This window comes from Saimiri boliviensis, chromosome 14, assembly GCF_048565385.1.
Source record: "Saimiri boliviensis isolate mSaiBol1 chromosome 14, mSaiBol1.pri, whole genome shotgun sequence".
Taxonomy (NCBI): domain Eukaryota; kingdom Metazoa; phylum Chordata; class Mammalia; order Primates; family Cebidae; genus Saimiri; species Saimiri boliviensis.
In genome coordinates this window covers 74,125,139-74,413,496 of record NC_133462.1, presented here as the reverse complement: position 1 = coordinate 74,413,496, position 288,358 = coordinate 74,125,139, and the positions used below count along the sequence as shown (strand labels likewise).

The following is a 288,358-nucleotide window of genomic DNA, read 5'->3' as shown; positions in this document are numbered from 1 at the left end:
GGGGCCTGCCTTGTGTTCCCCAGCCTCCCAGAGACTTGTCCCTGCCCCCCAGGTCCCCTGGTACTGCAGCAGGTGAGGATCCCAGGTGCCCAGGTGAGCCAGCCCCTGCATGGTCTCTCTTACCTGCCAGGAAACCTGCCAAGAGTCCCGGGCTGGTTGCAGCCTCTTCCCACAGGCCGCCCAGGGCCTCCCAGCTTCTGACCACCTCTGGCTTGTGTGGCTGTCTTTAGAGAAGTTTCCCCTCTCTGCTCCAGCCTGGTTTATTGTCTCTGGGGTCTGACATCCTGGTCTTCTGGGATGTCTTCCTGAAGCCAGGTTCTTCCCTGCAAGGGCACAGGGGTGGGCCTCTCACCTCTCTTGAGGTTTGCTAAGAGCTGGAGGTGCCTCCCTGACCATCAGGGAGAGATGGGAGTGTAAGGCTGGAGACTTCACTGCCCTTCCTTCCTTGGAGCTGACTGGTGAAATCATCATGCAGGGCCCTCAGTCATTCACACACACGGGAGTCCAGCCAACGCTGCAAAGTCCACCTTGCACTTTCCCTGAAGCATGGTGGGGAAGCTGTGTTCCCTATAAAGAAGGGGTCATGGAGCACTCTCATACTGGATACATATCTGCTCACTGGCCCTCAGTCCGTGAGAAGTAGGAAGAGGCAGGCAAGATTAATCCTATTTTATAGATAGAGAAGGGCAAACATTTTCTGAGTAAGATTGTGTTGGGTAGTTTTATATATGCTATCTCACTGAGTTCTTTCAACATTGGTTTCTCTCTCTTTTTTTAAAATAAGAAAACCTCTGTTCAGAGGTTAAGAAATGTAGCCAAAGTCATTTGGTTACTAAGTGAAAAGCCAAGATTTGAGCCTAGAGTGTCTTCTTCCAAACTTGGGCCCTCCCTGGTGCCTTCTTCAGATGGGGTGTCCTGAGACCTTAAAAAGGGCAAACAGGTCTCTCATAGTATTGGGTCAATGAATCAGGGAGGGTGGGCATGGTGGCTTATATCTATAATCCCAGAGCTACGGGAGGCTGAGGTGGGAGGACCACTGGAGGCCAGGAGTTTGAGGCCAACCTGGGCAAAATAGCAAGACCCTGTCTCTACAGAAATTACAAACAAAGAAAAAATAGCCTGGCATGATAGTGTATACCTGTAGTACTAGCTACTTGGGAGGCTGAGGCAGGGTGGTGAGGGCAGGAGGTCCCTTGAGCCCAGGAGTTCGAGGCTGCAGTGAGCTGTGATTGTGCCACTGCACTCCAGCTTGGGCTTAAGAGTGAGACCCTGTCTCTATTTTTTTTAAAAAAGGATGGAGGACAAGAAGCCCAGTGCCTTGATGGCCAACTCAGCCTTCTGTTCTCTACCTGCTCCTGGGGGTGAGGTAGGAACCCATATGAAGATGATTGATGGTCGTCTTGTAATCCAGCTAACGGTGGGTGGGGTGGTTCAGGAGCAACTTCAAGGGAGGTTCTTTTAATTCCTGTCTGGGTGGTGGTTCTGGCCCCTCGGGGAATGAGAGGTCCCTGGCCTTCCACCTGCGCAGGTGCAGAAGGACAGAACTTTCTGGGTCCTGCTCAGCCTTTATCACAAGCCATCAACTTCCTGCAGTGGGAGTAATTAGGCTCCTGCTCTGTTTGCTGTGAACTAATTAACTCTCCTCCCCTGGAGCCATTCCCAGAGCCCTTCATCATCTAAAGAGCTGCAGCTCCGCACTGGAGGTTGTGCCAGTGGTGGGAGGACACGATGCAGGAGCAATCGCAGTGATTTCCTCCAGATGAGTTGGAGAAGGGCTGGGGCCCAAGACCGCTCATGGCTACAGACCTCTGCTTCAGGGATCGCCCTGTGCAAGATGGGGATTGAAAGGATTTCCTATTTCTGACCATCACACCTGCTTTCTTAGTGCCCATTCATTCTCTTCTTCATTCATTTACTTGCTATGTGAACTTGGTGCATTGCTTGATTGGGTCTCAGTTTCCTCATCTTAAAAATGGGAATTCTGTTAGCACGACCTCATAGGGTTGTTGTGGTGATTAAATGGATGATGTGTTACACTGTTTAGACAGTGTCTGGCACATAATCAGTGCTCAGTGAGAGAAATCATTGATATTATTATTGTCAATATTATTAACAACCTCTCAGAATGTCCATTTCCTCAGCTGTAAAATATGGATGCACCTACCATGTTTTACACGGCTGTCGAGGTAGTGAGAGAGAATGTCTGTAAGGCACCTAGAAGAACATTTGGCTAGAGCTGAGTAGATGTAATGGCTTTCATTATTTTCGTTCATTCAGATGCATTCATTAAGTGCAAACTCTTGGGGACACAGAAGTAAGACAAGGTCTTTGGAGACAGGGCAGTAACTGTAACTGTGTCTTTCACTTGAAGCATGGTCCGTGAAGCAAAGGATGGTTTATGCTACATCCATAGATACTTTTTAATGCTGCAAATGAATAGGGCCTTGTACCAGGCATAGACCAAGATGAAAATCTCTCTAATGTGGGGTGTGCCCTTCAATTTATAAGTCATTTTCTTATCTATTATGACATTTGACTTTTAGATTAACCCAAGTAGTATGTAAACATCATTACTTCCACTTTATCAATAAGGAAGCCACAGCCCAGAAGAGAATCATTTCCATTTAGTCGTGACTTGAGGGTAGCTATTACCAGCATCACTTTGTGGGGGATCTCTTGGTTTGTTTTTGTTTTTTTGAGACAAGGTCTTGCTTTTACTCAGGTTGAAGTGCAGTGGCACAGTCTCAGCTCACTGCAACCTCTGCCTCCAGGACTCAAGTGATCCTTCCACCTTAGCCTCCTGAGTAGCTGCGACTACAGGTGTGCACCATTACACCAGGCTAATGTTTGAATTTTTGTAGGGATGGGGTTTTATCATGTTGCTCCGGCTGGTCTTAAACTCCTGAGCTCAAAGAATCCATCTGCTTTGGTTTCCCAAAGTGTTGCGATTACAGTAGTGAACCAAGACACCCAGCCCACTTTGTTATCTATAAAAATATTATGCAACCTACCCCACCCTCCAGCTGGGAGGCAGAACCACTGAGAGTTGCCTATGATGGGCAGGGGAGGGGAGAGAAAAGTCTCTGATCAGTTGAGTGATTGGCTCTGATTGATTGGTTGATTCATTCATTCATTTGCTCATTCATTCTCTCAACCACTAATTGTTGAGGACCAACATGTTGCAAGCTCTCTGAGGTCCCCTGGGCCAGCTGGTGTCTTTCAAGTGGTTCCAGGCATCAGAAATAAGGCTGGGGCTTAAATTTGCCAGTAGAAGGAACTAGACAGGCAGAAGTTTGGGTCTGAGGGCTTACAAAATTTCTCTCTTCCTCCTGAGGGACCTGGACCCCCTCTATGCCCAATGAGTCACATTCCTTCATAGAGAAAGGAACCACGGTAGACTTTTCATATAAAAATGAGTGGTATAATGATTTTCAGGCCAGGCACAGTGGATTACACTTGTAATCCCAGCACTTTCAGAAGTGGAGGCAGGAGGATCACTTGAGGCCAGGAGTTCAAGACCAGCCTGAGTGGCCAGGTGAGCCCTCATTTCTATTTAAGAAAAAAAAAGAAAAAAGAAACAAGGAACAAAACTAGCTGGGAATGGTGGCAAATGTCTGTAGTCTTAGTTACTTAGGAGGTTGAATCCGGAGGATTGCTTGAGCCTGGGTGGTCAAGACTGCAGTGAGCCACGACTGTACCACTACACTATATCCTGGGTGACAGAGCAAGACTCTGTCTCTAAAATATATATATATTATGCACACACATACACACATAATGGCTATCATTATTTTCTACCAAGGTATCAACAGAGGGAGGTGTGTGGGTTAAGATGGGATGATAGAGAGCAGGCTGATGGGAAAAGGGGGCCATCTGTGGACACGTGATGCTGAGAGCAGAGATCTCACTCAATCCCACCTCTGGGCTTTCAGTCCAGCCCCTTCCCCATTCCCCTGAAAGCCCTTTCTCTTTTTGTGTATCTAAATGCTTTCCTTTCAACTTGACATTCTTCAATAAAAGAAAGAAATGCTTTCCTTCCCCACTTGGTTAACACTCACCTCTCTCCCTCATGTGACTTCTTAGACTTACCTTACCCATAATACTTGATCTTTCCTTTCTCTGAAATTTTATTTCAGTTGGACTCAGGACTACATCCTCTAAGTCGATTGCCTTTGAATGGGTCACTGTCTGCAGTTCATATTTCTCCAGGTTATGAGCTCCTTGTGAGCAGGGCTTTGTCCTAAACGCTTTGGTATGTTCACAGCCTCGAGCTGTGAAGAATCTCATCTTCATTCCCAGGATCCTGCCCTAATGCAGGCCCTCATTGCCTCTTCCCTGGGCCAGGGCAGCAGTGGCTCCAGGCACATCACTTAGCAGGAAGCACCTGCTCCCTGCTTTTCAAATCCTCCCTCAGCTCCTGTCTCCTGCAGACTGACATTCAAGCACGTCTTCTGATCACCAGGCCTCTCCCTGGCCACTGCCCCCATAGAGCACCTGATGATCCAGCCCCAGGGGCCCAAATAAGCAGGCACATTGGCGCTTCCCTGTTCAGCTCATTTCTGTTCTTCCATGAGTCTGTCTAGAAAAATACTACTAATCTTTCAAGGCTGAACAAAAATGTCACATTGTCATTTCAGAGCGCATGCCCCAGGCAGAGTTAATTCCCTCTTTCACACGGATTCCATAGCATGTTTTCTGTTTTTTTTTTTTTTTTTTTTTTTTTTTTTTTTTTTTTTTTGTGAGATGGCATCTCACTCTGTTGCCCAGGGTCTAGTGCAATGGTGTGATCTCAAGTCACTGCACCCTCCACCTCCCAGGTTCAAGTGATCCTCCTGTCTCAGCCCCCTTAGTAGCTGGGATTATAGGCTTGCACTACGATGTCCGGCTAATTTTTGTATTTTCAGTAGAGATGGGGTTTCACCATGTTGGCAAAGCTGGTCTCGAACTCCTGACCTCAGGTGATCCATTCACTTTGGCTTTCCAAATGTTGGGATTATAGGCATGAGCCACCGAGCCAGGCCACGGTTTCTGTTTTTAAAGCAGCCCATTTCTAGGCTCATTGGAAGGGGTCATGGGGCCCCGAGTCCTGGCTCAGTGGGTCCTCTGGGAGCATGAGTTCCATGACCCCCTCGTCCTTCCCTGGTTTGGCACTGAACCCCACATAAGTCTCTTTACAGCTCTCGCCCCGCAGCCTGCCCTCACCATTTTACTATTTGTGTCAAGTCGTCACCTTACAGAGATGCTGCCAAGACAAATGAGATAATATGCAAAAGTGCCTTAAGCTGCAGAAGATGGACTGTGTTATTGTGGCTGTAAAGCTCTCTACTGGGGAAGCCAAACCTGATGACATTGACTCTGGAAGGGGGAGAAGAAGGAGGAGGGGGAGGGGAAAGAGGAGAAAGAGAAGGAGGGGGAGAAGGGGAAGGAGGAGGAGGGGAAGGAGCAGGCAGGGGAGAAGGAAGAGAAGGAGGAGGGAGAGTCAGCAGGAGCACAAGGGCTGAGCTGATCAGACTCACCGACCAGAGAAGTCTTATTCTGAGGGTAAGAGGGTGGTGGGCAGAGTGAGGCCAGGGACCTAGCACAGGGCAGGATGCTCTTGACCTCCAGAAGGGTTCACTGCCACCTGTTGGGTGATTTGGCCAGCTAACACTTGAAATCCCCCCGTGGAGGTACGAATGACAAATTTAAGCAGCTAGGCCTCTTTAGTGGGGCTCTCGGAGGATGGATCCTGTTCGGAGCAGCATGGGTGGGCGTATTTACCTGAAGGCAGCATTCCCTGGTCTCTCTGGAAACCACACTTCTCAGAAACAAAGGCTCTCGCACATGGTGTGATTCACCGCCACCCTTTGTCCCTCCACTCATGGAGGGTGCTCTTGATAGCATGAGTAACTTGTTTTCCCCTCCAAGAGAGCTTTCATTTTCTCCCAGTCCGACTTAGTCATTACTTATTCGGTGCATCCTTAAGTGGGTGACTGAGCAGACCCTCAAGGCCTTGGAGGAGGGAGCGCTTTCTTCCTTGCAGCTTGCACAGCTGGCAGCAGGACCTTGTAAAAATGAGGGGAGGGTGCAGAGCGCATGTGAGAGGCCTTCGTGGGTTTTTCTCCTGACCTGAGCACCCACTTTCTAATGCTGTCACTGAGAAGCTCCCAGCTCTTTCTTCAATTTACCCAGGGACTGCCTCCTCTGGGAACATAACCCTGATGTCCGCTGCCCATCATTCCCCCCATCCCTAATTCCCATGGCACAGGATTGGTGTATCTGTCAGCTTTCCCTGCAGGATCCAGGGAGGGCAGGAACTCTCACTCCCCTTTGTAGGCCCGGGGCCTAATGCAGACCTGGAAATGCCTGTTTGTTGACTGACTGTCGGAGCCCAAGCAGGCACAGGCTTAGCCCCACAGGCAATTTGCTCTGCGGTCTTTGGAGGGAATCAGGAAACTGTCCCCCAAGGTCTTTTCTTTTTCATCTCCTAGCAGGCTGCCTTGTTTGGGATGCTTTATTTTGTTTGGAGACCTGGGAGAGTGTCAGGGTCTCTAGCACCCTCTGGGTGCCCAGGGCTGGTCCTCACTATCCACCGCTTCCCCCTTCCTTGCCACCCTTTACAGACCCTTTGCCCTGCATCTCATGCCCCTCAGAAAGGGTGGCAAGCCTGGCCCCGCCGCTTCGGGTGTTACTCATGAGGGCTCCGGGAGCCTTGAGCCAGGCCCTTTCGGCCACCGTAGCACAGTGGCACATCACAGCTGCCTTGTCTTTCGCAGATTGTGTTCTTTCTTTAATCGTGGTGAAATACACATAACATAAAATTGATCATCTTAACCATTTTTATGTGCACAGTTCACTTGCACTGATTATATTCACATTGTTGTCCAGCCATGACCTCCCTTAATTTCCAGAACTTTTTCATTTTCACTAAAGTGAAACCCATTAAACCCCAATTCCCTGTTTCCTCCTCCCCCCAGCCCCTGGCAACCACTATGGTACTTTCTGCCACTATGAATTTGTGGCTGCTTCTTTTAATGGTACGAAAGTACTTAAGGGCAGTGTGAGCCTGGGTCAGGGTACTGACCACCTGTACCACCTGGAGATTCCTGGCACCAAGCCCTGTTCTGCTTAAGATGTGAGCTTGATTTTGACACTTTTGGATGGCAGAGCCCAGAGCAGAACCCAGGTTCATTTCATTCTAAACCCATGTTCAAAACTCCGAAGAGTCAAATCTTGAATAAAGGTTGTATTAGTCTGTTTGTGTTGCTATAAAGGAATACCTAAGGCTGGATAATTTTTAAAGAAAAGAGTTTTATTTGACTCATGGTTCTGCAGGCTGTATAGGCATGGCTTCAGCATCTGCTTGGCTTCTAGTGACGCCTCAGAAAGCTTTTACTCATGGTGAAGGCAAGCAGGGAGCATGTGCGACATACGGTGAGAGAGGGAGCAAGAGATGGGAGGAGGTACCAGGCTCTTTAAACAACGAGCTCTTGCCTGAACTAATAGAGCGAGAACTCATTACTGAGAAGAGGGCACCAAGACATTGAACAAAGGGTCTAAACACTTCCCATGAGGCCCCACCTCTATCATTTCAACATGAGGCCCAGAGAGGGCAAGTGCCTTGCCCTAGGACACACTTTCTGTAAATGGTAGAGGCGGGATCCTGACCCTGCCTGTCTCACCCCAGTTACCGGCTTATCCCAGTCTTACCAACACCAAAGGCATTTCAGGAACCTTGTTAGAAGAGAGCAGCGGGCTTGGGGCAAGCCGTGGCTTTAGAAAATTGCGACCTTTGGAGTCCCTCAAATCATTCATCCTTAATGGTTTATTCATGAGACCAGTTGTGTCCATGGACACCCAGGCTTCATGTTTTTCTTTCCTCCTTGCTGAGGGTTTATTTACTACAAATGAATGTTGAGAGTGAGTTCTTCCAGGGGTGGTGCAGTTAATACCGCTATAGCCCAAGGCCGCTAGGCTCTCCAACCTAGCCCTGGCTCTTGGAGGAACAATAACTATATTAGCTCACTTTCATTAAGCACCTTCCATCTGCCAGCCACTGGTTTACCCATGTAATCTCATCTAATCTTCACAATTGTCTTAGGTTGGGCTTTTTGGAGGCAGATTTAAGATGTAGATTCTCATGCAAGTGGCCTGCTGAGTGAGTGCTAACAGGAGAAATTGACACGGAAGTGAGGGAAGCTGGAAAGAACTGGCGAGGAGGCCAGGCACAGAGGAGCCCCATCTGGAGTCTTGCCTCAGCTCCACCCACCCCGGCACCCTGTAGCCTGGGTGATACCTCGAAGTTGCCCTGCCTTGAAGAAAGGGCCTTGGTTCCTCTTATTAGTTAGTGGGTGGGCGGGGTGTGGGGCTAGGGGTTTAACTTCTCAGGTATCCCCAGGTGAATTGGCTTAAGGAGGCAAAGACGGTTTTCCACAGAAGGGTGCAGCTGAGGGTTGTTAGCAGCCCAGCCTGAGAAACAGTGTGGTGGTGGGCCCTCACTGGCATCTCCCGAATGATCTTCTCAGGTATGTTCTAATACTATTTCCATATTATAGAGGAAGACTGAGGCCCAGGGAGGGCAAGTGCCTGCTCCTAGGACATACTTTCTGTAAATGGTAGAGGCGGGATCCTGGCCCTGCCTGTCTCACTCGTCACTGGCTTACCCCAGTCTTACTTCAGGCTCACCCCAGTCACCAACCAGCTCCTATGCTGCTAGAGACAGGAAGCTTCATTCCAGGAGCTGAGGCTGATTCTGGAAGTACTTCCGTCTACCTGGCTCTGGCTTTTGCACTGCATTAATAGCCAATAAACCCGCAAATCCCCAGGGCTTAACACGGTAGGAGTTTCTTTTTTGTTCACATGAAATCCAATTGGTGGGGGTGAGGAATTGGTGTCCCAGAGTCATTCAGGGCCCGAGGCTGGTGGGGTCTGTCCTCCTCCAAGCACGGCCCCCATGGAAGCCCTGGGTATTGATATCCAGCCAGCAGGTGAGGCAAATGAGAGCATGGAGGACTATGCAGGAGGCTTTGAGGGCCAAGCCAGGAAGCGGGGAACACCAATTCCACCTTCATTCCATAGGTCAGAACCCGGTCACTGTCTCCTCTGAGATGCAAAGGGGACTTGGTAATGTGGTCCCCAACTGGGCAGCCTCAACTCTGCAGAGTGGAGGGAGATCCTCAAACAGGTGGCCCACAGCTCCCAACTTGGCTTTGTGTTGTCCCCAACTTGTCCCCATGTCTGATGCAGCATCATTGTCTGGGGTAATACCTGGAGTTCATCTTCTCATGCCAAGAAACGTTGTCTCTTGTAAGAGAGAGGGGTGCTTGAATGGGACTTCTGGCCTGTGGCAGAGTGCACCAGATTTTATAGACAGGCTTGAGGAAGCAGTGTCTGATTTATGTGGGGCCCACAGATTGGCTGGACCAGGTGTGACTTTACATAGCGTGTGAGGAAGCTGGCCACCCCACTCTAATCTTATGATGCAAATCAGCTTTCCACTTGGCTGGCGCCATGTTGTCTGCTTCTTACTGTACATATGGCTGGCAAAGAGAAGGGGAGAGGAAGCCGCCATCTTGGCCATGCCTAGCCCCAGGTAGCCCCTTTTCTACTGGCAAAACTGCTGGCATTTGCTGGTGCAAGCTTCTAACTTGCTTGTCTATGTCTGCAGCTCGATTTTATAGGCTGCTCTTTGTTAGAAAATAAAATGATTACCAGGTGCAGTGGCTCATGCCTGTAATCCCAGCACTTTGGGAGGCTGAGGCAGGTGGATCATGAGGTCAGGAGTTGGAGACCAGCCTGGCCAACATAGCAAAACCCCATCTCTACTAAAAATAAGAAAATTAGCCAGGTGTGGTGGCATGCTCCTATAGCCCCAGCTACTCAAGAGGCTGAGGCCAGAGAATCTATTGAACCTGGGACGCGGAGGTTGCAGTGAGCTGAGACCACGCCATTACACTCCATCCTGGGTGACAGAGCAAGACCCCATCTCAAAAAAAAAAAAAAGGAAAGAAAATTATTTTGGGGCTGCTTTTCATTAAAGGAAAAACCTTACAGAGGACTTCCTTACCCTCACTATCTGCCTCAATAATTTCTTTTTAACTCCTTTATCACTTCCTTGGTCCTAGGGTGTCAGATTGGGCTGACCTTGTCTGTCATTCCTTGTCTCTAGCCTCTATCCCCAATCGGCTGAGTGTTCTTGTACTAGCAGCTGCCCTGGGGTGTATCTTCAGGGCTGTTCTCAGGGTGGTACCTGGTCCCTGGAGCATTGTTTTTGTCCATTTCTGGGAGGTGGGTAGGGGTGTGAGTGAGGCTGAGGCTGCCGGGGGCTGGGAAGCCTGGCTGACTTCAGCATCAGCACTTTTTCAGAGAAGCCAAGTCAGACCCAGACAGAGTGACGATTTGGGGAAGGATTCTAAAATCCTAATACTAAACAGAGTCTGCATCTCAGTAATCCAATGGATGTCCTTGGACCTACTTAGTGCCTCTAAAAGCGTGTCCTAAGCCAGGCCCAGGTGATACAGAGGTTAGAGCCCCCACGGTGGAACTCACGGCCCAGTAGCAGGGACAGAAACAACGACCCACAATGATATCACAGCACACACAGCCTCATGATGGGAGGAGGCCCCTGGGGCAGGGGGACCTCTACCTGAGACTGGAGGAGTCTGGGATGGCTTCCCAGAGGAGGTGAGGCCAGGGTCTTCGCAGACCCCACCTTGAGGGCTGACTAGGAGCTGTCCAATGGAGATTTTGAGAGCAGGATGGGTAGTGGGTGGGGGCCTGTTGAGCACAGGGAATGGATAGGATCAACAGTTGCATGGCTGGGTGATATAGGAGAAAGAAGCAGTCCACTCGTGGGAGGCCTTGAAGGCTGGGCTCGGGTGTGGGCTTCCTCCTGAGGGCTATGGGGAGTCACTGAAGGATTGCTCAGGAAGAAGCCTACCCAGGTCTGTGCTCTGTCAGGTGGAGGATGGTGAGGAAGATGCTACATTACTCTACATGAGGAATACGGACCTGAATTTAGGCAGTGGCTGTCGGGACAGAGTGGAGTGGGTGGACTGCAGAGATATTTAGGGTAGAATGGGTGAGGGTGAGAGGGTGGGATTAGGGAGGAGTGGGGATGACCCCCAGTTTTCTGGCTTGGGGGCTGGTAAATGGAGCCATTCACTGAAAAGGACCAAGGCCATACATCCCAGGGTGGCAGGGAGGCACTTAGTGCAGCAGGGAAGGCACTGGCATGCAGCGCCAAGGCCTGGCTTCTAGTCCCCTGTTTTCACTTTAGAAGCCAAATGGCCTTAGGAGAGCCATTAAGCTTTCAGTGCCTCAGTTTGCTGATCTGCAAAATGGCACCTATATCTGCCTTCTCCCAGGGAAATGTGAGGATCAAATAAAATATGTGAGTGAAAGTGTCTTGAAAACCACAAGCAGTTCATGAATATAGGGAGTTAACGCAAAAAGAAGTGGCCACAGGAGAAGCCACAGCTCTGACAGCTAAGTCACTGGAGATCCCATCTGAAATACGTCTGAGCCAGCCCTGGTCTCAGAGCTCCCCAAAGAACCTTCCAGCATGCTGAGGCCTGAGTGCAGAGGCCTCACTGGGAGAGATCACTGGAACCATCCTACTGTTGCTGCTGCTTGCAGGCATGTCCCATGTGGTGCTTCTGGGTGGGAGGTGGAATGACCTTTTCTCTAATAGCCTCCATGGGCTTTGTAGACCCCAGTGGCTTGTCAATTAGTGGGTTCTGAAGACAGCAATGTTGCAGCCTCTGCCATGAGCTGCAGCCCTCTGGTTGCCTGGGGAAACTTGCTGGGCTCAGCCAAGGGCTCTGGGACCACAACCCTCTGGATTTAGATTCCCGTGAGCAGATTCCTCCCTTGCCTTTGAGAAGCATCTGTTTGCAGAGGCCCGTAGCTCCCCCTCCTTTGCTCTACTAAAAATGTTAAGCAAACATTTAGGGAATAAGGGCTTTATAATGATGAGAGTAAACATTGAAGAATACCAGCTATTAAAAGACGTTTAAGTGTTTTTAAAAAAGGAGAAAAAGAAAAATAAATGGAAAAATGCTGCTTTCCCTGAAAAGGCCACTGTGTGGAAGGATAGAGGCTCAGCCTTTCTCACACCTTCTCATTTTGGGCCACAGCTCCAAGGCCTAGGCCTGCAGAAGGCTCTTAAAGAGCTCCAGTGCCCAGGTGTTTTCAGTTCAAATGAGGACTTTTCTGCCTGGAATCTTAGAAAAGCAGGATGAGTAGAACACCAAGACCAGAGAAGACCAGTTCTGTTGAGGTCCAGATGGTGTGGAGCTTCAGGCTGCATGCACCCTGAGGAAGAGATGAGAGAAGGCCTGGGAGAAGGAGATGGGGCCACCCTTGGGCAGCCTCCTGAGACTGCACCATGAAATCCAAAGTCTGGTAAGATGTGAAGGATTGGCTGGGCACTCAGCACTTTGGGAGGCCGAGGCAGAGAGATCACTTGTGCCCAGGAGTTCGAGACTAACGTGAGCAACATAGCAAGACCCCATCTCTACAAAAAATACAAGAATTAGGCAGGCATGATGGGTACATGCCTGTAGTCCCAGCTACTTGGGAGGCTGAGTCAGGATTGCTTGAGTCCAAGAGTTGGAGGCTGCAGGGAGCTATGATAACAGCACTGCACTCCAGCCTGGGTGGCAGCAAGAGATCCTGTCTGGAAATCCAACAATGTGAAGCATTGCCCTCCAGGAAGAGATCTTTACTCCTCTCCTCCCCAACACACACATATGCCACTAACTCCCTGCACACTGAGCTAAAGGAAGGGCCTGCTGAGAGCTCCCTGTCCGGTAGGCCATTCAGTCACCCCTTAGCTTTATGGAGGTACAATTGATATACAAAAAACTATATGTAATTAATGTATACAATTTAGGGAGTGTATATGTACATACTTATGTTATCCATACCACAATCAAGATAATAAACATAGCTATTACCTCCATAAATTCCCCGGGGTTCCTTTATTTCAGTGCATGCTAAGAACCCTTATCATGAGATCCCCTCTTCTAACACATTTTAAGTGCAAAATACAGCAGTCCCTCCTTATCTGCCGTATTGCTTTTTGTGGTTTCAATTACCCATGGTTAACCGTAGTCTGAAAATATTAAATGGAAAATTCCAGAGATAAACAGTTCATAAGATTTAAATAGTGCACCCTTTCATCTTGCTTCTGAGTAGCATGATGAAATCTGATCATCTGCTCCATCCCACCTGCGACACGAATCGTTGCTTTGTCCAGTGTCCTCACACCGTCTACACCATTTGCCCGTTAGGCACTTAGTAACTGTCTTGGTTATGAGATCATCTGTCTTAGTATCACAGTGCTTTCATTCAAGCAATCCTTATTTTACTTCATAAAGTCCCCAAAGGGCAAGGGTAGCAATGCTGGCATATCGTTATACTTGTTTCATTTTATTATTATCTTTGTTAATCTCTTACTGTTCCTAACTTACAAACTAAACTTTATAATACATACAGATATGTAGAAAAAACCATTATATATATATATGTAGGATTCTGTACTATTTTGCAATTTCAGGAATCCACTGAGTGTCTCAGAACATATTCTCCACAAATAAGAGGGGATACTATACCTTATTGTTAACCGTAGGTGCTATGCTGTATAGCAGATCCCTGGAACTTACTCATCTTGTATAATTATGACTTCACACCCATTGAACAATGACTCCCAACAACCCCTCCTTCCATTGAGTTTTTCTCCTAGAATCCTTGCCCCACCTCTGTCTGGATGTAGAAGGCAGGAGTTTGACAGCCAGCAGTGCGTACCTGTCCTGACTCTTTCTGGCTGTCAGCTCCAGTCACTTACTGTCTCAGACCTTAGCTTCCTTACCTGAAGTGGGTTCACAAAGGAGCTACTGTGTAGGCTGTTGTGAGGGTAGATGAGTGGATCACGGGCCGGCTTGGCTGGGGCATAATACATGCTCAGTAATAATACATGCTCAGCATAATGCATAATACATGCTCAGTAAGTGCCAGCCTCTCTCATGCCCCTTAACTTCTCCCTACCCCAGGCCAAGAGCCCCAGCCCGAGAGTCAGCGGTGGCCTTATCCCTGAGGTATACTTTCTTGGAATATGGGCTTGCCAGGCTCATCCCAAAGTGAGCCTCCCTGGGCTCCAAATTTGGTTTGGTGTCCTTCCAAACTGCTTTCCTAGCACCCCATAAGATTCAGAAAGGTTAATGACTTCCAGGAAGCCTCTTTACCTCCCGTGGGAAGCCACTGTCAGTTTGTAGAACAGCTTTAGAAAATATGCGTTTCATTAAATTTCAGAGCTTGGAAGGGACCTTTAGAAACCATTTGCGGCACCACAGGCCTCTCCAGCAGGCACTGACTCCAGATGGGCCGATCAGCCTTGGAAAGAGAACAAGTGTGCTGTGGAATAGACACCACATCCAGAAAAGAGAGAGAGAAAGATGTCATGCCTGCGCTGGGCATACACTTTGAATTAGCTAAAGGTGTTGGAAATTTGGGGGGCTTTTGGTTCTTGTTGAGTTCCTTGGGGAGTTGAGCTTGGGAAAGTTGGGCATGGAGGTGGAGGTTTCATGATGGAACTGTTCAGGGAACTTTTTAAAAATCCACATCCTCTCCATCCCCCATCAGTGTATCTCAGAACCTTCACTGTGGGGAGTGTGTGCTGTGGAAAACCTTCCAGGTGATTCTGATGCATTTCCTTGCCTCTGGCCAAGAAGCATAGGCCTAGGCCAAGGACAGAGAGTAGGCAGCCTGCACTAACGACATCACAGCACAGCCCTGCCTGATAAACCAGGACATGGGAAAAGGAGACCCCATATTTATGTCCTTTATAGTTGACCCATTCTTTTCACAGATGTCCCTTCATTTGCTGTCCAAGTTTACACAAAGATAGTCAGGGCTGGCCTATCTCCATTTCGCAAATGGGGAAGTTGAGGCCCCGCTAGGATGAGTGCATGCTGCAAAAAGGGAAGAGCCAGAGGAGGAATCCAGCTCTTCTGAGCCAAATGGCGGTGGTCTCAGTCCTGGGTATACTGAGGGTGTGACCAGTGGCACTGTGGCCATTGTCCAAGTGGAGGTGGGGAGACTTTAACATGTGCTTTAAAAAAGCATTTCTTCATCTCCTTTGTCAAACTCACATGAAAAGCCCCCAGTTTCTTTGATGTCGTTGGAGCTGAGCTGTCATAGTTCTCTTACAATCGTTTCTGAGCAGGCAGCCTCCAACCGTCATGGAGCGAGGGGAGCTTCTCAACTCTCCTGGCAAGGGCTGAGCAGTGAGATGGATGTCCACACACATTATTCTTTGGTTTGATTGTAGCCCAGAAGTCTAGTAGGGAATAATTAAAGCTAGCTCCCAACTGGGGATCAGGCACAGATGGTGGACTGGGTTCCCCAAGCTGAATGACTTGGAAGAGGAGGTGGCAGTGAGTGGGGCAAAGATCCGATGAGTGGAGCAGTCTAGGCACAAGGCCTGGTGCTCAAGGGAACTGCATTCCAGGTACAGAGGGAGGCTGGCCTGACCATCCCTACTCTGCCCTCCCATGGTGCCTGGAGCCAGGAAGGTGAGAGCTGTTCCTCATTACCCAATACTCCTTCTGAAGGAGCTGGTCATGAGAAGGAGACAGAACTTTTCTGCAGGCCAGAGGCAGGGCAAGAAGTGGTGAGGTTGGCAGACTGGAGGCAGTCTGAAATCACCTGGTCACTGGGCATACATGGGCCTGTTTAGACTCCCATGGGCATCTGAGTATGGGAGTTTTGGACAGGAGATAAAGGCAGTAGCTTTCTTATCTGTGAGCCCTTCTACTCCCCTGCCCACCTTGCCTGGGGCTTCTAGATGGAGTGACTTGATTGTACACCACCTGAGAAAACACTGGAATCTCCGCTAATCAAACAGTGATGTTGGTCAGTGTTGTAGATACGACTTTGGTAGACACCAGTGTGAAGCCTGCACGCATGTACATTACATTCCTTTGGGGAAAGATTTGTTGCAGGTTTTCAGGCCATTTCTGTTGGTGGGACCTTATTCGTCATAGGCTGATGATGCCTGGGGAGAATGGGGGCTGCAGACAAGGAAGCTGGTACCCTGCTTGGGAAGTGATTTGCCGAAGCCCACGGTAGTGAATGTTAGGGTGCACCCTTCAGATGCCCCACCCAGGACTGAGGCTCTCATCTCCCAGTCACTGGGAATGTTGCCTCCTGCTGGCTCACATCTGAGTCCTTTCTGGGAATTTCCGTCAGTCAAAGAGAGCCCAGCCAAGACCATGTTCCCTTCCTGGAATAGCTAGACTCATTCACCCAACAAAGATGTTGGTCCAAGAACACTGCCCAATAACCGCGCTACCTGCTAAGCTCTAAGAGCCTACTTCCTAGGAGCCTGAGCTAGGCAGCTCCCAGCCTGTGGGCTTTGCATCACTGCATTCTTCCTGCATAGGAGGAGAGACAGTGAACACAGTCGAGCCCTACTGCTAACCTCAAAACCCTTAGATTTGAGCTGTGCCCTGAGCACTCCTTCAGAGCCTTGAAGATACGTGTAAAAAAATGGAAGAAGTCCCTGGAGAGAGCATGCTGCAGTTACCAGGAGCCTGTTTGCTGCGTGTCCTCAGCCCCATGTGGTGCTGGTGAAAAAATGGAGACAGCAGAGTCTAGTCTAACCTGCAGGCACTTTGGCTCTTTATTTACCCAGATGTCCAGCAGTATCGCAGGAACAAGCCATAGTAGGCCTCACTTCTAGCCAGAGAGCAGGTTTTGCAAAGATTTTTATATCGTTCAGCCCTTTGCAGTAGTCAGGGTTCTCTGGAGAAACAGAGTCAATGGGATGCTGTTAGGAGAGGGAGATTTACTTTAAGGAGTGGCTCCCATGATGGTGGAGGCAGCTGGCAAGTCCAGAATTTGCAGCATGGGCCTGCAGGCTGGAGACCCAGGGGAGAGCTGATGTTGCAGCCGAAGACAATTGGCTGGCAGTACTCCCTCTTCCCTGGGAGAGGTCAGTCTTTGTTCTCTTAAGGCCTTCAACGGATTGGATGAAACTCACCCAGAGGGCAATCTGCTTTGCTCAAAGCCTGCTAATTTAGATTTTGATCTCATTTAAAAATACCTTTATGGCAACATCCAGATGTGTTTAGTCAACTATCTGAGTGCCGCTAAGTTGATGCATAACATTAATCATTACATCCTCCACAATGTAAAATATCCATTCATTTCAGTCCTGGGAGACTTCTGCTCTCATTGTCTTAACAGACCACATGCTCCAGAGCCAGCATCATTCTTAACTGGGTATGAATGTCAGCCCTCAGGGATTCTTCTGGGGCTTTACCTTTTTTTGTGCATGGTGTACATTTTTTGATCAATCACATTTCTATTTACCATGGGCTTGAGAGTTTATTCTGTGAAGGGCAAGTCAGTAATGATTTTAGGATATGCAGGCTACATATATCTCTGTTGTATATTCTTCTTTGTTTTGGAACTCTTTGAAAATATAAAAACCATCTGAGCTTGCTGCCCATATTAAAACAGGCCAAGGGCTAGATTGGCCTGCAAGCTGCAATTTGCTAGCTCTTGATTTAAACTCCTAATAGTCCAGGTACATCTGGATGCTTGACATTCCTGGGCCACTTCACATCTACTAAGTGCCCTCCTCCAGACTCTTCTGAAGCCCGTTGTTCCATAGAAACCTAAATAACACAGATGCTGTGAGGACAACTGGAAGAGAAGAGCCTCTCTTTCCAAAGCTCAGATCTCCAAAGTTCCCCCAAAAGGTCTTTTGGAAACTTGTTTTGAGAGAAGGAAAGCTGCAGAGCATGGGGAAGGCGTCTCCATCACAAAAGCTTTATGCTGGGAGAACAAAGGGTGAAGAACATAGACCATCGGCCTCCTTCCTGCTGTGATTTTCCAGCACAGTCTCTTCCAATTCTGTTTCATGCTTAGGGTCCCCAACAGAGAGTGCTACCCTGAGTGGCCCCCCAGGCTGGGAGGAAGGGAGCGGCCTGGCTATGGCAGCTGCCTCTGGCTGACTAAACACTGTCCTGGAGCCTGGGGCCTGGAAAGGTGCCTGCTAGGTGGGCTGGAGCTACAGGCAACCAGCAAGACCCCCTCAGCCCCACAGAGAGCCTTCTAGGACCAGAGACATGGATTATGAAACCTAGCTTTTTGGTGTGTATGTGGAGGATAAGGGGTGGCAAGGATGAGGGTTTTTACAAACCGCCAGTGAATCAACTTAACTGCGTGATCCTTTATGAAAACGTGAACTCTTACCCTGGCAGATGATATTTTAGTGTGTGTGGGCTCCTCCCTGAATGAGAGTTCAATGAGAATGGAAATAGCTCCATTCATTATTCCTCTAGGTTTGTATTTGATCTCTGGTTTTAAAGAACCCCCTTGTCATCACTTGAACTTTCATTCTTGGGATTTCTTTCCTTCTCCTCTGTCCCTCCCTCCCTCTCTCCTTTCTTCCCTCTTTCTTTTCCTTCTTTTTTCCATCAATGATATGATGAGGCATTGTGTCCCCACCCAAATCTCCTCTTGAATTGTAATCCCTATAATCCCCACATATCAAGGGAGAGACCAGGTGGTGGCAAGTGAATCATGGGGGCAGTTGTTTCCCCCATGCTGTTCTCATGCTAGTGAGTGAGTTCTCATGAGACCTGATGGTTTTATAAGGGGCTCTTTTCCCTCTGCTCAGCACTTTTCCTGCTACCTTGCGAAGAAGGTGCCTTGCTTCCCCTTTGCCTTCTGCCATGATTGTAAGTTTCCTGAGGCCTCCCCAGCCATGCGACACAGAGTCAATTAAACCTCTTTCCTTTATAAATTACCCAGGCTTCAGCAGTTCTTTATAACAGTGTGAAAATGGACTAATACAATCCCTTTCATTGTCTGTCATGTACCTGTGATTGCAGGTATTGTGAGAGGTAAGGTATTACACCTATCCTCAGGTAGCTCAGCAGAGGGCTTCTGTAAAGCAAATATGGAAGAATCTCTGTTCACTGTGGTCTTCTCTTTCTCACCCAAAGTATTGTGCCTGTGATATTAGTGGGAGAATGCAAATGTACCGAGCACTGGATTAGCTTGGGGACCCCTTCCGGATGACAGCTGTTGCTACAAGTGGTGTCTGTCCCCACATCTGCTCCCCTTTGTCCTGAGAGGATCCATCTTTGGAGCACCAGGCTGTGCAGGCTAATTGCCCTTCTCCTCACAGGGCCGGGCAGAGCTCAGCAGACAAAGGCTCACCTGTCAAAGAGTCCCCACCCCACGGCTGAACATTATGACTATGTGCAAACTCCAACCCTAAAGGGACCTGCCAGAATGAGGTGCCCCAGAAAACAGACACCGGGAGTGCCAAATACGAAGGGCAATATCTCTCAGAGGTTACAACAAGAATAATTCTCCGAGACCTTTCCAGAAAGTGTAATCATATATTTCAGAAAAATGCATCGTGTGTTTTATTAGAAGAACACATATTTTGTCCTAAGTTTGCCTTTAGATTTGATTAGAAATAGGTTGTTACAGCTGCTGCTGTTTGGATCAATTAGAATCAAGCCTGTAAACAAGTTTCTCCCACAGAGACTGTTCCAAGTCTGTTTAGGGTCCCAGAACTGTCCTCTGGGAAACTTGGGCAGTGCATGAGGACTTCTTTTTTTTTTTTTTCTTTTTGGTAAATGCCAGCATTGGACTGATCATTCTAGAGTTTGTACTTCATTCCTAATTAATGTAAAAATAAGTTTTCCAGAATCATTCCACTTTATTACTTTTTCTTTGTGAAGTAGAACATTTAAACAGGATTCTCTTATGGTAAATCATTCAGATCCAGCTAAAGTTCAGGAGAATAATAATAGGTGCTCTGAAAATCATAGAGTGTGTCTTCAGAATTTGCTGCACACGGCGCTATTTTAATTTCTGAGTTAATACAGGTTCTAACTCATGATAACAATGACTTTATGAAGACTGTCTCTGGATAACAAAGCTATTTTCATCCTTTACTGAATGGTTCAGAAATCATACTGCTTTAATGTGTTTTTAATATACTTTTTTTTTTTTGCTCTCTGACTTCTTGAAAAATGTTTTATGATTCAGGAAAGTAAGCCATGTTTGCATGAAAGAAAGAGAGAAATGGCATTGTCATTTATTCACTTACTCATCTCATTTATGTCTTCATTTTTTTTAAAATCAGTAAAATCAGAATAACAATACCTTCCTTATAAGGCTGTTGGAGGCTTAGGGCGCCTGCCATGCTGAAGATGACATCTCAGTTTCCATCTTCCAACTTCCTTATTTCTTCTCTTTCCTCCTCGGTAACTAATAAACAAATGCTATATGCTAGAGATTGAACTATATAAAGGATATACAATGTTAAGGAAAATTCCAAGTAAAATAGCAGAAATTATATATAGAACAAAAAATGTTACACTATAAACATGGTGGGAGATCCTCAACATCCCCCCCCCCTTCTCTTTTTCTTCTTTCTCTGCTCTCAAAAAGAGATCTTGGAGTTTCCTTGTTTTTTCTTAGTTGAGTAAGTCCTTTTTGAGGCACTAAAGGAAGCCTCTTTCACACCTGAATGGGGTGAAAGTGTTGGCTACCCAGCAGAATATCTGGGTCTCTGTGTTGAAGAGGGAGAGTGACTTCATCTTTGGAGGAAAAGGTGTTTGTAGACTTTTTGCATTTGGAGGCTGTTGGACCCCTGGCAATACTCAGGGTGACCACATTTCCAGGAAAGCCATCATCCTCTGTGTCTCAAGCCTGGAAGAGGAAAGTTGCCCCACCTCCTGTGTGATGGGTCTTCAGGGAAGGCAGAATGTGAAGATGCAGGGATGGAAGCCTGAGAGGCTCCACAGGGGCTCCTAGGACAGCTGGCCTTAGGGGGATGTCTGGGTGTGGACCTGAAGGAGGTGAGCACCAGAGGCCGAGAACTGAGGGAGCCATGGAGCACCAGGTGGGTGCACTCCTCCCTCAGGTATCAAGGAAGCCTGAGCCTGAGCAGCAGCCAGCACTGTCTTAGACTCAAGGGACCAGTGTCAATGGCAGCTGACAGCAAAAAACAGGGAGGGATATGGGGAGTACCAGGAGAGAGGTTCTGGACTTCTCATTCCTTTGGCATGTGGGTTGGAGCTGGCTTTGTTTTTTTTATTTGTAAGAAATAGAATAGGTATGACTTTACTTGCAGCTTGAATTAGAGCAGTTCACACTGTTATCTAAGCATATGCAGCAGGACTGTGGGGCTTGTTGTAGGGAACTCTCCCCTCCTGCCACTGTCTTCAAAATTAAGTGCCTTACATATGGCTATTGTGTCTTTCTCTGATACTTGTTAGTTCATTCATTCATTCATTCATTCAACAAACTATGTCACAGTTGCTATCTCAGCTCACTCCTCATTCTGGAAGCTTCATGGTTCCCCATGACCCACTGCAGTAAGGACGGCCCTCCATGGTCTGGCTCACACCTACCCTCATCTTTCCAGACTAACCTCTCCGTCCTCCACATGTGAACTTCCCAGTCAGAATATGGACGAACTCTTCCCACATGTGCCTGGGCTGTCCTGCCTATGCCCCTGCTGGCGCCTTTCTTCTGCTTGGAATGGTCCTGGGCCCCAGCTCCATCATTCATGCCTCCTCCTACCCCCTCCAAAGCCCAGTTGTTCAACAGAAATCTAAATGGCAGAGACCCCGTGAGGACATCAGAAGAGCAGGACCTCCCTCTCCCAAACTCTAATGACCAAAGCTCCCACAAAAGATGTTTCAGAAGCTTGTTTTGAGAGAAGAAAAACTGCAGATGCTGGGGAAGGCATCTCCATCATGAAAGCTTTATGCCACAGGGTGAGGCAGAGAACACAGGGTGAGGAGAGACCACTGAAGAACACAGAACGTTAGCCTTCCTCCCTCAGTGATTTTCTCAGCATAACCTCCTCCAATTCTGTTTCATGCTTAGGGTCCCCAACAGAGAGCACTGCTGTGAGTGGCCTCCCAGGTTGGGAGGAGGGGATTGGCCTGGCTGACAGCTGCCTCTGGCAGACACCATACTATCCTGGAGCCCCACTGCCTGGGGCAGTGCCTGCTAGTTGGGCAGAAGTCACAGGCAGCCAGCAAGACCCTCAGCCCTGCAGAGAGCCTTGCAGGTTCTGAGACATAGATGATTAAACCTAGCTTTTTGGTGTGTATTTGGGGGGTGGGGCTAAATCACTCATGACCCTTGGGTGGTTTTGAATCTCTCTCAGTCTTGGGTATCTCTTTAGAAAAAGAAAAGGATGTCAGCAGACAGAGCTGCAGGGAAGTCAGCTTTATACTTCATAGTCCACCAGGGTCAGCTCAAACCCATCCACCATCAGGCTTTTCCTGATTCCCGGCTTCATGGCTGTTACGTCTCTGACTTTGAACTCCTACAGCACTGGGTTTGTAGCTCTCTCATGGCACTTGTAGCTGTAAAGTAGGATAGCTGTAAACTCCTGTAGGCCAGAACCGGCTCTGACAAACCTTTGTATTCCCCGGTAATAGCCGATGGAATGCAGTAGAAATTATTTACACTTGGTTGATTTGAAAGCTCACAATGTTAACCAACATTTATGGAAGCTTTTTTTCCTACATGGCAAGCAGGCATTTTGCACAGGCTTTTTTCATGTCGTTCTCACCAGGAGACCTCATGGGGTGGGTACTCTGATTATCCCCGGTGACATTTTGGAGAGGTGAAGTAGCTTGGCGGAAGACATTCAAGCAAGCATGGGGTGCCCTTGGGACTCGGCCCAGGCAGTCTGACGGCAGCTCACCCTCTCAACCTCCCGTGCCGTAGGTCTGCTAGTTCACACCTGTGTGATGGTGTGAGCTATCAGGTGGGGTTTCACACCATCTGAAACCCCACCCTGAAACAGATTTCAGAAGGTTGTTTTGAGAGGAGGAAAACTGCAGACAACAGGGAAGACTTCTCCATTACAAAAGCTTTAAGTTAGGAGAAAAAGGGAGAGGAAAGGCCAGATCCCCCTGGCTGGCTGAGCTGATGGTATGAGCTGTCTTTTGCAACTTACCGAAAAACAAAGTTCTCCCCAAAGAAAAAATGAAGATAATTACCCAAAAGACCAGTCAGTGGCTTTACAGCTTGGCTGACATTGGAATCCCCTGGAGAACTCTTTTTTTGACACTTGGTGAGGTCTGTGGTGAGAAGCCTGCAGGGGAGTGTGAATCTTCCCTTATTTTTTGTTTTTGCCTCTGGCAACCACCTTTCATCTTTCTGTCTATGAATTCCATTGTTCTATGTACATCAAAGTGGAATCATATAGTTTTTGTCCTTTTGAAACTGGCTTATTTCATTTAGCGTGATGTCCTCAAGGTTCATTCGTGTTGTAGCATGTGTCAGAATTGTCTTCCTTTTCAAGGCTGAGTAATATTGCATTGTGTGGATAGATCACATTTTGCTTATCCATTCAGCTGTTGATGGATACTTGGGTTGTTTGCACCTCTTGGCTATTGGGAATCATGCTGCTGTAAATATGAGTGTACTGATATCTGTTTGAGTCTCTGCTTACAATTCTTTTGGGTATATACTCAGCAGTGGAAGTGCTGGCTGGATCATTTGATAATTCTATTTTTAATGTTTGAGAAATTGTGATACCATTTTCCACAGTGGCTGCACTGGGAGGATTGATTGAGCTCAGGAGTTTGAGGCTGCAGTGAGCCGTGATCGCACCACTGCACTCCAGCATGGGTGATAGAGTGAGATTCCGTTAAAAAAAAAAAAGTAGAATGATATAGATAAAACACACTTACCATTGAGGGTGGCATTTAGTAAACAGTCAGCAGATGCTACTGTTCTCACTGTTCCCCTTTCTTGCCTTAATCTCAGAATCCTACCATGATAGGAAACAGTATCACATGTGTGCACCTAGGGGAGAAGAAGAAGAGAAACAGCTGGAAACACGGATCTCACTGGATTACAGAAGGCCTTGAATGCCACTCAAATACTTTGGACTTTCTTCTGCAGATAGCTGCAGTAATAGGTTGAACTGTGTCCCCTCATAATTAATATGTCAGAATGTTATTTCCCCAGTATTCCAGAATGCGAACTTATTTGGAAATTGGGTCACTGTAGATGTATTAAGTTAGGATGAGGTCATGCTGGAGTCGGGTGGGCGCTAACCCAACATGACTGGTATTCTTATAAAAAGAGGACCTCTGGAGGCAGACATGTACATAGGGAGAACACCATGTGAAGATGAAGGCAGAGATCAGGCCATGCTTCTACGAGCCAAGGAACACCAGATTGCCAGCAAACTATCAGAAGCTAGGGGAGAGCTTGGAATGATCCTCCCTGCTCCAGGCCCTCAGAAGGAATAATCTCTGCTGCCACCTTGATCTTGGACTTCCAGCCTCAGGAACTATGAGACAATACTTTTCTGTTATTCTTTGTCACCCAGTTTGTGGTGCTTTGTTATGGCAGCCCTAGCAAACTTACACAAAGACTCCATCTTTGTAGAGATGGTGTCTCATTATGTTGCCCAGGCTAGTCTTGAACTCCTGGGCTCAAGCAGTCCTTCTGCCTCAACCTCTCAAAATGCTGGGATCACAGGTGTGAGCCACCATGCCAGGTAGTATACGCCCTCTTGGCATGTATTGGTTCATTTTTTGTGGTATGTATTTTGTTGAGGCTGTCCTGTGGGTCAGGCATATTGAAGCCTGGGGTTTAAAGGTAAACATGAAAGAGAAAGCACCTGTCCTTACGGAGCCTATACTCTAGCGCTAAGTATACAGTGACAGGGAACCTCTGCAAGGTGGGGAAGCAGGGACAATAGGAGTGGGTGCCAGGTTCAGAGGAATGTACAGTGTGAGCTACGTTGGGGAAGCAAGAGATGCAGGCGGATGCAGCCAAGTGGTGACAGGAGGAGATGGGGGAGATGAGAGAAGACAGGGCCATTGCACAGGTGGTGCTGACAGATATGGCAATGAATGGAGCAAGAGAAGGGGCTGAAGTGACAACCCCTGAGGTTTGGGCCTGGCAGGTGCACAGCTCTGTTTGCAGGGTTCAGCCGTTGGTGCAAAGGCATGTGGGGAATCTCGAGCCACTGCCCAGGCAGCTGTAGGCTTGGCCTCCTCCTGATCAGAGGAGCCCCTCCAAGACCTCTCCTGGGCTCTGCCTTAGATGTGTGCACGCTGAGCCTTGACACCTTGTGGGGTTGAGAGATGCTTCTGTGCAGTTCACTGCCACAGAAGACCCAGGGCTGGCCTGTGCAGAGGATATAAACCAGGGGTGACTGGGAAAAGCATTGGGGAGGGATTGGGGACAGCTCTCACAATGAATAACTCTGTGCTTCTCCAGCTTCTGGAGACTGACAGCCCTTTCCGAAAGACAGGGAAGGAGAACAACATCCCAACATCTGTGAAATGAATCCTCACCATCTTTATCATCTTTGAAATGCAGAGATGATGCCAGTCCTCCAAGGCATGAATGTGTCAGACCAGTGGGTACAACACCTGGGACAGAGGAAGGGGAGGGGTCTCCTCACAACCTGAGACTTGCTTAGGTCTTGGGATTACGTGGGCAATACCCCACTCTCATAGTTCCAATAGGGCCTAGGGGCCAATTTCTTCCTTTCAAAAAAGGAAACGCTTACCCTTAGAATAGTTACTTTGTATGGTGCTGAAATGTATGCTCTTTTTGTTTTGGGACAGGGGTCTCGCTGTGTTGCCCACTGGAGTATGGTGGTGTTATCATAGCTCAAACCCCTCGGCTCAGGTGATCACTCCGCCTTCATCTCCCATGTAGCTAGGACTACAGGCACATACCACCATAACTGGTTAATTTCTGTATTTTTTGTAGAGATGAAGTCTCATTATATTTCCCAGGCTGGTCTTGAACTCCTGGGCTCAAGCAATCCTCCTGCCTCAGCCTCCCAAAGTGCTGGGATTACAGGTGTGAACCACCGTGCCTGGTTTACTGTACATCCTCGTGGCACGTTTGGGTTCATTTTTTATGGTACGTATTTCGTTGCACTTGTCCTGTGGGTCAGGCATGTTGAAGCCGGGGGTTTAAAGGTAAACATGAAAGAGAAAGCACCTGTCCTTATAGAGCCTACACTCTAGTACCAAGTAAACAGTGACTATAGTGTCGTTTCTGGGGACGGGGAGTGGCATGAGGACCAATTGGCAAGGTAAAAAGCAGAGTGCACATGCTGATGGGGGTGCTGCTTTAGGTACAGCAGCGAGGGAAGGCCTCTGAGGAAAGGCTGGGGTGTGAGAAAGCCAGTGCTAGCCTGGGGGAGCGCTGGAGGCAGCAGTGAGAGCTGCGTGTTTGGAAGTCAGGAGGTGAGTGCGGCCCCTGGTGAGTGTGTGAGTGCACGATTGGTTCTCGGCGTGCTGGGCAGCTAGGGAACCATGGGATCCAACGTGAATCCTTTTTTTTTTTTCTTTGAGATGGAGTCTTACCCTGTTGCCCAGACTAGACTACAGTGGCGTGGTCTCAGCTCACTACAACAGCCACCTCCTGGGTTCAAGTGATTCTCATGCCTCAGCCTCTCAAGTAGCTGGGATTATAGGCACTGGCTACCATGTATTTTTATATTAAAAATACAAAAATACTGGCTGATTTTTGTATTTTTAATAGCGATGGGGTTTCACCATGTTGGCCAGGCTGGTCTCGAACTCCTGACCTCAGGTGATTGCCCACCTCAGCCTCCTAAAGTGCTGGGATTACAGGCATGAGCCACCACGCCTAGACCCAACACATTTTATAAGAGCAAACACATGGAGGAGTGTTCTGTTTGAGTGCATTTGTAGCTGTTGGGCTGTGTGCAAAGCGTAAGAGCCCCGAGATCCACAGGAGAGGGAGGAGTTCCTGGAAGCAGTGGAGGTGAGGGCACCACCATGAGCTGCCTGCTTCCGGCATCCCCAAGCAGCGTCCTGACCCCTTCAATTCAAAGGCAGACATGTTCAGGAGGCACTGCTATGAGCTGCTAGCTGGAGAGGTGTATGGGGTGGTCTCAAAAGGTGAAAAGACACAGGGGAGCCCTGCCCATAGGGCCGTCTCCTGCAGGCAGCGGAGCCTGGATCACAGCAGCTGAGGCAAAGAGCAGTAAGTCTGAAGAGCCAAGGGCGCTCTGTGCAGCGGGAGCTGGAGGGGCGTAGCGTCATTAACATCCCTGCCATTTGTCATCATCAGAAGATATTTATTAAGCACCTAATTGAGCCTGATACTGTGCTTGTGTTTTATTTTCAGAGCTCATAAGGACTAAACAATGTGCAAACAAGCAAAACAAATATCCATATAAGGCAGGTTACTTGTTTCATTAATTTTCCTTTTCTTGCTTCTCTTCTTCCTCTTCTCCCAGTTTCGGATTCCCCACCCCTGGCTAATTACAAATGACTTGTATGCATAAAAGGTTATCATGGAGCTGTGGTTCACCCTCCAGTGAGCACCTCACAGCCCAGCCCACACCCTCCACCAACACACACTTGTATACACATAGTGCACACACAGCCCACCCCACAAAACTACCCTTACACACACACACCACAAACACACAGCCCACACCACACATTCCAATACACCACATGCATGCAACGCACACACCACACTACACACACCACACATATACACACAACACCTGCACACACCTCATACCCCACAACACAACACACACACACAGTCTGCAGGCTGTCTAGAGACTGCTGCTGCTGTCCAGGGAGAGGTGGTGAAAAGACCGAGCTTTTAGGGACCATGGGGGCCCAGAAACGGACAAAAGGAAGGAGCTGCGACAAGCAGGTTAGCTGAGGGCCACTTGCCAGAACAGAGTCCCAGCACGGCTGCCTCACGCCGCGGAGACCCTCCCCGGTCCCAGCCCCAGGCCCAGCGAGCAAGGCACCTCAGGGCTCCCACCTTCTCTGCCACGTTACTTTACTCTCAAAGAGGAGAAGGGCTGCCGGCGTGTCCTGATTCTTATGTCAAAGCTGGGGGGCAGTAGGGTCCACAGCAAGGGTAAAGGGTGAGCGTGCAGAGTGTGGCTGCCACACTCCGGCGCCTCTGGGAGGCTGGAGTATGGAGGGCTCAGCCCCGGGCCCACTCTCTGCCTGTCATTACCCTCTCACCCCCAAAACAGGACAAGCATCGCTGCTCCCTTCTTCCCATGGCTGTGGGGTAAACCCTTCCTCACATAGTCTTGCTTTGGGGAAGCAGACAAATTACTCTTTGATCTGCTTGACCTGAGTTTCTCTAGCCCTCCCCTGTTCAGGAGAAAGGAGTCCTCCCTGCCTCCTGCCTGGCTCCAGAAGGTCTGCGTTGTGATTTGGGGCCAAGTCTGACTATTCATTCAAGTGTTCCATTGCCTTATTTTCTCCTCCTTATCTGGCGACTCTTCGAGAGAGGGTGCCCTGCGCAGGACCTAGGCAGTTGATTTTCTAAGCTGTGTTCTCCCTAACTCCCTCACCTCCTCACCCCTTTATCCCCCCACCTCCTTACCCACTACCTGGTCACTTCCTCGCCTCCACTGGAGAGTATCGGGGCTGAGCAAGGGCAGGTGAGGGGGTGCTCAGGGAACACACAAGCACCTGGGGAGATGCAAGACTGGGGCCACTGCGGGGAATATGGTGATGTCGGGTCCCTCAGGGGCCTGGGCAGAGTTCTTCTAGTCAGTGGCAGGGAGGGGCAGAAGGGGAGGCTCCCGCCACGGCCTCCTGCCCAGGAAGGAGAAGGACTTCCTCTTCCCCTTCATTCTCCGCCTCCCCACACTTTCTCCTACTCCTCGAAATTCATCTGTCTTTTCTCTTCCCTTTCCTTCCCCTTGTCCTCCACTCCTTCTTCCTCCTGTCAATGAAAAAATGATACACCAGGGCCCAGTTTTAGGGGAGCCCTCCAGGGGTTTCTATGCGCTGTGAAGGGAGGCAGGCAACAGGTGAGTAAGTCCATAGGTACCATGGGCGCTGGTGGACGATGCAGGGAGAGCAGACAGGTCAATGAGGCGGGGGTGGGGAGCTGCTTTAAGTCAGGGAGCGCCACTCGCATAGGAGCCTTTAGGTGGAGGCCTGAGTGAGGAGGAACAAGCCACCAAGTAAAAATCCAGGGGGAGGAACAGCAGGGAGCAGGCTGGAGGGTGGGAGGAAGCTGAGGGTCAGAGGGAGGGAGCGAGGAGGGGTTGGGGGAGCAGGAGGCAGGATGAGGACAGAGAGTGAGGAGGCCTGGCAGGGCATGTTCAATCCTAATGAAAACCGGGAGGGGAGGTGTGATTATGCTGCATGAAATATGGATTATCAGCAGGCACGGTCGAGGCTGAGAGACCAGAAGAGAGGATGGTGCCTTGTATGCGCATGTGGCAGTGCTGATGATTTGAGAAGTGGTCAAGCTTGGGATAGGCTTTCGAGGTCATTAGCACAGAGTTTCAAGCCACGACCCTGCCTGAGCTCACTTGGGAGGAGACTGTGGATAAAGAAGGAAGCAGGCCGAGGACAGAGCTCCGGAGCTTCTCAAGATGTGGAGGGCTGGGGGTGGCAGGTAAGGGGTCAAAAAGAGCACTCAGAATGGGTGGCAATGAGGTAGGAGTTGAGAGTGGTTCTGTGGAAGGAGTAATTGTCAACTCAGCGTGTGACAAACAGCCCCCAAACCTCTGTGGTGTGTGATAATGAGTGTTTACTTCACTAACCAGTCTAGCTCCGCTGGGCCCAGGCTCATCCATGCTGGCTCGTTCTGCTGTGCGCATCTCTCATTCCTCTCCCAGGACCAGTGGATTCTTCTCCTGGGGATGGCAGAGGTGCGAGACTGCAGAGACTTTTCAGGTCTTTAGTCCCATCATACTGGCTAGCCTTCCACTGACCAGAGCAAGTCACACTGCAGAAACTAAAGTCAAGGGAAGTAGGAAATAGACACCCCTCTCTGGTGAGAGGAGCTGCAGGGTCACACGGTGAAAGGTGTGCCTGCAGAGAGACTTTTGAGATGGCTGAAGAACAGCTGCCTTCACAGCATCTACCAAGGGTGGAGGGAGGAAACTGTTTGCAGAAGGAAGGAGTGGCCAGTCATGTCAAATGCCCCTGAGAGGTCAGGTAAGATGAGGACGGGAACGTGGGCCAGATGGCCACCGCTGGAGACCTTGACAGGGCAGTCAGTTCCAGTAGAGTACTGGGGATGAAAGGCTCACTGAAGTCAGTTGAGAAGAGACAGAATTGAGACAGTAGAAACAGTGTCTACAGACAATACTTCCAAGGTTTGCTGTGAGGGCCTGAGGGGCACAAGGTATAGCTGGAGGCGGGGATGCAGGTTCCAGGAAGGGTCCCCCCACTCCTCTTTCTCCCCTCCTCCTCCTCCTCCTCTTCCTTCTCTTCTTTTTCCTCCTTTCCCTTCTCCCCATCTTCCTCCTCCTACTCCTCTTCTGCTCCCTCCTCCTCCTTCTTCTCTTCTCTCTCTTCCTCCTCCTCCTCCCCCTTCTCTTTTTCCTCCACTGCCTTCTCTTCCTTTTTCTGCTTTTCTCTTGCTGTCTCCTTGATCCCAGGAGTCAGCACTAGATCAATACTAATAATACTAAGTCAATATTTAACTATAGTTCAGCATTATTGATTAAACGAATTTCTGAGGGCCTGGCTACTAATTACGGCATTGTTCTTAGGGGAAGTTGTATCCTGAGTAACCAACAGCCAGCTTAAAAAAAAAAACACTTTTGAGATTGTAGTGTGTGTGTAAACATCCATTAATAACACCCGCCCCCCCCAGAAGTCCTTGTTTATGTGACTCTGTGGCTCTGTGATGCAGATTCATTTGTGGGTAAGGGGCCTGAAGGAGGGGGATGAGGGTAATGAAGAGAAGAACCGTGGGAGGGAGAGAGGTGTGGTAACTGCTGTGGATATTGTGCTTTGGATCCAGGGCCCAAGAACTTCTGCCAGCTGTGGGGAATGGGCTGTGGGGAGAGGGAGAGCCGCTGAGGCCCAGGCATAGAGCAGGCTCCCGCGTCCCCCAGGGTGACAAAGTGCTGGGACAGAGTTGGAAGCCAGGATGCTGACAACAGGGCTAGTGTTGGAGAGGACAGACGGGCCCGAGTGTAGCTGTGCTGGTGCACAACCATGGGGGCTCCTAGGCATAACGGGACAGAGAGGACCTGGTTGAGTAAGTCGGTATACGCAGCAGTGAAAGCTGAGTTGGAACTGATGCTGCACCGGCGTTTGTTGGTTGGCTTATATACATGGACAATGATGCGCACCCTGTAGCTTGTCCTCTGCGCTCATTACAGTCGTCGTTGCTAGTCTCTGTGTGCTAGGGTGTACAGGACAACGGGCTTAAAGAAGTTTGGGGCTGCTTGTTCTTCTTGTGCAAGTAACTTAAGCTTTCTTGGCCTTAACTTCCCCGTCTGTGGCATGGATGTAATTAAATTTATTCTCTAGAGTTGTTTGGGAGCTCTTTGTAAAGCATAACACACACACAGATGTAATACATATCTATGTACCTATACACGTCTATAAGCACAGCTGTACTTGTGTGGATTCATATATATCTCAATTAGGAGAGATTGTCTCAACTTCAAACATTCTGTCCCATCATATATAGGATGTCCCAGAGCACGTTCCGCCTCCAGGCTACCTTCCTTTCATTTCTCCAACAAGTCTACTGAAATACCCTAGACTCAAGGGAATGCCATTCCTAATCTAGAATGTCCTCCAGACTCACAGCCATTGAATGAAATGCCATCCATCCTTTAAGGCCCCCACTCAATGCCACCTTCTCCATGTAGGTTTCATGGATCCCCTGTATGATCTTTCCTTCATCCTCTGAACCTGCACAGCTCTTTGTACCTTCCTGTGGGATGGTCACATTCAGCTTTGGGTTATAAGTACTTTGTGAGTGACTCAAATTTGCATTTATCTAGGAAATGAATGAAATGCGAATTATTCGAATTACTTGTTTATTTAATAAACACAGAGGAGCACAGATTTTGGTCCCATTGTGGGAGAAACGGTGTCTGCCCCCCAAGGGGTTTACGGTCTACTGTGGAGTCTACTGAGCCATCACGGTGCCTTTCATGGTGGAGGCCAAATACCAAATGCTCATCAGACCTTGCAGTTATATGACCCCAGGTTTCTGCTGTGAGGCAGGGGTCATTTAGAATCCGTGTGGTCCAGACTCACAGATGCCAGTCAGGAATGGATCATTTAAGTCAGCAAAAGACCTGTGGAGAGGCCGTTTGGGTGCAGAGACTACCTCAAGAGTCAGTCTTCCCTCCCCAGTTTCTCCCAAATTCCAGCCAATTTTCCCACTTTCCTTATATAGTTACAATTTTATTTCCATAAATTCTCCGAGCTAGAACCTCATAGTGCATTAGGGCTTTGGCATCAACGCATTACCACCCTAATTCATCATGCTGCTCTAAATGATGGCTGCTCAGAGCCCAATAAATCACCCTGCACTTCCGAGCTCATGGTATAATGAATACAGAGATTCAGAAAGAGACGGAGCTGATTCTTTGTCTCCCTTCCCTGGCAGTCTCTTCATTAGGAAAACCCATTTTAACTACACTTGGGGTAAAGACAGGGCAATGGTGGGGTGAAGTACGGGGGCACAAGACTAGGAAGAGGTAGAATTAGAGTCCAGTTTCCCTCCCTCCCTGCCTCCCTTCCTTCTTTCCCTCTTTTTTTCTTCCTTCCTTTTTAATTTTAACAAGTACTTATTGAGCATATACTTCAGTACAATAAAATCATGCCTGAAATTCCAGAAACCAAATACCTGAGTTTGCTTAACCTTGCCTTAAATACATGCACCCTCCAAGAATCTTTAGTCAATGCTGTCTCTGCTGGAGGTGTAGCCCCCATGAACTGTGAACACCTCAGCGCGGTGTAAACTGGTGGATCAGATAAACCCTGGCACACACTGAGCTCCTAAAGGACTGCAGCACGCCGTGGGAGGGTCATGGACTGATTCTGAAGACAGTGGGCTCAGGATGGTCAGCATGGTAGGGGGCTCTGATCAGTAAGAGGTGAAGGTTTTGGCTCCTGATGGACCACCAAAGGGGATCTGAAAATACACATTGCATTTATGACATACATTGCATAATGATGTAATTCAGGCAAGTCACTTTACACCAATACACTTTTCCATATTTGTGAAATGAGGATGTTCTCAATTATTTTTGCTTAGGAATTTATCCTAAGCAAATAGCTAAAGGCTGTACACAACGACTCAGCTATAGGGATGCACAATGGCATTGCTTGTAATAGTGAAACGTTGAAAATAATCGGTGTCCAACAACACTGTGAAACTAGCAGATTATGTGATGGTACTTCACATAATGGTACATCCATACAAGAGATTAAAATGCAGTCTTTTAGCTCAGGTAGCACTGTCTGTATCTGTTCAGGTCATTTACCTGTCTGAGAGGAAGAGGGAAACGTGGAGATGTCATGAATGATAAAATAAGTTTAAAAACTAGTTTTCAAAAACTGATATATATATATATACACACATCTATATATATATATATACATACATCTATATATACATATATATATCAGTTTTTGAAAACTACTTTTTAAACATATATAGATATATATATTTGATATATAACTTTAATATATATGTTATATATATAACTCTATATATAGATATATAGAGTATATATATATGTATGTATATATATATAGAGAGAGAGTATACTTCTATCTAGTTTACAACTATAGCTGTATCTATATGAATATCTGGAAGGAGAAAGAACCCCAAGGAGTACGAGAGAACCTTTGGAAGTACAAACACTGAATGTTCACAGTGTTAGCTCTCCATGACGAGGTTAAGGATGACTTTGCTTTTCTTTTTAATTTATCTGCATTTTCTAACTTTTCTACAAAAAGCATAGGCTACCTGTGAAATAAAACATTAAAATGAATAAACCTGTAGACCAAGGTTCATAGCAGCATTATTTATAACAGCAAAAGATGAGAACAGGATTAGAGCAAAATAAACGTCCATCCACAGATGACTAGATAAACCAGTTGGGGCATATACATATGGCCTTGAAAAGGAAGGATATTCTGACACATGATACCACATGGATGAACTTGAAGACATTTTTCTAAGTGACATAAACCACTCACAAGAGGACAAAGATTATATGATTCCACTTATCTGAGATGCCTAGAATAGGCAAATTCTTAGAGTCAGAAAGTAGAATAGTGGTTATTGGGGCTGGGATTACAGGATGGGTAACAGGGAATTTGTATTTAATTCTACATTTTTTAGATAGCAGTTAGTATTTAATGGGTACAGAGTTTCTGTTTGGAATGAAAAAAAATATCTGGAGGTTGATTGTGGTGACGGTTGTTCAACAATGTGAATGTACTTAATACCACTGAATCGTATACTTACAAATGCTTAAAAAGGATAACTTTGGCTGGGTATGGTGGCTCACGCCTGCAATCCCAGCACTTTGGCAGGTGGAGGCAGGAGGATCGTTTTTTTTTTTTTTTTTTTTTTTTTTTTGAGACGGAGTTTCGCTCTTGTTACCCAGGCTGGAGTGCAATGGCGCGATCTCGGCTCACCGCAACCTCCGCCTCCTGGGTTCAGGCAATTCTCCTGCCTCAGCCTCCTGAGTAGCTGGGATTACAGGCACATGCCACCATGCCCAGCTGATTTTTTGTATTTTTAGTAGAGACGGGGTTTCACCATGTTGACCAGGATGGTCTCGATCTCTTGACCTCGTGATCCACCCACCTCGGCCTCCCAAAGTGCTGGGATTACAGGCTTGAGCCACCGCGCCCGGCCAGGAGGATCGTTTAAGCCCAGGAGTTCAAGATCAGCCTGGGCAACACAGGGAGATCCTATCTCTACAAAAAAAAAAAAAAAAAAAAAATTAGCTGGGCATGGTAGTGGGTGCCTGTAATCCCAGCTACTGCGGAGGCTGAGGCGGGAGAATCTCTTGAGCCTAGGAGGTCAAGGCTGCAGCAGGCCATGATCACACCACTGCATTCTGGCCTGGATGACAGAATGAGATCCTGTTCCCAAATAAGAAGATAAATTTTATGTTGTACCACAAGAAAAATAGATAGATAATGGATAGAGGGAACAATCTATGGATAAATAAAATCAAATGAAGAGATGCTTCCCAACGGCCCTTCTGGGTCTGATGCTGTGCCTCTCGCCACCTCTGCGGTCTCAGCCAGGAGGAGAGATCGAGAGAATGAAAGGAAACAGCTCAATGCTCTGGAGCCCATGGGTGGACAGAGGGCTCCCAGGACCCCATTGCATTGTCAGAGAGACAGGGCCTTGGCTCCCCCCAGGACGCCGTGGTTCTGGCTGCCTCATGAAGAGACCAGGAAGGTGGGGCAGAAGTGGGGAGCGCTGTTTTCACAAGGCTAATTAACCAAATGTGTTTTCCTCGAGTGTGTCTATGTTTTCACATTAGGTTTTGCTGCAAAGAGGATATTAGAGCTAATTAGACTTACAGCTTTGGATGGATCTCTGAATAATCAATAAGTTATCTCTTATGGAAACATACTAGCCAGCACAGCTATCCTCTGCCTTAATCACACGTCTCTGTGGCCCACAAGGTACGGAGGCTCCCACGTTAGAAGATTTGCAGTCGGCTGGAGACAGAATTCTAAGAAACCTCTCTGTCTGCTGCAGGAAAGCTTTCCATGGCTCAATGGAGGCGGGACTCTTACTGCTCTTCATCACGAGCTCTTGCCTGAGGCAGACCAGATTCTCTACCACCCTCATCTGTGCCGGGGCCCCCTGCTTGATCTCACTGCAGGAGACCCTTCTGGGGAGACTTTCCCAGCCCACCTGGAATGGTGTCTTCCTTCCTCAGCACTGCCTGCCCCTAGTACCTGCCAAGGATAGGCTGCTATAGCCAAGTTTCAAAGGGTCTCTGCACCCCACCCTCACGCAGCCACAGAGATTGGCCTTGGGGTGGACACCATCCCATGAGAAACCAGTCCAGAGGTGAGGTTGAACCAATCCCAGTCTCTCTTGGGGGAATCTGAATAGAGACATGGAGAAAATGGTTCTGTTAGCTGCATAGTGCTTTTGTTTTAGGTTGACAGATTCTAAATCTTAAGCAAAGGTTTAATAAAGTTTAAAAATTCCAGCTGACCCAGGAAAGAAAGGAACTGAGACAGCTTGAGACACAGAGCAGAAGGATCTCCTGGGCTGCCACTGTATTCTAAACTAGTCATTGTGTCTCCCCTTTGTGAGTTCAAGTTTGCAGGAGAAACTGGCTGGCTCAGCCTGGGTCAGGTGTTGACCTTGGAACGATCAGTTCCAGCCAGGGGCAAGATTGCAAGGGCAGAAATAGTGCCTGGGGGCTCACCCTGAGTTTAAGGGATCTTCCCAGAGAAGGGGCATTTTCAGGGTCAGGTAGCCACCTTGAGAGGTATCTGGCGGGGGGCGGGTAGCCAAGATGAAGAGAGCAGACGAAGGTGGAGTACAAAGGGAGAGGGGAGAGAACCAGAGGCAGGAGGTGGGGCAGAGGCTGGGAGTTTAAGGAAGGGAGCACCCTCACATTCAAAGTTCAAGGGTAGGCTTCAACTCACATCTTGGAGTCCCATCCTCTACTGCCACCATCTGAGAGGCTCTTCCCTTGACAAAATCATTCTGCACATGTTCTATTTATCACTCCCCTCGTGAGAAGACGTAACTGCCTGTGAACCTGACAGTACTTATGAAGATGGGGTGGAAGGAAGGATTTGTTTTTATCTGATCACGGCCATTTTTGCCTAGCTATGCAGACAAGTTACTATGCTAAAACTTAATTCTGAAGATGACTGCGTCTGTTTCCACCTTCCACCGCTGCTCGGCTTCGGCAGGCTCATACAAACTGAACAGAAAGAACTAAGAGACTAGTGGGCATTTACACCCCTGTGGGAAGGGCCCACTCCTCCCATTTGAGTTGGGATATCAAGTTTCTAAGCGCTCAGAATATGATGAAGTGCACAGCTGCCACCTCTGTGGGATTAAAGAACTGAGCTGTTCATGTATTTCCTGGCACTTCTTACCATCTCACTAGTTTCTGGCTTGGAAGACGTTTTGCTCAAATTCTCTGCAAACAACCTGCAGCTGTGGCCCCTTGGAAAACATGGTGCCCTGAAAGAATCAGGATGAAAGGGGAGCACCACAGGGCAGTGGGTGCCAGGCGTGTGGAGGCTAAATGTGGGCTACCCCTTGGGAGGGACAGTCAAGCAGACGGGCGGAGAAGATGAGTGTTCAACTCGGGAGCTGATGAGTGACATGTGTGTGTCAGAAAAGGTGTTATTGATATGGAGGGTGGATATGGGGAAACTTCTAGGAGAGGATAGTTGCTTTTGGGTTGTATTTTTGAAGGCAAGGACAGCGGTGGGTTGGTGGACAGCATAAAGGTAACATGCAGGTAAAAGACATGCCAAACATCCAGGCATGAAAGACAACTGGCTGAGGGGACCTGTGCAGAGTGGGTCGGGAGAGGTCAGGGTTGATCTTTAGGACTCTGCCAGAAGGAAATGGCTTAGATCAGAGATTCAGAGCTGAGGCTGAAGAGAGAAGGTGAAATCCACATGGTACAACTATTAGCAGAGAGGAAAGATAGGAATTTGGCCAAGCTCAGCCATCGGCCAGGCACTGCTTGTGTCAGAGCCAACAGCCCTCCAGGCCCCTGTTGATTGTGAATTGACTTGAGGGTGTCAGCGAGAAGCCGAGGCCTGACTGGGTGGAGGAAACGAAGCCAGGACCCAAGCGATGTTTTGGAGGGGTCTGTGAAAAGACCAATGGCAGGAGGAACTGGATTGTAAGGCTGCGTCATGTCCCTCCTTTAGGACTTGCTTTTCTCTGTCCTCTTGGTAGCAGTGACAGATTGCTAGCAGCCATTTTTGCACAAAATGACTCTACCTACTGGCCCTATTGATTGTCTCAGGAGTGGACATCATCTTTGACCTGGGCTGGGGGAATTCCTTCCACGAGCATTTGCGATCAAGGCTAAAGGATTCCTGCTTCTGTTTGGTTTGGTTCCTTGAACAGAATGAATGCAAAACTGGGGAGAAATGAGCAAGGCTTCCTCCATTTGGCTGCATTACAAAGAAAGTTACTTTGCAGAAGCAGAGAGAGGAATTGGGTAGCTAAACAGATAAGGTAGGATGGGAGGAGAGAAGCGAAGTGCATTTCCTTCTTGGTATGGCCTCTTCCTTGGGCCTGGGACCCCTGTAGCCTTGAGTCCCAGGAGACCCCTCTACAATATCTTATATTCTTAACAGTGGGGATATTGTTCCTTAGGAGGCAAGATTAGTTCTTGGGGGTCAAAAAAAGCCAATGTTTTGTGGCCCTCCAAAGGGTTATGGTCCCTAAACAGATATGTAGTTCATCTGTGGTATTGAAACTTTATGGGAGGCAGGGACCTTGACAGCAGACAAAAATGTCTGAAATAGTTCCTAGGGGAGTGATGATAAAAAAAAAAAAAAAGGTTGGGAAACACAGCTCCAAATCTTTGGAATGACTTCCCTCCCCCACTGCTTTTTCTCTATAACTTCCAGTCTACCCAAATGGAGACAGACATCCTTGGCTGGTGGCCATGTTGAAGGGCTGGGGAGGAAGAGGGGCTGCCGGGAATGGCTTGGGTGAGGGACTCTGAGACAGCAGAGACCCCTCAGGGTGACCAGCACTGGACAAACAAAATGGGAGCCAATGGGAGGCCAGGGAGGGGCTCTGAGTGGACCCTCTCAAAGTAGCTGGGGATGGGGAGGGAGTGAAGCCACTGGGCTTAGCCAAGGCCTTCATTGGAAGCAGTTGCAAGAGCATTTCCAACAAGAGAGGAGCATCAGCTCTGATAGTCCTCAGTGTTCCCAAGGTCATGGAGTCCATTCTCAGCTCTATATGCCTTTGTTTTATGATTGTATTTTCACTCCTGAGCACCGAGGTTAGAGTTGGGCAGTGTCGAGTGCAAAGGCCCCCAGGCATAAAGTAGGAGCTGCAGCGCAGTCCAGGGCAGACAGGGGCCCACCAATACTCCAGCCTTGGCTTATGCAGATGTTAGCACCAGGGCCTGTTTATTTCTTTTTTAAAACAACTTTCTTGGGATATAATCATGTACAACGTAATTCACCCATTTGAAGTGAGTAAGTGAATGGCTTTTTGTATATTCACAGATGTGTGCAGCCATTAGCAGTCTATTTTAGATCATTTTCATCACCAGAAGGAGAAATCTGGTATTCTTTGGGTACCAACAACCCTTCCGCCCCCCACTCCTTCATTGCCTCTCCAGCCGTGGGCAGTTTCTAATCTACATTCTGTCTCTATAGATTTCCCATTTCTGGACTTTCATATACATGAAATCATACAATGTGTGGTCTTCTGTGACTGGTTTGTGTCACTTACCATAATGTTTTCGAGGTTCATCTAAGCTGTAGCATATGTTGTGTTTTATTCCTATGGATATAGCACATTCTTCTTCATCTATTCATCCACTGATAGGCACTTGGTTTGTTTTTATCTTTTAGATCTCAACAATGCTGCTACAAACCTTTGTGTATAAGTCTTTGTGTAGACATATGTTTTCATTTCTCTTGGGTACATGCCTAGAAGGGAATAGCCAGGTCATATGACAACTCCATGTATAGTCATTGGAGAAACTGCCAGAAACTTTCCCAAAGCAGCTGTACCATTGTGCATTTCACCAGAAGAGCATGAAAGTTCTAATTTCTCCACATCCCGGACAATGTATGTTATTATCTTTTTGATTCTCACCCTCCAAATGGTGTTAAGTGGTATCTAGATATGGCTTTGAGTCAGTGCCAAGTTTTGCAGTGGGACATGGTGGCAGGGGGGAGGGAACATGTCAGAATACTTGAGGGTGGGCCCATAGTGTCTGCAACATGGTTCTAAGATCAGTCCCCCGAGGGCAGGGGCCTAGCCAGGGGTGGGAGGGACAGGCACTTAGGTCACTTCCTCAGGAGAGATGGAAGAGACTGGGGCTCCAGTGAGGGGCTAGGGAGCAGGCTGGACTTTAGAATCAGAAGAGAAGAAGAGATACTTAGGGAAACTGAGGTAGAAGCTATGTCAAAGGGATGGCAAACACTCAACATACAGACCCAGTCCACTGCTGCCGCCATGATAGACATCACTAACTGATCATTTCATTCTTTCCTGCTCATCCCAGGAAGAGTCTGAACATTACAGTCCAGGCAGCCACTACTGTGGATAAGGGTTGGCATAAGGTAAGGCACTTACCTGTCATCCCTAGACGAGGCCCACACAGTGAGCAGGGGAGGGGCCTGACTCAGGAAGCACTGGCAGCTCAGAACTGGAGCCTGGAGAGCAGGAGGGATGCTGGAGCTCACTGAGTATGGGGGCAAGGGTGCTAACAGACTCCCTGACCCGCTCGGCGGGGCTCCTGATGGGGCAGTCCAGCTGAGCACCAGCTGGGGACAAAGCAAGGCTGGCACAGACCGTTCTCTTATACACTTAGGGATGAGCTGGGGGAGGCTGGTGGTGGATGGTCAGAGGGACAAAATGATCCTTCCGTGAGGCACTGCTGGACTTGGAAGGCCATCCTACTAGGGAGAGAGCTCGCTGTATAGGAGGCTATTGGTGGGCCTGGGTGTCCCTGGGCAGCAAGGGGCACTAGGCAGGACAAGAGCACAATAGGCCCCAGGGCCAGGCGTCTCGGGTAATGCATAGCCAGAGAAGATAGTCAGGACTGGCTGAGGCATTAGGAGTTGGTGACCAGGTCAGCGGTGGGGGCAGGCAGGCCAGCCGGGCACAGAGCTCAGATGTCGGCTGGGCTGGTTTGTAAAGGTTGCTGTCAGAAGTCAGCCTGGAAGGGGCCAACAGACCAGAAGGAATCAGAGAAAGGCAACCTGGAGAGGTGGTGTCCCCACCAGAGCCTGCCAACAACCAGAAGGACAGGTGCTCAGAGCAGCACCAGGAGGGGAGGCTGGGGCTCTTTCCGGCCTTGGCTTTGAGGTATCAGGAGCCTGGTATGGGGGACAGTGGGCAATGAGGAGCACCAGGCTGGGTGAGGATTTGTGGAAGGAATAATGCAGTATCTGAGAGAGAAACAGAGCTAGTTCCAGCAGAGAAAGAAGTTTTATAAACATGAAATGTCAATAATGATCAAATCACAAGCACAGGCTGACCATTTCACTGGTCTCTTTATTCACAAAGCAGATTTTTAGCCAGAAATGCCAGATCTAAAGCATATTGTATGCTCAGAGCTGGCATCCTTGGAGCAACACATGGGAGCTGGCATCTCTAGGTCTCTGAGTTGAAACGGCAATTGGGAAAGGGACTTAGGAACCAGCTACTGTATTTTCAATATTATTATTTTCCCCTTTGGGCGATCCTCAGTTGTGCACAGGAGCATGTTTGATAGATGTTCTACTGATCCTTTAATAGGACTCATTGGACCTAAACACAATAAAAGTTTTGCTTATTATATTGCAGTTCTTCTTATTTGAAAGATAATGTTTCAAGAAGCAAAACTGGAATCTAGAATGTATGCCTTTATTTATTCATTTATCCAGCAAGCAGTAACTGAAATTCCAGCCAGGAATCTTAGAGAGACCCTGCACCAGCATAAACAACATTTTGTTCTGCATTCCGGTTCTGAACTAATTGAAAAATAAAACAAACAATGTGTAGGGTTAAGCAAATTGTAGAGAAGAAGACAATGATAGGAGTCTTACATTTCCTTGTGAGAGAAACCTTTGGGCATTGGTAAAAATGGTTTCCCTCCAGGCATTTCAGGGGATAGAAATAATATGATAAAAGATAGTTAAAATAATACAATTAAAGATAGTTGGTATTTATTGAGGAAAGTACCTAAAAAAGTAAACTCTTACTGTCCCCATTTTATAAATGAGAAACAGAAAGGGTGAGGAAATTGTCCAAGGTCACACAGCTTGAAAGAGGTGGAGTTGAGTCTTCATTGTAGGCAGTCTGACCCCAGAGGCCCCTCTTATCTTCCAATTAATAAAACAGGCCTTGCCTCAGCATGGTGAGGAGATGATATTGATTCATAAATCACTATGATACAAGTTCAAAGATGAGAGGTACAGATGAAGATGAAAGGTTACTCACAGAAGAAATGTCATCAGAGGTCCTTGTTATGCAAGGATAATTGATGAAAGGAAAGCTCATGGAAATGGGAGATTTATTAGCAAGTGGTGGGCAACACTTTGGCTGGGACTTTGTCTTGATAAAGTAAAATTTATGAATAAGATTATTCTACTTTTGATTTAACACAAATTAACATATAATTAACACATTTTCACCCATTTTTAGAATGAATGTAAACTGAATCCAGGGTTGATTAGAGGATTTTTTTGAATTGTCAGTCAAAACTGTTTAAGTTTTGCATAAGACAACCTTCTTCATCTCACTTTTGACTTTCATAGACTGATTAAAAAGGCTCTCTTTTTCCCAAAAATGCTTGAAGGCTTCATTCATTTTTCAAGATCCTCTCCTAATTGTTTGGTATTCTATTCACTGTTTCCTAAAACTCCTTCAGAGTTATCATCCTCTTTGGTAATTTCTTCTTCAACTGTTATGTGTCAGTGACTTAGCATGAGATCAACATCACTTTTATTGACTTCATGAAATTCCTTACCTTTGCCAAGATCCGTCATTTAACTTTGCGATCAATTTGCATTGTATTGTGCATTATACTGTGGCTGTCTATGGCAGCCTTCCATCAGGGAAGAACGGATCAGCAGAGGTTAGGGCAAGTGCTGGTGTTAACCAGGGTCAGGTGGGACTAATTTTATTAGGGGTCAGTTCCTGAGTCAATATTTACATGATAAGACAACTTTTATTTCCCTTGCACCCAGTAGCTGTGAGACACAGACATACATATACAAATAACAACGGTAAGATCTCAAAGAGGAGACCTCGGCATTTGTGCTGGCCCTTAAGGAAGAGATGATTTGGACATGCAGAGACCAGGGAACAAGGCCTTCTCATAGAAGGAGCTCACCAAGAGCAGCAGAGGTGGTTAAGTACGGTGTGTGTATCAGAAGCGGCAAGCAGACCTAAGAGCAAATGCTAGAGAGCCATGAGGATAATGCTGACAGCTAGGTTTGGAGCCAGATCATGGAGGACTTAGAATAATGGACTTTATTTTGTAAGACAATGGGGAGCCATGGATAGCTATAAATCCTGAGCTTAGTGTGGAGTTTGGCCATATTTGAAATTCAAAAATTTGTTGAGAAAAGCTGATACTAGCAATGATGGGTACTGAATTACAGCATACACCAGTATAACAAAATCTGGATGTCAAAAATGCCTGTTTTTGACTAATAACTGAATGTGCAAACTAGCTAATTGCTTGCTAACTTAAACGTTTGTTGCAAACAGAAGACTATCCCCTTTGGAGTTTCTTGTAATGAAATTTGAGTTTCATATTGGAAATTATCCTTTTTTGGAAGGGACACCAGTGCATGCATTGCAGATAGAGGAGCTTTTCTTAAACGAAGACTTAAATTGAATTCAGCCATTGTACATCCCAGTGTGCTTTTTGAAGCTGTTACTGTAAAGCATGAACAGTTGACCTAGCTATGGGGAAGATGAACACAGGGCATGAAATTTGCTTTGAGATCTAATTGAAACCATTTGTATTCCAAATTTTAGTTCCTACTAATCTTTCAGTAACAGCAACCAAGGAGAAGCTCTGTGTTTGGTTGATCCTGTGTGAGCACACGCACGTACGTGATCTTGTACCCACAGGTATGTTAAAGAATCAAGCACAGCCAGCATTCCTTAGGCGATAGGAAGGTTTTGCTGAGGCAAAACAAGAGCTCCTACAACTTTCTGAAGCCTATAGTCATGTCTGCTGAGCTACACTGGAGAGCGTGCCCGGCCCTTTGCACTAAGGGAGTAGCAGATGATGTTCGATTTCTCACTCTGTAATTGCAATGATTAAAGACCTACAAACTCCCTCATTCTCTGTTGGCAGTAAACCCAAAGGTATGTCAGAAATAAGATAAGATTTGAAATACGCAATAGGCAGTGCTAATAGCCTCTATGGTGACTTTTTAGGTAAGGAAGAGGGAATAAAAAACAATGAATGCTAATTAGTTTACATTAATCACAATTGTATTTTTTTTCCCTTTCCAGAGCTCTTAAGTGTGAGGAAGCAGGTTATTCAAATTTCATCCCTGTTTTTCAAAAATTAATAAGGGCCATACATTAGTGTAACATTCTGCCTGCTTCATAGAATATATTAGTAAAGATTTTAATTACTGAAATTATACAGTCATAAAAAGATGATTTAATGAAAACAATCATATCATTTGCATTCTGGGCCTGCCTTCATGCCCGTGCTGCATGGAGCAGTAAATTACACAGAAGTGCAGTCGAATAATTACCACCATTGTAATTCTGCCAGAGGACCCTGGGCTCAAATGACTTGAAGTTCCAAGTAAATACCTGTTTGTTGGACGAGAAAACAAGCTTCGTTTGAGAAGGAGGATTAGACATGACAATGGAGTCCTAAGATCCCTTTTCTTTACCAGTGCCCAGAGCCTGTCTTTCCTGGAGGAATCCATAATGACCTCACCTCAGATAAGGGAAAATTAATTGGTATGCTCTTTTGTTGAAGAGGGTTTTGTGGTGGTTAAAATAGAGCTGAGTCGGGAAGTGACGGCTGAGGTATGAAAAAAGACATGGTTTTATTAACATGCGACAAGACAACAGGTGGGCGTGTGGCATTGGACCCAGGGAGAGGTTGTGCCTATCAGTTTTGCAAAGCCAGAGACTACGTGCGGGTGGGTGGAGCCGGCCCTGCCTCCCCGGGCCTCCTTGGGCTCTTTCCACAAAGGAGAGGCAGACATGAGTAACGTGGATGAGGGCCTCTGAAAACCCTCTAAGGAACCATCTGGAATTCTGTACCGTGTAGTGGTGGTGGCCAGTTGGAAGAGTCAAGGGCCTGAATCATTCTATGCTACTTAGATCTGCTAAGATGTGAATTCTGGTTGCCCAAATTAAATTCTGCCAAGTCTTCCACCTACTGTACCCTGCCTTCCCCTACTGGAGTCCCCTCTGGACTCCAGGGCATGTCCTAAAATCTGTGCGTGTTGTCAGGACTGCAGAGATGAGGGATGCGCTTAAGCCATTGTTTCTGTTCTGCCAAGCAAGTCATCTAATGTTCATTGTGAAGCTGCTATGCATAAGGCCCTGTGTTGGGTTGGCATGGGTTATGGGGGGGAAGTCCCCACCCTATGATAATGATTTTAATGCAAGGTAGACTGGCATTAGAAAGACAGATATTTAGTGTTACAGTGGCTTAATGGGGGAATAACAGAACCATATTTAGGCCAGGCATGGCTCATGCCTGTAATCTCAGCACTTTGCGAGGCCGAGGCAGATGAATCTCGTGGTCAGGGGTTCAAGACCAGCCTGGCCAAGATGGTGAAGCCTCATCTCTATTAAAAATACAAAAAATTAGCTGGGCGTGGTGGTGGGTGCCTGTAATTCCAGCTACTCAGGAGGCTGAGGCAGGGAATTGCTTGAACCCAGGAGGTGGAGATTGTAGTGAGCTGAGATCGAACCAGTACACTCCAGCCTGGGCAACAGAGTGAGACTCTGTCAAAGAAAGAAAGAGAGAAAGAGAGAGAGGGAGGGAGGGAGAGAGAGAGAGAGAGAGAGAGAGAGAAAAGAAATTTGGCCAAGGAGCCTGTACTTTATTCAGGCAGTAGCAGAGAAGGATTAGAGGATTTCATGGGGGATGCGTGTTGAGGCTGATATCTGAGGCTTTTGTGTGCAGGAGAGGGAGGAAGCAGGGGTCTTCTATGTCTTTGGTATTACAGTTGCACTGATGAGCCACAAAAAAGCTGAAACAAGGGAGAGGAGACACTGGTAGAAAACCTCTAAGGCCCAGACAGCTGATGAGACAGGAGGGAACTGGGAAGAATCAAAGGTAACCAAGAGTCAACGTGTGCACTGGGCAGAGTGGAGCCTTATGGAGAGGACGCTGATAAGTAAGAGGGATGGTCCCATGAGGGAACATAGGGAGTGTTAGCACTGGCTTTCACAAGTCACACAGAAAGTGCGATCGGATTACTTTATAGGCGTGTCCTGTTTAGCCCGGCCACGTGTGGGTCATCAACCAAGACGGAGGCTCACTCTCACTTTACTTCCACGCATTTGATTATTGGTGATAGAATGAGTTGGGAAAAGGCCTCAGAGGCCAACATTTGCTTAGAGGGTCAAGTGCCAAACTGTGCCATGATGTCACAAGTCAGACACCTTCCACATGGCCAAACATTTGATTGAAACTAGCAACTAAAACTACTGTTGTGGTTCTAGTCATGACAGAGTAGATTGTATCACACTAACTCCTCCCTGCTCAAACACTATAAAAGCTGGACAAAATACATAACTGATTAAAGGCATTTGAGAGAACCAAGGCAGGCAAGACTTGAGTTGCCATGATCCTTGAGAGAAGGGAAGCTCCACAGTCTCCCTGGCTCTTTTCTTTTCTTGTTTACTTTCTTTGCTTTTCTCTTCTTTCATTTTGAGACAGATTCTCACTCTGTCACCTAGGCTAGAGTGCAGTGGCACAAGCATAGCTCACTGCACCCTCAAACTTCTGGGAGTTTGCAGTGAACGGTGATTGAGTCTAGAACTCCTGGGCTCAAGTGATCCTCCTGTCCCAGACTCCAGCGTAGCCGAGACTACAGGCATGAACCACTACACATAGCTAATTTAAAAAAAGTTGTTGTGTTTTTGTTTGGGTTTTGATAGAGATGGGTGTCTTACTTTATTTCTTGGGCTGGTCTCGAACTCCTGGCCTCTAGTAATCTTCCCGCCTTGGCTTCCCAAAATGTTGGAATTCAGACATGAAACACTGCCCCTGGCCTACCCTAGCTCTTTCTAATGGGATTAGAGCCCCAGCAGAGAGTGGTATCTTACTGAGCTGAGAAGATGGAGGTTAGAGTTCCCAAGGTGGCTAGGATTTGAGAGTGAAAAACCTGCAAGGGGGGAGCCCCCGAGATCTGCACACCAATTCTCAAGTTGTTGCTGACTTCTAAGCTGCATGCAGAGGTTCAGGGAACTCCAACAAAAATAACCACCAGGAAGATAACAAGCCAAAGTGGAGAGTTTGGTTGGGGGGTGCCAGGGATATAAAGGTCAGAGTTCAAGTTCTGCCAAGGTGGAGGGCCTTTGTAAACACCCCAGGTTTTCAATAGAGACCCTGGAAAGGTCACTCAGAAGTAAGGACCATACCCTAAGAATAAAGGCAAAAATTTTTTTAGCAGATTTATTTTGGGGAAATTTACATATCGATCCTAGAAGTTATATGGAAATTAAAAGGATCTTGACTAGCTAAGGAAAATCTTAGAGAAAAAGAGCAGGGCGTTTCTTATGTGGGATTGGCAAGGATAGGCTAAAAGACCAGTGGAACAGAGTAGAGAATTAGGAGACAGGCCTACACATACGTAGTCACCTGATTTGAGTCAAAGGTGCCACTGCAATTCTGTGGGTGCAAGGGCTGTCTTTTTCATAAGTGGTGCTGGGTCAATTGGATATCCACATCCAAAAAAAAAAAAAAAAAGAAGCTTGGCCCATAACCTCCAAAAGTAATTCGAGGCTGATTGTAGATATAAATACAAATGGTAAAAACAATACAGTCTCTAGAAGAACAACATAGAATCTTTTTATGATCTTGGGGTAGACAAACAGGACTAAAAAAAAAAAATGCAGCAGCCATAAAAAGAAGATTGGTAGTAGAAAGTTGTATTCTCCAAAACATACCATTAACAGAGTGAAAACGCAAGGTGTAGACTGCGAGATGGTATTCACAGAGTAGATACCTGACTAGGTATTCACAGAGTAGATACCTGATTAAGAACTTACAGAATCGTTAAAGAAACTTTGTAAATCAAAATGCAAAGTAGATACTTCAGCTTAGCTTCATAAAAGTGTAGGCAAAATATTTGAACAGGTACTTCACAAAACAGGCTATCCAATGGTCAGTAGCATATGGAAATGGAGTCAACACAAGTACTCATCATGGAAAGGCAAATTAAAACCACAATAGATACCACTATACCCACCAGAATGGCTGAAATGAAGATGTCTGAAAGTACAATTAGTAAGGATGTGGAGCAACTAAAACTCTCATACAGGAGAATGTAAATTATTACAACCCCTTTGGAAGACTATTGACATTCATCATTAAAACTAAATATAGAGGTAATGTGCCATCCAGCAATTTCATTTCTGTGTGTACACTCAATAAAAACGAGTGCTCATATTCATGAAGAATGCAAATCAAAACCACAGTGAGATACCATCTCATACTAGTCAGAATGGATATTACTAAAAAGTCAAAAAATAATAGATGCCAGTAAGGTTGTGGAGAAAAGGGAACACTTACACATTATTGATGGCAGTGTGAATTGGTTCAACCATTGTGGAAAGCAGTATGGCAATTCCTCAAAGAGCTAAAGGCAGAACTGCTAGGTTGGTGCAAAAACCTCACTTACTTTTGCACCAAACTAATACCATTTGACCCAGCAATTCCAATAACGAATATATGCCCAAAGGAATATAAATCTTTCTACTCTAAAGATACATGCTTGTGAATGTTCATTGCAGCACTAGCCACAACAGCAAAGACGTGGAATCAACCTACATGCCCTACATGTAATAAGAATTACAGTTTAAGTTCAGGATCGTTTTTGGTGAATGCAAAGAGAGACAAATAGTGAGTTATGACGTGCAAAATACTTGCATGAATGTTGATGCCTTTGTCAGACCTCAAGGGGCTACAGTGTATAGTGTGATTCAGGACACAGGCAGATGGTCCTGGTCTAGATTCCTGACGCACTTTGACTTGACACACTTTCTAGCTCTGCAACTTTGGACAAGTTGCTTGACTTTGATGGCTCCGACTACCATTGGTACAGTGGGGATAGTAATACCTGTACCATAGGATCATTAGAGGATGAGTTGGATATGGATATTGTATGTAAAGCACTCAGCACATGTCTCAATCCGGACTGGCATTATTGTTAGGCTGACACCTTTGTTTGTTTTTCAAAGATGAGGAAACGAAGGCTTAAAGAGATTGCTAAAAACCACATGGAGAGGGAATGGCAAAGTCAGGACTAGAACTCATGATTCTGATGCCTAGACCTCCACTCTCTGCTCTCCTTCAGTGACAGACTCCTGACTGTTAGAGCTGGAGGGAGACAATGAGATTATCTTACTCGCCTCCCATGTTTCCGGGATAAGTAACCCAGCCAGGTCCAGAGAAGTAAAGTGGCTTGGCCAAAGTCAGCCAGGAACAGAATCCGGGCTGAAATTTGGCCAGAGGACAGGCAGTTGAGAACAGCCCACAGAGACCTGTTTGTGGGTGAGGGGGATTGCAGGTCTCAGTAGGTTCTCAAAGCAGGTTCTCTTGACCATGGGCTCCAGTGGAGAAGGTACCAGGGCAGGGGGAAACCTCCCTGCTCTGTCTTCAGGAACATGCACTGCACGGCACAAGCCGTGATGAGGGAAAGGGAAGGGGCTTAAGAAGAGAGATGCGGTGTTGCTGTCCTCTGGCCTTGGGAAAAAGAAACATACAAGTCATCTGGGGTTCTGGGTACCTCCTCATTTGTCTAGGAGGTCATGCAGCTGGGGTGGAGCTCCCATGGCATGAGATCAGAGGTGCTACTGAGGTCCGCTGAGCTCTCCTAAGGGGTTAAACTGGGCAAAATTAAAGCTACAGAGACTTGTGTGGTGGGGTTGGATGGGTGGCCAGAGATCCAGCTCTAGAGGGTCCCACCACCTAAACAGAGTTAATGAAGTCCATTCACAAGTGCCATGAGGTGCGGGGTTGTCCCTGTTGGGACTGCACTGTGCTAATCTCTGGGGCCAGTACAGCAAGATAGTCAGGTTGGCCAGTTGGAAAGCTGCTGACAGAACTCAGGAGTTCTGGAGGAGCCAGTTCGACAAGGGTGGCCCGGTGCTCAGAGGGGAGGGCAGTTCTGAAAGAAAATGCTATTATTGAGTGCTACTGTGACGCGCACTGTTCTAAGCTCTTTACATATATTAACTTCAAAAATTCTCCCACCAACCAGCTGAGATAGAAACTATCCATTTAACAGATAAGAATGCTGAGACTCAGAGAGTAGCAATACTTTGTCTAAGAACACCCAGTGAGTAGCAGTCCTGGGCTTCAAACCCAAAGACTGCACTGCTCTGAAGCTCAGTATAGCAACTGTCACTTGGACCTGTCTTCCAGCCAAATCTTAAGGACTGCAATCTGAGTTCGGTGGTGGAGCTGGGAGAATAGGGAGCATGCAGGGAGAGCCCAAAGTAAAGACTGAAAGTTGTTTCATGAAATACCACATAGACTCTGAGGCACAGGTCAGCACAGCTTTAGTACTTAGGTGATGAAAGAGGGAGAGTGCAGCAAGCTTTGTGAAGTAGGATCCAGGGCTTCTAGCCAGCTGCTTTGATACCTCAAGGGCCATAGTTCTCTGGAGGTGGCTACAGCTGTGCCTGGTGAATGCAGCAGTTCCCAGAGGAAAGGGCTGGAGCAGATTCCCAAGCCAAATGGAATACCCCTGGATCTCCTGGAATACATGGGGGCACATTGCAAGGGACAGGGGAACTGGTCCGGTAAGTGGCACCAGCCAGCTAAACATGGGTTATACCATGCAAAGCATCCAGGTTTCTCAGGTCTCCTGAATTTTGACTACACTGAACCTCAGCTAGTTCCGAAGGCTGGCACTTTCCTTCACTTAGGGAGAAAGGTAGGCCTTAGGTTTCTCAAGCATTTTCTAGTAATCACTTGATTAGGAGATGGGTTGTTGGACTAAGGTGAAGAGAAATTCTCCTGTGATGGCGGATGCTGTGTGGCACTGCAAATCCACATGCCCCCACCAAGAATAAAGGATGATTCCCCCAGCAGCTGCCAGTTTATAGGTGAGGGCTAGGAATCACCCTCAACAGAAGAAAGCTGCATCACCCAAGTTCATGCCCTTTCCTGGGACTAGCCAGCGGCATCCAGTGACTGGATGATGCAAAAGTACAATAGCTTGGGGCCCTGTACAAAGGGCGTCCCATCTTTGGAGCACCCTATAGGGTAGGTTGAAGCCTTGGTTGCATCTCCGTCTCAGCCCAGATCCTCCCCCCATCCCAGCCCTGCTGCCTTCACCTTCCCTTGAGGGAGCACAGCTCAATAGAATTCCTGTTGCCACTCCATCTGACACGTGACAAGGGCCAAGAGATGGAATATGTGTTTCTCTTTAATATCTTATGGAAAGTATAAGAAGAAAAGAGTTAAAGATCAGGACTGAAGATTTGAAGCTTGAAAATTCTGATGCCTGATCCCCATCCCATACCTAGGGCTTGTGGAATCTTAGGGCTGAGGAACTCTGTAATGGCTGTTCAAATTTCCAGTTTCTGGCTGAGGTTGAGAGAAAATTCTATGAATAATGCTATCTCTGGTGAGCCAAATTAGCCAAATGACTGAACAAACAAGGAAGTATACAATCTAAACCAGTCATGGGACTTAATAGTAAACTTAATAATAAAAAAGAAGAACAGGCTTCCAAAACAAATGACAGAAAACCACAGGATAAATGCAACTCTAGTTGCTACAGAGCTAAAGTTAAAATGATGACAGTTCATTATTAAGAAAAAAAAAAAAAATAGGAATTTGGTGCATTTCTCCAAATCCTATTTAGATTGCCTCTTTGGGGAAGTCATGTAAGAGAGCAAATGGTTTGAAAGCAGAGAACTGTGTTGCCCCATGACCTTAGGCAATTTACCTTCCCTGTCTGGACAGCTGTGTAATTGCAGGTTAGATTACATCAGTTTCCAAGCTGTACTCCATGAAACACCAGTGCCACACAAGACATTTACCACTGTTACGTACAAGAAAAGTTCTATGACTGAGCAAGTTTGGGAAAAGCTACATACTGTAGTACCCTTTTGCATACACATGGTGCACATAATATATTAAGTTACTGTTTCCCAGCATTTTTTCCATCCTGCACACATGGAAAATGATGATACTCTATTTCTATGACTCACTGGAGTAAACAGGAGGGGATTTATATTTACCTATATTGCTTTTGAGAAAGTATTATATACTTATGATTAGAAAATAAAATGTAAAATCTTTTCAAAAACAATTTTTAATAAACTTGAGCTTGCTTTCACAGACTTTACTTTTTAATATCAGTTTTTATGTTTGAAATGAATACATATAAATCTTGATCAAGATCTTAGTAGTCAGCACTGGAAATAAAGTTTATTTGCACACATGCATGGTAGCAAATAGGACAATAGTATCTTTTATTCTTCAACTGGCAGAAACTTCTCCCTCATCATTAGCAGGAATTTAGATAATTTGATCTCTTTAAATTATATTTTAAGGGCAAGATAATTCTTTAAAACCAGAAGCTCTGCCTTTGGTTTTATTGACAAATATAATATCTTATGATAATATTAATGTATTTAGAATACAATCAAACTTGATCATATTGAGTATTTCTAAATAATGATGAAGCTTTTCCCTAAACTTGAACAGATGTTTCTCTATTGGCCTCTAGTCGTTTTTAGAGTTGATATGTTGCTCCTGATTAATATTACTGGTAAATCATATTAACCTCACTTTTCCTAAGTTAAATTTTTTTTCTGAATGCACACACTTTGTCATACACATTTATATGTTTTCATGCAGTTCGGGTAATTTTTAATGAATTTCAGCCAGATGCTCAAAATTGTTAGCTAAACCATTTAGAAAAGTCATTACTATTTTTTAGTTTATCTGCATGGTGTGAATGATTTATAAAATAATTTTTAATTCTTCCTTCTATTCGTAGATTACCGAAACAATATTTTCTTTGACTAGCCAATGCACTTCAGTGTGAAATATTAGAAATGGATGTTATGATACTGTTTATTTAGATAAAACTGAAAACTGATGGGACTATGCAGCTTGAATTTCATTAGACTCACCATTTTTATAGTATCATTCACATGAAATTCAGATCTATGGGCAAACTTGTTCATATGAGGGTTTCCCTGTGAATAAAACAATGTATTATTTGCATCTCATGGTTTTCAGAATGAACTCTTGATGTACAACCTTGACACCTCCCTGTCACTGTAGCTCTATCATCTGTGCACAAATTTATGCAGGGTTCTGATAATATTTGTTTCAGTGCTTCCATCTATGATTTTGAATATTTCATCACCTGTGGTTTGCTTCGGTACTCCTTTGCAAAACAAATAAGGTTCTTCCAAGCCTTTTTCTTCAGGGATTCTTAGCCAATGCAATTATTGAGCACAATTAACTAATATTTGTAGATATATCAACCTGCAACAGAAAACTTTTGATTCATTAATTTGCCATCCAAAATTCCATGGTGCACTTATTTAAAAGTAGCCCCTTTTCCATTTCCTTTGCTTCACTGGTCCCAAATGCAGAGCTGACAGTTCGGGCAGGTGAGTAAAATGAGCCATTATGGAATAATATGAGACATTTTGGCTTTTAGTTATTAATTGCATGACTTTTAGATAGCTTCTTGAATTTGATTTGATAATGTAACTGTTCTTTTAAAGTTACTTGTGTCTTATTTTATACTTAGAACATTAATTTTTTTCCTGGTTAAGATGGATGTTTTGACATAACATGCTGACATACTTTGCTTGGCATCATGAGTTTTAAAAATTGTTTTCTTCTTAATTGTGATTAAATATACACAACACAAAATTTACTGTTTTTACCATTTTTAATTTTACAATTCTGTGATGTTAAGTACATTCACATTATGGTATAACTGATCTCCTAGAGATCACTATGAGACCTTTACCATTGCTGACCCAGCATCCGTTTCCTTGTTTCTTCTCCCTAATAGAATCCTGATTTTCTTTTCATTTAGGTATCCCATTCACTCTTCCTTCCCACGTGTTAGAGGTTGAAATGTTCCCCTCCACCCTCAACACATTCATATGATGAAGACCTAACCTCAGTACCTCCATACCTTATTTGGAAATGAGGTCATTGCACATGTAATTAAATTACAATGAGGCCGTACTGGAGTCAGGTGGGCCCTCAATTCAGTATGACTAATGTCCTTATAGAAGGAAAAATTTGGACACAGTGACAGTTATGCATAAAAAAAGACACTATGAAGAGGCATAGGGAGAAGATAGCCATCTACAAGCCAGAAAGAGAGAGAGAGGTCTGGAGCAGATCCTTCACTCACAGCCCTCAGAAGGAACTAATCCTGTGGAAACCTTGATTTTGAACTTTTAGCCTCCAGAAAGATAAGGTGATAAATTTCTGTTGTTTAAGTCACCCAGGTTGTGGTACTTTATTAAGACAGCACTAGAAAACGAATATACCATGCAAAGATGAATTTCGTCTGGCTTCCCACTCCCCTGGCTGCCTTTTCATTCATCAGTGCATGCATTCTGGACAGTGTGGTGTATAAATGAGACTCCTCTGGCTGCCCTTTCATTCATCAGTACATGCGTTCTAGACAGTGTGGTGTATAAGTGAGACTCCCCTGGCCGCCTTTTCATTCAGCAGTGCGTGTGTTCTAGACACTGTGGTATGTAAATGAGACTCCCCTGGCTGCCTTTTCATTCAGCAGTGCATGCATTCTGGACAGTGTGCTATGTAAATGAGACTCCCCAGGCCGCCTTTTTATTCATCAGTGCATGCGTTCTAGACAGTGTGGCATGTAAATAAGAGGCTTGGAATTGCTTTCAGCCATTTGGCAGCCATGAGGAAGTTGGTCTTGGAGAAAGGAAAATAAGGAAGATAACTGGGTTTATGTTCACAATCTTGAGCTGCTAAGTCCAAAGCTTGTCCTGGCTCAAAAGTTTCCAGTTGGTGAACTAATACATCACCTTTATTATTCAAGACAGGTCAATCTGAGTTTTCTGTTTCTTGCTCCTCAAATCGCTTTACCTTAGTGTGATGTGTGTGGAGCTTTTAGATAGGTTCGCAATGAAAAACATGTAAAGAGGACTTCGTTCTCTCTCCATCCATCTCTACCCCACCTTCCCTGCTTTACTGAGTTCTCTCCATTGCTACTACTTTGATCTGAGGTGGGGAATTGACTCAGTTCAACCAACACTCGAATGTTTGTCATTTCAAGACATATACTAAGCATGGAAGGAGACACAGAACCAAGCTAGACTCCACCAAAAAGAGCTTAGAGTTCAATAAGGTAGGTGATATTTACAGAAATGACTGATGCAAGGTAGAATACAATAAATACAATAAATACTGTAAAATAAGCACAAGAGAAGCTGCATAGGATCATAAAGCAGGATAGAAAGCTGATGATATAAAGAGGCCAGACACAGTGGCTCAGACCTGTAATCCCAACACTTTGGGAGGCTGAGGCAGGAGAATCACTTGAGCCCAGGAGTTGGAGGCTGCAGTCAGCTATGATTGCGGCATTGCACTCCAGCCTGGATGATGACAGAGCAAGAAAGAGAGCAAGAAACAGAGAGAGAGAGAAAGAGAGAGAGAGAGAGAGAGAGAGAGAGAGAGAGAGAGAGAACGAGAGAGAGAGAGAACGAGAGAGAGAGAGAGAAAGAAAAGAAAGAAAGAAAGAAAATAATATAAGCAAAACAAAATCCCTGTTGACCATTGGGGATCGAGTTTGAGTTGAACACAGGCCAGTCTCTGTTGAGTGTCTTTAATGCACAGGAGGTGCTGACTTCAGAGTGAGAGGCAATAAGGTGGTGGTTACCTACACAATATTCATTTTCCCTTCCCCTTCCCTATCATTCCTGATTCTGTTTGGAGATCCATGTGGTTTCAGGTCAATTAATTTTGCCCTACCCCTAAAGGTAGCTCGCTTGTCCTAGGCAAAGCTAATCAACCCAATTTACCCCAACCCCACCCCAACACACCTAGTGTGGCCATTCAGGTGTGGCCATGGGACCTTTTCCTTGGAGTGCCAGGACAAAGATATTCTTTCTTCCTCTGAGCCACTTCGGGTGCCCCTTGCAAGGCCTGTAACGACCGCAATCATTTTTGCTCCAGTGTGTAAAGATAATCTAGGATAAGGCCAAAAGACAGGAGGGTAGAGGCAAGAATAATGGAGACAGAGGACGTAGGGCTTTAATAACTTAGCGAACCTCTTGACCTAACCATGCCTGAAAGCCACACAACTTATAGACTTTTTAATTGTCTGAGTCAATACATTCTTTTTTTATAATTTAAGCCAATTTGAGTGGGACTATCAGTTACTTGTTCTGCGACTATATTGATTGATGCAGAATTCAGGACAACCTTTTATGCAAAACCCCTAGAGCCAGGCATATTTCTAAGTCAGAATTTTTCAGATTTAGAAAGGTGTCTTAGTTTGTTCCTGGTGCCATAACAAACACCATAGCCTGGGTAATTTATAAAGATTAGGGATTTATTTCTCATAGTTCTGGAGGCTGGGACGCCCAGGAGAAACACGAAGGCAGTTGGGAGCCTAGTGAGGGGTCTCTGCTTCCATGACGGTGCCTTATTGCTGCATCTCACTCAGGGGAAGCCTGAAGGGCAAAGGGGCTCGTAGGTTCCCTCAAGTTTTTTTTAAAATCAGGGCTCTGCCCTCATCACTTAATTACCTCCTAAAGGCCCTACCTCTTCATACTGTCACACTGGCAATTAAGTTTCAACACGTGAATGCTGGGGCACGTTCAGACCATAGCCAAAGGTCATTCAGCTCCCCACTATACATTACGTAATGCTGCAAGTGGGGTCTGGGCCAGCACTCTGCAAGCACCACATTCATATTTGCGGTGGAATGGACGCATGTTCATTCTAGGTGGATAAACGCAGACTGTAGGCTTCTATCAGTTCAAGTCAAGTTTTACCCACCAAGGGAGTTTGCTCAACCTTTGAACAAAACCACATTCATTCTCAGAGCTTTTTGGTTTCTAGAGTTGCAGAAAAAAAGATGGTGGAGTAGTCTGCACTTCTTTCTGCCCTTAAGTTTCTTCTGGTCCAGTTGGAAGACAATATATTCATAACTGAAACGTTCTAGATAAAGGCAATCTGTAAGCAGCATTGGTTCTGCGATGCAGTCACTGTGCTGCAAGGGCTCTTGATGCTGTTTGATTAGTATTTACTCACAGAATTAACAAACTGGTCAGTAAGCATGCACTGAGCATCTACTATGTTCACAGCATGAGCCTACACCCAGAAGAAAAAACAAAGAGAATGTAAGAATTAACCAGTTTGTGTTTCAAAGGATCTAGGCAGATACAAAAGGCTAAATAGCAATTAATTGGTCAAATTAATATTTAGTAAACCTGCAAATATTAAGTTGTCCTGTCCCTACCAGAGGCTCCTTCAGAAAGAAAGCCAGCGCAGGTCTGGGGCAGCAGGGGAAGGTGGGGAGAGAGTGGAGGGAGGCTGCCTGACTGAAATCTTGGAGGAAGGTATCCCCAGGGTGTGTGGGCAGAAGGGTGGGCAGGTCACAGAGGTCCTTGAGTCTCTCGGTTGTCAGTTGCTCCTTTTGCACACTGCGTCAGCTTCTCCCATGTGCCTCTCTGGCCAGTGAGCCTTCCTCCCCCTCATGACCACCTGCTCTGTCCTTCTCTTATTAGAGGGTGCCTTGTAAAACAGGCTATTATCCTCACTTGGAAGGGTTTGGAAATTATACATGAGAGTAAGAAAATTCTGCTGTGGCTTTCTATGGTAAGTATCACTCTTAGCAAGCTTGAGAACTCAGTTCTGTCCTTTGTAGAGGTTGTAGGGATTGTTATTACTATTATTACTACAATAAACTCAGAGACACACTGATAGTATGCGTGTGATAAGATAAAAAATATGACTTTGTTCTTTGTCTCTGGTTCCTGGCACAGAGATCTTAAATCCCTGGGGACTTTTCTGCATGATAACAGTGTCTTTTTTGTTCTAATGAGACCACTGTTGTTGGGTCCCTTGATAGCTTCAGGCTGGGAGCTCATCACCAGAAAGACAAAGGCATGGTTAGAGGGTAGCAACTCTCAGCCACAACCCCAGCCTCCTTGGAAGGGGATGGGGTTGGGAGATTGAGCTCATCATCAATGGCCAGTGATTTCATCAATCATGCCTATGTGATGAAACCTCCATTAAAAACCCCTAAATGATGGGGTCAGGGAGCTTCCAGGTTGGCAAACACAGAGGTGCTGGGAGGGTGGAGCATCAGAGTGGGCACAGAAGCTCCAGTCACCCCATACCCATCTCCTGCCCCACATGTCTCCTCCAGTTGGCTGTTCCTGAGTTATATCCTTTATAATGTAAGTAAAATGTTTCCTTGAATTTTGTGAGCCATTTTAGCAAATTATTGGACCTGAGGGGGAGTCATGGGGATCCCTAACTTTATAGCCAGTTTGTCAAAAGTGTGGGAGGCCCAGGACTTGTGACTGTGTTAAGTTGAAGGGAAGTCTTATGGGACTGAGCCCTAGAACCTGTGTTGTCTGTGCTAACTCCAGAGGGTTACTGTCAGAACTGAATTAAGTATAGGACATCCAGTTAGAGTCTAGAGAGTTAGAGAATTAGTCGGAAAAATCCCAACCATTTGTTGTCAGGAGTGGTGTTGTAAAAACAGTTTATAGTGCAGGACACAGCTCAAAACCTGGAGCCAGATTTAGTCCCTGCCTCCCTACATACAGGATTCCACATTTTTGTCCCTTGACTTTCAGAATCATTTAAATGAGCATTGGTCAGTTTGAGTAGAATTCGTTGCTATTGGTGTCTGAATCATGAACATTCTCACAAGGATCTTTATCAGACTTTTTTTTTTTTTTTTTTTTTTCTTTTTCTTTTCTTTTTTTTTTGAGACGGAGTTTTGCTCTTGTTACCCAGGCTGGAGTGCAATGGCGCGATCTCGGCTCACCGCAACCTCCGCCTCCTGGGCTCAGGCAATTCTCCTGCCTCAGCCTCCTAAGTAGCTGGGATTACAGGCACGCGCCACCACGCCCAGCTAGTTTTTTGTATTTTCAATAGAGACGGGGTTTCACCATGTTGACCAGGATGGTCTCGATCTCTCGACCTCGTGATCCACCCGCCTCGGCCTCCCAAAGTGCTGGGATTACAGGCTTGAGCCACCGCGCCCAGCCTATCAGACTTTTTAGACATGACTTCTTGCAAATCATCCTTGGCGCAGCCATGGGAATGTGCCAGTTGGATCTTCCACTGCATGGAGCAAGGCTGACTGGTGCTGCAGCTGGGTCCATCGCTGTCCTGGCACCAAGCGCTGGCTTCCCCCAGGCTGGTTCCAGCAATGACTGAGCAAGGTGGAGGTGCTAAAGCAGACCCATTGCTGCAGGATGGGGGCTTCCTTTGAGAAGCCACTTTGATTTGGAGACTCATACTGGGCCTAGTTGAATGTCTGTTAGAACAGCACTAAAGTCTGCGACTCTTCCAGCCCAAACAATCATCCTTTCTTCTCTCTCTCCTCCACAGGGGCCAGGCTTGCATCACGGTCTGAAGGCTCTCCTTCCTTCTCCTGCTTCTTCCTCTTTACCCTTCTGACATTTCCCCCCATAAATTTCTTGCCGTCTGCTTCCCAGAGGACCTGGACTAACACAGTCCCAAAGAACTCTTCGATGGTACGACCCATTCTTATGACAGAAGCAAGGCCTGTGTGACCTCCAGAGCATTTCCACCTTCCTCCTTGACCTCAAGGCTCTTCTCAGTTTGGGCGAAGGGACGAACACATTTTTATGCCATACAGGTTAGATAAGATTTTCCCTCTTGGCAAAAGTTCTCGCTTGGCGTGTGCTTATCTTTCTGACTGCTCCTGGCTGTTTTTGCTCTGAAACAGACACCAGCCTAGATCAAAGATGAAAATATCTAGAGCTGGCAGCCTAAAGCAGCTACCATACAATCAGGATCTCAACTCCCTTCATTGTTTTAAATAGGAAAATGAATCTTCTGGTTCTGCAAATTATACCTGGTCATGTAGAGATAACGGTGAATTATATGCTTTCAGAGAAGCAATCCTTTAAGGAGGTCATGCATGTTTCATGGTATTTAAGTCCAGATTTGAATGTCAAAAGGATTGTATATGTGGCATTTACTATAAATAATATGACAGATTCTTATTCATCACCCCTAAAATACCAAAGAGAGGAAAAGAAATAATATGGCACTTTGGCCAGGTTGCTTCACCGTGTCTTTTAAATCCCTATGTGATGAGAAAATTGTGAAGTGAATGAGTTGGAGATACCAACATAGGCAGAAAGCCCCAATCAATTCTCAAAGTACTTCCCTGTAGCACATTTACACAAAGAGGGCACCGAAACACCCACAAGAGCACCTGCCTCTCTGAGATTAGCAGGCCAGCCCTCAAAATTATTCTGCTCATAGAATCAAGAAGGTTAGAGGTACAGAGAGGGCTCATTTGTGAGCTGGGGCCTCTGCTCAGCACATTTAACCTGCTCCTGGGCCTTGCTGCCCTAGAGATTAGGCCGCTGTGGCGGGAAGCCCAGGGTCCCACCTGGGTTGGTTTACTGCGCCCACAGACCTGAGCACATGCCCGGCCTCATCTTTCTGAGGCTCCCTCCAGCCTAGCCCCTGTGTTTCGGTGGCCGTTTAGAGTCCAGTCCTGCCCTTGCCTTCACTTTGTACCCATGCATGTCTTCCTTTATCCCCCGTGGTCTTGGCTGCTGCTGTCGCTAATATGCCAGTGAAGCTCCTCTTAGAAGGTACTCATGACTTGCTCGTTGAATCCAGAGGTTCTTTTCTTCTGTCCCTATCATCTTTCATCTGGCTACAGCATTTGACGTAAAGGCCCTTAACTCCTGGACCCTTCTTTTTCCCTAGGCCTCCACAGCTCTGTGCTTTCCCAGGCTCTTCTCCTGCCTCTCAGATGTTCTTTCTTCCTCCCTTCCACTTGGTCAGCTCCCCAGAAGACACTCATCCCTCCTCTCTCTCAAACATCCCTCTGTAGGTGAGCACTATCCGTCCGCTGCCTGCCGGCTGATGATTTCTGAATAACGAAAGCAAAGCAGCTAACATTTACAAAACACTTCTGCGTGCTGGTTCCCATTCTGTGTGTCTACATCATTAACACGTGCTGTGTGTTGTTTAATAGGTTCTCTTAGGCCAGGTGTGGTGGCCCACACCTATAGTCCCAGCTTCTGGGGAGGCTGAGGTAGGAGGATCCCTTGAGCCCAGGAGTTTGAGGCTGCAGTGAGCCGTGATAGCACCACTGAACTCCAGCCTGGGCGACAGGGCAAGACCTTGTCTCTAAAAAATTTTTTTAATAAATTAAATTTTTAAAGTGCTGTTATGACCCCCACTTTATAGATGAGAAAACCGAGGCACACAGAGATGATGTTCATTCTTCAGCCTGACTTTATAATCTGACATTTTTTTCTGTTTTCAAGAGCCTAGAGTACATTTTTACCTTAATGCCCACCCTTACCTCTGATGTATCATGTCCAAACCTCACAAAATCATTTCCTCCTAAAATACATTCTCTTCCTGTCCCTGTCCCACTTCCCCACCATCTCTACATCTCTATCTACCTATCTAAAATATATATATGTATATATATTTTATATACATACACACACATATATATATAGAGAGAGACAGAGAGAGAGAGAGAGAGAGAGAGAGAGAGAGGTGCAGTCTTGCTCTGTTGATCAAGCTGGTCTTGAACTCCTAGCCTCAAGTGATCTTCCCATCTCAGCCTCCCCAAGTGCTGAGATTACAAGTGTGAGCCACCACACCTGGCCCTTGTCATCTATTTTTATTTATGTTCTTCCTTCCTTCCTAATTACCTTATTTCTAATAGTGCTGCTCCAATTTTCCCAGTTCCTGAAGACAGAAACCTAAATTTTCTGTCTTCATCATCACCAAGTCCTGTCATTCAAATGTTCTTCCTTCAAATGATCATTCTTCTGTGGGTTGAAAGAAAAATCATTGCTTTACGGGACTGGCATAGAGCCCTTCTCAGAGGGAGAACAGTGTTGTTTAGAAGTTCATTTAAGGTATGCCTGGGCTACTCTGGGCATGCTGCGTATAGGGTAGCCCTGCTCCACAGGAGCAGTAAAAAAAATAAAATAAAATAAATTAATTAATTAAAATTATTATTATGTTTTCTTTTAAAAAGGGTGTGTCTGGTTGGAAAACAAGGCCCTCTGGGTGTGGCTGGAGTAGGCTGGGGCGTGAAAGTCCTGAGAGGTGAGACAGCTTAAAGGAGGGAGCCTTGTCCCCCATACCCATTTCCCCCATTTCTCTGTTAAAATAAACATTCCCAAATTTGACTGGGCACAGAACTTCCCAGAAGAAAGATGGCAAATCCCAGTCCCCTTTGCAACTAAAGATGAACTTTTGCCCCAGTTGTAGCCAGTGATAGACATGTGGAAGTGGTCAAGCCAACTTCTGGGATTGTTCTACTTGAGTCAGAGAGAAGGAACCAGCTCCAAGAAGTGAGGCAGAAGCCAGGCATGGTGGCTCATGTCTGTAATCCCAGCACTTTGGGAAGCAAAGGTGGGCAGATCACTCAAGGTCAGGAATTCGAGAACAGCCTGGCCAACATGGTGAAATCCTGTCTCTAACAAAAAATACAAAAAAAAAAAAAAAATTAGCTGAGTATGGTGGTGTACACCTGTGATCCCAGCTACTTGGGAGGCTAAGGTGGGAGAATTGCTTGAACCCAGAAGGTGGAGGTTGCACCAAACCAAGGTTGCGCCACTGTGTTCCAGCCTGGGTGACATAGTGAGACTCCATCTGAAACAAACAAATAAGAAGTGAGACAGTGAGAGCATGAGTTCAAACAAACAGCATGAGAAAAGGCTGTGCATGCATAAGCCTTTGCAATCAGAGAGATGCCAGGGAGGCCATAGGACTTCCTGGGGGATATAGGAGGGTTGAATATATTTTTACTAAATCCCAAATGTGACTCCATTGCACATTTGCATTATGGTTAGATTTTTCCAGTTTCCATTCCCATAGCTACCACTTGATGTCTAGATGAAGACAGAGTTTCCAAGCCTGTCTTTTTATTGTCTTTCTCTGTCTGCTGCAGTCCCTCTTGTATAAAGGCCAGATTTGTCTTTCTACAACACTAATGTAATCATGAAAACAAATTTATCTGTTCAGGAGTCTAAATCCTTTCTGTTGCCTACAGGGCAAAATCCAGAATTTTTATACTTGAAACATCACCTTCCTTGCCAAGTCCTCCCCCCAACCCACCATCTAATCACCTCCCTTAATGCAACCTCCTTTCTTTCAGCTATTCAGGCCAGAAATGCTAGAGTCTTCCTTGAGTGCTTTCTTTCTCTTATATCCCAGGCTGTATCCTAGGCAACTGTCAACCTGTTGCGCCCACCTTAAAAACACGCTCAGCCTCCCCTACTTCTCACCTTCATAGCCACCCTGCTGGTGCTGCCATCATGTTCATTTACCTGGTTCTTACATTCTTTCCTGGCCTGGTTTCCTGCGGCCTCACTAGTGCCAGCCCAGTAGCCAGAGAGAGCCTGCTAAAGCTCTCCTCATGTCACTCAGAGTAAAAGGCAAAAAAAGTCCTTTCTTTTTATTTTATTATTATTTTTTGAGATGGAGTCTTGCTCTGTCACCCAGGCTGGAGTGCAGTGGTGCATTCTTGGCTTACTGCAACCTCTGCCTCCCGGGTTCAAGTGATTTTCCTGCCTCAGCCTCCTGAGTAGCTGGGATTGCAGGCATGAACCACCACACCTGGCTGATTTTTGAATTTTTAGTAGAGACAGGGTTTCACCAATGGGCCAGGCTGGTCTCGAACTCCTGACATTATATGATCTGCCCCCTCGGTCTCCCAAAGTGCTGGAATTACGGGTATGAGCTACTACACCCACCCAGAAAGTCCTTTGAATGCCTATCTGGCCACATACAATGTCTCCCCATTACTTCTTCAACTTAATCAACCAGTCTTCCCTTGCTTGTTTCACTCCAGTGCTTCTGAAGATACGCAGATTTCACTCCTTCCTCAGGGCCTTTGCCCTTGCTAATTCATCCACCTGGATCATTCTTCCTTTGGGTCTTAAGATAGCACACTCCAACTCCTTCAAATCTTTGCTCAATGCCACTTTCTCAGTTGGCCTGAGAAATAGAACCATTATATTTCTCATGTAACCATAAATATTTATATAAACATAACTATTATATTTACATTTTGGTACTTCTTATCCTCTCCAGGTCACCTTTTCATCTTCCCTGTTTTTTTCTCCTTCACAGCACTCATCAGGTTCTGAATAATGTACAATGTACTTACTGTTTTATTTGTTGCATGTCTCTGCCCACCAGGATGTATGCTGCATTACATTTTGGTATCATGAACAGAGAGATTTGTCCATCTTGTCTCCCACTGTGTTCTCAGGCCCCAGCTCAGTGCCTGCACTTAGTAGGTATTCACTCATATTAGCCAGGGCTCTCCAGAGAAACAGAACCAACGATATCTATAGCTATCTATAAGGGTAGACATATTATGGGAATTGGCTCACATGATTATGGAAGTCAAATGCCATTTGCAGACTGAATGCCCAGGAAAACCAGTGGTGTAATTCAGTCTGAGGCCAAAGGCCTGAGAACCAGGGAGGGGAAGGTGTGCAGATGGGGTTGCTGGCATAAATCCTGGAGTCCAAGGGTCCCAGAACCAGGAGCTCTGCTGTCTGGGTGCAGGAGAAGCTGGATATCCCAGCTCCAGGACAGGGAGATGCAATTTTCCCTTCCTTCTCTATTTGCTCTATTCAGGCCCTCAATGGATAGGATGGTGCCCATTCACATTGGTAAGGGCAATCTCCTTTACAGGGCCCACTGGTTCAGATGCTAAGCTCTCCCAGAAACACCTAGAAATGTCTGTCATCTGTCTGGGCATCCCTTAGGCCAATCAAGTTGACACATGAAATTAACCATTCTATCACTCTTAGCTGCTAAAGGGACTTTACTCACCTCCCTTGGTCACCCCATTCCCCTCTGGCCCAATGTGTCACCCTCAGCTGGCCCCACCTGGCCTGCTCAGATCTGCCCCAGTTCCTCACCTTGTTGGGGTCCTCCTTCCCTCCTTTAGCATTCATGCCTCCTCCATGCAGCCATCTCAGCCCATTTTATCCCACACAGACTGCTCCCTCCTCTGGGTTCCTTTGTCCTTGTAATATTTTGGACAAACATGGTGACTTGGCTTGATCCCATCACATGGGGCAGGAACTAGCCAAGTGTAGAATTTCTCAGAGAGGAATTGCTTCTATGTTTTTTCCCCCTAAAACTTGTGATTCAAGCAAAAAGGGAAGAAGAGGAAAATGGCATATGGTCATTGCAAAGAGGTGTCAGCTCAGTTGGACAAACCCAAAGGACATTCTCTGTAACACAGAAACAAAGGTGTGAGGTTTGCAAGATCCAGCCCCAGGAACACAAGTGGCAATCATGCCTGCTGAAGCCACAACACACAGTTGTTCAGAGAGACCCAGAGCCAGCACACCAGGAAGCCTTGAAGGAAAGAGGAAAAGTGGCCCAAGCTGGCAGCTGGTGGGGGCACTGGCATCTTGGCTTTCCAGGCCCAAATTACAAGCTGTCATTGAGATGTTCTCCCAGCCTTCAGGGTTTATACACGGTGTCCCTTCTTGGTGTTTGTACTAAGGATTATGGAGTATCACTTGTGGATCAAAATTATTCATATAACAATATGCTAGAGTATTTGGAAGGAATGCCACATTTGGAAGAACAGTGCATAGTTAACCTGCAAAAATATTACAGGGGAACCCTATCCCGTAGAAAGGAAGCCCCTCTCAGGGGTGGATGGCAGCCCATAAGTTATGCACAAAGAGTCAGGGCCACATACCATAGCATTGATTTTTTTTTTTCCTCATTGTTTCATATACTAGTCATTTCAAGGAAGTTGATAAATCTGTGAAGGGCCAGGATCATGTCATGCTATACTTTCTCCCCCAGAATGCCTAGTTCTGAGCACGTGGTAGGTTCTGGATAATTTTTGGATTGATGAGCTATAAATTAAAGGCAAGTATCTTCCTATTTATGTGAGGGTTTAATAAGTACAGATCTCATACCTGGCTGATTTCTGAGAATCCAGCATTGGCACTATTTTATATTACCCTGTCCCCATTTAAAGGGTGCCCCATGTAAAGTAAGAAAATAGACTGTGAAAAAGATTGAGGGGCCTGGTAATTATTCCAAGAGAGACTGTTGATCAGCTCATGGCACAGAGTCAGAGAAGGATGTTTTGGGCTGCAGAGGGCAGACTCATGCAAAGCACAGTGGCAGCCCTGGCAATTTCAGACCCACTTGGATGAGTCAAGAGTGGGCTATGCCAGGTCATTTCCAGGATGTTCTGTCCACCCACCTACCACCAGCATGCACCAGAGGCCTCGGCACCAATAGCTACCCTCTCTCAGCCCATTTCTGCTTACAGAGTGGTAAAGATCAAGTCTGCTTCACTTTCTGGGATCCATCATCTCTGGGACAGTGGTGTTTACAGCTGTGTTCTCCTCCCTCCCTCCCTCCCAGCAAAGGCCCAGAGTAAACCATGTCTATCAGGGACTGTTTGTAGCACTTGCTGGTATGAGTGGTGGGGCTCTACAAGGACTCCTTTGTCCCATCAGCCTGCCATCCAATCCTGGAGTAATATAAAGGGGTTCAGCTATTGGGGGCCCTTGAGAGGATATAAAGGGGCATTGAAAACTCACTTTAAGCACCTCCCAGGACTGCTGAGAACCTTCTCTGCTTCCAACCAATCATGTCCATTTCAGAGGCTTGCATAAAACATTTCACCCCAGGACCACGCAAATGCATTGTATTAGGTGATCTTCAATATCCCTTAATGTCCCCTCCAGCTCCCGGAAGCTATGGTTCTAAGTTCAGGGCTTAACTAGCAGATGATGAAGGCCCTTTGCTTATTTTCCTTTGCTGCTTGCGTTTGGTATTTCACCTTGTTCTTTATCTCTTCTGCCTTACGGGACTAAGGGTAAAGAGAAACACCAATCTGTCATTTTTGCAGTTTGTTGGCAGCTCTAATTCACCAGTTTTGTAGTTTGTTTGCACCTGTTAGAAACAGGTTTGTTAGGAAAGGGTGATGGAACTTGCTATGGTTTGATTGTATCTCCCAAAGCTCATATGTTGCGAACTCAATCCTTAATGCAACCGTGTTCATAGGTGAGACTTAATAAGAGGTGATTAGGTCATGATTACTGTGCCCTCATGAATGGATGAACATTGTCACTGACGGAGTGGGTCAGTTATCAAGAGACTGGGCTTGTTATAAGAGCACGTTCAGCCTCCTCTTGCTCCCTTGCTCTTACCCTGTCTTGCCCTTTTGCCTTCTGCCATGGGATGATGCAGCACAAAGGTCCTCACAGGAGGCTGTGCCATGCTCTTGGACTTCCCAGACTCCAGAATCATAAGCCAAATCAACTTCTATTGCTTATAAATTACTCAGTCTCTAGTATTCTGTTACAGCAACACAAAACAGCTAAGACACAACCGCAGCCTGGTAGGGGAGACAACAGTGCGATGTGATAAATACAGGTAATATTTCTTGGAAGCATAGGCAGAAAGTGACAAATTTCTCAGGAAGGTGAGAGAAGACTTTGAAACGTAATGTGCTGGCATTAGCACTGGGTCTTAAGAAAGCTTAGGAGTTGGCCAGGCCTTTATCTTTCCATCTGCCAAGAAACCACTGTTCCATCTGCCAAGAAACCCCTTCCTCAACAGTTCCTGTGGTTGGGTCTTCTCATCTTTTACCCGCATTTCACATATCACTTCCTCAAACCCAAATGTCCATTGACAGACACCTGGATTTTTAAAAATGTAGTATAAACATACAATGGAATATTATTCTGCCTTAGAAAGGAAGGTAATTCTGACACATGCTACAACATGGATGAACACATTGAGGGCGTTATGTTAAATGAAAGAAGCAAGTCACAAAAAGACAAATACTGTGTAATTCCAATTATATGAGATATCTAAAGCAGTCAAATTGATAGAGAAAAAAAGTAGAATTGTGGTTTCCGGATCTAGAAAGAGGGGAAAATGGGAAGTTATTGTTTGTTGATTTTCAGTTGGGATGATGAAATAGTTCTGGAAATGCATGGTGGTGATGGTTGCTCAGTAATGTGAATGTACTTAATGTCACTGAACTGTATGCTTAAAAATGGTTACAGTGATACATTTATGTTATGTATACTTTGCGACAATAAAACATTTTTAATTATACCAGAAAAATACACATTACCTTCTCAGAGAGGCTTTCCCTGGGCACCTAATTTAAAGAATTCACCTCACCCCAGTTGCTTATTTACTCTTTCTTTGTTCTATTTATTTCCTTCCTGTCATTCACCACAATCTTGTACTTGTTTCCTTATAAGCCTCATTAAGAGAGTGACCTTGTCTGTTTTGTCCGTTACTGCATCATTCTCACCTGTGCTTGGCTGACAGTAGGTGCTTAAGAAGTGTTTATTGAAGGAAAGATTGAAAATTCTATAAAATGCAAAGTGCAATATATGTGTCAAAATTGTTATTCATTGCACCTGGCCTTTCTCTATCTGGAAGGATTCCATTTAGTGAGAACAGTTCAAGACCAAGGAAATCCAAATGCAGATCACCTTGTTGCTAAAGGCAGCAACAATTTGACTTGGAGCACCTTTTGAGAGTGACTAATACAAGGCTGAAGCTAAGCCAAGAAGTGGATTGATGAAGCTTCAACAGGGCATGTCTTCTTACAGCTGTTTTTGGTTGCAAGAATAGAAACTCCAGCTTAGAATGGTTTGGACAAGAAACACAGTATGTTGTCTCACATTAAAAAAAAAAAAAAAAAAAAAAAAAAGCCTTGAGGTAGGGGCTTCAGGGATTGGCTAAGTCAGTGTCTTAATACGCCATCAAGGATCCAGTTCTTTTCTTTCTTCTGCTCTGCCCTCTTCAGCAGGTGAGCTTTGTTCTGAGGTCAAGATGACTGCTTTAGTTCCATGTGTCACACCCAGACACAGTGACACACTATTTCTGTGGAAGAAGAGAAACTGTCCTTCCTTGGGTCTTTTTTGGGCAAGTGAAGGAATGTTTCACAGGAGCCCCTCAGATTTCCCATTATATGTCTTGGCCAGCAATGCAAGCCATGGGTATGGCTAAGCGAGTCACAGGCAAGGGAAATGGGACCACTATGATCGGCTTAGACTAGTATGGACCTTTGGGATTGGGGATGTGCCTCCCCCAAAGGACATGGTAAGCTGAGGAAAGGAGATCAATTTTAACCTTGGATAAAATTTGGCATCTTAGGACGAAGGGAATACCTTTGGAGAAGGCGGACAGTAAAATCTACAGCAGAGTGAAATCAGGGATTTGTATCCATGTCACAATATCCACCCTGCCATGAAGCATGGATCATTCAAGGTGGGACTGACTGTGAAGCACTATGGCAGACCTCAGACCCCTGGTTTTTTGCCACCACCCACTTTAGCTTATCTTACCTGGAATCAAACTGGCTGCAAAGGGTGGAATAAAGGAACTTGCTATTAAGCCATGAAAGGACAGGGAAGGACCCTTAAATGCATATTACTAAGTGAAAGAGGCCAATCTGCAAAGGCTACATACTGCATGATTCCAACTGTGTGACATTCTGGAAAAGGCAAATTGATCTGACTGAGCAGCTTCCAAAAAGAGCAGCGGTTGCCAGGGGTTGGAAGGCAGAGGAGGGAGGGATACAGATGAGGCAGGAAATTCGGCAGGACTCTGAGGCGGTGGTGATGGGAAGTCATGGAGGGCTTTAAGCAGGAGAGCGACATGACCTAAACTCTGCTGTCAAAGGATTACTCACACTGCGGAGGAGAGGAGGTGCTGTGGAGTGGGAAGGTGGGTGGCAGGAGTGGAGGCAGGCAGGGTTGGAAGACCACTGGAGTCAAATAGCCCAGAGACAGTAGGGGTTTGGTCTAGGGTTTTGGCTGTGGAGATGGAGAGAGGTATTTGGACAAAAGTCCCGTTTTGGAAATAGAGCCCCAAAGCCTTGCCAAACAGACTAAGTGTGCGTGGAGGAGGAAAGAAGCAAACCAAGGATGACTTCCAGGTTTTTGGCCCAAGTAATGATGATATCACTAACTGGGTGGGAAATATGGAGAAAAGGAAGGACCTATTTCAGTGAGGAAGGAAAAATCAAGGCTTACGTTTTGGACATGTAAAGTCATCTGGGTGGATCAGCCCTCTAAGTGGAGACATGAGGAGGTGCTTATATAGAGTCTGGAACACAGAGCGGTAGAACTAATCTGGGAAGTTTATGGATGTGTTTTAAATCTGGAGGAAATCACTTAGGGACAGATTGCAAAAGGAGAAGTGAATTTACCAGCTGTGTGATTTGAGCATGTTATTTAAGTTCTCAAAATGAGCTTGGTTTTGAACTTGTCTATAGCGAGTTTTTTACTACCTGTCTTACGAAGTTTTTATAAGAGTTAAATAGATAATGTGTGTGAAAGCAACTAGCACAAGACTCAGCTCATGGTAGATTCTAAAGAAATGCTATTTTAAAAAACTCTGAGTATCCTCCATCTCATTTCTTTTGGAAATAAAAGTATTCGTGTGAGCCATTAAAATCAGATCTACGCAAAGTGAGTGTCTGGGATTTGACCTTCTCTGTCTCTGATTGATCTACTTTCAAAATATTATTCTGGGTCAGTTTTGTAGCATGTACCCTGAGGGATGGATAAGGAAGGATTTATATCATCTTCCTCTGCTATGAGAACCCAAATTTCCTTAGATAGATATGCGGGCAGGTGGAGTAGGGGTGGGTGGTGGTAGAATGGGGCAGGCACAGGAAATGAAGAAAAAGGAGAATTAAAAAAGTATATTAGGCAGCATATAATGGAACAGGGATGAGAAATCTTAAGATTTCAAACCCTAGTCCTTAGGAGAATAGTGTCACTGGGCCAGAAATAGAAACATCAAATGTGGGGTTAGTTTGGGAAGAAGAGAGAAATGACATGAGCTCAGTTTTGGCCAGGCTGAGTGTGAGCTCCAGACAGAGCTGCCTAGAGGAAAGCTCAGGCCCACAGATAATAATAAGGAGTCTATGTAGCTCAAAAGAGACGCTGGACCAAGAGCTAGAATTCTTAGGATCCCCTCATGGAGGAGATGTTTAGAGACTTGAGATTGGATGAGGTCATTGATGAAAAGTTCATGAAGAAAGTCTTTTCTAAGATGCCTCTTTCATTGCTATTTCATATTTTATGTGGTTATTTATACTTGCTTCCCTGTTTAATGGTAAACTTAGCTGTTCCTCTGCTCTCTCAAAGGACACTTGGTAAATTGCTTTGCTTCTCTTAGCTTCAGTACCTTCCACTCTAAAATGGGACTAATAACACCTTCTACATAGGATTAAGTGAGATTGTCTATTAGAATGGTTAGCACAGTGCCGGGCACAAAATAGGTACTCAATGAATATTAAATATTGTCTTGATTTTATTTATTCGATTCACCAGTCACTGAGCAGGCTCAGAGAAATGCATGGACATGGAGCACTTCACGCCTGACATGAAGTGGAATGAGGAGCCTGTCCTTCCTGGGACCCAGCCTCAGGGAGCCAGCATTGCAGGGTCTTCCCACTGCCCATGCTCCCTCACTGGGATTGGGGGCTGTTCCCCGCCACCCCTACCCCCTCCCCCGACCTTCAGGAGACATCCAAGCTGAACCAGACCGTTGTCACTTGCTCTCCACTAGTCTGTGTTCTCAGAAATGGGGTTGAATAGAAGTTTAATTAGATTTCTCAGTTTCCTGATGCCAGCAAGAGAGCCCTCAGGGTGTCTGATGAGTCAGTAGCTTCCGGCTACTTGTGATTTATTTTTAGGGCCATGACAAGTCCGCTCCTAAGGCTTGAGTCTCCGGCTCAGCCATCACTGATCAGGGTTAGAGACAGGAGCACATGGTCCTTGACTTTCTGATTTCTCCCTCTCAGAAGCCAAGAACATCCTCTGGGGGAACTGGGCAGGGGTGTATAGGGCATGTGTTCTTTTAGAAGTGCAGCCACTCCTCCCCACCATTCCCAATCATCACCAATTTTTCCTGAGCTATTTTGAAACAACCACAAAAGGTTTAGAACTGGCTCAAATTCCGGTCACATGGTGATGCTTGGTTCACAAAGGTCTCAGAAGCCAGCTGTGCTCTCATATCCAAGAAGAAGACCAGACTTGGCCATTGCTTCAAAAGCAGCAAACATTCCCACCCCTCAAACCTGGTTTGGCAACAGACACGCATGTCTTTAGATAACTCAAAGAAGAGCCCAGATTATTTTATTTAAAAAATTCGTTTTGACATAATTTTCAAATTGCAGAGAAGTTACAAAAATAGTAAAAAATGTTTTACTCAAATGCCTGAAATGTTAACATTTTACTACATTCGTCTTATCCCTTTTCCTCTCACCATATCTATTGATTATTGATGTAACAACCGATAAGATTGCTGCAATACTATTTTCCAATCTATAGACCTTCTTCAAATTTCCTCTTTTTTTTTTTTTTTTCTGAGAATTTCCTTTATAGGCAAAGAAAACCCAAGACTATGTATTCAACTGTTAGATCTCTTTAGTGTCCTTTAATATGGAATTGTTCTTGAGTCTCTCTTCACATTCCTGACGCTGAGTTTTCTTCATAGTACCAGCCAGTTATTTCGTAGAATGTCCCTTAATTGGAGTTTGTTCGGCGTTTCCTTGTGATTGCACTGGGTTGTGTGCTTTGGGTGGTAATGCTGCAGAAGTAGTGTTGAGTTCCTCTCGGTGCAGCTCATCAGGAGGCACCTGCTGAACCCTTGTGTCATTACTAGTGATGTTAACTTTGATCCTTTGGTTAAGATATGAGGACTAAGCTCTGATTTTTTATCTTACCCAAATTCCTATCTAAAGGGTCTGGGGAGTCATGTCCTGCAAACCACAGATTCTCATCATATGGGTTTTATTTGACCCTGTATATTGTGACTTGTTTTTCAATCTGACTCTGGCATAACATTATGAGACAAGGAAGAAAATATTTAACCCCCAAATATGTTTTCTTGCCGTGCCTTGAAATTGCCTGGCAAAGTCTCCACATTCTATAGAGCATCCCCTTCCCTCTTTGCTTTCCTTCCTTTTTTTCCAGATCCAGGAGGTAATCAACTAAGAACCAGGAACTCTTATAGGTCTGAAAAGAAGTATTTTACAACTGCTCTCTCTCTCTCTCTCTGAAGTCTGCTGAGAGATTCCTCTGTGCAATAAAACTTGGTCCCCACAATCCTTTGTCTTAACCTGAACATTCCTTTCCATTAATCCCAGGTCTTCAGATAAACTCAACCAATTGTCAACCAGAAAATGTTTAAATTTACCTATAGCCTGGAAGCCCCCCTGTCCCCGCTTTGAGTTGTCCCGCTTTTCAAAACCAAACCAATGTATTTCTTAAATGTGTTTGATTGATGTCTCATGCCTCCCTAAAATATACAAAACCAACTTATGCCCTGACCACCTTGGGCACCTGTTCTCAGGACCTCCTAAGGGCTGTGTCACGGGCCATGGTCACAGAATAAATCTTGGCTCAGAATAAATCTCTTCAACTATTTTACAGAGTTTGACTCTTTTTTGTCGACAGGTAGTATCTGCCAAGTTTCTCCATAGTAATATTACTTTGTAAAATAATAATGTTATTTTACTTTGTAAAGTTACTTTGTAATTAATAACCATCTTGTGGGAAGATACTTTGAGATTACAAATCTGTTCCTCCAAACTGTACCCACTAGTTCTAGTGTCTGTTGATGGTTCTGGCTCGAATCTATGATGATGATGATGGTTGTCAAATGCTGTGGGTTTTTTTTCAATATTATTTCTTTTACATGTATTTATTGACTTTGTACTGGAAAAGCTCTCTTGTTTATTCATTTATTTATTTACTAATTTATTCCCTCATATGAAAAAAACAAAACTGTCAGTATACAATTAATTCTGGTGTGAGCATTTTTCCATGATCCCTCAGTGAGAGTAAACTTGTCCAGGCCTGTCTGGTGAGCTGGTGGGCTGGTGAGAGGAGTCAGTTTGCAAGATGTGAATTTTACTGGAGCCCTGAGTGTGGCTGAGGGGAATTTGTGCTGGGTTTCTGGACCAGGGGAGGGTTGAGATGGCAGCAGGTGAAGGCTGAGGACACTGTCTGGCATGAAAGACTAGGAGTCTAAGCATATCAGCAGCAGGTGTGTGTGTCTCTATGACGAAGTAGGACTCACTGTGGGGGACAGGGATGTTCATTATACGTATTCTGGAAACACAGCACCTTGTAGTGTAGAACATCAGAGACCAGTGGCAGTGGCAGTGCAGGGGAACAGGGACATTCGGATCTCACTCCGGCCATGCCAGCCACTCTTACTTTCAGGAGAATGGGAGTAGGAAAGAGGCAGAACATGTCAGTCATGGTGGCGGCACCCACTATCCAGTTTGTGAACATGGGGGCCCCACCTGCGTAATTCCAAGGGCAACTTTGCAGGATCCTATGGTCTATGTGAGCAGGCTGAGACCAAAGCCAATTAAAACTGAGGGGCATTTCATGCCAGAGGCTGGAGACACCATGGGGCATGAATTCTGATCCATACTGTGCTTTTGCCTGGCAAACAGTCCTTGAAATTTTTAACTAATCAAAATAGAGGCAGGACTTGGGTTTGATTCAGAGCATGGTGCCAAATTGGTAAGTGGCTCCGTCTGCCAGCCTCCCATGCTTGTCAACACAATTTGGTTGTGTCCTGCTCATTCATGGGTCTTTCCTTGGGTTTTGCATGGCACTGTAACAATCCTTCTCCTCCAGTACTACATATACCCCCAAAGGAACGAACTCTGAGCTAAACACTTGCGTAGAGTGACAAATGCATAAAAAGACTTGTGTCAAAGAAAATAGGAAGAGAGAGCATGAGAAAGAGAGGAAGAGAGAGCATGAGGCTATGTGGTTGCACAAGGAAAGCAGCTTCACCGAATCTACCAATTAGCTCCCTAGGGAATTATTTAATCCCATCTTTCATTTAATTGAAGACCAGAACATTATTATCTCTGGCATGTGAATAAGGCATCCTAAAGAAAATTTACAACAGTATTAATTTATCATTGATTCAAAGATAACTTGAGCTTCATAAATTACAGTTCCGTTGTATTTGAGTATCACATCAAATCAAGCCCAGTGCACCTGTCTCTATGAATGAAGAGCTATGACGTTAGGAAGTCTTAATCTGAAATGCTGGGTACATTTTTCATTGTTTATGCTTTAGTCATTTTTACTTGGAAGTTGCTGGTGGTGCGGTGTTTTCTACAATACAGTCTTTACATCAAGCTTTCAAAAACATGCCAAGATTTACAAAGCAGGATAGCCATGCTCTCAAATGCTACTTCTGTAGTTATTCTGCTGACACTTTGAGATAAGCTAAAGCTGCACTCCTCTAGCAGGACTGGATGGTGTCCCAGTGTCTCAGACACCTGTCTGGTCACCTGGAGTGTACCAGAGGTGGTTCCCTCTTTACAGATCAGGTCAGCTTCCCTCTTTACAATTAGCTGATCTGTTGCCCTTGGAAGCTGCATGTGTGAGGGCCTCCAAGGCCCCTTTGTGCAGAAGTCGTCCCACTTGGATCGGGGAGTCACATGGAGCTCAAAAAACAGCTGTCAGAGAGCCCTGACCTGGCCAGCAGGACCCTTCTCACAGAGCTGTAACATTTCAATTTCAGTAAATTTTGTTGGCAGCCAGCACTGGAGCAGATGCTCTTGGATGAGAGTTCAGGAAGAACAAACATTACCTGCCATCAAAAATGGACAGTCGACTCAGGATTCAACAAATATTTTTTGAGAAAAACATGGTAGTGAGTGAACAGAGCCGGAGACTGGAATCACTGGGTTTGTGTTGGGCTCTGAAATCCTGTCACCTAGAGCAGCTGTGTCTTCACTGTAACTGAAAAACAGCAATTCTTATCTTGTTTCTTGTGAAGATTAGTGAGAGAATGAACATGCAATGCCGGCATCGTGTTTAGAGCCAAGTAAACAGAGCTCAGTAAATAGTAGCTGCTTTAAGTGCTTCCTGAGTATTGGACACTTTCATCTATGTGATGTTCCATCAACCCATGATTAGGGCCCATTTACAGAGGTGGAACCTCAAGGCCAGAGAAGCAGGGGACTTGCTGGTCGTTGGTGGTTCATCAGCGGTAGAGCCGCGCTGGACTCTGGCCCTTCTAGCTGCGGGCTCAGTGCTCTCCTCATCCTGACGGAACTGGTACTTGTGGTGTCAAGATCATTGATTGAAAAGAAATATTCCAGCATCTTCGAAGCAAACACAACACTAATAACAATGATCTCTTACCTTTATATAAACCATTTAACTTTCCCAAGCACCTTCACATTTATTATCTTCGATCTCATCTGTTTCAAAGCGTATTCTTTTTTGTTCAATGTGCAAAAATTACTTCTACCAGGACTTTTTCTGCTGGAAAGCTCTGGATGCACTAAAGGGTCGCAGGATGAATGTTCTGGACAGTGTTTTCTTCAGCCTGGGCAAGGAGTAGGATTGCTTTCCTTCTGGGCTGACAAGGTGCTGTTTCTATTTTGGGGTTTGTGTGGCCATTCTACCAAGTGCACCTCGCTGGATGCTCCTTTCTTGCTTTATTTCATGAACTACAGGAGTATTTCCTAGTTTCCGCACTACTTAAACTCACTTTGGGGTGAAGCAGAAGTCACGTTGGTAGGATGCTTGGAACAATTGCTCATTCCTGTGTCCCTTGCATGTGTGTGCATGCACCTGGGTGTAAATTAGTTGTGCTCTCCAGCTGCCCTGCCTAATGAAGGGGGCTCAGTGAGCACTGCTTGCTAAAGTCTGGCTGATCATGTTTCTTAGGGCTCCCTTCCTGGAGCTCAAATGTGGATCCTCCTCATTTTCCCTCTTCATCTACTTTGCTTGGGACTGCTCCCGTTAATGTACGTTATATCAAATAGGTACATTATATTTCTACTTTTGAGCAAGGCTATTTTTCAAACACTGAGCGCAAATAATTATTCAAGAAACACTTTGGAGAAACATTGGAGGAGAACACTACAATCCAAAATCTGTTTTAGAAGCTTTTAGAAAAAAAACCCAGGAAATCTGACAGGGTGGGATGGGGTGTGTGGAAACAGGTACTACATTCTTTTCATGATAAATGCCTGTGCGCAGGTGGGCAGGGGTGAGAGTAGGCGCAGGAGGCTGCCTGACTAGTCCCTAATGGACTGAGAAGGCATTCCACAGCCTCTTTCAGCTCCAAACCAAAATGCCCTAGACTCAAGCAGCTCTTACCATAAAGATAAGAATGAAAGGTCTCTTGTGCTCGTTCTGAGATTTGCAGGAAGCAAAGTCAGCAGTTGACTTAATGTCTCTAGAGGCCTCTGCCCTTCCCCATGCTGAACTTATCACTTGGCATTGGTGCGTGTGACCTTGGCAGGAGTTTCAATGACAAACAAGACAGTATTAGTGCATGCTCAAAAAGCCATATCTGGGGTGTGGAGTGTTCTCAAAGCGTCTTTGGAGGAAGCACATTGAAATGTAAAGCCATCTGCTGAGTTGCTCTCTACTTGTTACCTTTGTTTTCTACTCACAAGTCACTAGATTTATTTTTTCCTCTTTTTTTTTTTTTTTTAAAGACAGGGTTTTATTCTGTTGCCCAGGTTGGAAAGTATTGCCACGATCACATCTCACTGCAGTCTTGACCTCCCTGGCTCTGATGATCCTCCCAACTCAGCCTTCAGAGTAGCCAAGACTACAGGCACACATCACCACACTCAGCTAATTTTTGTATTTTTTTTGTAGAGATGGGGTTTCACTGTGTTGCCCAAGCTGGTCTCAAATTCTTGAGCTCCAGCAATCCATTCACCTTGGCTTCCCAAAGTGCTGGGATTATAGGTGTGAGCCACCATTCATGGCTGCAAGTCACTAGATTCTTAATGGAGAGGACCATGAGGAATAATAAAATTGATAACAACCATAGCTGCCATTTTTTAAAGAAATTTCTGAGCCAGATGTCCCACATACATTATCTCATTCGCCTCACACCAATCCGGTGAGCTAAGCAGCATTATTATGTTCATTTTCCATTTGAGAAAGCTGAGTCTCACAGTGGTGATGTCCCTTGTTAAAGGTCAGTCCCTTGGTAAACAGTAGAGTTGATATTTAAACCAAACATTGCTTGACTCCAAATTCCATACTTACGCCACTACTGCACCCCACATTCCTGTACCACTTCTGTCCATTAGTCCCACATTCAAGGGGAACCATTAACCAGGTTTCCATGCAGAGATTAGTTATGCCTGTGTTTGTACTTTATATAAATGGATTCATACAGTGTGTGCTCTTTTGTGACTGACATCTTTCACTCAACATGAAATTTGTGAGATTCACCCATGTGATTGAATATGGTTGTAGACCGTGTTCTTTGCTCTATAGAATTTCATTGTGTGACTGTGTCTCAATTTATTTATCCATTCTACCATTGATGAACATTGAGCGATGTCCAGTTCTTGGCTGTCACAAAAAGTGCTTTTATGATATAACATAAATGTTTAAGATTGTGGATAAAATCACATCATCTATGTAGAAATCATATCATCTGTGAATGAGAGTTTTAAGGGTTTTTACCCCCTTTCCAAACCTTGCCATTTTTATTTCCTTTCTCTCTCTTTCTTTTCCTTCCTTCCTTCCTTTCCTTCCTTCCTTTCTTTCTTTCTTTTTCTTTCTCTTTCTTTCTTTTTCTTTCTTTCTTTCTCTTTCTTTCTTTCTTTCTTTCTTTCTTTCTTTCTCTCTCTCTCTCTCTTTCTTTCTTTCTTTCTTTCTTTCTTTCTTTCTTTCTTTCTTCTTTCTCTTTCCCCCTCTCTTTCTCTCTTTCTTGATCTTTCTTTCCTTCCCCTCTCTCTTTTCTTTTCTTTCTTCTTTCTTGACAGAGTCTCACTCTCTTGCCCAGGCTGGAGTGCAGTGGCGGAATCTTGACTCACTGTAACCTCTGCATCCTGGGTTCAAGCGATTTTCCTGCCTCAGCCTCCCAAGTAGCTGGGACTATAGGTGCGTGCCAGCAATCATGGCTGACTTTTTTTTTTTTGTATTTTTAGTAAGGAAAGGGTATCACCTTTTTGGCCAGGCTGGTCTCGAAGTCCTAGCCTCAAGTGATCCGCCCACCTTGGCCTCCCAAAGTACCACCGCACCCAGCCTTCTTTCTTTTCTCTTCCTGATTTTAAAAGCCTTCTCTGTTTTATCATTAAAAATAATATTGACTGTAGGTTTTTGGTAGACTCCCTTTATCAGATTAGGGAAATGTCTTTTTAATCTAAGCCAGTTAATTTTAAAAATCATAAATAGGTATTTTGAATTTCATCATATGTGTTTTCTCCATCTATTGAAAAACAATCTTGTTTTGGTTCTTTTAATATGCTAATGTGGTGAATGACAATTATAGATTTTCTAAAGTTAAGCCTTGTATTCTTGGAATAAACCCAGCTTAGTCATGTTGTACAGTATTATCTTTTTTCATAAACTACAGGATTCATTTTGCTGATATTTGTGCAGGATTATTGCTGTATATTCATGAATGAGGTTTTCCTATCACTTTCCTTTTTTGGATTTTTTTGAGATTTGGTATCAAAGCACAGTGCACTCATATAAAAAGTTGGGGATTATTCTTTTTCTTTTTTTTTTAACTTTTTTTGAGGGGTGGTGGGGGTAGGTTCTGGCTCTGTGGCTCAGGCTGGAGTGCAGTACATGGAATCTTGGCTCACTTTACCTCTGCCACCTGGGCTCAAGTGATTCTCCCACTTTGGCTTTCTGAGTAGCTAAGATTACAGGTGCCCACCATCATGCTTGGCTAATATTTGTATTTTTTGTAGAGATGGGGTCTCACTATGTTGCCCAGGCTGGTCTCAAATTTCTGAGCTCAAGTAATCCAGTTGTCCCGGCCTCCCAAAGTGCTGGTATCACAGGCATGAGCCACTGCGCCTGGCCCTTCTTTTTTCCTATTCTCAAAGAGTTTGCATAAGATTAGATGATACGCTCTGTGAATAGTTGGTAGAACTTACCCGTAAAATCATCTGTGCCCAGTGATTCTCTTTGTGGGAAAATTAGGCAATCGATTCACTTGTTTTAATGGTTATGAGCTATTTAGACTTTGTAATTTCTTTTTTGAGTTGGTTATTTTTTTAAAAAATATGTGTGTTTCTTCTAAACTTATGCTTCTTTATGCATTCTTTGGCATATAGTCTTTTTTTTTTTTTTTTTTTTTTTTTTGAGATGGAGTTTCGCTCTTGTTACCCAGGCTGGAGTGCAATGGCGCGATCTCGGGTCACCGCAACCTCCGCCTCCTGGGTTCAGGCAATTCTCCTGCCTCAGCCTCCTGAGTAGCTGGGATTATAGGCACGCGCCACCATGCCCAGCTAATTTTTTGTATTTTTAGTAGAGACGGGGTTTCATCATGTTGACCAGGTTGGTCTCGATCTCTCGACCTTGTGATCCACCCGCCTCGGCCTCCCAAAGTGCTGGGATTACAGGCTTGAGCCACCACGCCCGGCCCATATAGTCTTTTTAATAGTACACTATTATCTTTATGGTTGCTTCTGGATCTCTTATGATATCCCTCTTTATTTTTAATATTGTGAATCTTTTTTTTTTTTTTTTTGAGACAAGGTCTCACTCTGTCACCCAAGCTGGAGTGCACTGGTGCAAACGTGGCTCAATGCAGTCCTGCCTCAGCCTTCCGAGTAGCTGAGATTACAGCCATAAGCCATCACACCCAGCTAATTTTTCAAAAACATTTTTCAACTTTTATTTTAAGTTCACAGGTACATGTGCAGGATGTGCAGGTTTGTTATATAGATAAACATGTGCCCAGACTGGTTTTGAATTCCTGGGCTCAAGCGATCTGCCCACCTCAGCCTCCCAAAGTGCTGAGATTATAGGCATAAGCCACCATGCCCAGCTACAAGTCACTAGATTCCTAGTAGAGAGGCCCATGAAGAATAATACTGGTAACACTGATAAAAACCATTAGCTCTCTAACAATCCCGTTAGAAGTTTAGTTATTTTATTCGTGTTTCTTTTTGGTTTTGTTACTCAGCTCTGTCACATCTTTACTATTTTATTCATGTCTATATTTATAATTATCTTTTACTTTCTTGTATGTATTCTGTTGTTCTTTTTCTAATTTCTTAAGTTGGCTGGTTAGCTCATTAATTTTCAGTTTTCTTCTCTTATGTTAATAAGCATTTAAATCTCTACATTTCTCTTATATTACCTTTTTCACTGCATGCCATAAGCCATGGTATTTTTATTATCGTCCAGTCCTAAATACTTTAAAATTTCTATTAATGATGTTTTATTCCACAGAGTATTTTAAAATGATATTTTAAAATTCTAAGCTAATGTTTTTGAGTTCCAATTTAATTGTATTGTGATTAGAAAACTTAGTCCATAGGATATTGAATATTTGAAAATCTTGATACTTCTCTTATTATCCCATAATCAACTTTGTAAATATTTCAATGTTATGTAGACTTTATACATGTCCAATAAACCAACTTGCCAATATTTTATATTTTGACTTTTTTGTTTGCCAATAAATAGAAGAGGTATCTTGACCATTTCCCACTCTGATGATGAGTTTAATTCCTCTGTGTTCTATTAATTTTGTTTTATATATATATGTGTCATGTTTTTTAGAATTACTTCAGTTTCTAGATCAATCATTTTGTTATTATACAGTGGTCCTCTCTGTCTATATAATGCTTTCTATGTTAAAGTCTGTTTTCCCTGACCACAGAAAGCTTTTTTTTGTTTAATATTTGTTTCATGTATCTTTTACTATCAACATTTCCTTTTCCTTATGCTTATTAAATGTGTCCCTTGTGAATGGCATAGCTGAATTTTAAAAATATCTCGTGTGACAAGATTGGTCTATTATGTGGTAAATTTAGTCTTTTTCATTCACTGTGGTGACCAATGCATCCATATTCCTTTGCACTGTTTGTTACTTTTTGTGTTTTATTTATTCCGTTTTTACTATGCCTATTTTTCTCTTTTTGACTATTAAAACTTTGAATTTTGGTTGCTTTCTTATTCCATTTTTTCTTCTACTTGTCTGGAAGTTACTCCATATTTATTTCTGTTATTTTTCAGTTTCCCTTGAAATTTTACCATGCAAATCTACTAAATTCTAACATTAGACTCTCAACCCTCCAATCAAACCAAGTCATCATTTCTTTTTCTTTTTTTATTTCAACAGCTTTAGGAGTACAAGAGGTTTTTGGTTGCATGGATGAATTGTATAGTAGTAAAGTTTGGGCTTTTAGTATGTCTGTCACTCAAATCGTGTACATTGTACTCAATGAGTAATTTTTTATCTCTCACGCCTCACCCACCTTCTCACTTTTGAGTCTCCAGTGTCCATAATACCATTCTGTATGCCTCTGGATAACCGTAGCTTAGTCCCCACTTACAAGTGAGTAGAGGCCACTCAACTTTATTTCTTCTCCCAACTTTCATTCTATTGTCTTTTGCTATTTTGATTTTGTCCTTTTAAGCAGTTTTATTTCCATAAATTAGATGTGGAAATTAGAAGTCATTTTTATGGACAATGTTTGTTAATATTTACCTATTTATTTACTTTGCAGGATCATTTTTCTTCTTTCCAGAGTGCATTTTGTAAATGTTTCTTTGGCTCGGGTCTGCTAGTAGTAAATTCTGTTTCTGTTTCTCTGAAAATGTTTTTATTTTACTCTCATGAGTTAAGATAGTTTTGCTGGGTGGACACTTCTAGGATGACTGTTATTTTCTCTTGGCACTTAGAAGGTATTATTTCACTGTCTCTTTGCTTTAGTTTTTGCTGTTGGGAAAGTTGCAGCCAATCTGTCATTTCTATGTAGGTGATACACTTTCTTTTTAAAATGCCTTTAAGAGATTTGTTTGTTTTTGGTGTTCAGCATGTTACTTTCAACATGCCTGCAGTTGGATCTACTGTCTTTGTATTGTCTAGAGACTGTCAAGATGCTTACTGTGTCAGTGTATTCATTTTTCATCAGTTCTAGAAAGAAATCTTATAATTTTTTCTCTCTCCCATTTTCTTTATTCCTTCCTCCTAAACCCTGATTTGCTATTGGAACTTCTTATTTTATCTTCTACATCTCTTTCATATTTTGTATATTGTTTCTCTGTGCTGTATTCTGGGAAATTTCTATAGACCTATCTTCAAGTTCTCCAATTCTCTCTTCAGCTGTGTTTAGTATGCTATTTACTGCCACCCTTTGAAGTTTTTGAAATAGCAAACACTATATTTTTTATTTAGAAAAGTTACATTTCTTTTTCAAATACGCCTAGTCATAAATGCTTTTCTCTTCTGCTTTCCCAATTTTTGATAATATTTTTTCTTTAAACATTATATATATTCTTCTCTGTTCTGATTCTGATAATTCTAATATTCAAAGCCTGTATGTGTTTTAGTTTTTTTATTTCTACGGATTGTCGCTCATTATGATTTGTTTATTTGTGTGAATGATCTTTGCAAACATATATTTGACTGATCTTGATCTGTGGAAAACTTGAGAGCTTAAACTGAGGATGCTTGCCTCAAGAGTGGATTGGTGTTTACTTCTGCCAGGAGCCAGGGACACAATTACCCTGGACCAATGTCATGTCCTTTCAGGGTCCCTGGTCTAAACTCAGAATCTCAGAGTCAGCTTATCCTTATTACTATTTGTTATTTGGAACTGTCATCAGAAGAATTCTGCCTTTTTATATACAGACTGTGTGTGTGTGTGTGTGTGTGTGTGTGTGTGTGTGTGTGTGTGTAAAGTCTCTGTGGAGGTTTCCCTTACTTCCACAATCCCAGCAATGCAAATAAATTGTATTTTAGGAAGCAGATGGCTGTTTGAAAGCAGGAGGACCCTCAAGACAGCTAATCCCCACACTGTGAGAAGTAGAGGTTTGGGCCTGTTTTTGCATTAAATGGAGAGGGAGTATGAAAATCCAGGGAAATGTGGAAACATTTCATTGCCATTAAAGCCACCCCAAATAAATGTTAGTTATTATTTGTGGCACATGCTTTCCTACATCTCATCTTATGATTGTTCTCAGGCTCTCTGTATGTATGAAGCTGTACAGTACTCTTCTATTTAGCATCCTAAGAACACCCTTGCCAATTCTACCCAATTCTGGTAACAGTCCCCATGGCCCAATTTGCAGACTAGACCATGTATGCTATGATACTATAATGGACACAAGTCCAAGGGAAGGGCTTGTGACCAAAGCTGGCCCCATCCAAGTTTTCTTCTGGAATTCTCCATATCAGAAGCAAAGAAGTCTCTCTTCTTGCATTGCAAATGGGATGCACATAAGCCTGAGACTTTCAGTGGCCATCTTCCATGCCACATGGAGAGTGTCCATCTTTAGCCTTGATTAACACATGGGTCTATTTCTGAGCTTAGGCTGTAAGGAAGATATTTTAAAAGTGATTATAAAGAAGGAGGGTTAGTCACTGACAGCACATACATTCAGACTGCTACAGGAGGACTCCCTCACTGTGCTACAATTGGGACCTAAACCTTCTGCCCCTTTGCCACCTTCAGGTCAATAAAGGAGACATGACTTTTAGCAAGTGCCATCACCCACACAATACAATTAGGCCAATGCAGAGAATAAGACTTGGAACCTTTTGAAGTGGCTCACCTTTTTTTTTTTTTTTTTTTTTTTTTTTTTTTGAGAATTAGCTCCCTTCTACTTAAACCACAAAAGTATAAACTTGCCAGTAAATCTGACTTCCTCATTCCTTTGAGTTAGAACATCTGCAACGCCAAAGTGAAACAATAACTCCTTCTGAAGCACAGGGAAATTAGCTGGAAATAGAACTATTCTGGTTTCAAGTGCTATTAGAAGGGAAATGGGTCTGGTTAGAACTAGACATAGAATTGGAAAATACCCAGAACTTTCTGACTTCTGAAAAAGACAAAATCAATTGGCAAGTGTTTGATGTCTCAAAAATAATTCTTGAAAGCCTATGATTTAAAGACTCTTGATTATGTAAGACATACAAAAAGGAGAAGAATGCAGCTCCAGATAATTTTAATGATATTCCAAACCTAGGAAGGGGGATTCATGCCTGAGTGCACTCAATTGGGTCAGCATTCCCCCCGACGCAGAATTGCTGCTATAGAATTAGGATTGAGGGAGAACATTAACAAAGGCTTTTCCAGTGTTGAATTACTTGTTTTATAGTCAGAAAAGAAACACACTTACATCCCCTAAAGTTACAAATAACTTCTTTAAAACTTCTGAGGTCTATCAATTTAAATGCAACCGAGATAGCTATCAGTCTTTAACTTTCTACCATAAAAGACATATATATTTTAATATTTGACAAGAGTTAGGTTAATTTGCCATTCATTCCTCTGACATTCTGAGTACACTTGCAATTCAGATTTTTAAAAATGAAAATTTGTGTCCAGCATTAGACTCAAGAAAAAATTATATAATAAAAACCAATATGGAGTTCTTATCATGTGTTAGGCACTGTTCTAAATTCCTTACATGTATTAATTGGTTTAATCATCACAACCCTGTGAGTTATATGTAGGACTTTGTTTCCTTTAGTTGGATAAAGAAACTGATGCATGGACGGGTTAAGAACCTTGCTCCAAGTGACTGATTAGTTAAGGAATGAATCTTGGATTTTAACATGAGCAGTGTGGTTTCAGAACTTGTGTCCTAAGCATTGTGTCCAACTTCCCTTGAATTGTTAAAAGGCCATGTAATGTATGAAGACTGCATTGGGAGTCAGAAAAACCTGGGTCTAAAATTCCACCTCTATCATTTAGTAGCAGCACCATATCAGAAATCTTCCTTAAACTCACCGCTAAGCCTTAGTTCCTTATCTGTGAAATACTGTAATATGTATGCCACAGAGAGGTTATGAAATTAAAGGAGGTAAATGAATGTAAAAAAGCCTAGTATGTGTCAAGTGCTTGGCATATAGTAGGCCTTTGATAAGGTTTGGCTATTAGAGGGTACGATGTTTTGATCTCGTAGCTTTGATCTGATATGTACTTAAATATAGATGTTTAAGTCAGAAAACCAAGGCTAATACATTTTCATTGAGCATTGAGAGAGTATTTTTCAACACAAATCCCTTTAAGCCAATTCAATTCTGTGATCAGTTTTCTAAATGGTGTAGTCTCTGCTTCCAATTTTTTAATTTTTGTTTTCAATTTACAAAAACTTCTTTGTGTTACTATGAATTGCATTCCTTTATTAGTGTTTTTGGCAATATCAAATGTGACCAATTACAGCCTCTGCCATTGTGGCTTTTCTTTGTGGCAATTATTTCTTACAAGTTCAACTTTCCCACGTTGAATTCTGCATATCAAAGTGTTATAAAAACTTTGGTTCCATCATTCATTTTAGGGTGTCACAAATGTTACAATTTGCAGTTTTAGCCATAATTGAGCTTACTTTGTGTTAATAAATTTCTACCAAACCAAGTTTTTCTGGTGTCAATTTTTGAGGGTTATTGTTGACAACAAAATGTTATTTCTTTCTGCCCTTTTCCCCCAGGATTATACAATGTGCAGTTTTAGTAATGTCAGTTTTATTTTGTTTTCAAAACTTTTTATTTTGAGATAATTATAGTTTCAAATGCAGTTTTAAGAAATAATACAGAGAGATCCTGCATGCCTGTTACCTGGTTTCTCCCAATGATAGACTCTTGTAAAATACAATACAATATCACATCTAGGATATTGACATTGATAAAGTCAAGATACAAAACATTTCCATAACCAGAAGGATCCCTCATGTTTTGATTTTATAACCACACCTGCTATCCTCCACTTTCACTCATTTACAATCCCTGAAAGCCACTAATCTGTTCTCCATTTCTGCAGTTTTGTTTTTCAATAATGCTATATAAATAGAATCACACATTATGTAGCTTTTGGGGATTTTTTTTTTTTCTTAGCGTAATTCTCTCAAGATTCATCTAAGCTATAGGATGAATCAGTAGTTGAGGCCAGGCGCAGTGGCTCTTGCCTGTAATCCCAGCACTTGGGGAGGCTGAGGTGGGCAGATCACCTGAGGTCAGGAGTTTGAGACCGGCCTGGCCAACATGGTGAAACCCAATCTCTACTAAAAATACAAAAAAATTTAGCAGGGCATGGTGATAAGCAGCTGTAATCTCAGTAACTTGGGAGGCTGAGGCAGGAGAATTACTTGAACCTGGGGAGGAAGAGGTTGCAGTGAGCCGAGGTTGTGCCAATGCACTCCAGCCTGGGCAACAAGAGTTAAACTCTGTCTTAAAAAAAAAAAGTTGGTTTATTTTTATTGCTGAGTGGTATTTCATGGTCTGGATGTACTACAGTTTGTTTAACCTTCAGCAATTGAAGGACATCTAGGTTAACCCTGTTTTTGGCTATTACAAATAAAGCTGTTATATATATTCACATACAGGTTTTCGTGTGAATATAAGTCTTAATCTCTCTGGAATAAATGTTCACGAGTTTTATCACTGGGTTGTATGGTAGTTAGATATTTAGTTTTTGAAGGAACTGCCAGACTGATTCCCAGAGTGGCTGTACCACTTTACATTCCTGCTAGCAATATATGAGTGATCCAGTTTCTCTGCATTCTTGTCAGCAATTGGTGTTGTCACAATTTCTTATTTTAGCCATTCTGACAGGTGAATAGTGATATCTCACTGTGGTTTTAATTTGCATTTTCCCACTCTGAAGCTTGTCATTTTATCCTCTTAACAGAGTCTTTCATGGAGTAACCATTTTTAATTCTGATAATGTCCAATTTATCAGGTTTTTGAAAAATCAGTTGAAATATCCATGTCAAGTTTAAGAACTTTTTGCCTAACCCTGGATCCTGAAGACGTTCTCATATTTTTTTCTAAGTTTTGTAGTACTACAATTTACATTTAAGTCCATCATCCATTTTGAGTTAATTTTTGGATAAGATGTAAGACCCTCCCCGTGCTTCCCCCAACCTTGGGAATATCTGCTTGTTCTAGCATCATTTGCTAAACAAGTTATCTTTCTCCATCAAATTGCGTTTGCATCTTTGTTGAAAATTAATCAGATATATTTATCTGGGTCTATTTCTGGTTTCTCTTTTATGTTCCTCTCATGTGTGTGTCCCTGTACCAATATCACACAGTCTTGATTACTGTAGCTATAGTAAAAGTCATAAAATTGAGTAGACTAATTCCTTCCACTTTCCTTTTTCAAAATTGTTTTAACTATTCTAGTTCCTTTACTTTTCCAGATATATTTTAGAATAATTTTTCTATATTTACAAAACTCTGGCTGGGATTTTGATAGAATTGCAATATATCTGTACGTTAATTTGGGGAGAACTGACATGTTTATTATGTTAAAGACTCAATCTAATCTATGAACAGTATGCTTCTCCATTTACTGAGGTCTTCTTTTATTTTTCATCAGCATTTTATAGTTTTCAGCAGACAAGTCATACGTATTTTTTTAGGTTTGCATCTAGGTATTTCTTTTTAGTGATTATAAACAGTATTGTATTTTAAAATTTTGGAAATACATGTTCATTGATAACATATGGAAATACTATTGATTTTTAAATGTTGATCTTTTATCTTTCTACCTTGCTGAACTCATTCATTCTAGAAGATTTATGTAGATGCCTTGAAATTTTCTACATAAGCCATCCTATCATTTACAAATAGGGGCAGTTTTATTTCTTTCTTTTCAATGTGTATGGCTTTATTTCCTGTTCTTGCCTTCCAGCCCTATGTTGAACGAGAGTGGTCAATATCTACATCCTTGCCTTGTTTATAATTTTTTGGGGAAAGCATTCAGGCTTTCACTGTTAGGTATGGTGTTTGCTGTAGGGTTTTGTTTTGTTTTGAAGATATTCTTTATCAAGCTGAGAAAATTTCCTTCTATTCTTACTTTTCTGAAAGTATTATCCATGAATGGGTACTGAATTTTGTCATATGCTTTTTCTGCATCAACTGATATGTTCATATGATTTTTCTTTTTTAGCCTGTTAATATTGTGGTTTATTAATAAAATGGTTGATTTTAGAATATGAAATTTGGAATCTAAATTGAATTCTTGGAATAAACCCCATTTGATTGTGGCATATAATTCTTTTTATATACTGTTTAATGCAATTTGCTAATGTTTTGCTAGGAAGTTTACATTTATATTCATGAAGGACAGTAATTTGTAGTTTTTGTTTATTTCATGCTTTCTTTACCTGGCTTAGTATTAGGGTAATACTAGCTTCATGAAATAAATTAGGAATTGCTCTTGGGCTAGAGATTTTTGGGGAGAGTTTTTAAATTGTGAATTTAATTTTTTTAGTAGTTAGGGAGATATTCAATGATCTATTTCATATTGGGTGAGTTGTGGTAATTTGTATTTGGTCCACTCACATAAGTTGTCAAATTTATGTGTATAAAATTGTTCATGGTATTTTCTTATTATCCTTTTGATATCTGCAGGGTCCTTAGTGATGTACCAATTTCATTCATTGTATTGATAATTTGTGTCATCCTTTTTTTCTTTGGCAGTTTTTCTAGAGGGCTGTCAATTTTACTGAACTTTTCAAAAAACTAGATCTTTGTTTCACTGATTTTCTCCACTGGTTTTTATTTTTGCCTTGTTTTCTGCTCTTTATTATTTTCTTTCTTCTGCTTGCCTTGGGTTTATTTTGCTCTTTTTCAAGGTTCTTGAGTGGAAGCCTAGATAATTGCTTTGAGATCTTTCTTCTTTTCTAATGTATGGACTTAATGCTATATGTTTTTCTTTCAGCACTGCTTTAGCTGTGTCTCACGAATTTGACATGTTTTATTTTTCACTCAGTTCAATGTGAGTTTTTGATTTCCCTTGAGAATTCCGCTTTGATTTACGGATTATTTAGAAGTTTTTAATTTCCAACTAGTAGAGGTTTTCTTGTTATCATTCTGTTATTTATTTATAATTTTGATTCTATTGTGATTGGAAAACCCATTTTGTATTATTTCAGTTTTTTAAAAAAAATTTGTTGGACTTGTTTCATGGTCCAGGATATACTCTATCTTTGCATATGCTCCATGGCCTGTAAATAAAAAATGAGTATTCTACTGCTGTTGGGGTCTTCTATAAATGTTGATTAGATCTTGTTAGTTGATAGTGTTTTTGTATTCTTCTGCATCATTGCTGATTTGCTGTTTATTGAAGTCTTCAACTATAATTGTGGATTTATCTGTTTGTCTTTCCAGTTCTATTAGTTTTATTTATTTATTTATTTATTTATTTATTTATTGACACGAGGTCTCACTCTGCCACCCAGGCTGGATTGCAGTGGCATGATCTTGCCTAACATCAACCTCTGCCTCTTGCCTCAAGTGATCCTCCCACCTCAGCCTCCTGAGTAGCTGGGACCACAGGCACATGCCACCATGCCCAACTATAGTTCTCTTAGTTTTTGCTTCACACATTTTGTATTTCTGTTATTTGATACATATTTAGAATTGCTATGTCTTCTTGGTGAATTGACCCTATTGTAAGTTTATAGTGTTCCTCTCTGTTTCTGGTAGTTTTCTTTGCTCTGAAGTATACTATATTTGATTTTAATATAATCCCTCTTTTGCAAATATTCTCTGAGTTTGTGGCTTATTTTTTCACCTTTTTGATCAATAATTTATTTGTCTTTAGTTTTAGAAGTTTATGTTGTATCTTATGGATTTCTATGGGTTTACCCTTTTAGAGTTTAATACTTTACCACATTTGAAAAATTTTCAGCCATTGTTTCCTTGAGTACTTTTCAAGCCCTCTCCTTATTGTACCTTTCTTCTGGATTCCCATACCATGAATGTTAGATCTTTTGTTATAGTCTCATAGGCCCCTAAGACTCTACTCATTGTTTTTCCCAGTAAATTTTGTTTCTCTGATTGGGTATTTATTGTTCTGTCTTCCAGTTCATGGATTCTCACCTTTTTCCCTTTATTCAGTTGTTGAGTCCCTCCATCCGCTGAGCTTTTGATTTTTGTTATTGTATTTTCCAGTTCTAAAATTTTCATTTGGTTCTTCATTATACTTCTTATTTATTTGCTGAATCTTTCTATTTATGTGAAGACATTTCGTTTGTTTCAATGTGTTCATAACTGCTTATTGAGGCATTTTTATCATGGTGACTTTAAATTCTTTTTAAGGTAAGTCTAACATTTGTCATCATGTTGGCATCTATTGATTATCTTTTCATTCAGATTGAGATATTCTTGGTTCTTGGTATAAGGTGTGATTCTCAGTTGAAACCTAGACATCTTGAGTCTTATGAGACTAGAACTTATTTAAACCTCCTGTTTTGTATGACTTCCTCTGATACCACTTCAGAAAAGAAAGGGGGCACTGCCTTATTACTACCAGCTGGGAACAGAAATCCAGATTCCCACTCCACCTCCATTGTCACCTGAGGGGTGTGTGTGTGCACTTTATCACTGTTAATCAGGGTGGGAGTCCTGGCTGCCCTTCAGGCCTCTACTGATACCTCCCTGGCTGGGAGGTATAGGAATGCCTCATTACTGCTCCCTGTGTGGCCTCTACAGGGGGGTGGGGTGGGGGCCACAAAAAGGGTATTCAGCCTTGTTCCTGCTGGATACTGATAAAAGTCCTAACTCTCCATTCATCTTCCTTTGACACCATCCAGTGAGTAGGTGGGGAGAGATGCCTGGGGAGGCAGTGGTTGAAAGTCTAGGCTCCCCTGTGGTCTCTGCTGGCATTGCTAGGGCAGGAGGAGGGAGCTCCTGGTTTCAGCTTGCGAGGGTAAAAGTCTAGGGTCCCTACTCAGTCTTTGCTGGCATGTGTAAGGGTGGAGTTTTCCACGGTGTTTGTTGGAGTAGAGTGGTTATTGTCTAATGTTTCTTTCTTGGTAGGCTCCCCTTTCTTGGTCCTTTGGCTGGAAAGAGCAGACTTGTGCTGGGGCTTTTTTTTTTTTTTTTCCTGCACTTGTTGGTGTCTTGGGGTTATTCTTTTCTTCAGCTCTAGGTCAGGGATATATGAGGCCAAAAAAAAAAAAAAAAAAAAGCCCGGGAAATTTACCACTATGTGGCCACTTGGGTCCTGAGGTCACCAGCTGGTCTGTCATCTCTCCACCTTTCAGAGTGTTCCAATGTTTGTTTTATATATGATGTTCAGGGCTTTTAGTTGTACTTAAGGAGAAAATAAGAAAAAGTAAGTCTACTCCATTTCTGTTAAAATCATTTTGTATAGATTATTTCTACCAGTAACATTCACAAAGAATTGGAAAAAATACAAGTCTATATTTATTTATTGGAACAGTAAAGAACATTGGGGGAAATGCATGGGATATGGATGTGAAGTCAAAACACCCTGTTTTATGGCCTTTATTTTCACTATGTACTGACCATCATGCTAAGTATAGTATAAAGAAGTCTGAGACAGTGATCCTGGCTTAAAGTAGCTTGTAGGCTAGTTAGGAAGCCAAGATGTGGATTGCAAAATAGATATGCCATACAAGCAGTGACTACTAAGTACTCCATGAGCCATGCAGTTTGTCAGTGAAGAATGATGTCAAGATGAGGCAGCCAGAGAGAGGCAGAATGTGAACCAAGCTCAGAAAACCCAGGCATGGATATGATGGAAGTGGGCAGCTTGGGAAAAGGCACCAAAGTAGGGAGAATGGAACTGACAAAAGTGCAAGGTCAGTGTTGTTAACAATGAAACCCACAATGTTTAACTATAGCGTATGTATCAGGTTCTGGGCACTGTGCCAGATATCTTACATGGATAAGTTTTTATCATCCTTTGCAACGTGCCCTTGAAGTACGAATTATTTTCCATTTTACAAACAAGGAAACAGGTGAAAAAAGGTAACTTCTCCAGCTCACACAACTGTATTAAGAGGAAGAGTTAAGATTCATGCCAAAGTCTGTCTGAAATGTCTTAAGCATTACTCTTGAATATTTGGATTGCACATGGCATTTGGCTTGAACAGAGGATTAAATTGGGCAAGGAGAAGAGAATAAGGTTGGAAATTCAGACAAGATATATGAGCCCTTCCATTTTGAGCAAGGCGTGTGTTCCTGAGCAGAAAAGTTAAGTATAGGTCCCACAGTAGGCCTCTTTGGGGATACCATGTAGAAAGGATTTGGGGTAGGGGAAGAAAACAGAATGGGGAAGAGGGCCTGGTTTCCATGATAAGAGCCAAGAAAGTGGACCTCAAACTGACCTCTGTACAAAATCCCTTGTCAGGTTACTTTTAATGTTGCTTTAGAATTACTAATAAGATATAAACCTCCCAATGGGGATTATTCTATTTCTCTCTCTCTCTCTAATACAAATGTGACATTAGGGGCTTTTTGAAGAAAATATTCAGAGATTTCAATAAAGACCCTGAGATATGATGGGTTAATTTCTATTTAACTTTTGGCTCCTTATTTTTAAAATGTCATATTACTGAGTCATGCTTAGTCATTAATTCAGGGCCTGGTTAGGTTAATTAGATACAATGTGGGTAGACAGAATGACATCACATACCTCCTTCAAAAGAGACAGAGGAGAAATAGAGGGGAAGAGAGAGATTCCACTAGAATTTTATTCATAAGAATGGATAGGACTGACCAAAAAAAGAAGCAGACCAAGGAGATTTCAGTGAGCTCTTAGATGGTGTATTAGTCTGTTTTCATGCTGCTGGTAAACACATACCCAAGACTGGGTAATATATATAGAAAAAAGAGGTTTAATTGATTCATTCCATGTGTCTGGAGAGGCCTTACAATCATGGTGGAAGCTGAAAGACAGGACAGAATGAGAATCAAGTGAAAGGAGTTTCCCCTTATAAAACAATCAAATCCTTTTAGACGAATTCACTACCAGTATGAGAACAGTATAGGAGAAACCCCCACCCCCATGATTAAGTTATCTCCCAGGGCCCCTCCCACAACACATGCAAATTATGAGACCTACAACTCAAGATGAGATTTGGGTGGGGACACAGCCAAACCATATCAGATGGTGTAGCTATGGTGGAATAGTCAAGACATGATGGAGTTATAAACACTTCCTCTTAACACAGGGAGAGAAGTCCAAAGAAGTTGACAATCAGGTAAAAACTATAGAGGGTCGTTTCCAAAAATGTTTCACAGAACATCAATTCCATAAAATCATCTGAGAAAATAAAGGCGGGGGGGGGGCTCCATAATTTGTGAAAAACACTACATTGAACAAATAAGTTTCTTTACTGCATGCTTTTTCAGAGCCTTTAACATTTTAAATTGCATTATGAACTCCCAAGAGAGGATATAGTATGCAGGGTTCCCAAATCTACTTGTTCATGGGAATCCTCCCACTTCACCCTTTTTAAAATTTCTTTTTATCTTGGAGATTTCTTGGTACTTTACACTTTACCCTTCCATAAGTTCTGGGACAGGAAGAGACTTAAGACGTATCACAGAACTGTATCCCTGACTATATATTTTTCTCTGGTATCTCCAAAATGTGCCCGTTGTGTGTTTCTAAGATTACTCGAGAGCTAAATGAGTATTTTCTATTCAAATCAAAATTCACAAAGCCAAGTTATTTTCATAAAAATTCCCCAAATTTTCTCCCCAACCCTCTAAACTATCCAAGTGAATCAATAAACCAGTTCATGAGAGGAAATTGCAGCAATTTTATATGCTTTTTAAAAATCAATGTTCAATTATAATCAGATTATAAAAGGAATCACATTGCCACATCTCCTTCTGGCTGTGCCCTCTAAGCCTGGCGTCCTTGGTTCTCAGTAACCCCCATTCTGCTGACAGGCAGGGAGCCGGGCCTCTAGTTCTATCTGATCAAGGGAGCTGTTGCGAGGCCCCCTGTTCTCTCTCCTGGAGGCCTGCAGGAGCTTCCGGAACTCCTGGAAATTTGGGTCTTTCCCTGGGGTAATGTGCCGCACCCTCTGCTCCTTTTTCTTAATGGCCTCTTTGATGCCCTCAATGTGGCACTTTTCCTCCTTCTCGGCTTTCAGTTTCAGGATGTGGTGGTTCTTCTCACGCAGGTGGTTGAGCTCCCGGAGGTGCTGCACCTTGTCCCTGGTGGTCTTGTGCACGTGACTCCTGGCCTGCCGGATCTTCTCATCTGCCAGCTCCACCAGAATCCTTTTGTGCATCTTCCTCTGCTCCTCGGACTCCCCCGCGCGCCACTTGGCCTGCTGCAACTGCTCCTCCTCCTTCTGGGCTTTCTCCCTCAGCTCACGGTGCCGCTCCTTCAGCAGGCCCTGGTGGATCTCTTGGGACCGCTGGAAACCTTGCTCCAGGGACAGCTGCCTAAGGAGCTCCTCGGCCTTTGCCTGGCAGTCCATGAGGACCTTCCGGGCCTGATAATTGATGAGGGAGCTCAGGTTGGTGTCCTGGACCTTCTTCTGGCCCTCTGCGGCATGCAGGTGCCTCTTGCGACAGGCCTCCACCAGCCTCCTCTGCAGCTGCAGGCTGTGCTGCTCCCGCAGGTTCCGCAGCATCCTCTCCTGCTCCCGCAGGCGCCGCACCTGGCACTGCTTTCGGTGCTCCGCCTGGGCGCGTGCCTTCTCCAGCTTCTCCTGGCACGGGTTCTCCCGGTCCTCCGGTTGCTCCTTCCACTGGCTTTCCCCAGGGGGCACGTTCTTCCCCTGGCTGTCCCGCCGCCGGCCGCGCTGCTCACGGCTCGGGAGGGTCTTGCGCTGCTCCTTTTCCTGCTGCCACTGTTTCTGGCTCTGCTGCAGCAGCAGCCGGCGCTCCTGCTCCAGGGTCATCTGGACTTTCCGATCTGAACGCTTCAGCTCCTCCCAGGCCTCAGCCGCCTGCTGCTGCAGCTCCCGCATCCGTCGGGCCTTCTTGAGCCGGGTCAGCACCAGGGCCACAATCTGCTGGTCCTGGAAGGACATCACCGCCTCTTCCAGCTTGTTCTTCAACACCTGGGTGTGTGGGCTCCGCATCTCTTTGCTGGAGGCCGAGGGCTGGGAGTCCTGGCTGGCTAATGACTCAACCTGATCACTGCTGCCTCTCTTCTGGGCGCACACGCAGGCTGAGTGCGGCCTGAACCTTTGGGAGGGCACAGAAGACCGCTCTGAGAGAACTGAGGAAGGGGACCAGCGACCTAGACGTCTGCTGTGCGGCACTGCCCACTGGTCTCCACCCTGTGCCTTTTCTATCCTGAATGTGCCACTCAGGGGAGTACCAGCTTCTCTGGGGTAAGGCGGGGGCGAGTCTCCCTGGGCCAGAGGGTAATGTGGGCAGGGCTGCTGCCGTTGGCCTGGCAGCTGGGTTTGCGGCTGCCAGGCCTGGCGGGGCTTGGTTCCTGCCTCTCCCCAGGTATCTTCCAGGCGCCTGCTGCGAGGCCCGTGCTTCCTGGCTCGGTCCAGTGGCCTGTAGGCCACGTCGCTCAGGCTTCGGCTGCCCCGTGGTGAGTCTGGGCACTCGCGCCTGCGAGAGTGTGGGGTGAACGAACAGTGCGGGTGCAGCCAGGGCACAGCATCCTCACTCTCCGCACCTGGAGTCCTGGCCCGGGAGCACGCGGCAGGGTCGGCTCCGGACCTTTGCCGGCACAGCAGCTGCTTGGACTCTTGCTCTTCGCCGGGCCGTGGGGGTTCCCAGAGGTCCAGGTAGGGCCGCGGGGAGGAGTGACCCAAGCCTGCCATCCTCCCTTTGGGCACGTGGAGCGTCTGCGCAAGGGGCCTGAGACCTCCAGAGGATGCTGCAGACACCCGCCCCGCCCCCCGGTCCCGAGGTCTAGGTCGACTGTGACGCTCCAGCCACTTCACAATGCGCTTGGCAGCTGGGTCCCCGCAGTCCTCAGCCCTTGCCTGGCGCCGCCCACCCCAGCATTGCTAGCAACCTAGAATGGGAAGGACAGGAGGCTGAGGATGGGGGGGGAGGGGAGAGGGGTTGCAGATTGGAAGAGGGGATCTGTAGGAAATCTGGGTGACATTTAAAGCTGAAGGTGCATAGTGTCCCCCCACCAGTCTTTCAGGCAGAAGTTTGAACTCGCATTTGCACAAAAATAGCAGGATTTTAAGAAAGCCCAGGTGAAGGCATCACCCTCAGAATGGAAGGGGTGGGTAGAAGGGCCGAGGCACAGTTTCAGGGAGGAGGTACCCTTAGCTGCAGAATCACCGTCCACCATGCATGTACCTCTGCAATGTGCTCAAATAGAAAGGCTTGGACACACATTAATACGCGACACCAGGCCGGCCACGGTGGCTCACGCCTGTAATCCCAGCACTTTGGGAGGCCAAGGCAGGTGGATCACAAGGTCAGGAGTTAGAAACCAGCTTGGCCAATATGGCGAAACTGTCTCTACTAAAAATACAAAAATTAGCCGGGCGTGGTGGTGGGTGCCTGTAGTCCCAGCTACTTCAAAGCCTGAGGCAGGGGAATCGCTTGAACCCGGGAGACGGAGGTTGCAGTGAGCCGAGGGCCACTGCACTCCAGTCTGGGTGAAAAGCGATACCACCCTTTTACCGTTTTAAGTTAGCAAGCCCAAAGTATGCTTTAATGTTTATATTTTAAGATCTTTAGAATAGGAAGGAGATGACTCTATTCCCTAATGTGGTAATTACTGCCATAGTCAAAATATGAATGCCACATGCACATTTTTGCAATAGCATCAATGAACACCATGCTGAAATCACATTATTTTTTGCCCTTTTCCTCCAGTTTTGTGGGATTCTTGTTTCTTGTTGAGGCACCCTTGGCTAATGGGAAAAAGCACTGGATTTGGTAGAGAAAATGAATTTGAATCTCCTCCACCACTTCACTCATGGGTTATTGGGCAAATTCCCTAACCTTCCCCACCTCCAGTTCCAGCAAGGTGGAATGGGAAGGGGGGCGTGATGATACCAGCATTGCAGGACTGTTGTGAAGGTCAGGTGAAATTATGCATCCAGAGGTTGGCATCAGAATACATTCAATAAATACGATTTTGGTGCCATGCTAAGCATCAGTTAATAGTTTTAAGACTTGGGCTGGGTGGTGGCTTATGCCCATAATCCCAGCATGTTGGGAAGGCAAGGCAGGAGGATCCCTTGAGTCCAGGACTTAGACCAGCCTGGGCAACATAGAGAGATCCTGCCTCTATAAGAAATTTTTACAAATTATTTGGGCATGGTGGGTGCATTTGTAGTCCCAGCTACTCAGGAGGCTGAGAGAGGAAGATTGCTTGAGTGCAGGAATTTGAGGCTGCAGTGAGCCATGATTATGTCACTGCATTCCAGCCTGGGTAACAGAGTGAGACTGTCTCAAAAACAAAGTGTTAAGACTTAAAGTAATATATGAATTTCCAAATATTTCTGCAGATTCCTAGCTAAAGAATGAAATCAATGTAATCCTAAATAGTTTAAGGACAGAGTTCTAGAAAGGGGTGACCCCAAGCTCTGTTATGTCCACACCGTACTGTGGATCCTGGCTAAGTCACTTCCCTTCCCTGGGGTTGCTGTGGTCTGAAGGTTTGTGTTTCCCCCAAATTCATATGTTAAAATTCTAACCCTCAAGGTGATGGTATGAGGAGGACCTTTGGGAGGTGATTAGGCCATAATGGTGGAGCCCTCATCAATGGTATAAGTGCCCTTCTAAAAGGAGCCCCAGAGAACTTCCTCATCACTTCTGCCATGTGAGGACACAGTGAAAAGATGGCCATCTCTGAACAAGGAAGAGGATCCTCACCAGACACCAAAACTGGTGTCTTGATCTCAGACTTCTTAGGCTTCAAAATGGTGAGAAATAAATTTCTTTCATTTATGTGCCACCCAATCCAAGGTATTTTGTTAATAGCATCCAGAAGAGACTAAGGCAGGGTTGCAATGAGGAAACAGTTCTGGATAGCATTCTACAAGTGTGACCATTCCTTAAAGAAGAAAAATGAGTATTTACCAACACCAATCCTCTTCATTCACACCTCCTTGAAGTATCACAGCAACCCTAGCTAGGAAGGACCAATAGACTTGATAATATTTTCCACTGGACAAATCTGAGACTTGGCCATTTTAACTGATTTCCCCAGGGTCACTTGGTCAATGGCAGGAGTTTTGACTTCAGATTCACTTCTCTTTCCGTGATACCGTGCTGCCTGCCTCTCGAGAAATGCACTTTAAATTGAACCATGCTTTTAAGAAAATTATGATCTGATGTACAGCAGAGGGTCATGGACACCATGTCCTTGAAGCCACGTGGTAGCAGCCTTAACTACAGTGAAAGGAGCCACTCTGCCTTGATAGGATCTTACCAGCCTGTCTATAGCTGGGGATAAGGTTTTTCTACTCGAGGTTTTATTGGCACCATTTGTATCCTTGTTAAATAAATTATTTCATGTGAATATAGTCCTTACTATATGGTAATTTAAAAAGTAAACCAAATTTGAATGAAATCATTTAACTTTTGAAGTTAGGAAATATTTCTACATGTATTGAGTTGTGCCGATAGCTGAGTGTCATATCTCTCTGTTGAAGCTTTGTAAAACATTTTGCAGGGACAAGTGTGGCTCTGGTCAATACCCAGGCTACTCCCACAGAGCCATGTTATGTGGATGAAAGCATATTCACCTGAAAGCCAGGATACCTGCCATCAACCAGTTCTACCACCAGCTGAGTCACCTGAGCAGTCATTTTCCACCTATGTCTCGGTTTCCTCATTCCTGTAAAGTCTCTTTCAGTCCCAAATGCAGCTGGAGAAAGGGTTCAATCTAGTAAATGCTTTATTCGACCTTTGTTCTGTAAAGCAAAAATGAGTTAATCCATGAAAAACGCTTACAGCAGTGTCTGTCTGCATGTGGTAGCTGCTTTATAAATATTAGCCATTAGAATCATCATTATCGTTATGCCAAGAGCACTAAAACCGTGGCAGTGCAGAGCTGAATTTAGACTTGGTTTGGGACAGAGCCAGAATAAGAACCCAATAGCTCAGATTTCCAGTTTGGAACTCTGGCCTCTTGCTTTCTCTGAAGGCTCTCAGGATTCCTCAGGGAATTGTGTATGGCTCACTCACCTCTGTTGACAAAGGAATAAAGGACACAGTCTTCACTTTGTAATGTTACACACATTTATTGATAATCTGGGCCAGGATTAGAAAGATGATATTGCTAAGAGAAACAGGTCTAGGTAACAGATGTCATAAGTGGTTAAATAGTTCACCCTAACAGAGTTCCCATGGGAGGATGGGGTGTGCTCTGTCTGAGTTGTTTATAAGAGAGGGCTCCATACAGGATGACATTGGAGCGAAACCTGGAAGGACAATTAGGATTGTCCAGAAAGGGATAAGCAGGAAGACACCAGGCCAAGGAAGCTGCATGGGCTGCAGTATGGAGCCTCAAATGCCTGGCACATTGGGGTCATGTGTGATATGTGTAGCAGGGGGATGGGGAGTGTGTGCATTGAAGTGGTAGGTGATGAGGACAGAAAGGTGGGCTGGGGCATATTCTGTAGGGCCTGCTATGCCAAGTCAAGAAGCATAGACATCCTCCCATTGGGCAGCAGCATCCCAACTGTGTCCAGAAGAGCTCCAGGGTTCCTCAGAGCTGCCTTGAACCCAGAGGGGCAGGACTGGAGGACTTCAGGGCAGGCTCTGAGGCCTCTGTCCTTGCTTTACCCAGAGCACCTTAGACTTTATCTGTTTTATATCTTGAGGCTCCTTATAACACCTCACTGAAAGAAATTGGGGTTCTTCTGTTTCAGTCCTGGAGAAAGGGCTCATACATCGACTATATAGGATCACAGCGGGGAGTCAATAAAAGTCTTGAAACCAGGAAAGTAACCCAATGGCATCTATATTTTACAAATCTCACTCTGGCAGCAGTGTAGATGATAAGTTAGTAGGCTGGTTCAGCAGTCTGGGCAGGCAGCAAGGAAATATAAACCAGGACAATGGCCAGGGAACAGGATGGGATGGATTCAAGGAACAGGCCAGAGTTTGAGGGTTCATGTCATGGGGATGCTTTGATATGGAGAAGGAGAGTTTCTAATCCAAGTGGCAGTGATAGCACATCTCCAGTCTAGGTGACCTTGAAGACAGAAATCTTGTAAATCAGGTAAAAGAAGTTGTAATAACAAGTGAACCCCACACAGAACAGCAAATAGAATGTCTGGAGCAAACCTACAAAACTTGAAAGACAAATATTTTCCTTTCAGGGGCCTAGTGGGGAAGCACCAAGCCTTAGCACATTGTCACAGAGCCAAGAAAATCCTCCTCACCTGCATCTGTAACATCTTATAGATCCCCCTCGGAGAATCCCAGGCTGGAAGGTATAGTCAGCTCTTTCCTGAGGCAGATGAAAGAGATGTTTTGCAAGTGCTACATGGCCAAGCCTTCCCTTGATACTAAGACCTATCATTTTTATTTGGCAGAAAAAAATCTTCAGTGTTTTTTGCTGGATGCCTTAGAATGTGGGCCTTCTGCCAAATAAAGACCTGGGCTTCCTAATTTGTTGGAGACTTGGAAAATATGGCAAAATGTGTGCTCTGACCCCAGAATTCAAATTCATCTGTGGAACGGAGATGTGTTTCATGCCCTTCCTCAGAACACATTGTTAGCTGTTGTGTTGACTTCAAATTTGATCTCTTGGCAGAGCACCTAATTCTTGGATGGGTCAAATGGGAGGAAAAAGCTACAGCTACTGTATAATACGGCATGGCATGTGCCCTTGAGCATGAATAATTTGAATTGATGTGTGCTGCAAATATAAAATACACACCGGATCTAAAGAGCAGTATAAAAAATGTAAAATAACTCAATATTGTTTTATATTGGTTATATGTTGAGATGATAGTATTTTGAACCCATTAGACTAGATTAAATGTATTATTGAAATTTTATGTTTCCTGTTACTTAAAGTGGCTACTAATAAAAACTGCACATGTGCATATACAATAGATAACATAGTATATTTCCTTTGGAGCTGCTGTAGACTAATTGAGGTTCTCCAATATTCATGTTGTAAGTGAAAGCTTTTTAACATTCAGGTAATTTTTATTCTATATAAATGTATTGCTTTGAAACCACCTTTTCTAAGAAAATAATATTTGTGTGGGACTTTTTTTTTTCTTCTTAATGGCTGGATGATAAGAGTAAATTATCAATTTTCTTTCTTTATTTTTTCTTTCTGAGATGGAGTCTCACTCTGTCACCCAGATGGGAGTGCAGTGGCACAATCTCAGCTTACTGCAGCTTCCGCCTCCCAGGTTCAAGTGATTCTCCTGCTTCAGCCTTCCAAGTAGTTGGGACTACAGGCGTGCACCACCATGCCTGAGTAATTTTTTGTATTTTTAGTAGAGACGGGGTTTCACCATGTTGGCCAGGCTGGTCTCAAACTCCTGACATAATGTGATCTGCCTGCCTCAACCTCCCAAAGTGCTGAGAATTACAGGCATGAGCCACCACACTTGGCCAAGTTTTCTTCCTCTCTCTCTCTTTTTGAGATGCTCTGTCACCAGGCAGGTGTGCAGTGGTGCGATCTCAGCTCACTGCAGCTTTGACTTCCCAGTCTCAAGCTATTCTTCCACCTCAGCCTCTTGAGTGCTGGGACTACAGGCATGCATCACCATGCCTGGCTGACTGTTGCATTTTTTGTATAGATAGGGTTTCGCCATGTTGTCCAGATTGCTCTCAAACTCTCAGACTCAAGTGATCCACCTGCCTCAGCCTCCCAAAGTGCTTAGATTACAAGCATCAGCCACAGCACCCAGCAATTACTAATTTTCAAAAATCAGTTTTGCAGTACAATTTCAAAGGATTTCTGTTACTTTATGCCCCACCTCCACTTTTTCCTCACTACACAGGAAAACAGATGCCCCTAAGTAACAGTATCTGAGAATACAGTACAGGGCCACTCTCTACATGAACCTAGGAGATATGGCTAGTTAAAAACATCAGACCCACAGAACAGTTAAAAAACAAAAGTATGCAAACACCCAGGGCAATAAATGAAAAACTTATGTTAATGTGGTGCTAAGAATGAAAATTGTAGCCTATCAACTTCTTTTTTAAAAAAAGAAAATAGTGGGATAAGGGCCTAGAAATAGGAAAGTTGTTACCATGGAAACAATCACTTACCCACAATGCAAATATTGCATGTGTATGAGAGGTTATATGTATAACTGATAGCAGATACATATTGAGCGGGTGTTAGAGCACTGCTCTAAGTGCTTTATGTGCAAACCCTACCACAACTATGCGAAGTAGGAACTGTTCTTTCCTGAGTCACAGAGAGAGAATTGCTCAAGATCATGAAACTAGTCGGCAGTGGAGTCAGGATCAGACCCTGGGCCCTCACCCAACCTCACATCGGATGGCCTTCTGTGGTAGGACTGCATAATTATAGCCAGAGAAAAATCACGTGTAGACTGGAGAGCAGAGAGGATTTTAAACACTTCTAGTTTTGCTGCATCTTAGGATTTTAATGTTTTTCACATTTGTAACCTTCATGCAATTAAAAGCAGGAGATGATAATTAACCAATTCTTATGAAGAGAAGAACTCAAAATAAGTATGCTTAGCATTGACAGTGAGTTCAGTTCCACAGGGAGATAACAGGACTGAGCTGCAGTTACTGGATCACTCAACAGTGACACAGAAATACAAAACAGCGCTGATTTTTGAAATGTTATTACAAATAGTTTGCAATGTTAAAACACAGGAAGACTTTGACCCACTGGAAACTTGCAGAAATAGCCTCACTTAATAACATATCCAGTTTGGAGTTCCTTCATCCTTAGCACCACATAGGCATGACATTGTTGTTTGTGATTACATGTGCTTTGTTGAAACTTTAAAAAAATGTGTGAGACTTTCAAAGTTTCATTTTTAAAAATTTTTCTGTTTTTGCTAAAATTGAGCATGACATTTTCAACCTTTAAGGAAATTTGTTTTTCAGAAAGATAGAAGTGAGGAAAGATAGTGCTGTAATAGAAGTCCGGTGATGGATGGTTTGCCGTGACTGCTGACTGTGCATATATTGTAATATGTTGTGCATTGTGAATCCTTTGCTGATGCTATCAGCAGGGGAGGGTACCCTCAGCCCACTTAAATTCTAGCCTCTGCATCCAGTAGATTTATTATACTATGAAAGAATTTTCAGTGGGCAATTCATAGTGTTCTTTTCACTCAAAGCCACCCACACATGGGGCTGGAGTAGAATTCAACAACCGTGGGTGGCCCTGTCTGTGCATTCAGCAACCAGTTCTGTCCATAAGAACCTTTTAAAAGCACCTTTGTCCACCTACCTGGGTCTCTGCACGGCCATACCCCTGGGGAGAGTCATTAACTCTTCTCCCCTTTGCATGGAATGGGGTTCCTTCTTGAAGTCTTGGTTCGGGGAAAGCCATTCCTAATCAGATGAAATCCTCTACACTCTCATAGCTCCTTTAGAGTAGCACCTTCTCTACTTGGTGGGTGTGTTCACTGCGGGCCTACACTTGAGAGTTCTGTGAAGATTTGATTCACCAAGTCATCCTCCAGTAAGTTCCATGAGAGAAAGGATCTCACCTGCATTTTTCACCCCCACTCAGTAACTTGATAAATATTTGTTGAATGAATGAAATAAATGATGGACTGCACTAAAAATTCACAGTCTAAAGGCTGGGTGCGGTGGCTTATGCCTGTAATCCCAGCACTTTGGGAGGCCGAGGTGGGAGGGATGATCACTTGAGGTCAGGAGGTCGAGAACAGCCTGGCCAACATGGTGAAACCCTATCTCTACTAAAGACACAAAAATTACCCGGGCATTGTGGCGGGCACCTGTAATCCCAGGTATTCAGGAGGCTGAGGCAGGAGAGTTGCTTGAACCCGGGAGATGGAAGGTGAGCTGAGATTACACCACTGCACTCTAGCCTAAGTGACAGAGTGAGACTCTGTCTTAAAAAAATCAGTACATGAAAAATAAAAATTCACAGTGTCTAAGCACTGCTGAGCTGGTCAGTGGTAGGCGTCAGTGCCTCTATCTGTATATGTGCACCTAGTGCAGTGATGATTTCTAATCTTTTCTATCTGACTCAAGCCCCTGACCACACCTTCGCCCACTCACTCTTTGCTCCTGTTCCCAGCCCTTAAATTTTAAACAAGATCAAGGTCATCAAAGCAAACTTCAACCTCCCCTTCCTCCGGGTCTTCATCTGTTTTCTCCTCCTTTATGACACAGGGTGGAAACTGATCCTGTCTCTTGCCAAAGCCCACTCCGCCTACTCTGATTCTGTCCCTCCATCCTCCCCAGGCTCTTGCTGTCTCCTGCATTTCTTATTTTGACTCCTCTTTCTTTTCTTCTCTCTCTCTCTGTACAACTATGCTCAAGTGACTTCTATCTCCCATGACCCTTACAGTGTAGCTCTAGGGCAATGCTATCCCACGGAACTTTCTGAGATAAGGGAAATGCTCTATATCTTTGCTATCCAATATGGAGCCCACAGGTAGTTACTGAGCACATGAAGTATGGCTGGCATGACTGAGGACAAATCACTTCTGGGTTGGAGATGTAAGGAAGTGGAGATAAATTATTGCCTATCTCTCTCCACTTGTATATAAGCTCTAGGAGGACAGGAATCTTTGCTTTGTTTAGTTGTATATTTCTAGCACGCAGAATAGTGCCTGGCACATAGTGGAACTCAATACATATTTGTTGAATGAATAGGTGGCTGAATTTTAAAAATGTATATAAAAGAAACATAGGCCTGGGTTTATGACTGTGAGCGTCTCTAAGGCCGAGATGATGTCTATTTGCATTTTTATGGATTTGCATTATGTTCAGCATATTTTAGGCACTCAATAAATTCTGGATGAAAGTTGAGTAAGAGTAATTTCAGAGCTCAGGTTTGTTTTCTTCTCACCCCTTTCCTTGGTGTCATTAAGTATTAACCTTCCTGAAGAAAATGTCCGTGCCAAGCTGATAATGTTTTTAAGGGTAAGAGTCTAAGAAGCAAAAAAAAAAAAAAAAAAAAAAAAAAAAAAGAAAGGCAGTGTGATAGAAAATGTAGGCACAGTGACATAAAATGAGATGAAAGAGAAAGATCAGGAAAATAACATTTTAAAATGTAATTAGCTACTGAAAGTATTTTTTTAAAGCACTGGTTTACCTTTACCTGGCAGTCAGCTGAAATGAAAAATATGACAATTGCTGATGACGACGTTGCACCATCTCATTAGCAATATTTGCCTGATTTAATCCAAAAGCCAAATATTGCTACACAGTGGCCAAAGCTTAAAGTTATCGAAAATATTTTATCCAATTCAGAATTAAATAAAAAAGTGAAAGGCCCAGAGAATATTTCTGTTGCTGTTTTTTACCCCAGTGATATAAATTTAACCAGCTGAAATCATATTCTAAGTATCAGATATTTACGCCGACTCTGAAGTGGCAGCTACCTTTGCATATTGAAATTACTTGGGGCTTGTTTAATGAGAAGCTTATCCATTAAGAACCCCACTGGATACAGAATTAATTGCTGGGGAAAGCATCAATAGCAAGAGAGCATCTCATAGTCCTTGCCCTAAAGGAGCTTTCCATGTAAACAGGTGAAACAAATATGAACAAAGCAAGAAAAAAAAAGCAAATAAATATATGAGTGTAGATTAATTTACAGTCTTGGTAGAGTTGGCTAGTTGCCCAGTGAAATTCGAGCTTCCCTTCAACCTTAGGAGCAGCTGTCTCTGGGATGACATTTCCCAGGTCTTTTTGTACTTACATGAGACCATATGACTAATTGGCCATGTGACCTCATTATAGTCAATGGAATGAGGGCAGAATAGATGTGGGCCACTTTGGGGCCTGGCCTGTATATGCCTTATCTTTTCTTCCCTGTGGGTTGATGTAAGAAAAATAATTATATGTATATAATAATACATTACATATCTAATTATATGTATTATATCTAATTATATAAATATTTATGTATAATAGATATTTATATGATATATAATATACATCACATAATATATTATGTATATGTAAAATTATATAAATATATAATTTTTTGTTTAAAATTATATAATATATAATATACAAAATTATATAAAAATGTTATATATTATATATTTTATAATTACATAGAATTATAAAATTATATTTATATAATTATATGCAGTTATACAGTAACATGATTATGTTACATATTATATATAATTATACTGTGATATAAAATATTTACTTATATATACTGTAATATATATAACATATATATACACATATATTTATACATATTGTATAAATATAATACTGTCTTGACCCAAGTTTTAAGGCCCTGGCTTAAGCCTGGTCAGTTCTGCTTTTTGATAAGCTGATTTCGTCCACAACCCTAGTCACTCATCCCATTCCCTTTTTGGGCACTCTTATGGGGACACTGCCCTAGTTGCCCCAGGACCAGGTACCAGACACTGGGGATAACCACTATGTTCCACAGCCCCCTGAAATTACTCAAATTACTGAAATCAGACAGTCCACAGGGAGTCCACAAAACCTAGCTAATGACATTCCCCTTGCCATACATAAGCTGGCTCAAATAGCCTTGACACAATCCGTGTGTAGCCTGTGTGGCAGACTTTTTCTTGTTTGGAGCTGTAAGTAACACAGAATTCTGCCTTTCATCTATTCAAATGCTATTGTGGTGTGTCCAGCCATCTTAAAATCTTGTAAAACAGCCGAAATGGCAAAGACCAGAAACTCTTGGAAACCATGTGTTGAATACAACAAAGTTGCTTTCTCCCTGGGTTCCTGAATGACCACTATACCCCAACTCCACTCATCCCCAACTCCCTCATTCGTGACCCTCCACCATCACCCTAGACTCTCCTATTGTGTTGGAGTCACTCCATGTTTTGCCTTACCTGTTGTGGCGGTTTAACCCACCCTAATTATCATGGGAAACAACCAACTGGCTGCTAAGGATACAGCGTGGGATGAGGACGCTCCCAGGGAGGGGCTGGGGCTCCTATCCCACCTCCTGTGAGGAGGGGAAACTGGAGGGAAGCTCAAGGTTAATCTCTAACAAAATGACAAACTAGTTTAGCAGTTAACGTTATTGCACATCCCTCCCTTCCTCTTCCAAGGGAACTCCTTCAGTTAGTCCCCTCCTCATAGGAGGTGGGATAGGAGCCCCCGTCCCTCCCTGGAAGCTTCCTCATCCCACGCGGTATCCTTAGCAGTGACTTGTTGGCTTCCTGTGATATCAGGGTGGGTTAAACTGCCATACCAGGTAAGGCAAAACATGCAGTGACTCAACATAACAGAAGTGTCTTTCTCATAGCACAGTCCAGGGTGATGACGGAGGGCACGAATTGGGGGTTTGGGAGTTGGGGTACAGCGGCCATTCAGGAACCCAGGTAGAAAGCCACGGTGTTGTAACTCTGTCTCCTTATGAGACAGATCATATGATTTCTCTTTTCATGGCATTCTCAAAGCTAACTCCATCTCATTAGGCACCAAGTTCATTCCCACTTTCTACCCTCCTTGTTTACCTTTTTTCTTGACTCTTGTGCATTTCAAATTAGTCCCTAATTACCACAGTATTCTACAATCTCCTCATCACCCTCCAGATAATAAAATAGAAGTCATAGCAATAAAACTAAACTACTTTTGACTACCCCTCCCAAACAATTCAATCTGCTCACACTAACCTGGATGTAACCCCACTGCTGTGAATCATTTCAGAACTTCTTTTGTGTTCATATAAATCCATAGAAAATCTATGGTATAGCCTTTCCATAAATTGTATCTTGCTGTACATTTTGTTCCATAATTTGCTTCTTTTGCTCAGCAACAATGTTACACGGAGCTCTCCTGTTCTTAGGTGGAAATCTAATTTATTCCTAACGGCAACACAGTGTTCCTTAGTATGACTAGACCACAATTAATTTAGCCATTCCATCATTCAGGTTGTTTCCAATTTTCCACTGTTAGAAAAGTATCTGCAGTGACTATCTTTGGACCTACTTTTCTGAGCACTTAACTATGTGCTAGGTGGTCTTCAGGTGCTCTTAAGGAATGATGTCATGTAATCCCCTCAATCTTTGTGTGAAGTAAGCACTGGCACCTCCTCTGTTTAGTAGATGAAGTATCCAGGTGAATGCATCAGGGTTTCTTTAGGGGTAGATGCTGAACAGTGCAATTGCAGGGTCACTTTCCCCTCCTTGCTAGTGATGGCCTGTTCTAAAAGTGCCTGGGATTTGTTTTAATCAGGTATGTTAAGACATACAGACATAGAAATGAGTGTCATGAAGGAAAAAGTTTTTAGAGTCAGAGATACCTAGAGGGAGTGGCATGGCATACAGTGCAGGGCCACATGAGGAAGCACCAGGTAGGTGTAGGGACAGAGGGAGTGCAAGTGCGGGGTGGGGTGGGGGAACATGGACAACAGCCTTTATTGCACTCTCCTGGGAAGAACAGTAAGGCAGTGTAAACAGACTTAAGATGGGCTAGTTTGAATGGTTTCAGTGGCCTCTGGGGCATAGGGGCTGTGCCTAGTTGTCTGGTACCTGGACCTGGGGTGACGAGGGCAGAATAGTGGCCTGAGTATGACAGCTCATAGAGGAGGGTGAAGGGTGTGTGATCTCTGGTTTACTATCTATCTCTAGGAATTGTCTAATTCGGGGAAAGGCAGCCCCTTCAGGATCACCAAGGTCCTAAATGTCAAAGCATCAACATACAGAAAATAAAAGACACTGTCAATATTCAGTGATTTTCACTCCTATCAGCAGAATATTGCAACTTCCTTTTCCCTGCATTATCACCAAACATCTGATATTATCAAGCTTATAGTATTTGTAATCCAACTGATGGGTAACAACAGTGTCTCTTGTTTTAATTGGCATACTACAATTAATTAATGATGTTGAGCACCTTTCATGTCCCTTTCTGGTTCTCCTCTCCAGTTTCTTCCCACTCCTCCATGGTCTTCTCCATTTGCTGACAAAAGTTACACTTTTCTGCATGACTTTGTAAGCCCTTCTTGATATAGTCTGAGTGCTTCTCAGAAGTTTTATCTCTTGGCATTTCCTAACTTGCATTCTAAATTCTAACCTTGGTCTCTGTCCCCACCCTTCCCTCCTGACCTTTGCATAAGCTGTTCCTTCTGCTTAGAAAACTCACTTTATGTCCTTTCCCCTTCATTTCTGCTATACACATACACAACTCCGCTACTCATATGACATGTGAGGTCACTTTTCCTGGACCCCTTTCCTGCCACCATCTCTATGTACTTTTCAGTCACAGCAATTACCCCATGACACTATAATTGCAGGTTTGTCTTCCAACTCTCACCATAGATTATAAACTCGTTAAAGGTAAGGACTGTGTTTTTGTTTTTGTATCCTCCATATCTGGCACAATGACTGCAATATGCTGGGTACACAGTAAGCGCACTTTGAATGGAAGGAAGAATGGATGGGAGTGTGATTGAATGAGCTTATTTATCCTGTTCCTTCTCCAGCCCCTGAAGTTTGTCTCCTTGCTGAGTGTGCAGTCTCTCCAAGGTAGAGGCAATGGATAAATCAGATACTTTGAAAATTCTAGATTTGCACTCAAACGCAGCATTTGGTACAATTCTAGACTCATGTTCTGGTATGTTCTGGGCTCATTAAAGGGTTTGTGACTGGTTTTGTGCATTTCTGGATGTGCAGGATTGAGGAAACCCAGAAGAGAAGAACAACTGGCTCCAGTTTGGTTTTCAGTGTCAGGAAGAGATTGGTGGGAATGATTTCTTTCCCTTTGAATATCAATTAAGAAAACTAAGTCACCATCTCTATCTTCACACAGAAAGTGCCATAGACTGCCAATTTCCCATGTCCCCTCCAATCCATTCTCTTATTTCTGGTCACCAGGCTGCCCCACAAAGAGCACATTTCTCAGCTTCCCTTGCTGCTAGGTATGACCATGTGACTAGGTTCTCAGTAATGCTATGAGAGAGAACTACTTTGTATAACTTCTTCCTCATTTGCCTGAAAGAAAACTGTTGCCTTAGACTTTTCTTCTCTTTCTCCCTGCACCGCACCCCCCTCAACAGCTTTCCTTTGGGCTAGACCCCAGACATGCCAGTAATCCAGCTTCAGTGATGCAAATGAAGATCTTACCTCAGGGGATAACAGAGTAATAAGAGAAGGAACCTAGGTCCCTGAATGACTCTGGAGCAGAGATGCCCCAGACATCTTACCATGCCCCTTACCTCAAAGGGCAAGAAATTTACATATATGAGAAATAAACTTCTATTTAAGTTCTACATTTGTGGAACACTTTGTTACAACTTAGCCCATACTGTAACCTACATTTTTCCTTTACCTCTTCCCACATTTATTATTCTGCTTAGCACTTAACACCATCTAACATATAAAATGTTTTCCTTCTTTTCTTCTCATCTGTCTTCCTTAACTAGAATAGTTACTGGAAGGCAGGATTTTTCAATTAGCAATAATCACCTCAGATAAACTTCACTGGCTGTGATACTGCTACTGCACAAAGCTGAAGGCAGGGGCTTTTGTCCTTGTTCACTGTTGCGTTCCCAGCACCCAGAAGAGTGTCCAGTTCATAGTAAGTACTCAACAAATATACAGCGAGTGAACCATTATTGGACACCAAAAATGAAATCATAATCCATGCCATGAGGAGAGAAGAGTGAACACAGGGAACTTCATGCATGGAGGGTAGAGAGAAGGCATGTCATCAGAGGAGGAGTGCCGTCTCTAAGAAAAAAGCCCCTGGTGCTCTCTTGTGTTTGGGAGGACTCTGAGCCTTTGCTTTAGTTCCTGTCCCCACTGGCATTGGTTCTGGAGTTGAGAGAGGAAGAGAGATAAAGTCATGTTTCCGTACCTGCCCCCAACTTAAGAGGAAGTAAACCATATTCTCTTCTACCTTCCATCTACTCTCATTTCCTCCCCCTTCTTGAGAAAAACATGTAACAAAATAAATTCAGGGTAATTTATTTTGTAAACTCCCTTAGGTAGAAGGTATTCAAAGAAATAGCTGTGGAATGGCAGAAAAACTTAGGAAGAAGTTGAACTGCCTTAACTTCAAGTCTGAGGCTTTCACTATTAGCTGGGTCATCTCCAAAAAATGGACTGACCTCTTTTGTCTTCACCATCCTCACCCATGATGAGTGTTTTTGTTTTATATTTTACACTTTATAAAATATATTGTATTTTTTGTTGTGAGATGTTACAGGCTCAACTGTGTCCCCCCCAAAATTCATAAAGTCCTAACCCCCATTACTTCAGAATATGAACATATTTGGAGACAGGGTCTTTAACGAGGCAATGAAGTTAGAAGGGGGTTGTCGGGGTGTTCCCTAATGGAGTATGACTGATGTCTTTATAGAAAGAGGAGACGAGGACACAGATACAGCATAGGAAAGACCACGTGATCACACAGGGAGAAGATGGTTGTCTACCAGCAATGTACAGGGACATCAGAAGGAACCAACCTGCTGGCACCTTGATCTTGAACCTCTAGCCTCCAGGACCATGAGAAAATAAATATCTGTTGTTTATGCCTCCCAGTCTGTGGTATTTTGTTATGGCTGCCCTACAAAAATAATACATGGGATAATGTATAAAACGATTAATAATAACATATGTAATCATAATAGCAATATGTTATGTGTGGTTGCCCTCCAAATGCTTGTCTTCTTCAGTTTAATTAATAGAAGCAAGTTGTTTAAAATACAGAAAGTGACAGTCCTGGCCTGTACTGGTGAGAACCACAGAGTAGGGCCCCTTTCTGAAAATAAACTGATTGTTGGGGGTGGATAGCCACTGAAAAACTGGGTCAGAGAAAGGCCACAGGCTGGCAAAAGTCTGGGAATTGTCGCACCGAAGGAAATGGCTAAGTGTGACCCAGAGAAGGGAAGACTCAAGGGAACATGAAGCCATCTTTAAAGCCATGAAATGCTCTCTTAAGAAAGAGGAATTCGATTTAGCTGCGTGGGCTCACAGGGGAGAGCCAGAATCAGTGGGTAAAGGTTTCAGGGGAGTAGATTTCAATGTAAGAAAGGTTTTTCTAAGAGACCTGTTGGCAAATATAAACAGGCTACCTTGATGAGTATTCAATGGGGGCTGAAAGACCACTTATTAGAACTGTCAGAGAGGAGACTCAAGCATAGATCCCACATTTGGATCAGATAAACTTGAATGTTCCTTTCAGTCCCAACATTCTCTGTAAAAATAGATTGTACTCCAGCCAAAGAACAGATTTCAACAGCACTTGGATATATCACTTGTGATTGTAAGAACATGTGCATGATCAACAAATATTTCTGATCATTGTGGATTTCGTGGATATTTAAAAAGACTTAGAAAATTTACTAAGAAATAAAATGGAATAAATATTCAAACTGTAGAGGACAGTCCCAGGATCTCAGGAAGGTGGAAGTTTCCCTACTAAGATTTTTGGGGTCCCGAAGTATAACCTGCAGCAGAACTGAACTTGTGCTGGTCAAAATCTTGTTTATTTTATGCAAAGGTGCCATCTCAATTTCACACACACATACACACCCCAAAATAATGGAACTTGACTTATCTACTAAAAGCTAATCTATCCTGAAAGAATTTGTTAAAATTACTCCGAGTAAGAGTTGACACAGTAAAAGCTGTAATTTCCCAACTACCATCGGTATGTGAGATGCTGGGAAAGTCGATAGAAGCAAGGGATGATTTGGTAGCTGTATCAGAAACATGGTTTTCATATCCACAAATTGCTACAGAATCATGGAGTGTCACTGGCTCTATAGTGCGGCCGGTGGACACCACCTCATTAGCTGACACCTCTTAATCACTGTGGCTGGAATGTGGGCTTCCCAATCTTGAAACCGACCGCGGGCGGTCAGAGCAGGCGGCGAGTGAGAGCTGCACCCGCTGCGGGCTGAGCTCGGATACCAGAATCGGCGCAGAGAGAGGGCACGACCAGGCGAACTCCGCTTGGGGCTGGGAGGGCAATCACCCCGACCCCCTTGGCTTCCTATCTACGACCCCGGAAGCCTCCCCTCCTCCAGATACCCAACCTTCTGCGTGTCACGGAGCACCCGCCACCCCCGCCTCCCGGCCCAGGGGAGCGTCTCCCAGGCCGAGGCTCCAAGGGGCCCGCGCGTCTCCAAGACCGGATAGGGGTCCTCACTCACAACGCCTGCGGCTGGCACAGGGAAAATACCAAGGGTGCTGAGGAGCGGGAGAGTGCCTCTCAGCTGCTTCAGGTCGTCCTTCCGGCTCCCGAGGACAGGCAGAGCCTCGGCGGAGGTGGGGGCGAGGAGGGATTAACGTGGGAAATTAAGAGACTTTAGCAATTGGCGATGTTCAAGTTAACCGGGTCTGCGGCGAGCGTTCTGGGGTGCGGAGCAGCCGGCCGCGCACTCGCCCCTGGTCTGGAGCCACCACCGCGGCGGCAGTTCTAGGGCGGAGCGCTCTCCCGCACCGGGCCGCGCCGCGGGCTGGGGGCACGGGAGGCCGCGCGGAGGCCGGGGCGGGCACTGGGGCAGGCGCGCAGCCCGGGCTTGGGCCGCAGTCCAGCGCCGGGGAAGGGGCGACTGAGCTGCGTGCGTGTGCGAGAGCGGCCGCCGGCGCCTCGCGCCCAGACAGGTGCAGGCGCGCGGGCTTCCCATTGGTCGCGGCGGCGGCGGCGGGACCCGTCCCCGTCCCCGCCCTCGCCAGTCCCCGGCCCAGCCGCGGCGCCGGCTGGGTTGGCAGAGGCGCGGGCTCGCGCGCCCGCGCGCCCGCGCGCCCCTCGCCCCGTCCCCGCCCCCCCACCTCGCCCCGTCCCCGCCCCCTCCCTCTCTCCGCGTCGCCGCCGCCGCGCGCTCGCAAGTTCAGGTATCGGGCGCGCGGGCGCCTCCGCGGGGGCGCGCGGCCGGGCTCCCGTCCTCCCCCCGCACCCGCCCGCTCGGGGGCGCCTGGGGAGGGAGCGCGCGGGCGGGGGAGCTGGAGCCGGGCGCCGCCACCGAAGCTTCCGTCTCGCTCGCTCGCGCAGCGGCGGCAGCAGAGGTCGCGCACAGATGCGGGTTAGACTGGCGGGGGGAGGAGGCGGAGGAGGGAAGGAAGCTGCATGCATGAGACCCACAGGTAAGACCGACAGCCCCGGAAGGGGCTTCCTACCCGGGGAGGCGTGCGCAGCCCGGGGAGGGGGAGTTGGTGCCTGGTGCTGCTCCCCAAGGGAAAATTTTTTTTTTTTTTTTTTTTTTTTTGACAGCGCAGAGAAATCTCACTGGGGACTGGGGCAGTAGGATCTATCCCAATCCTGAGGAAACCCAGAGAAGTAGCTTGGGGAGACGGTGCCACATTGTGAGATTCCCAGACAGAAATGTATAGGCCCAGGGAAAAGTGTCTTCTCGGCCCCGAGACGTGGGGAGGCTTTAGACTTTCCCGTGGTGGGCACAGCCGCTGAATCCCGGGGACCGGCGTGGAGCCACTGTGCGCTACCCTCTGCCCTCCCTCCTGTCCTCCATTCCCCAGCACGCGCAGCATCCCACGGCGGCTGTTACTCAGTGCACCCCGCTCGGGGGAAGGCGGGGGACCTCGCCGTGGGAAAGGGGGCGGGGGCCGCGCGGGGGAGGAACCGGGATGGAGCCTGGGAAGCCGAGGCGCCGGGTCCCAGAGCGGAGGAGGGGAAGCGTGGCCCCCAAGCCCGGGCAGTCTGGCTTATTGTGGTGTTCCGCTTCTGGTTGCAGACTCTTGCAAGCTGGATGCCCTCTGTGGATGAAAGATGTATCATGGAATGAACCCGAGCAATGGAGATGGATTTCTAGAGCAGCAGCAGCAGCAGCAACCTCAGTCCCCTCAGAGACTCTTGGCTGTGATCCTGTGGTTTCAGCTGGCGCTGTGCTTCGGCCCTGCACAGCTCACGGGTGGTGAGTGACCCCGTTGTGGCGGGAGGGCCCGGGGATGGCCCAGAGGGGAGAGACAGCCTAGCTGCCGGGACAGCCCTGCACCCCTCCCCCATACACCCAGACTTCAGGAGGACCTGACGACGCGAGGGTGCCTGTGTCCCAGCCTATGGCCGCCCTTCTCTAAAACCCCTGGAGTTCCCTGAAAATTCCCCTGTGGAGCCCGCACAGATTTACACACCCACATTCTGTCTGGAGCTTCCCACCAGCCTCGGGGCCTGGCTTCTCACAAGGAAAGACAATAAAGCCTGGCCCATTATTCCTACTTTGGCCAAGAAAAAGAGGGGCGGGCGAGAAGTGATGTATTTGTGGACTTCTGACCCTTGCCAATGTCTTCAGCAGACAGGACAGATTTCAGCCTCTGGATTTAAGCAAGAGTTGTAAGAACCACCTTTGAGAACGTGAAGGGTCTGGAAACGTGGTCAGACTGGCTGAGGGGCAGGTTTATTTGAAAGTTAACTTTCCCTTTCCCTGTGTGTGCAGCCTGTCTGTGTATGCTGGGCCTGGGCAGGGGGTGCAGAGATATTCTTTCAGCTGTGTTTCTGACGGATTGCTTTGCTCATTGAGGTCTGATATAGGGGAATAAAGTCAGTTGCTCTTCTATGAAGTTAGCTGAAATAAAATGGATAGCCTCAGCCTCCGTGGGCGGCTAATCTATAACATATTTGGTTCTGGGGGAGGGGGATCTTTTGGTTGTGATAGAAGAAGACAGATGGAGTTCCTGTCTGAATTTCAGAGCCTAGTCTCCCAGCCTCCACTATTCATTGCCGTCCATCATTCCTGTCCATTGCAAACGTTCTCGAGCTTGCTGATGTGGACATTGAGGAGCTGAAATACTGTTAATATATAAATAAATTATAATTGGTTGAAAAGCAAGTATTGATTGATATAAATAAACCATTTTAGCGTTTTAAAATATTGCTGTTTCAGAGAATTCGAAGGTGAAAATGGAAAAAAAAAAGAGTGAAAATTAGCAGAAGTGGAGGAGAGATGTACCAAGTTGGGCTTTAACACAGAGCAATCAATAACCCGGCATTCCACTTAGACATCTGAAAGATGACCAGAGCATAAAGTGTTTATTGCAATGTGCATATCTATCAAAATTAGTGCGAAAACACTTGCTTTGGGCGGACAGTAGTTTTTATTTTTAGGAAGGAATAACTTTTTGGGTGCTTGTATTTTTTATAGAGATTTCTCTGAGGCACGCTTCCTCTTCATGGAGGAAAAGGTGAAGCGTGAGGCCAGGCCAGCACCTGTGTGGCCTTGCCAGGGCTCAGGACACAGCCTGTGATCTGCCGCTGACACCGGCTTTGCTTCACAGGCAAGTGGGAATAGACGGGCAGAACAGTATTGGGCGCATCTGGATCATTTCCTGCCCTCCTCTCTTCTCTGGCCCCCCATTCTCTCAAACCAGGTCGACGTGATTTTCCATCTTGGTCCATTTCTCCCATGTAGATGACAGACTAGTTAATCAAGGTTCATTTACATTTGTCTTGACTGTTGTTATTGGATGGCTGACATCTGAGCACAGCCGAGATTTGTTTTGTGCTCTTGGTTCTGCTTGTTCATGTTTACAGAGCGTCCTCCTCAGTGTTTCAGAGCTCGATGTACATCATGGCCACCTCAGTCTTGTGGCAGTCACCTGTAAGGTTCCTATGGCATGTCTTCTTCCCCTGCCTTCCCAGGGGGGGATCATGCCAAGCAGAAATATTCAGAGCCTTGGTGAAGAGGATGAAAGTAAGCGTTGCCTGTCACCTGTCAGTCTCAGAGCTCTTTCTTTTTAGGTGCTTATATGCTGCAGAAAGCTAGCCATCAGCTTTTCACCTTGAACTCCTTCAGGCTGAGAGTGTGATTTCTGAAAGAATATTTATCACTTCACAGTTCCTCTATGAATAAACAGTTTGTGCAGGCAAGGGTGGTGGGGGGTGTCCTGTGGAGTTCACTATACAGAGATTTTCTTTCTTAGGAAAGAAACTCACATGGAGGCTCTGGTAAGGCAATAAAAGCAAATTCACCTTAGCTCTAGACCCGTGCTTCTAAAACTAATGTGCATACACATCACCTGGGATCTTGTTAAAAAGGCAGATTCTGATTCATTTGGTCTGGAATGGGGCCTGAGATGCTGCATTTCTAATAAGCTCCCAGGTGAAGCAGTTACCACTGATCCAGGAACCAAACTTTGATTAGCAATGCTTGAGACCAAGGCACTCCTTAAAATAAGTTGCTTCTACTCCAGACTTTCTGCCATCATTCTCAATTACTAAATGCAAATGGCCTGTGAGGGGCAGAAGTCTCACCTGATGTCTAATCTTCAGGTGATACACAGAGCTTAAAATCAGCCCTCAGAGTGCTTTTTTTTTTTTTTTTTTTTTTTTTTTTTTTTTGCGGTTATCCACAAAAAGGTGTCTATTTAATAGACATTTTTCTGAAATGTGGATTTTTATTTTTGATTGCTTTCAATGGAAAAGGAACACCACAATGGCAAGGTATCATCATCTCAGCTGGGAGAAAAAAAGGCGTGTCCTCGATATGAGTATTAAAGTAAAAGCCTGGCCGGGCGCGGTGGCTCAAGCCTGTAATCCCAGCACTTTGGGAAGCCGAGGCGGGTGGATCACGAGGTCAAGAGATCGAGACCATCCTGGTCAACATGGTGAAACCCTGTCTCTACTAAAAATACTAAAAATTAGCTGGGCATGGTGGCGCGTGCCTGTAATCCCAGCTACTCAGGACGCTGAGGCAGGAGAATTGCCTGAACCCAGGAGGCGGAGGTTGCGGTGAGCCGAGATCGCGCCATTGCACTCCTGCCTGGGCAACAAGAGCGAAACTCAGTCTCAAAAAAATAAATAAAATAAAATAAATAAATAAATAAATAAATAAAGTAAAAGCCTGAACTAGAAAGGCAGAAATTGAGAAAATGATTAGACAAACAAAAGTAGGAACAAGAACTCCATCAAAAAAATGAAATGCTTTGTCTTAGAAAGCCAGAGCTCCAATTCAGTCCTTTGAACCCTAGGAAAGCTTTTATGAGCCAGACTTGTCCTGAGGTGATGTTTGGGTGGCTCTCTCCAGTTTGTCTTTTGTCATGAAGGAAGAGGGCCCTCATTTGGGGCTACTGAGACCAAATGCTGTGTGACAACTAGCATCAGGTTGGTGGGGAGATACAGGACCATGCATGTGTGGAATCTGTATGGAGCATGGCTTCAGCTGTTTCTTTCCTTTCTGCTCCAGCACACTTGACCAGAGACCTGCTGGGCTTTGAGGGATGCCCAGAGTGTCCCCCACCCCCAGGCTTCAAGGAAGAGAGCCAAGAGTTTGCTCAACAAGCAACTCCTTTAAGGTGAATTCTTTAGCACATTTCTGTATTAGAAATAACTCATACCAGGCTCTGCCACTTGATAGCTTTGGGGTCTTGGGCCTTGGGAGCCTCAGCTTCCTCATCTATAAAATGAGGATGATGGTGTCTTAATTTACGGGCTTCGTGTGAAGGATGGAAATCATGTAGGCACTTAGTAAATGTAAGTAGTAGTAGGGAGGAGGGGGCTAAGACAGTGTCATAATTTTGGAGACCTTTCATTCAATAAACATTGAGTGCCTATCCCCTGCCCTGAGCCATGCACTGTTGCATACATGTGATTTTTACCTACAACTCTCTCTTACTTTCATTTTTTTCCCCAGTGAGCACATTTTCTCCAATTTCTCTTTATCCCCAGCTTTTAAATCGCCATAGCCTCTTTCATATGTCCCTAGTCAGTAAGTTCTTCCCTTACCTGGGCTCCCATTACACTAGCTATAACCTTCTGTCATAATATTGTCTCATTTACTAGACCACAAGCCCACTGAGGCAAGAACCCTGACTTTATTCATTTTTGTGTCTCAGGTACCCAGCACAACATCTGACACACAGTAGATGTTCAGCTAATTTTGATTGAGAGCAAGAAAAAAAAAATTCCCATATTACTGCCACACCATTTAGAAAATAATTACTATTGAGTGTGTTACTTTATATAAAACTGCAAAAGTTTCATAATAGCTGGGGCTACATCCAATTAATGGTAGTCTGTGAGGTTGGGAAAAAATCCGGAAAGGCTCTAGAGAAGAGGTAGCACTTAGGGCAGGATGGTGGGGAGGGAGGGTGCATCTCAGGTAGAGGGATAGCTTGTGCAAAGGTGTGGAAGTGGTTACATGACTGGACTCTTCAGGGAGCAGAAAATGGTCTGTATAATCTAGAATATAGTATACTTACAAGGCATCAGTAGGGTAGAAGGAAAAATAGGTTAGAACCTTATCGTAAAAGTCCTAGAAGCCCCAGTGAGGGTTCTGAAAGTCGCACAGCAGGCAGTGGGGAACCCACAGAAGGGTTGAGAGCAGGAGCAAAGAATCATCTGAGCTTGGCTCTTCCTTACTCTGTTTCAAGGTCTCTGACTCAGGTAAACCCCCAGTCTAACTGCCCTCTCTGTACCCAAGATATGGTCTTAGTGTAGCTGAATTAAGCTCCTGGAAGTCTCATTTGGTTCATGTTGCTGTAGTGTTGTGCTGTGTGCCAGCAGGTAGAAACAGATGCTTTCTGACTGACTTACTGATTTGTAGATGTCAATGCCCTTGGTTTTATTGAGAAACCTTTTCTTACGTGATAGAGTGAAAGCTTTTGATTCAGTGCTACATCTAAAATTCATAATTTCAAACTGCACTTAATCTGTACACAAAGTCCCATCTCCTCAAACTCTAACGTATGTTTCTTCAGCAAAAGGCTACCATAATTTAAGCATCATGGAAACTCTTTTCATTTATCCAGTGGGTGAAATGTGAAAGTTTTTGGAGGCAGAAGGATTTCATATACAAAGTAGCAAATCTCTCATCTCAGGCCCGAAGAGGCAAGTCAGAGAATCAGTGGTTCTCTAATTTTTGGATGTAATGAAGAATGCAGGTGAAGATCTCTCTCCAATAAATTCTTGTTAGATACATGAAGAAAAGCACCTAAATTATTCTGTTCCTGGTGTCAGAGACATATTTCCAAAGCTTGCAAAAGACCTAATGGCTTGCCTTTAGATAGGAAGCTCTGGTATAAACAAGAGCTCTGCGTTCTTTATAGGATGGACAGACCTTGAAGTTCAACCTCTGTCCTTAAATTGCCACCTGGCTTTGGTCAAGTGGTGTGACTTCCCCTTGACTCAGTTCCTTTCATAGCACTAATATTTGATTCTGTGATTACAGGAATTTGATGGATTCTAAAATCTGGGTAAAGACGGCTCTCTTTTTCCCACCCATCCATCCATCTTCTTCCAGTGTCTCTTGTACACCCTGGGGGTACACAGATAAGGGGACACAGTCCTTGCTTCTGAGAAAACATACAAGTAAGGGTTGGTGTCTTCTCAAAAGTTTAAAAGCAAAAAGCATGCACAAAATTAGTTTTTTCCACACATATCTTAAATCTGATTTAAAATTTAGTGTTAGTTATTTTAGTGTTATTTATCGATTCTGATGAGAAAGATGATTTTGCAGACTGCTCCTCTTTATCCTTGCCCTGGTTTGAAAGCTCATCTGCTGTTTGACAATTGAAATAACCACACATAGTAACAGTATGTCTAAGTAGATCATTGGGATCATTGCCTCTGACTTGAGTGAAAGAAAGGGGCAAAAGGATAGGCTTTCAAATTTGTATACAAATATGGTCCCACTTCACAGAAACCAATCATAGTATCTAGGACTGATTCATAGATGTATATTCTTATGTATTTTATTGATTCATTGGTCCATTCTTAGAAGAATGAGCTGTTCAGCTATTGTTAACCATGGAAGATTGGGAAAAAGGACAAAATTTTAAATTGGCCAGCATCTGGGTGATTGATACAAGTTTCCAAATTGCTAATAATCCTTCAATAATAGTTAAAAAGTACTTATCATGTACCAAATCAGTTTTTCACACTTTGTATATAGTAACTCATTTAATCCCTCACAGCTGTATGAAATAGATACTATTATTTATCCTTATTTTATAGAAGAAGAAAAGAAGGCGTGGAAAGATTAAGCAACTTGTCCAAGGTCACCTGGCTTGCAAGTGGGGCATGGTGACCCAGATTATCCTTTTAATGGTAATCTTTCTTTCAGCAAGCCAGGGCTTGAAATCCCAGTCCCTAAATACATTTTTTCTTTGTATTGTATTTGACTCAAGATTTTTCTATAAGCTGCAGTTACCAAATATTTTGAAACACCCCTTGCCCTAATAGAAGGGAACTCTCTTGTGGTGTGAGCAAAAAGCAGAAAACATACAAACAAATCAACAACAACAACAAAATCCCACAACCCAAGGCAAAGTGAGGTCCACAGTACCTGAACCTTTGGCTCTGAATGGTGAATGGTAAGAGGACAGAAACCCATGTGCCTGTCCTTTTGTGGCTGTTGGAGGAAGGTAGTCAGAATGGGTCTGTCTGACTCTTACCTGCTCTGCCAAGGGTGAGTAAACAAATGGCTGGTTTCTGGGGCCTTCTGCTAGTGACTGTCACTGCCATCACCATTCCCTTCTGAGGGTTCTCTGAGCTCTGTTGCCCTCTTAGTGAGAACCTTCCTGAGAATGGTTCTTTTTCATGTAATTTGGACAAGCACTTAACAAGTATACAGTTTGCAAGATGTTTCTACCTGTATTACCACCTTTAATTTTCTTAACAACCTAGTAAGATGAGGAAGAGATTTTGAGTATTTCTCTCTCTCTTTTTTTTGCTTTCTGCCTTTTGTTGTTGTTTTTAAATTTCAAGAGACGTCCTCAGTGAGGTTGTTGTTCCAGGGATCCAGAAATATCAGACAAAGCCAGATTAGGAGTAATAGCTTCTATTGGTCAAGACGTTCCTCTTTGTCATTTTGGTCCAGACTTTAAACTTATCTTCTCAGCTGTAAGATGTAGATGATAATCTAGTTAGTATATGTCAAAAGGTAAACGAAAAACAAAATCTGGCCAGGCGCAGTGTCTCATGCCTGTAATACCAGCGCTTTGGGAGGCTGAAGTTGGAGAGTCACTTGAGCCCAAGAATTTGAGGCTACGGTAAGCTATGATTGTGCCTCTGTACTCCAGCCTGAGCAACAGAGCAAGACCCTGTCACTGCAAAAAAAAGAAAAAGAAAAATCTAAGGATTGTGAGTGTGTGTAAAAATTCCCCCCAAAAGGTTAAATTTGGGCTGGATGTAGTGGCTCATGCTGTAAGTGCAACACTTTGGGAGGCTGAGTTGGGTGGATCACAAGGTCAGGAGTTCAAGACCAGTCTGGCCAAGATGGTAAAACTCCATCTTTACTAAAAATACAAAAATTACCCAATTATGGTAGTAATCCCAGCTACTCGAGAGGCTGAGGCAGGGAATTGCTTGAACCTGGGAGGTAGAGGTTGCAGTGAGCTGAGATCATGCCACTACCCTTCAGCTTGGGTGACAGAGCAAGACTCCATCTCAAAAAAAAAAAAAAAAAGTTAAATTTGAGGTAAAAATAACATGATAGTTCATGAGATCTGAGGGTCATGCATTCAGAAAGCCATGTTTGATGGTATGAGCTTAAGATAGTGTGTTTTAAGAAAGAATTTGCCCCAATATTTCCTCTTCTCTCAGAAGAAGAATGCTGTACTACCCTAAGAGAAAAGAAACTGTTCACTCTAGAAGAAAAACAAATAGACATAATTAAGTGAGTTGCTCAAATAGCTTCTTAGTTGTGAGTATTATAATTGCTTTCTTAATATTAAACAAAGTAAACTGGGAACATCGGAGAAGTCAAACAAAATAATTCTTGACATGATTTGGAAAGGACAGTAAACTTGGGAGTGCCGTTACAGGTGAACCTCCCCTGTGGAACAGAGCCATGTGCAGGCCCCAGCAGGTCAGGCCAACAGGCAGACAGATGCATCACCCTTTCTGTGTGTGCACCCAGTCTCCAGGAGTGGATTTGGGTTCTTAGGAATGAGAGGAATTGCAGAACTGGATAAACCTGATCAGTGATCATTTCGTCATCATCCCAATCCATTGAGCATTTCAAGAGAGGATGAGTAAGGGTGACGTTCTTTGAAAATGAAGGTGTAACTTGGTTATCTCATATTTTGTTTGAAATTTGTGACTTTTATCTTCCAGAATTACCAGCTTAGAAGTGGAGATGAGCAAGGAGGGTCACTCATGCTTTATATTCCTTTTTTCTCAGAGTGGCAAAATATAAAAAGACCTTATTTTTTGGGTCTGATTGTATTTATGGAAGACATAGTGGTTGAGTTGGGTAAGTCAGTAAGAGGGAGATTCTTTTTAAGAAAGAAAGAAAATGGACCCAGTGTGGTGGCTCATGCCTGTAATCCCAGCACTTTGGGAGGCCTAGGCAGGTGGGTTACTTGAGAGCAGCCTGGCCAACATGGCAAAACTCTTGTCTTTACTAAAAGTACAAAAATTAGCCAGGCATGGTGCCACACTCCTGTAATCCCAGCTACCCGGGAAGCTGAAACAGGAGAATCGCTTGAACCCAGGAGGTGGAGGTTACAGCGAGCCAAGATTGTGCCACTGTACTTCAGCCTGGGTGACAGAGTGGTACATCGTCTGAAAAAAAAAAAATTGGCCAGTTGTGGTGGTGGCGGCTTCTGTAGACCCAGTTACTCAGGAGGCAGAAATGCAGTGAGCTGAAATCGAGCCACTGCCTTCCAGCCTAGGAGACAAAGCAAGACCTTGTCTCAAAAAAAAAAAAAAAAAAAAAAAAAAAGAAAGAAAGATAGAAAATGTATTCTTATGCATTATCTGCATAAGAATATTGTGGATTCTTTGACGTCTTCATGTACACAGCACTGTTCCTATTCTAAATAGTTGCAAATTCAGATTCTCAGTATATAGAAGAATCCTTCAGACTTTCCTAAACACTTAAACCCAAAAGATCCTGATTTTCTCCAGGTGAGAAACAATAGGATCTGCTTGTTTTGTAAAAAATTTAATAGGTTTAGAGTTAATCTCGTGAGAGGCTCTCAACCGTCCTTTTAAGCTACCACTGTTAACCAACTCTGAGTCTCAATGTTAGAATCTAACCCAAAGATGCATTTTCAGTTAATGTTTTGTGTGTGTCGGGGGGTCTCATCTGTACATTTTGGTTATAGCATGACAGCATGTACTAAGTGTCTGACGAAGGCTACCTCAGTGTTTAAATTATACAAAATGGGGGGTGTAATCTCTTAGAAATTTACAGTTCCTCTGATTTAGACCAATATGGTTCTGGATTGCTCTGTGACCTTTAAAAGACTTGCCCAGGTTTTTCCCTTTGGATTGTAAATAGTGGACTGGGCTTTTTCTATCATCCTTCTGTTCACACCATTGCTTTGTAGGTGGGAGGTGCTCATTCTGTGTTTTTTTTTTTTTTTTTTTGGAGGCAGAGTCTCATTCTGTTGCCCAGGCTGGAGTGCAATGGTGCAATCTCGGTTCACTGCAACCTCCACCTCCTGGGTTCAAGCGATTCTCCTTCCTCATCCTCCCTAGTAGATGGGATTACAGGTGTGTGCCACCACACCTGGCTAATTTTTTAAATTTTGGGTAGAGACAGGGTTACATCATGTTGGTTAGGCTGAACTCTTGACCTCAAGTGATCTGCCCGCCTTGGCCTCTCAAAGTGCTGGGATTACAGGTGTGATAATTTGCTTTTAATAATGACTTGATTTAAGTTTTTTGGGGGGCAAAGACTTGGAGAAGTATAGGGTCTTGTAGAAAACACATAGGGCCAGTTTTCCATGCAACTGTCACCAACTGGCTGAGTGACCGTAAACTAATTACTGCCTCAGTCTTATTATCTGTGAAAAGGCAACAATACTTGGACCATCTGCTGTCCATGGTTGTGAGAATCAGGGGCATCACTGAGGGAAGTATCATAACTATTTGAGGTACCAATATCGCCACCAACAAACTGGTAATGCATTTGAACTACATTCACTGTGCTGGAGTTAGCCATACTGAGAGCTTCCTTCGTCCCGAAGGGGTATAGCATAACAAATGCATCACAATACCCAGTGGCACAGGCCAAGATAGACATGTGGAATAAATGAAGTGATCGTTGGCCTCAATAGTCCCATGGAACTAACTGTCATGATTTGGCATGATAGGTCCTATAGTGGAGGTTTATTTCAGAGACTTGGGAGAGGGAGGAGTAGGGAAAGGCTTACCAAAGAATGTGGCATTTGAGCTAAGCTTTGAACAATAAAATAGTTTTCCAGGCAGAGAAGGTGTCAGAGGTGATATTTTTCAGGAGAGAGGACTGGGAAAGCAGAGACTTGAATGATAAAGAATATGTAGTGAAGATAAGGAATAGCTTTAGGCAGCCTTAGTAAAGGGCCAATAGCTTGAGAAGAGAAGAGGCCAGAAAGGCAGGTTGGCCTCACATGCCCAGCTAACTGGAATGCTTAGGAATTTGAACTTTATACAGTAGCAGCTGGAAGCCTACAAGGTACGTATTCAGGGGCATGGAGTGATCTGATCTTTGTTTCAGAAAATAATGCTTTAACAATATGGGAGCAGAAGAGAAGTAGAGAGACCTTTGGTCATTGAGTGCTTATTGTGCACGTGTTAGTGAACAGGTGGAGGATACACTTGGGGAACAAAGCAAAGCGCTGCCCTCAGGAAATTTATATTCTAGTGTGGGCTACTTAGGAGACTCTTGCACTGACTCAGAAGGGACGTGATGAGAGCTTTCATGGACGAACAATAAATGTAAGTAAAAGATGCAGAGAGGGAAAATTCATGGAGGCCAGACTGCTGGCTGGACATGGGGATGGAGGAGGAGGAGGAATTAGCAGAGCTCCAGCAGTGGTCATTCGGAGGGAAAGCTAATGAGTTCATTCTGGATGAGGAAGCTTGGGTCACCTGCAGGACATCCACTTGGGCACCCTCTGCCTATCAGGCAGTTGAAAACTCAGTTTGACACTCAGGAGAGAGATGCAGGCTGGCCATGAAAATTTGTTATCTACATTGAGAGGGTCGCTAGAACTGCAGGAGGAGCTGAATTTCCCAGGAAGCAAGGGCAGAATGAGCAAATAGAGTTTCAGCATGAAGCCCAGGGGACATTCACATTTTAAATGTCAAGAGAAGCCAGTAGGGAGGCTGAGGAGTTATGCTGACTGTCAGCATTGGTCATAATAAGAATTTTAGAGAAACAAACAACAGTTTATTCTGGCAACTGATTGCCCCTCTTATTTGGAGGCAGGAGACTTGTTTGTATACTACTAGGTTAATGTTTAAGTACTTAATCTGAATTCTAGATGCCCATATCAACTGGACAGAGCTGGCAGAGCCAGAAGGAAGGAAGCCTATGATTACGAGATGGAGAATCCACATAAGAGATATCCGAGGCTCAGCTGCAGAAGAGTCAGAACGTTTTCTTTTCTTTTTTTTTTTTAAATATTTTATTGCATTTTAGGTTTAGGGGTACATGTGAAGAACATGTAGGATTGTTGCATAGGTACACACATGGCAGTGTGCTTTGCTGCCTTCCTCCCCATCACCTATATCTGGCATTTCTCCCCATGTTATCCCTGTCCAACTCCCCACCCCCCGCTGTCCCTCCCCTAGTTCCCCCCGACAGACCCCAGTGTGTGATGCTCCCCTCCCTGTGTCCATGTGTTCTCATTGTTCAACACCCGCCTATGAGTGAGAACATGCGGTGTTTGATTTTCTGTTCTTGTGTCAGTTTGCTGAGATGGTTTCCAGGTTCATCCATGTCCCTACAAAGGACATGAACTCATCGTTTTTTATGGCCGCATAGTATTCCATAGTGTATATGTGCCACATTTTCCCTGTCCAGTCTATCATTGATGGGCATTTGGGTTGGTTCCAAGTCTTTGCTATTGTAAGCTCTTGTTGCCCAGGCTGGAGTGCAGTGGCATGATTTTGGCTCACTGCAGCCTCTGCCTTCCCGGCTCAAGCAATTCTCCTGCTTCAGCCTCCCGAGTAGCTTTCTGGCCTTCACCGGGAGGACAAAGCTAAGAGGAGGAGATGGGTACAGCAGGGTCAGTGTGGCCATGAGTGGCTTTGGGTGTTTCCCTTCCTGGGGACGTTGAGCAGATGGGTCTGTCACCTGAACACTGCAGTGATGGTGGCCAGGGGGCTTCATCCCGCTGCTGCCCCTTCCTTTTCCGTGGGGCACCAGAATTTTTAAAAGTATGTTCAGTGCTCCAGATACAAATTCTCCCTGCACAAATTTTTTGGCAGCCCTGTCCTTGAGTTTTTCAAAGATTCAGTCTTCTCCGGCTGTCAGTTCATCCTCAAAGTATTCGATTGTTAGAGAGTGATCTCTCCGTCACTCTACCCCCTGTGACCAGCTCTGTCACCTCTGAAGCAAGTCCCTTAACCTTGCCACGCTTTGCTTTCTTCATCTGTAAATCAGGGGCCATAAGGCTTGTTCCTCTGGATTTCACAGGGACACAGGATGTGCTGGTATACAGGAGGCAATGTCAGAGGCATTTGATAAACACGAAACAGAGTTATTATTGCGTGTCTGGAGGGCGACATCTCTTCATTGTGCCTAGGGCTATTTTTGCCTTTTGCCTCCTTAAGTACGAAGGGAGGGTAAGGGATGCTCTGTGCAGCATGTAAACGCCTCCCCACATGCGGGTCCTGACCCCGTGAAAGCTCATTGTGTGTGGACATGATGTCAGGCAGCTGAAGGAGCTGTTTTGCTCCAAAATGGGATGTGCCAGTCTGTTCTCAGTGCCTGCTGCTGGCATGTTCAGTGAATGGTGGCGTCTGGAGATGGAGAAAGTCCTTGTGGCATTGAGAGGAACTTCTCAATAGCCGTTGGCCCAAGCCCAGTCGGCTCCTTTTGTGTGCTCACAGAAGCCTCAGGAAAAAGAAATTAAACGTGAGGGGGCATGTGATTTGTTATAGTTGCTCCCGAGGTCTGTGAGAGAGGGAGGTGCTCCATGCGTCCCTTGCTCTGCCTCCCCCTTATCCAGCATGCTCTTTCTGTTGCTGGAAGTGTGCAGGCACAGTGAGTTCACCCCCACGGGCTCAGGTAGGACAGTGGGTGACCTGGGAGTCGCATTTGAATCCAGTGACTCACTAAGTGCTTATCCTTTTTGTTGACTGCCTCCTCTCACCTCCAGCTGCCTGCTGTCTCCAACTCTTAGGAATCCTCTTTATAGCTTTGCAGGTAGGATACTGCTTTTTGGTGTCTGTGGGCTGAAGATCTTGGGATTCCTGGTCCTTTGTGGGAATGCCTGGAAATCCTCTGCATTCCAGCCTCACAGCCTTTCCAGAAAGCAGCCCGGTAGCCTGCTGAGAGTACCTTGCTGCAACCTCTTCCCGGCCCCAGACCTTCCGGGATCTTTGCCACGTATGGGCCCCTGGAATGGCAGGGCCTGATTTGAGGAAGATTCCTTAAAGTGCAGTCTGTTCAGTGAGCTTTCAATTAATCAAGGAGGGTCTTGTGTGGTTTAAGGAGGTAGCAGGGCATTTATCTATCCCCTCGAGAGTGGCTTTGCTGAAAATCTGCCGCTGCAGTTTTCATTTACATGGAAATGAGCACACACAGCTCTTGCCCCTTGTCATCTCCAGATGAAGGAAGACCCAGTTCTTTGGGAGCTCTTCAAACACACAGAGTCTCTAAAGCTGGGAGTCAACCTGCCCTATCTCCGTGGCAGTTGCCTTTGCATCTTGGGTGAAATACTACAGCCGCACTCAAGGCTAGACTCCTGCTACTCTGTCATTGCTGCTGTTAAAATTGCTCTGTCTCAGTTTCCTCCATGCAGTGTGGTTTACCGGGGCTTCAGTCAAAAGCAGCGCTGGCTGCTGGCCTCTGCCTTCACTTTGCTTCATGGTTTGTGTGCATCTTGCTGCGTACGTGCCTGGGTCATCTAATACTTGGCATTTTCTTTAGTGCCTGCTGTGTTGATGTTGCTGCTAAACTGGGTCATGTTCTCAGTGATGTGGCCTAAGCTAACTTCCATGGAAATGCAAAAGGCTGCACAAGCCCATTTCTTCCTAGACATTCAGTTGACATTGAAACTATTCGTTCAGTACCATTACTGGATTAAGATACACACACTTTGATAAGGTTGAAGATTGCGATGGTCGCACATTCACGTGAGTGAACGCACCCAGGATGATGCGTGGACTTGGAAAAGCCAGGGTGGGGCAGAATTCCCGTTAGCCCTGCTGACCCCACTCACTGACTCTGCCCTAAGCTCTGTGCTGTCTCCTCCAGCTGGCCTTTCCACAGCTGTTCCTGCGTCTGCGCGCCGCTGTCAGCTTCCATCTCACTGCCACAACCTGTGACGCTCAGATGGTCCTTGGCTTCCTCCCCAGCTCCAGGAAATCTCTCTGTTCTCAGAACTCATAGAGCGCTAGCATCATGGCATGGTGAGCTGGAGAGAGCCCGGGAGAGGGTGTGGGCCAGGGTTTGCATGGACCTCCTTGCTCCCCTGCAGGCTTCTCCTGGACAGAGTGGGGACTTGAGGGCACCTGGCCAAGCAAGCTGCCCCTGGACACACCTGCTCCCACCTGACTGTGCCCCTGCTTTAGATGTTGGGCCCCCTCATGTCCTTTCACCAGCATATGGAAATTCTGCACATGGTGCAGCCACATTTTTCTAGAGATGAGAAGAAAGAAGGGCTCTGTCACCATGTGACAATCCTGGGGGGGTGGGTGTTGGGAATCCCTTGTCTACTGCTTTGGTGGCTTTATATGTGGAACAAACAGCTTAATTTCCTCTCCCTCAGTTTATTCTTCTGTAAGGTGGGGGATAATCGTACCCATGTTACAGAACTGTTGTGAGAATCAAATAAGCTAAATCTATAGAAACACAGAAGAGTGCAAAACACACACCTATTGGTGTCTTCATTGTTATTGTTATATTTTTACTTATAAAAGTTCCTTAAAGCTAGGATCCACAACCGATTCATCTTTTTTCACCTGACTGGCCTGTGTGTTCTAGGTACTCAGTAAACCTTTGTCTACTAACTTACAAATATGGGAAGGACTGAGAGCAAACCCTAATGTCAGACCTCTGCAGCCACCTTACAAATTCCTCGAGGGCAGGCACTATATCTTCCTCTTGTTTCTCTCTCAAACCGCAGCATACATATGTAGTCTCGATTGAGCACTCATGGCTTGATTAGAGGGTTGAAGCACTCCACAGCCAAGCTTAACAACTAAGGCCCGCTCCTCTATGAATAAAGGACACTGTGGAGCCAAGGGTTGTATTATTCCTGAATGCTCCATCTTTTCCTCTTAGCTTCTGACATCTGGGTCAGGCAGCAACAGCAGCTGCAGTGATGGGCAGGGAGGACAGTGAGAGGGTTGATGTCTGGCCTTGACTTGCGCCTTGCCTCTCTCTTGGGAGTGACAGCACCTGGAGTATTGAGTTTTTCACTGACAGTGACGAAGGTCCAAACATGGCTTTGCAGTCAGTCCTAAGGGTGGAAAAGGGAGGAAGTCTCTGGCTTCTTATCTTCATCTACTCTTACATTTGTTCAACAAGAATTTATTGAGCACTTAACTATGTTCAAGAGCTGCCCTAGGTGCTAAGACTAGAAATAAGAACATGGTACAGTCCTGGCCCTCAGGAGCTTGAGCCTGTGTGGGATACTGTCTCAGTCAGCTTGGGCTGCCTTAACAAAATGCCGTGCTGGGTGACTTAAACAATGGGAATTAATTTTGTCACAGTTCTGGGAGCTGGAAGTTCATGATCAAGGTGTCAGCAGGGCCGTGTTCTGGTGAGGGCTCTCTTGGCTTGTAGACACAGCCTTCTTGCTATGTTCTCACATGGCCTTTCCTTGGTGTGGGTGCAGGGGTGGGCATGGAAGAGTGCTCTCTGGCCGTGTTGGATTAGGGCCCCACTCTTATAACTTCATTTAACCTTAATCATTACCTCTTAAAGGCTCTATCTCCAAATATAGTCATATTGGGGGTTAAGGCTTTAGTGTATGAATTTAGAGGGACACAATTCAGTTTTTAGCAGATACCAAAAGAAGACAAATGTTAATTCTGAGGAAAAGGGGCTGTAAGGAACCCAGAGCTCTTATCCCAGCTAGGGGAAATCTAGGAAGGCTTCTAGGAAGAGATGATGCCAGAGCTCAGTTCTGAAGGAAGCGGAAATTAGGTGAAGAAGGGGGAAGGAAACAATAGGAACAAAGGTGAAACCACATGAAGCTGCCAGTGTTTGTACAAGGTGAGGGTGGCAGGGGCTACGGACCATTAGCTTACCTATTCATGCATTTCATTAAGTCATTCATCAGTGTTTCCTAAGTGTCTGCTATTCATGCAGGCACTGATGGTAGAGTCCAGAGATGATCCGGAAGCTCAAATGTGCAGAATTTCCCAAATTACAGGGCCATAACATTTGCTCTAATCTAATCAAACTACTGCTAGACGCTCACATTATTCGATTACAGCTGCTGGCCACTAAAAATCAATTGGAAGTACCACCCCAGGCCATCCGGTGAGCCCACCCTGGTTTAGGTCAGGTAAATATTGAATCATTATGGGGAGTTAGCCTGCAGGGAAGTGACGGGTTAATATGCACAGTAATCGGAGGACATCACAGAATTTTTTTTTTTTTTAAGTCATTTTGAATTTGTGTTTTAAGGGACATTTTCTTCTCTCCTAGTCAGGACATTTTCTTTGTTCTTTGTTCTTTTTCTGATGTTTAGAGTTAAAACATATGGAGTATCTGAATGATTCATGATTCCAGGTTTGGCCATCAGGCCGTTCTAATAGGGCCATGTTATGAGACCTGCAGCCCTTTTGGTTGGAGAAGGGGCCCCATGCCACCTGGCAGAGAGCGTGGTGGCCGAGTCCACTGTGGTCTCAGTCTCCTTGCTTACCTCTCTCTGCTGAGTACCTCCCAGAGCTTCTTAGCTTCATGCCCATGGACCAGCTCCTGGAGGTCCCTGAACCATCCCCCCCACTCCACCCCAAACATGAGGAAGACTTGTGTGTGCGTTTCTCTGAAGTGGGTTTGTGGCTTTCAGCAGAATCTCAGATGGGTTCATTAACCGAAAAAGCTTTATTAAAAAATCATAAGCTTAGAACAGACTGCTTAGAGTAAATTTGTACCTAAACTGTTGATACAGATCACAAAGAGAAGGAAACAGTTTTCAAGAGACTGAGGTTTGGGGCTTATGCCCCAACCCTACCTTTGGGCTAGGGCTGGTGCAGTACTGGGAAAGCCTAAAGAGGAAAAGTGGGCAGTGCTGGCCAGCAATTCTATTCGGACTGGTAGGCATCAGAGCTGTCCCTTTAATTGAACTCTTCACCCACCAGGGCAGTTGAAAACACCGTGCAATTTAGAAAAGTTTCCTGCCACAGCTGGCTTGGAAATGTGTCAGAAAGTGGCTTCTGTCTACATGGCATACGAATAAATAGATACAGAACAGGTAGACTGATCAGCAAATGTATGTGGAGTCTGTAATATGCAAGGTACTGTGCTAGGCAGGACAGGAGAGTCAGAGATGAATGATGGGTAAGATTTAAAAGCCTGAGTAGTTATAGAAAATTGTGAGTGAAAAAAATCATCTTTGTTTTTCTCCCACCGAAAATATGAACATAATGAGAAATATTCCAATAAACAGGCAAAAACAATGCTTTTGTCTCAGTTATCTCTGTAATTCAGCATGTTGTTATGACATATTGAAGCATTATCGACTTTATAACTGTGATTACGCTACTGCTTCTAGGGTTCTAAACGGATGGTTTAGCTGCATATGAACAAAGGTGTTTCCCCCCCCGCCATTTGAATATTAGAAGCGTGATGAATGTTCCTGTTGTTTAGACCTGTGGTCCACTCAGTCTGGGCTTGGGGTTTGTCATGTTAGAGCTGAAGGGGCCGGAGAGGTTGCTTAATTAGTGATAAGGAAATGAAGGCCCAGAAAGCAGAGTGAGGTGCTGGTGTCACAACTGGTTAGTGGCAGAGCTGGGACAGGGACCCCGGTATATTCTCTCAGGTGGGGTTTCTCTATAACATCATTTGCTTTCCTCCAGACAACTGGGAATCTTCACAACAGGATCCACCTCCTAAGGGTTATGTGGATTAAATGAGATAATACAAGGAAAGGTACTTACAGAAGGTCTGACTCAGAACACAAGCTCAATGAATGCTAGCCAATACTGCCTGTGTTATTCTTGCCTGTGAATCTCGTGCTTCCTAAATTCATGCAAACTCTTATTTATTTATATAAATTTATGGGGTACAGGTATGATTTTGTTGCATGCAGAGTGGTCAAATCAGGGCCTTTAGGGTTTCCATCGCCCATATAATGTATGTTGAACCCATTAAGTAATTTCTCCTCATCCACCCCCTTCCCACACCTCACCTTTCTGAGTAGCCATAGTCTATTATTTCACTCTCCAGGTCCACATGTACAACTTTTTTGGCACCCACTTTGGAGTAAGAACATGCAATATTTGTCTTTCTGTGCCTGGCTTATTTCACTTAAGATAATAACCTTCAGTTTCATCCAAGTTGCTGCAAAAGACATGATTTTCTTCTTTTTTACGGCTGAGTAGTATTCTGCTGTGCATATATACCACGTTTTAAAAAATCTAGTTATTTGTTTATGGACACTCAGGTAGATTCCACGTCTTTGCTGTCGTGAATAGTACTGCTATAAACATGTAAGTGCAGGTGTCTTTTTGATGTGATGATGTCTTTTCCTTTGGGTAGTTACCCAATAATGAGATTGCTGGATCAAATGATGGTTCTATTTTTAGTTCTTTGAGAAATCTCCATACTGTTTTCCATAGAGGTTGTGCTGATTTACAGTTCCACCAGTGATGTATGAGTTGTTATGATTTTTTAAAAATCTTTGGCCGGGCGCAGTGGCTCAAGCCTGTAATCCCAGCACTTTGGGAGGCCGAGGCGGGTGGATCACGAGGTCAAGAGATCGAGACCATCCTGGTCAACATGGTGAAACCCCGTCTCTACTAAAAATACAAAAAAAATTAGCTGGGCATGGTGGCGCGTGCCTGTAATCCCAGCTACTTAGGAGGCTGAGGCAGGAGAATTGCCTGAACCCAGGAGGCGGAGGTTGCAGTGAGCCGAGATTGCGCCATTGCACTCCAGCCTGGGTAACAAGAGTGAAATTCTGTCTCAAAAAAAAAAAAAAAAAAAAAAAAATCTTTTTCATAATGGCCATTCTGACTGGGGTAAGATGAGATCTCATTGTGTAAGCCCGTTTTGAATAGGCTCTTCCCCGCCCCCATGTCACTGCTTGGTGAATGTATTTCATATATGTATGATCCACTAACTACTTCCTTCAATTCCCCTCAAATGCATCTGCCCTTCATCTGGCTTCAGACGGCATCCCCTGGTTATAGGGAACACCTAGGTGCGCCTTGTACTTTTTTATGGAGTTTCAGTAAGCTATTGTCCTTCAGACTTCACCTCCTTAGGCAGGTCACTCCCTGTCAGCCCCTCTGTCTCCTCACTTTTTCTGTCTGTCTCAGTCTCCCTTGGCTGGGGCTCTGCAGTTCCCCTGAGGCCTGGCTGAGGAGTGCTGGCAGACAGCTGCCCAGGCATGTGGGCAGGCCCAAGGCCAGCGTGACAGGTTCCTTTCTGATGTTATTCAGAACATTGTTGACAGCTGTTTCTGCTATCTCCAGAGGACAGAGGCCCAAACTCTCAGGCCCTTTTTTGGGGTTCCCTGATGGCCAGGAGCCCATTGTTTCATGAACACTGTGTAGTGTAAACTGTTTTTCCTGAGCCAGACTCTGTTGCAGGAACAGATGTAATGAGGGACTTTCATGTTCAAAACCTCACATTCGTGAGCACAAACTGTGAGGTTTTACCATGCATTACTATGGTGAAATCATCAAAGCCAACCCCGAAGCAAAATCAGGATGCAGCAGTTAATGGTTTATGTGAGAATATTAATGCAATACTTAACGTACTTTTAAAAAGTGGAGAAATGATATTTGTCATGTTTTAGACCTTTAAGAAGTGTGAAAGTTTGAGAACTTTTCTGTTACATATGTAGGTTAGCAAGAATATGCAGCTTAGTCCAGCAGAAATTGAGTATTCATAGGCCTTAAAATGCTTGTCTCAGGCAAGAAATCACAGTATTGTAAAATAGCAGCTTAATTATTTCATGCCTGCATCTCAGTGAGAATTACTAAGTACTTCCGAAGTACTATATGCCAGGTTCTGTAGGAGATTGACTGATCCCCAAATAGGGTTTCTACCATAGGGCTGTTATGTTTTTACTTGGGAAATGATTTTAGCACCTACAATCGTGATGTAAGATGTTGGGCACATAATCAAAGGGTTGTGGGGTTCAGGAACGGAAAAGATTGTTCTCACTTGTTTGAAGATGGGAGGGGGAATTTGTGACAGAGATGACATTTAAGTTAGGCCTTGAAAGACGGGTGCACTGGGAAGGGGAGTGGGGTGGGAGGGAAGTGGGGATAGTTAAGGGGTACAAGCAAGATGTATTGTTGGAAACAATGAATGAGACCTTATATTTTATAGCACAGCAGGGTGACTATTGTCAAAAATAATTTAATTGTGTATTTTAAAATAACTAAAAGAGTATAATTGGATTGTTTATAACACAAAGGATAAATGCTTGAAGGGATGGATACCCAATTTTTCATGATGTGATTATTGCTTATTGCATGCATGTATCAAAATAGCTCATGTACTTCATTTATATATACATATATACATATACATATATACCTGTTATGTACCCACAAAGATTAAAAGGCATTTTTTAAAAAAAGAAAATTAACATTCACACAGAAAACAAACAAACAAAAAGTAGGCGGTTAATAAGCATTTGTTGAATGAGAAAAAATCTGTGTGCAATTTCAAAAGGAGGAAGTGAACCACAGAGAGTTTTAGCGGAAAGAACATGACCGTAAGCCTTGCTGGGGTCAGCATCAAGTAGGTTCATGGCCAGGGAAGGACTGACTTTGGCCTGGACCAAGAGTATGTTTTGGAGACAGACCGGCAATTTAGCAGGAAATGTAGTAACAATATTAATAATATTAATGGGTAGCGTTTATCCATTACTTGCTTCGTGCCAGGCACTTTTCAAGTGCTTTATGTAAATTAAGTCACTGAGCCTCACAACAACTCTATGAATTAGGTACTGTTTTCATTCCTATTTTCATATGAGAAACGGGCAGAGAGAGGCTAAAGGATAGACCTAGGGCCCTAGAATTAGAAGTGGTGGAGCTGGGCCCCAAATTCAAGCCATCAGGCCCTGGAGCCTGCCCAGGTATTCACCTCTCCTTGCGTCACTGTCTCCAGGCTGGGGGCACTCAGCCATGGGAGCCTGGGATGTCAGACCATGGGTGGATTTGCCAGCTAGCACCATCTGCTTTTCCTCTTAGACCTTCTTTCTCTAGTACACCTTGAACCCTAGCCCAAATGTGGTTAAGCCCAGAACCTCAAGAGAAAGGGAAGCATAATTAGGAAAATGAATTTCCTAGTCTTTGAAAACATTTTCTTATTGACTCCTTAGGAGGCCATCGATGAGCCAGTGAGAGTTTCTGAAAGGAGGAGCATGTTTAAGTCATGCCTTAGGCTTTTGATTTTCAAATGGGGTGATTTTGTTCCCTGGGGGACACTTGGCAATGTCTGGAGACAATTTTGGTTGTTGTAACTGGGGTAAAGGGATGGAGTAGAGGGTGTGTGCTACTGGTATCTAGAGGGTAGAGACCAGGGGTGCTATGAAATACCATGATGCACAGGACAGCCCCTATAACAAAGAATGATCAGCTCCCAGTGTCCAGAGGGGGCTGGAGTCATTAACCGCAATTACCTGCAATGGAGATGTCAGGAAGGAAAGCTCCTTTTAGAAAGATGATGAGTTTGGTCTTAAGATATTTAAATTTTGACATGCAGGTGGAATTGCCCAGCAGGCATTTGAGAATAAAGGATAGAAAGCCAGATGTCAGCATTATAAATGCAATGTAGGAGCCATCTCATGGGCAGCAGTAATTATGATCAGTGTTCCTTAGTGGTCCTGGGAGAGGACTGAGGGAGACAGGGCCTGTGAGGGATCACCCTCAGGGGTGCGGGAGAGGGAGCATCCGGGCCTGGATCTGAACCCTGGCTCCATCTCTTAATAAGCACATGATCCTGGACACGTCCTTGAACCTCTCTTTGCCTCAGTTTCCTCACAAGATACCAAGAGAGTATTCACAAAGATTGGTGGGGAGCCAGGATACAGCATTACCACAGCCAGGGACGTGAGGGTTTCAGAGGGGGTGAGCAGGGCAGATCTCTGACTCAGTTGGGGGATGCTTAAGAAGGAAAGACCGCCTTGTGTTCTCAGCCCCCGAGTGACTTTGGGCACAGCATTTTCATTGTAGTTTGTGAGCACCACTTCAATGTGAGTTACCCTCACTGGTGTTACCACAGTGCCCAGTCATCTATTTTCTTTACCGTGTGTGGCAGGAATATGTAGACTTAATAACAAATTACTCATATGAACTTTAGTCTTCCCTTAAGTAAGAGCAATGAGCTATGGAAAAGGAGCGGGAAAGAGAAGAGTAGGTAAGTTATAAATGAAAGTGGGGAGAGGCCAGAGAGGAAGTTCTGATTATTTCTGCAGAATCTGCTTTTCTTTCAGCTTCCAAACTCCTAGCCTTGAACATAAGAAGGAGTGCCAAATGTTCTGAACTCAGGAAAATTGTCCAGATGGGCCCAAGGAAGCAATCTGCCTGCCCTCCACGCACGCACGTTGTTTTAGGCAGGCGTGCTTGGATTTAAGAAGAGCACACTCGGTCCTCAGTGGGAAATGTCCATCTCGATTAAATGAGGGCCGCGGAGTGTGGAAAACATGGGAAGTGTTGGAGAGTTTTTCGGGGGTTGAAGTTTGAGTCTCACTCTGAGCAGGCGGAACCTACTGAGCCTACACTAATAAGGAAAAAGAACATTGTCCTTGGCAGCCCTTCAAGGCTAAGCCTTTGTCAGGGATGAGCAGTCCCTGAACAATTCCTTCCGTGCATTAAGTGCAAACTGACTCTTCCCTTAGCTACAAATAAGCAGGCCAGTGTTATTCTCAAGAAAGGAGGCCCCAGGAAAGTGCGACGTCAGCACAGCCTCACTGTGTTCACCATGCCAGGCAGGTAGGGGTAATTGAACACTCATGAAATGTATTTTTGTGTGAGACGCTCACCTGAGAGGGCGGGTCCCATTTCCACTCTACCCCCTAGCAGCCAAAGATGTTGCCTCCCTAGATCTTGCTTATCTTGCACACCATGTGTGCCAGACTCATCATATCCCCCATCTCTTTGAAATATTGTCGGAATGATTTTTGCTGGGCAGTATTAAAACCTGCAAATGCCCTTGCTCCGTTGTTTTAGGTGGTCAGGCTGTCTACATGTATTTATTGAGAAGACAGATCTGGAGGCTAAGCATAGACAGGTTTCTAAAGAATTGTGACTCACATTCCATTTTAACTGTTTTTGGGAGTCTAGCTATTTAGTGGAAATCTCAGGTTTTCCCAAAGTGCAGTATGCTCCTACATTAGTTTTTATTTTCTGAAAATGGCTAACTTGGGACTTGGAGGTGGCTCAACGGAGACTGACACGTTGGTTTGGATCCAGGCCATGTTCTCTTACTCTGTTGGTGGTGGAAGTAAAGCTGGAAGGGTGGAGAAGAAAGGAAGGGTCAGGGAGAAGACACGCAAAAGGGAGCCCACTGTGCTTCCTATAGCATTTGCACAGGGACTCCATAGGTTTACAGAGGGAAACCATAGCTAGTTTTAATCTTTTCCCCTTGTTAAATATAGATGCATGTGTATGTGTATTCGTTGTTGAATTTCTTAGAAAATATAGATGAGCAACATTAACAAAATAGATGTCACACTCACCCTCTGTTAGAAAAGTGATGGATGTCTCTTTTCTATATACCTTTATTCTCCCCCAGATAGCATATATACATACACACATTGCTTTGTAACCTACTTTTATTACTTAACAATATATCATAATATTTTTCTTAATCTTTTAAAAATCTTTTATATCGTCATTGTAACTTACTGTATTGTATTCTATTTTGTGCATACCCTATGATTTATTTCACCATCATGTGGCACATTCACTGGTCAGCAAAAACAGAAGCCGTTTGTCCAGCAGGGGAGGTAAACAATCTGATAATCACAAAAATAAGTCCAGGCTGTAAAAAGTGCCATGAAGGAAAGCAACTTGGTGTTGAAAGAGCTTATAAGGGAGAAGAGGGAGAATCTCACTTGGTCCAGGTGGGTGGGGTGCTCAAGGGAGGCTTCCTGTGAAAGTTAGCTTTGTGTGGAGAGGTGATAGATTTGAACTAGATGAAGATCAAGGGTGAGCATGTTCTCAGTGGAGGGAACAGCCAGCACAGAGGTCCTCTGTTGGGAGGCAGCAGAGAATGTTCAAGAATCTGAAAGAAGGCCGGTGTGCCTAGAGTGCAGAGAGTCTTCTCTTTATTAGCTATTTTTGTTTATTGTTTTAAATTGTGGGCTCATGTTCTTTGTCAGTTTTTCCGCTAATGTTTTTATCCTTTTCTTATTCATTCGTAAAAATTCTTTTCAGATATTTGACCTTTCACATATATTACAATGATCATTCTTACAGTTTTTGCTGACCTTTAATTGCATTTATGATAATGTGGTCAACTTTTTTCTCCATGGTTTCTGCCATTTGGTATTATGCTTAGAAAGTTTTTGCCACCCCAAGGTTATTTAAATAGCCACCCATATTTTTCATATTTTATTTGTTATACTTAAGCATTAGTCAATTTGTGTCCTGAAAGATGTAAGGATATTGTTAATTTTCATCCAAATGGTTAGCCAGTTCTACCAACAGTATTTATTGAATAGTCTATCCTTTTCCCAATGTTTTGAAATAACACCCTCATAATATACTAACATTGTATAGATATTTGGGACTGTTTCTTGGCTTTCTATTATATTCCATTGATTTGATGTCTCTTCCTGTGCCAGAACCACACTATTTTACTACTTGTACCTTTTAAAATCAGACAGAGCAAATCCCCACTCATTACTCTTCATTTTCAAAATGTTCTCAGCTAGTCCTATGAAATCATTCTTCCAGATAAATGGTGGAATCCTTTTGTTAATTTTGTAGATGAATTTGGGGGAGAAGGGACATCTATTCAATACTAGTATTCTCAGAAAAATGGCAACCATCTCCGTTATTTTAAATCTCCTTTTGGGTTCCTGGGTAGAAAGAACATTTTTAAAGACAACATCAGCCCTGAGGACATTGCAGCTTCATCTAGAAAATATCACTGACTCAGAGAACATGACTGCAGTGAACACTAGACAAACAGCAGGACCCTGAGGGCCCTGTCCAGTTCTCTGTCCTGGGTACCCAGGCCTCCGTCTGTCCTCCTGGCCCTGGTTTCACTGTGGCTGTGGTCCACCAAGGCAGACCTCAGCCGTGACTAGGAAGGAACTATGAAAGGCAAGGGATGTTTATTTTTGGAGGCTCGTCTAGACTTGGCACCCTCCTCAGTGCTTTGCGTGTTGCCTCATTTACACTCGACATGACCAGCAAATGAGCAGTTATTAGCTCTGTTTCATACCAGACTCTGAGGCCCTGAGAAGTTACTTAACTTGATGAAGACAGGGGTGGTGATAGGCGAGCAGGAGGCGTGGTGGTTTCTGTTAGCAGATGGGTGAAATGGGTTTGTACCTGTGCCTTTCTGAGCACGAAGTCCACCTCTTTCCATTCCCTTCTTCAGGCTGAGAGCCACGCCCACCCTCACTACTGGTCACGAACTGGGAAGGGGGAGTTGGGAGCACCCCCCATGGGTGTAGCTGCAGGTGCAGTTGTTATGGTGCCTGTGGCACAGGGGAGCCATGCTGATTGTCCCTTCATTTGTGTATTTAAAACAAGTCCTGAACCTGAGGACACGCGGATGCCCTGTCGGTGGATCTGGAAACTGCTGGCATTTCTGCATCGGGTTCTGCGTGGGAGAGCTTGATGGGAGCAGGCTCCTTCTGCCTCCCACTCAGCCTTCACAGCTGGAGGGCGGATCTGGGGAGGACAGAGAGGGTGTGGGTGGGAGGTGGGACCCTTTCCAGGCTCTGCTGGCGGCAGCTGCCCTGCCTCGCATGGAGCCTGGGCTAGAGAGATGCAGCCGCGGCTTTGCTATTTTTAAGCTGTCCGCTACGCTCTGGTGGAGGCTGCCCGCGTCGGATGCTGAATCATGATCCAGCTTGCTAATTGCAGCACTGCCTGTGGCCTGCCAAGTACCCAGACAGGCATCTGGTTCTGCATTTTGGGTTCCCGTGTTATAGTGGGGGACAGATGGGCTCCCCACGACAGGAATACCAGGCAGGCCCAGCACCATCACGGTTCTTGCTACCTTTGGGCTTTATAAAAAATTCACAACAGCAGCAACAAAAAGAAAAATAAAAACACCTCCCCAAAGAACACCAGATTATTACAGTATCTGTTTCGAGAGCAGGAAGAAAGCTTTAGGACTTTCCATATCCAACATGTATATTTTAGCAATCAAAGTTGCTTTTATTCTCTCTTAGAACAATCAGCACCTGACATGCAAACCACATTAAACGAGTGTGTGTAACACACAGGGGATTAGGTGGATGAGGTCAAGTGTGTCTTTTTCTAGAGGTCAGTTTTGGCTAAGCGCTTACTATGTTTCTGAAACAATAGAGATTTAAGAGGTGTTCCTCTGGGGAGTTCAGCAGCCTTTGACATACTCTCCATCAGTGAGGGGCTGTTTGAATGTGTTCTCTCTCTGACTACCTGTCTAACTAGGTCACAGGGCTGAGAAGGGACACATTTCCCCTCCTGTGGAGAAGAGCTCACCTGACCTCCACCTGGATCTTTTGCCCAGAGCCTCTAAACCCAGCTCCCTAGCTGTCAAAGCAGGCTGAATATCATGACTGTGGACAGAAGCTGCCTTTGGATTAGCGGGGAATGGAAAGGACTGTGTGTTGACAGCCCCTTCCTCACCTTTGATCAAGGCACACTACTCTGAAAGCCTTCCCTTCTCCAGGACACTTTTCTTGTCTCTTCTCTAACACAAAGGTGACTCATTTTTCATTGCAGCTGCAGCATGGAGCACTGCCCAGCTCTGCACCCCAAACAGAGGCCTCACTGGGTCAGGGCTTCCCTTTGTATCTGTCAGACACCCACCTGTGCCCTCTGCCCCTCAGAAGGGCAAACAGGCTAGCACCTGAATTCTTGTCTGTTCCAGGAGATAGGACCAGTTTCACAAGAGCTGAGCTGTCTGAGCAAAGAAGTGATGGGCACACATGAGCCTCCCTAGTTCTCAGACAATGGGGTGTTTAACTCGTGGGTGTTGTTCCACTTTTCTCAGGATGCTGGACCTAGACTAAAGTCCATGGCACCAACCACAGTGCTCCTGCAGGATCTGGTTGCGTGGAGTGCAACTGGAGCAGCTGCTTCCAGGGCTCTATTCCCCGCAATTCTTCCTGGCTTGCAGGATGAAGGAAGGCGGCTTTAAGGATGTAAGGAGTTGAGTGTCATGGCTCTGCCAGAGGAGAGCCAGTGGAAAGAGAGCCCCTTTTTCTTCAACTTGGCAAATTAGCGTCTGTCTTTCAAACTTTGGAAATAGCTCTGTGTGTGTAAGGGGAAAAGTGGTGGGCAGGCCTCAGGCCTGGACAGTCCTGGGGGAGCGGGGGCCCAGCCTTCTGCTTCCTGTGGGGTCTCAGGTGTATACACAGGAAGCTTGTTAAGTTAGTGGTCTCTGAATGTCTCAGAAATCACTGGGGAACTTCTGCAAAGATGATTCCTTGGCCTTGCCCCTGTAGACTCTGAGAAGGTAGGTCTGGGTGGATGGCAAAGACCATGCCTTTAAAAGGTGTCGTGAGATTCTGATGGGTGGCTCGCTGGGTTTGCTAACCCTGCAGTCATGACTCCCTCAGTCTCACACCAGATCTGACAGGGACCTGGCGGCGGGGGGATTAGACCTTTGGGAGCATGGCAGGTGAGAAGGGAGATGGGGGGTTGGAAGGATGGGTCCCACTGTCCTGCCCCACCCCTACCCCCGCTGGCTTCTTCTCTACAGGCAAATGTATACAACCTCTCCAGTCTCAAAGGGACCTTCCTTTGATCTTGGCCCTGCCCTAACATTTTCCTCCCTCCACAGCTGAGCTCCTAGAGATAATAGTCCACATTTAGTCTCTTTCCTCATCTCCGACTCACTCTTCAACCCACAGCAATATGGTTCCACCCCCATCGTTCCTCTGAAATTATCCTGGTAAATGTCACCTTCAGAGACACGCAAACGCCAAACCCATGTGCACAGTGGATCTTGTAGTTCTCATCTTTCTCAGCCTCTTTGTAGCACTTGGCTACTTCATTTTCTTGCAGCGGTCTCCTCCCATGACTGCTAGGATATTACTCCCTTTTGCTTTTTCTTCCTCTTACCAGTCCTTTCTAGTCTCCTTTGCTTTTCTTCCTACGCTGTCCCCAGAGCTCTGTCTTGGCCTCTTCTCATCTCTACCACACTGTCTGCCCACATGACCCCATCTCCCCTTGTGGTTTGAATTACCACCTGGAACTGGATATATTGCTCCCGCTCAGATTTTTTCCTGGCTCTGATGAGAACATAGATGCAAGTGCTTACTGGACATCTCTGAGTTGTCCTTCACATACCTCAGCTTGTCGAAAACTGAGTTATATTCTTCCGTCGAATTGCTTCTCCCTCCCAGTTCCCCATCTCAGTGAATGGCATTAAGATCTGCCTCATCCTGTAAATCAGAGGCCTGGAGCCACCCCACAGCTGCATGTGCAGCCTGTCCTGCCGGTTCCCTCCCACAACTGTGTCTCTCCTTCTCCCCATGCTCTTGTTCAGCCTCTCTTACTGGGAAAGCTTCCTGGCAGGGTTTCTGGCTCTGGCATTGCCCGCTTCGGCTCATCCTCCTTGTGGTGGACAGAGTTGTTCCAACACATGTATTTGATTGCATCCTTTTACTGCTGAGTGCCCCTTGCTGCAAGGGGAGGTAGAAACTCCAAAGTGTGGCACACAAAGCCCTCTGTGACACTCACCCTGCCTCTCTCCTGCCTCAGTCTTGGCCTCTTCCCCCATTTTGTCTCTCTCGTTTTTTTCAGCCGTACTAAATGACCAAAGGTTCCCTGGGTACTTGTGCAGGCCTGATGGGTCTGATGACAAAGCAGAGGACCCAGAAAGTTGCCTGAGAACAGTGGCTCCCGACCTCACTCCTCGGGGTCCCTTGTATGATTTTCGGTCCCCTGACCTTCTGTTTTAAAAGAGCCTGACTGCCTTTATGAAGTAATGGATAATTTGTGTCTCCATTTTTGGTGAAACATACATTTACATAAATATCACTGTGTTCAACACGAGGGAAGTTTTTTACTGCACTGTGTTTCCAATCCAAAGAAACCTGAATTTTCACATTAGCCTGTGCAGATCTGTCCTGGATAAATGTACTATTTCCATTCACCTTTTTAAAGAAATAAAAAATAGCTCAGTTATTCCCTAGGAGTCCAGAGACCTTGAGTGGAACAGATTGAGCCTTGCGTGAGAAGGAGGCTCTGCCCAGAGGGCTGGGTGGCCTCCAGTTGTCAGACTCTGAGGGGCTCCTCATGTTTTCCTTAAGGGATCTGGTACACTTTGGCCTCATTTTCTCCCTCTAAGCCTCCCTTGTTTTAGCCTCTGTTTATACAACAGCCCTTCCTTTTGGGAACAAAAGCCACCCTGAGGGATGGCTCTGTAAACTGACCATGTAGCAGGTGACTATGCAGTGGACACAGGTGATGGCGGGGATGGTGTATCCTGACGATTTGGTACACAGCTCATAGAAGCAGGCGCTGGAGTCTGGGCATCCAGGCTGCGGTGTCCTAATTGCCACTTTTTGAACAGATGGCTTACTCCCGTGGTGTTAGGTTGCAGTAGAGCTTCTGCTGTTAACACCCAGTTGCAGCAAGAACTTCCATTACCTCCCCACCCCTGTTTACAGGAGTTCATTACTTAGATATATTTCTCCCTCACACCTCAAGCTAAATTTAGACATCTGAGGTTTCATCCACTCAACACAGTCTGTGGGTGGGCACTATAAAGTGTTGTTCGTTCGTTCGTTCATTCATTCATTCATTCATGCATGCATTCAACTAACACTTGAGCTCTGTAAGGTGGCATTCATTTCTTCCTGCATTCAACTGAGATTTGAGCAATGTAAGATGTCATTCATTCCCTCACATATTCTACTGACATTTGAGCCCTGAAAGGTGGTATTCATTTTTTCTTGCATTCTACTAACATTTGAGCTCTGCAAGGTGGCATTCATTAATTTATTCAACAAATACTTGAGCTCTATAAAATGTCATTCATTCATGCATTCTACTAGTATTTAAGAACTGAACAAACTATGGTGACTATGAGAGATACAGCTCCTACCCTTATCCAGTGTGCAGTCGGAGAAAACAAGTTAATGACAATGCGTGAAGAGTACTTAAGTCCTTCCTGTGGCAAGGCTGGTGGTTGTGTCCTTTCCCACCATCTTAGTGGCTCACTCTCCCAGGTTCCATGCTCTTCAAGGGAGAGTTTTGGGCTGTGCAAGGTGGGCTGGAATCACGAGTGTGGCATAATCATCACATTTCACCAGATATTCTTTGAAAACCTCTAATGTGCCAGATGCTGTGATAGGACTCGGTGAGATAGAATTCACATTTGGTTTGGAGCCAGAAGAGCCAGGTTCCAAGCACACTTGGAACATCAGCTTTGTGAATTTTGTCAAATCCCTTAAAAATAAAAAGGATTAAAGCTCTCTATTACAGTCACCCAGATACTACTGCATAAATAAAGCCAGCTCATACAAGTCCATAGAGGAATTTACCAAAATTCTTATCTGTTAAATAAGACACAGAAACTGTGACCTCTGGGCAGATTTCAGAAGAGAAAGAGCAGTGTCTGGTGCTGTCCTTCCAGTCCTGAGTCTCACTCACGCCTCAGAGGCAGCCACTTCCAATACTTCTGACTGGTCATGCAGCTACCTTCACATTTCTTAGTAATTGCTTATACTGACATTTCTTGATTTATAAAATTTAGATACTAAAAGTTTTAGCTATCACCTATTGATTTCTTGATATGGTGAATGACAACAGTTTCCTTCCCCATTTCCCATTCTTCTTTGTCTCAAGGTAGTTGTCTCCCAATTGTTGTTTAAAATGATAGCCATTATTTACATCTTGACTTTGTATGTACGTTTTCACTCCTGGGGCAAAAAGTATACTATAGTGACATTCTTTCTCTTTCTCTCTCTCTCTCTTTTTTTAAAGTAACTTTTTGTTCTTCCAGGAGTTAACAATTACTTTGTTGTTGCTTTGCAGTATTTTCTTTCTACAGTATAATGAATTCTTCCCTAAATCAACCAAAGAATTATACATTTTTCTTAACACCATTTTCTTGTGGTCAAATGCAACCAGTAACCTAGCGATTCTACTTTTTCCTGGTAGTTTTTTTTTTTTTTTTTTTTTTTTGGAGTCCCCCAATCACCATCTCATTGGGGACTGGCTCTTCTCTAGGTTTGCTGCCTGGTTATCTTGATGCTTAACTGCTGTGTGTTGGACTCCCTGTTTTCGGAATCTGTGTCTTCTCATTTCTTGAATTATGCCCTGAATCCATGGAACACGTTCTTATGTCTCTGAGGATATTAATAACTGTATTTTCTTTCTATATTGTTTTATATTTCCTCAGTGGTTCACCTTTCAAGTTGGGGGGCTTCCTTGACCATTATTGTTAAGACTGAAACAAGAAGAGAAGCTCTGCATTCATGAATGAGTCTTGTCTATTCCTGGGCATTGCTGAAAATTGACTGAAAGGGGGATATGGGGTAAATATTTTGAGATTTGGCTGTTTGAAATGCCTTTTGTTCATACTGAACTTATAACTTGGCAAAGCATAGCATTTTAGGTTAAAAACCATTTCCCTCAGAACGCTTCTATGCTGCTGGTGGGAATTTAGTACAACCACTATGGAAAACAGTGTGGAGATTCCTTAAAGAACTAAAAGTAGAACTACCATTTGATCCAGCAATCCCACTACTGGGTATCCGCCCAGCAGAAAAGAAGTCATGATTAAAAAAAATACTTGCACATACATGTTTATGGCAGCACATTCACAATTGCAAAAATGTGGAACCAATCCAAATGCCCATCAGTCAACAAGTGGATAAACTGTGGTGTGTGTGTGTGTGTGTGTGTGTGTGTGTATATATATATATATATATATATATATATATATATATGATTGAATACTAGTCAGCCATAAAAAGGAATGAATTAATGGCATTTGCAACAACCTGGATGGGCTTGGAGATTGTAATTCTAAGTGAAGTTACTCAGGAATGGAAAACCAAATATTTTGGAAAATCAGAAACTCATAAGTGGGAGCTAAGTTATGAGGATGCAAAGACATAAGAATGACACAAGAGATTTTGGGGACTCAATGGGAAAGGGCAGGAAGGGGTGAGGGATAAAATATTACAAGTTGGGTTCAGTGTATACTGCTTCGGTGATGAGTGCACCAAAATCTCACAAATCACCAGTAAAGAACTTACTCATGTAACCAAATACCACCTGTTCCCCAAAACCCTATGGAAATAAAAAATTCTAAAAAATCATTTCCCTCATAATTTTGAAGATATTACTCTGTAGTCTTCCAGCTTCTAGTTTTGCTAATAAGAAATATGATGTCACCCTGATTCCAGTCTTTTATATGTGAACTGGCATCTCCCCAGATTTTCAATTTATCTTCGGTTCTCTGAAATTCCCCAATAAGGTAGATGGTATGTGGTCTCTTCATCTATTACAGCTTTGTCAGTTTGGAGACTCATGCCTTTGATTTCTGGGAAATTAAAAAATATTCTTCGATCATTTTCTTTTCATTTTTCTTTTTTCTTTCTGGATTTGCTGTAAGTAGGATGCTGGAATTCCTGTCCTGATCCTTAAATTGTTCTTATCTTTTCTCTCCAATTTTCTTTGTGCCTTTTTTTTTGTCTTTTCTGAAGAACTTTTATAACTTTTCTTCCAGGTTTTTGTATTGAATCTTTTCAGCTACCATATGTTAATTATAAGGAACTGTTCTTGTTTCCTTTTAAAATAGCGTTCTGTTCTTGTTTCATAGATGCATTATATTCTCTTGTATCTCTGAGGAGATTAATTATAGTATTTTATTTCTATATTGTTTGATGTTTCCTCATGGTTTGCCTTTCAAATTGGGGGCTTCCTTGATCATTACAGTTAAGACTGAGCCAAGCAGAGAAGCTCTGTGTTCACGGATGGGTCTTGTCTATTCCTGGGCAATCCTGAAAATTGACTGGGCCGGAATTCAGCCATTTTACTGGAGGTAGGAGGTAGGGGAGTGTGGGAGGTGGTTCCCTAACGTCCACATTTATAGGGCTTTTCTCTAAGGCTGTTCATTTTCTCCAAGTTGGGGGCTTCCACAGAGTGAACCTCTCCTCTCCTGCTGTGGTGGGGGAGAGGTGGTCATTTCAAGGCCCTAGCCAGGAGAGAGGACCTGGGGTGGAATTACCTCTACACATTTCAGCCAGTCCCTCTACTTTCAGCTCTGTGCCCCTCCCCACCTCTGCAGAACCTGGGGCTTCCAATTCCCTGGCCTTTCTGGGACTCCATGGCTCGGCATGGGTGCCTCCTACTTAACCTTTCTCTGTTCTACTCACTCCTTTATCCATTTCTCATTTTCTAAAGAAGCAGAGACATCTTTTGTGTTGTTGCTTCTCCTACTTTTTATGTTGTTGGGGGTTTTTGCCATTTAATTATTTCTTCTTATGTCACTGGAGTTTTGAAGAGAAAAATGATCTCATGTTCAATCTACCATGTTAAATAGGAAGCCCTAATTTTAATTTGTTTCAGAAATTTTTAAAAATTGAGTAATAGGACTAGGCACTATTCTTGGTGGTTTGTCATAGAATCCTCACCGTTGCTCCCAGAAGGTGCTGATAGCTCCAGTTTACAGGCGTGGAAACCTAGGAAGAGAGAGGCAGAGTAACTTCCTACTCAGAGGGGTGAGTGATGGAGTGTGGATTGGAATGCACATGGGTCTAAGCTGCACCCTCTGCTCCCGGCACTGCCTCTCAGGAAGGAGGGTGTGTGCCTCAGTATGCTGTCACTGTAACAGCGGGGGTTACAGTCAGTACCTGGGATGGATGGGTTTCTTTTAAGAAGAAAGACTATGCTGGGCTGTGGATGGAGAAGCAAGCCTAAAGGAAGAGTTCGGCCAAGAAGGTCTGAGGGTCCTACACCTGGTACTGAGGTCATTTCCCTAGGACAACTGCGTGGGAGACAGGGGTGTGGTCTGCAGTTGGAACAGTGTCCATGCAGAGTGTCAGAAGCAGGTGACCATTTCTTCTGCTAGAAAGAACATGGCGGAAAATGGGAAGATGGCCATTTCGAGGCACTCCTAGGATGGCCCCATCCTCCTCAGTACCCCCTTAGCTGGAGGGAGACATAAAGGCAGGGCAGGACAGAGAAGGAGCAAGCCTCAGACCTCTGAGCCTCAGCAGGAAGTTTTACCCCAGTTCCATTTCCCTGTGACACACACCCTGAAAGAGAGGCTTGTTCAAGGAGGCACCGGTCTCTCCACAGCTCCCCCAAGTCACTGAAATTGCAGAATTACTCGCTACAGTGTGGTCAGGCCATGTTTCGGTGCCTGAAATGTGTTTTTTAAGTCTTGAATCCAAATTGCAGCATTAAAAATAACTAATGACTTCTAGTTTAAATGGACAGATCCTAAGAAACTTTATATATCTCTGTGCAATGAACTAGGAAAGCTGGTGTTAGGTAATGCAAGTACCTGAAAATTGTTACAGATACCAGCAGCTGTAAATATCCAATTTTTGCAAGAGACCTCACCAATGCAATTTAATCCTTTTAAAGCTTGTTGGAAATTCAGGTACCGTGTCTGAATATAGATATGTCATTTATACATATACTATGATATTTTCTAGATATGTGTGTATATGAGCATGTATAAAACAAGTTGTTTTGAGGTAGCCTAGCCATGCTTCCTAATAGCACCCTCCAAATATTTTATGAACCACATCTTAGGTATTTTATGGCTACACAAGAGTGTTTCTGACACACCACCCTGAGTGCTGTTTCACTTAGCAATTGGCATTTGCCCAAGAGGACTAGAATTCAGCAACTGGAGAATAGAGGGCTTTATAACCAGGCCCACACTGTGCCCCATCACTCAGCTTTCTCTGCACGGGTTCAAGGAAGCCCTTCAGAAATGCCACATTATGATTTCATGAAGCAGAACACAGGTGAGAGGGATGGGAAACTGGGATTTGAAACCATCCCTTTAGGGTTAAAATTTCTCTTGCTATTGTTTCCAATACAACCCGGGCATTTCGTAATTGGACTTCAGTGGGTCTGCAGGGTGATTTCTCGGGGCAGGCAGAGGAGAACACACGTCTTTCTTAGCGTCTTTGAGTTGATAACACCAGGCTGGGGTGCAGCCTTGCGCCCTGCATTCTGGAGCAGATGGCTTGGTCAGATGGAGTCTGTTTCTCCTGGTTAGAAGGGGACAAAAGGTCCTGTGCCTTGAGGTCTTGAAAAATGTGTGAGTTTGTCGGGCAAGTTGCTATTTAAAAGTCTCAGGCCATGAGCCTCTCCTTTTCTGACTTACGCAGATAGCATCAAAGGCCTTGGAGATCAACCGAGGGCTTTTAAGTAGACAGAGTGGCAAGACTGTGGTTGCCAGGCTGTGCTTGCGTTTGCTTTTTGGAGGCCCTGTTAGTTGTGCTCAACCCCAACCACATGGGGACACAGGTTCAGCTGTGTTTTTGCTGGAAATGACAGAGCTTTGTTGGCACACAAGGTTTCACAGCTGGCTGGGAATGGGAAGAATAAAGAAAAAAGGCAAGGCTTGCAGATGCAACCTCAGTGGCCCAGGGTGATGGTTCTGTGCTAAGGAGCAAGTCTCTCTGGGATGCTGGAATGTGAAAACACCTTGTGAACTCCAAAGCGCCCCAAAATTGAATCTAAGTCATGAAAATTGCTCTTCTGATTCTTGGCAGTCATTACCGCTCTGAGCAGTTATATTGCTAATTCCATCAGAGAAAATAGTAGGAATCTGCTATTAAAGTATAAACAAACAAGTTTGGTAGGTGACCTTTGAGTGGATGTCCTGCAGGGCTTGGGTAGGCCTGCCAGGGAGAAATGCCTTCACCCATGAGACAGCTGGTGCACCTCTGCCAGAGATTATGACAGTTGGAGGTGGGTGGGGAGGGTGCAGCAAAAGGAGTATGTAAGTACAAGTATTTTTATTAGGACAGAGGTCCCAAATCACCATTCGACAGCACTCTTTATTCTGCCGTCCTTCCATCTTCTACTTCTGATGGGCGAACACTTCTGTGATGTGGAGGCCCTAGCTGGCTACATGGGGTTTGTCCCACCATCGGACTCCCTTGTTTTTACGTGAAACCCACCAGCCACGGTGAATAGTGCCATGAAACTAAATGCTGCCATCAATTGTGTCTACAATCTGTTTACTTGAATTCGTCTCCACTATACTTGAACTCTGTGGCTCCTGTTGCCTGGGGTGCTAACTGTACATTAGCTGCATGAGGCCGGAGACATGCAGTTTTATTTCTATTAATGCCAGGAGAGAGAGCAAGTTAAAAGCGGTAACCAAGACAAATGGTGTTGTTATTGGCAGATACTCCTTTTGCCGTCGACTAACCCGTTTTACTTTTCTTTGTGTGGGCTTTATTTTCTCGTTTGTTGTTTTCTGAATCTCCTTGCTTATGACTTAAAAGTTGATGGAAATAGGCAATGAGAGTTTTCGGGAAGAATAAAGATATTCCAGCAGAACTTGGAAGGCATATTAAGCAGGTGAGAGAAGGAAGGCCTGGGGAATTTTCCAAACAGAAAACTTTTATTTCTTAAATATGAGTGAGAACAGTGATCTGTGGATTGTGGTTTAGCTGGAAATCTAGCCCTTCAAGTTTTGGACCTTTTATAGCTTTCCCTTGCTACAGCATGCCAGTGTGCTTTTAATTTAGTGGTGGCAGTAGAGAAATTACAAAACCTCCCCAGCTGAGAACGTGCTTAGAAATCAAATGAGGCTGATAATGAGGATGAATGTGAGTTGCTTTTCCAAAGAAGTACAAAAGGAGAGGAGGTCGTAGTAGCATGCATGAAGGGAGTGTCCCTTCTTCCTTCCTTCCATTTATCTACCTATCATCCATCCATCTATACTGCCATTCATTCACCTGTCCATGCACAGGTCCATCTGTCCATTCATCCATCCATCTTCCATTTGTTCATCGATTCATCCATCTATACATCCTTTCATTCATCTGTCCATCTGTTCATCCATCCATCCATCTATACTGCCATTCAACCACTCTTCCATCTGTCCATCTGTTCTTCCATTTATCCAATCATCCATCTGCCTATCCATCTATTCATTCATCCATCCATCTATCTGTTCATCATCCATGCTTCTGTTCATCTGTCCATTCACTGTTTTTCACTGAACTCCAGTGTTGTCATTCATCCAGCTGTCCATTTGTTCATTGGTTCATCCATCTATCCTTCTGTCCATCTGCCCCTAAATCATCTTTCACTGAGCTCTATGCCTGTGAAAGGCCTAGAAGTAAGAACTTTAGGGATGCAGAGCCAAAATCAGGAGTGTGTGCCTTTCAGGAGCTTAGAGGAAGAGATGAATACGGAACACAAATGACTATAAAACGGAGAAAGCAAAAAGGAATATGTAGGTGGAATGCTGGAAAAAGCTAGAGGAGGGAAAGTTAGACCTTCAGGGAAAGGGGCATTGGGCTTTCACTTAGAGGGTGCACATATGGGGAAAGGCAGGGCAATTTCAGGCAAAAGTGTTTTTGAAATGAGATGATAAATTATTAAGTCAGAACAGACAACCCACAGCTATGTCCTCGTTCATTATTGATCAAGAATAGGACAACTTGGATAGAACTGAAGGCGATTGGTAATCCCAAATTTTACCTGCGTGTGAGTTTCAGCCTTCTCCGTGACGATAAATACAACACAGTACTTCAATCCCCGCCCCATTCTTCCTCTTCTTTATGCCCATTGATAAAGCTGTGAATTAAAGTGAGAATTACCCCCAGAGAGTTCAGGGAGCTGGGAAGGAAGAGAAGATGCTGGTGGAGGGAGGCCCTAGGACATCTGAATCTTAGGATGGGGACATCAACTTTGCACATCTAAAAGTCGGTGGGCAGGACTGAACACAGTGACTAATTTTTGCTTTCTTGGTCCTAAGCTGTCCAGTGACAGAGAGATTTGGAAGTCTTGTGGATGGAGGATGGTGCTAATGGTCATTAGACTCCAGGCCAAAATTAAAGTTTGTGGAGTCATGGTTGGGGGAGATACAGCCAGGACCTGCCTCCACCAGGGAGCCACATTTGACCACGAGTGGCAGAAACCATGATGGATTTCTGAGGAGCCAGCTGGTCTACCAGCCAAGGAAGCAGAGCCTGTCCCTGAGGTGTAGCTGCTGACACATGGGTCTGGTAGCATTGGCTGAATCAAGCTGACACAAGCCAGTGAGCTTTGCAGACACTCCTGAAGTCAGAACTTGGGGAAATAATGAGAGGCTTGATGAGCAGCAGAGGCAGCAGCGAGCATTGTCTCCCTTCACCTGGATGGTTATAATATGTCCTTGAATGGTGTGGGCAGTCAGGTGGAAAAATAAACACAGAGGTATGTTTTGACAGGGAAAAGTCCTTGATAAATCTCACCAGAGGATTTGGGAACTTTTCAGTAACAGAAAAGGTGTATCGTCTCTTCAGAGCAGCTTGGGCAACCTTGCCCTCACCATTGGGTGGCCAGAGAGGAGAAAGGGGATTGGTGGGGCTTAGTCCTGGCTCTGCCACGTACTGTGAGATATTAAGCAAGCCTCTTAACATCTCAGAGCCCTGGCTTCCTTACCTTTAAAACAGAGTCTGTAAAGACACATGCACACATATGTTCATTACGGCACTGTTTACAATAGCAAAGACTTGAAACCAACCCAAATGCCCATCAATGATAGACTGGATAAAGAAAATGTGGCACATATACACCATGGAATACTATGCAGCCATAAAAAACGATGAGTTCATGTCCTTTGCAGGAACATGATGAAGCTGGAAACCATCATTTTCAGCAAACTGACACAAAACCAGAAAACCAAACACCGCATATTCTCACTCATAAGTGGGTGTTGAATGATAAGAATACATGAACACAGGGAGGGGAGCGTCACACACTGGGACCTGTTGTGGGGGTTGGAGGTCTTGGGGAGGGATAGCGGGGGTGGGGAGGTTGGGGAGGGATAGCATTAAGAGAAATACCTAATGTAGATGATGGGGGGATGGAGGCAGCAAACCACCATGGCATGTGTATACCTATGTAACAATCCTGCATGATCTGCACATGTACCCCAGAACTTAAAGTATAATGATAAAAAAAAAAATAGAAGCTGTAAGAACTGAATAGGAAGAATTAGGTGAGATACTGTACCGGAGACCCTTTTATAAAACATGAGTCCAACAACGGTAAGATGTTGTTACTAACAGTCACACGTGGACATCTTGACATTGTGATTATTATGTCTAGTAACAGAGTTGAAAAATTCCAATATTCTTTTAAAGATTTTTTTTTTTAGAGAACACTAATTAGGAATGACATGACATTACCCCTGTAGTGCTCTTTCTTCACTCTTGAGTATGGAAGAAAATGTTGCCTTTGTGGATAAAGAGATTGAACAGGTGTTGGGAACTCTCTTTTCCTTATCCTGTGGATCAGAGCCAAGTAAGACATTACCCCTCAGGAAGATACACTTTCAGCACACTATTGCTTTCCAAATGATTAGAAGGTTTGACCAAAGAGATTTTGTACAAAAATGCACCCTCTTAGTGAATTTCTGAGGCGGGCGACAACTGCCTGTGATAGGGTTATGCAGATGGCACCTGGCCTAAGGTGCAGGTGAGGAGAGGCTTGGCTCATTATGTCCGGGCCTTGGCTGGGCCCTGACCTGGAACTGTATCTGCCTTTTTCTAAATGCTCGAAGGCTCCCTGTGGGCCAGAAGTAGCCTTGTGCCCCTCCCTGGGTTATCAGAACCTTGAAGTCTGCAGAATCTAGGGCCTTTCTCCAGGAGCTCCTTCAGCCTTGTGGCCTCAAGCATGACAGGATCACACAGTCAGGTTTGAATCATATAATAGGAAAGTCATTTTCTCTGCTTTTAAAACATTTTTATTTCAATAGCTTTTGGGTTACAAGTGGGTTTTTTGTTACATGAACGAGTTTTATAGTGGTGAATTCTGATATTATAGTGCACCCATCAGCTGAGTCATATACATTATACTTAATATGTAGGTTTTTTTTTAATCCCTACCCCCCACCCCCAACCTCCCCTTCCTGAGTCTCCAGAGTCTATTATATCACTGTATGCCTTTGGATACTCACAGCTTAGTTCCTACTTATAAGTGAGAACATACTGTTTTTGGTCTTTCACTGCTGTGTTACTTCAATTAGAATAATGGCCTCCAGCTCCATCCAAGTTGCTGCAAAATACATTATCTTGTTCCTTCTTATGGCTAAGTAGTATTCCATGGTGTATATATGCAACATTTTCTTTATCCATCTAATCAATGGACACTTAGATTGGTTCCATATTTTTGCAGTTGTGAATTGTGCTGCTATAAACATATATGTACAAGTGTCTTTTTCACATAATGACTCCTTTTCCTCTGGGTAGATACCCAGTAGTGGGATTACTGGATTTAATGGTAGATCTACTTTTAGCTCTTTAAGGAATCTCCATATTGCTTTCCATAGAGGCAGTACTAATTTACATTCTCACCAGCAGTGTATCATTCCCTTTTCCCCACATCCACACCAACGTCAATTGTTTTTTGATTTTTTTAGTAATGGCCATTCTTGCTGGAGTAAGGTGGTATCTCATTGTGATTTTAATTTGCATTTCCGTGATGACAGGTAATTTTAGCATTGTTTCATATTTCTTGGCCATTTGTATATCTTCTTTTGAGAAATATCTATTCATGTCCTTTGCCCATTTTTAATAGAATTGTTTTGTTTTTTTTTTTCTTACGGATTTGAGTTTCTTGTAGATTCTGGGTACTAGTCCTTTGTCAGATGTGTAATTCGCAAACATTTTCTTTCTTTCTGTGTATGGTCTGTTTTACTCTGGTTATTATTTCTTTTGCTGTATGAAGCTTTTTAGTATAATTAAGTCCCATTTTTTGTTGTTGTTGTTGTTGTTTTTGTTGCACTTGCTTTTGGGGTCTTACTCATGAATTCTTTGCCTAGGCTGATGTCTAGAAAAGTTTTTCCAATGTTGTTTTCTAGAATTTTTATGGTTTTAGGTCTTTAAGTCTTTGATCCATCTTGCATTGGTTTTTGTGCAAGGTGAGAGATACATACCACCCAGTTTCATTCTTCCATGTGTGGCTTGCAGTTTTCCCAGCACCATTTACTAAATATGGTGTCCATTTCCCAATTTATGTTTTTGTGTGTCTTGTTGAAGATCAGTTGTCTGTATATAATTGGCTTTATTTCTGGGCTCTTTATTCTTTTCCATTGGTATGTGTGCCTATTTTTATACCAATACCATGCTGTTTTGGTAACTACAGCCTTGTAGTATAATTTGAAGTCGGGTAATGTTATGCCTCCAGATTTGTTCTTCATGCTAGGATTGCTTTGGCTATATGGGCCTTTTTTTGGTACCCTGTGAATTTTAGGATTTTTTTTTCTAATTCTGTGAAAAATGATTTTGGTATTCTGATGGCAATTGCATAGAATCTGTAGATTACTTTGGACAGTATGGTCATTTTTACAATATTGATTCCCCCCATCCATGAACATGAGGTATGTTTCTATTTATGTTATCTATGATTTCTTTCAGCAGTGTTTTGTAGTTCTTCTTGGAGAGGTTGTTTACCTCCTTGGTTAAGTATATTTCTAGGTTTTATTGTTGTTTGCAACTGTTATAAAAAGGATTGAGTTCTTGATTTGATTCTCAGCTTGGTCATTGTTGGTATATAGCAGTGCTACTGATTTGTTTATGTCGATTTTGTAACCCGAGACTTTACCGAATTTGTTTATCAAATATAGGAGTCTTTTGGAACAGTCATTAGGGTTTTCTAGATATATGATCATATCATCTGCAAATGGGGATAGTTTGACTTCCTCTTTTCCAGTTTGGATGCCCTTTATTTCTCTTGCCTAATTGCTCTGGCTAGGGAAAGTCATTTTCTCTTGTTCTTTGTGGTGAATGGGTGAAACCACAGGATGAATTAAACCTGGTTTACAGAACATTGTGTGTGTTGATGAAGCTTGGTATGAATTATGAATTTTATTTCCTTGGAATGTGATAGAATTACCATAACTTCCAAAGTTACTCTCCCCAACACTTTCAGTAGTTCTGTTAAAATCCTGTCTTTTCTGAATTTCTTCTCATGGATCATGGGAAAAAATGATGGTATTATTTGGAAATTTTTATTTTTTAAGTTGCTTGGGGTTATTTTTTTGTTTGCTTTTTGCTTAAATACTTAAGCACATTGGAAAGTTTTTCTTTTCTTCTGGGGAAGACAGGAGAGAAGGGATACTGATGCCAAGCTACGTAATGAGAACTGGCTTTCATTCCAGCCCTGGCTGGGTGTGACCTAACCAAATCCTAAGAATTTCCAGATGCCTTGGTTTCCTTCCCACTTGGCAAAATGAAGGCAGAAGAGTCATGGGCCCATCTCAGCTGCATGGTGGAGTGGGTATCATAGAGAAACACAAGTAAAGTACACCTTCCTGGAGTATGATACATGGATCTTAGGGTAGAGGTGAGGGGAATGTGAGTACATTTTTACATATAAAGACCCTTCTAGTGAGAACAGCAGATGCAGTTACAGTTAGGCTATGCCCAGATGAGTGTCCATGGCTTCATATCCCTTTCCTCATTCATGCAGAGACCTGGTTCAGCCTTTACCTCCCAAGTTCTGTTGTGGGTGGTGTCTTGTCCATCTAAAGAAAGTCTGCAGTCCCCTCTAAAGAAAGTTTGCTGCCCTACTAGATAGAGCTGGGTATCCATGAAGGGTCACGTGAAATAGATCCTGGAAAGGGAGATAACTGCATTTCTGGACTGGTATTGAGAGAGGAGAAGCCACGTGCGTTTGCGTCTTATTGATCCAGCATATTTGGAGGAGTGGTAGGTTCAATGGAAATTAATTTTATTATGAGCTATGTTTCAAGCCTTTAAGATACCTTTTAAAAATAACCATTTTGGGTATGAATCTTTGTAAAATATGTATTTTCCTACCTTCTTAAATATGGAAATCTTGATGTCTTGGGTCTTCATTGTGAACAGTCTCCGTGAGGTGGTTCTATCAGCCAGTAGAGGACAGTCTCAACAGCCATCTGCCCATATACCCAGTGGCCCCAAGAAATTCTGCCTTTGTCACAAAGCCCTTAGGCCTTTGATTCTGCATTTTGTTTTCCTTTCTCTTTGTGACCATCTGTTAGCTGTCACTTGTCATTGCTTCCCATGTACCTAAGCTAAGCTCATCTTCATAAGCATTTACTGCATGCCCACTGTGTGCCTGATGCCATGCTAGACACTGGAGTTACAATGCGATAAGGAGGGATGGAGGAAAGTTGCAACTTACACACTGTACTCAGTTGGATGTGCCAAAAAGTAAAGATAAGAAATAGATATACTCTTTACTTCCTGTGGCTTTTCATGTGGCAGTGAAGCCTCACATCTACAAATGGTGAAAGATCCCTTAAATGTATCTCCCAGAGGCTAAATTAGCTGCTTCAGTTAAGGTTTCTTTTTGGTAAGTATTTGGGCAGATTAATTCCAGGTTCAGACTTTGTATCTAGGTTTCTGCTTCTCAGAGGTTCTCCCTTTGCCTTCCTCCTTAAATGGCGTCTGGTGTAGAGGAAGCCTCGATGCCCTCATAGCAGTGGGCTGGGGCATGCTGGCCTTGAGTGCTTTTCCCCAGTCCTTGCCCTTTTGTCTTCATGCATCCTGCTGGCACTCAGGGCTGAAGTTCACAGCTGCTGTGACTCTCAGTCTTGAGAGTCACAAGTCTTGGACAGTCGCTGGCAGGCTGGTCTCTACCCTCTGAGTCTTGGCCCCACCCTGCATCCTGTCTCTGGCCTGGGTGGTCTGCCCTGCCATTTAGCTATGAAGCCTCCATGCCACTCTCCATGGCAGCCTCACAGCAGGACCCCCCACCCTCAGTCTTCAGCTCCATTACACGTCTCCCATTGGATCCCTTCATGCCACGGAAGTCAAGGGACTCCTGTGAGTGCTCTCTGGCGCCCTGTTGATCAGAACTCGACACACCACCATTTTCGGTCTATTTGGGGACATTTCATGTTGATGTGGAGGCATATTCATGGTGGTTTCATGCACCCAAAGTCTCAAAGGGATGCAGAAAACAGCTTTTAGCTTCTTCACTTAACTGCTCTTCTTCCTTTTTTCCTTCCTCTTTTCCTCCTTCTCTGCCTCTTTCCTTCCTTATCTTCCTTCCTTCCACCCTCCCTTTCTTCCTCCTTTCTTTTTGTCACTCTCCTTCCCTCCTTTTACCCTCCCTCATGGTGAGATTAGCCCCTCGGAGAGGAGGAGCAGGAGCAGGCTCCTCAGCACTGCTTACCCGCTTTCTCTTTTCCTGAAGGCAAAACTGGAAGGTCTCTCTACTTCCTCTGCCTGTTGGGGGCAAGTGCCACCCTTTCTCTGTCATATCCTGTGCAGTTTCCTCTATGGCCCTTCTTTTTATTTATCAAAATAAAAAATATTTTGATAACTATATTTCAGTATGTTCAGTTTCCTTCATAATACTATGCATTTTATTTTACGCATTTAAAAACATTATTTTGAAAGGGTCCATGTGCTTCACCAGATTGCCAGAGGCACACAAGGTTCAAAAGGTTTAGAATACATGGTTTCATTGGATCAGCAAACACATGATTCCAGAAATAAGATAAGTTCAAGGTTAGGGATAGAAAGATGGCATTAGAAAGGCACAAAGGAAGAAACACATGCTGCCCAGAGAAGTCAGCAAATCCTCTGCAGAAGACATGAAGGGCACTGGGTGATGGTGAAGATAATAGCAGATATTGATTACTTACCATGTACCAGGCAGAGTTCTCAGTGCTCGAATATCTCCTTTAAACCTTATAACAGCCCTGGCCAGTAAGTACTTTATTATTTCTATTTTATAGATGAGAAAACTGAGACCTAAAGAGGTTCATTGACTTGTTCCAAGTCACACAGCTAGAAAAAGACTGAGTCAGGATTGCATGCAGGTCTCTGTGTCTGTCTTTGCCATGTACTACCTCCCAAAATGCTGAAGAAAAGCAGGAAGGAGCCCTCAGGGCTGGTACCTGAGCCCGGAGCAGGCCTGTCTCTGCTTTTCACTGGCTGTGCGGTGTCAGCGTTTCTTTCAGAGAGTGGGCACGTGTTGTGGAGCAGGGCAATGGCCCGATCAGACGAGAAGGGGGCTGTCACTGAAAAGACATCTACGAACACTAGGACTCTTTGGTCTGGACAGATGAGGCATGAGAGAGGTCAGGATCGAAATTGAGAAGATCATACCACATGTGGAATGAGAGGCTATTAGAATGAGGATAGTACCTTTGAAACTTGAAGTAAATCTAGAAAAAACTTAAAGGAAATACTACTTCACACAGAAGCCCAGGTACAATTCAACTGGTTTCAAAAAGGATTGGGGCAAATTTGTGAATGACAGAGTTGTTGGTGGAGCCAGGTTCTCAGCTTGGAGCCTGTGGAGATGAGGCACTGTCCTGGGACGGCTCTTCCCGAGCTCAGGGCATTGAGCAAGCAAAGATACCTTTGTAACCGTAGCGCTCTGAGACCCTCAGACTAAACAGAGGTGTCCCTCTCCCTGTGTGAGCTTCAGGGAACTGGATCCCACAGCATCCTTTGTTTTCTTTGGTAGGAACTCTTTCTGTGTGTCTGCTGCAGCCTTGCTCTCTTCCACTCAAGGAAGATGTTGATGTTAGCAGACAAACCCATTGCCCCCACTCCTACCACCCATGTTTAGCCAGATGTCCTTGGGGGCCTGTGTGCAACACCCCAAGAAGCAGAGGGACACAGCCACCCAGGGTATGCCTGTGTGGAAGGAGAGCAGCCAGCTCAGGCCCAGAGGGAGCGCCCAGTGTCCTGGTTCCACGTGCTGAGTACATTTCAGCTCGCAGGCACAGTGCTTCTTAGGGACCACCCCATGCTCACCTTCCCTCCCCTGATGGTGTCGCCACATTACAAACAGAACAGGGCAGATACCGCAAGAGGCACTGCTGTCTCTTAAATGTGCGATATTTATTGAGATGTTGTGGACAGAGAAGAAAAGTCGCTTTTTCTACATTCACCTACTTTTTTTTTTTTTTTTTAAAGAACAAAAGTATAACTCCTGGAAGAAATCATTTAACAAAAAAAATGTCTCCTGGATGAGCAAGAACAAAGGGAAACGTCAGGAGGGCTTAGGAGGCATCCCTGCATCAGGCATTATGCTGGCTCTTAGGAGCACTTCTTTTAATCCTCATCACAACACAGTGGATGTTCACCTGCCTTTGCTGATGAAGAAATGGAGTTGTAGGAGGAAAGTAACTTGTCCAGCCAAGACCACCTTCCTAATATGTGGTTCGACTGGATTTGAACCCAGATCTAATTGGCTTCGAGCCCTTGCCTTTCCCACCATCCACTCCTCCCACCAATATTTCTGCAATGAAAAAAGTAAGGGAGGGGAAGCGTGCTCCTAAACTTTACTTTCTTTGCTAGTTGGAAGTGTCAGTGTGAAACTTTTGATTTCATTGACAAACATAAAGAAACCGTGGATTAAGATTCAGCAAGAAGAAACATGCCCCTAGAAAACAAGCTGATCCTTTTGAAAGAGCAACTTTACTCCCTCCTACTCATGAAAACCAGTCTGTCTTGTGTTCCCTGTTGTCTCATGTTGGTATGTTGGCGAATTTTCAGTGTGTGCTTTGGTTGGATGCAGATGACCCAGGGGTGGAATAAGGGGGTATACTGTGAGCAGGTTATTCACACAGCCCACTGAGAGGGGCAGAGCCTGCTGGGCTCGTTCATCTCTCATTGAGGAGGGCAGGCACTGACAAGCTCCCATTGGAGTGAAAGCAGCTCAGGGCAGCGAATCTGGGCAAATGGGCTTCCTGGCCTCATGAGAGACATTTATTTGAGTTTAATAATGACCATAAATATAATAATAAATTTCCTTTTGAGAGGAAAGGAGAAATATTAGCTGTTGGCAAAGACCGCTTACCCAAGTTTCTTGAGGACTTTCTGAAAGACTAAATGCAATTTCAAAACAAAGTACTTCCAGGACCAGGTTGAGATATAAGAATATCCAAAGACTCTGCTGCTTGACCTGAAGGCCTTCGTCTGTTACAGGAAAGGGGTCCCAATCCAGACCCCAACAGAGGATTCTTGGGTCTCATGCAAGAAAGAATTCAGGGAGAGTCCATAGGGTAAAGTGAAAGCAAGAGGAAGAAAAGAATGGCTACTCCATAGACAGAGCAGCCCTGAGGGCTGCTTATTGCCCGTTTTTATGGTTATTTCTTGATTATATGCTAAACAAGGGGTGGATTATTCATGCTTCCCCTTTTAGACTATAAAGGGTAACTTCCTAATGTTGCCATGGCATTCATAAACTGTCATGGCACTGGTCGGAGTGGAGCAGTGAGTACAACCAGAGGTCACTCTCATCATAAACTTGGTTTTGGTGGGTTTTGGCCGGCTTCTTGACTCCAGCCTGTTTTATCAGCAAAGTCTTTATGACCTGTATCTTGTGCTGACCTCCTCTCTTATCCTGTGGCTTATAATGCCTTAACAGTCTGGGAACGCCGCCCAGTGGGTTTCAGCCTCATTTTTCCCAGCTTCTATTCAAGATGGAGTTGCTCCGGTTCACATGTCTCTGAGACTTCCATCAGCCTAACCTCTGGTTGATGATGCTCCTACAAGGTCCGTGCTGCCCATTTCATCATCATTTCCAAGGCCCCCCTTCTCTCCTAGGTGTGTCTCCCAGCCTCAGACACCTCTCTTGCCTTCTTTGGCCAACCAGATTCTATAGTTAAGGCCTCTAGGGACAGTTGTGTATGGGTCCAAATGCAGACAGACCTGCATTCGGATCCTGCCCTGTGACCTACTAACTTGGGGACCTTGGGCAAGTTACTCAACTTCTCTGAGCCTCTGTTTTCTTGCTTATAAAATGGGTATGAGAATGTGAGCCCCAGCCCAGCCTCTTTTTTGTCCTCCACTGGGCATGGTTCTGACCTAGTAGTTCCATCCTGGACCTGGCAGAAGTCCATTTGAATAGGGGATTGAGGAGCCTTCTGGGACAGAGTCATCTTCAGAGAAGGAGGTGGCAGGTTGATGGGGCTTCTCTAGGGGCAATTGTCAGGGCTGAGGAGAGACATCCAGTCCTGCTTGCTCTCTGTCCTGGCTTTGTCCCAGCCCCTTTCCTTCAGGTTTCCATGTGGCCAGGAGTGTGGAGAAGAGTGGGGAGGAGCTTGAATACTGAAGGAGCCATTCCTAGTGATAACCCTGTAGGCTGTGGGATACAACAAGGCAGTATTATTCTGACACAGCCATCAGAATGATATAAAAAGGAGAAATGTTCTCCCCGGAAGTGCCCTCAGGCAACTGATTTCTGGATAAATGCACCAATGAGGACCCGCTCCATCCATGTCCCCCTACATTTTTTTTTTTTTTTTTTGATGCTTAAGATTTTTCCAAGTCATTCAGGTTGTAGCCTCTCTTCTGCCCCATTACTCTCCTTGCAAGCCCCTCTGCACCCCTCTGCATCCTTGGTCACCTTGGTGACCTTCCTTGCAGGCTTCATATGCAGGTCTTACATCTGAGCCACTTTCCCTGGGTGGCAGAGCTTCTCAACACTTGTGCGTCCCCTTTTCTTCTAGAGTCACACTATAGAATCAGCCCTATTTTTCTTTGACCTTTCGAAAACCTGCCATTGTAAGTGTAGGCTTTTAAGACAGACTGTGTACGTCTAGCATCCCCTTCCCTTGCAATCAAGACTTCTAATCAGCAGTCTCTTCCTCCCAAGGGCTTGTCACTTTAACTTTGATGCCCAATTCTTGAAACTCAGGCTCAGATACTGAGGAGCAGCTGCCATAGTAATCAGATCTGTTCTCTGAGACCAACTTAAAAGAAATAGCAGAAAGTTTTTTTTTCAGATGAATTTTACCTGGAATTGTAACCATCTGATGGGTTCTTCCCACCCCCTGCATAGCCGAAACCAGACCACAGCAATGCAATGAAGAAAGCATTTAATAGACAGAAGGCCAGCTGTGCTACATGGAAGATGGAGTTATTACTTAAATCAATCTCTCTGAAAATGCAGAGGCTAGGGTTTTTCAAGGATAGTTTGACGGGCAAGGGAGTCCGCTTGTGGGTGGGGCCACAGGACCAGTTGGCAGGGTCCGTGGGTCCAGGTGGAGCCATTGGTAGTCAGAAATGCAAAAACTTGAAAAGACATCTCAAAAGGCCAATCTTAAGTTCTGCAATCGTGATGTTATCTGCAGTAGTAATTAGAGAAGTTGCCTGTCTTCTTAACTCCAGAATAATGGCTGGTAATGGTTTATGTCTATTCCTTAGCAGAATTCAACCTTCTAAAATCCTCTTCACCTGATAGCCCTTCATTAATTGTGCAAAGGCAATTGAGCTTTGGGGGAAGACCTTCTATCATTTAAACTATAAACTAAATGTCTCCCAAACATAGTTTGACTTACACCCAGGAATGAGCAAAGAAAGACAGCCAGCCTATAAGGCTAGAAGCAAGATGGGGTCAGCCATGTCAGATTTCCCCTACTGTCATAATTTTGCAAAGGTGGTTTCAGGACTCTAGTATAGAAAACATAAATTAAGTGGTGGTCTCAGAGCTCCACTCCCTCAGCCTCTGCTTTCCCATCTGAGGCAGAGCTTGAAAGTAATAACCTTTGTTTTAGGGGAGAAAGTTCTCAGCAGATAGAGAACTCATCAGATGCTCTCAGATAAGATTTCTGGAGTATATTAGTTTGTTTTCATGCTGCTGATAAAGACATACCTGAGACTGGGCAATTTACAAAAGAAAGAGGTTTAATGGACTAACAGTGCCACATGGCCAGGGAGGCCTCACAATCATGGCGGAAGGTGAAAGGGATGTCACATGACGGCAGATAAGAGAAGAGAATGTGTGGAGGGAAATCCCCCCTTATAAACTCTCGGATCGCATGAGATCTCTCATTCACTATCATGAGAAACGCATGGGAAAGACCTGCCCTCATGATTCAATGACCTCCCACCAGAACCCTCCCACAACATTTGGGAATTGCGGGGGCTACAATTCAAGATGAGATTTGGGTGGGGACACAGCCAAACCGTATCGTGGAGCATTTTCAGATCATCTTCCTATTTCTGAAATCTTTCTGTTCCATTCATGTCTCCCCTGGTCTGTGGGTCATGGCATCATCACTGCTCACCACCGAGCGCCCAACCCTGAGTCTTACACATGAGGCAAGTTGTAGATCTACATAACTTTTAGCTCTGCTCCACCCACCCCACTAAGGTCAGATTTCTGCTCACTGAAGGTTCATCCAGGACTTGGTGTGGTATTTCACTCAGTCCTCATTACTCCATGTGTCAGGTATTGTTTTCCTCCTTTTGCCAGAGTGAGTTTGGGGAGATGAAAAGTTTTAGTAACAGGCATAAAGTCACAAAGCTAAGTGACGGTAAGGCTGTTACTGATCCAGACCCCAAGGGAGGGAGGTGAATTTGTAACGTGAGAGCAAGTTTAATTAAGAAAGTAAAGGAATAAAGAATGGCTACTCCATAGGCAGAGCAGTTCTGAGGGCTGCTGGTTGGCTATTTTTATGGTTATTTTTTGATTGTATGCCAAACAAGATGTGGATTATTAATGAGTTTTCCCAGAAAGGGGTGGGCAGTTTCTGGAACTGAGGCTTCCTCCCCTTTTTAGACCATATAGGGTAACTTGCTGATGTTGCCGTGACATTTGTAAACTGCCATGGTGCTGGCTGGAGTGTCTTTTAGCATGCTAATGCCTGTGATTAGTATGTACTGGGCAGTGAGGATGACCAGAGGTCACCTTCATGGCCATCTTGGTTTTGGTGGGTTTTAGCCGGCTTCTTTACAGCATCCTTTTATCACCAAGGTTTTTGTGGCCTTGCCTTGTGCTGACTTCCTATCTTATCCTGTGGCTTAGAATGCATAATCTTTTGGGAATACAGCCCAGTAGGTCTCAGCCTTATTTACTCAGCCCCTGTTCAAGATGGAGTCACCCTAGTTCAAATGCCTCTGATACTACTACTCCCTCAGGTTTGATAATTTTCTAGAACAACTCACAGAACTCAGGAAGATAAAGGATATATAGGATATAAAGTATACAAATCAGAACCAGCCCAAAGAAGACATACATTGGGTAAGGTCTGGGAGGGTCCCAAATGCAACTCTTTCATGTCCTCAGGATGCATCACCCTGCTGGTACATCCATGCATATCACTAGGCTCACCCAAGCTTCAGTGTCCAGGGTTTCTCCCAAGGCTCCCTTACATAGGTATACTTGATTAACTCATCAGCCATGTGGTTGGACCCTATCCACATGGCCCCTCTCCTTGTCGAGGTCAGGCTGATATCACATGACTCAAAGCCCCAACCCTCTTATCACATGGTTGATTTTTCTGGCATGGCCAGCTCCCATCCTGAGTCACCTCTTTAGTATAAACTATCGGGATTGCTGTCAGTCACCTTGTAAGCATAAAATATCAGGGCTCACCACGAATAATAAGATACTTCTATAAGGAAATTCCAAGGAGTTAGACAAAACCCGGGAAGCAGGGACAAGGCCAGCCAAAGTCTTTATTACACAGTGGGGCTCTATTGGCTCTTTGCCCCTTGCCTAATTCCTCAGACTTGCTCTCCTTGGTGTCTCGACTTCTATCAGCAACTTGTCACCAGGTACCATCACTGTGTTCCTAAGCTGGAAATGACCTAGGAAACATACTGACTTTCATCCTCCCTTTCCTCACTTGCCTCACCTTCCTGGACAAAACCCACTGGCTGATGGGTGACACTGTGAGTAGAGGGAGAGGAAAATGTAGGGATTTTCCTTGAATCCTGAATGAGGGAGCCTAGCCTCATGGCTGTACCTCCATGATTGCAGTCAAATCTGCTGTCCTTGGGCCTCAGTTTACCAATCCAGGCATTGAGGTCATTCTTAAATTGCATTTGAACAGCCTTTCAGAGTTTTCAAAGTACCAAGGATTCTTACCTCCCAGGTGCTCCACAGCTCTAAGAGATGGACAGGGTAATTCCAAATTCCTCTGTTTCTAGATGTGGTCACGAGGCTCTGGAAGCTTCTGTAATTTGCTGAAGATCACGTATCAGTGAGGTGATGGAGCCCGCCTAGCAGCCGGGATTTAGAGCCAGGCGCTCTTTCCCCAGCACCAGCCAGTCTAACCCAGAGAGCCCGAGTGAGTGATTTGATACAGATCACTTTTTCTCTCCTGCAGAGTTGAGGCCTAGACAGCTTTTAGTTCCCAGCCTATCCTATTTGTCCACTAATGAGACAAATTGTAGGCTCCATAAAAAATTAAATAGCAGCTGCTTCATTTTCTTCCTATTGAACTTTGAAATGGTGATGCTCTCATTTGCATGGCTGCTCAAGGTATGAATATCTGGGCCTGCAGGATCCAAGAGTCCTTAAATTTAAGCAGCATCGTATGTTTTTTCAGATTGGCTGGTGTAAAATATTTTGAGAACCATTCATGAACCAAGTCATTAGCTGTGCAAATGGAGCACATGATTTCTGCTCACCCTGTTGGCTGCTAATTAATAATGCCTTCCTGGTGTAGGTACTACCTGAGGCTTCTCACTGGAATAACATCAAAGAGATGAAGTTAGAAAATGAATTGAGTTTAGAGCAAACCAGCAAACAGCTGAATCCTAGAGCATAATGTTCTATGCTGCTCTCAGCAATGAGAGGACGCCGAGATACAACGCAAGCCCTGGTTTTGCCCAAGTTCTCAGTGCAGGCTTTACTGTTTTGTTTTGTTTTCTGCCCTTAATGATAGTATAGCCTGCATTTCAACACTAGAGAAAGGAAGATTTATTTGCATCTATGTTTGAGGATTTATAATGTTTTGCCAGAAAAACAAACAACAAAAAATCTGAGCCTATTTCTGAATAAACAAGAATCTGTTTGCAGTTTTTTTCTTGCATCATCTTACATGAATTTATTACCATATTTGGCTATTCACAAACACTATCTACCTCCATCACAACTTAAACCATAAATTAGGATAGACATCTGCAGATAAAAAGGGCCAGTGCCTCCATTCCCTTATGGACTGTGATTATCATTATTGGTGTTATTATCACTATTTTGGAAGCAAAGCTATTCAGCAGCAGCATAGGCTGCCTGGAGAGCATCTTACATCATATGTGTTTCCTTTTATCCTCCAGGTACTGTTTAGGCTGAGACCAGAGAGAAAGATGTTTGTTTTAGGAACCAGTGGTATTTCATCCACCCATTTCTGATTCACTTCTTTTCTTCACAAACCCGCTAACTCCATTGACAGCATATTTATAATACAGTGTTTCAGAAATTAAGTAGCTTCAAATGGGATGTAACGGTTCATTATCAATCCCAAACAGACGGCTGCTTTTTCCTCAGCATTCATCTGTGTTATTTCTCTTTGTCTCATGGTACCTGCCTAGTGTGAGCACCGTTTATTTGCAGCACGCAGGCTACCCTCTTGGGGAGGAGAGCTATAAAGCACACCCACACAGTCTGCATGTCAGCACTGCTGACCTTCAGAGTCTTGGGTGACTCAAAGTGAATGCCACTCCTCAGGCAGGAAGATGATTTAACAGGGCCACTAAAGGGACATTATGTTATTTGCAGGCTCCTCTGTGGAATTTAAGACCCACCAAAATACAGCTAGTCCTCTGTGCCACAGGCCTCTAGAGGCATCTCGCTGCTTCGTTTTGAATCTTTGAGACTGTGTCTATAGAGGGTCACGTGGACCATTTCTGACTGACCATCAAGTGGTCAGAACAGTCTGTGCCATTAGAGTTCATTTTTAAAAATGGCGTTTTTTTCTTTTTTCTTGATTATGAATGTTCACTCTGGAAAATTGGAAGAAACAAATGTGTAAGGTGAAAAATCGACCATCAACATTCAATCTTAAATAGCAGGTTAATATTTAGGTATATTTCTTTTCTTTTTTTTCCATGTGCATGCATCTTTTTTTGCGTATTCCCTCAAAAAAGAATCATGTGATACATACTTTTGTATTGTGTTTCTTTAGTTGTTGTTGTTTAGTTAAATATGTATGGGGAATTGTCTCATAATCGTTTACACTAATCATCAGCAAATCTTCAAAAACATAGTTTCAGCGGTTTCTGAGCATTTTATCATCTGAATAGATTCTTAGCAATTGTTTTGGCTCAGGTGCCTCACGTACAGGTCCTCCTGAGAAAGTCTGATTATGCTTGAGAAGCAGGGTGCAATGAGATTTTATATAAGGCTTTCCAGTGGAGGCATAGCAGGGAGTTCACACCCTTGCTGCAGCTCGGGGTCATAGCATCACAGCTGTGCTTATGTAAGAATCACAGCACTGGGTTCAGATGCTGATTCTTCCACATAGAGCAGCATCCAGGTCACTGAACTCTCTGTCTGGTTAAAGGCACTGTCCCAGGGTTGTCCAGCCTAGGGAGAGAAATGGCCCTGTAGAACCATGGGACTCAGCAAGAGATAAAATGAGCAGCCTTTTCAGGCCTGCACCTGAAAGTATCCGGGTCCAACTCATCACCAGTGGGCTATCAGTGAAGTCCACCTGTCAGTCCCAAGCACACCCTAGTCCTGTTTCGCCTTGGTGCTGGATTTCTTGTGGAGACCAGATGTTAGAACTCAGAGACAGAACTCCAGTGAATTTGATGTGGAACCCTCTAAGCAGATAGGTCACATAGGAGAAACCAAATATTCCGTGATTTATGAGTGATAAAATAAGGTCAGAAAAGTCTCTGCTAGTCAAAGTCAGGGTGTTATCCAAAAAGACTCGTCTTTTGGTAGAATGCATCTTGTCCCTGGGAATGCCTTTCATCCAGGCCTCAGGCATTCTAGAATAGCTGCCCCCAGAATTCATACCTGTTCACACCAGGATTGATGCTTAGTGTGGAGAATGAGAGAATAAATGCCACATTCCTGTATTTCTCTAAATTAAATGTAATCCAGTCAGCTTCTGAGGCACTGCTGTGTTGAGAGGGCTCCGGTTGCCCCTCAGGGCACTCACTCCTACTCACAGCATCCCCTCCCTAGTACGGAGCACCACTTCAAGCCCAGTGCTCCGACCTGTGAGTAGAACCTAGAGAGGTCCTATTGCTCCCCTCTTATCCCTGGAGAAGCTCTCCAGGGTCTCTGTCCTCTATTCTGCTCCCCTCAGAAGAAGCTTTCTTATACTAACAAAGATAACTAATAATGAATAGGTAAACAGCAAAGTGCTGGTGTAAGTGCAATATTTTGCAGCCACTCGAAGGAGGCTGATCCACGTGTAGTGGTGTGCAGATATCTCCAAGATAGTTGGGGTGTGTACTGTGCTACCTCTTTATAATGAATTATGCCACCTCTTTAATTTTACTTTGAATCCCTCTTGGTTTGTTACAGCAAGGTGTTTTGTTTTTGTTTTTATGTCTTATCCTGCTAAACTTGGAGATGGTTGATTGGAAGAGAGAAAAAAACAACTCTCTTTCTGCATCAGAAGAATAGTGTTCCCCCAATTTTTTGTAGTCGGAGAATGACACGTTCTATACAAGTCTTTTTGGATGAGTTTATATAGTCATCCTTATAAGTAAATACTTTATATTTCATCCTTGTTTAGAGGGAATTCTTTGTATTTCAGGTCTTTGTGATTTTTCTGGGAGACAACTTTAGGTAACAGTCTGAGGTAAAAGTGCCATCAGGTCAAACGCCATTCTAGCAGGGGGAAAAGTATTGTAGCCCACCTCAGAGGATTGTTTTCCTGCCCTCAGAATAGAGGGAAACCTGGATTAGGGATCTGGCTCCCAGGATCTAGTCCCTCTTCCCTCTCAGAGCTGTGGGAGCTAGCACAGTTGTTTACATTTTTTGATCTCAAATTTCTCAACTACAAAATAAGAGAAATTATTTAAGTGAATTCTCAGATTTTTATCCAGCAATAACATTCTGTAATTTCTTTATTCCTGAACAGTTTCAACTTATATATGTTTACATGTTATTTCTTAATGTGTTAGGCCATTCTCGCATTGTTAGAAAGAAATCCTGAGACTGGGTAATTTATAAGGAAAGGGATTTTATTGGCTTACAGTTCTGCGGTCTGTTTAGGAAGTGTGATGCTGGCATCTGCTGGGCTTTTGGGGAGTCCTTAGGGATTTATAATCTTGGTGGAAGGTGAAGGGGGAGCAGGTGTCTTGTATGGTAGGAGCAAGAGCAAGAGGGCAGGGGAGGTGCCACACACTTTAAAACAAGCAGGTCTCAAGAGAACTCACTCACTATCACACGAACAGCACCAAGGGGATGTGCTGAACCATTCATGAGAAACCCAACCCCATGATCCAGTCACCTCCCACCAGGCCCCACCTCCAGCACTGAGGATTTCAGTTCAACATGAGCCTTGGGTCGGGACACAGATCCAAACCATGTTACATAGTTTTCAGAATATTCTTGTAAAGAGCCCATTCAACTTACCTAGCCCTGTAAAAAATGTTGAAAACTCTTTGTGTTTAAAATGTATTACTATTTAAATAAATTATCCCACCATGTTCAGATAAAGGATCTGCTGGCACAAATCCCAGTAACTGATCAATAAGTGGCTGCTGTTGACCAAGGAAAGCTTAGGGGGAAAGAACAGAAATGGTGGCTACCAGAACATCTGGGAAAGTTTTTTATGGTAAATTTATAAAGGTGACAGTAGCGAGATTTTCCTCAAGCTAAACTTTAAAACAAACAAAGTAACAGCAGCAACAAAACCCAGAGCCCTAATCTCGTTAGTTGACTAAGCATGTACTGAGGTTCACCTGTCACCAGCATTACAGATAACCCAAGTGGTGAAATAACAGTCTTCCTGCACACAACATCTGAAGTCAACCAGCGCTATTTCCCATAGTATCTTCTATTTCACATAGTATCTTGTTCTTCCTCCCCATCTCCAGTCCCCCTGCAAAAGTCCCGGTTTGCATGTGAGAGTCTGCACAGAGATTGAAAACCTCACATGCGATCTCGGCGCTAACAAATGAGCTACGTAGGGGAGGGAATATTCAGTATCACTTTAAAAAGAGTGTTTGAAAGTTGTTACTATTAACAGTTGGATTTTCATAAAGCAACTGTGAGAACTAATCCTATCAAACTGTCATTGATCTCATGGGGTTGTTGTATGGATGAAATGAGATTGTGTATGTAAAACTCATTGTAAACTGTGAAGTTGTATCCATGTGGAAAACATATTTTAGTATTGCACTAAAGCTGTTGCTCACAGAAAAGAAAGGAAATTTGATCTTATAAAAAAACAACAAATAGCCATAGGCATGTTGAGATTGCCCCATGCATTGTCTTCTGGGCTACTTTAGTCCAACGACCTGTGCTTTGGGAGGTTTTTACCAATTTTTATCAAGAAGAGGCTAGCTGGATGAGGTGGCTCATGCCTGAAATCCCAGCACTTTGGGAGGCTAAGGAGGGAGCCACCTAGGAGTTAGAGACCAGCCTAGGCAACGTGGTGAGATCCTGTCTCTATAAAAATAAAATTGAAATAATTTAAAAAGAAAAGACTATGAATTATAGAATTTACAAGTGGAAGGGACCCCTGCAAAAAAAATCCATATGCCTCATTTAGTGATAAGATACTACACCCAGAAAGATCAAGCTATTTGTCCAGCATCATAGAGCTAGCTACACAGGCAGTCTTCATTATACTCAATAAGGATATACTTTAGAAAAGAACCACATCTTTAACCATATTAATCAGTTTTAAAAAATTATCTGGTGGCTTATGCCTGTAATTCCAGCACTTTGGGAGGCCAAGGTGGGCAGATTGCTTGAGCTCAGGAGTTCAAGACCAGCCTGGGCAACATGACAAAATTCTGTCTCCACCAAAAATATAAAAAAGTATCCAGGTGTGGTGGCACACACCTGTAGTCCCAGCCACCCGAGGGGATGAGGTGTGAGGATTGCTTGAGCCTAGGAGGTGGAGGCTGCAATCAGCCAAGATTGTGCCACTGCACTCCAGCCTGGGTAACAGAGTGAGACCCCATCTCAAAAAAATACTCTCCATGCCTTGTTCAAATGTTTTGACAATTGATAATCTTAAAAATTACAAATGCAAGACTTCCCTGCCGCCATCTTCCTGTTGACAAAGTGAATCCTCACATTTTTCTGATGAGTGGTTTTCTGTGCTTGCTTGATTTTGAATAGATGAAGGTTTATTCTGTTTTCCCATGTTATAATATCACAATCTGGAAGAATTTTGTGATGTTGCTGGGCATGCTTTTATAGAGCAGTTTCATGAGACTGGAGTGAAAATCACATTATGAGTTAGCATTGTTATCAGTTTTATTGGAGCTGAAACCGAGTGAAAGGATTTAGGAATAATTGGGTAATCAAAGCAAATTAAATCAAGAGAGGGGAAAATATCAGTTCTGGCATCAAATGGAGACTGCATTGACTTCCACATCTGTGGTCTTCATCCATTTTAATCAAGTCTAAATTATGCTATTAAGATTTATTTTTGTGACGTTTACTTGTTCAGACATAGCCAACTTTATATTCATCTTTGAATATTTCTTGAAACATGAAAACATTCTCACTGTTTCTAGGCAAGAGTTACCTAATTTGATTAGCATCCAAATATTCAGAGTTGATGATACTATGTTTACAATCATGGCTACAGTGTTCAATGTAGTTTCTCGGTAATAGAATCCAGATACTAAGCCTTCAACCCACGTAGATGAATTCTGCATCCCTCAACCCATTCCCATGTCTTCCAGAAAATAGGTTTAAGTGTGCCTTGTTGGTATAAATTTGCTATAATAAATAGTATATTGTGCTATTGGTATGGCAGAAATATGACTATAGTGATTATAGTAACTAGCTCAGTCTTGCTTTCTGGTTTTCTTTTGTTGTATTTCCCAAGGGTTACTGACTGCTTTTGCAGTGAAAAATCTATTTAGCCTAATAAATGGTAACAGTAATCAGCTTTCCCCACCACCTCTTAAATATATAACTGGACAATATCACTGAAGGAATGATATAGCACCAAATTCACAAACAAGAAAATTAATTTGGGAACCCTTGATTTTCTTTGTTGAATTTTTTGTATCATCTCTTATTGGAAAATTTGTCTTCAACCTCTTTTTTTTTGCTCTGAGCTCTTTCCCCATAAATCTTAGAATACTTGGTGTTCCCATTTGGTGGTTGGGTTTTGCTTTTGCTTAGATTCATGGGTACCCAGGAACACACACATCCCTGTGCCCAAATCAGGGGGTTCTTTGGAACTTGATTGCACACCCCCAAAGAGACTGTTGGAGAGCTTCCCTCAGGAGCTGCTGCTGTCTCTTAGAACAAAGCCCAGAGTTGTCTGTGCATGAAAGGCTGTTGGCCCTTAGATTTCCCCTGCAAGCCTGCCTCTTGAAGAAATCATTTTAATTCTCTGGAGGTTTGTGGGTTCCCATTGACTGTTTCATGGCTTAACTTTGTGGCCAAGAGAAGGACTCTAGAAATATTTGTTATTGCTCCTAAGTTCAATTGTCATCATCAAAGACACTTTATTCCAGGGAAAGTTAGGAGAAAGGATAGGCTTGAATGTTTTCTGATATTCATGTGGCTCTAGGAATTTAGGGAATTGCCTCTGTATGAAGTGATATGTTTTCATTCTTCAGGGAACTGGTTGAATATTAATCACATAGCAGCTTGCATATATTTATTGTGCACTTGCTATGTGCCAGGGACTGCTTTACCTGTATTACATCTCAAATTTCATGGCAGCCCTAGATGTAGGTACTAGTCTTATGGTACTCATTATATATATAAGGAAACCTAAACACAGAGAGGTTAAGGAACTTACCCAAGGTTACACAGCTAGAGGATGGCAGAGTCGAGATTCAAAGTATGCACCCTCACTCCAAAACCTGTGCCTACACGCACCGGCTACATTATTGAAAGTACATATGGTTTCAAATATCATGACAAGGGTGGAGTGTATTGAAAGCAATGTTTTTCAAACCTTTTTGGCTGACCCACTGAAATATAGTTTACATTGCAAACTTGCTTCTATGCAAATAAAACTAGTAAAACCACGCAAAACAATACTCACTGTTACTGCACAGAGTGCACTTGGACTTTTCCTTTCTGTTCCACTTCATTTCTAAAGAGTGTGGGTTGTGACCCTTAAAATTGATTTCAGGACCTACTATAAGGTCACAATTTGCAGATCAAAAAACTACTGAATGTCCTAGATATAAGCTCACTCTTTGGAAGCCTCAGGTTCCCATCGTTTGTTGAATGAATGCCTGTCCACTCTTTTTCCCCAGTGCCCAGCACTGTTTGTTTATGGAGTGAATATATAAACAGATTATAATTTTTCTTTCTTCATCTCTATCTTTTAAAATTTTTTTCTCTCCTTCCCTTCTCTTTTAAAAACCAAGAGCTGATGTTTTCCCACACAGAGATTGTTCAGGCTGGAACAGAGGTCAAGAAATACTTAATATATCTTGTTATGGACATATGTGTTATCAATGATTTTGGGGGTGTTTTTGAGATAGGGTCTTGCTCTGTTGCCCAGGCTGGAGTGCAGTGGCACAATCAGACCATAGCTCACTGTAGCCTCGAACTGGTCTCAAGTGATCTTCCAACTTCAGCCTCCTAGGTAGCTAAGACTACAGGAGCACAACACCATGCCCTGATAATTTTAATTTAATTTAATTTTAGTTTTAGAGATGTGGTCTTATTGTGCTGCCGAAGCTGGTCTGAAACTCCTAGACTGAAGCAAATTGATGAATTTTTATAAAACAATCACATTTCCTCATTGATGATAGTTGTAATTTTTACAGTGTGTCTGTGTCTCCTGCTGTTCTACTACCTGCTGGTTCTAGGACCTTCTCTTATTCTCCTGGCCCACATGGGCATCTTCTCCAGAGGCAGGTTAGTTTGGATGTGCTTTCCTTCTGCTCCATCTCTTTGAGGTATTCCCAGGCAACTCTGAGGTCTGTGTTAGCCAGTCTTCCTAACATTTTCTGAAAGATGTTTGGCAGCACCTGAGCTTCCTGTAATTGGGACAGGGGGCCCTCTGGATGTTTAAGCCTGACCTGGGCTCGGGGTGGATCTCCAGAACATGTAGAACTTCTCTAGACTCAGGCTCGGGAGGAATCCTCCATCTGATGTTGGTGCAGACACACACCTGGAAGCAATGTCAGGATGGACATGGTGGCAAGAGCATGGACCAACCTGAAGTACAGTTGACTGCAGAGTGGCTGGAAACTTCTGGCATGCCAGACAGTTCTGTGTTTTCAGACCACAAATAGCCAGGAGCACTGTGTTTTGAAATACTGGTATTAGAGACTTGGTTTATTTGTTTACTAGGTTTCACCTGATGTGATTTCTTTATTGTTGCCTCTCTCCTCCTCCTCTTTTCATTGCTGATGTCTTGGGATAGGTACATTATTAGCTCAAATAGTTGCTGGGCATTTGTCTTACTCTGGATAAGTCATGCTATCATTGGACATTGGTTCATAAGGTCTGTATTATTTCGTTCTCAAACTGCTATAAAGGGATACCTGAGACTGGGTAATTTATAAAGAAAAGAGGTTTAATTACCCCCATGGTTTTTCAGGCTGTACAGGCTTCTGCTTCTGGGGAGGCCTCAGGAAGCTTACAATCGTGGCAGAAGGCGAAGGGGAAGCAGGTACATCTGACATGGCTGGAGCAGGAGGAAGAGAAAGCAAATAAGAAGGTGCCACACACTTTTAAACAACTTGTGAGAACCCTTATCATGAGACAACACTAGGGGGATGGTGCTAAACTATTAGAAACCACCCTCATGTTCCCCCACCAGGCCCCACCTCCAACACTGGGGATTGCAGTTCAATGTGAGATTTGGGTGGGGACACAGAGCCAAACCATATCAGGTCATTCTAAGAGCAAGGGGTTTTGAGATAGTGGGAAATTCAAGGTGGTATAAGGTGAGGTGTGTGTGGCAGTAAGGAGATGGTTAAAAGGCCCCTCATCAACAGATCCTCAGGGACTGACATGATTCATTTTAGTTCGTATCCTTTACTCAACACATTCAGATGACTAAATTTTGTCTTTAAAAACAGGCAGGGTTTTTTGAAGTTTTTCTCTCATGGGACAGGAAGATTCCCTCCTCAGTATAAAGGGTTACTGATGCACAGAGATATTTTACCAGTATAAAGGGTTATTGATGCACACAGATATAGTTACTGCATTGCTGGTGATGAGAAAAAGGCAGATCTCAACCTGTAGGAAGCTAGATTAGAATATTTAGCAGTAACGAGGGGAAAGCCCTTAGGTGGGTCAAGAAGGGACGTCTTCAAGCTCACTGCATCCTTCTCTCTTTATTTTACTGCTGAGGGCCATGCACACTCCAGTCTCTAGGACTAACTCTATTTCATGAAACCAACATCTGGCTTAGGTTGTATTCTCCCCAAGAATACCTTTCATCCCCAGGAATATGGTACAGACCATGTTGTGGTCATTAGATGTTTGAGAACTGACTTCCTGGATTCTGGGATGTTTTAAGCGACAAGTCAGTATCCCTGGCCCCATCACATGGAGACTGTGTGCTGGGAGGTGCGGGCTTTTGGGAATACATGAGGATTGTATTGAATCATTAAATATTCTAGCATTGCTATTTGCTCAGCCCTGTTTTAATAGATATAAGGACTCGAAAACATTTTAAACTGTTCTTTCCCCAAAGAGTTTATACAATATGAGGATCTGAGTCATTCACAAACTGAAATATGACAGGAAACATGACAGTGATGCCAGTAACAGAGAGGGTGTGTCAGCTCCAGGGGGGACTGCAGGCGAGGACCTTGCTCCTGGGCTCTGACCCTAAGACCCAGGTGCTTTCCCCACTGGATGATTGCTCACCAGAACTCAGGGATCCAGAGAGAAAGAGCATCCTCTGGGTCGGGGGACATTCAGCATATATGTCATTCGCATTTTTAAGTGGAGACAATGTTGTTGGCAGCAAGAACATTTTGGACTGCAAGTCAGAAGCCTCAGACTTTAGGCCCAGCCCCACAATTAGCCGTTAGAGTGACTTTTAGTTAGAATAACCCACAAGATTTGCTCTTCACACCTTACATGTTTATGATTCTTTTAAAAGGCTTCTTATGTTGTTCCCAGCCTCAGTGTCCTCCTCTGGGAGACAAAGGAGTCAAACTAGATGACCTCTAAAATGGCTTTAATGCCAACCATGTGAGTGATAGTGCTGATGCAGGATGGGGGATAGGCACGTCTTTGGGGTTGGTCTTGATTCCAGTGAGCATTTGCAAACCTGTCTGTTTCAACTTCCACAGGGATGCTCTTTCTCACTAGCCTCAGGACCCTATCACTAAGTCTATGCATACAAAATCAATTTTTGTGTGTATATCCTGTTTCTTCCTCCAAAGCCTCATATAGCCATTTACAGAGAAATGGAAACCCAGCCTTAGTTCTAAATTGATTTGGCTACATTTGATACACTCTTCCTCCCTAGAATATAACTTTTCAGTTATAATAACCCAAAAGATTGTTTTTCACACCTCTTTCATTTTTATGATTCTTTTTAAAGACTTCTTATGTTGCTCACAGTAAAACTGTCTGGTAGGTTTCAGCAGGCTCAAGAGTAACCAAACCAGAAGTGTCAAGACCTCATAAAGAAACTGAGGGTTTCTTTGCATGAGAAGAGAGGGGCCCTCTCGATCCCTGTTCCTCATGCAGTTTTTGGTTAGGAGAAAAGAAAGACTGGATTTCAGCCTTCATTGAGAACCAGAGTCCAAATCACAACACTGCCTTTGATTTGTTCCTAAGGTCACAAATCCTGGGCAGGAAAATGGGTGCCAATGACAGTGATGCCAGTAACAGAGAGGAGAGGGTATGTCAGCTCCAGGGGGGACTGCAGGCCAGGACCCTACTCCTGGGCTGCTCTGACCCCAGGACCGAGATGCTTTTCCCACTGGATGACTGCTCACCAGAACTCAGGGATCCAGAGAGAAAGAGCATCCACTGGGTGGGGGGACATCAGTATATGTGTCATTTGCATTTTTAAAGTATCCCAGTATTTTTAGGAAGACCATATGAGTCTGGGTTCTCCAAAGAAGCAGAACCAGTGGGTAAACTGATAGATATCTCCTTGGAGACTCAGGAGAGCCAGTGGTATAGTTCCAGCTTAAGTCCAAAGGCCTGAGACCCAGGAGAGCCAATGAGGTAAGTTCTTTTCTGAGTTCAAGTCCAAAGGCAGGAGAAGATCCATGTCCCAGCTTGAAGACAGTCAGGCAGAGAGAAGAGAATTCTCTTTCACTCAACTGTTTGTTTTATTCAGGCATTGATCAGATTGGATGAGGCCCATCCACCTTAGGGAGGGTAATCTACTTGTCTCAGTCTACCAATTCAAATGTTCTTCTCATCTAGAAACACCCTCAAACACACCCCCAGATCATGTATGACTGATGTCTGGGCACGCTGTGGCCCAGTCAAGCTGACACATAAAATGAACCATCAAAAAGGCTATCTCTTATATATAAATGCTCCACTCTGAATTAAATTTAGGAAGAACTGCTAAAGAATGCCACTTCTGAGGGCTGATTATAATGGAATGTTTTCTTCTCCTCCCACTCCCCCCAAAAACAAACATATTGGAATCATTCTGTGAACTCTTTTCTCTTCTCCAAGCTGTGACTATTTAGTTCTCATGCATGAGCAGAATGTGAAGAATAGTAAGGAAATAGATTGAGACTTCGAGAATACAGGTTTCTAGGATAAGATTATTTGAATGGGCCTACATGCAAATGATTTTCCACTCTGCTTCCCTAAGACCTATACCAACCTACTCCTTAATGGATGTGTTATCTGAGGGGGCTGATCATCATCATTATGATCATCATCACTAACAGAACAGCTCTTCAGAAAAATGACCCAGGCTGGAATTGATCTGCTAGGGGGTAATTTTAAAAATAGAATCTGAAGCTCTGGCAGGCCCTAGAAAATTACTATCTTGCTCGATGGGATTAGTTGTCCAAGATGAAGAATATTTTCTTCTTGTACCATCCCATCTTCTGATAGCTCTCTTTTCACCACTTATTCTTAGTTCCCTGTTCTGTGCCAACGGCCGGAGCCCACGGCTGCCAGCATTCCTCATCCTCAACATTGTCACAGGAATGGAAACATAGTCAGAGGTTAACTGTGCTTACGTGAAAACAGAGGAAGGGCATGGGAATGTTCTTTTAAAAGGAAGGGAATAAGTACAGAAAATACAGAATTAATTTCATGAGAAAATTGTGCAGCTCTCATGTTGTAATTTCCCTCAAACTCTCATCATTTATTTATTAGTTGAAGGAGTCATTTTTCTGATGGATTCAGGGCTGGATCTTCAGTCCTCCCTTGTCTGTCCTTCTCTGAGAGAAAACAGCTTTATGGCAAAGTGCAGGGGGTATGACCAGCTGAGGGGTCTGTACCTAGCACTCAGCTTTCAGCATGCCTTGTTTGTTTGCAGAGGGCGACTGGCCAAAAAGTGTGTTTTGGGGTAACCTAGATGTCTCAGTCAAATCCCTCTCATAGACCTACCTCTGGCCCCTGTACTGGAGAAGGAGGAAAAGGGATGAAGTGTTTGGAGCTGTAGATTGAGAAAAGTTTGTAAAAATAATTAAGGAATATAGTCTACTTAGGTTGGGAGAAGAGAGAAAGAAGAAAGGGTGTTAGGAGAGGATGTGTCTGTGCTATAGGAGGGCATTTCACATCTCCCTTGTCTGCAGAACTCATAAGTTCCTGGGACTATTGCCATTAGTGTTGCTGTTTGGTGGGTGGAGATGGTTCCAGATGGATCCAACAGGGTAGTTGTCATGAGGCTGCATCCATCCATCCATCCAGCCATCCATCCATCCATCCATCCATTCATTCATCCATTCATCTATCCATTTATCATTCATCTAATTCAATCCATCCATCCATCCATCTATCCATTTATCTATCCATCCAATTCAGTCCATCCATTCATCCATCCATCTATCCATCCACCCACCCATCCACTTGTTTATCTATTCACCCATTCAGCCAGCCATTCATCTATTCATCCATCCATCTAGCCATTCATGCATCCATCTACCCATTTATCCATTTATCCATCCATTCATCTACCCATTTAACCTTTTACCTAGCCAAATAGCTGGCCATTCATCTATTCATCTATCCACTTACCCATCTACCCACCCATCCTTCCATCTGTCCATCCATCTGTCCATCTATCCATCCATCCATCCATCCATCCATCCATCCATCCATCCATCCATTCATCCATCCATCCCTTGCTTTATCCTTTGTTAGCAACACTTGTAGAATGTCTACCATATACCACACACCATGCCAGATACTAAGAAGGTGACGAATAAGACCCACTCTTTCCCTAAAGGAGCTCATAGCCCAGCGGGGGAGATCAGAGTAGAGCAGTGATAATGGTCAGAGCAAGGAACCCTTTGAGAGACGTGAGCCCAGGGTGCCTTGATGAGAAGAGAGGCCTTCTATTCAGACTCTGCAGGGGAAGGAAGGCTCTCTGAAGAGGCACAAATTCAGCTGTGTCCTGAATGATGAACACATTATTGGGAGAACTGTCCCTTGGTAGAGGTTCTGGTGTGACTTCCCTCCCTAGTTCAGTGGGAGACAAATCCTTTAGTTAGGGCCTGGGCCCCCTTCCTGCCCACCTTCAGGTGGGGACAACTTACTTGTCTTCATCCACAGCCTTTTATTTTCCAGTGTTTTTCTTCCTGCTGTGTAGATATACATTCAGTTCTCTTTCATCTTAAAACTTTAATACAACAATAATAAAATCCCTCCCTTGACCCTAGTCCATGGGCAGCTACCTCCCTGTGTTCTTCTGTTCACACTAAGCATCCTGAAAGAGTAGTCCGCACATACTGTGTCACCCTTCCCTCTCCAGATGTTAGCAGACAGGCTTCCTCCCCAGGGACAGTCCTTTACTGTCCCTGCAGCTGCCTGGGCCGTGGTTCCAGTGTTCTCTGTCTTCAGTTAGTGGATGCTTTCAGATCTTTACTTAGTTGACCAATGGGTCACATTGGTGTGGCTATCCATTTTTTCCTTCCTAAAACTGTTTTCCTTCCTCTGGGGACACTGGTTAGGTCTTCTTGATGGTCCTAGATTTTCTATGCCCTTTGTATTAGTCCATTGTCACACTGCTAAGGGGACATATCTGAGACTTGGTAATTTATAAAGGAAAGTGGTTTTATTGATTCATAGTTCCACAGGATGGGGGAGGCCTCAGGAAACTTACAGTCATGCACAAAGGAAAGTAAACGTGTCCTTCTTCACATGGTGGCAGCAAGGAGAAGTGCAGAGCAAGGAGTCCCTTATAAAACCATCAGATCTCATGAGAACTCACTATCACAAGAACAGCATGGAGGTAACCACCCCATGATTCAGTTTCCTCCCACCTGGTTCCTCCCATGGCATGTGTTGATTATGAGAACTACAGTGCAAGAAGAGATTTGGGTGGGGACACAGCCAAACCATATCATCCTTTCTGGGTGTCCCTTATCTATGTGTTCTCAGCTGCTCCTCCCTTCACGCTGTGCTAGTTCCAGGAGGGCATGCCCACCTGTGCCTTGTACATGGATGCACAGCCCAGGGCAGGCAGAGCTTCTGGCTCATGCTCCAGCTGATGGATAGACATCTATACCTGTCATCCCCAAGAATTCAGACTCACCACTCCACACTGAGCTCTTCCCCTTCTCCCTAGGCCAGCTCTTCATCTCATCTTGTTCTGTCCATCAGAACACATGGCACCACCATCTACCCTGACATCGATGCCAGAACTGGGAACAAGGAAGGTATCCTAGATGCCTCTCTCCTCTCTCACTCCCACACCTGGTCCTTATCCAGGCAGTACCAGGTTTTGTGACTCTGTGTCCTTAATGTCTCTGTGGCCCTCTCCATTCCACTGTCTCTGCCTTGTTTTTGACTCACCTGGAGTACTGCAGGAGCCATAAAATTCCACAGTTCTCAAATGCCTGTCCTCAGACAAGTGCTAGACTGGCTGTTCAAAGGCAGCCCCTCCACACCCCACACAGAGAGAGCCAGGCTTATTGATCTGTCCTTTGATAAAGATGCCCAATGATCCTAAGGTGCAGCTGGTGGCCTAGGAGCCATTTCAGATTATCTTCCCATGCTTTTCCTGGTCTGTAGCCATCAGTCCTTCACATGGGCACCAGAGAGATCATTCTAAAATGCAAATCTGATCGTAATCACTTCCCTGCTCAAAACTCTCAGTCTTGATTCCCATGCCCCTCTCTTCCACATCAAATCCAAACCCTGAACTAACACACAGAGCTGTCATAGTCTGCCTCCATTTTTCCTTATCCCCACAGCCTACCCCTAGCAGGCACCCTTTTCCCAGCTGGCAGAACCACTTCTTTCCTGACAGGTGCTTAGCAACTTCTCACCTTCGTGCCTTCCAGCCTGCACCCACAGCACCCTTCCTGCCTTCTGGCTGACCGATGTCTGGTCTTTGCAAGGATCCCACTCAAGGCCTTGCAGAGGTTTCCATCCTCTGTAAAGCACACTCATATAGCCCTTCTGTAGCCTCCCATTGACTGATACATGTACCCATCCCCAACATTATGAGAACTGACACTGGGTCTATTTGACTTAATATAAGAGAGAATGACTTTCACCTGTAGGCAGCTAGAAATGTCCAGATTAGCCAGGTTTCAGGGCTCCAGACATCTGTGCTTCTAGGCTTTCTAAACTGTATAAAACCATGAATTTCATTGCTGCTCATTTTTCTACATCAATAGTATCATGAATGTATGTTTCAGTACATGTACACAGCGAATGCTCCCTTATTCTTGGCCCTAGCTATGCCTCACACCACCCATGTTTGTTTATCCGCCTTCATCTGAGCTGTCTAGGCACAAAGTCTCTTGGACTGTTCCCTCACCCCAACATCCAGTCAGCTGACAAGGGGAGTCTGGACCCCACAGCTCAGTACCATCATGAACATATGTTTCAATATTCATAATCATACTGAGGTGGAAAAACCAGCAACAATGGAATGGGCGTGAGATTTCCCTTCCTTCCAGATGGAAGAAAATGGACATTCATCGTTTAGGAACCACTTGATAATCTGAAATAGTTTCCCCCAAATTGAAAACATGTAGCCATCATTTAATGACTTTCAAATACCCCTTTGTGGGCTACAACACAGCTTGTGCTGTTGGGGTATTCAATCTCAAGAGGGTGGTAGCAGGAGGGCTCAGAAGGCTGGATGATGTCTCCTTTGTAGAAGCATCATCAGTTTAGTAAAATATCAGACCTGCTTCTACTTAATGAGTACAAGTGTCAAATGTGGATGCTGTGCCCTCCTACTGCCTGCCTTCAAATGGCTTTTCCCTCACCCCAATTCTTTGTCACCTCTGCACAAAGTCAGCACTGTAACAGTGACTTCTGGATATCCTGCCAGTGCCATGCCTCCTGTGCTGTGTGGCTTTCAGCACAGCAACACTGGTAGAGGGTCTAGCATCACGAGCCAGGTGGGGAGGGAAGCCAGTGAATCCTACACAAGCACATAAAAGCTGGGGTGGGGGAATTCACCTACAGCTGAGGAACTTTTGCAAGCACAGTATGTTAGAGAAAATCAGATACCTCATGAGTTCGATATCAGAGCATCACCTGGAAACCAGGTAAATTTTCCAAGAGCCCCAGTGATACTTACTATCTCCTAGGTCTGGGTTGAGACTTCCCTATCACATCTTGATGGTGTCCAGCCTAACCTGGCACCAGCAGGCCATGCTGGGAGTGGGGGAAGATGGGCACATCAATTCCCATCTACATAGAGTGATGCATATTTGTTCTTGGTACCCATTCAGTAAGGATGTGTCCAAGGCATATAACATCATGCAGGGTCTGCCATTTATGTAGGAAGGCCCTTGGCACTGGGTGAACATATTCAGAAGCACCTTTTCCTCTCTTTGTTGATGTAGGGTTTGATGACCTTCATGTGTGTGCTGACCCTGGCATCCTGGAGAATGGCTTCAGGACCCCCACCGGAGGGGTTTTCTTTGAAGGCTCTGTAACCCGATTTCACTGCCAAGATGGATTCAAGCTGAAGGGCTCTACAAAGAGACTGTGTGTGAAGCATTTTAATGGAACCCTAGGCTGGATCCCAAGCGATAAGCCCATCTGTGTGCAAGAAGGTAAAGTGTTTACCTCTGGATGGAAGCAACTCACGTGTCTCAGCTTGCATGGCCACAGGGGTGCAGGGCTGAGTGACAGCTCAATACCCCGGGCTCTGCTCTCTGATGCAGGGCTGCATCTGCATGCTGACCAGAAAGCAGGAGTGTGTAATGAGGTCTGGGATAGAGGATTAATTAATCTCTGCATTAGGAGTGATAGTCTTTTTTCTCTATCTCAATTACAATCTAATTTATCACCATTTTTGTCAATGCAAGAGAGCAACTCAGATAACATTAGGGCTATTTATTATTAGGCTGCCAACTCAGCACTCATTTCCGTGTTACTCAATAAAAAGTGCAGTAAATATACTGTGCAGAACTGTATTTAGTCATACAGAAGGTGTGCGTTACTCAGAGGATTAAATCAATTACTACGTATCAGTTCTGTGTTAGATGTAATTCATTTAGGAAAAGAAAGAACTGTGACAAGCAGTGACAGATTGACAAGGTAGACATTTATTTCTAGCAATTATCCCTAAATGTATTGGTAGTGACAAGATATTCATTTACTTCTAGCAATTACCCCACATCTGTTGGTTGAAACAACTTTTGTTTTGTTTTTACTTTATGTAGATATGTTCAGACTTTTTAAAAAATTTAATTAATTAGAATGTCAAATTGTTGATGATATATCTCAGAAGACCAGCAGGGCTGAAGTTGGAATAGGCATGAATCAAGAATTAATTCTGGTCCCAAATTTCCATGAAGCAAAGAACTTATATTTCATTGAGTTAATTAGAGATTAGTTTCAGTCTCTTAACACTGTAACTGATTTTATTTTGGAATGAAGCTTTTATAATAATCTGGAAACTATTGTCATGATTTAGTGTATACTTCCTTTATGAAACATTTTACTTTTTAATTAATTTAATCTAATAAGCCTTTTTTTTTTCTTTTTTTTTGAAACAGAATCACTCTCTGTCACCCAGGCTGGAGTGCAGTGGCACAGTCTTGGCTCACTGCAACCTCCGCTGGGCTCAGCTGATCCTCCCACCTCAGTCTCCCAAGTATTTTGGACTATAGGCATGCGCCACCATGTCCAGCTAATTTTTGTATTTTTTTGTAGAGATGAGGTTTCACCATGTTGCCCAGGTTAGTCTCAAACTCCTGAGCTCATGCAATCCACCTGCCTTAGCTTTCCAAAGTGCTGGGATTACAGACATGAACCATGGAGCCCGGCCATGATAAATATTTTTTAAGCACCTATTTTGCTCCTCCTCCTCGAAATTGTAAAGGTTGGATAAGATGGTGTCTTGTCCTTAAAGTACTTGCTATCTTTGCTTTTATTTTCAAGGTATAAGAAAAAGTCATAATAAATATGACAAAGACTTATGGTTTCTAAAAATAAATTCATTTTTTTCCTCTTGCATGCAGCCTATGCAAGCTGTGGTTTCCCTGAGATTCTATTTAAAGTTTGCTTGGTTCATATATATATATATATATATATATATATATATATATACTTCCCTGCCAAAACCTGTGGCCTACGTTACCCAGTGCTTTAAAAACAGTCAAGCTCAGGAACATCAGTGAACAGAGAAAACCAAAATAGGCTTCCTAAATATTGCCCTGAGATGATGTCCTTCTGTTAAGCTTCTTTCCATCCCTGTATGTAACTACGTACTATGTAGTCATTCCAAGAAAGGGAGTAAGAAATCACCTTCGAGTATTGTACAGGTCAGCATGTATCCTTCTTTTTTCTCTACTTATTTAATGGAATTCATGTGCAATTCTTAACACTCAGCCCCAGATGTGCAGGGAGGGGCTTGTACATAGGCATGGCAGCAGAGAGTCAGCTTTTTTATTATGCAACCTAAAATAAGACCACGTGTTTCCAAAGGACAGTTCAGGTCCTTGCATTGCAGTCGTGATGTGCTCCAGTCATTTTTGGAAGTTTGGAAGAGCAGACATTGCCTTTCTAAGTACAATGGTGTATTTATTTTTAATTTGAATGGTAATTTTGTTGGTCTTTGAAAGATCTGTATAAAGAGATTGTTTGTGTTGCCCTGATGCTAGAGGAAGTTGTGATTGTTAACACCCTAGGCTTTCTTTGTTCTATGTGGTTTATGGGGGCTGGAGGGAGACTTAGAAGTCTATACCACTGATGTCATATAGCAGTGAAAAAGCCAAACTTTGAGAATTTCTTTTTTCTGCTTTATAAATAGCCTGTGCTCCCTGCTCAGGATTTATGCTGGGCAAATAGTAAGGGCTGCTGAATTTATTTCTTTTCCTTGCCAGGTAATTCTTAGAAGGCTAATGAATTTTTGGAATGATGGTAATAATGGTAACAATAATAATTTATCACATTGTTATAGGTCATTAAAGTTTAAAAGTACTTTCAGATTCAGTATTTCATTTAACATGCGCAATGATTCTACAAGGTGAATCTTACTGTTCTCATTTCCTGATTAGGAAACTGAGGCTCAGAGAGGTACTCACTTTGTTAAGGTCACACAGCTGATGAGTAAGCAGCCCAGCTGGAATTAATCCCAAGCCAGCATTTTTTTTCTCTACAAGGTTGATTCTAAATGCTTGGAGTTTAACTAATTAGAATATCACAAAAGCCCCACGCTAATCTGTTACACAGAGCACCTTGTTATAATAAATGACATCATCCAGGTTTGGAGTTGAAGGGATTCAGAGAAATCATGTAATTCAAGCCCTCATTCCGATTTAGTTTTTGCTTGACCTGTAGAGAAACTGAGTCTCGAATGAGGTAAGAGCCTTCCTAGAGTTAAATAACAATTTAGGGACAGACCTGTTGTAGCCCCAGAACTTGTCACTGTTACTTGCATTCCTTTCATGCCATGGGTCAGTCCTGTCTGAGATTCAGATTTTTTAAAAACTAAGTTCCTATCCCTTAAAATGCTTTATGACAGTAAAGCGTGCTACAGAAACAAGGTGGTATTAGGCAGCTGTCCTCTTGGGCACGCACAGATCCCTCTGTTTAATTCCCACCTCATTCTGCCATGTGTACGGCCATTCCCCCTTCTCACATGGCCCCCTTATTCCAATTCAAATTGCTTATTCCAAATGAACTCGATTTATAGAGGTCTGGATGTACAGAACTGAATAAATTCACTTTACGGCCCCCAAAGTCTCCAACCTGAGAGATGTCTGTGCTTCTTCAAGCTGCTTCTGCAAGACTGGAGCCTGCATGACCCCAAGCATGGGTGAAAATGTCTATGGCCCAGGGAACAGAGGAGGTGACCCATATGGTGGAGAGGAGACCCTAGAATTGGCAAAGGACTGAAAATACACCCTGTGGGCACAGGGCTGCTGACCTAGTAAGTACAGTGACTAAAGGCCAGGGTGCTGGCCACTGTCTGGGCTGCTTCCTTTCCAAAACCAACTCAGTTATGTCAACTTGGGAATACTTTTCCGGAGTAAATATACATACCCCTTTCCTACATTTCATAAGAAAAGACAGAGGTGAAGCAAGATTGACTTTACTTGAAATCACTTTACAAACACTTATTCAACTCATACGTCATCAGGATATAAAAGATGCTGAATCCTCGCTGAAGCCCTTGCTGCAAGGAGTAGCAGTCAGACTTTGTGTGGTGATGAACTCTGGTTTGCACACCATAAAGAATGAGCAATTTAAAAACTAAACATCTTAAAGAGACTAAAATGAAATCAGTTTAGGATTCATTTATGTTATACACAACTATTCTATGAGAGAAAGGAGAGAAGAATCAACCTATTTCTTGCCAACATCTGTTAATTGTCATCATTGATGAAAATATTTCCTTACTTAACCATCTTTTGGGCTACAGAATTCATCTCAGCCCTTGTGGCATTGGCTATACTAGCTAGATAGGAGTTTTTCTTCTTGTTTCTTAAATAGAGATCCAAGTAACTAATTGCACATAGCTCCTGATTTGGGTTAGAGTCTTACATAGGCTATGAGATAAAGTTCTGCAGGACCCAGATTCCTCCTCCTTTAGATTCTGTTTCTGGGAAGGGTGGTATATTAGTCCATTTTCACACTGCTATAAAGATACTACCTGAGAATGGATAATTTATCAAGAAAAGAAGTTTAATTGACTCAGTTCTCTGTGGCTGGCAGGCCTCAGTAAACTTACAATCATGGCAGAAGGTGAAGGAGAAGCAAAGTATGTCTTACATGGTGGCAGGAAAGAGAGAGCACACAGGGGAAACTGGTGCTTTCAGAACCATCAGATCTTGTGAGAACTCCTCACTATCATGAGAAACACATGGGGGAAATTGCTCCCTTAATCCAATCACCTCCCACCAGATCCCTCCCTCAACATATGGGATTACAATTCTAGATGAGATTTGGGTGGGGACACAAAGCCAAACCATATCAGGCGGTTACGCTGGTTTAAAAAGCCAAATCCCTCTAGCAGGACCTTCAGTACCTGGGTAGATTCAGGGTGTTCCTCGAGCACCTTTGAGTATAGACAACATGTTCCTTGTGCAGAAAGACAGATCTTTCTTTTCTTCTCTTAAGTTTCCTCTTGGATGGGGGGTGGGGGGTGGTGTGCTTTTGGAAACTAATCTGGAGCCTGCTGCAGACTTTAATTTCTACGAAATGAGTTTTTAATGTCAGAGGGCTTTTTAACAGAGCTTTTCTCTGTAAGGTGGAAGAAGACCCTTTCTCTTTTTTCCTAACCATCTTCCTTGAGCATTTCTGAGAAGAGTCACTGGTTTCATTGGTCACTTGGTTTACAGTTCAGATAAATCCATATTAAGTGGATAAAGTACTTTCATGAAGCTGGAATCCCATAGGTCTGTCAGACAGCTTGTTTAAGTGAGAATCTTAAGCGGGTTCCCAGAACACCTTAAAGCTACTGCAGGGCTCTTCTTAATTCCAGCATAATGTCCTTAGGAGAACTTGTGGGGCCTCCACAGAGTGGCGCTTGCTTTAAAATGAACTGCCTGAGCAGAAGACTTTTCCAGGAAGTTCTTCCTCTGTAGTTGGCCGCTCAACTCCCTTTAGCGGGAGAGGAGCCGAGGGGTCAAACAGAAGGATTGCTGAAACACACATTTAATGTTCCTTCAAAAGCTACCTCTGGGCCAGGCACAGTGGCTCACACCTGTAATCCAGCTCTTCGAGAGGCTGAGGTGAGCAGTTTACGGGAGGCCAGGAGTTTGAAACCAGCCTACCCAACATGGCAAAACCTCCTTTTAACTAAAAATACAAAAATTAGCAAGGTATGGTGGCTTATGCCGGTGATCCCAGCTACTCTGTGAGGCTGAGGCATGAGAACTGCTTGAACCCAGGAGACAGAGGTTGCAGTGAACTGAGATAGAACCATTGTACTCTAGCCTGGACTACAGAACAAGACTCTACCTCAAACAAACAAACAAACACCTACCAAACCTACCTCTGTAAGTCAAGCCCATTCCCTGGGATGGTTTTCCTTGCTCTGAGAAGCAGACACCCACCAATGTAGCCACAGGTTCTTGCTCGAAATCCTGGGTCCAACCTATAGCACTGAAGAAGAGATGTGGCCATGGAGTGGAGGGAAACCATGGCTTGTCTTTGTGAGATTCACTAGCAATGCAAAGAACAAGCTCATACAACCTTGCAGTGTTTCTCTAGGGAGAGGTTCCTTGGTCTGAAAGGGAGACATAGGCACAAATGACACACTTGAGCCATTCTACATGTGATGGCCAGCCCCAGGCGCTTGCTCGATGTTATTATTTATTACCTGCATATCCGAGCAGGCAATTCCCATCCATGAAAGGGAAGCCCCATCTTTGCCTGTCTTCTTTAGTCACTTGGCCATGAGTGTGGTGGAGCCCATTGCCTCTGTCTTTGCTGGATGCTCCCCACAACCTTTAGACAGGTGGTCCGGTTAAGATTTGCATTTCTCAGGCCAGGCATGGTGGCTTATGCCTGTAATCCCAGCACTTTGGTGGCTGAGGTAGGTGCATCATCTTGAAGTCAGGAGTTCTAGACCAGCCTGGCCATCATGGCAAAACCGTCTCTACTGAAAATACAAAAAATTAGTGGGTGTGGTGATGTACACCTGTAATCCCAGCTTCTCCCAGGTGGGCCTTTGCTCTAGTCACACTGAGTTCCTTCAGCTTATTTTCTTCCCCAGACTTTTTGTTTTTAACTTTTGTTTTAGATTCAAGGATACCTGTGCAGATTTGTTGTATAGATAAACTGCATGTCTTGGAGGTTTGGTGTAGATTTTTTTTTTTTTACCCGCATAACAAGCATCTTACCCCATAGTTAGTTTTTCATCCTCTCCCCTCTCCCACTCTCCACCCTCAAGTAATCCCTGGTATGTGATTGTTCCCACCTTGTGTCCACACGTTCTCATTGTTTAGCTCTCACTTGTAAGTGAGAACATGCAGTATTTGTTTTTCTGTTCCTGTGTTAGTTTGCTTAGGATAATGGCCTCCAGCTCCATTCATATTGCTGCAGAGGACATGATCTTGTTCTTTGTTGTGGCTGCATAGTATTCCATGATGTATATGAGCCATGTTTTCTGGCCTTTTCTTTTACTGCTTTTGCTGACATTTGGGTTTCCAGTGCCATTGGCTCCAGCCACTGTTGATCATTTACATACAAGGAAAGCACATGGGTACTCTTTCCTTCCACATTTCTAATGGGCTTAGTGCATACTTTATCTTTGCTTTGGCCACAACATTATCAGTACAGTTGAATCTGAGCTCTCTTTGGGGCATTGTAAATTGAGTTGCTTGGCCCAAGTCATGTATTTTGGGGATACTGACAAAGATGGACAAGGATTCAGAGAGGCAGCAGTTGAAGGAGGAGGAACATCCTTAGACATCTGTCTAGAACCTGGCCCCATCCCCAGTCCCCAAAGGCAAAGCCTCCCTTGCCGTTCCTGCCCACCCCAACGTGCATACCTGTTCCTGGTCTGTGTGTTGCCTTTGTTTTCTTTCCCCAGCGAGACTGCAGTGTCTTAAGGAGCTGTCTGTCATATGGATTGGGTACCTATGTTTTATTTTTAATTTTAGTTTTTAAATTGACAAATAATTACACATATTCATGAGGTACAAAGTGTGTTTTAATACATATATGTGTAATGTTCAGATCAGGGCAATTCACATGTCCATGATCACGATTATTTATTATTTCTATGTGTTGGGAATATTCAATATCCTCCTTCTAGTGATTTAAAACTGTGTAATATATTATTGTTAACCACAGTTATTCTACAGAGGTATAGAACGCTAGAACTTATTCCTCTTATGTGGTTGTGACTTTATATCCTTTAACAGACCTCTCTCAACCTTTCCCCTACCCTTCCCTGCCTCTAATATCCTCTTTTCTACTTTTTACTTTTATGAGATTAACCTATTTTAGCTTCCACATATGAGTGAGAACATGCAGTGTGTAACTTTCTGTTCCTGGGTTATTAAAATAAGCCTTAACATAATGTCCCCCAGTTCCATCCATGTTGCCATGTACGACAAGATTTTATTCTTTTTTATGGATGAATAGTATTCCATGGTGTTTAGGTACCACATTTTCTTTAGCCATTCATCTATTGTCAAATAGCTAGGTTGATTCCGTATCTTGGCTATTGTGAATAGTGCTGCAATAAACATGGGTGCTTATGCTTTATATCCATCATCTTTAATTACTATAGCAACCCTACAAAGTAGGTTCTATCACCTTATTTTATAGGTGAGAAAGTGGAGGCTCTGAGAGACTGAATTTCCCATGGTCTCCTAGGTAGTGACAGAGTTGCGATTCAAATCTGAGTTTTCTTTTCAGTATGGTCATCTCAACTAACCAAACATGATTTTTCCCAGGCGAGGGGAAGGGAGGGAAGGCAGGTGACACATTATAATGGCCCCAGGCCCGTACCCTATTAGGCAGGGATCTTGTTACCAACACACTTGGTAAGAACCTGTTCATGCAGGGGACTGGTTCTTAAAGTATGTGCCAAGGACTGCCCACATCAGAACTTAGGAAAAGTACATATTCAGACATCCTGCACTAGAATGCTAAGGGTGAGGCCGAGGAATCTGCATTTTTAAAAAAATCTCCCAGCTGCTTCTAACACATAAAAAAACTGAGACTCATTGATTCAGGGATATGATCTGATATTGCTTTGTAAGAAGGGACAGCAACAGTTTTCTCTGGTGTTCAACAAAGATCCTTGGAGATGATTAACTCTTAGAATCAGCAATGTCAGTGGTATCATTTTCCAAATGAAGACACTGGAGCCCATAAGAGCTTTAGTTACTTATAAAAGTCACACAGCAGGAGAGCTGGGAATTGGACCAGTGTCTTGACTCCTTGTCCAGCGCTCTTTCTTTTTTTTCTTTTTCTTTTTTTGAGACAGAGTCTCGTTCTGTCACTTACGCTGGAGTACAATGGTGTGTTCTCGGCTCACTGCAACCTCCGCCTCCCAGGTTTAAACGATTCTCCTGCCTCAGCCTCCTGAGTAGCTGGAATTACAGGTATCCACCACCAAACCCAGCTAATTTTTGTATTTTTAGTAGAGATGGGGTTTCACCATGTTGGCCAGGCTGGTCTCAAACTGCTGACCTAATAATCTGCCCACCCCGGCCTCCCAAAGTGCTGGGATTACAGGTGTGAGCATCCAGCCGTCCAGTGGTCTTTCAGTATCCTGGTGGTGCAGCCAAGGCTGCCTGTCAGGATCACTTGCAGAACTTTAAAAAATAAAAGTGCCTGAGATCCACTTCAAGAGACTCTATTTGAGTTGTTTTGTGTATTGGGAGCCCAAGCTTAGGTATTTCAATCTATGCCTGGGCACAACCAGAGATCTGTTTTCAGGGAATCCAAGGTAATTTCAGTGTGCAGCCAGGGATCCCTCCCACCTGTGCTTTTTGTCCCAGGCTCCCCCGTTACCTGATTGTGGCTAAAGGTGGCATACAGCACAGGAGGAGGAGCTGTTCCTGCCATAGCTCCAGCTTGCTCTGTCTCCAGGCTTAACCTTTCTCTGTCTTTGTTCCTTGCAGAGTGCAAAAAGGAAAAAAAAAAATCATTCATTAAACATTATTTTTAAGTACTTGCTAAAATATTTTGGCTCCCATAGACCTGACCAGGATTGCTATAAAAGATGAATAATTTGATGTTAAGAAGGTTCTTTGAGCTTCCTGGGGAAAAGGTGCAATATGAGTTTAAGTATTATTATTACATTATAAATTTTTAATTAAAAGATTCAGCTCAACTCATAAGCTAAAGCTGGCAGTTAAGTTGGCAGATAACTCCTTTATTCCTTGAAACTGTGGGGTGCAGGCATTTTTCAAAAGCGGGGTGGTCATGCTCATGTTTCCCAGTTACTCATATATTAACTGAGCTGTCTCCCAGCTCCAGAGGCTTCATCCAAACAGATGAATGCTTTAAAAATATTTTATTTGGGATTATTTTTTTCTCATGTGCATTCTCTATCATCTAAAATTTCTTTCTTCTTGCCTTAGATGTGGATTATTGGAAACGGCAGCCTATGCCCACAAGGGCAAGTATTTATTTGCATGTCTTCTCCCAAGATACTCTGCCCTCATTTTCTGCCTCCTAAGAAGGGAAAGAGCAGAGGGATGCTTCTACCTGTCCCTAGGACCACTGTCATTTCTTATTTATTCTGCTGTTAACAGAAGCCACTGCTCTCCTGTACTTGCTCCCTTGTGGCTTCCATGTGAGTTTAGTTTTTGTTTTCTAAAGGATTTCTTTAACTTAAATGTGGCCATGACTTGAAAGGGGAAAAAAAATCCAGAGGAAATAATGTCAGGTCAGGTCGAGGCAGATCCTACCGAGATAAGTGACAGAAATGATTAGTTATGGTTGCAAGATGACAGGTGGACCACCACAGACAACTGTTCTCAAGCCTGTGCAACCAAGCCCCCAATAAGTGCAGAAGGAATGTCCAAATCTTGGTAGCTGTTTATCCTCAACCAGCTGCCTCACGCAGTCTTGCACACGTGAGTGCTGAGACCTTACCCTTTCTGTACAGGGGCTGTGGAGGTAGGGAGTTATTCGAAGTCCCAGAATTGTCAGACAAATGGAGAACAACATCATTAGCACATACACAGATCCTTGTCAGATCCTGTATAAAGGTCACACAGTGATTGTTAACAACCTTGAACAACAAACTGACTTGGGGGGATTTCCCCAGAAAGCAGTTTTTCACACGCTTGCAACTGAAACTATCCAGAATTATGTTGGCTGCTTATGAAAAATGCGGACCTACCCCCACCGGGGTCCTTCCAAACCCACTGCAGATGAAATTCATCTTCTCTCATGCCAGTCTTTGAGCAGTTTGGGGCTGACTGAGGCTCCCAGTCAGCATCTTGTGAGTCCTATTACTGATTCAGATCTCCTTGGAACCCCATGCTGGGTGTGCAAGAGCGTGAGGTCTCGGCGTGCCTCGGTGCCCCTGCTTCCTCGGATTAGATTCTGTTCTTTATTACATTTGCCTGACACAGCTGCTAAGAGATGGGCCCAGGCTTGTTAAATTCCGAGCCAGCCTGTGAGTTTTGATTGCTATTCTTCAGTTTATTCAGTCACCCAGACTGGCCTTGCATATCCCATCACATGGTGGTTCTCAATGTTTGACTTCATGGTGATTGCCTGGTAGGGGGAGTGGGAACATGAAAAAGGTACATTTCCAGGCCCCAAGCTCAGATGCTTGTATGCACAAAGAATCACAATTTAGCAGGCATTTCCGGGTGATTCTCACGTTGTCAGGCCTCCTTGAGATGCTTACCATGTGCCTCTATGAGCAGAGCATGAAGATTTAGGGTAGAACCTCTGGAAGTCATCAGCCCACAAGAAGGGCATTTGACGTGCCTTCTTTTATTTTTCTTGTGAGTTCTGGCCTCCAAGTGCTTTCTGTCATTTCCTTGTTGTTGAACTTTCCAGAAGGTGAAAAGTGACCTTAGCATTTCTTTAAAGATAAAATAATTGAAGTTGAGTTTATTAAGAGAAAAGCAAGAAATCAGATTACATTTACCTTCTAGGACAAAACTCTGAATCAAACCCAGTTTCTCCAACAACCTACATAACCTACATTAGAGGTCAAGTTGTCTTCTGAAAATTTTCTGGCAAATAATTGAGGTTTCATGCTTTTGAAAATTTCAGTGCCACTCCCAATATGTTTAGTCATTCATTCCCCAAAATTCTGCTAAGCACTGTCTACTTGCCAGGTGCAGAGGCTCCAGATGAGTTGGGAAAGACAGCTACATAGGCAGTGATATCCTTGTGCTTCTTTCTGGATTAATTTTATTGTTGTTGTTTTAACCTTTAAAAAAATTTATGAAACACATATAGAAGCATACACAGCACTGAACAATCCAATGAACTGTCACAAAGCAACACCAATGTCACTATTATTCAGGTGAAGACATGGGACATTGCTGGTACCCCAGAAGCCTCCACTGGATCACTTCCTCTTCTCTCTCTCAGAGGGAGAGAGTCACAGGGATCACTTCCTATGATACTTAGTCCAGAAGCATGTGTCTCTAAAACATCATACTATTTTAAGTTGAATGTGCTTTTGCCTTACTTTTGAGTTTGTATACATGAAATTACAGAGTAAGGATTACTTTAAGTTTATGAAATCCATGCATGTTAATGCATGTTGCTGTAATTTGATCATTTTCATTGCTGCATTATATTATATGAATATACTGTAATTGGAATATTCTGATATTAATGGAAATTTGGGTTTTTTTCCAACTGGCTTTTGTTACAAATAGTGCTGTTATGATCATGTTTGAACACACCTCTTGGTGAATACACACTCACATTTCTGTTGGCTATTCATTTAAGAGTAGAGTTGCTAAGGCATAGGAGACGTATTTGTTTCTTGTTAATAGCTACTACCAGCTTTCCAAACTGGTTGTACCAATTTACCCTCCTACTAGCAGAATACACTGCTTGCCAACACTCGGTATTGTCAATATTTTAGCCATCTGGTAAGTATGTAATCGTATCTCCTGGTTTTAATGTACATTTCCCTGGTAATTATTGAGGTTGCATCTTTTTGTGTTTTTTGGCCAGCTTGTTATTCTCTCTTCCGAAGTGCCTGTTTAATTCACTTGCCCATTTATCTATTACCTGTCTTTTCCTTATTGATTTTTAGTTTTTACCTACAATGGATACAAATCCTTTGTTGGTGACAGGTGCTGCAAGGTCGTCTGTTTTTATGCTTTTACTTGCATCGTCAGTGTTTTTAGATGAGCAGAAGACACTAATTTTAATGTAGTCAAATTTATCAATCTTTTTCTCTATGTTGGCACTTTTTTTGTGTTCTTTAAACAATATTGTCCTATGCTGATGTCATAAAGGCATTCTCCTATACAATCTTCTCAGAATGTCACAATTTTGACTTTCATGTTTATATCTGCAGTCCACTTAGACTTGATTTGTGTGTATAATATAATCTAGCACCGTTTATTAAAAAGTCTGTTTTCTCCCACTGCCCCTCATTCATAAGACAGATTTCCTCTTTCAGGACTCTGTTCTGGTCTATTGGTCTTTGTCTATCTTTGCATCAGTTCCATACTGTTTTAAATACTATGGCTTTATAGTAAGTCTTGAATTCTGGTGGAGCAAGTCTTCTTCCATACTGTCTTGGTTCTTCTTGGCCTTTTGTATTTCCATCTAAATTTTAGAATTAGCATGTCAATTGTCAATACAAATCTGATTTTTAATATAAATTACTTAGTTTATAGCCAAATTAGCGGAAATAATGCCTTTACCATATGGAATTTTTCAATCAAGGAACATGGAATATTCCCCCATTTATTTAGGGCTTTTACAGTTTTTCTCAATAATGTTTTCAGTTTTCTGTACAAAGATCTTACATACCTTTTGTTAGATTTATGCCATTGATAAATATTTTAAATTTGTTTTTTAAATTAACATGTAGAAATTTATATATGCTAAACTTGTTATTTTATTGTTTATCTGTATAAATTCTTTTGTTATTCCATACCCGTTCATGTGATGTGTGAATAATACAAGTTTAATTTCTTTCTGACACTTATTTTCTTATTTTGAAGAACTAACTAATACCTTGTGTTTCCTTTCATTGTATTTCTGCTTTGGTTAAGAATGCCAGTGTAATGCTGGGTCCAAGTGGGAAGAGTGAGCTTTGTGGTCTTCTTTTCAATCTCAAATGGAATGCTTTCAATATTTTTGTTAAAGGTCTTTAAAAAGATATCCTTTATTATGTTAAGGGTGTTTTCTTCAGTTTCTAGCTTATTACAAGTTATTTTCTTTTTAATATCATGAATGGTTGTTAAATTTTATCAAAGACTTTTCCACATCTATTAAGATACTTAATTTTATTCTGTTAATGTAGCAAGTCATATTGTTTGTTTGTCAAATGTTAACCCAATTTAGCATTCTTGAAATATATCTAACGTGATATATTTTCTTTTTTGTTTATTGCAGGAATATGTTTGCAAATATTTTTAAGTTTTGCTTCTATGTTAAGATGGATTGGCCTAAATTTTTCTTTCTTTGTAATGTTCTTGCCAGGTTTTACAATCAAGGTTAGACTGCACTCATAAAATAAGTTGGTGTCGTCCTTCAAAATAGGATGCTGAAAGAGTTTGTATTAGAATGGTGTTGTTTCTTCCTTAAACATTTAGTAAAAATCATTCAGAAGCTGCCTAGACTTGGAGTTTCTTTGTGGGAAGGCTTTTCATTTTGAATTCAATTTATTTAACATTTTATAAGAGTGTAACAATTTTGTTTCATCTTGTGTCCATGTTGGTAAATTATACAGTTTTTGTTTATTTATTTGCTTTAGGAATTTAACTCCATTTAAATTTTCTTAGTTCTTGGTACAAAGCTTTCTGTAACATGCTCTCATTTTTTTAAGTATAGGATTTGTAATGGTGTCCTTTTTTATTCTTACATGGTGATGTGTGCTGTGTCTCTTTGTTTCTTGATGAGTTTCACCAGTGATTTATCCATTTTTCTTATTTCGAAGAACTAACTTTTGGTTTTGTTGATCCTCTCTTATCTATGTTTTCTCTCTGTTTCATTAATGCTCACCCTTGTCTTTGTTATTTATTTCCATGTGTTATCTTCTTTGAGTTTAATTGTCCTTTCTCTAACTTTCTTGCAGGATTCTTTATTTCAATACTTAATAATAATTCTAAATTTGTACACATCTAATAATATACTTTAAAATATGTAAAGCAAAAATTAATAAGCTTTAAGGACAAATCCATAATCACAGTGAGAATGTTAACCCCTGTTCTCTTAGGAGCAGGAAAAATTTAAAGAAAAAAAGTAAGGATCTAGAAAACTTGAACAATGTGATTACCAAACTTGACCTAACCAACTGCAATATACATTCTTGATTTTTAGATATTTATCTTTTTCTAATATGTGCATTTATGCTTACAGGGAAATACAGCTATAGTTTTATCTGCATAGCATATATTTCAATATGTAGTATTTTTGTTGTTAGTTCAACATATTTTCTGTTATTATTTATTTTTGTACTCACAGGTTGTTTAGAAAGGTATTACTCAGTTTCCCAACATATGGAGATTTTCTTTTTCTTTTTTTGAGACAGAGTCTCACTCCATCACCAGGTGCCAGGCTGGAGCGCAGTGGCGCTACCTCGGCTCACTGCAACCTCCGCCTCCCAGGTTCAAGCAATTCTCCTGCCTCAGCCTCCCCAGGCGCTTGCCACCACACCCAGCTAATTTTTTTGTATTTTTAGTACAGACGGGGTTTTACCATGTTGGCCAGGATGGTCTCGATCTCTTGAGCTCGTGATCCACCCGCCTCGGCCTCCCAAAGTGCTGGGATTACAGGCATGAGCCACCGTGCCTGGCCATATATGGAGATTTTCTAACTATTAATTTCTATCTAAATTCAATTATGGCCAGAAAAAAGAAAAGCTCTATAATTTTGTTCTTTTGAAATATTTTGAGACTTTCTTTATTGTCCAGGTATGGTCATTTTTTGTAAATGTTCCACATGTGCTTAGAAGAATGTATAAGCAGTCTCAATCCCTCCAAGTGAACAGCTAAGAACAAATAATTGCTGTCCATGTGTTAAATATAGAAACGAATGCTTTAAATAATAAAACACAAATCTAATTGCCTTTGTTAACCACAAATAAATAAAATATTCCAATCTATATGCCAGACAGAGACACTAAGTACAAGAAGCATGCTTATTATAATAACTTTTCTTTGACTAACTGTCTTTCTCAGAGCTTTTTCTCAGTAGTTTTAAGCCAGGGCCTAACTACCTTCATCTGTAAGCCACAAGGTCTTGAGCGGTTCCAGTGCTTTTTCTGATTTCAGAGTCAGTATCCTTTAAATAAGAAAGAAACAACCTGGACCAGCCCTGCTCCTGAAACAAAATTATCCCACATGGTGGTGCCTCCTATTCTATGACGCATCCTTTCTCTGCAGTCATTTCTGAGGAGCATCCATTCTTGCCCCTCATTTTCTCTGCCTTTTGCTAATTGCTGACAGTGGAATCATTTGTCTCAGTTGGTTCCATTCGGCTGCTTCAGCCTGATCCTGAGTAAATTGTGACGGTTAGGACAGTGTTCTCCGAGCTGTGCTAGAATAGCAGTTCCTTAGAACAGCAGAAGGCTGGAACGGCACTGATACAGAACAGTGCTCCTGAGGGATGTTAGTCAATAGTAAGTGAAAAAAAGCATTCTATGGTACCAAGTTCAGAGTCCCCAAGACAACCCTCACTTCTGATACCAACTACAAGTCTGGGCTCCCCAAGACCAATATCAGGTCCAGTAATTCACTAGAAGGACTCAGGCACTCAGACTCACAGTACTCAAGAAAACTATTCTACTCATGTTTAAGGCTTTTTACAATGAAAAGACAGATCAAATCAGCCAAGGGAAGAGGTGTATAGGCAGGGTCCAGGAGTCCACAGACATGAGCTTTCAGTTGTTCTGTCCCTGTGGGGCTATGTGCACAGCACCTCTTTTTTACAGCAACAATGTATGATATTTTTATGCTTACAGGGAAGTAGCTGTATTTCCCTGTAAGCATGACCGGGGAAACTCACCAAGCTTTCGTGTCCAGAGTTTTAATCAGGGCTTGGTCATGTGGGCATGGTTGGCCACAGTGCAGCTGATTTTAGTTTTCTGTTCCTTCAGAAGTTGAGCTGATGATACTGCATGGCCCAAGGCCCAAAGCTGAAATCACATGTTAGCATGGACCAACCTGAATCCATATTAGCATGGACCAGATGGCATGGTCACGGCTGCTGCCCTACCTCATACTGTTGGCAGAATCTGCCTAGCGTGGCCCAGAGCCTCCAGGCAAACAAAGACACTTATCTCAGGCCAGACATTCCAGGGGCTAAATGTTACCTCCCTGGAGCTGAGGGCAAATCCCTAAACCTCTCCTTGGGTAAGTTAATCCTTTACTGTACATATGGCAAACCCTTTAAGGATATAAATCAGATCATACTGTGACCCATGCTTCACAAACCCCAGTAGCTCCCTATCACACTAAAATAATTCCTTGCCCTAATCTACAAGGCCCTGCATGATCTGGCCTGTTCCTCCCCTTCTTGGTCACTGTATTTCAAATACACAGGTCTTCTTTCATGTTTTTAAGGACAGCAGGCCCTTTCCTGGCCTTTGTACTAGCTGTTCCCACTGCCTAACGTGTTCTCCAAGATCCACATAATTGAATTCTTCTTGTCATTCAGATCTCAGCTTCATAAATGTCATTTCCTCAGGGGCCCCTTTCCTATCTACCCAAATTGAAAGAGTTCCTGAGTCAGTCCCTATGATGTTACCTTGCTATGTGTTCATCATGGCAGTGAGTGTTGCCTGTAACTTTCTAGCACCTTTATCTGTTAACTTGTCTGTTGGCAGTCTTCCTCCATTAAAGTGCTGTAAGGATAAGGCACTTGACTCAGTATCCTCAGCACCCAGGACACACTGAGCCTAGACTAAGTGCTTTGTAATTCACAAAATAGATGAATGAACAGCTGGATGAATAAACAAGCTTTACAAATGCTGGTTTAAACAAAATTAAGTAGAATTCTTTACAGTAAGACCTTCCCAGCCTTTAATCTACTCTGTGGATTGTGAATCTCTGTGGGTGTATTATGTATTCATGTTCCTGGGAACAGTTTCGAGGGAGTATTAATGTCAAAACTTGGTGTGTTGAAGGAATTGGATTCATTTTCATGTATAACTAACTTTTAAAGAATAGTAAATCCTATGTATGGCACATTTCCTGTAAGATTTCTTTACTGTTACTATTTCTGCTCCATCCCTTAGGCATTGCTCTCCGCTAACTAATCTGATAAATTAATTTGTACTTGGGTATAAATATGCAATGCTGCCTTAGGATCTTTTACTCCTTCTTTTATTTATTCACTATATTAAATCCCCATTGTGACTGGAAGCAGGGTATAGAAATAATGTCAGTGTTGGGCTGGTGAAAGGTGATTTCCAGAATTGAAGGCTTTGATATCCCTCATGTTACATACTGAAAGGCCTATTTATGCCTCATATACGTAAGTTCTAATTGTTGACCAGATTCAACAGGACAGAGCCAGATATTGATCAATATTTTTATAGAGTGCAGTGGTACGATCTTGGCTCACTGTAACCTCCCCCTTCCAGGTTCAAGCGATTCTCCTGTCTCAGTCTCCCAAGTAGTGGGATTACAGGCATGTGCCACCACGCCTGGCTAATTTTTGTATTTTTAGTAGAGGTGGGGTTTCACCATGTTGGCCAGGCTAGTCTCAAACTCCTGACCTCAGGTGATCCACATGCCTCGGCTTCCCAAAGTGCTGGGATTACAGGCATGAGCCACCACGCCCTGCCATCAAAATTTTTTCTATTGATTAGATGAGTTTATGCTATAGAAAATTGTGTTATTTCTGTTTGAAATTTCAGAATTGATTATTAGACATTTACTGTCAGATACTAAAGATCCTTTTACTCTAAGATACTAAAGATACTAAAGATTCTTTTTTACTATAGAAAGAAGGTCCATGGTTTTTCACTACCACAGAGAATTCACCAGGCACATACTTCACATACTTTTTTCCAGATTCCCTCTTCTTCCTTCTTCACCCTCCTTTAGGGGGAGGATCAGATGCTAGACTTGGTGGGTAAAGAAATCAAAAAGGCTCTGGATGATGTTTTCTCTGTCAAGGTGAAGTTTTTGATAGAGCTGATTTATGTTTGTTTTGTACTCATTCCTGAGGCACTGCCCCTCCTAGCCTCTTCGCCATGTTGGGATTTGAACCCTACTTCTTACTTCCCAGTTGATATGTGGCTCCTCCCACATAGTAAAGTGGCCTGGCATCACTCCTTATGGTGAGTTTTCTTTGAGCAGGGCACATCATCACTGGGCTTCCAGAGGCTGTGAATTCTCGCTAACCCTATGTCGTATGTTCTGCAATTATCCCGGTGCCCTGTTTGGGGAGACTTGAGCTCTAACTAGAAGTTGAAAGCATTCTACATTAGACAATACTGTGCTGAGAAATCACCCTAAGAAACAAGGCTTGGGTGCTTCTGGTCCCAGCCAGCCAATGTCCACATGTCCATAATGCCCAAAGGGACACTTCCGGCCATTGACTTTATAGCTGGCCACCTTCTGAGTCTACTAGCTGATTGTTGAACAAGTCTTAAGTCAATCATGAAAATAGTTGTTTAGATGTGTAAATTATTGCCACAGTACCTATTTACAGCCAAGATTTTACAGACAGATGCCTTGATAAATGTGTTTTTTATTTGCTGCAATTTCTGTACAGTGCCATTGAAGAAACATAATTCACATCTTCTGTTAAGAAGGCACCAGCAGTGTGCAAAAAATTGTCAGCGATCCTGTGACCCCAGTCAGGATTATTCTGGGATTGAGGTTGATTTGGGGGGAATGGTTAAACATGAACAGTTAGAAAACCCCTTTTCACAGCCTGAAATACAAACATGAAAGGTAAAATTGAAACCAGAACACAGTCATTCAGCCAAGGCTCTCTTTGTTGAAATCGTGGGCAAAGGGAAGGCCTGATGACAGGTGTCCTCAGGGAAGGCTGAGCTGTAGGGCCGTGCCTCAGGCCTGTTAGCTGGGCAGGCTGTGCGCTCGCAGCGTGCTGGGGCAAAGGTTCACACAGTTCTTCTCAGCACTCTTTCGCCAGGTGTGTGTGCGGGTCAGAAGCGTGGCAGGAGGGTCAGAGGAAGTGAGCAGCACAGTATTTGCTCTCAAGCTAATGGTGGTGACAAAGGCTGAGATAAGGGCAGACCTGGGCTTAGAAGGATTTGACTTCAGGTGACCCATGCAGGCGATGAACGAGCACCACCCCTGCATCCCAGCCGCCAGGCTCTCCTCTAACTTGGAAGCCCCCGTCTGCCTAAGTCTTTCCCATCGTTGACATCCTATTTTCTGAAGTCTGTTGTGTCATATTTCCCATTTCTCCCAGTAAACCCAGCCCCAACCCCACTTTGTAGCTCCTGGGATATGCCCTTTTTCAAGCCGTCAGAGCCATCCACCCACTAGCCACAGCTTTTCCCTTCTCTTCCACTCACATCAGGGTTCCCAGGGCCCAGTGCCTAGAGCAAGCATCCCCAAACTTTTTACACGGGGCAGTTCACTGTCCCTTAGACGGTTGGAGGGCCACCACATACTGTGCTCCTCTCACTGACCACCAATGAAAGAGGTGCCCCTTCCTGAAGTGCTCCGGGGGGGCCGGATAAATGGCCTCAGGGGGCTGCATGTGGCCCACAGGCCGGGCCGTAGTTTGGGGACGCCTGGCCTAGGGCAACTGAAGGTCAGGGTCCCTGTTAGTACTATTCTGGCCATATTGTGGATTCAGTAGGATTGGGTGAATGGATAAGAGACTTACAATATTTTAAAGGATTGAGAAATTTCCGGAGGAAGTTTCTATGATTAACAAAATGCTGTTCTTTGTTTTTGCCTTATTTTAAAAAGTTAAGAATCAACAACTTTGGAACATAACCCATCTGTAGGTCATGGTTACAAACACGTATGCATGTAAAACCAGAAACATTAAACAGAGGTGTGCTCATAAGAGATGGAGAGAGAAACATTGTGATCCATGTGCCTTAGACCAGATGGGATGAGTTGGGCGTGTTTAGTGTGGAAGCAGGATCCCAACTGGGCAGCAAGCAGTGGAGTGGCCTGGACAGTGGACAGGAAGTAGACGCAGTTGGAAGTGGATAATTATAACGTGCTTGTTTTATTTGATCTTTCTATCATTTGCCGCATGCCATGGGATCCTCATTCCTCCACTGGCATTCTCCCCCTGTGCCCACGCTTGCCTCTTCTCCTGCACACATGCCTGCTGCTCTTGCTCCATTTTTAGGAGGCAGTACAGTGGCCTGCTCTGAGCCTTTGTGAGATTGGCAATAGTATTTGCTGCTCTATTTGTTATCTCTTTTAAAACAGATAAGGTGGATGGGAAATGCTGATGGCAAACACAGGCGCAGCTCAACCCCTGTGCTGTTTGGCAAAGCACATTTTCTTATCAGGCTTAGGGCCAGGCCCCACAGGCAGAGGTGGCATGGTTGGGCATCTGTGAGACCAGCCCATCAGGCCACACTGTGTTCTGTTGTGTCCACAAACACAGTGAAGTATGTAACCAGATCATTCAGGCAAATCCTCAACCCTTGTCTTTCTTCACTTATTTCCAAAATTGTTCATAAGATCAACTATATCGTTTGAAGTGTCACAGACGGGAAATAAAGTTCTTTTTGTGATTGGATTCCCACACCCGGTGTCCCTCTTTTTGAGCCAGCTTCTCATTACTCCCATGAAGCCAGCTCTTCTGCTTGTCATTGGCATCTGAGCCTAGTGACATATGAGGTACCATTTATCAGATTGCTGTATAGGTTGAGACCAAGTCTGAAAACAAGAGCTGTCTCATGAAGCTGTGAAACACAACAATTTTAAAATTCCAAAAATAATGTGTACCTTTTGCAAAATTGCAGATTGCCGTATCCCTCAAATTGAAGATGCTGAGATTCATAACAAGACGTATAGATATGGAGAAAAGCTAATCATCACTTGTCATGAAGGATTCAAGATCCGGTACCCCGACCTATACAATATGGTTTCATTATGTCACGATGATGGAACGTGGGATAATCTGCCCATCTGTCAAGGTACGGGACTGATGCTCCAGTTCTCAGCTGGGCTGTTGTTCTCTCGGACTTTGCTGTAGACTGTGCACATGTTTGTCTAATAACATGATAGATATGATGGGGAAAATGAGCAAAGCCATCTACCCCACACGGATCCAGTTGCATCTTTACTTCAGTTACCAAAGCTTTGTTCTTCGAATCTCCATCACCACTCCTTGTAGCTTGCTCAGCTCCATGTACCCAGTTTTAAACAATAAGCAGGAAACACCTCATTTTTAGAATGTTGGATGTCTCCTTTAGTCCAGCATATCAAAGGTAGTTTAAAAGTCAGGAGACTTGTAACTGGGCTGCTAACACAATGATGAACTGTTACATATTTAATGGAAATAACAGGGCATTTATATTTATGTCAGTAGTGGTGAAAATATAGTTAAAGCCAATCTTAAACAGAGGCTGTTTTCTCTTAATCGTGTTATCCTTCTTTTTTTATATAATGCATGAAGAAGAGAAAAATCATCAAATTCAAATTTGATGCAAACTACCTGGTGAATATTTATTCCTTTGCACTTTTTAGATTTGCCCAGGCCAATCATAGAGGGCCCTGTTCGTGAAAATAAGCCCTCAAGTTCAGAGTAATTCTGATTTTATTTTTCGACATGTGACCTCGACCAAAGAACCAAAAAGCCAATGCATAATTCATAGTGTGAGGGAGAAGGAGAGCAATCTCATTTGCTCCACAAGTACCAGTGTGCTCAAGCGGAGACGAATGTTAAGTTTGTGCTTGGAAATCACAACTGGCAGACTCTGATATTGCTTTGGGTGCCCTGATCTTGGAAATAAATAGTTTCCTTACATGAGAGCTTAAGAGTCGTGACCCCTTGAAGGAACAGAGGCTTGAGCATGAGAAAGACGAAAGCAGCCCGGACCATCACACTCCCCTGGTCTCTCCCAGGGACTGCCAGTGTTGCTAAGCATGTTCTGTGTTGCATTTTTAAAGGAGACATGATTTATTTACATTTTCAGAGACTGTCTACAAAACAAGCAGCTGGCTGTTAAGTTGGGCCACTTATTCAAATAAACTTTATTACCCGCTGATCAGTTTCAGTCCTCCAGCAGCATCAGAGTGATAGCCAGGACAACCACCCCAGACTCCAGCCACTTCTTCCCTTCCTGTTTCCCTTTTGTTCCCTCATCCTTTCTGTTTCCGTTTCTGCCACTTAAATACAGGATGTTCCTTTAGGAGTTCCTTTTTTTCCCAGTGATTAAAAAAAGAAATACCCTGTGTTGGTGTGCCTCTCGAAGTGCCATTTTGAGGCCGTAGACCCAGGCTTTCCCATTGCTCTTTCTGGCCACTGTTGCCCCCATTCCACTTCCTCTTCCTCAAATTCCAGTCAAGACATTGCTTTTCCAGGTCCGCAGCAATAGAGCCAGCCCGTTACCCTGGAGAGGTATGCTTCTTCAAACAACGATGCAAGCCTCTGTCCCACAAAGTGGGTGGGTGGGTGCCCTGGCCTGGGCCCTACCCTCTACTGCACCCCATGCCTGCTGCACAGAACGATAGGTCCTGCCTGCTGGAGCTGCCGCTGCTCCAGTGTCGCTCACTGGCTGCTTGCCTGGCTCACCATAGGAAATGAGGAACTGAAGTTGCCTTGGACAGCCTGACACCCCTCTGAGCCCCCAGGGGGAATATAATTGGCCCCTATGAGTGACATTTCATTCTCTAACTTTTATTTGCACCTATAGATCCAGGGGCTAAAGGCTGAGGAGGCCTCTCTTTATTATCTAGAAGTGCAAATGGAAATCATGTTGAACTATTGAGTTGAAGCCAGTTTTCGACTGTTATATTTAGGACAGGCTGTCTCTAACCAAGAGTGAGCATATCTTTCCTTCTCCTCTGATTAACTGCACGAATTATAACCCCACTCTGAGTCAGAGTTAGTTTTTATTTGAGAGAAACCAGCTTATCTGTGTGGGTAGTTTAGAACTACAGTTCCTTCCTAGGAAGAAGAACGGGCACAATCATTTGTGCTCACTGATTTGAACTATGCTTAAGGGTTCTAAGGCACTCACTTATTCATGTTAATGTTGTCTTTTTTCCTCAATTATTGAGTCTGTTTATTATTCCTGATCCCCAACCTCCTCCTTGCCACATAAACACACATACACTTCACTTTATTATGAGCATTGTTCGTTTATAGCTCAAAAAATAAAAAAACACCAATAATAATCTAAGGTTATGGGCCTGTCTACAAAGATGGCTAAGTTCCTTACCTTTTAGTATATGGTGCATCCCAAATGTTGGCTAGTTCAAGACTATGGTCTCCTTGGTCTGCAGAGCTCCATGGCCCCAGGACACAGAATTGGTGCTGCCCGACCCCCACAGTGAGTGCCTCAAATTCTGCACCCGTCTCACCCCGACCTGCTCTGATGCACAGACACCATATACTGGGATGTCAACCAAAGCAGTTTGCTGCGAGATCCTTCACGATACTTACAGTGTACAACAAAGTCAGCTTAGGAGAAGGGTTCGGTCATCCACTGCCGTGCATGGGACGCATACAATCTGTATCTGCTGACTTGGAAGGGAAAGTGGGCATTTTTATTATACATTATTTACCTCACACACAATTAGCTCTCTCCTGGAAGAGCACCAGCTCTGCAATGTCATTATTCCCTCCAGTGAAATTGCTGAAGCAATAAGAAATGCCGTGATCACAGTGGATGCCACACGCAACAGAATTCTTTGCCACCAGCAGTGTTCTGCTGGGCTGCACAGGCTTCAGGGCAAACAGGCAGCTTAGTGTCTCACAGAAGAAGTGTGGGATCCAGGTCCCACTTCCATGCTGATTGCACACACATGCTGTGCTCGATGCACAGACTCAGGACAGCAGTGGTTCTGAGTGTGGTCCTGAGACCGGCAGCAGCAGCGCCTGGATGTTGGCAGTACAGTCATCAGGCTCCCTCTGCCTCTTCTCGAGTCTGAGAACCACTATACTGCAGGATTCCTCATCTATTTTACATAAAACACAACTGGATTTTCAGAAATGTACGGGCACCATCTCAGGCAGATTTCTTTCCCATAATCCACTATAGTGGAATTGAGTTTGAAACCTAAGCTTCCCAAGCTGCTCTCACTACCACTGAAACCACTGGTGGTATCTGTTGTGTCTCTTTCCTCTTAAAGCGCCTCAATGGTTCTCAACCTGGCCAGCACATCAGGTTACTTATGGAGCTTTAAAAAAAAGATAATGATTCCCAGGCTTTCTGCAGATCCTGGGCATGGGGCCCGGGCGTTGGTGTTTTGTAAAAGCTTCTCAGGTGTTGCCGAAATGCAGTCAGAGCAAGAACACTCAGCCTGGGGGTGTGCAAACCACAGTCAGACACTCACCACCCTCCCTCCATCCTAACTTCTCATCTGACCCTCTTGGTGCCATTTGCAAATAGCAGAGCAAATACCTGTATGATAACTAGAATAAGAGCCTGAGTATTTGGGACCAAGGTGCTTCATTCTTCAGAGGTGGTGCCATTTTCACAGTGGGGGAATCCTGAAACATTCCAGCATTCTGTGTGACTTTTCGATGTACAGAGATGACACAGTGGAATCTTTCCCTTTTTCTTTCACCTTCCACAGGCTGCCTGAGACCTCTAGCCTCTTCTAATGGCTATGTGAACATGTCCGAGTTCCAGGCCTCCTTCCCAGTGGGGACTGTGGTTGCCTATCGCTGCTTTCCCGGATTTAAACTTGAGGGATCTGAGTATCTTGAGTGCTTACACAACCTTATCTGGTCGTCCAGCCCACCCCGGTGCCTTGCTCTGGAAGGTAACACATATTATTCTTTTGGAAGTTATATTTTGTATTACTAAAGGAGGAAGATCAATAGGAGGAAGAGCTGCAAATTATGGTCGACAATAACTTTTCTTCTCTGAGTACATATTTCTCACCTTTGTCCAGAGCAGAGATCAGCTGCCGTGAAGCCATACATAAAACTAGACGTAAAACTTGCTTCCCTCATCTTTAGTCTGAAAGAGGAGAGTAGATGAAAGAAAAAGTTGCGAGCATCAAAGGTTAAATTACAAAATATTGCGAAGTTAAATGAAATGTCTTCAAAAATTAATTTTCTCTCCACCAAATGAAAACAGATTGTATCATGGCATCATTAATCTCACCCCTCGTTTTATTGCTGTGTTGATGTTTCTTCCATATTTCCATGCACTTTATGGCTTAGCTGTAAATGTTTTGCTGCAAGCACACCCTTGGATGCCTGAAAGCAAGAGCTCTTTTCATCTCTGTTTTTATTAAATCTGTATGACTATGGATTGCGATTCACTAAAGACCTCTAATCAGTAGTATGAAGTAGTGAGGGGGACAGGGCTTCCATTGGCAGAGTCAAGGCAGTGTCTGTGGGAGAAAAGTCCATCAACACTTCTGCCAGGCAAGTTGGACATGCTGGTTCAGCTCGTGCCTTAACTCAGGTCTTGAAATTATGCCCGAAGAGAACAAACTCCAGTGTTTTTTGGCATCTGAGTATAGTGGGTAGGAGGGGTCTATATGGGGAAAGAAAAAGAAAACTCAGATCAGGAGCCCCTTCAAAGCCTATTTGCAGCCTTGTTTGGGAAACAGCAAAGCAATGGAATATGGAAGCAAATGAGTTCTTGCAAGTTTACAGCACCTCTGCAGGTATGCACCTCCACGTGGGAGGAAGTCAGGGTAGGGCATGTGTTGTGGAGGATGACTATTGCTCAGAAGGATCGGAGACAGCGTCTCTAGAGACGTGGAATGTGGTTGGCTGGAGCCATGGAATCTCCTCGGAGAAGGGTGGGGAAAGGCGGGAAGGGAGTGAGAAGGCCAGCCCTTCCTATTGGTTTTGTCATACTCCTAGGCTGGTCATTAGAACTCCCCTCAGCCCACTTCCCACCCATCCAAAAACCCCCGGGGAATTGGACCCTAGCCTAGAGATGCCAGATAAAATACAGAATACACAGGTAAATTTAAATTTCAGATAAATAAATAATGTTTTAATATGAGCCTGTCATAAATATCATATGGGACATAGTATAAAAAATATTCTTTGCTTATCTGAAATTCAAATATATTAATATCTGAGTGTCTTGAATTTCTATTTTCTAAATCTGGTCACCCTAGCCTCAAGGGACAAGGTCATCCCTTTGCTTCCAGTGGGAATAGCCTTCCTGTTATCTGGGTGCTGCTGGTAGGTCATGGACGTCTGATGGAAGGGGCTCTTCCCTAGTTCTGGAGGCTTCTCCCTGCTCAAATAACCAGGCAGATAGGGCCCTTTAAATATATCATTATTATGATTTCATCTATTTGAAAACACCTGTTTTCAAATCTTTTCAAATTTGGTTTAAATGTGTTTCAAGCAGTCAGGTTCTGATAAGCTTTATTTTGGGACTTGAAAAGCAGTCTTTATGGAGCCTAGAGAATATGATATGGATAGGCATAAAACAAATTCTAAGGTTATAAACAGGAAGCTGAGAGTGGCTTTGGGTTGAAAATGAGCCTTCTGGCCTGACATGTCCCCTTGCCACTGCCATCCTCCACTGTGGATAGAAGGGAAAACTCCGGCTGACAGCTGCCTGTTCCAGGAAGTCCACTTAATGCCTTTTTCCCTAGGGTTTTCGTTTTTTTTTAATAAGGTTTACATCTCCATTTTCAATGGGCATCCCTTTAAATTATCTGATGGCTCCTTTCAATGCCACACTGGCTAAAGGTACAAAGCAGTGATTCTAAACTTGGAGGCACAGAGGGGACTAAAGGATTATTTCTTTCAAGACTTGATAGAAACTGGGTTAAATTAAGCAGTGGGTTAAAATAAGTAAGGATTCGTGAACAGGTTATCTGGATATGCCTGGGTTAGCATGTCTTTTATTCTCACTTTAATTGTGTATCATCTTTTTAAAAGACAGTGCCTTATTTATGCAATGTTGTCATTGGGTATTCAACATAGATGAGCTGTCACAAGGGAATCGACCCTTTTAATAGATCACCCCCACTTTTAACCCCTCATCTTTCTGTCTTCCTAAGCATACAGTTTGCACAATCTGATTTTTCTTGATGACATAGGGAAAATTATTGCACTGGGCTGTGGAATTATGATGCTCAAAGGAGCTTTTAAATATATTAGGACTCTCTGGCCCCCGCAGTAATGGTGTGGACAGTTCCGCTGTGGAAGTCTCTCTTTGAGTTTCCTGTCCCTTTCCCGTTCCTCTTTCACTATCAGTCCATCAGCTGTCAATATGCTGGTCACACTCAAGGTACCTATCGCTGCAGCTGTCCCTCACCCCCAATTTATTTTCTAAACTGCTATGAGCCAGGAGATAGGTTCACCAGGCTGATCATGGAGGGAGCATAGCATATTGATTACCAGGGCAGGCTGACCTCAGACAGACTGGCTTCACATTCTAGCTGTCCTACTTAATCACCTTCACCTGGGGCAAGCCAGGTAGCCTCTATCAGCCTCCATTTCTTTCTCTGTAAAATGGGGGTGATGAGGCCCTCTTGCTTCTTGGGACTGGGAAGAGTCAGTGAGGTAACAAATCTACCCATTTATTGAAGTGCCCAGCCCATAGTATGCAGTCAATCACTTGTCCGTTGTTATTAATGCACTTAGAGTTTTATATAAAGTCACAATAAACAGGAGAGAATCCAGCATGATTCTCTGTGACTACGGTGTCCAGGCTTTTTAGACATGTACATTGTGACACTATTTTGGTTGTTCAGGTGCTATTTTGCATATTCTTAGCTGTGTCTACATAAGATGACTCTCAGATAACAAGAGGAAATTCTGAACAATAAGAACGGCCACCATTGATTTTGAGAGCTTACTACATAGGTGTCAGGCTACTCCTGAAAGTGTTTCACACAGTGTCTTATTTAATCCTTGTATTGCCCTTTGGAAGCATATACTACTAACTCCCTTTAGCTGCTGAGCAAACCCAGCCTTCTAAAGGTTCAGTAACTTGCTCAAAGTCACACAGCTAGGAAGAGAGGGAGCTGGGACTGTAGCATGAGTCTTTGTCACTTCAAAGCTCATGTTCTTAATCACATTGTCCATTTAATATGTTCTGATTACAACCTAACGGGGAAAGTAATTTGATGCTGTTATAGGCATTTTCTTAAAGCAAATAATAATGATAATAATTACTGCATAGGAAAGAACTTGTCTTTCTAGTTTAGTTATCCTCCCTGAGAAATCCCAGTAGCAGGGGACCATGAGGGCAGGGGGAGGCTCTGCTGCCCCCTGGGTGGCTGCAGGCTCTTACTGCTGCCACCCCACAGTGCCCATTTGTGGAACCCCCCTGTAGCCAGTGAGCCACGCAGAGGTTGGTGGACTCCTTTTACAGATGAGGACACAACCCCTTGGAGAATGCCATGACTTGTCCCATCCCTCCAATTCTTGGTGGGTGCTCTCTGCCGCATGGCACCTCCTCTCCCTAGCGAAGTGGAAAGCACTTTGTGAGGGTCAGCGTTTGAGTGACAACTATCACACTCACATGTCAGCAGTCTCATAATTGATACCTGGCTTCGTGAAAGAGTTGATAATTTAGAAGGAAACGCTTTGGCAGCGTCACCAAAGGTGGCAAGAGTTCCAAAGCCCAGTACGAAGGTGTGGGTCACGTGTTTTGAGGCCTGTGTGGTTGCACCCATGGATACTGGAAAGATTCTGGAGCATTTGTGGATCCCCATAGCTGTGTTGTGGGATAAAGAACCCAAAATTTCAAAGCGTTGAACAAGAAGGATGGCTATAATGTTTTAAAATCAATGACTGTATAAAATTGCAGCTGGAAGGAGTTTCATGGGTCCCTATGGGTCCCCATCTTGCTGTGGACCTGTGTGCTTCGTGGGTCCCTGTGTGTCTCTGTGGCCCCCTTCTTGCTGTGGACCTGGGTGCCTCGCCTCGTCTGTGTGTATCTTAGTGCTTCCTCTCTTGGGTTCCCTTCATCCCTGTGGCCCTCACTTCCGTCTGTCTCTTTTGTGTATGCACACACATGCACACATTGAATGCAATAAATCTTTTTTTAAAGAAAGCTCTGACAATAAATGTGGGGAATTTCTCATTGTTAAATGCTAAGAACTCAGTTTATGTTGTCACCAGTGATTACTGAACACCTGCTAGGCTCAGAGCAACACCGAACTGGGCACTGGGGAATTACATAGGAAGGAAAGGACATAATTCCTTACTGTGAAGAGTTTACAGTCTAGCAGGGAGAACGAGATGACAAAGTCCATTACCTAGAGAATAGCATCATTACAGATGGCAGCCACGTACACACACAGCTACTTTTACCAAGGGGCACACGAGGGCTTCTGCATTTGGAGAGGGTAGAAGGACAGTTTCAGGAGGTGATGTCACAATTGCAGAATGAAATTTTCTACCCAGGGATTGATGGTGTTTTTGTTTGTTTTCCCCAGAGACCAAACAGTAGCATGTTTCTGTCTTTTCTTTCTCCACTTGAGCCTTGGGAAAAGAGAAGGTCTGAACATCTCACTTCTATGGAAGGACTCTGCATTTTGAAATGTGGCAGAGCTCATCGATAAAGCGGCAGCCTGCCTTAGCTTGTGTGAGAGGCCCAGTGGTTTGAAGGGTGGGAACATGGAAGGATACTGAGGAGCATAACAATGAGTAAATGAACCAACGACATAGCACATAGTTGCAGGACTGACACAAACACATGGGGCAGTCTAGGAAGAATAGGTACTAACTGCCCAGAATCCCCTAGATGCTGTATGGGTGGGGCTGTGAGGGCCGCTGGTTATGAGCGGTTGCAGTAGAAGGCTCTTCTCTACAGGGGATAGGACCCACCCAAAACCCTTTAGTATCTAGAACATTCTCTCCACATTCAGATTTTCAAAACAGCCTGGAAGCAGCACAGAGGTGCTGGGTATCCAGTTATAGAAATTTCTGGGGGCAGCTCTTTCAACAGCAGAGATCACAGCACTGTGCCTCTTTGAGGCACGTTGCAAGGGTCAGAAGAACAGATGATGGAAGCAAAATCTTGGAATTTGGGGTCCTTAATTGTAGCTGCCACCCACCTAAAGATTCCTGTTTCTCTAAGTGCTAAATTAGAGGACTTAGGATCCTGGATCTTTTATCCAGAAGTCCTTCCTTCAGCAACTCTCTAGATAAAAAGATGGAATCAAATCTAGAAAGGACCTAGGGAGATTAGAGTTTTAAAAGAAAGAAACCAAAACCACTCGTATATGCTGTTTCATGTAAGTGCCTCTGAGGTGTATGTATTCATTCAGCAAACATTTATGCCTGTGTGCTGAGTATTTTGCAAGATCCAGTGCAAACAGTGGCAAACGAATTGTGCAAAGTCTCTGCCTCCCTGGGGCTCACATAGCCTGTGTTGCTATTCCTGAAATTGCACTCTACACGTAGGCAGAGCTAGGTTCTAAATATTCCATTTGCAAGATATCCAGGGCCTCCCGCAGTAGAGAAGATTGTTACCTACACTGAAGGCCACCTAGAAGGAGTTCTAAAGCAAGGTCTCCATGGTTTCAAAATTGCTGGGAGGGTTGGATTGGCAAGTCACTCTTTGGTTTGGTGGGCTGGCTCTGAGACGTGTTGCCTGGTCTGCTTTCAGAAGGCAGCCGGGTTTTCAGGGAAGGCAGTGAGCATGGTCCCAGAGGCCCCAGGGAGTCTGGTCTGCTCGTTTGTTTGCCTTTCCCAAATAGGGGAATAAATCACTCTAGGATCTGCAGGTACCTAAGGTTTCGTTTGTAATGACTTGGGCAGTGGCTTCCCTGATGCTGACATTTTCAAAAGACTTTTTCAGCCTCGTGGCTGGCATATCTCCCAGGAACAAGTAAACCTGACCCCATTAGAAGCCAAACATCTGAAAGTTTTGGTTTTGAAATCTGACCAGTCCCCAAACCCAGAATACCCCAAGTGATTCCCCCTAGCCCCATTCATCTCAGGGCCCACATGGACAGAGATGGAGTTTTAATCAGACAGCATCCAATTCAACCATAGGGAATGCAGCAGTGTGATTTCCTAAGAACCTACAAGTGCCCAGGGGTCCTTTTAGCTCTGTATCCTTTTATAAGAAAAGGAGGAAAAATAAGAAACTGAAGAACCTTGTTTGGCCAAATGTGAAATGACTTGAAAGGTTCCAATTTGGGATCAAAACTCAGAGCCGGCTTGGATGTGGAGGGCTCCCTAGCTCTCCAGCTGCACTGCCAGTGTACTTTGTTCCTGAGTCAAAACACGTTCAGGTACAAGAGGCGCCTGGTAAAGTGATTTCTCCCTCTAGGAATCCTGCCTTCACTAAGAAGTGCCTCAGAACTTCAAAGTGAATCCTGTGTAGGGAACAGGAAAGACACAGCAGAGAATCCAGGCCTCCTTGGATGACAGAGTCTTCCCTGCTCCGAGGCAGGCTGCAGGGGACACTCAAAAGGGGTGTGATGAGGGCCCACCCTGGGACAGGCTGCTCCCATGTTACAAATGGAAACTCCAAGCATAAAGAGGAGTGCATCCTGTTCCCAAGAAGGTGGTCAACTCCTGTTCATGATGAGGCCCAGTGTCACTTCAGTCACTTCCCCAGACCCATGTCAGGGACACTCTATTCTCCCTATGGAGTTCCCATCTTCCTCCTGCCACCTGTCGCCAAGCATGTGGGGGAGATGCAGAGGCTCTCCGTTCCTGCCTGGCGATCCACAGTAAGAAAGTGTTGGCTTGGATCTATCCTTTGATAAAACTATTCTGCATTGGATTTGAAGTAGCACATGGGAAATGACAGAATGAAAGTCATGTTGGGGATTTCATGCCACTGATTTTGAATTACTGGTCACAGAATACAGAGCTTAGACATCACCAATTTCCCTTTCCCCTAAGCCAACCTACCGTACCCAGGTGCATCCTTGCAGAGATGAATGGGCAGTGCCAGAGAGGAGCGGGCTTGGCCACAGTGGTGGTCTGGGAGCACCAGTCAAGGTCCTGCACCTGCCCTGGGCCCTGGCACCGTCAGGCTGCCCTGAGTAGGGAAGGCCCATGCCACTTGATCTTCAATCCTTGCCTACATTTTTTTTTTTTTTTTTTTGAGACGGAGTTTTGCTCTTGTTACCCAGGCTGGAGTACAATGGCTCGATCTCAGCTCACTGCAACCTCTGCCTCCTGGGTTCAGGCAATTCTGCCTCAGCCTCCTGAGTAGCTGGGATTACTGGCACGTGCCACCATGCCCAGCTAATTTTTTTGTATTTTTAGTAGAGATGGGGTTTCACCATGTTGACCAGGATGGTCTCGATCTCTTGACCTCGTGATCCACCCACCTCGGCCTACATTTTTTTTAATTGTAAAAATTTTTTTGTAGAGACTTGGTCTTGCTACGTTGCCCAGGTTGGTCTCAAACTCCTGGCCTCAAACAGTCCTCTCCCAACGTGCTGGGACTACAGGCAAGAACCACCGCAACCCACGCCTCTTCTACATTCTTGTACAGGGAGAAATAATATTTCAAATTTCTTCCTCTTGTGAACAACTGACTCCATGGCAGAAAGCACCTCGTTCCTTCCTCCGCTCCTAGCCCTGCACATGCTTTGTATCCTACGCATTGCAGCTGTTGTAACTAAACCTTCCTTTGATTCATTTGACATTTTTGGATACCTACATTATGCCGGGCACCATGCAGGTGATTTATTACATGACCTCTCCTCCTAACAGCAAGTCACAAGAAGCAAGTGTGGTGCTAACCTGCAGATGAGGAAACTGAGGTTCAGAGAGTCCCGCTGCTCCTTCCCCAAGGTCATTCTGCCCAGCACAACCCAGCTCCTGTGCCTCCTAAGCCCACACCTTCTACTGACACTGTTCTTCTCGCCCTTCTAAAACACAGACTGCCTGCTGGAAATTTTGATCTGGGTTCTAATCCGAGCTCTGTCCATTTCCTCAGATGGAATGGAAAGGAGTTGGAAGAGTTGATCTCAGAGGCTCCTTCCTGGTGGTCACATTCTTTGATTCTGCTCTTAACCAGAATCCACACTATTCCCAGAGAGGCTGCCCTGTTTCTGGCTGGCTCTGGGAGGCAGGTAGCAAAATGAAGGGGAGAGGTGCTAGGAGAGCTTCTCCCCACGACACTGGCTAACAGAGTTTCCCTGAAGCTCATTTATACAGTCCACCTGTGAGCCTGGAGCCATCTGCAGCAGGGGAGCAACAGGAAAGGAAGAGATGTGTGTCGAGGGTCATCTTGGTAGCAGGCACTTCACCTGCTATCTTCAGTCAGCCTCTAGGCAACTCCAGGTATTACTGTCCTCTCTTTTCAGACAGGAAGCGGGCCTGGTCACACCCCTTGGCATTAGGGAGTAGGCCGCAGAGCTAAGATTCTAAACCAGCCCTGACCCAACCCCCAAGCTGCACTTCTTCCTGTACTGACTGTCTTCTGTTGGAGAGACCAGTCCGGCCACCTGAATAATCTGCGCAGACACCCATTGATGACTTATTTTCCATTAATGTTCTCAGGAACCTTAATTTTTATCATCTAAAAGGTTTTGGAGGAGGGAAAGGGAAATACCATGTGATCTGCCCTAAGCTTCACTGTATGCAATGGTGAGCAATGGGGGAATTTTCATTTCTTCCTTCCTTCCCTTCCTCCCTCCCTCCTTCCCAGGTAAGGCTGTGGTGCCAACCAGGGATATACAATATGCCAAGTGGCCAGTGCTATTAGATTTGAGTCTTGCACACCTCTGTGTAATGATAATAGCAGTGACCCCCTGGACACTGAACACTCACTCAGCCTCCCACGGTTCTGAATAAACCCGCTGACCAGAGGCATGGTCTCGATTAGCCTCTTCTGGGCCCTCAAGCTCCCTGCAGACTTATCAGTGATCCTGCCGGCAGCTGGACGCAGCATAAAATTGAATCTGCAGAAAAGGGAAAAAAAGGCAGCAAATGTCTTTTTTACTTGATATAGTAGGGGGGCTTCTTTCCATGGGACAGTAGAGGGAGGGCTTCTGATTCATCTGCTTGCCCTAAGCTCTGCCCTTCCCTCTCCTCCTCTGCCTAATACAAGGTCAGGTAATGCTTCAGCAGGGGTTCTGGAGTATAAGGCTCTAAGGACCTGGGAGTTCCCTGGGCAGCAAGGAGGGCCTCAGGTAGCTTTTGTTCCAGACTCCGCCAGCCCCAGTGGCTCTGTTTCATATATTTACATATTATGTTCTTACTCAAGATTTATTTGAAGGAAGAGCTCGCCAGCATGAAATATGAGAATCATTCATCAGGTTCTGCCTCCTTAGGAACTTGAGACCAGAGCAATGAAATGATTTGCCTGGGTCACACAAACCTCCCACCCACCATCTCTTTAGACTCCCAGCCTTCAAGCATGTAAGTAGATAGTTAATTGATAATCCTAATTAGGAATCCAGCTTACATCAGTCAAAGTCTTATGAGATTATTAGATCTTATTCTCAAAAACAAAAGGATCTTCAGTTCCCTTTGAAGATAAATGTGCGTTCCCTGGGCCTAGGAAAGAGAAAATCTCAGGCCCTTTCCCTCATGTGTTTCTCCATGTCTGAAACAAACAGAGGTCCCTTTGTGAACTCAAAATGAATTCTGTGACCTGGGCACGTATGTTAGTACACACCATCCCCTTTTGCCATTTTGTTCCCTGGCAGTGAAAATTCTATATCTGGTGCTGTTTGTATTACCACCACCTTGCCTGTGACCCTGGTAGGTGTTTTATTAGAGGCAAATGCAAAATAGCAAGCAATCCTGTTAATTTATTGTTCACCAGCAATAGTAAATTATTCTAATATCATTTCCATGTACTGTTCATATATTACAGCAGAGTGATTACCAGAAAATAGCTGCTTACATGCCATGCAGCATTCTCAAGGATCGCTGTGCTTAATTTTCCCTTTTTCTTTTACAATAAGTAATTGCCACTGTAGCTGCTGCTGCTTCTTGGTCACACATCTCTCTTGTACTCAAGATAGATTGTGTCATGGCATCAAGAAGCGTCATTATTCTTTATTTTCTATATCAAATCCAGAAACACTGATCTTTTTGTCTTAAGAAAACCAAGAGACCTTATTCCTCTTCTTCAAGTAGATCTAAGTTCTCAGGCGTTCTGCTATTACTTTTTAGACTCTTTTTCTCTTGAGTTTTCTGATTCCCAACATGATAGATGGTCCTCTTCCTCTCTCCAAATCCACTGGTTACTAGCTTAAGCCTGTTAGCAGGCTCCTGCCTCAGAACCTTGCCTTCCTTTTAGCCCTGGTGGAAACACACAACCATTCACCCTTTGTCTCTCCTGGACTCCTAAATATATCCTTAAGAAAAAAAAAAAAAACTCATGTAAGTGCAGAGATCAAGACTGAGGTCAGAGGAGGAAGAGAGCTGATTCTTCTCCCACCAAAGGGGAAACAAAGCTGAAACCTTCATTGGTTTGAACTACTTCTCCCACCAAATCCAGAAATGAAGAGAACACATAAGGGAGGATTCAAATAACCCCCTCACCCCACCATTCAGAGATGGGATCTCACGAGGCCCAAGCCCAACTCCACCCACGCCGGTATCCCCTGGTTCTCACCTGGGCAGGTGGCCTGTCCCGGGTCTGCACGAGCCTGGAAGGCTTCCCTGTTTGCAGCAGGATGTGGGGAACAAGTCCCTTTCTTTCGCTGGGTTCACAGTTCTCACCAAAATACAATCCTCCTTTGCCCTGTAGCCCCCTCCTGTTTTTGCCAATCTGCAGACATGCAAGCTGAGGTCTTTATTTTGTGATGCTTAAATGTCAGGTTACTGAAGGAAGTGCAAAGCTAAGCAACAGCAAAGCTGTGACCAGGGGTATGAGCCTCTAGCTTGTGCCAAGAGCGTGACTTCATTATGCTCAGAAAATAGATGACCAGTACAAATGGGAAATTCTCAGTGTTTGTCCTTAAACTCTAGAGTGCGTTCTTCATCCCTGCTCCGGGCAGGATTTATTTCTTTCTTTCCTCTCTGGGAAGTACGATGACTTGTATTTTATAGTAATAAAACCTCTTGCAATCAGGTGGAACACAGAAGGTAATAAATCCCTTCAGTCACTTCAGGGGCCTTTTTCAGGCTGGGAGTCACTCAGCAATATTCGGCATGGTGTTTAGGGTCATTCCTCGCTGTTGTTCCATCCTTCCTTCTCCACCCCGGTTCCCACCCCCATCTCCACTTTTCTTCATAAACCATTGCTGTAATTCCCTGCCTTTTCTCGCAGAGCAATTAGACATTTGAAGTGATGGGTGGGCAAAATAGTCATACCTTTCTATCACTATCTTTATGTCTCATGTCATTCATTTTCTTCATAGAAACGGTAACCATAATGCCTATTTCATGATTATTTTCTCTTTTTTTGTACTGGAGGAAGTCTTTTGTTGTTTTTGGTTTAGATTCTATAAAAATATAATGCCTGACTCTAAACGATGCCCACATTCCTCTACAGTTAGAGTATGCAGAGAGGACAGTGCCTTCATCCCATGGCTCATCTCTTTTTTCTTGTGTCTTCTGAAGAAAAGTCAAGGACTTTGTTTATATTCTGGTCGGTTTGTTCTTTAATAGATGAGAACCTAATGCATTTTCTTTTCTCTTTCTTTTTTTGAGACGGAGTCTTGCTCTGTTGCCCAGGCTGGAGTGCAGTGGTGCAATCTTGGCTCCCTGCAACCTCTGCCTCCTGATTCAAGTGATTCTCCTGTCTCATTCTCCCGAGTAGCTGGGACTACAGGTGTGCACCACCACACGCAGCTGATTTTGTATTTTTAAGTAGAAATGGAATTTCACCATGTCGGCCAGGCTGGTCTCAAACTCCTGACCTCAGGTGATCCACCTGCCTTGGCCTCCCAAAGTGCTGGGATTACAAGCATGAGCCACTGCGCCCTCCCGCTAATGCATTTTCTAACCTCATTGCCTCCATTCATGGGAAGGGATTTCACAGGTCCAGGCCTTAAGAAGGGGAAGCATGACTGGAGTTTAAAAAAAAAAGCATTATATTGAAATTCAGATTTTAAAACTAGTCCTTAGCTTAAGCTATCACAAGTAAACACCTGTGCCTACATCAGTCTGTATTTTTATGCTATAAGTATATTATTCTGATGGAAATTTTTTTGAATTGGGAAGAAAAGTTAATTTTGTAGGAAGCTGGGAAGCCAAGAATTCTATAGCCAACCATGGCAAAAGCAGCATGCAAGTGGGACCTTTGCCTGCCATCCTGCTTGACATTTTTCAAGACTGTGGCCCTTGGAGTTCCCATGGGGGACCCTGCTGTCCCCAACCTGGTTTCTGCTGCTACCACATTCCCTGATGTTCACTCCGGTCTCTGCCTCCATCATCAAGTGGAGTTCTCCTTTGGTCTCTGTCTTCACATGGCTGTCTTCCCTCTGTGTTTCTCACCTCTTCCTGTTATAAGGACACAAGTTGATATGTTTTGGATGTTGTTTCCTCTAAATCTCATGTTGAAATATGATTCCTAGTGTTGGAGGTGTGGCCTGGTGAGAGGTGATTGGATCATGGGGGTGGAGTCCTCATGAATGGCTTAGTGCCATCCCCTTGGTGATAAGTGAATTCTTGCTCCAAGTTCACATGAATCTGGTTGTTTAAAATCATGTGGCATTTCCCCCATGTCTGGAACCCACTCTTGCCATGTGACACGCCTGCTCCCCTTTGCCTTCTGCCATGATTATAAGCTTCCTGAAACCCTTGCCAGGAGCAGATGATGAAGCCATGCTGGTACAGCCTGCAGAACTATGAGCTAGTTACTTTTCTTTATAAATTACCCAGTCTTGGGAATTCTGTTACAGCAACACAATGATTGGATTAAGGGCCCATCCTACTATAATAGGACCTTGTCTTAATTACATCTGCAGTTACCCTATTTCCAAATAAGCCCAGGTGCCAGGACTTCAACATAAGAATCTGGGTGGGGTGGGGGGGTTACCCAATTCAATCCACCACACATGCTCTTCCTGCCTTAGCTTTGGAAGAAGCAAACTCTCTTCTGTCTTCCCTCTAGCTCTAGCTCCCAGGTTTAAAGGATTGTCTTCAAATCTTCCCCAAACCCCAGTTGGCCAGCATCCTTTGGCCTGCCCACAGCCCTTTCCTGAGCTAGCCTCTCCTCTAGCCCAGTAGACCGCACCCTGTTTATACCAGCTGAGCCAAACAGAGGCTTCCCTGTATCTGTCAGGCTTCCTCTAGCTCTCTTTTCTTCTAGCTCTGGAGGCCTCAAGGCTTTTCTGAACTCTAACCTCTTAGCAGATAATGAAATCATTGCTCTTCCACCTGGCTCTTGGGAGGCAGTATGCTCCCTTTCTCCTGTGCTCACTTAAAACCCATGGCATGACTCAGTGAGAGACAGCAGCTTTGGAGTCAGCAGCACGTAAGGTCCAGTCCCAGCTCACTATTTGTTTGCTAGATGACCTTGGGCAAATAACTTCACCTTTCTCAGCCTCAATTCCCTTATCTGTGCAAATGAGGCAGTAGCAACACCCGCTCTGCAAAATTGTTGTTAGGATCGAGTGAAGTAGTGTGCATCTCTTGCCTCGCAGCAGGTTCTTGTGAAATGAGGAACTTTACTTCGTCCACTTTACTACTTCTTTACAGCTCACATGTCATCTCACTGGTCCATAATGTAGCTAGTAATGGTCACTGTCTCTTTTTATTTTGCATTTACTTTTGTGACAGGCACTTTGTGCTTGCTGGTTTATGGATATTATTTTTAATTATTATAAATTTCCTGCAATAGGTATCACTATTTTCATTTTACAGATCATGGAAACCAAAGCTCAGAAAGAGCATGAAAATAAAATGAACAAAAATGAAAATACGATGAGAAAGTAAAATGCCCAAGGTCATGGCCACTTAGGGTTTGAGCCAGGATTTGAACCCAGGAAAGTGCACCTTTGCACTAGAGGCAGTGTGAAGCTGCCTCTCTAAGGTCTCTCATTAATCCACTGATTTTTTTATGTCTTCTTAGCCTGTCCTTTCTCACTTTTTCACACTCACACTTTCTCCTATTCTGTTGTCGCAGCTGACTTTTCCCTTTCTCCCTCTCTTTTCACCGTCCATGTCTTCTAAGCCAGTCTTTCTTAAATTTGTTCAGATGTCAGAAAAGCATATGCATTTTGCAGAATAGCATGCATTTTTTTTTCTTGCAGAACACTAAGAAATACTGATAAACTTAATTCTATCATATAAACCTTAGAATTACCTTTGCTAGTGGAAAATGTGGCTATTTATTTTCTATGTATAATATAGAACTTATTATAGAAGTAGATATAATATAGAACCCATAAGTGTCTACACACATGCACTCACAGTTAGGAACAAAGCATGACCAATTGCTTCCTACTATTCTTAACTCACTACTCAATTATGTATTTCTTCATCTATCAGGACTTGCTAATAGACAAGAATAAGAAGGCACTAAGCATTTTCCTGAAAACTTATGGGAGGAAAACTTGAGGCTTAGAAAATTGGGTACATGAATGTATATGCGTCTGTGTGGCACTTTGGTACAGTTTGTGAGTACACTAGCAACATTTAACTTCAGTGTCATCTCTGATGGTGGAAGGACTTGCTGATTGCAGAGGGGGTCAGAAATGATCCGTTGTAAATGCGCCCTTACCTGTGCGCTTCATGGGTTGCATGGTGGGACACACGCTCCGTTTGAATCTTGTGCCCCTGATTTCCTTTCCTTATAAAAAATTCAGATGCCCTGATTACCTTTAGGAGTCCTGACTGGAGAGAGGGGTCATGTATTGGAAAAGGTTCACAGACATCAGAACAGTGACGCCACGGATGCCTTGCGATTTATTTTCTCCTTGTGGTAGTGAAGACTGTCCTCAGTGTAGCCACTGGGGCTCCCATCAATGCAAAGAAGGCAAGCAGCCTCATCAGAACACAGAAGCACATGTCAGCTTTTGATTTCAGTACCAGCAGTTCACTGCTGCTGTCAGAGGAAATCACAAGTTTACACCTGCTCCCTCACCTGTGTGCTCCTCCGTGACTTCCTTGTGGCTTCAAAACCAGGCACACTTCTGATTTCTTATGTGAAGCCATATTTTTTTTTCTCTGAAGTTTCACAGTTGTCATCACATGCATTTTGTATTCCTTCAGGGACATCCTAATGTGGTGACTCAGGATGGAAAGCAAATGAGGGCCCCTCCCTCAGCGCGGCTGGGTAATAGTGATCTTAAATTTGATCTGTCAGCACATCTCTGAGCAGGTAAACACCATGCTCCATCCAGCTTTGAAACAGACAAAGCCCTAGCCTCATCATCATTGGCTTCCTTCAGTGGACACATGTATTGGCCTTCTGTGTTGTTACAACAGAACAAAAGTGGAAAATGTAATGTGCTGTATAATGTTTATTGATTTTCCCTGAGCTAAAAGCAAAGTTTCAGACATAGCCTTGGAGACAGCCTGGGCTTCAGCATGGAGGAGTCCATGCAACTTCCTGGAATCATTACCCAAACTTAGATTGGACTGGGGACAGCTCATACAATGGCAATTTTGATTATTAGAACTCAGCAGGACTCCTGAAGGCAGAGGTTGGGCGGTTCTGTACATATGGGAACAGAGTTCCTGTCCTTCTGTTCCCTCTCAGAGTCACAAAGACAACACACTGGGCTGTCTTGAGATGAGCCTTTGCACTGAGCATACGGGATCACTGGCTTTCCCGCCACTTTCCTGTGCTCTTCAAGGCCAACTTGAGACTTGAGACTTGAGTGGCACTAAGAGTCAACTTTACTACTGAGCTCAGCTACAGAGTTTCCTTATGATCCAGGACAGCACTTCCCAAACTGCACTGTGCATGTGAACCACCTGGGAATCTTGCAGAAATCAAGTTTCTGATTCAGTAGGTGTTGCTGGAGAGTACTAATTTCTAATAAGCACTTAGCTGATCCCAAAATGGACAGTCCATGGACTGTAATTCGTATAGCAAGAGCTTGGTGAAAGGTTGAGACCCAGACTAGATACCATGACAATTTAATTTGTGTCCTGACTCCACTCAGTGTTGTAAAGCATCCATCCTCAGCATGTAGGGGATGGAGGGTGTCCCCCTGACCATTGCAACTGTGGAGGCAGTGCTTCTCAACTTTGTCTACTCGTTAGAATCACCCTGGGGCTTTAAGATCTATTCAAGCCCAGGACCCACTCCAGACCAATTAGGCAAAGCTCCCCAGGTGATTCTGTGCAGCCAGGGTTGAGGAACCAGTGGCTTAAGTCATTATTATACTCTTCAAATGCAGCACTAACATGGCAGAAAGAGATGAGTGTGGCGGTAATAATAGCAACAAACATCTGGAGTGTGCATGTTTTGCTGTTTCACAAAGCGGATTCACATCTGTTATTTCTTCCTTATACCAACTGTATATGGTAGACTACTGCTGTAAGAAGGTTCCCCAAAAAGGATGATGGCTTAAACAGAATAGAAGTTTATTTTCATGTAGTGATATTGAGTGAATGTTGATCTGCCAGTGCCTCCTCCATCCAGTCATGGAGGAGCCAGTGGAAGCTCTGCTGGCTTCTGAGGTCTCCTAGGAGGGATCATCTCCATTCTAGGTAGACAGAAGCATGGAAGGGCTTCATGGATCAGGCTTGAAAGTAGTAGTTATCACTTCTACTCATATTCCATTGGCAAGAACTGAGAAAAACAAGAGACAGCGGGCAACGTGGACCAGCTAGGTGCCCGAGAGGAAGAGGGGAACATGGATTATGGTGAGCAGCCAGCAGCCTCTCCTGCCAGCTGTATGGGGTAGATTTGGGTGCACAGACTGAAGGGGTAGGTCTTTCCTACATGAAGAACACCCAGGGGGCTGTATGGACCTTTGGAAGAAGTAAGAATGAAAATACCCAGTCAAAGCACCTGGGCTCAGTGGCTCTGAAGGATTTAGTAGGTAAAAATATTTTACATTCTTCTACCTCTCCTGTCCCCCAAACCCCTGCCTTGAAATTATTTGTGTGGATAGTTACAAGGCACACAGACTGGTTTTAAACTTTGTTTTATTCTTTTGCATGTAGTGAAACATATAAGTGGGTTAAGGACTGTGAGAAGTGATACATGGTTCTCAAGTCAGCTTCCCCACTGCCTCTGAGCAGTGGCCTTGCCTCACACTTCATCTGGAAAAGGGGGGCCTTCAGAGGGCAGCTTACTCATGCTGCCACCACCCCAGCCACCGATCTGCGGGTGCCTGTGTCCAGCGCCCATGCTTCCCTCCAGCCCCTCCTACTCCTATCAAAGGCCACCCCTTCCTTCCACTCATGGAAGACCGCATCTTTCTCCTCCTGAATGACTGCCCTCCTGCCTGGATTACCAACCTTGTACCCTGTGTTGAACCATCCTGCCAACGTGTTAACAAGATCAAGAGCTCTGGGGTGGGGGTGGGGCACTCCCTGGGCTCTCCCTGGGCCCTCCAGCCATCCACTTTTCTGCTTCCCTGCAGCAAACTTCTCTAAAGAGTCACCTAAGGTTTCCAATCCCTTTACCTTCCCAACTCACTTCAGAATGGCTTCCCCTCTGCCACTCTATGGAAGCGGCTTTTCTTAGGGTCACCACTGACTCCATATGGCCAAATCCAGTAGCCACTCTTCTGTTTCTATCCTTTTCCACTCAAGGAACTGCCCTCTCTTCCTTGGGACAGTCTCCTGTGTGGGCTTCTTTGAAGCACCCCAGGCTACTCTGCCAGTCTCTCTCATCCCTGTAAGATGTCTCAGCATTTGGACCGGGTCCTGTTCCCTTTTCTCTTTGCCCTCTCCCCTTATGTGAGTGCATGCAGTCCCATGCCTGTCAAGATTATCTCTATGCTCATGATTCCTGAGTTCTGCATTTATCCCGGGCTCTTTCTCCAGCTGCCTAACTGACCTGGATGACTTTCCCATTGGAAGCTCACACCTGATGAGTGCAAAACCAAGCTCTGTACCACTCCCTTCCATCAAACAAACAAACAAACACAAAGAAAACCTAACGTAGAAATTGGTACCACAATGAAGCCAGGTCAGAAATCCGGGAGTTACCCTTGACTCATCTTCCCCTAGCCCCCAAATCACCAAGTCCTATTGTAGAAACAGAGGAAGAATATTCAAGTCACTCTCCTTCTCACCACATTGACTGCCACCATCCATCTCTTCAAGCATGGCAGCCGCTTCCTGGCAGTCCTACCATGTCTATCCCTGCTGTACAACAGCCTGTTCTCCACCCAGCTGGTTTTTAGAAATATGTCAGTCCCTGCTCTTCGAAGTGTTCCTTCACACTATGATAAAATCCCGACTGCTTGCAGTGGCACCACGGAGCTGCATGCACACTGTCCCACCTGCCTCCCCTCCCTCATGCTGTGTAGCCCTCTGTCCCCTGCACACTCAGCCACCATCCAGGCCTCTCGGTGCCTGCAGCCCACCTTCACACACGCCACCCCCCACCCCCTACCGCCAGGCACGTCCTCCTCCAGCACTTCCTGGACCGAGTCCTTCCTAGTCTTTCTGCATCATGCATTCCTATATGCGTTTATGATTGGATTAGGGCCTCTCATCTCTCTGTAATGAAGGGACCGGTGGTTTGGTGGTTGTTTTCCAATATGTTGTAGACCAGTAATATCCAATAAAAAACAGATTCTAGATAAAATAAAAAGACAAAGACATAATACAGGTCCCATTTTTAACTGTCAGGTTAACTAAGTCGAACTCTCCTTAACTATCAGATTCAACTGTAGTCAAATTGTATTATTTAAATGCAATTTAGCTATTGAAAATGTCTGTTAAGATAGAAATTGAAAACACATGGATGTTGTGACAAGGTCAAACCAGTTTCTCTATTTATTTGTCATGGATTTGCAGCAAACAGTTGGTACACCAGTAGGGTGCACCAGTGGTCTGTAGACTCCACTGTGAATAGAACTGCTCTAGATTTCAGTTTAAAAGTCATTTATTTAGGGGCCTTTCCTGGACAGCTCATCTAAAGCAGATTCTTGCACACACACCCAATGCTGTTAGTCTATCTTCTGTATCTCCTATTGGTCTCCAGCGTGGCACAGAGAATTTGTGATTAGATGTAACGTAAGCAGTTTCTTATCTTGAAATCAGTCTGTTGTTTAGCTGCGAGTAATTTCTTCCATTTCTCTGACCACCCATATTCCCTTTTGAAGGTACTTTGGGCACCTGCCTATGACTGCGGAGACAGAGCAGCTCTATACCACCCTCTATCAGGAAACAACACCTGAGCCTAAACCGAGACTCAAGCAGATTTTAGTCACCAGTTCTCAGTGGTAGAATCTAATCTGTAGCATCAGGGTGGGGTTGGAGACTCAGCAGGGTCCCTACATTATCTACATTGAGGGACCAAGACCATGAGATGTCCCCACGTGACCTGCCTTCTCTTGGTGGAGACTGTTCCACCCATAGACTCTCCTTCTTCCTGTTTATTTTCTCTTTTCCCTTGCTCCCCAGCTGCACTGGCCCCTCGAAGTTTCACCTCTCACCTTCCCTAGGCCCAGGCCCTTTTCCTGGCCTCCTCTTGTGTCTGGAGGATTCTCAGTTTCTCCCGCATGGAGTGCATATGGCAACTGTTCACTCTGGCCCATCTCCATTGCAGAGGAAGCAAGGTGGGCTGGCCTTTAGTTTTTTAAACCTTCTGACTCCTAGTTATCTAATTCCCTACTAGTACCAGCACTCATTTTAGCTCTTCCTGTGCATTAAAAAAATCTGCCTTCTTTTGGTCTAGGTGCCTTCCAAGTCCCGGTGGGATATGTGGTACCTGAGATCTCCATCCCAACTCCTGTATGTGTGAGATTGTGCTATTAATGTTTTTATCAGCAGATAGAGGAGAAGGCCTATCCGGCCACATAAATATCCATGTGTTTACTTATTTATCATCTGAGGATGGGACCAAGGTGGTCTCAGTGGTTGTCCAAAAGATATTTGTTAAATAAGTAAATTTAAAAACAAGCGAAAGAACACAATTACTGTACTTAGATAATAGTCTTTTATTTCAGAAAATCCAAAATGCAGATTGTCCAAGTATAATAGTCTCCCTTATCTATGCTGGAGGAGGTGCCATAGTGCTGATAACTCAAAGCAGGAAGAGACCATGGAAGATTCCTTTCTTCCTTCCTTCCTTTTACTTTCTCTTTCTCTCTCTTTCTTTCTTTCTTTCTTTCTTTCTTTCTTTCTTTCTTTCTTTCTTTCTTTCTTTCTTTCTTTCTTTCTTTCTACTTAGTACATCAGTCAGGCTTTCTTTCTGGCTTCATTTTGCTTTGGGCAATAGGATTAGCTGCCCTTCTTTGAGCTCAGACAGTGCTGATGGGGGCCTGGATGTATCTGAAGACAGGAAGGAAGTGGGTTGAGATTTAGTTGGCTGTAAGCAAATGAAATGCTCCAGCCACATGCTGGTAGTGGAGACAGCATGGGCTTCTGCTGCTGACACCCACAAAACACAAGGTGACCTTTGCTGCCTGGCCCTGGGGGCCCTCTGAGCCACCCAACCTCAGTGGCATGAACGGCACTCACCTAAAGGAGCTTGGAGTCACCTGCAGAAAAAAGTCAGAGCTGGAGAGAGAGAAGGATGATGTCATTGGGAGAAGGTGACTCTGAGTGCCCTGCCAGTGCACAGGGAGGCGGGGTGACTGTGTGCCTGGGAGGCCCCATCTCTCCAAAGGATGGTGTGGTTCACCTCCCAGAAGAAACTAGCCAGGATCATCCAGGGCAAGGCAGGCAGCCCAGCCCTGCTTCCTTAAACCTGTGGGGCTTATGTGCATCGCAGGCCTCCCTGGACTGAGGCAGCTTCTGTCTCTCTGGAAGGTGCTGTGGCATCTCCATGTGGGAATGGCCACAGAACTGGCCAGTGTGCTCCAGGGAGAAGTCTGTTGCAGGGCCCCCGTGGCCACTGTCACCAGGCTGCCCATCGTGGGAAGCATCTGGCCAGGGGGACACCCTTCCAGCTCACCCACTTAATCAGACCATGCCATGGGAGAAGGAGAGGATCTGCCTTTGGTTGCATCCCTAATAAGGCAGAGAAGCAGTAGGGTCAGACACTTTTGCCTAGGCTAACAGAGAACATGAGGAATTTGGGGACTGAGACAACTGACAGATGCTTTCTTCTCCCCACACTCCCCAGCAGCTTTGCCCTGTGGCAGGGCCAGGGTGATGGATCCCCATCCCTGAAAGCAAACCAGTATTGGTACCAAGGGAAGCAAGACGGGTTGGGGAAGGTGTAAGAGAACCTGACTGCAATTGATGAATTGCTGCAGCCTCAGTGCGGACAACTCTAGAGATAAAAGCTCTAGGGGGACTCAGTCAAGGGGGACCCCAACACTTTTGTGAGTTTTACCTCCAGGAGCTCTACCAGGTTCTCACAGTAAGCATTTTTCTCACATAAAAATCCCCTTGTGCTTTTGGCAGGGGAAGGAGAATGAGCCATTTTGAATTATGCCGGAGTAGCCTGTTAATGTCATCTGTCCTCAGGAGAAACTTGCCAGCCACAGCCAAAACTGCTGGGGTATTGTCAGAGCCTAACTGACCTGGAGGAAGGGAAGTACCCAACTCCAGCCCCCTCTAGACATCCTGTGCTAGGCACTGAGGGGCAACAAAACGAAACAGAGAAGCACTTGTGAAGTTCACAGTGCAGAGACTCACGCTCACTAAAAGACTGAGACCCAATCTTAGGACTACAGAATGCTTCTCCTTTCTCTGCATGGCACCACTGCATTACCAAAAGCCTCCTTACGGAAGGTCCTTTTACCTGGTATACGTTGTTCAGTTATCAAGAAGAAACTACGAGAAATATTAAAAGGCAAAAAAAAAACCCCACAGTTTGAAGAGACAGAGAAAGCATCAGAAGCAGACATTGACAGGAATGTTGGGATTCTCAAAATGTGGATTTAAAACAACTGTGATCAATATGCTAAGGGCACTAATGGAGGAAATATTCAGCATGTGAATAAAAATGGGCAATGTAAACAGAAATGGAAATCCTAAGAAAGAGCCAAAAAGAAATGCTAGATATCAAAAACACTGTAATGGAAACAAAGAATGCCTTTTGACGGACTTATTAGTATACTGGACATGGCAGAGTAAAGAATCTCTGAGCTTGAGGATATATTAGCAGAATGCTCCCAAACTGAAAAGCAAAGAGAACAAAAACTGAAGGAAAAAAAAAGAACAGAATGTCCAAGGACTGTGGGACAGCTACAAAAGGTGAAACATATGTATGATGAGGCTACCAGAAAGAAAGAAAAGGAAGAAATAGGTGAAACAATAATGACTGAGAATTTCCTCAAATTGATGGACACCAGACCACAGAAAGCTCAGAAAACCAGGCAGGATACATGGAGAACAAACTAACAAAACAACAACAACTAAAAACAACTGCAACCAGAAATATAATTTTCAAACTACAGAAAAATCAAAAATCAAAAATTCTGAAAGAAGCCAGAGGAAAAACACCTTACTCATAGAGGAACAAAGATAAGAATTATTTATATCTGACTTCTTCTGAGAAACGATGCAAGCAGGAAGAGAGAGGAATGAAACATTTAAAGTGTTGAGAGAAAAAAATCCACCAACCTAGAATTCTATACCCCACAAAACGTAACCTTCAGAAGTGAAGGAGAAAGGAAGACTTTCTCAGGCAAACAGAAATGTAGAAAATTTGTTGCCAGTAGGCCTTGCAAGAAATGTTAAAAAGAAGTTCTTTAGAGATAGATAAAGTAATACAGGTCAGAAAGTTGGGCCTATATAAAGAAATAAAGGACAATGAAGAAGGAATGAGTGAAGGTAAAATTAAAACTTTTATGTTTCTTATTCTTGATTGATCTAGTGGATAACAGTTTATTCAAAATAATATCAAAACAATAGTAACAAGGTACTTGATTATGTGTGCTTAGGTATATTACACTCACAAACACACACATATGTGTATATACATATATGCTAAGTGAGATGAATGACAGCAATGATACAAGGGATGGGAAAAAGGAAAAAATAGGATTATTTTGTAATTATAAGGTACTCATATTGCTTATGAAGTGGCATTGTGTTATTTGAAAGTGGACTTGGATTCATTGTAAATGTTCATTGCAAATGCTAAGGCAACCACTAAAAAAAGTTTAAAAAGAAGTATAACTGATATTCTAAGACAGGAGAGAAATTGTAATCAGATAAAATGCTCAATTAAAACCAAAAAAGAAATGCTGGAAGTGGAAGAAAAAGTGTAAGATAACAATAGTAACAAAGAACAAAGGCACCAAACAAAAAGCAATAACAAATATGGTAGATAACTCAACTATATCAATAATTATTTTGAATGTCAGTTGTCTAAATGCACAAATTAAAAGACAGAGATAGAGTAGATTTTTAAAAAGATACAATTGTCTGTTTTTTGTAAGAAACCCATTTTAAGTATGAAGACAAATTAATATGAATTAAAAGGAAGTATATGAAGGAAAATGTACCATGCTAACAGTAATTAAAAGAAAGGAGCAGTAACCACTGCATATTTATTTCAGACAGAACAGACTTTATAGTAAGGAAAGTTATCAATGATAAGAGCATTTCATAAAAACAAAGGGGTTAATTTCCCAAGAATACCTAACAATCCTTAAAGTGTATGCATTTAACAGAGCATCAAACTGCATGAGGCAAAAACTGATAGATAAATCCACTGTTGGAAATGGACAGATTCAGCAGGCAGAAAATCAGTAAGGACATAGTTGATTTCAGCACCATCAATCATTAAACAAAAATTGACATACATAGACTACTTCATTTAAAAACAGCAGAAAATACATTCTTCTAAGTCCATATGGAATACTCACAAAGATAGTTCACATTCTGCTCGTAGACCACAGTAGAATTAAACTAAAAATCAATAGCAGAAAGATAATAGGAAAATCTCAAAATGCAAACAGTATACTTCTAAATAACATGAGTCAAAGAAGAACTCTCAGGAGAAATTTAAAAAATATTTTTAAATAAAATGAAAATACAACTTAACACTTGTGGGATGCAGTGAAAACAGTACCTAGATTAAAACTTCTAGCACTGAATACATATGTTAGAAAAAAATATCTAAAATCAGTAATCTAACCTTCCACCTTAGGAAACTAGAAAAAGAAGAACAAATTAGATACAAAGTAAGCAGAAGAAAAGAAATAAGAATTAGAACACAAATCAATAAAGTTGAAAACAGGAATTCAGTAGAGAAAATTAACAAAACCAAAAGCTGGTTATTAGAAAAGATTTGTAAAAATAATAAACCTCTAAACAGGCTAAGCAAAAAGAGAAAGAACATATATTACTAATATCAGAAATGAAAGAGTGGACATCACTACAGATCACATGGACATTAAAAAGATAATAAAGGAATGCTGTGAACAACTGTATGCTCACAAATTTGATAACCTAGATGAAATGGGCCAATTCCTTGAAAGATACAATCTGCCAAAATTCACACAAGAAGAAACAGATGATCTGAATAGGGCTATATCTATTTTAAAAGTTAAATAAATAATTAATAACCTTCCCAAACAGAAAGCACTAGGCCCAGATGTATTTGCTGGTGAATTCTACCAAACATAAAGGAAGACATTATACCAATTCTCTATAATCTCTTTCAGAGGATAGAAGCAGAAGAAATACTTCCTGACTCATTCTGTGAGGCCAGCATTACTCTAATACCAAAACCAGACAAAGACGTTACAAGAAAAGAAAACTGCAGACCAATATTTTTCGTGAACATAAATGCAAAATTCCTGAAGAAAATATTAGCAAATCTAATCCAATAAAGCATTAAAATATTATATACCATGATCAAGTAGAATTTATCCCAGATATACAAGGCTGGTTCAGCATTTAAAAATCAATTAATGCAATTCATCACAACAACTGACTAAAAAAAAAAAGCACATCATCATTTCATTAGATGCAGAAAAAGCATTTGACAAAATCTCATGCCAATTTATGAGAAAATCTCTCAGTAAACTAGAAATAAAGGGCAGTATCCTCAACTGCATAAAGAATATCTACAAAAAACCTACAGCTAATATCATGCTTAATGAAGAGAAACTAGAAGCTTTCCCATAAGATCAGATACAAGGCAAAGATGTTCTTTTTCACCATTCCTTTTCAACATCATGCTGGAAGTTCTAGGCTAATGTAGTAAGTCAAGAAAAGGAAATAAAAGGTATACAGATTAAGAAGAAAGAAGTAAAACCATCTTTTTCACAGGTGACATGATCATCTCTGTAAGAAACCCAAAAGAATTGACCAAAAAAAAAAAAAAAAAAAAAAAAAAGCCCTCCTAGCGATAATAAGCAATTATAGCAAGGTTGCAGGATACAAGGTTAATGTACAAAGGTTAATCACATTCCTATATACTAGCAATGAACAAGTAGAATTTGAAATTTAAAAACACAATATCATTTACATTAGCTCCCCCTAAAATAAAATACTTAGATACAAATCTTACAAAATCTGTATGAGGAAATCTACAAAACTCTTATGAAGGAAATCAAAGAACTAAATAAATGGAGAGATAGTCCATGTTCATGGATAGGAAGACTCAATATTGTCCAGATGTTCATTCTTCCCAACTTACTCTATAGATTCAAAGTACTCCTAATCAAAATCCCAGCAAGTTTTTTTTTCTGTATTATTAAACTAATTCTAAAGTTTATATGGGGAAGCAAAAAACTGAGAATAGCCAGCATAATATTGAAGGAGAACAAAGTGGGAAAACTGACATTGCCTGACCTCCAGAATTACCGTAATGCTACAGTAATCAAGACAGTGTAGTATTAGTGAAATAATAGACAAATAGATCAATGGAACAGAATACAGAGCCCAGAAATAGACTTACATAAATATAGTCAACCGATATTTGGCACAGGATAAAAGGCAATACAATGGAACAAAGACAGAATTTTCAACAAATAATGCTGAACAATTGGGCATCAACATACAAAAAAAAAAATCTAGACACAGATCTTACACTCTTTCATACAATTAACTCAAAATAAATCATAGACCTAAATGTAAAATGCAAAACTGTAAAACTCTTAGAGGATAACATGTAAGAAAATCCAGATGACCTTGTGTATGCTGATGTCTTTTTAGATCCAACATCAATGGCATGATGTGTGAAAGAAATCATTGATAAGTTGGACTTCATTAAAATGAACTTCTGCTCTGCAAAAGACAATGTTAGCAGAATGAGAAAAGCCACAGACTGGTAGAAAATACTTATAAAAGGCACATATGATAAAGGACTGTTATTCAAATATACAAGGAACTATTAAAAGTCTACAATAAGAACACAAGGCCGGGCACGGCGGCTCATGTGTGTAATCCCAACACTTTGGGAGGCCAAGGCAGGTGGATCATGAGGTCAGCAGTTCAAGACCAGCCTGACCAACATGGTGAAACCCCTTGTGGTGCATACCTGTAATCCCAGGAGGCTGAAGCAGGAGAATCACTTGAACCTGGGAGGTGGAAATTGCAGTGAGCTGAGATCAAGCCATTGCATTCCAGCCTAGGCGACATAGTGAGACTCCATCTCAAAAGAATTACAGGCTGACAGGACAACTGGATTAAAATAAGCATCAGTTTCATTAAAAAGTGATAAATCTTTTCACTCCAGCTCTTTAGAGGATCTAAAGTGACCTTAAGGGACAGTGAAAGAAATCACAACATGGAATTCCTTGAATAAAAATTTATTGACTCTAAATAATTTTGGCTAATGTTACATATACACAATTTTTTTAAAAATTAAAAAAACAACCTTTTTACACTGAAAAAAAAAATGAACAACCTGATTTTAGAATGTTCCAAAGACCTTAACACCCTAGAAGATATACAGATGGCAAACAAACATGAAAAGATGCTTCATGTCAGATATCATCAGGAAATGCAAATTAAAACAAGAGAGATTGCTGCTTACCTATTAAAATGACCAAAATCTGGAACACTTAAACAACACCAAATGCTGATGAGGATGTGGCGCCGCAGGAACTCTCATTTGTTGCTGGCAGGAATGCAAAAGGATATAACCACTTTGGAAGGCAGTTTGGTGGCTTCTTATGAAACTAAATATATTCTTAATATTATCCAGCAGTCTTTCTCCTTGGTATTTACTGAAAAGGAATACCAGTTCTCAAAGGAACTGAAAACTTATATCCACACCAAAGCCTGCACATAAATGTTGTAGCAGCTTTATAGATAATTGCCAAAACTTAGAAGCAACCAAGATGTCCTTCAGTAGGTGAATGGATAAACTGTGGTACATCCAAACAATGGAATATTATTCAGCACTAAAAAGAAATTAACCATCAACCATGAAAATATACGAAGGAGCTTTAAGTGCATATTACTAAGTGAAATACCTATCTGAAAAGGCTATGTACTGTACTCTTCCAACTACATAACATTTTGGAAAAGGCAAAACCATGATGACAGCAAAACAGTTAGTGCTTGCCAGGCTTTTTGGGGTGGTTGGGTACAATGAACAGGCAGAACACAGAGGATTTGCGGTGGGGTGGGGGTTGGGGGCAGTGAAACTACTTTGCATGATACTTTAATGGTGGATACATGTCAATATGCATTTATCCAAACCCGTGTACAACACCAAGAGTGAACCCTAATGTAAACTCCGGACTCTAGGTGATAATGACAGGTTCAGCAACAGTAACAAATGCACCACTCCGGTGGGGATGTGGATAATGGGTGAGGTTGTGCTTGCATGGGAGCAGGGAGTTATGTGGGGACTTCCTGTACCTTCTGCTAATATTGCTGTGAACCTAATCTGCTCTAAAAAATAAAGTCTTTATTTTTTGGGGGAAAAGGGGGTGCTTTAGGGTTTTTTTTTTTCAATCAAGAGAAATAGTCTTATGTTTTCATATTTACACTTGGTTTTTTCAGGAGGAAGACCTGAAATCTTTTCCCTGTCCTTTATTTCCCACATGTCAGGTTGGCAGCTGCTGTGCTTTATTTTTGCCCCATTAAAGTCCTCTCCCACCCCAGCACCTACCTGTTCCTTAACTAGCACCACCACATCTCTGTTCTAAATGTGGTTCTCCTGCAATAAAGGACATTTGAGTTAAACATTCCATTTTTATCATATGCTGTATTATACCATGATCTGCACACCTGTTAGTGCATCAAGGAAAGAACCAACTGGCATTGTTTTGCAGATGTTAGGAACACTGACCTCTTTATTTTAGTGTGTATCTCAGAGATGGGACTGGCGAAGCTCTATTTCACGTCACTAAGCCATCCCTAAAATGTACACAAATCCATGTGTGTAGTGTCCGTCAGGTGAAGCCATGAGGCTATGATAAAACTATCATCATGTCTCCCCTTTTCTTCTCATTAAAAAATAGTACCAGACACAGTGTGAAAATTGCAGATCATTGCCAAGAGGAGAGAAGCGGACAGGGAACTGCTTCTGGTTTATTGTGAAAACTTTGACATTTCCATTCACTCAATAGCAAATGTTTATCTGGAATCATGCTGGATGCTACAGGAGTTAGAAAAACTCTAGAGACACCATCCCTACTCTCAAAGAGTTAACAGATCTGTACAAGTATTAGGCATGTAAAATGCACAAAGTGCCCAGGAACTCAAAGATCACTGCCTGTGCGCTTGGGGAAGGCTTCCCTAAGGGGCTGGTGTTTGTGTTGCAGTTAAATCTGCATAGGAGGAAATAGCCAGAGGGAGGGTGAGGAAAGGACACTAAATTGAGAGGAGGCTGGGTCAGGAGGGAAGGCTTATTTGGGGAAATTGCAGTCTTACAGCAGGTGCATCCAGCCAGGCTCAGGCCATTCTTGGGCACCACAGGGAAGACTTCCAAGTCCCATGCCTTGGCACTCCATCCTTTGGTCCCGCCTCCCCCCATGTGGCCCACCTCTGGGAAGTTCCATAAGAGACTAAATATGGTAAAAACTGGACCCTGCAGCCATTTGGATAGGTAGGAATTTTCCGGCTAGTCTGAAAGAGCCGTAACCCTCTGTCGTGAAACAAGGAGCAGAGACTTCACACTTGGGGGACAGGAATCATCTTCCGTTTCTGGCTGAGTCTCAGCAGAGCCTTGCTTGGATTCTGCCTGTAACCACCAAATGTCCAGACTCCAAGCCTCACAAAAGCCGTAACTGTTGCTAATAATGCCTAAAGTAAGATTAAGAAAAATGGAGTTGCGGAAGGATCTTTGTTCATCACCCACAGGTTTTCCCAGGGTGTGTTTTCCTTAGAACTAGCAACTGACAGGATGTGAGTCACAGGCTGAGCCTAAAGGAGTTCTAAGATAAGAACAGAAAAAGTGCTATAGCCGGTCCACTTTTACTCACCGGAATTTCTAGGAACACACAGGTTATTTCAAATGCCAGCCACGTGGCTGTTGTTCACGGGGCTGTTTGCCATGTGTCTAAGGCCTCTGGGTGTGGGAGTGTGTCTGTCTGTCTGTCTGCATAGAACTATCTGTTAGGGAAGGTGTGGAGAGGAGACAGTAGCAGAACTCAGCTCCCTAGTGAGAGGCTGTGTTGGGTGAGAGGTGGAAGTCCCTAAGCCATAGGTATTTTTATATCGGGATTTTTAAATAAGATTCTCTAAGTTTGTAATTAATAATACTTTTGTTGTCGTTTGCCTCCAAGTTAAAAGAAACACTCCCACCCTCTACCCTCACCACCCCACATGGGGCTTTCCTTTACAGCAAAGCTAATGGCCTGCCAGGGGCAATCATCAGAAACACTACAAGGTGTGAAGATAAATGTTTCTACTTAGGGGGAAAATGCATCTCCATTACCAGCTGATTATGACAGTCCCAGAGTTAAAGCCTCTACAATGGATGGTTTTTATCTGACCTCTGAGAAAGTGTGGTGATGAGATGCGGTCACATTATCTGAATGTTTGGGGCTTCCCTGGTGCAACCCCACATATCCTAATTGCCTAAGGAGCCTGGCAGTGCCGCAGTATGGGAAGGGTAGAATGGGAACCCTAGCAAGTTTGGACACCAGTGATACTAATAGCTGTTATTTATTAAGTGCCCACTGTGTCCCTGACATTTGTGTTGTCTGGTTTCCATACATCTTCAAATCCTCACATCAACTGGAGGAGCTGGGAATTGTTTCACTCATTAGACTGATGAAAAAGCTAAGACCCGACCCCAGGAAGTCAAACAAGCTGCCTAACACCCCGAAGCTCGTCAGTGGTAGAGCTGGGGTTTGAACACAAATTTGGGTAACTCCCCAGCCCATGCCCCTATAAGCCGCTCAGTGCTGCCTGCCTTTGCTCATTAAATGGTTGATTAAATAGTTGATCTGTACAGTACAGAAATGCTTGAGCACGCCATGGGACCATTTGCCTCAGGGCAAATGCAATGATTTGAAGTCGTTCATCCTTCAGGCCCAGTGAGAAAAAATGCTGCTGATCACAAACGCATCCATTTATGTGGCCTCTTTCATGACGTTTTCTGTGCTTTGAAAACAGTTTTGGTAATTCTCTAATCCTACAGTGCCCCTCAGGGACTCGTTTGGAGAGCCTTTTAGGAGGAGTGCCTTCCTGCCATGTGTACCCCTTTTTCTCTTTCGTAAAAATGTTATATATTTAAGGTGTCCAATGTGATGTTTTGAGATACGTCTACATAGTGAAATGATTGTTACAGTCAAGTAAGTTAAGATAATCCATCTCCTGAAATCTACTCTCTTAGTGAATTTCTACTGTATAATACAGTATTATTAACTGGAGTCTGCACACTATACATCAGAGCTCTGGACTTCATCTTACAGAACGGCACCCTTTTGCCCTTGGACCTACGTCTTCTGATTTTCTCTACCTCCTCGACCCTAGTAATCACCATTCTGCTACCTGTTTTTATGTGTTCAACTTTTTTAGATTTCACATGTAAGTGAATTGTGCAGTGTCTGTATTTCTGTGCCGGTTTATTTCACTTGGCAGACTGTCCTCCAGGTTCATCCATGGTGTCCTCAGTGGCAGGACTTCCTTCTTTTTTAAGGCTGAATAGTATTCCGTGGTGTATATTGCCCAAATTTTCTTTATCCATTCATCTATCGATGGACATTTGCCATAGCCTTGACCACAGAAAGGGGCTCCTGTCCCACAGAAGGTGCTGGCCTCCTGAGAATACAGTAGCACTGGGGAACATGCCAGCAGTGCAGGAGAGGGGGCCCCCCAGTCAGTCCTGGAGCCACTGGAGACCCCTTCCTAGTGTTCTTCCAAGACTTGAGTGGAGGAGAAACGGCATGGAGGAGGGCCGCCAAGGACAGAAGAGCCCTCACTGCCACATCCCTGGATCTCCCAGGACTAGCTCAACAACACAGCCAGTGCCTTTCTCTCTCTCCCTCTTCCATCAGCTGCCCTTCCCTTTGCTTCTTGCTGCTTTATTTCCTGGGGATGCTCCCAGAGCACCCTGGTGATAGCAAATTTGAAAAGAGCAAAAGAGTTTGTAGAAATGTAAGTGGTTATGTGACTGCATTTGCCAGCCCAGGAGATACCCTGGGGCGGGGCAGCAGAAAGCTCCTGGGCCTTAGAATCGGAGCCCAAAGCCTGTCCCTGCCAGTGTCCACCTGTGGGATCCACGCAGCAGCCTTCTGACAGCCACCATTTACTGAGCACACCTGGGCCTGCCAGCCTCAGATCGACCCCTGGACCTTCCCTGCACTGCAGCAGATCTAGACAGGCTGTCCACTGCAGACCCCATTTCTCAGACCCCCTTGTCACCTGGCTCCCCACTGGCTTTGTCCAGAGGGAGCCTAGAGGGTGGGCAGGTGGAGAAACCAGGCTCCTTCTCACTCTTCCTGCCCTGGGGGCATCTCCAGCAGGGTCTGAGTTGCCTGGGCTCCAGCTCCTGCAGGATAGCCCTCCATGGTTCCACCTTCCACTGGGGACCCCAGCAATGAGACCCCTTCATCCCACCAGCCCAGGAGTGGTAGCGGCTTCCTGCTGTCGCTAATCTCGGGGTGTTTCTGCTGGCTTCTCCACTTTGCATCACCTCGTTATATTCCATCTTTTTAGATACTTGAATCCTGGTTTTCTCTGAATAGGCACTTAGAATTTGTCAGCTCTGAACTAAGCCCTCACCTGCATTTCTCAAAATAGCCCTCAGAGACGCTTGTACAGCTGAGGACCCTGAAGCTCAAGGATGAGCAGGGATTGGTTTGGGTCAGTCGGCTGGTGAGTAGTTCAGCCAGAATTCAGACCTAGGCCTGTCTGCTTACTCCTCCTGTTGCTTCTGTGAGTTTGCATTTCCCCTTCCCTGAAAGAACCAAGACCTACACCACAGTGCTGTTTGCGGATGACAGAGAGCACCTGCAGCATGCCTTCCCCACTGCTCCACACACCTCCAGCAGGGTGGCCTGCTCTGCAGGGAGGCCCATCTTGTTATCCAGCCTCAGTGGGCACCTGTTGCTGCCAGTGAATCGTTTCAGTGGCCAGTGTGGAGAGGGCACCTCTTCCAGCCTGTATGGTGGGCAGTACCTGTTCTGCACTGGCCAGGGTGTTTGGTTACCCCAAGAAAGGGAATCAAAAGTTAACTTTTGGTTTGAGGAGTTTTTTTGTCAAAGTTCTTACCGGTTTCCATGAGTGTGGGTTTGAAGCTGGCACTGGTAGAATCTATGGTTTGACTGTTTCTTGAAGAATGTTTAAGCAGCAGCGCTGTTTATTTCTGAGTCCTCATCCAAGAAAGAGCTCCCTGTGGCATAAGATGGAAAAGCACCAGACTCCACTGAAGCCGTCTTTCTGGTGACAGAGATGGAACCATTCTTACCTTGCAACCTAGAATGCAGTACCAAGATAGGACACTAAAAACAACTTTTTCTTCCCCTAATGTGGTGGAATATTAGAGTCAGAAAAACCCTAAGGCTTCATCCTAGGGTAGCATAAGCTTCCATTTTACAGAGGAGAAAAGTCAGGGCTCATAGAGGTTAAGGGATCTGCTTAAGGTCACACAGGGTGGTGTTGGTGGCAGAACCAAGACTCACGCCCAGGCCTCCTAGCTCTGGTTGCCCTGGAGGCTGTGCCCTGGCTCTGCAGGTGGAGCTGGAAGAGCTGCTTCATGTCAGCAGGGCAGTAGGGGACCGGGTCAGGGACACTGCCCTGCGATTTTAATAGTCCCAAATTACTACTGTGGTCACAGAAACTGGCTTGGGATAGCTATGCCTTTCAGTAAAGATTTTGTTCAGAAATATCTTAATTTTATTTACTAGGTTGTCTGGCACATAATAGCATGCATTATTAATAGAGTAGCTTAATACTCTCTATTAAATAGGCATACTCTTTGCATCATAAAACAAGCCTCTCTTTTACGAGGTACTTCACAATGGCATGTCACAACAGCATGTGCTCAGAATATTAGAGCAGGCTTCCATTCGACCTTCCATGAAAAATACTAAAGAAGAGGCCATCTCCAGTGCAACTCAGTAGCCTGGTGATTCATCTGTAAGCACACCTCTAACTGAGTTCTCCTAGGCCATTCTTTGTCTTAAGGGCTTCGGACAAAGGTGAGCCTGTGGTTCTCAAACTCTTATTCTCCCCTACTGCCCAAGTCTGTCCACTGCCTCCAATGGTGAGTCACGGAGATTTCGTCTGCCACCCACGGCCTTGCGAGCGCTACAACCACGGAACTGTGGTGGAGTTTTACTGCGATCCTGGCTACAGCCTCACCAGCGACTACAAGTATATCACTTGCCAGTATGGAGAGTGGTTTCCTTCCTATCAAGTCTACTGCATCAAATCAGGTGAGACTGAAGGCCTCGCCCTTGAAGGAGACGGACCCTCCATGGGTCATCTGCACATAGTGGGTGGCGGTTGTGTACCAAGCTGTATCCCTCCTCCCACACGGTGTCAGGAAGAGGATATCAAAACATAGCATTGCAGGTCGATGGGGCTGCTGCTGGGTTCTGTGCCAGATGCTTGTAGGTCCTGTTCAGAGGGTCAAGAGTATTAACCCATCTGCTGGAGGTCCTTCCTGAATGCAATGGGTCTAGTGACCCTGTTCAGAGGGTCAGAGTATTATCCTGTCCATGCCCAAGTTAAAATGCTGACCCTCTAAACAGAGTCCCTAGACCCCTAGCATCCATGGAAGGACCTCCAGCCTCTGCATTCTTTTTTCTCCCAGCCTTGTCCCTTTCCACTGGTAAGGACACAGGTTCATGGGTGTGACCAGAATTACATGCATTGCCCTGGACCCAAATGATGCATAACTTTACCTTTCTCTTCCACTCAAGGACACATATTAGAATACAAATGCTATTGTGTGTCGCACCTGCTCTCACTTGTAAAACTATAGGCCATTTACAAGCTTCGAGGCTTCATAGTTAAAAGCAAATGACTTACTTTCAAACCACCTCCCCTTCCTGGCCTCAGTGCACCTGGGTGGTGACCATAGGATGCAGACTGGGGTGCCAGCATACACCCGCTGTCTCCTTCCCACCCTCCCCAGCACTTTCCAGGCTGGGGATGCTGCCCTGAGCAATGATGATGACTGCATGCTTCTTGCCTGGACTCAAGGAAGCACTTGTTAATGCTGGGTCTCTAGCAGTGCACAGATGGTCTGTGAACCAGAGAGGGGTGAAGTACAGAGTGTCTCAGAGGGTGGGCATAACAAGGCAGGGAGGCATCTGAGAGATGCCTAAGGTGGCCTGTGCCCAAGGATAAGAATCTCTTCTGGAAGGGCCTGCTCTTGCTGCTCCTGACCTGGCAGGCAGTTGATGTCAGAGGTGGTAGGGTGTGAGAGCTATGGAACAGGTGTCCCCTTTGCCCTCTGTTCCTTGCTTTACCCAACCTCACAGCATATCCCAGAACACTCACAAAGGGCCCAGCTTCCCACTCCCCCAGGCTTTGGTCCATTTCAGAACAACTTCTCCAGGCAAGAAGCAGATGCATTATTTAAGCCTGTGCCAGGCCTGTGCCTGGGATTGGAATGTGAGTGTGCAGGTCTGCAACCTGGCGGAGCCCACACCGGAGACAGGTTTTCAGTGTTGTGTGGATCCTGATGCAATTTACATGAGCTGCAGGGGCCCGTGGTATCTCAGCCAAGCCCTGGGGGTCAGAGGCACCCTACGTGCATCTCTTGTGCCAGATGAATCCAGCAAATGAGCCTATGGGGAACCTTGGCACCCCTCACAGTGTGGGAGCCTTGTGTACAGCTTTGTTCTCTCTCATGCAGAGCAAACATGGCCCAGCACCCACGAGACCCTCCTGACCACATGGAAGATCGTGGCATTCACGGCAACCAGTGTGCTGCTGGTGCTGCTGCTTGTCATCCTGGCCAGGATGTTCCAGACCAAGTTCAAGGCCCACTTTCCCCCCAGGTCAGTTTCATGTCTTTGTAGCTATGGCTCGAGGTCTGGCTCAGTGCAGCCATCTTTAGCAGCAGAGAGAACATGCGATGAGTGAAAAGCTGGAGCTCTAAAGGGAAACAAGGGAGAGCAAAAACCACATTCTGGGGTGTTTTGGGGTGTCAGGTCAGAGCGCCAAGCTGTAGACAGACCTCCTTTCCCTCTTTCTTTCTTCCGTCTCTCCCTCCTTCCTGCAGTAGAGCATTTGCAGGTGGGCATCATGGGGGGCTAGCGGTGGGATCACAGAGTTAGGGCTGCAAGCTGTGCACCACTCCACCCAGCGGTGCCATTCCCACTGTGGTCACCCTGCATGTGGCCCCGGAGTGAGGCACCACTCAGCTCCGTCCATAGGGAGGATTAGACGTGCACACAGCTGACAGGGACACAGGTCAGAGGTGTGTAAGCAAAAGTGTTATGCATTGAGAAGCCTCAGGAGGAGGAAAGACTTGGGCTGGGAGAATCAGAAAAGGGCTAGTGAGAGTCTACCATGAAGTCTGATCTGAACCACTGGGGACATGTGGAAGACACTTCTCCATCCTTCTCAGCTGCATCATTCAGCTCACATTGGTATCTTCAGCTTCAAATCATCACTGAAGGGGACTGCACCAGCACCTTTACCAAAGAACCACCTAGCACTACTGCTGGCAAATCATTGTTCCTGGAGAGAGAGGTAGTTTAGAAAGGATAAGTTTATGAGCATTAAGAAGAGAAGATGAGGGCCAGGCATGGTGGCTCATGCCTGTAATCCCAGCACTTTGGGAGGCCGAGGTGGACAGATTACCTGAGGTCAGGAGTTCTAGACCAGACTGGCCAACATGGAGAAACCCTGTCTCTACTAAAAATACAAAATTAGCCAGGTGTGGTGGCAGGCGCCTGTAGTCCCAGCTGCTCTGGAGACTGTGGCAGGAGAATCGCTTAAACCTGAGAGGTGGAGGTTGCAGTGAGTCAAGATGGCGCCACTGCACTCCAGCCTGGGCGACTGAGTGATACACTGTCTCAAAAAAAAAAAAAAAAAAAAAGATGAGGACAGCAAAACATCTCAGAACACTAACCAGGGGCCACCGATACAAGCTGTCTTTTCCTCGCCTTCTGTCGCCATGTCAGAGTCTTCTCATTTTAGAACCTAATGCTTCAGAAAAGGGCATCTGTCTTTCGCCCACAGGGACAGCCTAGTACCCTGCGTCATACGTGCCTGAAAAAGGGACTCTTGCTCATGGAGGAGGAGGCTCCTGGAATTAACCTCTTCTTTCTTCCCTCCAGGAAAATGCAGTGTGTCTCTCATACCTCCCCACTGTGAGAGGAGTAAAGGCAATGAGCAAAGCTACTGCAGACAGCAGCTGCCCTTAACCTCACACTCCGCAGGGCAACCTCCCTCACATAGCAGTTCTCCCCTGCCTGGCATCAGGGACCCTGCATGGTCACAACCTGACAGGTGCATGCCTCTCTCCCCAGCCACAAATGTGTGCTAGATGTGGGTGTCACCTGCATCCTTCCACAAGCCCAGAGGTGTATCAGTGCCATCCTGGTGCCATGCAAGCTCTTGCTGAGATACTGAAATCTTCCTTCCTCTCCAACCTGCCATTCACTCTCCGTCTTCCACATTATTATATATTCATCAAGGGACCGTGTTCTATCACTGAGCAATTACAATATCTCAGTAAGGCCTAAGGATTACAAAGAGAAAGCCAACCCACAGGGCCGTGATTGATAGTGCACTTGAGTACTTTAAAGGGGCCCACAGAGCTATTTTTCTACATATTCTTGGAAGAAAAGTTTCCAGGGTATCTACTAAACATTAAGATTTTTTTTAAATGTTCTCAAAACTCTTTCACCTGATGTTCTTAGCCCATGAGTGTTTCATTTTATATTGAGTTGTTTTGGGAAGGTTGGACTCATCTATCCCCATACATGACATGAATCTCAAGGGCGAACCAGGAACGGCCATTTTTCCTCCAGATCCCACAAGAGTAGACCCTGCCGGGATGTTGACAAGGGGCACATGGGAGCTGACTGGCATGGCTGGGACGCTTGGAGGGGGAGCCGCCAGATGTGGGAGCTGAGGCCTGGGTGTGGACTGTTAGAGAGAAATGGAGAAAAGAGAGGCATCTGCTCACCCTGGCCTACACGGAGGTGAGAGGCATCTGCTCACAACATGCAAGTGCGAGGGACGGTGAGGAGGCAGGAAGTCCTGAGTGAGAAGGGGAGGCCAGCACAAGACCGCAAAGTGGCCAGAGAGGAAGGGAGCGTCATTGTCAAGGACACAGTGACTAGTGGTGGCTGTGGAGGGACAGCACTCTGGCTCAGAGCAAGCTCCTCCTTTCCTCCCGCCTCCTGCCTTCTGGAGAGTGTGGTCTTGGTGGTCTCCCGCACTCTCTGGCAGCCTTTAAAAGCCACAGGGCAGGACAGGCACAGTGACACATGCCTGTAATCCCAGCACTTTGGGAGGCTGAGGCGGGTAGATCACGATGTCAAGAGATTGAGACCATCCTGGCCAACATGGTGAAACCCCGTCTCTACTAAAAATACAAAAAAATTAGCCGGGTATGGTGGCACGTGCCTGTAGTCCCAGCTACTCAGGAGGCTGAGAGAGGAGGGTCACTTGAACCTGGGAGGCGGAGGTTGGAGCAAGCTGAGATCGCACCACTGCACTCCAGCCTGGTGGCAGAATGAGACTCCGTCTCAAAAAAAAGAGCTGCGAGACAAGGAGTCCATCACCATAATCTCCAAGCCTTTGTGAGATGTTTCAAAGAGTCAGTAGACTTGAGCATTAGAGAGACGCACAGCCTGTGTTTCCCCCTACATGCCCAGACATTTCATTTTCTTGGGTTTGGAGCCCCTGCTGCCAGGACTGAGATTCAGGTTCTGCTCACCCAGCTGGGTCTTCTCTCCCTGATATTTTACCATTTGGCCTCCTCCCTCAGCACCAGTTCCCAGCAGAGACAATAAGAAACCAAGTTCCACTGGCTGCTTATTAGCCACCCTGGGTTCCTGCTGAGGCCAGGAGCAGAGTGTGGTGGTCACAGGGCCCCCAGGCTGTGGTGCCAGATGCCCCAGGCTCCAATCGGGCAGTGTTGAATGTGCAGAGTGCTGAGAAGCAAAGGGAGCAGGCCAGGAGCTGTGTGCCAGGGGAGCCCTCCCTGCAGACACGCGGACTGACGTCGCCGAAGCTCCGGCAGCCTTCCCGCGGCAGCCCAGGCCCTGCTTAGATGAGCAGCGGGGGTCAGGAGGTGGAGGTGAGCCTGTGCAGCTCCGCTGGGGTAATGACACGGTGCTCACAGCTTTCCTTTTTTTTCTTCTTCCCTAAGTTTTTTTTTTTTTTTAATCTAGACTAAAATGTAGTGATTTTTACACTACAGCAGAAAACAACAAAGAAACATGATAAGCCTAGGGCCAACTAGTCCATCTGGGCATTCAGGGTCCACAGTTACCTTTCTTTTTTTTTTAAGAGACAAGTTCTCACTCTGTCGCCCAGGCTGGAGTGCAGTGGTGCGATCATGGCTCACTGCAGCCTCAAACTCCTGGGCTCCAGGTATCTTCCTGCCTCAGCCTTCTGAATAGCTGAGGCTAAAGGCATGTGCCACCACACCTGGCTAACATTTTTGATTTCTGTATAGACAGGGTTTCACTATGTTGCCCAGGCTGGTCTCCTGGGCTCAGGCAATCTTCCTGCCTTGACCTCCCGAAGTGCTTGGATTGCAGGTGTGAGCCACCAGCTGGCCTATTTTCTATGCTTTTTTTTTTCTTTTTTGTCTTTTTATTATTATTTTTAAGGCTTGACAAGTGAAGCAGTGGGAGTGGAGAAGGAACAAAGAAATCTGTAACTGGTTGTGAACAATTAGGTGTAAACACCACTGCACTCGGACCAGCCTATTTTCTGTACTTTTAACAGTGCTATCTCAAATTCAACCCCATCCTGCAGGATGCTGCCGAGGTGCGTGGCGATGCTCTGTTAGAAGGGGTTCTGTTGTTCCCTGTTGTAGGAGCTTACGGCCGTAAGGCCAAAGCCCACAGTCAAAGGAGCACGGGAAAAGCATGAGGAGAGAGTGGGACGCAGAGGCAGGAGGACAGGAGGGAGTGACAAGAAAACCTCCTCTCTCCAGAGCATGGGCAGCTGGGATGACAGCACCCTCTTCCAGAGCAGTCCCTGAAAGGAAGCTGGTTCTTCCACATTATCCTCCATGCTGGGCTCTGCACCCATCGTGGGCCCTGAGGACCCCGAGTGCAGGAGGGAGCGTGGGTGGCCTCATCCCCAGGGTGACGAGGCTCTGACACATTGGTACTTCTTTTCTTTATACAGGGGGCCTCCCCAGAGTTCCAGTAGTGAGCCTGACTTTGTGGTGGTGGATGGCGTGCCTGTCATGCTCCCGTCCTATGACGAGGCTGTGAGTGGTGGCTTGAGTGCCTTAGGCCCCGGGTACCTGGCCTCTGTGGGCCAGGGCTGCCCCTTACCCGTGGACGATCAGAGCCCCCCAGCATACCCTGGCTCAGGGGACACGGACACAGGCCCAGGGGAGTCAGAAACCTGTGACAGCATCTCAGGCTCTTCCGAGCTGCTCCAGAGTCTGTATTCACCTCCCAGGTGCCAAGAGAGCACCCACCCTGCTTTGGACAACCCTGACACAATTGCCAGCACGGCGGGGGAGGTGGCATCCACCAGCCCAGGCATCGACATTGCAGATGGTAAGTGCTTACCCCAAGTCCCAAGCCACATCTGCAAACACCTCCACACCAGCATCTTCAAGCCAGCTCCTTGCTACGCACCCTTTACCCCCAGCACAGAGTCAAATCAATCTATTTACCTCTCACTCAGCTTAAATTGCTTCATGCTCTGTCTCCATGTAGAGGCCTTGGGCAAAGCCAATTATTGTAAGGAATGATCACCATCTTGCAAGTAATGAGCCCATTAATGGGAATTTCAGGAGGCACTGAAAGGCACTGAGCCATCCCAGAGAAGAAAGGCGACAGTGGCCGGGGCTTTGTTTTTGTAGTGTCCGTATGATCTGGAATGTTTTTCTTCTTTATCCCTTAATTAGGTAGGACTTCTGGAAGCGGGGCTTAGGGACAGGATGGCACATGCATGCCAGGAGGAAGGATCCAGAGGCACGCACTAGGGCCCGGCGGTATGTTCTAGCCCCAGGGTTCTGTGTACGTAGAAGTTATTTTTTACCAGATGTGAAGTAAAAGATGCATGTGTCCTGTCACAAGGAAGGGCAGATTGTAGTTTGTGGGAAAATAGAACGAATGTGACAGATTGATTAGGTCTCTGTTTCCTACAGGAGGGGAGCCCCAGTGCAACTTTGCAAATGAGAGCACTAATTTGGCCTATACTGGGAGTAAATGGCAGTAATGACATGGAAACAGAGGTCTCCTGGGCCACCACGGAGTTCCTTTTCTGCAAACCACACTGCCTTTCTGTACTTGAATTTGCAACTTTCTGGCTTGTGTGACTGTTAGGGCTGGTGGTTAAAACCTAACGTTTTATTTTTTATAAACTGGAAATAAGATCGTAATTGTTTTCCGGCAAAAAACAATTGTTACAGAAAGATGTGTAGGGGGTTGATTTATTTGGTGATTAACTGGTATGTGGAACTTAACATTTTCTTCTCCTCACTGATTTGAGCAATTGTACATATTTTAATGAGGCATATAATTCCAGATCGCCATGGTGTTTTCTGGTTATGCTAAGCTAATAACCGTCTCTTCTTTTACAGAGATTCCTCTAATGGAAGAAGATCCCTAATGGGGCAAGATCCAGATGACTCTCCTGCTCCTTTGGAGAAAGGACCTTGTATCCTGGAGCGAGGTCATGGAAGGACAGAGCTTGGGGGCTAAATGTCTAACTTATCTACATGGGAAGATTCACATCGTGCATCTCAGGCTCCACAGTGAGGCTGACAAGCTGCAATGGCAGTGCTTTCAAATGAGATTTGCGGATTCGCCAAGACCCATGGGGAACCAAGGGCAGTGGGGAAGGCCTCGCACAGTTCTGGATGGAGGTGTTAAATGTGTCTCATGCTGTGGAACATGGGACAATTCCACGCACATTCCACCGAATCACACACATCCCATTGACTTACAAGTACTCCCTGCCCCCTCTGAAAGCATGTCACATTATGTAAATTTGCTTCTAAAATCTGCTCAAACTGTCTCCGGACTCCAAATTTGGATGGGTCAGCCTCTCTGCAGAAAGTTTGTGTTGAGATGCTGGAAGAACAACAGAGCCTCCTGCACCCTCGGAGAGGGGCCGGCTCCCAAAGGAAGGGTCCTTGTGTGACATTTGGAGAATCTTCCTTCATCCAGATAACTCTACTCAAAGCAAGATGAAAGCAGGATATGACAGTTCCAGTGAGAAAGGAAAGGAAAGACGGGCAGACTCTGCTTTCTGGAAGTTTCTTCAAAAAGTAGAGTTCACGAACTCTGTGCTGTCTTCTGGTAACATACCATCAGTGTTTGTATTCATGGTGTGGCACATGGATCCATGGCCTTGGGTAAATCTGGTGGTTTTTACACATGGTCAGAATGTGTTCAAATACATCTCCTGATGGAGACAGTAAGCAAGGTAATGTTTTGCTTCAGCATTTTAAAGACTCCACTTAACATTTATCTCAGAATCATCAGCCTCTCTCCAGCTGACCAACTGTCATTGTTGCCTCCACCCCCAAATTCAACCATACTTTTATTTTCCAAAACAGAAATTGTTTCTGTAAACATGTTCCACCTTCAAAAGAAGTGTGAGGTTGGATTTTTCCCCCTTTGGTTTGTCCTAAGATGTCAGGAGGCTGGCCTCCCAGCCCAGATAACTCAGCCACCTCACCTGCCTGCCACTCCTGCATTCCTACTGCGAGGGTCTCATGGTGCCCACTGGGTGTTGTTCCTAAGAAACTGATTGATTAAAAAATTTCCCAAAGTGTCCTAAAGTGTCTCTTCAAATACATGTTGATCTGTGGAGTTGATTCCTTTCCTTCTTTTGGTTTTAGACAAATGTAAACAAAACTCTGATCCATAAAATTGCTATGCTGATAGAGCGGTGAGGGCTGGAAGCTTGATCAAGTCCTGTTTCTTCTTGACACAGACTGATTAAAAATTAAAAAGAGAATGACAGTTTGAAGCGTGACTTTAATAGTGCAGTAGAATCGAGCGGGCAGGGGTGGGGTGGTGACAGTGATCGTGGGTGATGAGATTCAGTGTAAGATTAAGAACAAGAGACAGAAGGAGATAGCACACAGTGCTCACCTAAATGGAGGTTTTCTCAGAGACCCCTGGGCAAGTGCCTCATTTTCTGCCAGGCAGTTCAGAAGAGGCATGAGGGGCCATCTCTGATATTCTCCCCCCACAAAGTAGACAGCAACAGCATCAAGTCACCCCACCTGCAGACCGAGTACAGGGATGCCTATCCAGCCCACAGCACTTGGGGAGACAGGTACCACAGTGTCTTGGTCCATTTGTGTTCCTATAAAGGATATCTGAGACTGGGTAATGTATAAAGAAAAAAGGTTTATTTGGCTCACAGCTATGCAGGCTGTACAGGAAGCATGGTGCCAGCCCCTGCTTCTGATGAGGGCTTCAAGGCACTTCCACTGATGGCAGAAAGGGAAGAGAGAGCCGGCATGTGCAGAGATCACATGGTAGGAGGGGGCAAGAGAAAGGGGAGAAGGCCAGGCTCTTTTTAACAACCAGCTCTGGTGGGAACTAATAGAGCAAGAACTCACTCATTACTACAAGTCTGGCACCAAGCCATTCATGAGGGATCTGCCCCCATGACCCAGACACCCCACGTTAGGCCTCACCTCCAACACTGGGGGTCAAATTTCAACATGAGATTTAGAGAAATCAAACAAACAAAACAATAGTGTCCTCCCCCAGGCTCCCAAATCTCATGGGATTTTCCCATTGCAAACTACAGTCATTCATCCCCCAAGTCTTAACTTGTTCCAGCCGTCACCTCAGAAGCCCATAATCTTATCTGAGGCTCAAGGGAAGCTCCTTATAGCTGTGAGCCTGTAAAATCAAATTCAAGTTATTTACTTCCAAGATACAATAGTGGAACAGATATTTAGTAAACATCCCCATTCCAAAATGGAGAAATGAGCCAAAACAAAGGGGTAACAGGACTCATACAAGTTCAAAACCCAGCAAAGCAGACACTAAATCTTAAAGGTCCAAAATAATCTCCCTCGATGCCATGTCCAGCGTCCTAGGTGAGGGGTGAGCTCTCAAGGCTTCAGATAGCATCTGCCCCAATGGCTTTGCTGGGCACAGTTCATGTGGCCATTCTTGAAAATTGGATTCTAGTGCCTGCAGCTTTTCCAGGCTGAGGTTGCATGCTGCTGGTGGCTCTATAATTCTGAGGGACCAATGGCAACCTCATTGCACAGCTCCACCAGGCGCTGCTCTAGTAGAGTCTCCCTGAAAGGGTTCTGCCCCTGAGGGAGGTTTCTGCCTGGGCACCCAGGCTTTCTAACACATCCTCTGAAAGCTAGGAGGAAGGTGCCAAGCCTCCACCTCTCTTACATTCTGTGCAACTACAGATTTAGCACCACATGGAGGCTGCCAAGGCTTACTGCTTCTGTCTCTGTAGTAGAGCCAAGCAGTACCAGAGACCCTTTGATCCCTGGCTGCAACTAGAGTCCAGAGATGCAGAGAGCAGCATCCCAAGGTGGTAAAGGGCAGCAACATCAGGGCCATGTCACCTGAAACCATTCTATCCTCCTAGGCCACTAGACCCATGATGGGAGGTGCAGCCTTAAAGATTTCTGAATGCATTTGGGGCCTTTTTCTCATTGTTTTGACTATTAGCACCCTGCTCCCTTTCTCCTTGCTAATCTCTCTAGCCTTGGGTTCTTTTCCTGAAAATGTTGCTTCTTTCTCTACCACATAGCCAGGCTGCAAACTTTCCAAGTTATTCTCTGCTTCCCTTTTAACTACAAATTTCAAGTTTAGGTCATTCCTTTGCTCTCATATCTGACCATAAGCTGTTAAAAGCAGCTGTGTCACTTCTTGAATGCTTTGCTGCTTAGAAATTTCTTCTGCCAGATACCCTAGGTTGTCATTCTTTTTTTTTAATTCTGAGACAGAGTCTTGCTCTGTTGCCCAAATATTGCTTACAGTGATTATTTTTTCTCATTATAGTACACTTATGTGGCAGAAAAAAATCCTCACAATATTCCAAGCATGTCATAATCCCAATTTCCTTTTGTTTTAAAAATCCCCAGAGGCCTCCTGGCTATGACTGCATATAACCAGGCTCTCTCACAGTGCTCTGGAATTAGGAGGTTTGGAACAGGTGGGGCTGTGTTGTGTATTGTGTCTATTCACTGTGTGATCTTGGCTCATTGTGTGATCTCAACTCACTGTAACCTCTGCCTCCTGGGTTCAAGTGATTCTCAGCAATTCTCAGCCTCCCGAGTAGCCGGGATTACAGGTGCATGTCACCACACCTGGCTATTTTTGTGTTTTTAGTAGAGACAGGGTTTCACCATGTTGGCCAGGCTGGTCTTGAACTCCTGATCTAATGATCTGCCTGCCTCAGCCTCCCAAAGTGCTGAGATTATAGGCATGGGCCACCGTGCTCAGCCAGGTCATCACTCTTAAATTCAATCTTCCACAAAGCCCTAGGGCATGGACACAAAGCAGTGAAATTATTTGCCAATTTATGACAATGCTAGCCTTTGCTCCAGTTCCCCAAAATTCCTCATTTCCACCAGAAACCTCGTCAGTATGGCCTTTACTGTCTATATTTCTAACGGCATTTTGGTCACAACAACTTAACCAATCCTTAAGAAATTTCAAACTTTCCCTTATCTTTTTCTCTTCTTTTGAGCTCTCTAAACTCTTCCAGCCTTCGTCCATTACCAGGTGAAGTTCCAAAGCTGCTTCTATATTTTCAGGTATCTTTTTAGCAATGCCCTACTCCTCGGCACCAATTTTCTATCTTTGTTCATTTGTGTTGCTATAAAGAAATTTCTGAGGCTGGATAACTTGTAAAGAAAAGAGATTTATTTGCCTCAAGGTTCTGTAGGCTGTAGGGCACTGGCATTTGCATCTGGCGAGGGCCTCAGGCTGTTTCCACTCATAGCGGAAGATGAAGGGGAGCAAGCATGTACAGAGATTACATGGTAAGAGGAGGCAAGAGAGAGGGAGGTAGGTACCAGGTTCTTTTTAACAACCAGCTCTCATGGGAACTAATAGAACAAGAACTCACTCACTCATTGCAAGAATGGCAGCAGGCCATTAATGGGAGAGCCATCCTGTGACCCAAACACCCCCTATTAGGCCCCATTTCTAACACTAGGGATCACATTTCAACATGAGACTCAAAGGGGACAAACAACCAATCTACAGCACACAGATGCCACATACATCAAGGTATTAGTGTCAGCACTGTCCTAACAACAGAGGCTGGTAGGAAGGCAGGACCTGCTTACTTGCAGCATCAGACAGTGTCTAATCAAGTCGCTGGGCCCCTCCCCTAGATCCATCTGCTTTGGGGCCACATCAGAGTCTCGCCCACAAATATTGCTTACAGTGATTATTTTTTCTCATTATAGTGCACTTATGTGGCAGAAAAAAAATCCTCAGGATATTCCAAGCGTGTCATGATCCCAATTTCCTTTTGTTTTAAAAATCCCCAGCGGCCTCCTGGATGTGACTGGACGTAACCAGGCTCTCGCACAGTGCTCCGAAATGAGGAGGTTTGGAACAGGTGGGGCTGTGTTGTGTATTGTGCCTTTTCAGTGTGCTGCGAGAGAACCATGCCCAGCATAGTGCCCTCTACTTTGGGAGAGGGCAAGAAGGCCGCCCCTCAGCAGTGCGTTCAAGAGGGTGCAGTGGTGAAGCCACGCCTGTGCCATCAAGTCAGCCTGAGAGGTTCAGCTAAGTGTTGGATCCAAGGAAACGCAGAGCAGCAGTTTTCTGGCTGACCCGCTCCCCATGATAAGCACAGCAGAAGTCACAGGCGCCTTCACACTCCACTTCCATGTAGCTGTTTTTAATTGCAAGCTTGTGATTTGCCCGAGTGGAACATTTAGAGCCTTTCCCACCTAATTACACCCTGCCCAGCAGCTGGTGCACAGACAAAGCTGCCTCTCCTGTTTCTGCAGAAGTGTTCGCCCCTAGCCACACAGCAGGCCTAGGACTGTCAAATGCAGAGGCCAGATGCTTCTCCCACTTCTTTGTTCTCTCCCTCCATGCCCAGCAGTCAGACCATCCCCCTTCCTTAATATGGTCTAATCTCTAGGAATTTCCTGCAGAGGCAGTGCAAAATCATGAGAGAGCATGGGCTTTAGAACGGGCGCATCACCGGGCTTCAAAACTTACCTCTGCCAGCAGCTGGCTGTGTATCTCAATGTCTTCATGTAGAAATTAGAGAAGGTTTGCCTCTGCCGTCCTCACTGGGCTGTGGCAAGATGACAACTAATGTAAGTCAAGCAGCCAGAGCAAAGTAGGCATTTAATAAATGACAGCTGCTGCCCCTGAGTGTGCAGGAGGATTCACGTGGCTGATTAACTCCGTGTGCATACCAATCACCTGTGACCTGCCTGGTTCCTTCCCCCTCGAATGTGTTTGCAGGTGAAGCAGATTTGGGTCTGCTCAAAGCCGATGGACAAACACGTGCTACCCCCATTCCTCTGGGATCCTCTTCCCGGAGCCCATCCCTGGCTTCTAGGTGCTGAGTTTGCCATGAAAAGGGAAGTTTTCACTCCTTGGCCCATGGGGCATTTGCCCTCCTTCCAAGCACAGTCCTTCTCGGCATGCTACAGAAAGTTTTGCTCAGGAAGGGCAGGGCAACCCCAGAAATTCCCTCAAGGATTCTGAAGGACTCACTCAGATTATTTCCACAGGCAACCCTGTAGATTAACACTATCCTGCTTCCCTAATTTTATTGTCTATGTTGGATTTAAAGCATAAAAGTTAATGCCCATACATATCCGAGGTGATAAAGGGGAAAGACCATAGTAAAGATGACTGGTCTAGCAGGCAACACAGAGTCCCAGAGAGCAGCAGTCGCTTGTCAGGGAGGGCGAACACTGAGCATGGTGGCGTTGAAATCATAAAACTTAAGGCAGAGTGTGTGCACATCAACCAGCCGTGTTTGATTGCCATGGCAGGAATATACGTCTCCACACCAGAATAAAAGCCAGTCCCTGGGTGCCTGCAGCGCATCTTTAAATGGCCAAGGGAGGAAGTAGTCCAGCTACGCGAACAGGAGCCATGAACCTACTGTACTTAGAGCCACTGCGGCTGCCCACGGGGTCCTGGCCCACTGGTTCTCCAGGACCATGGGGAAAGAAACCTAAACACCAGCAGATGAACGGAGAGGTGGGGAAAGAGGGATGAGAGGGAGCCTGAGGGAACTGAGACTAATACTTTCTGCTTGTAGCCTCTAAGAAATATTTATAGACCCTGTTTCAGTCAATAAATATTTATGAAGCACCTCCTCTGCGCCAGGCTCTGTCGGTACTCTGGCCCAGTGGGAAATAAGGGCTGGCAGGCAGGCAGCTACAATCGAGGTACTACAGGACATTTGACCTAAGCCTGGACTCTTGAGGAAGGCTGTCCTAGACATGGCAGCCCCGCTGGTGGCAGGCAGAGTAGCGGATGAGCTGGGGATGGAAGAGCACACACCCCGTCCTGAGACAAAGGACATCTGTGTGGGCTGGGAGAATGGAGGGGTGTTCGGTGCCTCCACAGTCTTGGGATGGGGGTGGAGAGAAGCCTGGGTGGGGTGGGGAGCTGGGTAGAAGGGGAAAGACATGGAACTGGAGAGATAGGAAGGACAGCCCCTCAAGGCCTGAAATACCATGGTACGGGAGGTCAGCGGTTCCTGTCAGAATGAGAAGCCATTGAAAGGCCCAAGGCAGAGGAGTTACTCGGGTGAGACAGAAGTGCGTAGCCTCAGAGCTGTTTTGCAGGCCCATTCAATTTTGTGAAGCGGGAGCCTAGGAGTCAGGGACAGCCCAGCCTAACATGGGACTGTCACTGGGTCTCTGGGGGATCCCTCCAGGCTCTGTTTTCTCCACTGTAAAGTGAGAGGGAACAGATGGTCTCAAGGATCTCCCAGCTCTGGCAGGGTGGAAATTCTCTTTGCTTGCTTAAAATTTTTTTTTTAATCCAGAGTTAAAAAACATCACCCAGCTTCACTCCTGCAAGCTCTCTTTGCATCTGCTCACTCCTCCTTCTCCACCCCTCAGCAACTGCCTGATGCTCATTCCAGCTCCTTCTCCCAGCTCAGGAGCAGCCCTATCCCAGTGCCCCCTTAGGATGGGGTCCACATTCTAGAAACTCTGAAGCCACCCTCACCCTCTGATCAGGACAGGAGACACCAGCTGCAGCCATTCTGGCCTCCTGTGGCTGTGCCTGAGACCCCAATCCATTTGGCCCTTGGCCAGAAGGAGCAAACACTAAGGCTACCCCTCCTGGAGTCCGCTTGAGTATAATGACTTACAGCAACTACAAGCGCAAACAAATCTCTTAGAGTGATTTAGCCCACAAGTTTTCATAATTGTGTGGCATTTCCCATTCTATGAAGCATGTTCTCCCACTGCATACTTACTGGAGGGAAGCAGAAAGAAGGTGAACAAGTTCCCGCTGATGTTGGCTGGTAGGTAGATTCTACATCTATCTACCCTAAGGAGTGGGGAGGGTGCCCTTCTCTGTATAGATCTCCAGTTCTGGTGACCGCACGTGAGTGCATCAGCAGTGTTTCCCGGGTGTGCTCTAGGTGTGATCACGGAGATCTCTGTTGTTTTAATAGATTTTATTTTTATAACAATTTTAGGTTTATGGAAAAATTGCTCAAAAAATAGAGTTCCCATATACCTCATTCCTCTCTCTCTCTCTCTCTCTCTCTCACACACACACACACACACACACACTCTCTCATACACACACACACACACTCTCTCTCTCTCTCTCATACACACACACACACACACACACCCCTTTTTTTTTAACATCTTGTGTTAGTGTGGTACAACTGTTACAACTGATTAACTAGTATGTGATATAATATTAACTAAAGTCCATGGTTGACATTAGGCTGTTTAAGTTCTGCATCCTACAGGTTTGGCAACTGAACGCTGACATGCGTCTACCCTTACAGCATCCTACAGAATAATGCCACTACCCTAAAAATCCTCTGTGTTCCACCCGTTCATCCCTCCCCCACAGCTCCTGACAACCACTGATCTTTCTACTGTCTCTACTTTTGCCTTTTCCAGAATGTCACGTAGTTGAAATCAGATGGTAGGGAGCTTTTCCAGAGGGGCCTCTTTCACTTGCCGATATACGTTTACATTTCCTCCATGTCTTCTTAATCCCTTTACTCTAAAAGGAAAAGGGGAGCAGGCCGTTGTGCAGAACCTCAAACTCCATAGACTTCATAGACTTCTCAGCTCGTGGGGCTGGAGAAGCTTATGAGAGGCCAGTGAGTCTCTTTGGTGGTCTCTGCCCTCAGGCCATCTGAAGCCTCAGGGAAAGAGCATCCCACAGGTTCCCTCAATACCATGTTCCAGGTGTGACAGCTTCTTTCTATCCTTCCCTCTCGTGTGGCCTTTGGTTGAGATTTTGTCACACATCCATGTCCCATCACCCCAGGGCCTTCCATCTTTTCTTCATACTTTGTAATCTTTACATTCATTTCAATCCCCTTACCAACACTTACGGAAACCCCGGCATTGCCACTGTGCTCGAAGCTGAGGGTCCTAAATGGGTGAAATGAATCTAGAGTTCGGCAGACATGCACATAGGAAATTATAAACCTCGGGGAGGGGCGGGGACGGTGCCAGGTACCGGGTGCCTTGTGAGTACACAGGAGAGGCCGCTAACCCCACCCGAGAGGCAGAGAAAATCAGAGAAAGGGACAGTTGAGTCCGTGTCACACCAGGCTCATCTTTTTGTGTACATAAAAGCCACTCTTTCCCCACCTTCCAGTACGATCTCAGAGCTAAATGGGACTCTAAATCTCAGGCATCTGGTAGCCATGAAATCATTCTCTGCTTCAGTTTCCTCAACTGTAAAATGTAGAAAATAATATAACCTACTTTGTAGGGTTGTTGGGAGGTGCTAAAGGAACTAATTTATGTAAAGTGCTTAGAACCACACCTGGCACAGAGTACATCCTTAAAGATGTTAGCTATTATCGTCGTCATTAAATCCAGACAACTGTAATACTGGCTCCCCTCCCTGACATCTCAGATATAGTGACAATCTACTTGTTTGGTGCTGCTTGCTTTTCTCCACAAGTATGTCACGGTGACATTTTTCATTCTGATTGTTGAACCATCTCCAGTTTGCCACTGAGACTTCCTCTAAGCCCATACTTGCTGATCAGGTTCCCTGGGGCACAGGTCTTAAACCCACCAGAAAGCAGCCTGCCCTGGCATTGTCTAGCTCATGTTTCAAATCTGTGGATTTCATGAGAACTGGGAGCAGACGCTCTGTGGAAAGCCATCTGCAGGTTCCCCTCCTCCCCCACCTCTCCCCAAGCCATCAGGAGAGCAGAACCATACAGAAGAATGAAGTTGGTTGGGCATGACTTGTTCTTTGTTAACTTATGATCCTACAGTGATTCTTTTGTTGTTATCCAAAAGAATATTTATTTAGAATAAAAATTCACAACAGTCTCACACCAGTCAGAATGGCTATTAGTAAAAAGTCAAAAAATTATAGTGATTCTTATCAACCACTTATTCAGCATCTAAATGCTGACAAGCCATTGGTTTAGTAATTGATCCAGATGCTTATCTAGCATTGGCACAGAATTTACAAGGTAAGGAATTCACAAGTCTGTAATTCACAGGAGGTCCACAGGAGGTCCACAGAAGGTCCACCTTCTCCTCCATTTTTGTCAAACACTGTCCCAGATGAGCCCCTTCAGTCTCTTAGGAGCACTCTGACCTCTGTAATTCCCCATGGGCCTCTAACCTTTGTTTAGCAATATCAGCTTTGGGTTTTCTGGTTATCTGGAACGGCACTTGGGCAGTGCTACCTACTGGCTTAACTCATGGGCATTGAACTTAGACACACTTGGCCTTAAATTTCAGTTCTCTCATTTATAGAAGCAAAGTTAGTCAAGACAGTGGACATTTAAGCCTCAGATCCTTGCCAAATAAAGACATCAACAGCATCTACCTCCCAGTTAGCTGTAAGAATGAAGTACCATTATGACTTAGACTGCTTAGAACAGCCCTTGGCATGGTGTAAATGCTCAAAACCAGTAGCTGCTCTGACCATTCTGTTATTTCCTTTTCAGTATTCCTAAGCAGTTTAAAAATGCCCCCTTTCTCTTAATCTCCTGCAGCACTGCATCATCCTTTAGGGAAGCAGTGTGGCCCTGCTGTCTTCATTCGTCTGGCTTAAAAAAAAAAAAAAAAAAAAAAAAAAAAAACTACAAATCCCCTGAGGTTGGAGAAGGCATCTGCTACACTCCTGTCCATCTGGGGTCAGCTCTGCTCTCCATCTTTCAGATCCGGGGCACCTGTAGGCACACCTGAGTCACTGTTCTTCTCCATCCCATCATCAGCTTGCCAGGACTGGGCTCTCTTGAACTCCCAGTCTGAATCACCATGGTACGGGCTGCCAACACTCAGAGGGACTTCCTTGTGGAGTTTCAGTCTGGGAGACCAGTCCCTCTTGACCCAGAACTTACTGAAATCTGGTGACCTAACAAAAACAGGATACAGTGCCTCATTGAGCACTCAGGCGTTGAGGCACGAACTCCCAAGAACCCTCTAATATCACATTGCACATCTAGCACAGCAGTTCTCAACTGGGGCATCTTTGCCCATGGGGGCATGTGACAATGTCTGGAGGAGACATTTTAGGTTGTCACAACTCAGGGGGGAAGGTGCTATTGCATCTTCTGGGTCAAGGCCAGGAATGTCACACATCCCACTGTGAACAGCCACCCCCATACCATCCCCAACAAGAATTATGCAGCCCTAACATCAACAGGGCCAAGGTTGAGAAACCCTGAATTAGGGGAGACATCCCACGAGGCTACAGAACTTAATGTCCTCCAGCTAGTAAATGATACAGTCAGGATTTGGCTCAGTCACTCCTGCTGAGTCAGGGCATCTAGACTGTTCTGTATCTGGAATCCTCTGACAGTCTGGTGGGGCATATGGAGGCTTTCCCAGAAGAATATTTTTAAGTGCATAAAATAAAACCAATGAATTATATTAAACCACAGTTATCAAAACACTTTTGAAAACTAATACATAACACAATTTTGTATATATATACATTTTATATGTAACATTAAATAACAAGGTCAGCTGCAGGTCTAATAACTCTCATAAATGTAAAGTCATGACAAATTCCATAAACAATATTTGGAGATATTGCTAAACACTGTAATGTGAAATGAAAATATCTGTAGTTTATTTTAATGACAAAGTTACAGGTCTGGCCAACACTGATTTATTGCCTGTGTGATAGGTGAGGGAGGTGCTAAATTCAGTGAAACTTTCATGAAAATGACATGGAAGTGTTTCTCGTCCAAGTTCATAGACCCCATGAATTCTATCTGCTGACTTGTGTTAAACCCATTTGCTCTAAAAGCTATTTTCCTAAGGCTTAAGTTGGCTTCCAAACAGGCTCAATTTCTCTACCCTGGCAGGTATACATGGGTTCTGGGTCTTATGAGCTGTCATTGGCCCCAGAGTAGCCCTTGCAATTTAGCCTGTGGTCAAGTGATACAAGAAAACCTGAATTCACAGCCCACTCCACCATCCACTACCTATTTGGCTTATATCTGTTACTTAACCTCTGTGAACCTCAGTTTCTTCATCCATAAAATGGAAAGAATGCCACTGCTTTGTAGGCTTGTTGTGAAAATTAAATAAGACAGCAAACATAAGATACCCAATACAACATTTAATACAAAAATAAGCATTCAGACTGTGAGACACAAACTTACCTGTTCAAACCCGAAGAATGGACTTAGAGACCCAGAGAACAGCGAAAGTGAGACTTTTAATGACAGTTTTGCAAGATCGGTGTTTGGCCTGCAGGCACACCCAGCACAGTTTTTTTTTGTTTGTTTTTGTTTTTGTTTTTGTTTTTGTTTTTGTTTTGAGATGATCATGTGAAGTTTATTTTTAGTTCTGTTTATGTGATGAATCACATTTTTTTCCTTTTTTTAACTGCATTTTAGATTTTGGGGTACATGTGAAGAACATGCAAGATTGTTGTATAGGTACACACCTGGCAGTGTGATTTGCTGCCTTTCTCCCCCTCACCTATATCTGGCATTTCTCCCCATGCCATCCCCCCCCAACTTCCCACCCCCCGCTGTCCCTCCCCTATTTCCCCCCAACAGACCCCAGTGTGTTGCCAGTGCAGTTTTAACAAGCAATGTATCTCCTAGTGCACAGGTCCTTCCCCCGGTTCCTCATAGGCTGAGTACTATAGCGTCACAATTTTCTCGGACGGACACCACCTATTGACTGTTAGGGGCTTTAGGTGTTTCCTTTAGGGTTGTCTTGCTGCATTTTGTTGCAGCCCACAATGCATTGCAATCTTAGCTCGGAGCTCTCCAAGTATTTGACTTATGAACTAAGTAACTGGGCAGGCTGATAAGAACAGACAAAGCGAGCTGTTTTGCAGACTAGTAAACTTTTATTTTAGACTAAACTATTTTGTTTGGGTGAGGGCAACTAAGTGCCGGGGTGGGAGGAAGGGGAAGCAGGCATTGGCTATTCAAGCAGGGGCCTAGTATGTTCAGTTTCTTTTGTAGTCTGCTGACCTAAGCCGATTTAGGGCACTTGGTCTTGGAAACGGACTGCTGTATACATTACGTCCTTCGATTACCCCCTCTTTTTCTTTTTACCCCTACTGGTCCCATTTCCACATTTATTTTTGTGTCCTTTCGTTCTTCAATTTATTAGGTACTCCTTTAGTGGCTCCTATTGAGTTAATAGAAATGTTGGGGTTAAAAGAATTTGTTAGATCTCTCCAACTTTGGTGGCCATGTGGATTTTCAGGGATATGAAATGCCAAGGAGAATGGAATGGCCAATTAAACTAAGGCACAAGTCCCAATTTAATTGGATGGAACAGGTCCGCAATACCACCAAGCATTACCGCAGGGTGTATGAAGAGCCAAGTAGTTGCTCTTGTTTGACTTAACAGTAACATTTCGGATGAAGGTACAAGTAGAGAGTTGAACTCTGCCTCCTGCCTAGAGAGACAAGAGAGTGGTTTATATTCCCTACGGAGAATGAGGTCATTGCTTTAGGATCTGACCTCTGCAATGTAGGACAGAACAAGAATAGACTTTTGTAAGTCTTCTTTCCCCATGCATCCCTGTCCTGGTATAGAGCAACGTGCAACACATTCCTTTGGGACTGGTGTTCCATCCTAGGGGAAACCGAACTACCTGCACCTGAGGCTGCCCAGCAGAGGATGCCTAACAGACACTCTTATTAAGAGCTAGAACCAAAAATTTGACCCATACAACCCAGGCATTTACATCCCCATATCCAGTCTTAATTTCTGAAGTTTGCTTTAAATTAGTTACCTTAATTACTTTTACTTTTTTAGGGTTATTGTTCGGTGGGTTAAAGAAAGTAGTGGGACTGGGAGGTAGAGTAATCCTGGGTGGGCTCAGGGTGGAGCTAGTCACTAGCCTAAAAGCTAACCACCCCATGGGATCCCTTCCTGAGAGTGTTATTCCTAATCCAGACCTCCGAGGTTCCTGGTCTAGAGTAGCTGGGTTGTTATGGTAATTAATCTAGGATTGCATTTTACATTTCTACAGTTAGGTGACATAGGGCCCTTATACAAACATATTTTATTTTTTAAGGGTTTGTTTTTGGGAGAATGACTCTCCCAATCTTGAAACTGGGTGGACCACTAGACCTCATTCCAGCTAGCACAGGGCTTTTCCTAAGAGCGACCCGTTTCATGACCTAGATATTTGCTTGTGACAGCTTCCTTTGGTTTCCCAAATTCCCACAATGTAAGACTTGGCAGGCATTAGACTTTATGGTCTGGTCTACAGGGGGTGCAGTTATGCTGACTATTAGCTTGATTGGATATTTCCTATTTTCTGCCCCTAGTACTGGGCCCTATTTAATATTTAGGTCTCCTTTTACCCCTTGTGTTAGGATTAATCCTAACCATATTTGCCCCCAGTGATGGTGCCTGCTTAGAGTCTCCTTCTAGGTTTTCCTTGGAGTTAGCTTTAAAGGTGCCTTAGATGATTTATACACTTCCCATTTACCCTCTTCCCTTCCTTCCAGGGGTTCTTGTATTATTTTTTGACCCGAGTGTCATGTATTTACCCCAGTTCAGCTGTTCGTATGGCTGTCTTAAGGATTAGGAGCACTTGACAGGGACAGTCCCAGCTTAGATGGAGCTTGTCTTCTTTCAAAGTCTTAATTCGCACCAAGTTCCCAGACTGGAAGTGGTGAACTTGAGAGGCAGGGTTTGAGTCAGAAATTCTTTTAACCCAAGGATGTAAGGGTGGAGGATATGGCCAGTGAATAATTTCTTAAAAACTGGTCTTTGGTTTCCACAGCAGGAAGCTTAGAAGTCCTGCCTAAATACGGGAATGCTTTGAAATGGCCTGAAGCCAGGAGGTCTTCCTCCAATTGTCTGTTTTTTAACTACTTTTCTGTGTATTCTCTGGCAGTTTACACAACCCCCACACACTTGTTCAGCAAGGGTCTAAATCCCTACACATCTCTAATTCTTTAGTATTGTATCACATATGGCCTGGGGACCTCAGTGACTGCCCTTATGCAGTATGGACATTGATTCTCTTATTATGAGTCTGCTTATTTCTCTCCCATCAGGGAGCAGCCACCTCAATCCTTAGTTTGAGTAGCCCCTATTTTGCCCAGTTTTTTCTTCTTCTCCTTAGAAAATCAGGGTTTCAATGCCACCTTGGGGATACCTAGGATCAGGCTGAACAGCTTAACTTTTTTCTTCCCAGAGGCTTGCTTCGCAGCTTTATCCACAAGCCCGTTCCCCACAGCTTTTACAGTGTTTCCTTTCTGATGGCCATTTACATGAGCCATTGTTCTCTCTGCTGGAAGCAGGAAGCTTTTTAGAGCATATTTGACCAGTTCCCCGTTTACCAGTTTTATCACCCTGCCATTTATTAGGCCCATTTTGTTCAGATTTTTCCAAAGGTGCGTATGTACCATGGGTAATGGTTATTCTTAAGGGAAGTCAGGAGCTGAATAATACTTTCTGCAAGATTCTAGAGAGATGAAATAACAACCTGTGGTGTCTGCTTGACGTCCATCACATCATCCATTTCTCACACCTGTCCAGCGGCTTTGCACAAAATCTGCACAATCCTTCCTCGCCCCTCCCCTGTTACCCACACAGAAAGGCCTGGAGGTCTTTCCACCCCCACGGCCACAGCTTGGCCTGTTTGTGTCACCTCTACCTGCACATCTTTCCTCTGGGAAGGTCTAGTCCTTATGACGGGAGCTCAGCCACTCACAGTACGGCTTGTCTGGATTCTCAGCGGTAAGTCTGAGGCTGTAGGGACCACCCTGTGTTTGGAGCAGTTTGGTTTTTAGGTACTGATTTTTTTTTTTTTTTTTTTTTTTTTGAGACAGAGTCTCCCTCCATCACCCAGGCTAGAGTGCAGTCACATGAGCTTGGCCCATTGTAACCTTTGCCTTCTGGGTTCAAGCAATTCTCCTGCCTGAGCTTCCCAAGTAGCTGGGATTACATGTACGTACCATCACGCCTGGCTAATTTTGTATTTTTTGGTAGAGATGGTGTTTTGCCGTGTTGGCCAGGCTGGTCTTGAGCTCCTGGCCTCAAGCAATCTGCCCACCTCAGTCTCCCAAAGTGCTGGGATTATAAGCATGAACCACCACACCTGGCCCAAGTTCTGATTTTCCGTCTTCAATTTTTCTAAACTCTGCACAGTGTCCCTGTCATCCATGCTTGGATGCCCCTCTTGCCCCAATTTACCCAAGCTCCCTCCACTCCTAGGGTGGGCCTATCTAGGTTTTCTTTAACTAACTCAAAAAGTTATGTTAAATTATTTTTGTTCTCTTTTTCTTTTATATATTTTTTTAATTGAGATGGGGTTTTACTGTATTGCCCAGGCTGGTCTCGAACTCCTGAGCTCAAGCAATCCTCCCACCTTGGCCTCCTAAAGTGCTGGGATTACAGATGTGAGTCACCATGTCCAGCCTGGTTATGTTAAATCCAATCTGAGCCCGTGTCCAGTGAGTATCAGGACTTGTTTGACACCAGCCTGAGCTGAATGTAACATCTCCGAGAAAGATGTGCCACAAGTGTCTTGTAGCCCGATGAGAAAACCAGTTGTGAGGTCTCCTTCTGTGGGGTCTGGGACCTTCATTGCCCTAGCGTCTCTCTCAGGAAGTCTCTATGTGACAGTGTTTTCTTAAGTGCAAGATGTTAATACATGTTGGGTAAAGAAGGGTCCTGAGGGAAACTCTGAGGGAAAGTTTCTTTCACCCAATCAGGTTCCTTTACTGAAGGCCTTCTCAGAGTATTTAAATAGTAATGGTAATATCAGGTCTCCCATTTGTTATGGACTGATTGTATCTGCCCCCCAAACCCCCAATTTATACGTTGAGATTTAATCCCCAGAATAAGAGTGTTAGGAGGTGAGGCTTCTGCGAGGTGATTAGGTTCTGAGGGTGGAGCCCTTGTGAATGGGATTAACAACCTTTTAGGAAGAAACCAGAGAACTCCATTGCCCTCATTCCACCATGCAAGGATAGAAGTCGGCTGTCTGCAGCCCGGAAGAGGGCCTTCACCGAGCTAGAGAGGGCCGGCACTCTAGCTCGGACTCGGACCCCAGAACTGTGAGAAATCAACGTCCGTGGTTCATAGCCACCCAGTCTACGGTACTTTGTAGCCTGAACTGACTAAGACAACCAGGGAGCCACTTCTCACAGAGCATCTCAGGACTCTCTGGGAAATGCTAATCCAGGACCAGAGGGGGACTGACCGTGAGGCCACCAGAGCCCACGCCTCATGGCATCACTCACTAAACTGGCCTTTCTGTGCCCCAACACGTTATACTTGAGGGCTGACTGGGAGGCCACAGTGGCCCCAGCAGGGCACATTGCCCCAGCAAAGGTCACACACCACTCCTTAGCAAGGTTCTAGGACTACAGGTGCACCCCACCTTCAATGACAGGGCTCCCACCTGTTTCTGGGGGGCCTCACTCACCAAGGCTCCATACGCTTCAACTCCAGGAGGAAAGAGCCAGCATCCCACTCAGAGGTCCCCACGGCTTCTCTGTGTCCCACCCCAGGACCGGAGCAGCAGAGGCAGGCAAGGGGCAGGGGCCCACGTGGGCAAGGCCGTGACAGAGCTGATGCAGCTGAGGGAGAATTGAGGGACAAAAGCCTGAGAGGCTGATCAGGGCTCACACACCTAAAGAGAGAATGCTTCAGGTGTGACGTTACCAACACCAAGCAAAGAAGCTGAAAGAGGCATGATCGCCTTTTTATTCTCTGTAGAAAATGCTAATACAAAATCATTGTCCTATGAAGAGATCAGAGAAACACACGAAAACATGCAAGATAAAAATCAGAGAAACAGCCAAAACACACAAGATAAAAATATGGCAGATGAGTGGCAGCAGAGGGTCAGTAGGTTTATGAAATATATTTTTATTCTTTTCCGGGTTTTGTGATGTCTATGTTGTCAACTTTCAGCTTTTTGAAATGTATAATTTGTTGCGATTTCTCATTCTGAATAAATCTTCATTTTTGTATTAATGTTGCTTGTAGTTTTACGTTCTTTTTCTTAAAGAGGACCCCCTCCAAGACACTGTTCTCACCCCACCCAAGCCTGGCTGGGAGGCAGCGGATGGTCTGGGGGTGACCTGTGGGCTCCCTTCCAGCGCTGTCTTTTTATCAGCCTCTATCAAACCCAGGTGATGGGAATGCAAGTCTGATAAGAAGGTGTTAATAAGGACTAACATTTTTGAGCCTATCAGGTTTTCACAGAACTTTCATTCCATTATCTCCTTCAACTCTTCTAACAACTCCCTGTCGGTTGGTAAATATGCCACGGGCCTGAATAAAAAAGTCATTTAAAAAAAAGGAAGGGAGAGAGTAATAAAATCAACACGCCTTTAAACTTTAGCATTTTCTCCATGGCATGACCTGTCCCTCTGGCCTTTGCTAGTGCTGTCCTCACTCTCCTCTTTCAGCCTGGGCTCCTCTGGGCCCACGTGATAGCCACAAGGGCACCTTATGCTCAGTTAGGTGTTGATGCCATTTCTCTAGTTTGTTTATTTACTAGACAAAGGGCATTCTCTGTGGAGGCCAAGAGACCTGGTTTCTGGGCCTTGGTCTGTCATGCAGTGCATGACCCTGAGCAGATCTCTCCCTAAGTCTTCTCTCACTCCTCTCCCCAACCCCCACCCTCACTGCCCACACTCTCCCAGGCCCACCAGATGAGCAAATTAGACGACTGGATAACTTCCAGCTGAAACGGCCACGTGGGTGAGGTTCTTAACTCCCGCTCTGCTGATGTTTCAGGGCCTGAGCTCACTCTGCCCTCAGAAGTTGCCACACACCAGCTCACTGGGAGCAGCACCTGCCTGCCAGTTCTGCTGTGTGCTCAGTGGGTGAAACACACCCCAGAGAGAAAGCGTCCAGAGCCAGACTGAACCTGGCATGGGGCCACAGTTACCCTTGAGGGTCAGCTAGTGGCCCTCTACTCTGCCTCGGCAGAGACGGCGGGGTCTGTGAACTGACTCCAGGGGACACAGATGCCTGCGGGGCTTGCTCCAGAAATGCCAATGGCAGCATGAACAGACTGACCAAGCTCTCTCCTCCCTCCCCCAGGCAGGGGGCTGATGAGAGGCTATAGGATGGTTTCAAAGACGACGGGTCAGGCAGATCTGTACCATGGAACCAGCCCTGGGGAGCCCAGAGCTGGTGGGATTGGACAGAGCCAGGAGCTGGGCTTCTGACTGCCTGTGCCCATCTGCCTCCCACCCTCCCCACATGCACAACCACAGAGTGCCCACTCCGTCCAGGGGATGCATAGCCCCACGGCTTCATTCTCCACACACCTACCCACAGGCCAGGGCCTGACCATGGTCCCAGCCAGCCCATTTCCCTCCCGGATCACTGCCTTGCCCTGCTTCCCCTCCTTCCATTAGCTTCAACTCCTGAAGGCTCCCGGTCACCCTCCCCTTCCCATCCCTGCCTCTGCCCAGGACTCAGACAGCCCCCAACCACGCTGGGGAACGGGATACAGCCTGCAGCACCTGAAGCTCCACATTCAGACTATGGAGGAGGCAGAGGCCAGCGCACAGCCTGCACCCAGGAGAAAGGAGCAGACGCTCGCTCCAGAGCAGCATCAGAAGAATCCCCGAAGGACAGCAGCTTGTGAAGGTGATTCCATATGGTCTGGACAGCCCAGGCTGGAGGCAGTAGGAAAGGAGAATGAGGGAGCAGAGCAGGAGGAAGGGGGAGGAAGGGAGAGGGAAACGCTAGAGAAAGAGGGAAAAAGGGAGGGAGGTAGACAGGGAGAAGAGGTGGAACCAGGCTGGAAAAAGAGCCCCAGCACCCCAGGGCCGGCCTGCAACCTGGCACTCTCACAGTGGACAGACAGGTGCCCTGGCTCCCACCTCGCCCTCGGCATGCTGGTCAATCCCACCTCCCAAAGATTGCTGGCAACCACCAGAAACCAGGGGAGAGGCATAGAACAAATTCCTCCTCCTAACCCTCAGGAGGAACAACCCTGCTGACCCCTTGATCTTGGACTTCTGGTCTGCAGAACTATGAGGCACAGCCAGTCAGACAACCAGGAGGACTGGCACTCACTCAGTACAATCTCCAGGGAGGTCAGAGGCTGCAGGGCATCCTCACAGACACCTTCAAGCCCTATAGCCCACCAGGCCTCCACCCAGAGAGGTGCTTCCCGGAAACACTGCCTTGGACCATGCAGGAGTGTGTCCTCTGAGTGTCACCATGCTTTGGGCCTGGGCTTTACCCAGCCCAGGTGGCAGGATAGCCATCACCAGGGTCCCTCTAACCCATGCGCACCTGTGGGCAGAGTCAAGGGCACCCCTTTGTCCAGACAGGCTCAGCCCCACACCAGGACACACGGCTCGACAAGCAGAGCATGAGCTGGGTTTCAGCCCCAGTGTGACCCTAAACCACCTTTGTACACAAACTTTCCAGTCATCAGTAACTTTCCTTTTTGTCTAGATTGCTGCCACCTTGCCCTGAAGCTCCTAATCCCTTAATGGTAAAAAAAAAAAAAAAAAAAAAAAAAAAAAAAAAGGCAAAGCTGCCCTTTGAAGGCCACTTAAGTCTCTTTCCGGGGTTTAAGTCTTCGAGTCAGGGTTTAACTCAATCTCATTGAGTACATTCTTGGTCCATTCAAAGTTCAAATTCCTGTTTCTGGCTTTTCTTTCTTCTCTCAAGACCAAGCATCTCAGTTTACCTGGGACTAAGAAGTTTCAAAACTAGGAGAGTCCTGGGCAAACAAGGACAAGTTGGTCACCCTGAAACCTTAGGTGGCCCTATGCCCTCATGCATTTAATTTGTATTATCTGAGTCTCCTTTCATGTGTCTTCTGTCTGGGTGCTTGGATTACCTCTTCTGCAAATTGGCAGTTCATAGTCCTTTGTCATTTTTTTACTACATTTTAAATTTATCTTTTCATAGTCTTTCAATGGTTTAAGAGATCTTTTGTGTGGTGAAAATACATTTCCTAGTCTATTGTTTGCTCTTTGATTGTGCTCATGGATTTTTCTTCTCTTATAAAACGTTTGATTTTCATGTAGCCAACATATATCTTTCCCTTTGTTGATGGCTTCTGAGATTTCTAGCTTGTTTAGAAAGTGCTCCCTTCCTTTACGATTATATAAACAGGCCCCTAAATTCTATCCTCATATATTAATGTCTTATTTTGCCACATAAATCTTTAATTCACCTAGAATTTGTTTCTACGTATGGTTAAAGTAGAACCTCATTTTGTTTTTCTTAAAGTTGGATAGCCAGTTGTACCTGAACAGTTGATGGAACCACTCTTTGTCTCTGACTGAAAATGCTGCCACTATATTTTAGGTTTTTCTACACATCTATTTCTGGGCTCTCAGATCTGTTTTCTTAATACATTGGCTGGATCCAGTGTCAGTATCATGCTGTTTTGGTATTGGTGGCTTGAGACTGAGTTTTGTTGTCTACTAGAACTGATGCCCATGCATTTGCATTTTCTTCACTATTATTCTCTGAACATTTGAAATGTACCGTCATTTTACATTTCCTTTATAATTATTTTATCTACATAGAATCTAAAATTAATTTATCCAGTTCTTAGAAGTAAAATTCTAACTACAATTACCTTAAATTTATATAGTAATGTGTTGAATTTGTATATTAGTTTTGTAAGAACGGGCATTTTTTGATGTTAAGTCTTTTTACACAGAAACACGGGTTGTGCATATCAATTTGCTGAGGGGTTTTTTTTTTTAATGTCCTTCAGTACAATGTTATCATTTGACTTCTGTAAATAGTTTACCTTTTCTTGTTAAATGCATCCTTAGGAATTGTATAGGGCTTGCTATTATTACGAATGGGATTTTTTTTTTCATTTCCCTTCTCAAATGTTTATTGCTACTATATATCAAATCTTCATGTATTTATCCACCTATCTACCTTACTAAATTATTTTACTAATTTTAATATTATTTTATTAAGATCTGTAGGTTGTCTGGGTATACACTCAATCATCTGCAAATAAAGACATTTCTGTCTTCATTTCCAGTGCTTATTCCAATCAATTCATTTTCATCTTATTGTTATTAGTTAAACCCCCCAACGCTGTGGAGATCAATAGTGATGGTAACACGTACTCTGTCTTGTTCTTGAATTAATAGAAATGACTTCAGCATTTTTCCCTTTCATAAACTGTTTGCTCTTGGTCTGTAATAAATAGCCTTTATTAAGTAGTTTCTGTCTATTCACATGGAACAATCTCTTAGAGGAAAAAAAATATATGTACCTGTCAGATACATAATAGAACTACCAAATATCTATGATATTGGCTACATAAATTGTGAAGCATGAATCATATTTCTATTTGATCTGCCACAGTGAGAAACTCATAAAATTTTTTGTGGTTAGGAAACTTAGAATAGAAAACTAGGGTCATTTTAGAAATACCCAATGCCACTTTCTCACGGAAAGAGCCCAACCAGGGTGCGTCATCTGCACTCCCGCACCGAGAATTTGCTGACCACAGGGGCCCTGCTGGGAGCTCGGAGGCCAAGAGACAACCCCCGCACCATGGGCTTCCAATCCAGGTGGGTGGTGGGCGGAAGGGCAAGGGGAGAGACCTAAGACAAGGGTGGAGTATAGCAGAGGGGACCTATGAGCCAGGCCTACATCCCAGCCAGATGGGGCTGGTGAGTTAGAAAAGAGAGGCCAGAGAAGGCCAGCGGATATCATGATGTCTCATGGGAAGCAATAGGAAGTGAGAAACATCACATAGGAAGTATATTTGTCAAAATACTTGAGCCTGACTTTAGTAAGTCCTCTGAACCTACCAGTTTGTAGGACATACAGGGGATAGAGGAAAGTTTGTATGTACACTACGAGGGCGTAATCAATCAAGCACAGATTGTGGGACAGTTGATTGTACATGTCAGTGGAATAAATAAGATGAGGAGCAACTGTTATAAAAAAAGGAGGCTTGGAAGACACAGCTTAATGCGGTATACAGGCTGTGAGGAATGCAGATTCAAATCAATTAAGTAAACAAAATGTATCATATTAAGACATTATTGACTTTTAAAGTGTGATGATGATTTTAAAAGTCTTCTCAGAGGAGCACATTCAAGTATTTGCAGTGGAAATACCCCGACGTATGAGATTTGCTTTGAAATGCTCTGGCTAAACCGTGGGTCAACAAGTATTAGGTGAGTGCAAAAGTAAATGCGGTTTTTGCATTGTTGGAATTTGCTGTCTGATATTGGAATACATTCTTAAATAAATGTGGTTATGTGGGCATTTCTCGCATTAAGATTTTTGCTAGTGATTTATTACTTGCTGTTAATTGTATGTTTATTTTAGACTATGGAAATAACATTAGACAAAAAGCAAATTCAAGCAATTTTCTTATTCAAGTTCAAAATGAGTCGTAAAGCAGTAGACACAACTTGCAACATCAACAACGCATTTGGCCCAGGAGCTGCTAATGAACATACAGTGAGTGCAGTGATGGTTCAAGAGATTTTGCAAAGGAGACGAGAGCCTTGACGAGGAGGAGCATAGCGGCTGGTCACAGGAAGTGGACGATGACCAGCTGAGAGCAGTCATCGAAGCTGATCCCCTCACGACGACACGAGAAGTTGCCTAAGAACTCAGCATCAACCATTCTACAGTGGTTCAGCATTTGAAGCAAATTGGAAAGGTGAAAAAGCTCAGGAAATGGGTGCCTCATGAGCTGACCAAAAATTTTTTTTAAAAAAATGGTCATTTTGAGGTGTCATCTTCTTTTATTCTGTGCAACAACAATGAACCATTTCTCAATCAGATTGTTACATGAGATGAAAAGTGAACCACCAGCACCGACCAGTTCAGTGGTTGGACAGGGAAGAAGTGCCAAAGCACTTCCCAAAGCCAAAACTGCACCAAAAAAAGGCCATAGTCACTGTTTGGTGCTCTGCTGCCGGTCTGATCCACTACCGCTTTCTGAATCCTGGTGAACCCATTACATCCGAGAACTACGCTCAGCAAATAGATGAGATGCATCAAAACTGTAATGCCCACAGCTGGTGTTGGTCAACAGAAAAGGCCCAATTCTTCTCCATGACAATCCCAACTGCATGTCGCACAACCAGTGCTTCAAAAGTTGAACAAATTGGGCTATGAAGTTTTGCCTCATCCGCAATATTCACCTGACCTCTCGCCAACTGACTACTATTCTTCAAGCATCTCAATAACTTTTTGCAGAGAAAACACTTCCACAACCAGCAGGATGCAGAACATGCTTTCCAAGAGTTTGTTGAATCCTGAAGAACAGATTTTTATGCTAATGGAAGAAACAACTTTATTTCTTGTTGGCAAAAATGTGTTGATTGTAATGGTTTCTATTTTGATTAGCAAAGATGTGTTTGAGCCTAGTTATAATGATTTCGAATTCATGGTCCAAAACCGCAATTATGTTTGCACCAACCTAATAAATTGAGACAGGTCATACGTTGCTGCATATAAAAGCTGGGTGATGGGTACATGGGAGCTGATTAGAGTGTTCTCTGTACTTCTGGCTATGTTTAAAATTTTGCATAATAGAAAGGGAATAGTCATATTACCTGATAAAGGATGAGATTATAAATGAAGCAAATACATTTCTTTCTTTCCTTCTTTCTTTCTTTCTCTCTCTCTTTCTTTCTTTCTTTTTTTTTCTTTTTTTTTTTTTTTTTTTTGAGACGGACTCTTGCTCTGTTGCCAGGCTGGAGTGCAGCGGCGCAGTCTCGGCTCACTACAACCTCCGCCTCCTGGGTTCAAGCGATTCTTCCACCTCAGCCTCCCAAGTAGCTGGGACCACAGGTGCGTGCCAAATGCCCGTTTTGTATTTTTTAGTAGAGACGGGGTTTCACCATGTTGGCCAGGATGGTCTCCATCTCTTGACCTGGTGGTGATCCACCGACCTCAGCCTCCCAAAGTGCTGGGATTACAGGCGTGAGCCCCCGCGCCCGGCCAGCAAATACATTTCTTATGACAAAGGACTTGGCCACACAGTGCCACAACTGGATCATATCTAGACATGATTTAGAGCCGATGTAAAAATTAATAGACATTGTTCTGATGTCACAAAAAATGAATGTTTCAGTGTCATATTAATTACCATTTTTATACACTGATCTCAAGTCAAAATCAACATTTCCTTTTGTTGTTATTTTAGGGAGGCTATATCTGCCAGTAACAAATTCTCCTAATTTTTCTCCATTTGAGAATGTCTTGATTTCCCCTTCAATCCTAAAGAATATTTTTGCTGAGTATAGAATTTTGAACTGACAATTGTTTTCTTTCAGTACTTTAAAAATATTGTCCTGCTTCTTTATGGCCTCCACATTTTTTTAGGAGGAATCTGCTGTCGTTGAATTTTTCCTCCCCTCTAGGTAAAGCAGCTGTCTTCACAGGCTGCTTTCAACGTTTGCTTTTTTGTTTTTGTTGTTAGTTTTCTGAAAGTGAATTATAATGTTTCTCAGTGTAAATTTTTTTTATCTTGTTTGGGGTTTCCTCAGCTTATTGAAGTACCTCATGATATCCTTACGAGGGTGGAAGTCTCTGATCCCCACCAGGTCTTTGCTAGCATGGATTGGGATGAGGCAGCAGTTTTTACTGCAGTGTTCAGAGCGTAATGGTTATTGTCTAAAAGTCTTCTGCCTTACTGGGCTGCCTCTTTTCTTGTCCTTTAGCTAGAGAGAATAGTGTTTTGTTGATGTTTTTTCTCATTCTCTGCACCTGTTCCTGGCTTCTTCAGCTTCAGGTCCAGGGCATATGAGCCAAACAAACAAACAAACAAAGAAACAAAAAGCAAAGAAAGAAACAGAAATCTCATCACTGTGTCATTTCTCAGGTCCCACAAGTCCCGGCTGGTTCACCTCCTTCTCTCTGACTTTCAGAATCTTCTTATTTTTATTTATATAAACCAAGTCAGAGTTTCTAGTTGTCTTTAGCATGAGGAAAAGGGAAAAGTACATCTATCCCATCATTCTGGAAACATGTATATACACACACCGCCATACAAACACTGCATTTATGTTCATATCAGCTCTCCGGACTTAATGTTCATTCTTCCTTCACTTTCTCCTTTGCACTCCGCGTTAAGTGCCACTTTCCTCTCCCTCCCTCTGCCCTGCACTCTTATATTTCCTGTGCGCCTTTTTCTAGCCTCCCTCCTTGTTTTCTTCTAAGACTGAGGAAGAGTCTGTTGGATGTAGCAGAATCATTTGGCAAACACTTAAAACCCATCAATCCTTTCATTCCACCTCATTCAGTCTCACCTCCCACATGGTCTCACCCCACACCTGTGCACACGAAGCCCAGCTGGGCTTGCTGAGCCCTGCAGGAATGCACCTGCCCTTACAGCCCACAGACATCCAGTGATCCCTTTAGGCATCCTCAGCTCATATGATCCTGCAATTGCACTTTCCGCATGACTAATTTCCGTGCCGAATGCTTCCCCTTGTATCCTAGTGTGTGGTGATTTATGCCTTCCACGTTTCATTCTCTGAAGTCTTCATTGATTTCTTGCACTTCCTCCTCATGCGTGTGGATTCTTTACTTGTTACAAAATCGCGATTGCAAAAGCCTTGATTATAAAAGTCTCTGGCACAAGCTTAGCACCTGCTAAACCAACTGACTGCCCACACCCTTTCTCTGGACTTGTTTTAACCTTTCTCGGTCCTGCTACAAGTGCTCTATGGTGTGGTTGTCCCGTGGACCTGGTGCTTAAAGACTAATGTCTCTCCCTGTTGTGCCTGCTGGGTTTCTAAAGAGGAAACCAAGTAGCTAATAGTCTATTTATTTTTCCAACAGTCTTGGGAAACAAATTCATGCAGGGCATCTATCTGTGTAAAAGAAGTAGTAGCTACATTGCCCTAGCTAAAGGGTAAAGCCACATTGGTATGCACTGCACAAAAGTAGAAGCTGACTTTAAGTCATAATTTGCATTTTCTCCTTGCAGAGCTATTTATCTGGGGATGTTACAGTTCCCTGTATGTGGGAAACTCTCATTTAGCATTACATAAATGGACTCTGGCTAAACCTGTGTAGTTCAGGCAGATTTCTAGAAGTGGGCAACATGTTCTCAGGAATAACTTTCCTTAATTCTGTAACAACCGACACCTCGTGCTAGTATGAAGGAACGGTTGAACTTAATTCTCTCCCCAAGAGAGAATTCCAGAAGAGATGGCTTAAACCCCAATCTCAGGGGTTCAAAGGAAACTCGCATCTCTAGAAGGGACTGTGGAGGACAATGTTGCTCAGCCATTTTAAGTTAGCAAAATGCCTCCGCTAGTCAGAGTAGGGAAAATGTAAGGTAAATATTTAAACAAGCGAAAGGAGACAGTAAGCAAGAAGACAAAAACAACTCTACCTTCAAAATCACACAAAGAAAGAGGCTGGATTCAATTGGAATGAAACTGATAGAAAGGTCCTGGACCAGGCCGTGTCCTCCCCGTGTGGCTGCAGTGGACACTGGGCAAGAGTCACTGGTTTATTTTGTGACCTTCACTCGTGTGATGCCATTCATCAAGGTCATGTGGCAAGCTCTTGGGAAAAGCCACCTAGACCGCAGAGTTTTACTTCAGACCACTGTGGTCACGTAGCTTAGCTACAAGGGATTGGAGTAAGGAGAGTGTGTGGTGTGAGGCTGGGGTGGCTGCTGCATGTATTTGGTAATAGAGGTCCTTGGGCAGATTTGCTCAGAATACGGTGATCTGCTCACAGACTTGCTCCCATTCAGGAACCTTATTACATATATTTCTCTCTTTCCCTCATGGTCATTCTTGTATCATTAACCAAACTGCAAGTCTCTTGAAGACAGGCATGGCATCTCAGACTCAGACATTTGCTGGAACCTGATGCAATGCAGCTCAATAAATGCTACATCGACTTGAGAGGGCCTGACAGAGGCTAGGCACAGTGGCTCGCACCTGCAACCCCAGTGCTGCGGGAGGCTGAGGCAGGAGGATCACTTGAGTCTAGGCGTTGGAGACCAGCCTGGGCCACATGGCAAAATCCCATCTTTAAAAAAAAAAAAAAGAAAGAAAGAAAAGAAAGAAATTGAGACACAGAAGCCAAAAATAACAAACAAAAACGATGTTTGATAGAAAACCCATCTGGGGTAATTTATAAGTAAATGAGAAAAAATTTTAAAATAGAAAGGACCTGACAAACATGCATAGTAGTTCCTATGGTCAGCCTGAGCCAGGGAGGGGCTGAGGGCAGAGGGAGCAGGAAGGTCTGAGATGTTTCAGCAGACAAGGGGACCTCTGAGGAGACTGGATCCAAGAACCAGCTATGGAGTCAAGCTAGTGAAGGAAATGCTTAAGCTCACCGAAGGGAAAAGAACCCCTCCGTCAAAAAGGGCCCCCTACCCTAGACAGTGCCTGGAGTCGTCTTCTCCCTCACAGCCACCCTGGGAGGGAGTGGACTTGCATCATATCTTCTTGACTTACTGAGGCAGATGAGAGAGGGACTCCCGAGCTCTGCAGAGCTCAGAGATGTTCCTCTCCCTCAAAGAGCTGGTCTAGTCATGGCTGGTGCCCGTTCTTTAGGATCAGGCTGTCTAATCATCCCTCCATACCTGGCCAGTGGGGTGCAGGGGGTTAAAGGTAAAGAAATCTTTTCTCTAAAGTAGTTTAGATAAATTTTGAGGATGAGGGGATTGATGAATTGGCAAGGAGAGAGAAGGGCCCATGCAAACCTCTATGTAGAGGAGGAGAATCAATTTCATTAGGTTGTTTTTTTTTTTTTTTTTAAAGAAAGCAAAAGAAAAGGGGCCAAAATACAAATAGATACCATGGGTGACTGTCTCTCTTTCTCTCTCTCTCTCTCTCTCTCACACACACACACACACACACACACACACACACTCACACACTCACATACGCACCTGCCCCAGGGCTTCTGTCCTCCTCCTGGGGCTACCTGTGTACTGGCATCATCATTCACCTGCACCTCCCACTTATCACCTGCTGCACCCATGGTTCCCACTGATGCTTTAGCTTCTCCAGGAGCAGCCCTGCCTGCTCTTCATTTAATCTCACAGCCTCTCCCGGTGCTGTGACTCCAAGGCAGAGGGAGGATAGCATTATATATAAATCTCTCCAGCCGCTCTCCCTCCTCCCCAGTCTCCCCTTGGCTTGCAGGCTGCCTGTGGCTCTGGAGACTCTGAGATGAGATGGATGGAGATTCCTTCCTGGTCCTCTGGGCTGTCAGAGTCCCCAAGACGGGCTGTGCAATTTAACACTCTTCCCTGAATTAAAAACAAAGTCTTTATGAAAAACCTACCTGTCCTGAGTGAAAGCCTACATAGAGCAAAGGCTGCTTTCCCACGGGTCTGCAGGGCTAGGGCTGGGGAATTGGCTTTACTGGGGGAGCAGTAAAGGTGAGCCTTTTTGTCTTCTTGTTTGCAAAAGCCGTCTTTACATGTTGCTATTTTGAAAATAATAAAGCACTTTCTTTGGGAACTTGGGGTCTTGGTCATGTTGTGAGCGTTGGCTTGCCAGCCTCTGCTTTATTTCATTTCTCTGCATTTCTTTTTTCTTCTTGGGCTTGAAAACGTTCAGAATGTCCCCAGACTTGAGCATCTGTCTTCTCTCTGCCACTTCCACATTCCTTATTCCTCAAATTCCCAAAATACAGCGGTTGACAGCACTGGCGGGGTTAGGGACAAGCCAAGCTCACGTTCCAGCTGTGCTGTGTGTTCACGGTGTGACCTTGGGTGAGTTCTCTCACCTCCGGCCCTGCAGGCATGAAGGCAGTGCCTGCCTCAAGGGGTCAAGGCAATGTATGCATAAAGCCTCACTGGGGGCCAGAGCTGCTCCTTAAATGTTAGTGATTGTCATTATTATAATTTTGGAAACCAAGCTTCCAGTGCAGAGCAAGACCTTCACATGCAAAAGATACAGTGTTATGGGGCCTCTAGGACCCGGAGTGAGAGCACCACAAGAACACCTATGCCAAAATCCACGCCTAAATACCGTGAGCCTGGCCTTCCGAGCCTGAGAGGCTATGCGGTGGAGGCAGGTGTGGGCAGGGGAGCTGGGATAAAAAGCAGACAGACAGGGCTCCGAAATCTGTCTCACTCCTGTGACCACAGGCTGGCAGCCCCCCTCTCTGAGCTTCTGTTTCCTCACCCATACAATAAAGATAATAATTTCCAGTTTAAGAATATTTTAGTGAGGTTTAAAGACCATGCATCTAAACATGCAGCATCATCTGGCTCAGAATGCATGCTCAGAACTTTTAAAATTATTTAGGTGGTGACATCAACTTGCCCACTTTGTGATAAGCATCACTTGCAGTAGGTGCCAGACCTCTATGAAAACTGGCAGCAGGGAGAGCAGCAAAAACAGGGACACAGTCTCTTTCCCTTAAACAGCACATAGCCAGCCATTCCCAAGATCCTTTCATGCACATGTCTTACCCTCAAAGGCACCAAGCCGCTCTGAGTCTCAGCAAGGTTGTCAGCCCCTTTGAGGAGTGGGCAAAGGGGTTGTCTTAGTTCTTTTGGGATGCTACCACTAACTGCCATGGACTGGATGCCTTATAAACAGCAAACACTTACTCCTTACAGTTCTGGAAGCTGGGAAGTCCAAGATCAAGGTGCCAGCAGGTTCAGTATCTAGTAAGGGTCCACTTCCTGGTTCACAGATGGTGTTTTCTCACTCTGTCCTCCCATGGAGGAAGCAGGGAGGCTGTTTCCTGGGTTTTTTTTTTTTTTTTTTTTTTTGAGACGGAGTTTCGCTCTTGTTACCAAGGCTGGAGTGCAATGGCGCGATCTCGGCTCACCGCAACCTCCGCCTCCTGGGTTCAGGCAATTCTCCTGCCTCAGCCTCCTGAGTAGCTGGGATTACAGGCACGTGCCACCATGCCCAGCTAATTTTTTGTATTTTTAGTAGAGACGGGGTTTCACCATGTTGACCAGGATGGTCTCGATCTCTCGACCTCGTGATCCACCTGCCTCGGCCTCCCAAAGTGCTGGGATTACAGGCTTGAGCCACCGCGCCCGGCCCTGGGGTCTTTTTTATAAAGACAGGATCCCATTCATGAGGGCTCTGCCCTCATAACCGAATCACTTTCCAAAGGCCCTACCTCCTGACACCGTCACACTGGGGATTGGGCGTCAACACATTAATTTGGAGAAGGACACAGGCCTTGGGCCTATAGCAGGGGTTGGAGGTCAGAGGTGATAAGCTACGCCTGAGGCCACGTAACCTGGAAGACAGAGCCAGTCCCCACACCTGCTCTCCCAGCCCCGTCCCAGGCTCTCTGCCACACCCATGCCTCTGCAGAAATGAGAGTGCCTCCAGTCTCCTGGAGGGGTGACCATATTAGGACAGGGAATGCGTTTAGTCATTCTTGACTAGCTTTGTTTAAAAAAGAAATAGAATAGAACATAATAGAACACAGCAGAACAAAATAGAACATTTTGGTGCATTGTACCTAAGAAGAGGAAATATTGTTTCATGAAATTTGTTTCACGTGTATGTGTTGATATGAATGTGTACTGAGTATTGATATAAAATGTACTTTTTGATTGGGTCACTGTCAGGAAAAGTTCAAAATACACTTTATTTTTTTATTGTTTATTGCTATGACCAGAGCTAATGTACTTTTTTCCTAACCACCCTAATTATTCTCCATTAGAGAATCAGCAGATCTTTTCTGAAATTTTTTTCAGTCTGCTGCAATGTTATAAAACAGATTCATCCAAACCTATTTTTGTGGTAGGGAAACCCCCTTCCAGCTCTGAAAACACAGGCTTCCACATGCCCTACAGGGGAAATAAAAATTTCCATTAGCTCCCAATGTTCCACCTGTCCAGCCATATCTTCCACAACTCCGCAGCACCTGTGTTACTGCCTTGTTTTCGCAAGGTAGCTTCTGTCTGCCTAAGAGGAAAGTACCCCCTGCCCTCCCCGTCTCTATCCCTCAGGCCTTAAGCAAGTTTCACTTCCCTCTGATACTCTTCTGCTTTGCAGGTCATAGTGACTCCGATTTCCTGTGAAAACAGTGGTTTTTGTGCAATAAGTTCATGGGGTCCCTTGTCACATGTTGCCGAGTTGCTGTGTTAAAAATCACACTCCCTCGGCACAATGCTTTTGAGATTCTTCTCTGTGTCATACGCATCAGCAGGCTCTTCCTCTTTTTTCAGTCTCTAAGTCAGGCGTCCCCAAACTATGGCCCGCGGGCCGCATGCGCCCCCCTGAGGCCATTTATCCGGCCCCCCGCCGCACTTCAGGAAGGGGCACCTCTTTCATTGGTGGTCAGTGAGAGGAGCACAGTATGTGGTGGCCCTCCAACGGTCTGAGGGACAGTGAACTGGCCCCCTGTGTAAAAAGTTTGGGGACGCCTGCTCTAAGTAATCCTTCATTGTATTCCATGGATAAAATTTGCTTAGCTATTTGCAATGAGTTTGCCAAACTGCAAAGCCTGGGTGAACTGTCCCCACAAGACTGTCCTCTCCTTAGATGCCAAGTGTGGGGGTCCCCAGGGTTACCCTCACTTCAGATCAGCTGGTTCAGATTTTGTTAGAACAACTAACAAAATTTGTTAGAACAACCAACAGAACTTGGGAAAGCACTATACTTACAATTACAGTTTCATTACAGTGAAAAACTACAAACTGGAAATAGCCAAAGCTTCCACTGCATAGGGCAGAGCCTGGGAGAGTTTCAAATATGAAGCTTCCACACCCCCAGGAACATGTCATTTTTCCGTCATCGATATTTGTCAATGCGCACGGAGTACTGTCGGTCTTGGAAGCTCAGCCGAGCTCTGGTGTCCAGAGCTTTTACTGCTGCCCAAGCGCCTGACCTTTATTCTCCAGCTCCTCCCAGAAGCCAGAGTGAATACCGTGTGTTCCAAAGGCCCATCATAAATCACATTATTAGGCTTTTTGCTGGCCAAAGCCCCCAGGCAAACAATGACGCTCCTATTGCAGAACACTTCAGAGGCCTAGAGATCACCTGCCATGGTCAGAGACAAAGCCTAGACCTCTATCTGGTTAATTCTGCACCACACACCATTCACCTGCTGATGGACATTTAGAGTGTTACCAGGTTTTGGCTATTAGGAATAAAGCTGATGGTAAATGCAACAACCTAGGTGAATCTCAAAGCTATTAGGCCAAGTGAAAGAAATAATAATGGTACTTATTATCCCATTTATCGAAACTATAGAAAAGGCAAATCTAAACTATGGCGATGGTAGAACCAGCTACAGCTACATAATTTGTAGGGCCCAGTGCATTTTACTGTGTGCACCCCTGAATACCTCAACGCAGTAGATTTTTTATATATTTAAAAAATACCATTTACTGAGCTCTTGCTGTAAGACCCCTGTTTTTGGATACTCCCAAATTTGTAGCCAGCTGATCTGAAACACTTTATTAAGCACTTTACAATATTAATACATTTGTGCTCAGATGATACTTAAAGATAAAGAAATGTAGGCTTAGGGAAGAAACCTGCCCAAGGTTTCACCTGGCACGTGACAGTGTCTGGATTTGAACCCAGGACTGCTAGGATTGAAAGCAGTGTGCCTAGCCACCAAAGGCCAGTACTCCTGTCCTCTGTTTAACTCCTCCCTAGGTCATGGTCTGGCTTTTCATATGTGTTTTTCTTGTCTTCCCATCGACCATAAGTCCCCAATAACAGAGATGTCATCCACAGGGAAAAGAGGGGTATGCTGTGGAATACACACGGGAATTTCTTTTCAGACAGTTTTTTCATATGCATATATCTTCATACACAGGAATATATGTTTTGTTTTTTAAATAAAATTGAGATCTCACTATGCAAACTGTAACGTGATTTTTTTTTTATATATAATGTTTCCTGAGTTCATTTTTCCTCAAATCCTGGTGTTCACTGCATTACTGGTTGGTTGATTTTTCAAAGCAAGAAGGAAGATAAAGTTTCTAGGTTTTTAAAAGTGTCAGTGACATGCTGTATTGCTGTAGATGATAATCCTGCAGTCAGACCTGCACAAGATCCGCTTACTACAATTGAGGGTAGTTCCTTTCTATATATTTTGACACTTAAGATCAATAACTTACAGAGAAAAAGTCCTTCTGTCAAAGAACATGATATTTAATGGCTGCATGTATTCCAAGAAGTAAATGTATCAGAATTTAGTTAGCCAATTCCCCATTATTAAATAACTCACCTTCCCCCATGTCTTTCCATTTTTGCCCATTGGTGGGTAGGTTTTGGGGAAACCTAACTCACAGGACTACCTTTTCTTGCCCAAGTTTTAAGCCAATTGGAAAATAAGACAGAGGACTTAGGAGGAGAAGCAAACATCGCCTTTACCAGCAATAAAGCTGGGGTAATGTAAGAGCAAGAAAGGGCTTGCTTGACTTTGGGACAGCCTACTCACGGGAAGACTAAATCTGCAGCATAATCACACTTACTCACTGGTCAAGGTGGAGAGGCAGAAACAGACCAAACTCCTTGCATAAAGGATCTTTTTCAGGTCAATTCTGCCCAAGAGAAAAACGTGAATCAAAAGTGCCCCCAACCAGGGAATTCGTCCCATCTTCTTGGGGAGGAGAAAGGGTCAGACAAGAAGTCATGAGTCAAGTGTAATCTCTTTTCCTGAAGAAAACATCAGGAGTAGGGAAGAAACGTTTTTCTTCTAGCCACTATGAAATAGCATCTCATTGTTTTTAGTTGCATTTCTCCGGTTACTACTGAGGTTAAGCAAGTTTTCATGAGTTATTGCCTATTGACACTTTCTCTCCATTGAATATTCATATTATTTGCCCATTTTTCTATTGCATTCTTTGTCTTTACCTTACAGGTTTGTGGGCATTGTTTACATATTGTGAACACCATGCTTGTGTCAACAATATACATTGCTAATATATTCTTCAGTCTTTGAGTTGTATTTTCACTTATTTACAATGAAAAAGAAACAGGAAAACTGAAGATTTTTAATGTCTTCAAATCCTTTATTAATTTTCCCCTCTAAAGTTAATAGTTTTGGCTTTTTTTTTTTTTTTTTTTTTTGAGAAGGAGTTTCACTTTTGTTGCTCAGGCTGGAGTGTAATGGCACAATCTCAGCTCACGGCAACCTCCGCCTCCCTGGTTCAAGCAATTCTCCTGCCTCGACCTCCTAAGTAGCTGGGATTACAGGCATGTACCACCACACCCGACTAATTTTGTATTTTTAGTAGAGATGGGGTTTCTCTGTGTTGATCAGGCTTGTCTTCAACTCCTGACCTCCGGTGATCTGCCTGCCTCAGCCTCCCAAAGTGCTGGGATTACAGGAGTGAGCCACCGCGCCTGGCATCTTGTTTGAGAAATTTTTGCTATCTTGTAGTCTGGGAGTAGTAAGAGTTTCAGGATATGTATGTACTAAACTGCCTGGGCCACATCCCAAGGAAAGATACGAAAGTTTTTAGCACTACACTGATGATAAAGTGGGGGCATGGAAGCAAAGGAAGACAGCTGGCACACTGCCAGCCTCCACACCCTGGCTAGCCCTAAACAGCACAACCTTCTAGGGTTCCATGAGGCTCAGACCCTGCATGCAACTTCTGACTATCAGGTGGCAGCCCTGAGCCCTGGGATAATGGAGCTCCTCCAGCCACAGCAACCAACAGACCAAGGAACACTTCTGGGCTCAGGCAGTGAGGAACCTCTCAAGACAGAAAGTTCAAGGATTCAGGTGGAGCATGGTGAGGACCACCCACAAAAGAAGGTCTGGACGTGCTGGGGGACACTCTGAATCTTTCTTCAAGATGGCTCTTTTTTTATTTTTCAGACTGCTATAACAAAATACCTAAACTGGGTAATTTATAAACAAATGAAATGCATTGCTCACCATTATGGAGACTGAGAAGTCCCATATCGCAGTGCCCATGATTCTGTTTGGTGAGGAGCTATTCCCCAACTACAGTGCCTTTTTGCTGAGCTGTTACTTGGTGGAAGGGCAAAAAAAAATTTTTTTTAAGTCTCCCTCAAGCCTCATTTATAAGGGCAATAATCTCATTCATAAGAGCAGATCCCTTCCAAGCTAATCATCTCCCAAAGGCATCACCTCTTAATACTAATGCTAATACTGTTGCATTGGTGATTTCAACATACGAATTTGGGGGCCACAAACATTCAGATCATAGC

General features: G+C 44.4%; 2 protein-coding genes, 1 long non-coding RNA gene and 1 other non-coding gene across 9 annotated transcripts; 1 reads left to right on the top strand and 3 right to left on the bottom strand.

Moving 5' to 3' along the window:
• Window positions 1-94,478: 94,478 nt before the first annotated feature.
• On the bottom strand, window positions 94,479-96,531 carry CCDC185 (coiled-coil domain containing 185). Its single transcript, XM_003930317.4, has one exon. It carries the CDS (start codon window positions 96,469-96,471, stop codon window positions 94,597-94,599), a length of 1,875 nt encoding a protein of 624 aa, XP_003930366.1. The 5' UTR covers window positions 96,472-96,531; the 3' UTR covers window positions 94,479-94,596.
• A 14,586-nt stretch (window positions 96,532-111,117) lies between these two features.
• Window positions 111,118-111,255, bottom strand: LOC120361604 (U4 spliceosomal RNA). Its single transcript, XR_005577773.1, has one exon. It is a non-coding gene; the product is annotated as a U4 spliceosomal RNA (small nuclear RNA).
• Window positions 111,256-114,575: 3,320 nt separating this feature from the next.
• On the top strand, window positions 114,576-253,458 carry SUSD4 (sushi domain containing 4). 5 transcript variants are annotated; one of them, XM_039463471.2, is made up of 9 exons: window positions 114,580-114,837; window positions 115,443-115,622; window positions 185,896-186,108; window positions 207,054-207,227; window positions 210,838-211,026; window positions 244,711-244,908; window positions 246,339-246,483; window positions 250,808-251,190; window positions 252,222-253,458. In XM_039463471.2, exons 2-9 carry the CDS (start codon window positions 115,478-115,480, stop codon window positions 252,248-252,250), a joined length of 1,476 nt encoding a protein of 491 aa, XP_039319405.1. In that variant the 5' UTR covers window positions 114,580-114,837; window positions 115,443-115,477; the 3' UTR covers window positions 252,251-253,458. The 5 variants fall into 5 exon arrangements, with proteins under 5 accessions (XP_074241342.1, XP_039319405.1, XP_039319406.1 ...); XM_039463472.2 differs by having other exon boundaries at window positions 114,581-114,837; window positions 244,717-244,908; XM_074385240.1 differs by lacking the exon at window positions 114,580-114,837 and adding an exon at window positions 114,965-115,056 and having other exon boundaries at window positions 244,717-244,908.
• Window positions 230,603-244,519, bottom strand: LOC141581083 (uncharacterized). Of its 2 annotated transcripts, none has more exons than XR_012513578.1 (3): window positions 243,743-244,519; window positions 238,104-239,237; window positions 230,603-237,352 (listed from the first exon to the last, which is right to left on the bottom strand). It is a non-coding gene; the product is annotated as an uncharacterized LOC141581083 (long non-coding RNA). The 2 variants fall into 2 exon arrangements; XR_012513577.1 differs by having other exon boundaries at window positions 230,603-238,187; window positions 239,190-239,237.
• Window positions 253,459-288,358: the final 34,900 nt, after the last annotated feature.

Excerpts from the sequence above, each read along its gene's own strand:
- CCDC185 (XM_003930317.4), bottom strand. The coding sequence starts at position 96,471 with ATGGCAGGCTTGGGTCACTCCTCCCCGCGGCCCTACCTGGACCTCTGG.
- SUSD4 (XM_039463471.2), top strand. The coding sequence starts at position 115,478 with ATGTATCATGGAATGAACCCGAGCAATGGAGATGGATTTCTAGAGCAG. Across the intron at positions 207,228-210,837 it reads TAATCTGCCCATCTGTCAAG|GCTGCCTGAGACCTCTAGCC; the intron begins GTACGGGACTGA and ends CACCTTCCACAG. Across the intron at positions 246,484-250,807 it reads AAGGCCCACTTTCCCCCCAG|GGGGCCTCCCCAGAGTTCCA; the intron begins GTCAGTTTCATG and ends TTCTTTATACAG.